Below are 235,763 nucleotides of genomic sequence, written 5' to 3'. Positions count from 1 at the left end.
AAGCTGCAGGCTGGCATGATTCCCTGCGTGGTTAACTGAGACTGAAATGGTGTGAGATGCCGCTCTTGGTCTTCAGTGGAATGCTGCAGCATACGGTCATATCATGAGAGCATAGAATGGCTTTCCTGGGTTGCAAAGGACTGCAGTACTCATCCAGTTCCAGCGCCCTGCTGTGTGCAGGGTCACCAACCAGCAGCCCAGGCTGCCCAGAGCCACATCCAGCCTGGCCTTGAATGCCTGCAGGGATGGGGCATCCACAGCCTCCTTGGGCAGCCTGTTCCAGTGCCTCACCACCCTGTGTGTGGAAAAACTTCCTCCTAATATCCAACCTCAACTTCCCCTGTCTCAGTTTAAAACTATTTCCCTTGTCCTATCACTGTCCACCCTCACAAACAGCCGTTCCCCTTCCTGTTTCTACACTCCCTTCAAGAATTGGAAGGCCACAGTGAGGTCTCCTCAAAGCCTTCTTCCGTATAGCTTGTTATAAGAACACAACTCCACTAAAAAACGTGGAGCTTATGCAGATGAAGAAATATGCATTGTGCTAACTGCCTTTTTACTTGTGTATCTCCAGGTGTCAGCACGCCAGCACTGTTTCCTAGTACCTGGCACTTATCCATGCAGGTGAGCTTGGTGTAACTATGGCTGCAGTTTCTTACAGCCAGTTGTGAGTGTGGCCCTTTAGATGTGCTATCCAAAATGAGCGGTGTTAGAAGTGTGATGGCTTCTAAATGTGAAAGCATTTCTGCTGGTGCCCTGCTCTTGTTGTTTTACAGATCTGTTCAACTGTAGGCCAAAGTTCCCTTTTGCAACCAAAATCCAGGAATGAACCTTGGCAGCATGAATGGCAGATCAGGTACTGGAACAGCTGCCCAGAGAGGCTGTGATGCCCCGTCCATCCCTGGAGGTGTTCAAGGCCACATTGGATGGCGCCCTGGGCTGCCTGGGCTGCTATGAAATGGGGAGGTTGGTGGCCCTGCATATGGCGGGGGGTTGGAACTTCATGATCCTTGAGGTCCCTTCCAACCCTGTGATTCTGTGATCAGAAAGCAGATGTTAGTTTACTGCAGTGCTTGTTGCCTGAGGGATTGCTCCTCACCATCTGAGCGCACACAGATTTTGTATGTTTTAGTACACTAATATTCATAGGGTTTTTTCAGAGTGCCCACCTGCTCCTAGAACTGGTATACAAATTAAAATCTAGTATTACATGTACACTGTGTTAATATGGGTTTTTTTGCAAGGGGGTCTGTGGTGGTTGTGAGGTTCCACTGTGAGGTGCTGTCCAGGTGAAGGGCTGTGTGTCATGTAGCCCAGCTCCCATATTTGGTGAAGAACTTGTTTACAAAACCATGACCAGTAAGTTTGTAACGAGCACATCAATCTTGTTATGGTGTTTATATCATCAACACTACAGTGTACCTCCTCAAAGCTGGTGAAGTGCTGAGGCTCTGCTATTAGGCCCCAGATGTCCTCCTTATCTAGGGGATGCAGTCTTCCCTAGACAAAATACCAGTTTGCTGAAGAGTTTGAATTCATTGCTGAAGGCTCTGAACTTATTGCTAGGTATGAGTATGAGGATTTATAGGGCTTTTGCAAGTTGGGATCCCACAAACATCACAAGCTGTCATTTATGTGACTGGAACAAGACTGCTGCTGCAGTGGCATTCTTTTAAGGGATCCTGAAATCTGTTGATAGAAACTGTTTCTAGCTCTGCCACTAGTTTTCATTAAAGCCAAATGTATCTGTGAAGTCAATTAGTTATCTCTTAATAAAGAACAGCTCACATATGTAAGCTTAATTTGTTCTGTGGGATGCACAGATAATTTTGCTTACAGGGTTTTAAAATACGCTGTCTCCAGGCTGAAGAAATGCCTAGTTTCACTGGGCCCATGTGAGAATATCTGATTAGGAGGTCTCATCTGAATAAGGTATAAAATTCCCAGCCAGCTCTCCAGTGAGAGCTGAATACATGTGCAGAGAGCAGCAAACTGTGCATCTCCATCAAATTTCTGGAGGTAAGCGTTATCTTGGCACTTTCAGCTGGTTTTCACAGGTGTATTAAAGATAATAAAGACTTAAAGATACAAAGCACATTTTCACAGTCTTGTTTGAAAGATGGACACAGAAGTATTATGCGGATGGTACCCAAACCATATACCTTGGCTTCTAACCTTTCCTGTCTTTTTGATTGAGTCTCAGTTATCATTTTGCTATGCCGTATATTGAATATGCTCAAATTGATGTTAACTTCTATTGTCACCAAAGGAGGAAATGTAAAAGCGTGAATAGTAACACAGGAAGATTGAGCTGTTGGTTTGTAATGGTGATTTTGCCTTAGTATGCACTTTTGTCATGTTGAAGTTCTGTGAGCTTAATCACTGTGTGATAAGAAGAGGCAGTTTGTAGACAGGATATTAAACCTTGATTTCTATCATACCAAGCAATTGCAGTATCTTCATCACTTCCTAAAACTAACATCCTTTCAGGTTGAAGTGTCCTACTGTATTATTTAAGACTTGATTATTACAGTTGAAATTGTTTGGGTTTTTTTAGTGCAAAACTGTGTACTTTAATGACTATATTTCATCCATCTTCATTGTGACTGAATCTAACTTTCTGTCTCACATACTCCTCAGTTGATGCTTTCCTGGCCAGGTTTCCATGTAAACAGGGTGAGCACACAGCTATGCAATGTGGCACCAATCCAATTGCAGGCAGCACAGTGCTTGGGAAAAGCTATTACCTGGTGTTCATCGTGAGGAGGAGTCGTCCTCACCTGTGAAGCCTGGGGTCTTGATGGACAAGTTGCTGATCCTCCTCACCTGTGTCATCTGACTGGTTTAGAGGTGAATAAAATATGATGGTCTATATCAGAAAAACATTGGAAGTTTGGCTTAAAAATTATTTATAACTGATATCTCTTGAAGATGTGGTCGGAGCAGCTATCAAGATGCAAATATTGCTGGTAAGGAGTGTCCATGTGCATGGGCAGGTGTGCAGGCTCTGCTGGGGGCTGAGGAAGCGTTGACTGTCCTTGAATAGTTTTCTAACACTTACAGAAACACTATAAAGAATTACTACCACCTTGCTCTCAAAATTCAGAAGGCAGATGCAGGTGATGTTTGTAGACAATGTCCTGGAGGCAGCAGAGGTAGGAGTGCTCCTAGACACAAAGAATTTATTTAATCCCTTGTTTAAAAATCTGCTGTAAAGTTGAGTGGCTAGTTTGACTGACCCACTAATGCTGCAGCTGATAGGGTGCTCTTAATCTCTGTAGAGTGTGGGCACATCTTTTGCTGATTATGCTGATACACTGCATTAACCTGGCAGCTTGGTTAGCAGTCAGCTGGCCCCAAGAAAGCCAGCTGTGTTGATGAGAGGTGTGGTAGAGTTGGCCATAGGGGCTGGAAGCCTTCAGGGTGGTTTCTGGGGGTTCCTAGTATCTGTGATACGTTTACTAATCATGTGTTCTTCTTCAGTGCTGGGGAAGACAGCCATCTTTGCACATTGCTTCTTGCGTGCCCCAGATGTGTTACAAATGATGTGAGATTCAGCACATGTTGTAACAGCACAGGAACTGAGCAGGCGGTGCTTTTGTTCTTTCCATCCCCCGCCAAGCTGGTTTGTCACTGCAGGATGGAGGTGCTGAGCTGCTTGTGGAATAGCTCCCCAGTCACCATCTGACAAAGTTCACACCTTGAAGTTAAAGTCCTAAACTTACATTCTAGGCACTCCAGCAGAGCCCACATTAAGTGTCCTAACACATAAAAAGTAAAAGACCTTGCCTTAATCATTTTTTTTCCCCTCCTGTGATGAAGTTAAATTTATAAATCTTACATTTGCTTTCTGGTGTTAATGGTGTTGCTAAAGCATCCTGCTCAGCCTGAAGCTGCTTTTTGTCCAAACAAGGCCTGATTACCTCTTGCAAAGGGAAGAGCTGCCCTTCCGGGCTGGGAGCAGAGGTGCTGGCTTCCTCTAGTGCTGCCCAGCAGCACTTTACCTTCTGCAGCCATAAAACTTACTGTGGTAAAATGCTGGTTTAATTCCTGATTTCTCTGGCATATCTTCCCGAAGAAGGACATAGGAAAGATGTCCCCTCTTGTGCAGGTATCTCATCCCCAATTTTGGGTGCTTTCACCTCTGCAAGCCGTGATCCTTCTTGCATCTGCTGCCTGCTTACACCCCCAGCAGCTCCCCTCCCCAGTGCCGGTGGCAGTGTTTAGCACAGGAATCCCAGGTCTGGAGTCTTTAAATCTTTTTTTCCTCCCTTTTTGGGACCTTTTGCATTAGTTTTATGTTTGTGCATACTTGTCTTTCACCACACCTTCCTCTCCGGCCTGTGTGTGTGAAGCAGGCAATGGCTTGCTCCTGTCTCTTGATCAGCCATGGCCAGCAGGGTGAGGCCTTGACCATGGAATGGGCTCCTGTCTGCCCAGCTGAGGGCAGCGTCAGTGCTGCTTCCAGCTGTCTTGGGATTCGGTTCATAAACCAGGAGCAGTTGTTAAAGGGAAGAAGAAAAAAAAGAACACTTCAAAGATGTATATTTTTTTTCAATTTCAGAGGGAAAAATCCCATCCTGCTTTATGTGCACTGGTAAAAATGATTTTGGTTGCTGTCATGTCAAGCAACGAGCAAATGGGTCTGAAAAACAAGGTTGCCTTAGCAACTACAGCCTTGGTTTCTGGACGGATTAGAGCTATTGGTTTCTAATAGATTGAGTTCAAGAAATCTTGCTGGGCATTAGGAAAAAAATGGGCAAAATGGCATTCTGTGTGAATTTGGGTTTTTGTTCTGCTGCAGTCTGGTTGCTGCTGGCACGTGCAGCACAGCTTGTTTTTCTGTTGGAGCTTCGGCACTTATTCAAGGGTCAAATTGATTTGGTTTATTAAAAAGGCAGTTTGAACTTGGTGTTGTGGCAAGGTTCATCTTTTTTTCTTTTTTTTGAGGGGGGGGGGAGGTACAAGAAATAATGCGGTTTGCTTTGGGCAGCTTGCTGCAAAGTGAACAACTGGTGTGCCTGCAGAGCTTGTGTTCCCACCCGTTGTGCTTTTAGTCCTTGTTAAAGTTCATTTTGGTGCCTGGTTACCAATTTTGATACAGCTAATAAGGGATTTTACACTGAATATTGCTGTGTCCTACGCTATTGTTTTCATGTGCTTGTTTTGTTTTGTAGGAATCATGCCATCAAACACAGATCAGTAATGCTTGTTGCTTGATCCAACTGCTGTATAGCTGATGAATTCATGGATTTAAGACAAATAATCCGTATTTCATTACTAGCAAGTGCTAGAAATAAAAATGTACTCCGTGCTATTGCTTGAGAAAACAAATCCTGAAGTCATAAGAGAGGATTAAAGTTGGGAAAAAAAATCCCTCAAGAGAAAAATGAAGGGAGTAATGACATCTGTTTAGTAGCATCCAGTCCCTCGGCCAGCTGTAGGGACCTCTGGAGCCTTTACACACAGGATAAAAGGGGATGCAGTGAGTAAGGAGCAGCAGGATAGCAGGCAGACCAGTGCTACTGGTGTAAGATGGCATTTTTGGTCTAACAGGTCATGGAAAGTAGGTTCTACCTACTACTCATCATCATCTACTCATCATGCTGTTGCCTAAAAAGAAGCTGTCTTATTTTTGTTTCATTTCCCTCCCAGGATGGTGTTGTTACTGTGGCAGTAAAGAAAACCGTTGGTTGCAGACTTCTACACCAGTTCAGGTGGCTCTATTGAAGATGTAAGGTTGGAGAACCAGTTTCTCTGTAATGAAATATTACCTAGCAGTGAGTTGGCCTTGCTCTGGTGGGTGTCCTGGTGTTCCAGGTGAAGTGAGCTCTGTTCTGGTTCTGTTGGAAGGCTGCCTGGTTCTCCTGCCACATTTATATTCCACTTAAATGTCTGGCTATTCAGGGGTGTTTCATTTGACTTCAACATAAACTTTTACTGCTCCTACCCCTTCCTACAGAGGCTTTTTTATAGATGGCCTGTAGTGCCGTGAAGTTTTTGCTTAATTGAGTTGAGCATTTTCTTAAGCTTATGGGGTTAACCACAATTACGGGAGAGTCCTTGAAGAATTTTTTGAATATAATGCTTTATTTAATGCTTATAAGCAAGCTCAGAGGTGTCAGATACAAAAGTTCCAGTATGGCACGAGGACAAGACATGGCGTTGGGGATTGAGTTGTTTTGTTGCTAGTGCACAGAAATGTGGCAATGAACTTTTTCCCTGGTGCTTTAGAGCATTAAAACAGCTGTTTTGGATCAGAGCAAAGTGGGCAGCAGCTGTGGCAGTGATCTGCCCATGATTAGTGGGCTCAGGCACTCATGGAGTCACAGATGGGCTTTTTGCTCTTAAGGGCACTGTGCTTTTAGGGCTCCTACTTTTGCAACAGCGTGCTTCTTAAAGTGCTAAAAGTTTTCCCAGCTGAAAGTCCTCACAGCATCACACAGCAAAGAGCTCTTGGTTGCAGCATCCATGCGAAGACATTGCACAGTCTGCCTGTGTCCCAATGGGCACAAAAAGCACTGATTGCAGATTAAAGCCATTGTCACCATCACAACCTGGGAGGAGAGCAGAGTGGCAGGACGCTGCAGGACCCTGAAGATAATGTCTTATAAATAAACATCTCATATTTGACTGAAGCTACAGCATGCGATGTATGGAGCATTGGATTCTGACCGTGTTACACAAAGATTGCTGCTAATGGCTTTTGGCAACACAGTCACCAAGTCAGAAAGCTGAGATGATTGCAGATTGTCTGCTTCCATACAGATCATACAGCTGCCTGGAAGACGGTGGAGGGAGTGCTTAATTGATGCTTGTTCTTGTCAATGTGTGATCAGGTTTTGATGCAAGGTTCTCCTCTTTTGTGCTTTTTTGGTCAAATTTGAGTTTAAATTTGTATTCTATTATGCTGAACAGTAGCACCAGTGGAACCACTGGCATCTGCCACCGAGGAGTTTAAATTTAGGATTGTTGCAGAAACCTGAAAATGTTTTATTGTTTGGGTAAAAGTGTTTTCTGTGTTTTTCCTCTTTGGCTGCTGCTCTGGATGCCATAAAACAGCTATCTGAAGGGCTTGCTCCAAAAGCATCTCTTTTTGCCCTGGGCCAGTGACCCCAGTGCTGTGCCAGTAAATCATGGCAAGCTGGAGGAATCCCCCTGATTTCTGAGCTCCTAATCCTGCAAAGCCTGTAAATGATGGCTGGCTTAGCTTTGGTTCTGATAAAACGAGGCTTATGAGATGATGACTTTTGCTGCCTGTTTCTCCTCCATTCTGTTCCATGTCACCACCCAAGAAATCTCTGGAGCCCATCAGTGCAAGGCTGTGCTCTTAGTGGTACAACAGTACTGTCTGCTGGAGACCAAGGAAGGAGCCTGGGTGAACGTATGTGAATGAATTTGGCTGTGTTAGAGCCCTGATTCCCTTCTGCAGGACATGCTTCCTGTGTTCTGCAGTGTCTGATGCAGGTGCTGGGTCAGCCCAGCTCCAGCTCTTTCTGGAGAGCGCGCATGGAACCTGCTGATGGAGTTTGTTAACAACCCTGCTGTTCCTTAAGCCAAGCTGGGCTTTTGCTTTGATAAAAGCTCTGGGCATGGAGTGTGGCTGTAAGAGTGTGAGAACTCAGGGAAAGTTACCAGGGGAGTGGTGAGGTGCTGGAACAGCTGCCCAGAGAGGCTGTGATGCCCCTTCCCTCCCCGGAGGTGTTCAAGGCCATGTTGGATGGGGCCCTGGGCAGCCTGGGCTGCTGTGAAATGGGGAGGTTGGTGGCCCTGCGTGTGGCAGGGGGTTGGAGATTCATCATCCTTGAGGCCCCTTCCAACCCAACCATTCTGTGAAAAGAACCCTCCAGAATGCTACCACTCAGTGCATCATTTGCTGGCTAGCCTCGTCTGAGCTTCAACATGTATTTTAATAGAAACGCCTTTTGAAATAAATGAAGCAGGCTGTAAAATGTATTTTTACATCAAATATTTCAAATTAATGAGAGTTAAGAGCCCTGAATCAGGAGCAGCAGTTTGTTGTCCCACCTGTGACCTCTGCAGCTGGGAAAGAACAGGACAGAACACGTCTGACTGCTCTGGATAGAAGCACAAAATGTGATGCGAGCTTTCACAGACTTTGTATGTATTCATAAAAATGTACTTTTATACCTTCTAATTTGAGCCGCCGGTCACAAAATCCCTGCTGTGATGGTGGATGCTTTTGTTCACATCTTCTAAGAAGAAATCCTTTGATGGATGCGTTGCACAGCACAGCCAGCTGCTGGCAGGTGGGACAGTGACTGCAGCACTGTGTGGTGGGACCACCGCAGGAGGAAGGCAGTGCTCTCCCCCCACAATGCACACAAACTTCCCCAGTGTTTTCACAGAATGGTTGGGTTGGAAGGGGCCTCAAGGATCATGAAGCTCCAACCCATCCTCCACAGGCAGGGCCACCAACCTCCCCATTTCATAGCAGCCCAGGCTGCCCAGGGCCCCATCCAACATGGCCTTGAACACCTCCAGGGATGGACGGGGCATCACAGCCTCTCTGGGCAGCTGTTCCAGCACCTCACCACTCTCACAGCGAAGAACTTCCCCCTGATACTCAACCCAAATCTTCCCTCCCTCAAGTTAAAACCATTTCCCTTTTCCTGCTTTTATCTACCCTTTCAATTAGTTTTTGTTGTTGTTGTTGTTTTTTTCCTGCCTTCATGTCTTGAAATGCACTGCAGAGCACTTGGGTCTCTTACAGCACAGCCCTGGGGATGTTAAACAGTCTGTAGCTGCCTTTGGTACTGTAGAACCATACCTTACAGAGTGTTACACCCTTCTGAGCACAGTAAGCTTCCTGCTGTAGCTTGGATGTGTCTGCCCAGCTCATGGGGGTGCAGGGCTGAGGGAGCTCTGAGACCACAGAGCTGAAAGAGTGGAGGAGTAGCAGCATCGTGCTCACACAGTGCTGTACCTTTTTTCTTTCTCTTTATTTTGTAGCTCAGCTATGGATGGAAGTGTGCTCTTTCAGCCATGACCGTTCCACGCCATCTCCTCCTCCTGGACAAGTTTGAAATGGTTTCAGTGTTTGCAGATGATTCACTGTTTCTGCATTACACAGCGTGTGGAATTGTTGTCTGTGCTTGGCCAAGTGTGCCTAACATTCACTGGGGATTTTCATAGTTTATTTTTAGCTTTTCTCAATAATTCACAGATTTGGATTAAATTTCACTCTATGGAGCAATTTAAAGCAGTTGCTGTATGCGAAACGTCTGTCACTGCAAACCATGACCTACAAAAACTCTGCTATAATATCCTAAGCAGTGACTTACTCACATGCACACACATGCTGGAACTACATTTGGACCAAGCTTTGGTTTGCATCATTGAGGCTGTGCTGCTGCTTTCCTTGGTGGGAAAGGAGACAGAAGGCCAAAGAAATTTGAACCAAAGGAAAAGCAGAGAGTCGTAGAACTGTTAAGGCTGGAAAAGACCTCTGAGGTCATCAAGTCCTACTCCAACCCTTCCCCACTGTGCCACTAGCTGTGTCCCATGGCTTTATGCAAAGAAAACACATTGGGTTGACACTTCATAGCACTGCTGTCTCTGAAGAGTTTACTTACATGCTGACCAGCCCTGCTTCTCTGTTGAAGCCAGAAAATAGACAGCAGTGCCATAGTGCTGCTTGCAAGCAGGGCGTCCCGGTTAAAAAAGTCCCCCCTGTAGAAAGATGACTTCCTTCTACATTTGCAAAGTGATTTTGCCTCCTCTGTCATCCAAGTGCTTGTTTTTAATCTGAGTTCTGCTTGCGCTTCCATCCATATTGCACAAAGATCATCCAAACGGACTGAGAAATGCAGGCAGTGATCAGTACACCTTGGTGGCATCCATGGCAACAATTTTTCTGTTGCAATTAGTTTGATTTGGGAGACAATCAGACCATTTACCACACTCAGGGGGGATTAACAGGGAATAGCCGCCACCTTTTTGGTAATGCTTCCCATTCTGTGTCTTTCATTTTTGCTGGATTAACATTCATGCTGTATCTTTTGGAATGCATTATCTCCCTGATGTGTGTGTTTTTTACTGGGATGCTCATCTTTTGTGTTTGGTGGCATTTGCTCAGGGTCATTTCCCCTGCAGTTTCATAAGGTGTGCACCCCAATGCACTTTGTGTGCCTAAGAGATAAGGCACTGGTCTATTTCAAAAAGCATAAGCTGCATAGGAAACATATTAAGCCAGTGGCTTAATGCAAGGAAGATATTCCTTTAAATACAGCGTATTATATTTGTGTGTGATGCGTATGTTTTTAAATAGAGCATATTCTACAGTTTACAGTGCCATGACCTGCCTGAAAGCCACCCTGTTGCTCCAATATCTCAAACCACATGATGATTTCTGAGGCTGGTGCAAGCAGATCCTCGGGGCTCCTGGTGCATGGGACAGCCCTTACCCAGCGGCCAAGGGCCCAGCACGTCCACATCCAGGCTGCTCCACCCTGCACTGAGTCAAAAGTATTTGTATCAACTGGGATCTGTCCTTCCAATGAGGGCTGCTGGGAGCTGCAGTGCCTTGGGCTGATTTACAGATCTTTGTTCTTCTTGTGCTGCAGTAAATCAGCTTTTTTTTTTTGCTCCAGCATTTGAGATTGCAAGCTATAAAACCGCTATTGGCATTTGCAAAGAACTCGGGAACCTGAGCAACTTTCTCTGGATCTTAATGGAATTGATTCCAGACTTGGAGCAGTCATAAAGGAAGGGACAGGAGCAGCCTCTGTTACTGCAGTGCTGTTAACTTCATTAGGTCTTAAAATAAATATCTCAGAAGCTCCCCGTTTTGTCTTACAATGAGCTATTTGTATCAGCCAGCTAACACTGCAGCCCTTGCAAACTGCGAGGCTTGATTAAAAGACTCTGGGCCATCAAAATGGTGCGATGGATGTTTGCAGGGCTGCTGAGTCCTACTGAGAGCAATCAGAGGGGCGAGTTGTGCTGCCCAATTAGGAGACTCAGGAGCAGAGTTTCTCACTCACTGCCTGTTGCTGCGAATACCAGGAGGAAAGAATGGAGATTTATTGTTCAGAAAGTTTGTAATCAGGCTTGGCTGCAGTCCTTGGCATAAGGAAAGCTACGTCTGTGTCTTTTAATTTTATCTCCATTGTAAAGGCCCTAAAATTTAATTATTTTTATAAAATTTGCTGTTAATCCTAATGGGATTCCATCAGCAGAATCTAAACAAGAAGGAGCTGAAAAGCCACAAGTAGAGCAGCACCTGTATATTCATCTGTAAAGAACAGAATGTGTTTGTGGGTGACAGAAGCAAACCAGAAGCAGCAATGAGAGGAGCGAATGCTGACACAATCACAAAATCACAGAATGGTTGGTTTGGAAGGGACCTCAAAGATCATGAAGCTCCAACCCCCTGCCACAGGCAGGGCCACCAACTTCCACATTTCATAGCAGCCCAGGCTGCCCAGGGCCCCATCCAACCTGGCCTTGAACACCTCCAGGGATGGACGGGGCATCACAGCCTCTCTGGGCAGCTGTTCCAGCACCTCACCACTCTTAGGAAAGAACTGGGCAATGTGGGCTGTATTGGATCCTGGCAGGAGAGCTCAGCCTGTCCCCTTCCTTACAAAACTTTTTGGTGCAGGGATTTATTTTCCTGTCCTTCATTGTGTTTCCCCCCTTCTCCTCGTGGTCCCTCTGTGTGATGCACAAGAGCAGAGCAGAGTGCTCTCTGCTGCCACAGGGGTCCTTTGCTGTGCTCCCAGAGCTGTTGGCAATTTGGTCAGAGCTGCAAATGGATATGTGGACAGATACAGTGATAAATGAGAGACGACCATCCCTCAGAAGGGATTCACCTACAAATTAAATCCTATATGACAAAGGGAGGTCTTGCTCACAGTCAAATCCAGACTTTATTTGAAGATTAACTGCATAATAAAACTGATTCTCCATCCCAGTTGGCTGAGGAGCAGTGGCATGGTGGTATGCTTTCGGGGTGGCTATTAGGAACAACTTCTTCTCCAAAGAGCAGTCGGGCAGTGGCACAGCTGCCCAGGGAGTGGGGGTCACCATCCCTGGGGGTGTCCCAGAGCTGTGGGGATGTGGCACTGAGGGACGTGGGCAGTGGGCATGGGGGGTGGGTGGGGTTGGGGATCCTAAAGGGCTTTTCCAGCCTTGATGCTCCTATGGTTCTATGAATATTGGGTGCACGGTTCATCAGCAATAACCTGAATTGGATCCCAGCGTCAGCAATTCCCACCACAAGTCTGATGCGCTGTCAGGGAGGGCCAGGCACACTCATCACTGCTGCTGCTGGAGGAACCTCTGGGGACTGAAAATGTCTGGAGAGTCTCTGAGTGGGAGAGCCCTAATGCTGCTTCATCACCACTGCAATAAATAGCATCTATGCAACCTATTTGTTTGTCTCTGGCTCTTCTGCCCTGAGCTTAAATCCTTCACTTGTGCACGCACTGCTGGAAGGAGACCCAGAAAGCAGTCTGGCTGGGGTTGCTGGGTTGGCTTGCTGGCTAACTCAGCAGCAGTTCATTTTAGGCACACTCTTGGTGATTTAAAAAACTCCCAGCTTTGTAGCAAATGATTGAATATGGACTTACATGGGAGTGTAATACAATGCATGGTATAAATAAATGTAGTATATCTGATATACATTAGGGCTGCATTAATATGATGTTTCTGGTTAGATTGTTCTCCCAGATGGGAGAATTCAAACATCTCTGCCTGCAGTCCCAGGCTAGCAGAGTTGGCTTCTGGCGTGCTTTGCCCTCATGCAGCTCCTGGGAGCCCTGAGAAGCAGAGGAGAGCAGTGCCAGGGGCACAGCAGCATTCAGCTGGAGCTCAAGGGCACGTCTGAACAAAGGGAGTGAAAGGCTTTGCTGGGCACGTGCTGCCAAAATCCCATAACAATATCCACGATCCTGAAAAGCAGGCTTAGTGCGTGGATCAGATTGGGAGCGCTTGCTTTCCATCCACAGCCTTTTCTGTTGCTGGGTTTTAATGAGCTATTTGATTGTGCTTTCATTTTGACTTCTTTCACACCCGGCTGGAAAGCTCTGAGCGTATCAGCATCACCACAAAGAAGCTATTATTTTCAATTAGCTGCTAAAGGCATCGGGTTGGATGCAGCCTCGCAGTTCAGCCTGCCAGTGTTTCTTGTGGGCTTTGGGCTATCAAATACTGATTACTGGCTTTGATCAAAGCCGGGTCCAGTTCCTAATGAATTATTGAGTGCTCAAGGAAGCTACACGCTGTCTCCAGTGCTCTGTGTGCCCCTCCAGCTCCCAGTATTTCTCCAGGGGAATGGGTGCAACATCTCAGTGCAGTGAATCATAGAATCATAGAATGGCCTGGGTTGCAAAGAAGCACAGTGCTCATCAGTTCCAACCCCCTGCTGTGTGCAGGTCGCCAACCAGCAGCCCAGGCTGCCCAGAGCCACGTCCAGCCTGGCCTTGAATGCCTGCAGGGATGGGGCATCCACAGCCTCCTTGGGCAACCTGTGCCAGTGCCTCACCACCCTCTGTGTGAAAAACTTCCTCCTAATATCCAACCTAAATCTGCCCTGTCTCAGTTTAAAGCCATTCCCCCTTGTCCTATCACTGTCCACCCTCACAAACAGCCGTGCCCCTTCCTGTTTATAGCTCCCTCCAAGTACTGGAAGGCCACAATGAGGTCTCCCTGCAGCTTTCTCTTTTCCAGGCTAAACAATCCCAGTTCCCCCAACCTTTCCTCGTAGGAGAGGTGCTCCAGCCCTCTGGCCATCTTAGTGGCCCTCCTCTGGACCCACTCCAAGAGTTCCACGTCTTTCTTATGCTGGACAAGCCCCATGTTGGCTTCAAATCTGACCTCCTGAGATGGGATGTGACCTGGTTAGGTTGGCTGAAACCTTCAGTGCCTTCCAGTGATGTGTCTTAGAGTTAAGCAAGAGAGTGGCCTTTACAAAGGCTGGTCAAGGAGAGTGTGAAATCTAAGACAAAGCTTAGCAAGAGGGCATGGCATAGCGTACATCTTTGGTACACCGAATTCTCATTTTCATAGTGGAAGCATAGGTTTGGATTACTGATGTGATTTTTTTTTTCCTTCTTGTGTCTCTAAATTGAAAGAATAAAAATCTGGACAGCTGCCTTGGCATCTAGTAGAGACATGAATGCTCAAGAAACCGTTTGAATAATGTATTGCTGCTTTCCTGGCTGGTGTCCTTAATATCAACTTCCCCACTCTCAAGCAGATTGGCACAACTCCTCTGAAGTGTTATGTAGGCAGACCAGGTCCCTTGGGGCAGCATCCTGGCTGGGACTCAGCTGGTCCTTCCTGCTGCTCCTGCTGAGCATCTGCAGCATCTTGCTACACAATCTTCTGCTTTTCCATCTGTGCAGTAGAGCACAAGCAAGGGCTAAGCTTGCAGCCGCACCACGGGTGCTCTGATGCAGGCTGGCTGTTTGCTAGTTCTGCTGCAACATTTCACATTTGACTGCATTTTACCAACAAGACCTCTTTCTAGAGGTCATTTTTTACCGTGGCCAGGTGAATTATCTTTGCTTTGTTTCCATATGCGTTCATACTGAGTGCTCTTCAACCCTGTGTAAGCACTGGTATCTTAATAGTCCCTTGGTTCCCTTGAGACTAGTAGAGCAAGTACAGCCATGCACTTAGTGTCAATAATTTATCTATTTGTTAGTGTACACAGATTTGGTCCAGGGTCCCATTTAAAATGATGCTTAACGAAATGACAGCCTTTCTTATTGTGAGCAGGTGTTACAAACACTTCTGTCAGTGCGTTGTGGTTTCAGCTCTCAGTGCCTGCAGTATCCCTGCTGGTTTGGTACAGGGCCATGAAGGACCTGAAATCCCCTCTTGCTGACTGCAGGTACAGAGCCTGGGCTCTGGGAGACATCATTGGGTGGTGGTCCTGGTGGTGTGAGGCTGATGGTTGGTCTGGGTGATCTGAAGGGTCTTTTCCAGCAGAGATGGCCCTATGATTCCGTGATCTGTGGTTCTATGATTTTGTGGTGTGATCTCAAATGTGAGGGTGGGCATTCATTGCTCCCTTCGCAGCCATGCTTTCTTCATTGGTGCCCAATGTGCTCCATGTACCTGGCTCTGATGGCTGTGTTGGTCTTTGGACAAGCAAGAACACTGCAGTTGATCTGAACAAAGATTTACACCATGCTGACTGCATGACTACCTTGTCATTTACCACGTCTGACAGCTTGCGTGCCAAAGATAGATCTGCATGGGCACACACTGGGAGGAATATGTCCCAAAAGAAAAGATGCCATAGAATCACAGAACTATAAGGGTTGGAAAAGACCTCTCGGATCTCCAAGCCCACCCACCCTCAGTGACACATCCTGCAGACCCCAGGAGCAGCCAGCAGCTCCCAGAGCACTGCCAGCTGTCCAGAGAGGTCAGCGTGAGGGATGCAGGCCAGCAGGAATGGAGACGAGTAGTCAGAAAGGAATAAAGAGAGAAAGACTGCTCTTCCTAATGAGTGCAATAAAACAATAAAAGTGCAATTATGCAGTAAAACTATTGTCATTTTGGGTTTGCAAGATAGTGCACTAGGCAATAACACTCATTTTAGCCTGTGTTTTCAGGCTGTTTTACCCTCTGACATTGTAATTATGCACTACTATCTCATCCCTGCATCTCTTCATTTTTATGGGTCCTGAAGCATTGCATCAGGATGCTGTCAGATCCAGAAAGTCTGTAACACAGCCAGTCCTCAGCACAGCTCTGTTCTGCCAGCACTGGCACGCTCACTGAGGTGCACTCAGGTAATGGAGTGGCATGGAAAGAAATACAGCCAACATACAAGGTGCGTTCCCAGGACTGAGCCCCATGTATCTGTTCCTCTTGCACCTGAAATCTAGAAATAGTAACCTCCTGCCTTTGGTAAAGCACCATCCTTCAGTCTGTAATTGACTGAGCTCTAATCCTTAACAGTGCTTCATTCTGAACGCAGGGATTTAGTCACTGCTTTTCTAAAGGTTAATATAAATCTGTAATGAATGGTACAGATTAAACACTGGTGACATTCTGTTTCCCCATCTCGTATAGCTAAAATATTTACACTTTAACAGAGATCAATTTAGAAAGCAGGTGCAGCTTTGATGTTTACATCTTTTAATCAGCAACCTTAATTAACAAGTTGTTTGCTAATGATTAATCACCTGCACAAATACTGTGTGGGTCTGTAAATTTGGAAGTTCCAGGCATCTCAGATGCTGGGTTGTTTTTTTTTTTTCACCTTAAGATAAAAAATGATATAGGATGATGATGACCACGTTGTTTTGGGTGCCTGAAGGGAAGGCAAAGAGCAGGACTTGGTGCTTCCTGAGTGTTGGGCAGCAAATCAGCCCCACTCTGTGCCAACAGCTGTCTCTGGCAGTCATGAGGGAGGAGGTGGGCTGAGCACTGCTTGCACCTGTGGGTAGCAGCTCTGCACAAGGAGTCAGGCTGGGAGGAAGGAGGGTCTCCTGGGTGCAGGGTCTGCAGCTGTGTTGGGCTTTCCCTGTCAACAGTGCTAAGGGTATGGGTTTGTTTTGCTGGTGTGTTTGTGGGGGCAGCTGCAGAAGCTGAAAGGATACTCTTGGCTGGGGAGGGGTTGAGAGAGCAGCTCAGGTGGAAACCTGGCTGTGTGGTGGTGTGCTTCATGGACATGATATGTTAGAGGCTGTGGAGCTTTATAGTGGCAGTGTGATGGGATGGTGGAAGGTGTCTCTGAATGGAAGGATGCACAGGGGGAGAAGAGCTTTCTGTCTGTGCACAGCTGTGATCCCAGGCTGCCCCCTCCAAAGCAGAACTCTGGCTTCTTGCTCCACCCTTTGTTTTAGGCAGAGAAAAGGGCTGTGACACCCCACGTCAGCAGCTTGGGGTGCTTGCCTGTTTGCTGTAAGCCGCCATTGGGAAGGGCAGGTTGACTTCTGGAAGCCAGTCTCCATTGGCCACAAGGAGATGCACCCCAATAGCTTGGGCTGCAGAGCAAGGATTGCTTTGGGGTATTTCCTTAGCTGGGTCTGAACAGTCCCCAGCAGCTTTGTGGCTGAGACATCAGGTGCACAAAGGGAATAAGAGCCTCCACACAACCTGCAGCTCTGAGCACTAACAGCAGCTTTCAGCCAGAGTGAGCAGTGTTGTTCCATATGGTGCGTAAGGATTTGGTCTGTTTTAAGGGGGTCATGTGTGAGTATTGATTTACCAGAGAGACAGCAAAGCTGCACACAGTGTTAGCAATGTGCTCCTTCGTTTCCATGTACTGTGATATATTTTCTTTTTCCTCCTCATTTGCAGTAATTTAAAGATGGATGCATAGTAATTAAATGCAGCTTATAATGGGACTATTTTCTTTTAAATGCGTATCTAAATCTTCAATGAAAGTTTATTTAGAGGTGGTATTCCTAATAGGGAGTAGCTTTTCATTATTTCTGCTGTTTAACTGGCAATTAGACAGCAGTTAGTCTCTCTGTTGGCTTTCTCCACCAACCCGCACCTCTGGGATGGATACTCTATAAAGCAATGCTTGGTGTTCCAAAAGATTGTAGAAGAGAGAATAATCAAGCACCCACCTTTCCAAATGCAGTGGTCTTATGGTAATGGCTCCAAAAGTAATGCCTTCTATTTCATTACATTGGCTCACACAGTCAGAAGTGGGTGCTGTTGGTACAGCAGCAGAGCAGAACCTTCCCACCAACATCCATCCCATCAGGTGCTGTGGCTGTGTGACAGATGGCAGCAGAGAGGCACCACAACCAAATGGAGTCTGACATGGGAGTGGATGGGATTGAATTCCTCTGTGTGCAAGCACGACACCTACTGACATTCATTGGTGCCTATGGGGCCATCTGGTGGGTGTGAGCCCAGTGAGGGGTGCTTAGTGTCAGCACCAGTGGGTCACCTCCTCCAACACTGACTTCTACAAGCACTCCTTGCAGGCTCTTGTTCATTGCTGGCAAAAATGCACAGCTAATGGTGATGCAGTGGAAATGCTGAGTCAGGGCATGAAGCAGTGATGGAGCACCTGGTAGAAGGCAGGGCCAACCCAGGGAAGCTCAGGTGCATGCAGTAAGCCTGAGTGACTGGAAGGGGTGGAGCCAGGATCCAATCCTTCCTAGATAGACCTCATTTAAGGGTTGGTCATAGAGGTGAGTGTATCTTCTCTGACATCTCCACCTTCCTAAGGACTGTATGGGTCTTCCTGAGGTAGGCAATTTTTTTTTTTTTTTTTTTTCCCCTTTTACTCCCTGCTGCTGTTACATCTGAGCAGACCATTCCTCACCTTAGTCTAATTCCTTTCTTGTAACAGGCAATGACTGTTGAAAAATAGCAATTTGTAGTTGATAATTTGATCTATCCAACTGTGTTGTTGTGTTCTTTGTATCTGTTGTCATTTCTGTGAAAGCAGATAAGAGGCACTACTTTTGGAGCAAGCAATGTGGCCCAGGGCAATTCCTCTTCACTCAGTGTGGCCCTAGCAAGCCCACAGGTTGGACACCCATGTGTTGGAGGTTCTGTAAGAGGAGTTTTGGGGTAGTGGCCTTTCAGCATTCACAGCAGCCCTGAGGAAGTGAGAGAAAGGAAAGATATTTGTTGTTCATCTCACATCCCAAGTGAATTTGTAGTTGTTTCTGAGAACTACATCACTTGCCCAGGTCTCTTTGTACTCATGCTGGCTGAGCTGGACACAAAGAAAGGCTTTAGGGATGCATTGCTGAGCTGTAGAGCAGTGGGCTTTGCTTTCAGCCTTCTGGGTGCTGGGATTGATCTGAATGCTTCTCCATCTACTGAGGGAGGTCTCAAGGAGCCCTGCCTGCCCCATGCTGCTCCTGGTGCAAGGAAGGCTGAGCAGTGGTAGGGCTCTGCCATCCTGCACCATTCCTATCTGGAGAAACGTGACAGCAGCAGTGCTGACTGCTGCACAGAGGTGGCTGTTTAGGCAGCACTAATGAAGATGTTAAAAGACTCTGATGTTCCTAATGAGGCTCTCAGTGATACGAGCAGAGGGGGGTGGTGAGCAGGTGGAGCACCAGGTACATGCCAATAAAAGGACGTTAGAAACTGCTTTTCTTGTTCACCCAGCTCTTGCCTTGCTTTACTGTCACCCTCCACTTCCTGGAGCTTGAGACTCAAGTGACCATCACAGCACCAGCAGTCTGTCAGTAACCTGCTCTTATTTCTCAGCATAAGTATGCTTCCCAAGGAGATGATGGGAGATCTTGCCTCTTTTAGGGATTGCTAAACGATGGTGAAGGGATTCATGGTTTCTTTGTTGAGATCTCTCTGAATGCCATCCTGGAAACAGAGGGCTGCTGTCATGTCCGTGCAATATGGAGTGTGATGAGCAGGGCTATCTTGTTGGCAGTATCATTGTTACAGAAAATAGGCTTCTGAAGCTGTGTAAGGCTAATGCGTGCTTGGGGGCAGGGAAAAATCATTAGATTTCTCCTGTAAGATGGATGCGCAGTTTTGAGGAACTATTCTGGGATGCGGATACTGTTAGCAGCTGCTGTAATAATTCTTCTTGGGTTATAAAGGAAGTGACAGGCTCTGTGGGGTTTGTTTTGGTTGAAGTCCAAAAGGGAAGAAAACAGGGCTTCAGGCATCAGATTCATCACTAGGGCTGGAAATGAAGCTCTTCTCCACCCAGGTACAGCAGGAGAAATTCTTGCAATCCCAAAACAGGGAATGCAGCTCCCTGGCTGCAGTGAATCATAGAATCACAGAGTGCCCTGGTTGCAAAGGAGCACAGTGCTCATCCAGTTCCAACCCCCTGCTATGTGCAGGTCACCAACCAGCAGCCCAGGCTGCCCAGAGCCACATCCAGCCTGGCCTTGAATGCCTGCAGGGATGGGGCATCCACAGCCTCCTTGGGCAACCTGTTCCAGTGCCTCACCACCCTCTGTGTGGATCACTGGTCAGAGATGCACCCTGGGCTGGTCACAGCTCTTGGACACTGCTTTCGTGTAGCTATAGGTACAGGCACATTCTCCTGCACTGGTTAACAAGTCTCTACTTTATGACTACATAAGTATGGAGGCAGTAAGTCACTTGTTTTAGAATGAAATAGAGGGAGAGTGGTTACAGTCACCTTGTTCTCCATATGGTCATGTGGCTGCTAGCTCCTGTGCTAAATTAACACAATTTCATAGCTGGCCATCACTGTAGCAATGCATGTACATCACAAACCTGAACAAAAATCCTCCTCCTACCCCTCCCTGAAACAGCCCAACTGGAGGAAATGGAGGTTAATATATTGCACAGCAGGTGGCAATGGTAAAACGGTAAAAAGGCAGAAAATAGCTGAATGGTTTCTTCCCTGTTCCCCAGGGAAGGGATGATTCAGAAAGTGATTAGAGATGGATGCTCTGAGCCTTAGCAATGTCAATAACGGAGGGGACAGTGCTTAATCTACCTGCTTGGTCTACGTGGGCAGCAAGCATGCTTTATTTTTAAATTTTAATGAGCACACGTAAGTCACATCAGGATTCCAGGAAAGCATAAATCATAAGAATGTTCCCAGAAGCTTTGTTTCCCACTTGAAACCCTCTGCTCAAAGCTAGAGGGGGGAAAGTGATAAAGCTGGCAAGCTCTCAACAGCCGTCTGCTCAGGGAGTGCAGATCCATGCCTGGCGCTTGGCATTGCCTGCGCTGTGGTGGGAGAGAAGATGAAGGTGAATTATTCCTTTGTAATTAAGGGCACCTTGTAACGAGCCTCTCTAGGGACTGCTTTGCTCTGCCTGGCTCGTCTGCCCTCAGCTCAGCAGTTCAGCTCTTGGATGTGTCCCCTCTGTCTGGGTGAGGCAGTGTCCCTCTGTAGAGCATGGGGTAACTGTCTGGGTGTAAGTGAGGGTGATGCTGCTGCTCTTCTGACAAACTGCTTTTGGGATGGAGCACAAGTGATGGGAAGCACTCACCCTTGTGTAAACTCATCCTAATGCATAGGATCTACTGACTTCACAATGTAATTTGACTTTGAGTTCTATGGAGCAACAGGTTTAGCCAAAAAGTGGTGTAACTCTGCATGGGATTTCTTCTGGACTCTCCCAAAGCTTTGGCTGTAAGGAAACTGTCACCAGATGAAAGGAAGGGCTGTTTTGTGCACATACAACAACCAACGTCTGTGTTGTGTGGTCCCCAGCTGTGGATGAGTTGGTTTGAGCTGAACTGCTCTTCACTGTGGTGCTCCTGGTTCTGGAGAAGCACAGGCACAAATTGACCATGGAAGGAGTTTTCTGTGCAGCACATGTAGCCTTCTCCATGTAGAGCCTGGGAAGAAACAGTGTTTTTTCAATTCCCACTGCACATCTCTGTTCCAGGAGCAGGCAGCATGCTTGCGTCTTCTCAGGAATTCATTTGGCACTTCTTGTGAGCAATAAAAATCAGATGTGAAACAAAGGACAAGGTAAGCGAGGACAAAGAACAGCCTGTTGTTCTGGAGTGAGAGCCAGAAGCAAATATCCTGCCCAAAGTGGGCTTCTATTGGAACTTGGCCAGCTGACACGAGCAGAGTTGCTTTCAGCAGAGGCTTTAGAAAAGAGGACCAAGTGTTGGGTTGAAGCATGCCTGGCTGTAGAGCTCCCAGGTCCTGGGGGTCTGAGCCATGTAGGCTGGCACAGAAAGCCTCTCTGCCATTGAAAATAAACAGAGAAGAGGCTCCTGACATCAGCCTGCTTTGGCATTGTGTGCATTATGGAAATAATGGGATGGCGTGTTGCATCCTCTGTGCAGCTCGAGAAAGCTTTTCTTAGTCCTGGGACTGTATGCATTTGTTTGAATCTTTTCAGTGTCACATTTGATCACCTCTAATAAGAGTAAGTTTCACAAGTTAATCAAATTCTTGAGCAGCTTTTTTTGCTTCCCTCTGGCACAAAGTTGGTGCTCTCATACATCCCCTGTAGATGTAGAGCCTTACAATGCATGCGAGTCCAAAGTGGAATTTATTTTATGACCAAACAGGAGATACTTGCTGCTGAAAAATAAATACCAAGAATAAGTCATGCATTTTTCATCTCGAGTGGAGCGCGGAGATGTGAGCGGTCTAAATAAAGTGAGCCCTCTGGTAGCCAGCACTTCTACTAAAACAGACCTTCTCTCTGCTCAGGTTCACTTGCTGCCATTGGGATTAATGGTTGTCCACATCCTCTGTCTGGTTGAGCAGCTCTGAGTTGTGTATAGGTTCCCAGATTGTTGTTATCACAGTTTCCTCCTTCTCTTCTACACACTTTTCCTCATCAGAGGTAATGTGCCTATCTGCAATGGAAGCACTTCTGCCTTTAGCTGTTCCCAGAAAGCGGCCAAAACACCTGCTGGTGCTAATGGCTTTTGAAAAAAGAAAATCAAATGTTGCCTCAGCCAGAAGGCGGCTCAATTAGCTCTTCCTGCTGGGGATTATTAGACCTGAGGCTGTGCTGTTGGGAGGAATTGGTTCTTAGCATCGATGCTAAATGAATTAGGACTTTGTTGGCAACAGAGGGGAACTTATCAGGGCTTGACAGGCAACAGCAGAGCACTCCAACTTTAAAATGAATACACAAAAATCAGATGGAGTTCACCTTTGGAACACCATAATGTTTCACTGAGAAATGTAGTTATATGAGAATGTCCGGATATCTATTTGATTTTAAAAAGCATTACAATCCAGGCTGGATGTGGCTCTGGGCAACCTGGTCTGCTGGTTGGTGGCCCTGCATGCAGCAGGGGTTGGAACTAGATGAGCATTGTGGTCCTTTTCAACCCAGGCCATTCTATAGTTACTTCTCCAAAGCAAGGCTCAGCAGCAGAAGGGATGACCAGCTGCTCATTCCTGGCTTGCACTCACAAAGTGGGATGGGGAGGGCTCAGCAGCTGCACGTGGAGCTTGTGGGAGAGCTTTGGGCACGTTGCTTTGAGGACTGCACCCAGGCAATAAAAACATGTCATGGATCATCTCTATAGGCTGATGTGGGTTAGCTGGGGAGTGACGTAGGGAGGGGCACAGCCCTCAGTGAGGCCGGAAAGGAGGGAGAGAATCACAGCCTCTGAGCAGTGGTAATGGAAAGTGCAATTAAGGCATGGATGTCAGCTTCTTCTCTAATGGAGTCTGTGCTGCACGTATAGATGTGTGCTTGTGAGTAATGGTTGTGGCTCTGCAAGCTGCACGTATCTGATGAGCAGAAGGTGCCAGAGGAGACCTACAGACTGAGCTGTCATTCCTCACAGTGCTTTGGGCACATCTGCCCTGATTGCTGTGACTTGTTTAGATGGGGATGTTATGGGGATATTCCTAATGCATTGTGGTGATGGCATGGCCTCAGTGTGAGCTTGTGATGTGGCAGTGTCTGTGGGTGTCACCGGTGAACACTCAGCCAGGGCTGCTGGTGTGGAGGTTTGACTGCAAGCACTCCTAACGAGGAACTCGTTTCCCACATCTGGGAATGTCACAGGCCTTGTAAGTCAGCTGCAGGCTGACTGTGTGCCTTCTGTGCTTTAATGACTGGAAAATACCTGGAATTGGAGGACAGCACCGTATGGTTTATAGCTCTGCTTCAGCTGGGATCCAGATGCCTTACTCGGTCATCTTGAGTTTGCTCAGAAATCCCGAAGGCTGTGTGTGAGGTTTATCAGAGTGTGCTGGGGTGGTTGCACTCACTTGCCTGTCCCAGCCTTGATAAGGCGAGCAGAGCCAGACAGCATGGTCTGAGCCAAGCAACCTGATAAATCCCTGCTTCCTGCATTAGCTGAGCAGGAAAGCACAGTGTTTTCCACGAAATGTCCATTAGACACAGCTGAATAAGGGGTTTGTTCTCTCCAGAGGGAGCAGTAACTCCAAATAGCGTGTGGTGCAGCCTGGATTTACTCTCTCCGACATCTCGTAATGATAGCGGTGTTGATTGAAGGGAGAGGATGCTCCCCATGGCTTGCATCACATTTGTTTGGTGAGTGGGAAAAGTGGATTTATTAAGCATGCTTTGTTACTGTGATCAACACTTCCCTTTACTTTTCAGGAATGAACTTATGCTAGCAGATTGCTTGTTTATTAGAAGATAATGAACATGAGTGCAAGATGTGAAAGCTGCATGGCACGGCCTGGGCTGCCCCTGGGTGCCTCTTCTGTAATGGTCGTACCATGAGCTGAGGAACTTGAGTCTGTGCTGGAAATCAGTTGGGAAATACAGGATCATCTCTCTTGAGAGGAAATGAAAGCACTTAGTTGGGTGGTTGTCTTGGTGGAGGAGAGAAAGATCAGCACAATTCTGTACGTCAGGGGAATCCCTTTCTTACTTGTGTGAAAAGTGTGAGCTCAGGAGTCTTCTGCACTCTGTAATCAGCTGGAGGAGCTCTGCTTGGATCCAGAGAGCAAAATTCCTTCCTTCTGTGTTTCAGGGACACCTCAGTGTGCAGAGCAGATGACATGATGGCAGTTGGTCATGTCAAGGCAATGTTCTGCTGTTGTAGGTTGGTTTTTGCAATAAGAAGTAACAGGAAAGTGGTTGTTTTAAAGGTTAGAAGATAAAACCCGCAGAACTACAGAATTCTCCTTTTCCTCAGAATTTGATAAATGCTTGTCAGGGAGCATCTGGAGTTCTTTGGGCTGATAAGGTGATCTCAACATTAAGCTGGTTTTCAGCTTGCTTTAGTTCCCACATCCTTTTTGACTCCAGGGTAAACAGTTCTGCTGGTCTGATAGAATCAGAGTAATTGGGTATGGAAGGCAGGGATGATGGTGGGATTTGGGAGGCTGAGCTCATTTTTGGCAGGACCAGAGCTCCTTACTTCTGCAGCTACCTTTCCTTCCCTGCTGCCCAATGGCTGATTGAGATGATCACTAATTGCCCTTATTTCTCTATGGAAATGAGCCTGTTGTCTCTTACGTGTGACCCTTTCACACGTGTTTCCTTTAAAGGCTTCATCTTTTGCACAGCTTTCTTGTCCCAGTTTTATTGCATTTATAGATGGAATCTGAGATATTTAGAACTTTGCTTTAGTGTGACAGGACTCTAACAAAATCTTTGGGACATTTGTGCTCCAGATCTGGATTCCAAGTTCTGGGATCACATCTCTGTATTCCCAGAGCACCTTTCCCATGGACTACATTCCTTTGTATTTGTTTGTAGCAGATTATAATTAATGATTTGGGCATAGAGTTACTTTCAGATGTGGAATAATGAAATAGAGTTTTCATTGCAATGGACTTCTGCAGGGTCAGATTTTTGCACTTATTGGTTGCTTTTAATCTGATAAGGTTATCTTGAAGGATGTGACATTTCATGTGGTATCCAAAATGGAACATTTCCTCTGCAAATGAGTCTTGTGGAACTGATTAGAAATGAGTGCTGTGAATAATCTGCTGCTGCTGAGAGCTGCAATATGGCAAACCTGGCTCCAACGTCCTATCGCTCAGGTTGGAAAAGACCTTAAAGGTCATCAAGTCCTATTGGAGGTGATGGAAGGCAATTCCATGAGTTTCTACTAATGTCTTCAATTTAACTGACAACCTCTGACACATGCAGACCTGTCTGTTGCTTACCAAAGGAACGTTCCTGTCTGTAAAGCTGATCCTACCATCCCGTCTTTCTCGCTGCTCTTTTTGGGAGGGACAGTAATAAAGAGCAATCTATGTGCAGAAATGGGAACCCTTTGGGATGGCGACCTTCACACAGACCTGTGCTCACGCTGTCTGCAGTCAGTGCAGGGACAATCATTGGCTTCAAGGGAGTTTTGTGCGTTATAAGTCCCCAACCTCTAGGGACTACACTCACACAAAGCAATTTCAGATTGATGACGAGGAGCTGCCTTTCGCTTAAGCCTTCAAAGTGTAGTGTTTGATATTTGTGGCTTTCTCAATGTTTCAGGTGTCTCTTTTTTTTTTCCTGTTGTCATGAACACCATGCAAGATGTAGGACAAGAACCAGCTCTCAGAATTTCAGGCTTTAAAACCAGATTGCATATGTTGGTATGTGCACCACTAGTCCTCCTATACTTGCATTTGGCCAGGTGGAAGACACCCAATGCTAGCCACGTATGGCCCTTTGTCTTGGGCTTTATTTCTGTATTTTCAAGCTCAGATAACTCATCTGATTATATATGCCATTCATCTTTCAGTTTGCATTTGATGGGTATTCTTTAGAGGATGTTGGATGATGTTCTGGTGTACAAGCCTTTAATGGGTTGCCTTCATCATGTGGTCTCCCCTGGGTTAAGAGAGCTGATGGTCGTCAGTGTAATTAACTGTGATGTAGAAGGTTTTTCTTCCCTTGGCAGAACAAATTACACCAGGGATGTGTCACTGAGTGTTCAGTTCAGTCATATTGCTGCTGTCTAGTAACTTTTAGTGAATAAAATCATAAAAACGAGCAGTGATGGAAGGGAAGAAGAAGCCATTTCTATGCTGGTCTTGATTTAATAGAACTTTCAATCAGGAAAAATATTTGCTTTCCTGAGGAAAAAAAACTTTCATAGTCCATCAAATGAGCTGGGTGCAAGTTGACAAGACCGAGAAACAAGCTCATATGTGTCAGGATCTTTGGTTGCTGTGTGACTCACCTTGCTGCAGATGAGAACGCTTTGATGGACAGCTTGTCAACTATGAATTTTATTATAGGAGACCTATGAATAAATTGCTGTGTGGTCTCTGAGATGAAAATGTGAGGAAAATAATAATTTCCAGATGCTCTGAGTAAAATAGGGCGTAGTGGTTTATGGACTTTCATTTCCCCAAGTAAAACATCCGTTTGGCTGAAATAAGAGCTGTAATTCATAAAGTGGATGTTCTGGGATATGCAACCATCAAACAGTACAGTACTTTTCCTGGTGTTACATGGAGCATTACATCCTTGACACTGAAAATTAAGGTAAATGGGGCAAAATGTGTAAAGAGTGGGAAGGAATCATACAGGTACAGATGGCCCAAGCACTGCATGGCTCCCACCATCTGCTCCTTTATCTAATGGCATCCCTGCAGCCTTTTTGTGGTATCCTACTGGTGGTGACCATCAACTGCTCCCTTCTGCACTGCAGGGCTGCAGTGATTTGGTGCTGTCCCGGTGCATTCCTTGCCACTCCTCCTGACCCGTGGTGGTGGGGAGGGCAGGGAGCTGTGCCCAGGGCTGACACCGTGAGCCTGGTGGTGTTTCAACACTCTGTGTTGGATCTGCAGCTGGCTGGGACTCTGTTTCCCCATCACTGTTCTGCTGGTGGGGAGCTTTCTTCGCAAGGCAACGAAGCGCGCTGCTGCTGACTCTGTGCTGCACCTTATAGCTGCCCTGTTGGGGGTTGTAGTGTACTGACCATTAATGAAATTCCCCCTTGAAAAAAAGGGCCCAAAGTCATTAACCAGCCCCATCGATCGTGTCAGGATCGATGGCTTCTGCCAGCTGCACTTCAGATCGGTGCTGCTCGACAGCTCTGCTCAGCACAAGCCTCTCACATGCAGCATGGGTCTGAGTTGGGTCCCAGCAGGTGTTCTCCTGGTGCTCCTTCACAGCTCTGGTTTTATTCTGCCTTGTATTTAGCATTTGTTTTGTGTGAGTGAATTACAGCAGACTGCAGCTTGGTTGGTGCTCAGAGTGCTGCCTGTTGACATCCCTGCGGGTGGCCCAAAGCACTCAGCAGAGGGGTCTGCAGAATGCAGGGGGGAAAAGGAAGAAGAAAGAGCAGGTGAACAGTGCTGTGGCCACGAGGACCTGGCCTTTCCCAATCTGGATAATGAGTAACTGCTGTTTGGTGGAGGTGCAGAGCTTGGCTCAGGTTTTATGTGGCTCTTTTGTTATAGACAGGCTTGCTTATGTAGTAATTGTGGAAATCATAGGCTTTCTGCATTTTGTTTTGGCTTGGTACGCTGTGTGGTGCCTCAGCCAGCTCTGAGCATCACAGCTGGAAGCAGCAGCATGGCCCCAGCTGAGCCACCAGGAGCTCGCTGCAATCCCATCGACTCATTTTGTCACAGCTGTAAATCAGCTGCAGTCTCTGCTTGGGCTGAATGCTGCCCAAATCCTGCTTCAATCTCGAGCCTTCTGCCTCCTTCCAGCACAGTCTGGGTGTAGCACTGCTCCCCTGGTATGGGATGAGTTCCACTGTCCTGGTGTTGGGACATGAGCTGAGCATTGCCAAGGCTGGCTTCATCAGATCAGCCAGTGTTCAGCTGGCTAATTGGGCGTTAATGACCAAAACCTCTCAAGCAGCATCATCTTATTCCCCTTTTCTGTTTCTAATCCTGGGGTTTCATTTGCAGCTACCTGGGGACATTAAGAGCGAGGGGGAGGGAGTGAGATAGGAGAGCAGGCTCTCTGAAGCTCAGTGCAAAGAAATTTCAAGGCATCAGGAATTTATCTGGCATTCTTTAATAGCTCAAATTACCTGACAATCTGAAGGAGCACTCAACAGGGGATGAAGGAATAACAGTGATTTATGTATGACTGACGAGGAGGGAGCAGGACCTGACCCGGTATGCCTTTCAGCAGCATCTTCTATTCTGCAAATAGCAGGATAAAATATTCCTTTCAGAGCCCTTGCCAAACAGCAAGTTTTCCTACATCCAAGCGTCCTTGTAGGAAAGGACTCCAAGGAAACTTCCTGTGCTTTAGAAATAATTTACTTTTCTCCTTATGTAAATGCTAATGGAACGGGCTGGAAAAAGATGGGATAAGCAGTGGCAGTGTGTTGCCAGATGGCAGCATGCATGGGGACCCCTAAAGCAAACCCAGTCCCTAAAGCAAAGCCAACCCTAGGCTGTTCTGGAAGAAGAGCCATGCAGTGAAGCAGCAGGCAAACAGGGCAGATGTGGTGAGAATGCCATGGGTATGAGGATGGGGAATGAACATGGGGATGTTTTTAGTCCAAAAGCACAGTGCCTTTTTTCTGTCTTAGTTTGTGTATAGCTCTCAGTTTGAATTTGTTTTGTTTGTTTCCCCTCTTTGTGACAAAAATCAAACATAGGTGCAAAACGGAGCTGTTTGGATGCGTGCAGGAATGCAGCCCTGCTGATCTCCAACCACCACCATGGGTTATGTTGGCTAACATTAAGAGGGAAGGGGAGCGACTTCCAGGTGTGTCTGCTGATTGAAACAGCACAGAGCTGCTTGTGCCATGGGAAGGTACGTTGTAATATAGAAAACAACACGTGGCTCTGCTTTTATTCACCTCCAGAGGTAATAAAGTAGTCCGAACAAAATGTTCTTTTACTATAATATCTCCTATTGGTTTTTTTTTACTCCCATGATGTGATGTATACAGTGAGAGAGCTAAACATCAATCTTCAAATTGCTCTCAGTGGTGCCATGCCAACACGCCCTGATAATGTGCATGGGTTTTTTCTTACTTAGTTGGTACTGCACTGTAAAACAAAGCTGTATTTACATGTGTCTCAGAGCAATCTACACACCAAACTGCAATATGAAACAAATCCTACACAAGGCAGGCCCACTGCTCTACCTCTGGTTTTTCCATTCCTATTTCAGTTGTTTATGCCATAGTTTGTGAGGGGAAATAGAATTCTTTCCAATGCATTCTGGTTTCTGCTAATTCTGCTTCAACCTTCCTGCACAGGGCTTGAAAGGCAGGGTGTATTTGTCCCAAGCATGTGCCTCCTCGCAGGCCAATGTATTGCAGTGCAGTTAGTAGGACTTATGCTGCTCTGCATGATGTGGAATCCCTCAAGGACATCTCTATATGCCCACTACAGCAGTGTACAGTGTTAATCTGACAGCAGCCCTGCTGCAGGCGCTGCTCACGGCTGCTGCCCTTGGTGTGTCAACTTCCCTTTATTAGCAGTAATTCGGTCACTCCGTTTTTTCTACTTACCACCTCCACCACCTTCCCCCTGCCCCACTCCATCCTCTGAGGTGCTGCTGACAGTGGCTGGAGGGTTTATTTTTACACGTGGGGACGTTGCCAGGTTGGAGCTGTTCTGTGGCAGATGCTTCACGCTGCCCGTGTGTTTATTAAATCTCGTGCTGGCTCTTGCAGGTGTGCAATTTTTCTTCTGGATTATGTACTTAAAGGAAAAAAAAAGGGAGAAAAAGACACAAAGTCTTGAGGCATGATGCAACCCTTGCTCTGTGTGGTCTGTGGGTAATGTATGACCTGTGTCAGGGTGCCTGGTTTAGTCCTGGCTTACTGCACCATCTTCTCATAAAACTGAGAAGGGCCTTATCTCTTAAATTTTATTTGTACAGTGCCTTGGGATGTAAGGCAGAAAAAGCACTTGATAGAGTTTATTGTGTTCTACTACAGTATGGTAAGCCACGTGAGGCTGTGGAATTGCATAACCCTCTATCCCATAAGGCAGGAATAGCGGGCAGTGTAGCTGTGCACACAGCTGCTGGGTTATGGTGGAGGATGTGGCTTCCCTTGGGTGCTCCTGCACCACAGCTCCATGGGCTCCAGCTGCTCTGGGCCACCTGGAAAGTGGTATCTCCCCAGCTGGGTGCCCTCTGGGGAGTCTGATGCAATATCGCATCATTGCAGCTTGCTGTCAATTGTGAAAATGGCATTAAATTGCCATTGGGCTGTAGGGAGCTGAGATTGGAGGAAGAAGATGAGATTTGGGCAAATTTCTCTGCAGTGAGAACATGATACGTGGAGGGTTGATGGTGTTTTGCTGATGAAGTGATGGATTGAAGCTCTGTGGTGCTCCGTGGGCTCTTTCCTTCCTCATTTCTGGAGGTGCTGAAGGCCAGTGAGACACGCTCCTGCCCAGGGCTGGGGTTGGGTTTGGGTGGCCTTTAAGGTCCCTTCAAGTCCCAACCACTCTGACTCTGTGGTCCCTGAGTCATACAATGGCTTGGGTTGGAAGGGACCTCAAGGATCATGGAGCTCCAACCCCCTGCTGCGTGCTGGGCCATCACCTTCCACATTTAATACCAGACCAGTAGGCCATGTGCCACAAACCCTTTCTGTGGTACAGCCCTTTTCTTAAGACGTGCTTCTGCAAAAATGGTTTTATCAACTGTTGCGTTTTGATATTGGGCATTAACTTTCTTGGGCAGAGAAGTATTGAACTTAGTAAAGAAGAGTAGAATGCCTTTGACTGGAGAACTTCAGTTTGGCTGTGTTTTCTTATGTGTAAATTACCTGAACTTAACAGAACTGGAGCTCTCACATTTCTTTCAACAAATATTGGATTGATTTAAAAAAAAAAAAAAAAAAAAAAAAAAAAAAAAAATTCAAAGCATTTACATTAAAACATTTTGGGTAGATCAGCGGTAGCAATTAATTCTTAAGGATAGACAGTGCAAACAGGCTAAATTTAACATCACCTATTTATTCTCCAAACAAAATATATCCAGATCAAATCAAAATAGATTCAGAAAAAATTAATCCATGCCGGTTGAAAACAGGTTTTATCCTGAGCTGCTTCCCTTTGCTGTTAAACCAAAATGCAGATTGTTTGCCCTAACACTAATAATTCCATACTAGATAATTTAAATATTCACCTTCTCTCCAGACTCTCTGTATCCATCTGGTGGTGGAGGGAGGTGTTCATTGGTGTTGGATGGGTGGAAGCTGAGTTGGGGACATGGGTTATCACAGAATCACAGAATGGCCAGGGTTGGAAGGGACCCTAAGGATCATGAATCTCCAACCCCCTGCCACATGGAGGGCCACCAGCCTCCACATTTAATGTAGACCAGGCTGCCGTGAACACCTCCAGGGATGGATGGGGCATTCACAGCCTTTCTGGGCAGCTGTTCCAGTACCTCACCACTCTCTCTGTGATGTTACGAGGTATGGCGCAGGAGCAGCATCATGGCCTGAGAGTGGTTATCCTGCTGGAGCTCCCTCCAGCTAATTGCTGGAGCCAATTCATCTCCCTCCAGCTAATTGCTATGGCTATTTAAATGGAGTCCTTCATTAAAATAAATGCAGTAGGTATTCAATTAGACCAGAATGAAAACGGGGAAGGATATTTGTTTCTCAAAGCCTTCATAAAGTGTGTTAAGATTTGGGTTTTGCTGTAGGACTGAATCGTTCCTCCTCTGCTGCACCTGGAGCTGCTCTTAAAGGAATGAGATTTGTTTTCTGCTGCTAAAATGCTGCCTAGCGGCCCCAATCAGTTCCATTAAAGAACTATTCCTTGAACTTTATCTTAATTTGAATGTGAATATTTTCCTTAAAGCAAAGCTCAGGTAAATCAAGAAGACACTGGTATAATGAGAAGGGCTTTGGAGGTCGGCAATAAAAAAAAAAAAAAAAAGCAACAAAACAGAACAGTACTTTCTGGAAATGATGAATTTTCATGGAAAATGAAAATGCAGTGGTAAAGGTGATGCCTCTGATGTTACTGCTGTGATTCCTACAGCCGTTCATTTGCGTCAAGCCGTTCCGAGAGGGAACGCGCCTGTCTGACCGTAACGATAAAAAATTAATTTGTCATCTTCATCTGCACAAACAAGAGCTGCCACGAAGCAGGAGGCACTAAAGGACATCGCCTTCAGCCAATGGCAACAACCAATGGAAGCAACATCAGGCGTCAGTTCTGCCTCTGAGTCTGAGGGTGGGTTTGGCAGTTGTTACTCGTGTTTGCTTCTTCAAACAGCTGCTTCTCCAAGGATCTCCTTCTCCAAAGCAACCACTTACCTTTTGTTTTAGTTTATTCCTTTTTTCAATAAGGGAAGCTTTATTCTACCATGTAAATGTGAATACTCTGTAAAGATAAAATCTATTTTTAAGGTGCTGGGTTTTTCCTTCTGTTTCAGCACTCTCCAAGCAGTAGTTAGTGCTTGCAGCATCTGGCACACCTGTAGCATCTGTGCACTGAATGGCTGGGACATATAAACGGGAGGGGGAACGGCTGTTTGTGAGGGGGGACAGTGATAGGACAAGGGGGATGGTTTTAAACTGAGACAGGAGGTTTGGGTTGGATATTAGGAGGAAGTTTTTCACCTAGAGGGTGGTGATGCAGTGGAACAGGTTGCCCAAGGAGGCTGTGGATGCCCCATCCCTGCAGGCATTCAAGGCCAGGCTGGATGTGGCTCTGGGCAGCCTGGGCTGCTGGTTGGTGACCACTGGCACCAGCAGTGCTTGTACAGCCATTTGTGGGATTGATTCCATTCCAGGGGTCCAGTCCCTTTGCTTGGAAGTGAAACTTTGGCTATGAGGTAGGGAAGGCAGCTATTTCCCACTTAGCAGAGGGGCTGGCAGCTGCCTGCTGCATCCATCTCGGCCATTGCTCCGGGCGTGGATCCAGGGATGAGCTTGGCACCTTTCCCATGCTTTCACCTGGGGGGAAAAAGCACTCCTTTCTTCCAGCAGCTGTGTCTATTTTTAGTTTGCTGGAGCATAAGTGTGATAAATAATTCTGTTTTTACACACGAGTTTCTTTGCATAACTGTTGGATTTTTTTCCCCGTGGTAAACACTCTGACTGCAACTTTCAGAAAAACATACTCTTATAGGATACAATATTCTTACTGGATATCTGATGGTACTTTATCACAGCCTGACCTCTCTTGTCTAACCTCTGCATTCAAAGGCTCTAGAGGCAGCTGTGCTTTGCTTCATTTGTGTTGTTGAACTGAGTGGTCTTCTCCAACCTTAGTGGTTCCACATCCTTTGGGATGAAGCTGGGGGAGGGGCAAACTGCCAGGATGTCACGGAAAGCAAAAAGTACTGTTATCCAATGGAGGTCAGAAGAGTTTCAACACAACTTTCAACAGGACAAGGGGAAATGGTTTTACGTTGAAGGAAGATTGAGGTTGGATGTCAGGGGGAAGTTCTTTACAGAGAGAGTGGTGAGGTGCTGGAACAGCTGCCCAGAGAGGCTGTGATGCCCCGTCCATCCCTGGAGGTGTTCAAGGCCACGTTGGATGGGGCCCTGGGCAGCCTGGGCTGCTATGAAATGTGGAGGTTGGTGGCCCTGCATTGGTGGGGGGTTGGAGCTTCATGATCCCTGAGGTCCCTTCCAACCCAACCATTCTGTGATTCTGTGACCTTCACAGCTTTGTGGTTGGGAAGGACGTGTTGTGAAGAGGAGCAGACCCTAAGCAGGGGCTGATGTAGGCAGGTGACCTCAGGACCTCAATGTTAATTTCTTTTTCAAAACAATACTATGTTGTGTTGGTTTTTATTTCTGTGGTTGATGGCTTACACGTTTGTAGAGTTTCTCAAATAAAGCCAAATGGAGGAGGTTGTGCTCCAGGTGTTGCTCTGTTCATTTCAACTCCATGGCACATCCCAGCTTTGTTCATGGCCTCAGATGAGAAGGAGAAACTAACTCTGTTGCATTTAGATTTTGTTTGCACCGTTCCCGTGGGGAATAGCTATTTCTTTAGATGAACAATGGAAGCTTTGCCTCATGGCTTCTCCAAACTTCTCTTAAAAGGCACTTTGGGATTCTGGACATGCAGCTGTGACTGCAGAGGTCTGTGTTCGCATTTAATTCTATTCCTGCTCAGATTTGAATTGTTCTTATGAATTTTCTCAGAAAATATAACCCTGGTTCACACTGCTATATGGATTAGGTCAAGCTCTGTAGTGCTGCTCTTGATTGCTTTCTTTATAAGATGTCATTGAATAAGTTACATTCTTAGAAAGTCAGTAGAACTTCTATTTTTCATGTTATTGGGCTTCTCTTGCATTTTGCTGTGCTATTTCCTTCTCCTTTCAGGCAAAGCAGAGGCCCTGCAGTGCAGCCTCTGCTTTGCTACAGGGCAGCTCATGGTGTGAGCGCTGCTCTGGAAAAGCACACGTGGCATTGAGCTCTGCTGCTGTAAACCAGATGAGTGAAATGTAAGAAATTATTCCTGTTTGGATGTAGGCTGACTTTGTTTTTAAACTTGATGGTTGCTGTGATCCCCCCCAATAGCTGTTGGCCCCTCTGATATGCCCCACCATTGGGGATGCTGGGTGCAGCAGTGCCTTGGTTGTGCTCTGCTTGCTGCTCTGCTCCAAGCCCCGCCGGTGAGCCATAAACCTGTCACAGCAACAGGACTTCCAGTTAATTTTGCAGCTCTAATGAGGCTAAAACAATGCTCCTGTGCTCAGCGGAAGAGCGTTATCTGGATGTTCTCTGTGTCACCTTCTGATAGAAAATTAATCTCCATATTCAGCAGCTGCCAGAGGTCTCACAGGTTCTCCCCAGAAAAATGCCTGCATCCTCTGGCAGAACGAGCCCACAGCAATCAGGAATGGCTTTGGTTGAGAGCCATCCCAGAAGTAAACGCTGCATCCAATAGGCAAACAAATGATCAGCAGCTGAAGGCTTTTGAGTTTTCTTAGTGAATGGAGAAGGCTACTTTCAAGCGCAGGTTGGACACACCTTGAAGTTCCCTTTATGGTCTTATGTAGCTCACCTCCGTTTGTATCTTGTCCAATGAAGGAGAAAGCTGTGATGCTTTCTTCACACTGTCCTTGAATAGTCACACTGACTTCTTCAGCTCATCGCTGAGATCTCTTAATCACAGAACCACAGAATGGTGCTGGAAGGGACCTCAAGGATCATGAATCTCCAACACCCTGCCACAGCAGGGCCACCAACCTCCCCATTTCATACCAGCCCAGGCTGCCCAGGGCCTCCAACCTGGCCTTGAACACCTCCAGGGATGGACGGGGCATCACAGCCTCTCTGGGCAGCTGTTCCAGCACCTCACCACTCTGGATATATTTTAAGACCCTCTTTGTGGTAAGTGTTCATGCTTCTCCTCTTGTTACTGTCAAGAAAGGGCAGAGATTTTCCAGAACTCACATAGAATCAGCCTTTCCTCCAGGCTAGCACTATGCTGATGGTGTTACTGGTTCTGAACCTCAGCCCTGATGTCTGGGCAGAAAAGCTGGCCACAGTGTGCATGTATTCAACAAACACTGCATTCAGGAATGTTAGGTATTGTACTGAGGGATGTGATTTAGTGGGAAATACTGGTGGCAGGTGGACGTTGGACTGGATGGCCTTGGATGTCTTTTCCAACCTTGGTGATTCTATGATTCTATTCCAACCTAGGACAAAACATAGGACCGTTTATTTTAGTACACTGTTAATTTGCAAGGCAAGAAAAGCTTCTGCATCATGTGTGCCTGTTTCTTTAGTGGTCTTCCTATGTACATGAAAACAAATAGATAGGAATGTACCCCGTGCCAAGGCTCCTGCTGCAGATTGCTGCTGCTCTTGCACAATGCGGGGCCCTGACATTTAACTGAAAGCAGAGAAAGCTGTCAAAGGCACATAGTGCAACATAAGGGGAAAATACACTTAATGTTAGCAGAGCAGATTGGTAAGGGTTTTTACTTGTGGTCCCTCTGGATCAGGAGAGGTTCTTGGGCAATGGGAGGCTACTGGTGGAGTGTATCCTGTGTAAAACAAACATCTGACAGCAACAGTGAATTTTTTCTCAAGGTTTGCTTTTTGTCTGCAATGTGAACATAATAGAATTTGGAGTCTCTTTTTATTCAGTAGTGGTCTTTGCAGTAGGAGTGGGGCTTTAATTGCTCCTGACTCTCTCTTTGTTGAAGATATCCAGATTCATTTGGAGAAGAGAAGGCTGCAGGGAGACCTCATGGTGGCCTTCCAGTACTTGAAGGGAGCCTATAAAGAGGAGAGGGAATGGCTGTTTGTGAGGGTGGACAGTGATAGGACAAGGGGGAATGGCTTTAAACTGAGACAGGGGAGGTTTAGGTTGGAAATTAGGAGGAAGTTTTTCAGCCAGAGGGTGGTGATGCACTGGAACAGGTTGCCCAAGGAGGCTGTGGATGCCCCATCCCTGCAGGCATTCAAGGCCAGGCTGGATGTGGCTCTGGGCAGCCTGGGCTGCTGGTTGGTGACCTGCACACAGCAGGGGTTGGAACTGGATGAGCACTGTGCTCCTTTGCAACCCAGGCCATTCTGTGATTCTATGAAATTCCGAGCCTGTCAAAGCACACATTCCATCATGACAAAGCAGCCTGGGGGTGTGCAGTGATTGAAGCCCCCTGGTAGCACGGGTGGTGAATAATTGGAAGATCAGAAAAATGCCAGCTTGTGGGTGCCTGTCTGCTCTCCAGCCACGGGCAGAGCAATTTGCTTGCCACATCGAAGCTCTGGAGAGTGGCTCAGGAAAGAGTTGGTGGTTAATTCCTGCCAGGCATTGGAAGCTGTGGGCCCACGGAGGGGTTGTTGCCCTGGGGCTCTGGGTTGTATGCAGGAGCCGGGCTTTTCAAACAGACATCAGTGTGAAAAACATCCAAGGGAAGCAGGGATGTTCTGTGCTGACAGGGCCCTGGAAAAAATAATTGCCCTACAGCAGTATTGAAAACAAATGGATTTTTTTGTGCAAATCCAAGGCAGGCAAGGGGGGAAAACCAGCTTATTGCAGCAAGCACTGTGCCATTCCCTATGAGGCCGTGCTACAGCTGTTGAGTGCTTCTATGCAATGCCTCTGCAATAAAGCAGGTTCCGTGTTTCTGTTATCCTCATATGGGTATGCAAAAGAGCAGAGAAACTCTGGGAGATCCGAGTAGCACAGAGAATGCCATCATAGGCCACTGTTACATAAATTCAGGTTCTCTCCCTCTCTAAAATCAATTGTCCTGGGAAGCTGCGCTGTGTGCTGACACATGGAAGCACTTTGTCACAAGCAATTATGCCATGCTACAGTAAATTGCCACACAATCTATTACGTTATGGGGCACTGAATGCGTGCTGCATTTTTTCTCTAATCAGCATGCCTAATTACCCGTTAGCAGAAATGGGATTTGTAAGACTGTCCTAAGACTTTTCCAAAGGAAGGGTATTTTAGAAAGGAAATATAACTCAAAACACTAAATAGGGAAATTTACCCGTTGAAAAGACTGTTGTTTCCTGAAATAAGAGAAGCTGTGTGGCTCACAGCTGTGTGCCAGCTGAAAATGACTCGATAGAGACTGTCCCCATTTGTCACAACCAGCAAGTGTGAGAGTGTTCATGGTAGTGCAGAAATATCTGTGGTTATTCCTGAGAGCTGGGGCCATGTTTTGTGAATTCATAGTACTGTTAATTTGGTGTTGGTGTCCTCTATAGTGTTACTCAGGGGTGTTGGCCTCAGATTGCACCAAGGTAGGGTCAAGTTGGGTATTAGGGAGCATTCCTGCTCCAAAGAGCAGTCAGGCAGTGGCACAGCTGCCCATGGAGTGGGGGGTCACCATCCCTGGGGGTGTTCCAGAGCTGTGGGGATGTGGCTCTGAGGGATGTGGGCATGGGGGGGGGGTTGGGTGTGGAGATCCTAGAGGTCTCCTCCAACCTTAATGATGCTATCCAAGACAGCTAAATCTGTACTAAGGCCCTTTGCATACTGGAGAGTTCTGCTGTTCTCAATGCAGAGCATTCTATGGCCACCTTTATGGCGCTTTGACTTCCTAAAAACTTGAGATGCGTCTCCCATTTGTTTCCAGCTGTGTGTCCTTTTGGTGTACCAGCATCCCCAGACCAGCTGCGTTTGGGCACCTCTGCACTGGGAGGCTGTGAGCAGCTGCTGGCCAGCTGTGGGTGTGGAGCTGTGCTCCAGCTGTGCCCAGCCAACCATAGGGATGCATTTCACACAGAGGCAGCAGCCCAGCTGCTCTGCTGGCAGCACTGCCTGCTCGAGCGGCCAGGCAGTGAGACAGCATCTGCTCTCTGCTCATGGGCAGAGACAAGTGCAGAGCAATCGGGGCTATCGCTGTCTTCCCCTCTACTGCTTGCAGATCACTTGTGAACTCCTTTAGCTGTTGAGTGCTGCACTCCTAGCTGCTTTGTCATTGCTTCTGGTAAAGCGTCCTTTCCTTCTTGCCCTTCACTTTCTCATTACATCTTTGTATGCCAACAGCTCTTTTGGCACAATCAGGTCAAGGCTTTAAACTCTGCAACTCTGCTTCTTTGGATCATTATTACTTTTATTCGTTATTGCCCATTCTGACCATCTTGGCAAGGACGTTACAGAGCTTTGCTTGTTTTGAAGCCTTGTTTGGGTTCTTATTTCATTTTCACTCCCTTTCACCTTAGGAGCAGGCATAATTTTACAAAACTTCATTTCTTTGTTCCCCCCAGGCAGTGGGGAAATGCAATCACAGCAAGGTTCTTCTGGTAGCTCCCATCTGTGCTCAGACCTGCTGCATCCGCGCTCATTTCTGGGAAACATGGCAGCTTCACCTCCTCTCCCAGCAAGGTCCTCGAGGCAGTGGCCATGTTTAATTAAGCGGCTAAACGAGATGGATTCCAGCAGCTGCATTTGGGGTCTGTGGGAGATGCTCTCCCCGCAGTGCTGTGGTTCTGCAGCTCCTCCAGCACTGCCCTTCTTGGCCTCCCTGGGAGGGAAGGCAGACCAGCATTAACCTTTCCTTCCAACCTGTGCTCGCTCGCCTGCCGCTAATTGCAAGGCTGCACAGATACATAACTGCAATCAATGCTGCTGAGGAGTAAAGGAGGACAGAGAAATAATTTGGGAAACAAACAGTGAGTGCTGCCATACAAGGCAGCAGAGTGCTCTGCTCGGTAACGCCTGGCCATGTATTTGGAGTCATCTGATTACTTCTAGAAACTGCCAGGTGTGATCCTCGTCCAAGGCAGGACCAGAACATTTGTGTGAAGAAGTGCCAGTTGGTTGGTTTGTTGGACATTTTCCAATGATGCACAACTCGGGTGATTCCCCTCTTGCCAGGCCTGAACCCTCCGCGTGCTCAGCCAGCAAGGTGAGCTCTCTGCTGATCCCCCTCCCCACAACTGTGTATACAAACACACACGTGGCTGTGTCCACAGGTACACGCTGCCTGAGCTCTTTGTGCTTGTGCAACAGAGATGGGATATTTTTAAACTAAGGGGAAAAAAAGCTTCAAGAAATAATTATGTTAATAAAAGCTGATTGGTTCCTGACTTAATTAGAGATGGGAACAGGGGAGCCTGAGTGACATCTGTTACTTCTGCCTTATTTTTCCCATGGACGTCACTCAAGGAGAAGTGTGCTCCTTGCCCATTTGTTTTGAGAAGCAGTTTCACTCGCTTAGCAAATAATAACAGAAATAGCTATAGTGAAATGAAGCAAACATTGAGCCTTTTTGCACTGTGCTGTTTTTGTTCATTCCGCCTACTGAGGATTTTTATTTCCAATTAAGTGCTAGTTAAGACGTGTGAAGCTCAGACCAGTCTGGTCCCATGTTAATGGCTGCATGCTGGTGGTTCTGCATGCCCACCGTGCAGATGGGGCTGGGGGCAGAGGGACTTGGTGGCACTGCTTCGTAGTAATGCACAGGAGATGCTGTGAGATCAGTAAATACTGCTCTGCAGTCAACTGAACTGCTTGAAGGATGTTCGTGTTGAGCAAATCACGTTGCGTGTTCCAGATGCTACCTTGGTGCTTTGTGCTCCCCTTCACACAGAAACCTTCTCTCTCCCCCTCCCTCCAATACGAGGCATCAGCTCCCATCGGTGGCACTCATTTACCATAAATCAGCTGCAATCAGAAGCTGGGCTCGGGATGGACTCCAGAACCCCAAGTTCCATCGATCTGCACTGTTACCGCAGGCACCGAGCCCGTCTGGCGGCGGTCTGCAGGCTCCCTCTGCCCATCCTCCCGTGGCTCCTGCAGCCATAAACATCCCACTTAGTGCACGGGCTGCAGGAGGGGCTGTTTAACACGGCACTGAGCACCAAGGGGCCATGAGGGGCATGGGTTCAGTGCAGAGCCTCACAGCACAGTGCCAGGCTGTGGAGTTTTGAGGAATAGGGTGAGTACCAACAGGCACAGAACTTCTCTTTATGGAGGGGGAAGCACTGCAGCAACAGTTTTCTTCTTTGTAGCATGGTACTGCAAGACTGAAGGGGAAATGAAGATTTGTGAGAGACGGGTTCTTTCATGGAATTGTTAAGGCTGGAGAAGCTCTGTAGGATGCCCACATTCAACCCCACCAACCCCCATGCGCACTGCCCACATCCCTCAGTGCCACATCTGGGACACCCCCAGGAATGGTGACCCCCACTCCTTGGGCAGCTGTGCCACTGCCTGACTGCTCTTTGGAGAAGGAATGCTTCCTCATTCCCACCCTGATCCTCCCCTGGCACATGAGGCTCTCACCTCTTGCTGTTACCTGGGAGCAGAGGCTGCCTTCCCCACTTTGCTCCAGCCTCCTCTCAGAAGCTGTTGGGAGCAGTGAGCTCCTCTGCTCCAGGTGTCCCTGCAATGTACAGACCTACAGCTGCCCCAATCAGCACTGGGCATCACTGTCATTCAGTTAATGATTCAGGAGTGATTTGCACATCACCAGTGATGTTAAACTGGGAGGAGGCCAACTGGAGTGGTGCTGGTCTGGGGCGTCGCCTGCGTGGATTAAATGACATTTCTTGCAGAATCAAGGCAGCACCATGCTCCTTAGAAAGCATAAAAGCAGGTTACCATCAGTCACTTAACCTGCTTTCCACATAGGTTGGTTAGTGGTTTGTAGGGATGGCTGTCCGTAGCAGCGTGGGTTTAGGACCCTTCAGAAGGAAGCATGAGAGAACTGGTGGGGAATTCCAGTCCCCAGGCTCAACAGTGGGTATATTAGAAAAGCTGCTTCGAAGCACAGCAGCTGGCAGCTGGTGGAGGTAATTGGTTTGATAAAGCATTTTTCCCTTTCTCACTCTGCGCCATTTGTTTTGATGGTGGTGTAAACGGATAGCTTAATAAAGCACTGGAACCAATGCCCAGCTGGCAAAGCATGTGATCTCCGAGCAAAATTCGTCACATTTGGAGAGCGTGTATTAAAATTAAGTCTCACTGGTATGTTTTTATGATGATTAATATTTACAGTGCTCTGTTTACAACTCGCTGTGGAATGAATACCCGCTTACTATTTTTAAATGCTTAATTTTATGAATCATTTCCAGCTGCAAACCCAGAATTGTAACTTCTGTGCAGCTGGAACTCTTCTGCCCTTTATCAATTCAAGCAGCCTTGCCCCAAATCTCTGCTTCCTTTGGCTTTCAGCAAACCCCAGCCTTCACCCTAGGGGGTAGGCGTGCTGGACATCATAGAAAGGAATCATGGATTCATTAAAGTTGGAAGAGACCTCTGAGATCCCCACCCCGCTGCCCACATCCCTCAGTGCCACATCCCCACAGCTCTGGGATACCCCCAGGGATGGTGACCCCCACTCCCTGTGCAGCTGTGCCACTGCCTGACTGCTCTTTGGAGAAGGAATTGTTCCTCATACCCACCTGACCCTCCCTGGTGCAATGTGAGGCCTTCAGCCATGGGTGTGAGCAGCATGGGTTTGCCACTGGTGTGCTCACTGCAAGGCAAAGCTGCTCACAGAGGAGAGGGCAGGATCCGGCTGCTCAGGTGGTGATCTCCAGTAATTAATGCCCTGGGCAGGGCTCAGCCCCCTAGCAGTGCTGCAGCCAGACGTGCTGCCAGTGAGCTGCTTCATCTCAGGGTGATGTATTTCATTTCTGCCGGTCGTTTTCCTGACAGAAAGCAGAAATATTGCCTCGGAACAGAGCAGGGCTCCTCGCACATGCTATTCTTCTTGTTTGCACTTAGAAGAGCTGAAAAATGCTCAGATAAAATGCTCTGCCTCGTTTATGAGCTAATTGATCATCTTAGTGCTCTTCAGTTTGGTATTTATGCAAGGTTTATGGATCAAATCCTGCAACTTTTATTAGTTTTAACCAGGGGTCTGCTCAAGCTGAGTGGCCACTGAGGTGGATGGGAGTTTTTATTGCATGAAAGCATGGTAGGGATGCAAGTGGCATGAATCAGATGTGAGCATCTTCCAGCAGAGGGTTTGTTCAGCACTGATCAAACTACTGTGGCTTCGTCTGAATGAGCTGCAATCAGCTAATTACCAATCATTACCAGATGACATGTTTTCTAGAGCTGTTCTGCTTCAGTCCAGCCTGAATGAATTAAATGGACTCAGGGAAGGCCATAGTGGTGTCCCTTATATTAAGAGCCTTAACAGCTCTCTCAGAATATCACACAGCTGGAGAGATGCTGCAGGAGCCTCATCCCCAAAAACAAAATAACAGCTAATAGAAGTGAGTGGCATGGGAACATGCAGGATTATGTGTTCCACTGGTGCACGGAGGCATCACCTCCCCTCCAGCCCAGCTGCACGAGGTGCAAAGACCAAAACCTGTGCTTCCATAGTTCCCCCATTCCCTTTGTTGGGTGAAGGCACGATGTGCTTTGTTTGGAGTTGAAGAGAAGGATGACACTGCTGTAGTGTGCATCTGACATCACTTCATTAGAGATTAGAAAAGGAAGGAAGAGGGAGAAGGGGATTTTCAGTCATTTTCTCATTAAAAGACAGGAATCTTAGTGAAATTCTCTCTTGTTGTTGGACATTAATCTCTTTAATTATGCTTTTTAGCCCAGTTTCTCTATTTGACCTGATGATTATTGCATCTGAAGAAAACCTACCAATGCGTGCACTTTTTTCAAGTCTGCTGTCTGTGAATGAGCCGGGTAGAATCTGTATCACTTTGGTTGGAAAAGACCCAGAAATGAAGACCCCCCATTGCAGCCCAGCATCACACCATGTCCCCAAGCATCGTGCCCACACATCTCTTCAGTACTCTCAGGATAGAGATGAGACTGGATGTGGCTCTGGGCAGCCTGGTCTGGTGGTTGGCGACCCTGCACATAGCAGGGGGTTTGAAACCGGATGATCTTCGTGGTGCTTTTCAACCCAGGCCATTCTATGATAAGACTCCTCATCCCTGGGCAGCCCATCCCAATTCCTTACCACCCTTATGAAGAAATGTTTCCTGGCTCCCACCCTAAGCTGCCCTGCATAGGGAGCCTGGGTTGCTTCTTCACCTCTGGTTGGGTCATCTCTCCCTGCGTCTGTCAGTTCATCTAAATGAAAAAACATTTTGCATATGTAACAAAGATTTTCTCTTATTTCAGACAGACTCGGGGATGCTCAGGAGAATAGCAATAAATGCAGACAGCAGCCTGGCTGCATGTACACCCTTAGTGACAATCAGTTTGTTCCTTTTGATTTCCCACAAGGACATTAAGGAGTGATTTCCATGCACATCATCACCAGTGCTCACAGCCACAGCCGTGCTCCGCTGAGCCACCCAGATGGGAACTGAGCACAAATCATGGCTGGTGACTTGGAAATGCCAACTGTTGGGGAGCTGGGATGGCTCCATCCGGAGCAGAGGAGATCAGGGGGAAACCTCATCGCTCCCTGCAGCTCCTGAGAGGAGTTTGGGGTGATGGGGGGGGGTCTGTCCCTGTTCCCAGGTGACAGCAATAGGAGCACAGCCAGCAGGCAGCCTTCCTGCTGCACACCGCCCCGCGTCAGCATCGATCAATCCGAGGCACAAACAAAGCAATTAAAAATCGATAGCTGTGCAGCTATTAGAGAGCGGAATTTCATTAGGGTTAATAATCGCGGAAATTAAGGAGCTCATCAGCCCTGGTGATCTCCATGAAGAAGCCATCACAGGCTCTGCCTGCAGCCAGCCTGCCCACAGACCTCAGTTACTGTGCCAAACACTTAGGATAAATGGCTAGGTATTATTTCCTGACTAATGGTCACCGTAATGACTGAAAATCAGACTAGTAGCTGATGTGTTACTTGTGTGCCTGGCAGCAGTCCTGTTTGGGTCGGCTAAATGGGAGCAGCGTGCAGTGTAGTGCTGTGCTGGGGAGGCACAGCTGCTTGGGCTCGGCTTCTCTGCACCTGAAGAGACCATTTTTTCTCCCAAAACCAGTTTGCAGGTGCTTCCATCATTATCAGTTCACATTGATAGCTTTATTTCTGGGTGACTCTGCCCTCTCCCCATTTGATCCAGCCTATGGCATTTCCATCATCTCTTCTCTGCAAGTTGAATGGGGCCTTGAGGCTGCTGGAAGTCTCAGCAAAGCACCCCAAGCACTCAGGCATTAGCTGTGTTAGTACAGAGCCTCTCCTGCACTGCTTGCTTTGCTCATCATTTCCCAAGCACACCGTTGGGTTGTTAATTATAGCCCATGTCTGAGCTGTCAATCAAATCAAGACTGCTTTTTCTTCCTTTTAATTAAAGTTAGCTGGAGTGCTCATTTCAAAACATCTCGTAGGAAGTCTGAAATGCAATTCATGCTCCAGGAAAATGGCAGCGATGGCCACCAGTGTGGGGTTCACATACAGCCTTAAAGCCTGTGGCAGCATTTGTCTCTGGGTGCACAGCTGCTGTCAGCTGCTGCTTGTAGGGGATGACCAGGGCTGGTGTCAGGAACCTACACTTCTGAGTCACTTAATAGAGGTAATGATTTTAGTTATAACAACTAACGTGAGCCAACATCCTGCTCATCCCCATACCGCTATAGCTGAGGACCTCTCCAACCTGCACTGCGTGGCACTGCTTTGGGGCAGGAACTGCCTTGGTGGGACCCAGCAGGGGCTGCACAGCCCTTCCAGGGCCACCTCCAGCTATGTTGGGCTGTTCTGTATGGTGAATAACTCTGAGCGAGGAAATGCACGTGTTGAACTGGGAATAGTCCAGGCAAAGTGCATGGGATTGCTGAAATGCTCACAGGTGTGTACATGTTTGCACCATTTTTCTGGATGCAGCACTGTGATTGCAAATTAATGAGGTGACCTGATTTTAATTGGACTAACCTTTATGGATCAAATGATAGGCTTGAATATTTGCTTACATTAGCAGACAGAAGGAAATGGGAGTCTTTTTCATAGTTACAATTGCCAAGGAAACCACTGCTGGTATCCATGCTGGGCATCTCCTCTGCTCCTGCATGTGGTGCTGGACAGCACTCTGATTTTGGAAACAAAATGCTTCCAGTCTGACCAGATTGCTTCAGTATCTTCATCAGTGAGAGCAGTCAGGCAGTGGCACAGCTGCCCAAGGCATGGGGGTCACCATCCCTGGGGGTGTCCCAGATGTGGCACTGAGGGATGTGGGCAGAAGGCATGGGGGGGTGGGTGGGGTTGGACATGGGGATCCTGGAGCTCTTTTCCCACCTTAATGGTTCTGTGATTCCGTGATCATTTCCTATCAGCTCATCCAAGAGCTGCTGCCATCCCACTACACTCTCTGGTCACAGGGTTTCATTTCTCTAAGTGTGTGTAAACCAGCCAAGTTTGAAAATGTGAACCTTGATGGAAAGCCAGGAATTGTCTGCCCTCAGAATGCTTTCCAGTCCTCTTGTATCTCTTCTGAGCCTTATAACGATGTGATTTATTTCACTCTTCAGTTTAAAGTAGGCCACTCTTAAGATTTTCTACTGCTTGAAACGTTTTACCAAATTGACAATTCTAACAAATGCTAATTGGACTTTCTGCTTAAAAGTATTATACCTGGAAAAGGAGTTTTCTGCAGCTGAACAATGTGTTTAAATGAGCAGTGACACCAACCTATGACCAGCTTCAGCTCAGGAGTCCCCTGGGGATCTCAGGTGCATTTAAGAGATTGAAGAATACAGCCCTCATCCAAGAGGCAATCTCATCTATTTAGGGGCCAGCCTGGCCCTCCTCAGTGCAGACAGAGGACAGAGCCTGGGCCATGGACAGACTGCAGTGAGGCCATGGCACTGCCCAGAACTGAGGTTCCCCATCCCTGGAGGTGCCCCAAGCCATGGATGGGCTCTGAGCTGGGGGAAAGCCAGCCCATAGCAGGGCTGGAGGCTCTGAGGTCCCTTCCAACCCAACAGATCCATGGTTCCATGATCATTTAGGTCCTTCCAACCCAACCATTCTGTGGTTCTATGATCTTTAAGGTCCTTCCAACCCAACCATTCTGTGGTTCTATGATCTTTAAGGTCCTTCCAACCCAATCATATCATGGTTATCTGAGCTCATTTTTCACCCTTTTGTCTCTACGTGTGCTAATGAGTTGTGATTCAAATCAGCTTCTGATCTGTGATTTTTAATTCAGCTTAGAGCAGGCTCTCTGTGGGGCTTTGCATTTGGGAATATTATTCAGTAAAATTATTACAGGGAGATTTTCAGAAAGCTGTGCTCACAGCAAAGATAGCATCTCCACTCCTCCCGAGGTGCTCATCAGCTGATGTGAGCCCGCCATAGGCACAGCTTTCTGACCATGCCAAACTCTTATGAAACAAACACTTCAGCTGCAGTTATCAGCCAGCAACATGCCTGAGAAATTACATTACAGTCAGCAAAAAGCCTCCAAAAGCACACATTTGCCACCTCTTTCCCACAGAGAGCCGGACCACAGCGGATTTGTGTTATTGTTCATTTTTCTTCTGTCGTAAAATCCATCTTTTATTCATCTCCTCTATATCCTGGACAATTTCTAATCCTTTGCTGAAGTCCATGCAGTAATAGCTTATTTTTCAGTTTAAAATGAAATATGAGAGCCAGCAGGCTGCCCCAAACTGCTGGTGTTCTTTTTTTTTTCTCTTTTGCTCGAGCTGTAGATGTCCCTGTCCATTGCAGATGGCCTTTAGAGATCCCTTCAAACCCAAATGGTGCCATAATTCCACCATCCTGTGATGGCTTTTGCTGTCCAGGCTTTGCTGCTGCATTAGTGAATTCCAGATGAATGAAGAGTGACAAACTGCCCGCAATGGTGCGATGGCATTGTCAAAAAGCATCAAGAGGGCTGATGGCAAACTTCCCCAGCACTGTGATATGCAAACGCCCGAAGCTCCTTCTGTAATGTTTGCAAATGGTCTTTAAATATGTGCTGAGAAGTCAGTGGCAGCAAGGAGCTGAAAACTGTGTATGCTGCACAGATGCACCGTATCCATTACAGGGCAAGCTGACAGTGTCTGGCTGACAAACAAACAGTTTCCATCTGCTCCTCAGATTAACGATTTCCAACTAGGAAAAATACATTATTTCTCTCATGTGAGTTCAGCAATGGTTTTACAAATGCGGCAGGAGCTGTAGGAAACATGTGGTGAGTGGGCATGGTGGGGTAGGTTGGGGTTGAGATTGGAGATCAAGGCCAGGCTGGATGTGGCTCTGGGCAGCCTGGTCTGGTGGTTGGTGACCTGCACATAGCAGGGGGTTGGAACTGCTTGATCACTGTGGTCCTTTTCAACCCAGGCCATTCTAGGATTCTATGATGCTAGAGACCTTTTCCAGCTTTAATCAGTCTATAAACCAATGCAAGGCTGCCAGTCTGGGAAGTGCTCCTTTAAACATCCTTGTGTATAATTATGCCAGCTCCAGCCCATGCCATGCCCTGGGATTTCTCCAAGAGGACGTGGTGGTGCAGGGATGCTGGGTGATGCTGCAGGCAACAGGGCATGGGTAAGGCTGGGAGCTGGGGGCAAGTTGGCGCTGTGCTGTGGGTGCATCAGGGACATGCTGAGGACATGTTAGGGACACACTGAGGACATGCTGGAGGACAAATGACATTGTTTGTGGTGCAGGACTCAAAGAAGAGGGGGCAAGAGCACTTGCCACAAGCTGAACAACATGGGAGTGGGATGGGGTGTTGTAGCTGCACTCAGTGCAGCACCTTATACATTTCTTCTTCCTTTCTACCTTTTTTTCCCTTTTATTTTAATCCACATTCAGCTTTCTGGCTGCTTTGCTCAGTTTTCCCATCTCCTGGCATTGCTCAATGACACACCTCACCCCATATGAAGTTCCACCAGCTGCCAGTGGGATGGGGTGCTCTCTGCATTTCTTTCTGTTGTTTTAAGCCCTTGAAGACATGCACTCCCACGATGGCTACTGCAGGTCAGGCACTGACACCCTTCCGAATTGCTCAGGTGACAGAGAGCTTCTCAGAGCAGGAGCTTTTCCTACAGCCGGTAGCACAGCCAGCCCAGCCTCCTGCTGGCTGCAAGCAGCTCCCCTGCAGTTACTGCTTAGGACTGATGTGCGATGCAAAGACTGCTCAGCATCACAGCCATCTCAGTCCCAGCAGGCGCCGTTTTCCTTTCTCAACATGCATGTAGGCATTTTATGTATCTAGGAGAAATATTCATGCCAGTCCCCTCTTAAATCTACTTTCTTACACAGTCCCTTTCCTTTTTGGAGGGTATGCATCTCTAACGTCAAAGATTTGGGCACGCTGTATGCTTCTATTTTGATGTTTGGTGCTCTCATCTTATTTCCTGCACAGCGCTCGCGGGGCGGAACTGGAGGAGAGGATCTGCAGGTGGGAAGCTGGTTGGTATCAACGTGCTGGGCCTTTCATCTCAGCCTATTTGAAACACAGATTCAGTACAGCTGATATTGGTGTGGCTGCAGGGAGATAGAGAATTTAATTTTCAGTGTCAGTTCTGGTGACAGGTTCATCTGTAATGGTACGAATTAGTTACAGCAGCTTTACCTGCAGCCGTTGTGCATACACTGATTGTCTGCCTCATTCAAACACATAAAGCAGCTCTTAGAATCAGTGAGTCAGTAAGGCTGGAGAAGTCCTCTCAGATCCCCACACCCAACCCAGCCCACCCTGCCCACATCCCTCAGTGCCACATCCCCACAGCTCTGGGACACCCCCAGGGATGGTGACCCTCCACTCCCTGGGCAGCCTTCACCACTCTTTTGGAGAAGAGGTATGGATGTCAATCCAACTCAAACCTCTGCTGGGGGCAGCTTGAGGCTATCCCCTCTCATCCTCTTGTTCCTTAAAAGCATGAATTTTTTCACTCTTATCTCCCAGAACGGTTTCATTTAATTGTGGATTTATCTTCTTGGATTGCATTTAGCCTTTCTATTCCCATCAGAACCTGTTTACTGGTGGGGATGGAGCTCTGCTGATCCCTGCTTCTGTGGCCATGTGTTGTGGGCTGCTGCTTTAAGGTGGAAAAGAAGTGCTGAGATTCCTCATTTTATGTAGAAGCAGCGGGACGAGAGTGACATTAATTCTCCCCATTAATCTGCATTGGGGACTGGAGGATGGCAAAGCTCTTGCTGGGAATATAAACAAAGCTTGAATGACTTTCCCAGCGCAGCGCCCATCCGCAATACACGGTCAGAGTGCTATGCTCTCAGTTGGCACATTCCTTTGGTCATTTCTGTGAAAAAATCATCAGCTGATTTAAGATGTTTTGCTTTCCTTCCTGCCTGGAACTGGGGGAGTGGGCTGGTGCAGTTTGCCCTGGTGTTTCTCATTCCCCCACCCCGTGGAACCCCCATCCCACTGTACACTATTTCTCCATCAGGCCTCAGTGCTCTCAGAGCTGGGAGCTGAAATGGTCTCCCCTCACCTCCCTCACCGGCCAGCCTTGCTATGGCACGGTCCATCTCCTTGCCATCAAACAGCCCCCGGCCCACTCCCAGCTGGGCCCCCTCAGCTGGTGAGTCGTGGAGGAGGAGGCAAAGGGACCCAAGGCTCACGGGGAGACGAAGGCCACCCAGCCTGCATGCACATCCCCACTTCTGTCTCCATTTAAGGACTGCCACGTTCTGCCCGCCAAGCCCTGATGGGTCTCGTTCAGCCCCTCTCCCATCTCCTGGTGCCCCGCTCTGCACACGGAGCCATAGATAGCCCTCTCTCTGGGAGGAATTTTTCCAGGGTTGCTGTTCCTTGGAAGGGTGCCTGGTACGTGAGTGTGACCATCCATCACCTCCGCAGCCGTTCCAGCATTCCTCTCTTAGCTGCGCATATCCTGCTTCCCAGAGCTGCTTTCATAGAATCACAGGATGGCCTGGGTTGCAAAGGAGCACAGTGCTCATCCAGTTCCAACCCCCTGCTGTGTGCAGGTCACCAACCAGCAGCCCAGGCTGCCCAGAGCCACATCCAGCCTGGCCTCGAATGCCTGCAGGGATGGGGCATCCACAGCCTCCTTGGGCAGCCTGTTTTACAATTGCCTGCCTCATTTCTCATGGAATAATCGAATCGTTAAGGTTGGAAATGACCACTAAGGTCATCTAGTCCAACCATCCACCACTTTTTCCATCTTCCCACTTTGGATTTCCATCCCCAACTAAACAGTCGCACCGCAGAACTGAGGCTTTCATCATCAAGTCAAGGAGAGCAGCAGCACTCAGGTGGCTGAATGCATGATGGATCTTAAATGAACTCTGGCTCCAGCATATTGTTGTGGGTACTTTGTGCTGTGCTCCTATCAGGTGGTTATAGCAACGCAGTATGTTCGTTTTACAGTCTCATTAAGTCAGTGCAGGGCTGGATTAAAGTCTCCATCTTATCAATCATTTCTGTAAAATGTATTAGAAATGAACAAAATCTGGACTGGAAGGCAAGTATAGCACAACACTGCAATTAGTTGCCAAGTTCCGTGATGCATTGTGGCTTTCTCATAGGCAACACATGAGGTGCTTTCTTGCTACTTGGTGAGTAGTTTTATCCTTAGAATGGGGAGAAACAAAATATGTTTTTTTATCTGAAACAAAATAATCACAGCATAGAGATTTGTGATTATTCCACATTTCTATGGTGGGAAATAGAGCAGTACCTGTTTTGCAGCTGCAATACCACCTTGCATGTCTGGAGCAGGGATGTACCAGGTTCTCAGTGCTCCAATATTACCTTTGGAAAGCAGTTTGTTTACCCAGATCTAAGTGCCATGGTGCTTGGGAACAGCCCCAGCAGTGCTGTTACCTCCTGCTGCACACCTGGGCTGTGTGCCTGAATTCCTCTGTGGTCGTTTCATCTGTGCAGTCCTTCCAGCACAGACTGCAGGACTGCTGCTGGGTCTGCTTGTGTGTACCACACTGAACAATTTGAGCCTGACATAGAGACTGGTGACAGCAGCTGCATAAAAGCCTGTCTTAAGCAGAAAAACAGTATTTACTGTAAGGATGGGAAGAATTGGAGTCACTGCAGTACAATAAAGGATAAAAGGCATTTAGAAACAAGTGCAGCAAAGCTTTTACAAGGAAGGTGTTTTCTTAAAAGAAAGAACACTGCCTATGGAATTGTTACTTGATTACTAGATAGGAACAGCACTGCTGTTAATCATTGGGAGCAAAGGCAGAAATGTTAAATTTGTGATGAAAAGAAGCACTGAGCTTGCTAAGGGCTCTGCATATTTCCAGAACAAGCACTTAGAGAATCCCAGAAGTACAAAATGAAATTTTACATCCAACAATGGGCCAGTGCTTGGAGAGCATCAGAGGAGGACTCCTGAGAACAAAGGCAGTGTAAGGCAGCCAAGCATTCAACCGTCCGTCCGTCCATCCATCCATCCATCCATCCATCCATCCATCCATTCGTCCATCCATCCATCCATCCCATCCGTCCGTCCGTCCATCCATCCATCCATCCATCCACCCATCCACCCATCCATTCCATCCATCCTTGCATCCATCCATCCATCCATCCATCCATCCATCCATCCATCCATCCATCCATCCATCCACCCATCCATTCGTCCATCCATCCATCCATCCATCCATGCATCCATCCATCCATCCTTGCATCCATAGCATGGTAAAGGAATGTCAAAACAAATAAATAATGAGTTGTAGAAGACCAGACAACTGCTGCTGATCTACATGGCTTTACATAAGACAGAAATTATCTGACAAAATTTACCCTTGATGCAATGTGCATTTTGATGCTGTTTAGTATGGGAGATTTATTTAAGGATTAAGAAAGCAGGCTAGACGTGTAACATCTCAGTCTGTGTCCTAAGAACCATGGTTTTGAAAGGTTTTCTGTGTCTCAGCAATTCAATCAGCAGAAGGTCACAGTGAAGTGTGACACTGAAACCAAACAACAGCTGGCATCCATACACTTTTTGGAACAGAGGGATACAGATTTATGTGGCAGGTTGTGTTGTCTCTGTATCTGATTTGGTGAGGCTGCTCCTGGAATGTTGTGTCCAGCTTCCAAGGCTTTGAGGTTGCAAGTCTCATTCATGAAATGCAAATTGATGGCAGAGAGCCTTTCAATGTGGCTCTTACTAAGAGTTAAGAAAGAAGTCTGTGACTGACTCTAGGTAGTGTGTAATTTCCAAACACCAACCACAGCTGGCCTTTGGAGTTGTGCTGAGTCTCCACATTCTGGAGACAAATTAAGCTCAATATTTAGTATTTTTCTAGACATGATCAAACTTCAAAATGGAGGAATTGAGGAAAGAAGGAATGGTGATACCTCTGTGGTGTGTGAACATTTACATTTCAATATGCACCTACAGAGATGCTGTCACCTCAAACAAGGAGTTTTGTGCTCCTTGGCAAGACCTTTCCAGGACTCAAATGCTTGTTAAAACATGAATCAAATCTACTTATATCCACATCCATGGGTTATGGATTAGTATTTCAGACCTCCTGGCCCTTTGTTTCTGTGGTTCCACATGGCAAATCCTTTTGCTTGCAGGCAGATTGCTTGCATGTTGCTATTAGATGCTGCATTTCCTCCAGGTTTTCCAGCTGGGGCTACACTGGAAAAGGTCTCCAAGATCATCGAGTCCAACCATTGACCCATCCCCCCATGCCCATCAAACCATGCCACTTGTGCTGTACCATCCAGCACACGCCTGCAGGTGGAAACACTTCTCTAATATCTACTTGGAGGCCCATGGGCACGATGTCCCTGCCTCCCAGAAGTACTGCTATAACCTCTCCTTGCTCTGTTTTGCTGTGTAAAAAAGAAGAGTGTTTCTAATCTTCCGACAACTACAAAGCTCTCACTTTGCTATCACAATGATCACTGCCACCCTGCTTGGGTACCAGGCACAGTGCTGCTGGTTGCCTCGTGCACCCCACCTCCCCTGGTGGAGCAGGGGCCATTGGCCCCACTTGGGCTGGTTGACATCACAACAGTCTTTCAGGACTTTCTAAGCACTAGGTTGAATCAATGGCAGTCACAGTTTCAATTTCACAGTTTCTGAGGGGTTGGTGCCTTGCTAAAACCCTTCCTTATAATCAATCCAAAGGCAAGATGCAGGGGGGAGCTCAGCATGGCCGAGGTGCAGGACGCTGCTTGTTCATCAGCTCCAGAGCTATTGCATTTATGGCATTTGTGTTGTAGCACAAGCTTATCCTATTTTCCCCAAAGCCTGCATTTAATTAATGTATGTGGTTTCATTTTCTGCCCAGGATACAACAAACGTTAGGTATCATTAGCTAATACCTGCTGTGCTCCATTTCTCAATAATGCTGTATATTTTTCCTAAAGCCATACATTTCTCACTCCACAAATATCCCATGGACATGCTTTGTTCAAATTAAAGGTGGTATTTATGTATAAAAGCAGTTACAGTGTACCATTGGGACAGGAGGCAATGCGACAGCAAGCAAATGGAGCATGCAGAGACAAAACTGCTGAAGACAGCACACAATTTCCTCTTTTCTTTGCCTTCATTTGAACTTCATTTGAACTTCAGTGCACTGGAGTTAGGTGATGCTTACAGGGTGTGGGGCACATAGGGAACAGCAGCATCGTGTTGCTCAGCTGGTGGGAAGAGAGCCAGGTCATCTCAAACATATACTCTCCATCACCTCTGAGTTTATATTTGGCAAAGGGAAAGGGAGATGAAGGCCTTGTTAATGACGCAGGGGTTGTAATGAACGCTGGACTGGGTTTGTGAAACTCTGAACACATATTTTGTACGCTGTGAGTGGCAGTTCCATTACACACCCAAATGCCCTCATTGGCAGTCGGGTTTGAGAGTGTCTTGCTTGCTGTCAAACAGCCACCGGTGTTCTGGGGAGCCAAGTGAATTAAAGGGAACGATTCCTTCCTCCGTGGCCTGAACTTGCTGGTTCTGATTCAGCTCATTCTCTTTGCTTGAAAACCTTTGAGTAGTTCTTACATGTAGTTAACATTTACAGCGCAGTTGGCATTTTTTGTTCCTGTAGCTTCTGAAACACAGCAGTCAGCTGAGTGGTGGGATGTCCTAAGAGTGATGGAGAGGTTGGGTCAGAGGAGCAGCTTCTGGTGAATGCAGTCTTGTAGGGAACATATTCTCAGGGTAAAAGGATTTTTTGTGTCTTTCCAATAGAGGTTACTCTAGAACCTGACATGTCCCATTGTCAAGAATGTCATGGAATCGTAGAAATACAGAATCCTGAAAGCTGGAGAAGCCCTCTGGGATCCCCACACCCAACACCACCCTCCCCCCTCCCTCCCCCATGCCCACTGCCCACATCCCTCGGTGCCACATCCCCACAGCTCTGGGACAGCCCCAGAGATGGTGACCCCCACTCCATGGGCAGCTGTGCCACTGCCTGACTGCTCTTTGGAGAAGAAATATTTCCTGATGTCCCACCTGATCCTCCCCACCCTATTAACCCTTAGCACAAGGACACTGCTCCTTTAAGACCATATGAGGTCTCAGCTCAAATGGGCATTTTTCCTTCTGTCTGCAATGTCAGTGATAAACAGGAAATGAAGGCAGCTAAAATGAAAGCAAGAAACGGATGCGCTCTGAGCAGATGCTGACACAGGACATGAGCACAGAGCAGTGCCTGGTGCAGGGCAGCCTTGCTTCCATTGGGCATGAGAAGCCCAGAGAGCAGCAGGGCCCAGCAAGACCCAACCTGCCTATGCTAGAAGAAAGGACATAAACGTGATAGATGACTTTGTGTATTTTTCATATCATGTGCTCATGACACTTTTTTTCCATGTTCTAAAAATATCTTCCATAGCTACAGAATGGGTCCCCAGCGGCTCATGGCCGGGCTGATGGATACGCTTCGCCCCGAGCCAGCCCAGCTCCCTCCAGTTCCTTCCCTTGGGATCTACCCAGCTACAAGCACTCTATTATTTGGCATTAAGAATAATACAGGTGGGCCACAAGAGGAACTGACCCCCTAGATCCATAGCAGAGGATGAGCTGCATGGCCTCCAAGGTCGCTCGCTCTGGGTTTAAGTGCAGGAGGAAAGAGAGAAGATGGAGCTGCTGAAAGTGCATGTGGGTGTGCATCATCCTCACCCAAGCAAGCACTGGTGCCTCAGCTTCCCATGGATACCATTGCTTGCTTGGAAACCCACTGTTTTCCCAGACATGGGCACTACTTGAAGTCCCAATTCACCAGGAACTTGTTCAACATCACAGAGCTGCTCACAGTGCTTTCCCCATGCTGTCCATTCCTTGCTGCTTGCTGGCTTCTCTTGTCTTTTGTCCAAGAGTCCCACATTGCCATTTCGGTGCTGGGAAGCGTTGGTGCAGAGGAGGTGGGAGCAGAGCAGTGCTGGGCTGGCTGTGGAGAGCTGGCTGCAGCCCTGGGCACACTGGTGTGCTTGTGGAAAGTGAGCAAGTTTAAATCCTCATTATGGAGGGGATGCTGCTGCATTATGATATCAAAGAGCTGGGAGATGCGAGGTCCCTCGGGGCCGCGCATCACTGTCTGCTGAAATCAGTGCAGCAGAAGGAAACGTGCACGCACAAATATGGGAGTGAGGTGAGCTGCTATGGTTCATTCCTTAATGGTATGTGATAAGGGCTCAGAGCCTGTGTGTTTGGAGGGGCTGCCCACCTGGATGTGAGCTCGAGTGTCCGCAGGAATGCTTCCATAGAGTCATGGCCTGAATGTGAACCCTGCATCATGCAGATCTCAGCTGCACCTTTCCAGCACTCTTTATTATTAAGAAGGTGTGGGAATCATACAATTAAAATTGTGTGGCCATCGAGAGGGACTGAGCCTGAGTACCTCCAAAGAGTTATCTAAAGGCAATTGCAGCTGCCAATGAGTTTGTAATATGCGTCTCCCTTTTAAAGCATTGAACACCACTGGCTGAGGGGAAGTGGCTAAGGTACATCCTGGTCTTTGTCCCGGGATATTAGTGCACATTTTGAGCTGAAAGAGTGAAATCCATTATCTCATATTTCCCAGCCTGCTTTCCCAGCCAGCTGGAAGCAAAGGAGACTGCTTGTGAGTCAGGGATGTGCAGACCCAGGAGGATGCTCTGTAGATGGGCAACAATGCTGAGCTCTGCCCGAGGCTCTGCTGCATGAGCACCTCTTGGACACTGCTTTCACCCAGGCAAAATTGCTGTGCAACCTTTGAGAGAGTAAAGCACACCAGATGTGCACCAGCCTAAGGTGAGGCTGCTCCAGCCCTGCTTTGGGGGAGTTGGGATCATGCTTTTTAATTTGCTGCATCAGTAGCTGATGTTGTGCAGCTGAGGATGCTCTGCCCATGGAGGTGCTCAGGGCTGTGCTGGATGGGGCTTTGGGAACCCAGTCTGCAGGTGTCCCTGCCCTCAATACAGATTGGGGCCAGAGGGGTTTGAAGGTCCCTTCCAACCCAAACCACTCTACCATCCTACAGTTCTCAATGAGTGACCATGAAAAGAATTACCCCAGCTGTCCCTCTCTGGTTGGGGCTGTATGGATTTTGGGGCTCGTTGACTCCAAACCAGCCATTGAGAGGCTGCAGGGATGTCCTGCTGTGAGTCCTGTGAGAGGGCCCTTCTGCAAAGCCCCTTCCCGAGCCGATGGCCATCACAGGGCCCCACACACAATGGAGAGCTCACACCTGTCTGTACCAAGCAAGGGCCACTCAGCCCAACCACTGCCCCTCTGGGAATGCCACGAACGCAAACATTACAGAGGAACCAGAATGCTCATCACTGAATCACCCCTTGGATGGTGATAAAATCAAGTGCATTCTACCAAGGACAAGCACAAAGAAGTGACTTGGTTGTCAGTATTGCCTTGAAGCTAACCGTGATAGGACAGGATCCTCCTCTGGGGACTCCTCTGCTCTGTCATAGGAGCTGGTGTGGCTTTGGCCATCCAACACCCAATGCTTACCAATGGGTTGGAAGTGATGGGCTGACAGCACTGCTACAGAGCCAGGACTTTACCATCCCTCAGATTTACAGTATTGGAAAAAACTGTGGCTTCTGGCAAATGTTAATTAAAACATCTTACACTTTGCTGTAATTAATAAAGAACACTTAATGAATCTAGCCCTCAAGCAGTGCTCAGGTACGCAGTGCCCTGCTAGCAAGGCAGGCTACAGAGCAACTGTGCTGCATTACCACCAAGTGATGCGAGTTAACAACTTGGAGGTGTTTTGTAATCAGCAAAACATCCCTATTACTGTATTATTAAGTGCTGCATTATCCAGCATTAAGGAGTAAAGAAGGGAGGAGAGCTTTGGTTACGTTTCTTCCCACTGTTTCAGTCGATGGATAGCTCAGTAACGTTTCCTTTGATTTAATGACAAATTCCACAGCATATTTGTTCCCAGGAGAACAGGCAGATCTGTTCTTTTTCTTTCCCTTAAATGAGTACACAGCTGAGATTTCTGCTCATCTCAGGGAATTACACCACATTGCGAAATCCTGCTTGGTTTCATTTGCTACCAAAAGTTTACTTTCCGTCTGGAGGCTGCCTCAGGCTCCAGCTGGATTCCACTTCCCAGACCAAAAAGGACCTAAGCCCCGGCGCTCTTTGTAAATGCTACATTTCATAGAATCACAGAATGGCCTGGGTTGCAAAGGAGCACAGTGCTCATCCAGTTCCAACCCCTGCTGTGAGCAGGTCGCCAACCAGCAGCCCAGGCTGCCCAGAGCCACATCCAGCCTGGCCTTGAATGCCTGCAGGGATGGGGCATCCTTGGGCAGCCTGTTCCAGTGCCTCACCACCCTCTGGGTGAGACTGTTCCCTTTAGCCACGAACCATCAAAGAGGAAACTTCTCTCAGCATCTCCTGCCGATGTCTGTAATGATTTGTGCTCTGATCAGCCCGGGATAAGCCGAGGGACAACGGGGCAGCCCCAAAACCCCGCGGCTCCGGCAGGAAGCTGCCCGGCCCGGAGCGGTGCTGCGGCACAGTAGGGGTGCCGGGGATCGGATCCCTCCCGCACCCATCCCCAGCGCTTCTGCCGCGTCCGCTGCTCCTACAGCAAATGTGGCCGCATTGATTTCTGGCTGGCAACCCTGGGGGATGTGACAAATAGCTCTGTCAGCCTCTCACAGAAAGATGCTATCCCTATAAAGGAAATGGACGACGGAATAAAAAATTTATCAGGGCGTGAACATCTCCCCCTTAAACGCGGCTGTAAGAAGTCACCTGTTGGCGAGGCTTTCGGCTGCGTTAATAAAAAGCGTCGGTGCCGCTGGCCTGGATGGGCAGCACGGGTCTGGCTAGGATGGGCAGCACGGCCATTTGCGGGGCCGGACGGGTCCCGCCGCATCCCGACCGCTTCGCGGAGCCGCCGCCGCCTCCCGCTCCCTCCCGCTTCCCCGGCCGCGATCAGCCTGGCTCTTAACGCGAAGGAAAAGAGCAGCCCAGACCTGTTGCCATCAGAGCGCGTTTTACTTCGGCACCGCGGCTCTCCCCGCACCTCGGGGCCGCCGCGCCGCTCGGAGCGGGGCGCGGACGGGCGCGGGCTGCGCAGCGGCGGAGCGCTCCGTGCGGGGCCGCCTCGTCGGGGCGCGGGGAGCGGCTCTCAGTACGGTCCCACTACCACCGCCTCCACCTCCTTGGACGGCCGCCGGTCCTTCACCAGAAAGTTGATCATGCCCTCGGACTTGATGAGCAGGTTGCAGCCGAGGAAGAAGATGCCGAAAACGACGGTGAGAGCCAGGACGCACATGACGGCGATCTGCACCACCCGCATGATGTAGAGGCTCCGCTCGTCCGCCGCCGCCGCTGCCGCCGCCGCCGCTCCTCCGCCGCCGCCGCCGTCGGTCACCGCGGAGGCGGCCGTGCAGCAGCGCAGCGCCCGCTCCAGCTCCAGCGCCGCGCTCCCGGCGCCCGCCACCAGCCCCGCCGCCGCCGTGCCGCCGCCCGCAGAGCCGTTCATCCCGCCCGGCCGCCCCGCCGCCGCCGCCGCCGCATGCAGCGGGCCGGGCCCCGCCGAGCCGAGCCGAGCCCCGCCGAGCCCCGCCAAGCCGCGCCGATGCCCGCTCTGCCCGCCCCGCCCGGCCCCGCCCGGGGGGGTGGCACCGGGACTCGGGGTGGGGGAGAACGGGTTTCTGTGTCGGGGTTTGAGGGCTGCGTGTGCGGGAGAGGGATGCGGAGGAGGGCTTGTGGAGACAGGGCGGAGGGTTTCGGGGATGGGGCTTAAAGGAGAGAGTTCTGAGGGTGGGCTTCTAAGGGGTGGGGTTTGGGAGGGACGGGCTGGCACAGGTCGGACTTGGAGGAGCGGCGTTTTGCGGGTTGTTTTGCTTTAGGAAGGAAGTTTTGGGATTGCGCGGGCAGACGGTGATGGGACGGGCGGGAATGGCTTTAAACTAAAAGAGAGGAGATTGAGGTCAGATGTTAGGGGGGAATTGTTTATTCAGAGTACAGTGAGGCCGTGGCGCTGCCCAGAGCTGTGGTGCCCCATTCCTGGAGGTGCCCCAGGCTGTGGATGGGCCCTGGGCAGCCTGAGCTGGGGGCAGCCAGTCCACGGCAGGGTTGGGGCTGAGGGCTGCGAGGTCCCTTCCAACCCAACCGTTCTGTGGTTCTGTGATGTTTAAGTTCTCTTCCAAGCCAAGCCATTCTATGATTCTGTGATATTGTTGTGTGCTGGGACAGCTGGGACCAGCATGGTAGGACCAGGAGCAATGTTTGGGATATGGGGTGATAGGGGACAGCTGCTCCTCTCCTCAAGCTGAGTCAGGGCTGGGGCTATTTCTAATCAGGGATGTGGATGTGGGCAGTGCCCACGGCTGGCTGAACATGGAATATTACACTACGGGAGTGAACTAACAGGGAGCTGAGGGCCAGGCCAGGGAAATGGTGTTTCCTGAGCCCCTTGAGGTAAATTCATCTTAAGCTTGGGGGGCTATCGCTGCTCACACAGTCACCCAGGGCTGGGGGTGCCGGTGCTGTGGGTCCCCCCCTGAGGCACCTGAGGGCCCTGCTGGCTGAGGCTTGCAGCCTTATCAGATGGGACATGAGGAGAACATTCTGTTTTTATTGCTGGAGGAAGAAGATAGTATTAATTCTAATTAGCAGCGGGAGTGCTGGCAGTTGTTTTAGCCGGAGGAAAATGCTGGAAGAGAAGTTCAGCTCCGCACAACTCCTTTGTGCACAACTCCTTTGTGCAGAGTGCAGCTCCCTCCTTCATCTGGAAATGTTTTCTAATAACAGCCTTTGCTCCCCAAGGCAGCAGCAGTATCAGAACTGTGGTAGAGACGGGGCTGCCGCAGCCAAACAGGGCAGATGTGAAAAAACGTGCAAATTGTGCCAGGAAACTGCAGAGGACATTTCTGGTTGTGTGTGTCTCTTAACACTGTGTGGTGTCTCAACACTGAGCTGCCATCTACTTTGGTGTTCTGTGGTGAGGAACAGATATAAAGAAAAGTTCTTGCTCTGGACAGGCACGACTGTGTGCTTGCCAAACCCCCCCACTGCGATCTAAGGCAAGGTGTGCAATTTAGCCTCTCACCATTCCCATCACTGCCTTTGTTCTCATCCTGATTTGCAAGCCAGACTTGGAGGTGACCCCAAATAGGGGCACCCAGAGCTCACCTGCAGGGCAGCCCCCAGCCTGGGAGTTTGGGATGGGATGGGAGTGGGGAGAGGAATTATAGGATGGAGATGGGAATGGAGGTGGGAATGGGGGTGGGAGTGTGCATGGGGTGGGCATGGGATGGTTTAGAGAGAGAAATGGAGATGGAATGGGTGTGGGGTGGGTGTGAAGATGGGGATGAGGATGGAGATGGGGATGGGGATGGGGAGGGGAATGTGATGAGGACAGGATAGGATGGGGATGGGAATGGGGATGAAATGAGGTTGGAAATTGGATAGAAATGGGGATGAGCTGAGGATGGGATGGGGATGGAAATAAGAGGAATGAGAATAGGATGAGGAAAGAATTGGGAGTGAGATAGGGACTGATAGGGACTGATAGGGACAATATGTGAGTGGGATGGGATGGGATGGGATGGGATGGGATGGGATGGGATGGGATGGGATGGGATGGGATGGGATGGGATGGGATGGGGACCAGGGTCCTGAATCTATACCTTAGGCAGCAGCTGGCTTCCAGAGCAGTCACGAAGACACTGATGGGAATGGGAGAAACCGGCCGGGCACTGCCTGCACCTTGCAGCCACCGGGACCGCGGCAGTGAACTCGGCGGCTCCTCTGCCCGGGACACGGCGGCTCCCGGGGTGGCGATGCCCGAAAGCCCATCCACGATGTGTTCAGACCGGAGCGGGGCGAGAGCCGAGCGCGGATTTCATGTCGCGCAGTGACACCTAGCGGGGCCGGGGGGCGGGAGGGACCGGCTGCCTCCGCTTCTATCGGGGAAAAGCTGCGCTGCTTTTCCGATGCGAGAGCCCGTCCTCGAACTGCTCCGCTTCTGCAGCACGTCGCGCCCCGCCGCTGTGCGAGATCCGCTGTGCGAGAACCGCTGTCCGTTCTCGGAGCGGTTCCAGGGAGTGTCGGTGGCTGCCCGGGCTTCTCTCGGCTCCGTGAATCCTAGAATGGCCTGGGTTGCAAAGGAGCACAGTGCTCATCCAGTTCCAACCCCCTGCAGTGTGCAGGTCGCCAACCAGCAGCCCAGGCTGCCCAGAGCCACATCCAGCCTGGCCTTGAATGCCTGCAGGGATGGGGCATCCACAGCCTCCTTGGGCAGCCTGTAACAGTGCATCACCACCCTGTGTGTGAAAAACTTCCTCCTAATATTTAAGGGAGGGAAGATTTAGGTTGGATGTCAGGGGTAAGCTCTTTGCTATGAGAGTGGTGAGGTGCTGGAACAGCTGCCCAGAGAGGCTGTGACGCCCCGTCCATCCCTGGAGGTGTTCAAGGCCAGGTTGGATGGGGCCCTGGGCAGCCTGGGCTGCTATGAAATGGGAAGGTTGGTGGCCCTGCTGTGGTGGGGTGTTGGAGATTCATGATACTTCATGATCCCTTCCAACCCAACCATTCTGTGATAATATCTGATCTAAACCTCCCCTATCTCAGCACACAGCTGCCCCTCAGCAGCCTTCTGAAAAATTCACTTTAAAAGTGCTTGCAGCCATGGCTCTTCCATCCCAGTCCCCAGCCAAGCTCCACAACAGCAGCCAACACCCCCAGAACCTATCAGGTCCTAGGTGCAAACAGTCACACCTTCATCCCCCTCCATTTCTTTTATACAAAGGGCAAAAACTGCTAATAATTGCAGGGCTTGATTCCATTCACAGCAAAATGATGATGCAAAAAGGAGTGTCAAGAAATTGAGCAGAACCAGAGCCAGATTGATGCAACAGGGTGTGTGGTTTATCCATAGGTCTGAAATCACCAGTGTGCAGAAATGCAAATGCAGCTGTGCTTGGCTCCTAATGCATTCATCTCTGCTATGAGCACCCCTGCTGTGTGCACTCTGGATTTTGCATCCATGCTTTGTGCATCCCTGCTTGTGCATCCCAATTGTGCATCTCTGTGCACCCCTGCTTTTTGCATCCCTGTTTGTGCACCCCTGCTTCATGCATCTGTGCTTTGTGCATCCTTTCTTTGTGCACCCCTGCTTTGTGCGTCCCTGCTGCATGCATCCCTGTTTGTGCACCCCCACTGCATTCATCCCTCCTTTGTGCATCCTGTTTGTGCATCCCTGCTTCGTGCACCCCTACTGTCAGCATCCCTGCTGCAAGCATTTGCTGCATTCAGCCCTGCTGTGTGCATCCCAGCATGCAAAGCAGTGATGCTTCTTAGGGTCAAGACCTGCTCAGATGAGTTTACAAGTGGTATTTGAATGGACTATTATTAGCAATTAAATGCGAAGCCATCGAGCAGATTTTTAATAAAATTACTTCTAACAGAGGATTTTAAAAGGGCATTTTAAATGAAACCAATTTCCTCCAACCCAAACAGGAAGCCCTTTGGATAATAACAGAGTTGAACAAGCTGAAGTGCAGGAATGTTAACATACAGATGAGAGAGGAGAAAATGGCATTTCTCAACGTGAAAGAAGGCAGCTCTCTGCAGGATGGGGGTACAGCCTTTCTCCTCATAACAGCCCCTCTCTCAGCCCTGCTTTCTGCCATGTACTTATTGGAATACAGAACCATAGAGTGGTTGAAGCAATTTTCAGTGCTGAGTTTTTGATGCTGGCTCTGCCTCACCAGAATGCAGCCTCAATTTTGGCCCTGGTTTGCTCTCCTAAGTGGGCGTTCCATGCAGCTCTGACAGCCCCAGTGCAATGCTTGGTGGGCTCCCAAAAGCACGAGGAGTGAATGCAAGGCAGGCTTGTGGCTGTAAATGTGATTCTGTCTTATTTTGGCTGTTGGTCTGCCAGGAATGAAAGAAATTGGGGGAAGGCAATGATTTTGTTTAAAGGAAACATCTGCCGTTGTTACTGAAGATTGGGAAGAGCTGTCACCCTCAGTCTGCAGAAACAAATCCCTGCACATTCAGCCAGGCTGCGAAGTTGGACATAATCTGATGATATTCCATTGGGCTTTTTATTCAGTTTTTCAGTCCCACAGCGTGACTTCATTCACAGGGCAGTGGAGTGGATGCTGCTGTGCTGCCCAGAGGAGGCGGTGAGGTGAGAGAAGAACCTCAGCTTCCAACCTTCAGGACCTTCTGCTTCTGCACAGCTCTGTGGTGGGCTGACCAACAACCATGGCAGGAGTCTCTGTGCTAAACCTCAGCCTTCTGGAACAGCCAGTCGAGACTCTCCTATCTTGTGTAAGAAGTCATTTAGAAGTTGATTAATAGCTTATGAGGTCTTGAAATGGGAAAAGGATGGGAAGATGGGGAAAGGATGGGTAAGAATGGGAAACGGATGGGTAAGAATGGGAAATGAATGGGAAAATGGGAAAAGGATGGGGAAACATGGGAAAAGGATGGGGAAATGGGGAAAGGATGGGAAAAATGGGAAATGAATGGGAAAATGGGGGAAGGATGGGGGAAATGGGAAAAGGATGGGTAAAATGGGAAAAGAATGGCAAAATGTGAAGAGCGTGGGTAAAGTCAGAGAAGAATGGGAAAAGGGTGGGGAAAATGGGAAAAGGATGGGAAAAAAACAGGGGAAAGGTGGCAAAAAATGGGAAAGGAATGGGGAAAATGGGAAAAGGATAGGAAAAATGGGAAAAGAGTGGGAAAAAGATGGGTAAGAATGGGGAAAGGATAGGAAAATGGGAAAAGGATGGGAAAAGGATGGGAAAAAATCAGAAAAGGATGGGAAAGTGAGAAAAGAATGGGAAAAATGAAAAGAATGGGCAAAACTGGAAAATAATGGTAAAAGGATGGGAATAGAATGAGAAGGATGGGGAAATGGGAAAAGGATGGGAAAAAATCAGAAAGGAATGGGGAAAATGGGAAAGGATGGGAAAGTGGGAAAAGGATGGGAAAAGTATGGGAAAAGAATGGGAAAAGGATAGGAAAATGGGAAAAGAATGGGGAAAATGAAAAAGAATGGGAAGACGATGGGAAAGGAATGGGAAAATGGGAAAAGGATGGGAAAAATGGGAAAGGAATGGGAAAGGGATGGGAAAAAATGGGAAAAGAATGGGAAAAAATGGGAAAAATGGGAAAGGGATGGGAAAAATGGGAAAAGAGATGGGAAGAAGTCTGTTCTTTATCCTAGCATAGAGTTTAGGAGGAAAACAATGAGTGACAATTTAGTTGGCTCCGTTGGGCATGGAGCATCCTGTGGAATCCTGTGGCAGGTGGGAAGAGCACTTTACTTTCAGACTGGCATCTCTATGGGCAGTGCTGGATCCCTGGTGGGAGCCATGCAGAGCAGGCAGCGCCACGTTGAGGAGAGCATGCATCTCTCAAGCTGCCTTCACACCAAGTGAATGGGATGCCAAAAACAAGGGCTGGTGTGCAAGCTGCCCTGCTGGAACATTATGGCTGCGTGCAGAGTGGGACATGAGTGATGTGCAAGGAACCTGGAACCTTAGGTAGCATTTATGATGCTGGTTGGAGGCAGCCCAAAGGCGTGAGCAGAAGCCCTCACTGTTGTTACACATTTTACCCCTTGCAGTAGCTGGGATGGCAGCAGAGGGATGGCCTGGCAGCTCCTGGGCTGCTCCTCTCATGGCAGTTTACAAATAAGCCATAAAAATGCAGCATCATCAACTAAGTAAGACAAAAACGCAATCAATATGGTTGATATTTACTTAATTAAATAGTACCTGATGCCTGACCTCCAAGTCTTTCAGACTGAATTAGGTTTGATATCTAATTATCAGTCATGCATTGATTTAAAGCAAGGATGTTTAAGTGGTCTGGTTGCCAGATATATTTAAAAAGAAATCACAAAGCTTTTGTTATTGTATATAGTGGGTCCTGGAGAAAGCTTGAAGAAAACCAAAACAGCTTTAAGGTAGAATACCAGAAAGTTAGAGGAGGAAAAGCTGTGCTGAGACTGATTTGTTTTGCTGCCTCTGTTGTGGTTTTCTGACACTTTTTTGCTTTTCTATTTATTTGTTTGTTTTCCTTAATTAAAACACAAGGATGTGTGACAAATGCACATTCAGTCATGGAATCACTAAGGCTGGAGAAGCCCTGTAGGATCTCCAAGCCCAACCCCACTCTTCTATGCCCACATCCCTCAATCTCCACAGCTCTGGGACACCCCAGGGATGGTGATCCCCACTCCATGGGCAGCTGTGCCACTGCCTGACTGCTCTTTGCAGAAGGAATTGTTCCTCATGCCCAACCTGCAAGGAAGGACATGGGAAGTGTGCTTTTGCTTTGGCTCCTCCTGCCTAACAGCTTATTCATTTTTCATTTTGTGTTTTCTTGTATAATGGCTCTATTGGAAAGCACTGGAATGGCAGCACCACAATGCAGCAAATGGAATTAAAGGATAGCTGTAGTTAAAGCATTAGAGGACAAAGAGCCTTTGGCTGTGGGCTGGGCACATCTGGAACATCCCAAATCAGGAATGCGGTGGTGTTGAGCAGCCCTTGGCCACTGGCTGGCTGTGCAGCTCTGGCTTTGGTGGGTCTGCACAAAGCTCTTCTGGTGGCTGTGTGCTGTGGCAAAGCAAGGCTGCTTCCACCCCCAGCAGTGCTGGGTGGCATCGGGCTGCAGTCAGAGAGGGATCTCCTGTCATTGCACAGCCCAAACTGGCGGGGAGATGTTGGTGACACAGGAGCAGAAACCACAGCATTGGTGCTGGGAAGGCTTTGTGACTTTTGTGCAAAGCAGTGAAAGAAACGGGTACTAAAAGGCAGGGCTGTACTGGTGTGGTGCAGGGTTGATGCTAATTCCCAGCCCTTAATCCAGCTGAGATAATCATTCTGGGTCCTGTGCTGCAGGATGTGCTGCTGCCAGTTCCTGACTCATTGCTCCCTTTGGGTACCGAGGCCCGGCAGCTTGGGCAGGGGCAGGAAGCAAACAGGAGACAATGCATTGTTTTATTCTTTTCTTCCCCCTGAAATCCCACCCTGGCTCACTGGGTTGCAGACGAGCAGTGGTTCCACTAAAGCAGCATCTGGATTTTGCAAAGTGAATGAGTCTCACACAAAATAAGCAGCTCCTTTACTGTGCTGGATGACAGCCGGACTCAGGGCCTCGTGGAGCAGAAAGCAGGAAGGTGGCCCAATGAAGCATCAGACATGCAGCTATGGACATTAACTATTAACTTAAGAACTCTAGGAGTTCAGCACGGGGTTTGCAAGCACTTAATGTGCTCGAGGAACTTTAAAAATTAAATCAAAGACGCTGAAATATTGAAGCAATGCATTTAGAATGTAACCCATGCATTGCTTTCAGGCTGTGCCATGGGGCAGCCAGCTCAGCACCCAGCACAGGGCACTGCTCTGCATGCAGCAATGCTGGGAACATCCCCAGCACCCACAAGCAGGAGGTGCCACAGTAAAATAAATGCACTTTTCACACCTTCTTATAACTTCCCAAAGTAGGTGGGAAGAGCACAGGAGGATCAAACTAGGAAAAAAAGCCTTTAAGATTGCATTTAAGTAAGTTTCACTCTGGGGAGTGGGGCTGTGGGGGGATCACCAACTCTGGGGGTGTCCCAGAGCTGTGAGATGTGGCACTGAGGGATGTGGGCAGTGGTGGGATGGGGTTGGGGTTGGGTGTGGGGATCCAAAAGGGCTTCTCCAGCTTCTACTCTATGATAACAGCATGATAGTAACAACACAAACCTATTTAGTGACTCTATGGGGAAGCCTACAGGTGCATTTTAAAAAGGGCAAAATAGGTTTTCCATGTGCTCTGCTTAGAAGAGGGCATGAATGCTTTGCTCTCCCAGACCCAAGCTCAGCTGTTCTCTGCTCACTCTGCTTAGCTGAGCAGAAAGTGTGGACAAGTGATTTATGTGGCTATTGACATTCAGACAACGAGCACATGCTTTTAATTGTACATTTGTATACAAAGAAGGACACGCATGAGAGACCATCACCTACATTTTAATTATGTGAGTAATTGCAGCCCTCTGAACAAGCATTTGGAGCCAGAAAATGAGTAGCCTGAGTTATTTCATCTTCTTAGTTATCATTAAAAGTGTATTTTTATTAAGAGTCAGTTAAAAGGTTAAATTTAAAGCAGTCCTGCCACTCGCTATCATTTTTCAAACAAACATGGCATGGCAGCAGCAGCCACAGCCCTCCCAGTTTACTTATGGAAAGCTTCACTGCTGTGCTTTAATTCATCATTTTTAATTAGTGCTTTGAAGCAATGAGCCGTCCTTTGCGTGGCAGCTCTTGATGCTGGATTGCATCTCACTACACAGTGCTACCAGGGAAGGTCACCTGGCACATTCTGGGTTTTGCTGCTTCCTGGCAGTTCCTAACCCCAGCTTAACATTGATCTTTATATTCTTCAGCATCCTCTCAGGGTTGTTTGTGCCCAGAGCTGAGCATGATCCCAGGTTCTCTTTGTGCAGAAGCCATGTGAAGAGCAGAGCAATTGAGTGCTGGCCAGGGCACCCCAAAGTTGTGCTGAGAATGGGACGCAGCAGCAACCTTCTTGGAAGGGCTGTGGGATGCACTGCTGGACGTGGATGTGGGGTTTTCTCCTTACAGCAATGCATGGTGTGTGCATGCAGGTAAGGCAATTTCTAGTCTCAGTTGCATGGTTGTGGACACAGTGAGGAGTTTCCCATCATTCAAAGCCTTCCTCTGACTCCTGGAGGAGTGCTGTGCCATCCAACCCCAACCCAGCACCAGGGTGAGCACATTGTGAAGGGAAATGGTGGTGTGTGACTCTCACACTGCCTCACCAATTAGTGAAGAGCAGCACCAATTAGTGAAAAGAAGCACTGCATCTCAGAAGTTTGGTTTTTAGACCCTCGGAGATTAATCACACGAAAGTAGGTCTCATAAATTATTCTGCAATTAAGTTGCTGACTTAACACCTGTTTTGTGCAAAGGCCAACTATCAAAACAAACATTCAGGCTTATGGTGATCAGTAAATGAGAAGTCATTCCCAAGACATGTAATATATGTTTCCATTCCTACATCCCACCAGCACTCATAACTTCAAGTGTCTCCCCCTACACTTTTTTAAAAGGTTCCATTAAAGAATAATAATAACAAAAAGGAAGAAAAGGATGTGGTAAAAATTCACCTGCCAAGAAAGACAAAACTTTAAAGGTCATGACAGCTGGCTTTGCCTCCAGATTAATGGAACTTGATACTAACCAAGCTTATTTTACTGGCTTGTGTGAAGCCAATTTTTTGCTCCAAAATGGCTCGTTGGGGATGTGTGTCTGAGATGTGCCCGCTACTGACCCAAGGAGACACTGCTGGCCTGCCCCAGCCTATCTCATGGAATCACAGAGCCATGGAATAGTTGGGTTGGAAGGAACATTCAGGATCATAGAACCACAGGATGGTTGGGTTGGAAGGGACCTCCCAGCCCCAGCCCTGCCGTGGACCCCAGCTCAGGCTACCCAGGGCCCATCCATGGCCTGGGGCAGCTCCATGAATGGGGCAACACAGCTCTGGGCAGCAGTGCCATGGCCTCACTGGCTCTGGTTAAAGGATTTCTTTCTAAAACCTGATCTAAATCTCCTCTCTTTAGGTAAAAACTTTCCCCTGTACATGCAAGGGAACTGAGGACAGGAGCTGAGGAGGACTTGTTTGACCCAGTGGGGCTGGGCAGGACTGGTGGGTTTTTGCCCAGGGATCTGGGCTCCAGCTGCCAACTGTTCAACTGCTTCCAAAGATCTCCAACAGGAGACTATAGTAGAAATGCTAAGTCAGGGCTTGAAGCAGTGATGGAGCACCTGGTGGGAAGTCAGGGCCAACAAGGGAGCTCAGGTGCATGCAATGTACCTGAATGGAAGGGCTGGAGGCAGGATCCACCCCTTCCCAGACCTTATTTAAGGGTGGGCGGTGGAGATGAGAGCATTTCAGTGGCAAGCCCTGTATGCTTGAGGTCTTCTAAAGGTGAGCAGTTTCTTTCCTTTATTTCTGTACCTATGTCTGTTGCATTTGAGTGAGCTCTTGCTTGCTTCAGCCTGAGTTCTTGCAGCTCTGCTGTCATTCCTGTGCTTTCCATCACGTTACAGGCACGTTCAATATAAGGCAGTGAGAATCACATCAGACTGGGTTATCTCACTGCTGGCTGATGTGAAAATGAACCTGGAGTGTGTTACACTGAGATGGCAGCAGGAGACCTGAACCATTTACAGGTTTAACCTGGCTGTGGGTTTGTGGGAAGGGACAGCTGTAAAACTGTATGCCTTTGGTGCTTAGTATTCAGAGAATTCCTTTCTCTTGAGCGAGAAGTGATGGGATCTGGGGGAGCTTCTGCTTTCCTAGATGAGGTGTTCAAGTGATTTAAGTGACTCTGATCTTGCAGAAGAGGCTTTCAAACATCCTTCACTCTTGTGAGAAATATGTGGTTGTGGAAAGCTGTTAGACTTTCACCATTATTGTTTGGGTTGTCTTGTGGAAGGATGGATGGCCCCGTTTTGCTGATCGCAAATCAGTGCCATAAACACTGTGTTCTGTAATTGCATCTTGTGTAATAACTTATAGGTCCTTTAGTAAGAACATGCCTTATGGCTCATAAGACAGAAGCAGTAGAAATATTTAGCTAATGGATTCTCTAAGCTGCTACAAAAAGAATTTATTTGCATTATAAAAAGAGGGTTTGGAGAAGTTATGCATGTATCCATTGCCATAGCAGAGCAAAATGATTTTCATCAGATCACTGTGGCTTGGAAAGTGGAGGGGATGGGCAGGGAGGGCAGGTTGCCTTACAGCTTGGGTGCCTGGCTGTGGTAGGAGGGCACTTTGCAAGCTGCCTATTGCATTGGGGCCAGGTGCTCTGGTGTTTCCTTGCAGCCTTTCCGAATGACCTTCTGACCTTAATTTTCTGTAATTCCATTGCTTGTTTTACCAGGAAGATGTTTATTCATCAAGCGTCATCTTTGGAATCTCTCCCTACAGATCAATCTGTCTTGCTCTGGTTATCTTTCCCATGTTCGGGCTCCTAAGGCAGGTTGGTAAAATTTGAGCTACAGCAGAGATGGTTCTGCCTGAGCTGCTGACAGATGCTGCAGAATATTTAATCTTATTAACGATTACCAGGAGCAACGGTGCTGTGCCTGAACTTAACCTGCAGGGCTGACTTTGGTCTGTGCTAAGATACACCTCCAGGATGCACTGCTGCCCATCCTGCTCACCCAGGCACCTGCTGGAGGTTCTGTGGCCATTGGGAAATACCCCAGAAACCAAGCACCAGAATCATTAGCTGAGAATGGTAAAAGAAATAACCAGCTGGATCCTTACTTGTCTTTACTTCTGTTGTCGTCTTTGCTCGTTGCTGCTCACTCTCAGCTGTCCTATCTAGGTCAGGTATTTGGGGATTACTCTCTCCTGCTGTGATATCTTTGTGTCTCAGTTTCTCTTCCATAGACAGCTGTTCTGTCTGTGGCTGGCAGGGCTTCTGTACAGGGGGACAGGCTTTCCTGCTCCTGCCTTTGCCTCCTTTCTCCTCAGTCCCTCTTCTCTCCCTGGCCAGTCCTTTCTTCCCCCACGGAGGACTCGTCTTACTTTTCTCTTTTCTTTTCCTTGCTACCCATGTTACCCATGGTTCATTTTGTTCTCCTGTGATGAAGATAGGGGGTAGCTATGGGTGCTTTGGGGGAAAATGGAGCTCTACATGGAGCAACACAACCAGAAGCAGCAGGAAGTCTGTGCAGCCATCACTGTAAGTCCCCGTGACCCCCCTGCAAAGCGCTCTAAAGGGAAATTCAGAGAGTAATTCCCAGCAATCTGATTTGTACCAAGTGTTGTGTGTGCAACTTGCAGTACTAGGGGTGTAATAAGAACCACCAAGGCGTTTCAAAGAAAGCTGGAAAATACATCTCCCACTTTAAAGCTTTGTGATGTCCAAAAAGTTGGTGCTTGTCTTGCCAACCTTGGTCTATTTTGCTCTCTGTGTTGCAGTCTTCAAGACTTAGTTTGTATGTTATGGCAATAATAAGTACAACGTACGGAGTATTTCAGAGATCTGTGCTCAGTGGCATTTAGATCTTTCTTTCTGAGAACAATATCTAGGGTTTCATCAAAGTGCAGTCTCTACTTTTTAGAACATTCTTTATTTATCAACACTGTGATCTGACAGTCCATCAAAGTGATGCTTTGGCCAGAGGCTCTCAACTATAAACCTCTGGAGTTTGACAATGTTTTTGGTTTATTGTTCAGGTTATTCTAACAGCTTTTCATCCATAATTTCCTGGATTCTTGTAGGTCTGAGTATTATTTGGTGCTGGAGCTGTGTAGCACTTCAGTTTGTTGGTTTGATCTAACCTCTGTTCTTTCACTTCCAACTGTCTCATCTTGTCTATCTCCTTTAATAACAAGGTATTTCTTCAGCGTCTACAAAACCTTCATGGATGAATACTTCAGCTTCTCAAGGGAGTCTTTAACCTACAAAATTACTTGCTTTATGCCCTTGTGGCAATGCCATCCTCTTGCTTTCTTGCAACTTGCCTGCTCCTGAGGTAGTTGAAGTCCCCCTATTGTTGACTGTCTGATCTTTGCATTCTCTCTCGGCTCATCTATTACATCCTATGCTTAATTACCAGAGTTTGTTACTTATGCATCTTTGAAAGTAAAAGATGTGACACATAGCTTGTGCTGTTGGCACGATGACCTCCAACCTCTACCACTCCATTCTCAGCTGTTAAGCATAACGAAAAAGATGCCTTATAATACTCCTACTCCTTTAAGAGTTGGCTGATTTTTGTCTTTATTTCTTTAACAATGTGTGGGCTTTTTCAGACTGTATGTCTCTCATTGGTGCCCATTGTGTCGATGTTGAGCAGTAGGGGAAATTTCAGAAACAAAATGGGCATCTTAACTGCTGTGCTGCAAGACACGGCGTTCATCTCAACAGAGGCAACACAGCTTCTTTCCACTAAGAAATCATTGCTGCTTCTTCCTCTCCCAGTGGACATTCCTACCATGTGAAAATCCTTTACAATGTTACTACGGCGTTGGAAAAATGCTTACATGTTTAATAGCTAAAATAGGCATGGTAAGCCTTTAATTAGTATTTCACTAAAGCAAAGTCCCCTGTTGGCGCATCTCTGGAGCCCTTTCAATCTTTTCTTTAGAAAAATATTTTATTTCTTAATAGGAATTTAAAACTGAAAGTAAACATTACTAAAAACAGACAAATATTACTTTAGCGTGGCTTTTCACAAATGGGTAAGCAAAGTTTTACTATCAAGATGATGGTCTGAGGTGAAGATTGCCCCGGATATTTGGCTGAACAAATATTTTGTTCCTAAACATTTTCCCCCATACGTTTGACCTATAGCCTAACAACTATTTCATGTGGATGTTTGTACCCAAAGCATTCCCTGCCATGTGAGCCTCTTCTCAGCACAGGAAAGTACAGAGGTAAGCAGTCTGGGGAAACAAAGAGGCTTAAATCTGAGTTCAAAAAAAACAAAAACCAAAACAAGCAACCCAAAAAACTAAAAGGAATTGTACTTGACAATAGGCATGCACATGAGAAGATGATGGAAACAAAACTGCAATCCAATCTCAGAGCACATTATGAGAAAGGAAGTTATGGAGAGGAAGGATTTGTTGTGGAGAATTCGGGGACCTGCTGCATGTTTAACTGCTAGTTCAAAAGGAAGCAGTAGAGCTGTTTCACCAAGAGGGCCTTAAATTAATTCACTTATCCTTGATTTCCATCCACAATAGCATGGCAGTCGATCTCTCCTGCCCACACTGTTTCGTTCCCATGACGTTTCTCTCCTTTGCAGAGCTCCCCCTCACCCCTCAGAACACCCCAAGCCATGTGCATCGACCTGTGTACAGCACAAACCTGATTTCCTTTGATATGGTAGCAACTACCCCTGCAAAATTTATCTCTGAGAAATATGACCTCAGAAAACAGCAGTAACATTGGGCTCCTGGCGTTTTTCGAGTTAACCCACGTAAGGCTGCAGGGTGTAACACCACCTCCATTTCTCACATCATCACTTGATGGTCGTGCCTATGTAATAGATTCCCCATTAAAACTCTTAAGAAAAAAAAATAATCAGGAAATCTGACATGCAATCGCCCCAACAGATGTATGGTGGTATTTTTTTAATGTTTCTGAGATGCACTAAACATGAACAGACTATTTTTCCTTCACACCCTTCAAGAAGAGGCTCTTTCTCCCTTACTGCTTTCCCAGAGCAGTGATGAGCAGGCCCATAGACTCGGGTCCCTTAGGAACAAAAGCACTGAGCCACTTCGAGCACTGGTTACCCAGGCAGTACAGATGGAGGGGTATATTGTATAGTGGAATACATATGTATAACAGGGGCTTTGCAAAGCTGTTGCTCACAAAGGATGAGCTGTAACATTATAAACCCCTCACAGTAATGGCTGCTTTTGTCAGCTTGGTCCAGAATGCTGCACTACTGTACTGCAGCAGTTAAAGCAGTAAATGAGGGAGGAATTGAGTTGCTCTCAAGTTATGCAACGTAGTTAATGTTTGCTTAGTTTTATGTAACCATATTGCATTTTTAATGAAAAAACATCTATAAAATGTAAAAAATGGATGCAGCAGTTGCTCTTGGTGCATTAAGGTTTTGACCCCCTTACTCCATGCTGACAGCAGAGGCACCAGATGTAAATGGTTTCCTCAAGTAACACAGTGTGCTCGAGAACCTATTTGTTTTCTTTTTCCTCTTCAAAGTTATTCTCAGATGATAAGCACCCAGTGGATGTGTTTACTCATGTCTTTGAGTGGAGCAGACATATTTCTCCTGGGCACCTATGGGTTTGTCTATGGGTTTATTAGGCTTTTATTCCATCAATAACTCACTGTCATTTCAGACCCCCACTGGATTGGGGTACCAATGGAAGAGATTTCCAGGAGGTCTCCAGGTGAACCTTAATTCCTACAGCTTTTCTGTTGACTCTCAGAAAGCCTCCATGGCCTGAAAAATAGGGATGTCATCAGCATCTCCTGTTCTCACACAGCAGTGAGCAGGTTTGCAGTTCTCCTAAGTAAATGATTACAAATAATGAAAAGCATGCTGCAGGTTCTGTACTTTCTCACTGTTATGTTAACTCAAAGTGGTTTTGAAGCCACCAGATGCAGTGAAATCCCAGTGGCAGTTTCATTGACAGAACAATAGCCCACACATGCTATTCTAGAACAACGTGAAGTTTCAGGCAGCTTTTACAGAATATATGAATTTAACACTACAGGTAATTTGCAGCAGTGGCACTACACGAGGGCTTGTGCCTGTGTAAGAATAGCACTGTCATTCTAGAAGCTCACTCTGTGCTTTTAACAGAGACAGAATCCCTAACATTAACTGTGTGCCTGCTGACAGCTAAGATGCCAACAAAGTCATCTTTGAAGCCTTCAGAGAAGGAGCAGGTTAATGCTGCATTCTCCTGAACTCAATCTCAATTAATTTTTCTCTGACCTCACTCCTCAAGCCTGCAGAAGAAGATCAGTATCACAAAGCTCCTAAGGTGTGAGGATAAGTATTCAGTGTTCAAAGCTCCACGGGCAACTTGCTGCCTGAAGAACTTCTGCCCATGGGAAGGGGAGCTGAAGCAGAGGCTGTGAGGATTTCTTGCACTGAGATTGGGCAGACATAAGAGTAAGGAAAGGAGGGCAGAAATGAAATGTAGATGCTATTGGTAAATCACGCTGACGCAAAGGAACACACGACTGGAAGAGAAAACAAACAGCTGTATGTTGGTATTGCTGAGGTGCTGAGTTGTAAAGAATGACTTGCTTCAGTGTGAAGGCTAAAACAAAACTTAATGGTGAAAGGACACATAAAAAAAAAAAAGGGATTGGAAGTGTTTTCTTCAGTATCTTTTCCATGTGATGATTATTAATCGGAGAAATGAAATGGGGAAGCCAAAGGTAGAAATGATAGCAAGTTTCCCTTTCCAAAGCAAAACGAAACAGAATATTGAGAAAAATAGATAAAATGCCAATGGTCCTTCAAGATTGGAAAGGGAAAAAGACATGTTTGCAAGGACATGGTGTGAAATGCTCGTCACAAACTCAAATCAGTACTGAATTTGTTTGGGGAAGAACTCTTCATAGATTTCTATCACCATGTGCTGTGCTGTTGTAATTGACAATTTCTGCGGGTAGAATAAGGGTGACGGTAGGTTCCATATGAGGAAAAGGTTCCCAAAAGCTATGGGAAGTAAAGTTTATCTTTCAACTATTCGGAGACATTTGAAGGTGTTTCCTTTACTAGCAGTTTTATTTTGGAAAGCTCAGAGTAATGAGATCAGATTGGAGTATTTTGTTTCTGTGTGTCTGTGCTGTCTCCCCACACTGACAAAAAGCATTACAAAGGAAGAAGCGATATTACAGCTTTGTGGTAAGAAATCACATTTTGGATTCAGATGCAACAGCATTCTTTCAAATCGGAGCTGATCAACAGAAAGAACACGGCCAGGATTAATTGGCTGTCATGGGAGGCTAATGACTGCAGGAAGGAAAGCACTGTCAGAGCTGCTAATGGAAAAGTAAAAACCCTTGAGATTCTGTAATATTACTGAAAAATAATAATTAATAAAAGAAGTTTCATCTTAAAGGGAACAACTGGAATAGAAACAACCAGCAGGGGCAACTGTTTCTTAGCGTAAGAGACTGCAACTCTTTACAAGGGTAGATAATGGCAAGACAAGGGGAAATGGTTTGAAGTTGAAGGAGGGAAGATTGAGGTTGGATGTCAGGGGGAAGCTCTGTGCTATGAGGGTGGTGAGGTGCTGAACAGCTGCCCAGAGAGGCTGTGATGTCCCGTCCATCCCTGGAGGTGTTCAAGGCCAGGTTGGATGGGGCCCTGGGCAGCCTGGGCTGCTGTGAAATGGGGAGGTTGGTGGCCCTGCCTGTGGCAGGGGGTTGGACCCTTGAGGTCCCTTCCAACCCATGCCATTGTATGAACAGGAAATCTGGAGGATGTGAGTGAGCAGAATGGAGGCGTGGTGCCACAAAGTGCTCTTTTGCCACATAACCCAACAAACCAGTGGAGTCTGTCTCCATACTGGTGTGTCTCTGCTAGCAGAGCTGCAGCAGTGTGTGCTGGTGTTTGGAGGTGCCAGCTAACTGCAGCCCAGCAACCTGCCTGTGTACAGCCCCTTTCATTCCAAAGATGGAAATGGGGAAATGGAGCTGTTAGCAGTACCCAAGGCATGCACTTATAAACATCACAAATGCAAAGTCTGCATTAAGCCTTCTAAGTCCTGCTTTTAAGGAGAAATTTGTAAGCGGTTTGTGTGCTGTTTTATGCTTACATCAGATAGAATAACTTTGAATGATGTCGATATGTTGAAACAGTTCTCTGCTTTTAATTAATTGGTGGAGAGGAAGAAAAAGTCTCAAAGTAACCAATTCTTAGTTGTAAATAACACACCCTGCTTTGTAAGAACTTAATTAGAAAGCTTTTCCTGTTCAGCAGTGGAACACTCATAATTCTAAGAGTCTGAAATAAATAAGCTCAGAGTTGGGCAGCTGTGCACAAATTAGCACTGTCACAGAGCTCAGCTTTTTTAACCCTTTTGTTACACAGACTCAGAATGTACTTTAACTCACAGTACACTGCTGTACTGATGTTTAACTCCTTCCTTGCTGTGTGCTTCTTCAATACAACTGAGTGCACACAGCCATCCTGCTCTGTTCAGGACACACAGGGATGCAGGAGGAAGCACTGCTCTTCCCTTCAGTGAATCTGCAAACCTCCCCAAGCGAGGGACATGTTAATGGCTGACAGCAGCCAAGCCCAATCCATCAAGTGCACAGTGCTGGTAGCAGTGCTGAAGGAGGCAATTAAGTCCCTTCCAGCTTGGAGTGCTACCTGAGGGCTGACTGCAGCGCTGCTGATGCTCTCCTAAGGTGTGGGTAGCATTTTCCCACTGCAAGAAAGATTTCAATGAGCGGCAAGGTTTCAGATGGATTCCTGTAGTGCCTTGCAAAATTAAACCAAATGAATGCGTATTTTAACATGGGGAATTCTGCAAGCAATACAGATGGCATTTGGGTACCACCTTGGGAAAACACTTGGAAAGTGCACTCACAAAGGGAAACCTAGTTCCTGCTTTCATTTCATTTCACTTCATTTTCTACAAATAATATTTCTGCTATTACTGTTGGCCAAACCTCTCTTCATTCAAATGGAGTAAATGCAAATGTGCTGTGAGACACTAAGTTTGCACCGCAATGGGTAATGACTGTTCATTTGTTCGTCAAAAAGAACATTTGTGGTTTACTTCTGAGCCAGAAAGATTGCTGGCCGTTGTTACACATACAAAAATGCAATGTCTCATTTAAGATGTGGCAGCAGTTACCGACAGAAGCAAAACGAACCCCCGGAAAGCACCGCACACAGATCTGTTTTCCAAATACGAACAAAGTGATCTGCGTGCTATTAAAATCAAAGATTTCCCTGGGCAGAAAGCCGCTAAGCCTGAATTAATGTCATAAATATCTAGCAGCTCCTTCAGAACAACCGATCAGAATACTGCTGCAGCTATCTCGCATCACACTCCATTCGTGTCAGTGTGGATGTGAGCAGCACAGCGCTGTGCAGGTGCTAACGTGCCTGCAGTGTCATGGTGGACAACGTGCACTGTGTGTCCTTGGGCCTGTGGCTCCGGCACATCCTCAGCCCAGTGGCTGCGCAGGATGCGAAGATCTGGATTCCATTTCCTTCCCTGCCTCAGAGAGCTTCGACCCGCAGCTCCCATCTCCCCGGAGAGCTGCCTAATGAGGCAGGAAGGAAATCTCTCTCCGTCCATCCTATTAAAGCCGTATCGCTTTGTACGGAATCATTAAGTATTAATTGGGCCAGAAAGAAGGCAGAGGGATGCTGCGGATAGTTGAGTCCCAAGCCTGCCTCCAGCCAGTGTTTAATTTGCTTCCATTAAGCAGAGCAGGGACCCAGACATGGCCTGCCCTCCTGCACAGGGATGAAGTGACTGTGCCGTGCTGCTGTGTCCAGGGACGCGGGGCCTAACGCCAACCTCAAAGGAAGATCCAGCTCCCCATTCACTGCCTGGGTTGCAGTGTGGCTGTGCCGAGTCCTGCCAGCCTTCCCCTCCCACGTCAATTATTTCTTTTGTGGCTCACAGGTTGTTCCAAAGCTAGATCACACTCCTGTTACCATTCCACGCTTCCAAACTTAAGATTGCCATTGCTACACTGTTTTACTTTAATTTCAGGAGCTCTAATTGAGTTTGTAAAGCATTATTTTTCCTCTGTACTGAGAGCAAGATGACAGTAATCTCCCTGATCGATGCCTGTGAAGTTTCCAAGAGAACATGCTGAAATCCCAAAGGCAGTTTTATGGTGTGAATTCAAGATGCTTCCTATTTCTAACTAGAAAGCCTTATGATTTCAAGTATTCATAGAGCATTATTTCTATGTAAGATTCTGAAGAACACTTTGTCCTTCGCGCAGATATAGATTTGAAACACAGATTAAGGGGAAAAAAAACAATCGATGGGATGATGCTGGCAGCAAAGGTTTTAATTTGAAAAAAGAAGACCATTTGAAGGGGGAAAATAAATGTATTATGGGAAGACAAGAAAAGGGTCAAAGAAAATTGAGTTGTACTAAAACGATGTCTTAATTCATCGTGTAAGTTTTACTAAGAGCCAGTCAGATAAATGGCTATAGGAGATGTGAACAAAATTGTTACTGAGGTTTCTCAAGGCGGCAGGTCCTTACAAAGCCTCTGACAGCGTAAAAAGTTTGCACTATCAAAAGCAAGTATTCCAGGCACAAAGATGTGATGCATTTCAGGGCAGAGGACCAGATTCTCTCATGCGTAGTTGAAGGCCTATTAAACTTGCTTGTGACATAAGGGGCTACAATTGCTCCTATGCTGCCCAACAAAAATGACTTTTATACAGGTTTTTGAGAACCTCCACCCAAAATTTAGGATTTGGAGGTAGGTTTCTTGAGGCTTCACCTTTACCAGTACACTAAACTTGCCTGGGACCGTTCTCTGGCAATGCAACCACCTGGCATGGGATTTAGTATGTCTCTGGGAGCAAGGATGTTTCTCAAGGAAGCACTTTGTAAAGGACTTGTGTGTGTTGATATCATCACTGTCACGGCGATACAGATGCAAAGCCATCCTGTTACAACACAACCACTTTACTCAGTCTTAGCAGTGATTGTTGTTCTGCAGCACATCAGAAGAACGACTGACACAGCTTCCTCCTGGGAAAAAAATCACGAAAACCTTCCCCTCCCACCCCAAATGAGCTTTCTTAGCTTAATTGACTTCAAGTACTTTTATGCCGTTCCTGTTTTTAACAGCTAGTCAAAACGAAATCACTTCTGGCCTAAAATGAATGATAAGTCGCAGGTAATGAAAAATCTGTACTTCAGACACTCCCACAATGAGTGAAAAAGCTTTGCTGAGGAGGGTATGGAAGTAATAAAGTTGTAATAAATGTCAGAAAGATGCGAGCTCTTTATTGGAGAAAACTCATGTACTGCTTTTAACAACTGAACCTGTCAGTTATATAAATGATAATGTGCACCGAGGGAAAGTCAGCTATAAATCCTTTATTCCTGAAATGAAATTCCATCAAACGTGAAGAAATAGGTTGGCGACAAAATTAATTCTCTGTTATGTCGAATATAGATGCATCTGGACAACTGTGTTTTGAATTCAGAGCAAAAAGAATCATAGAATCACAGAATGGTTGGGTTGGAGGGGACCTCAAGGATCATGAAGCTCCAACCCTCCTTGCTGTAGGCAGGGCCACCAACTCCACACTTCATAGCAGCCCAGGCTGGCCTTGAACACCTCCAGGGATGGACGGGGCATCCACAGCCTCTCTGGCAGCTGTTCCAGCACCTCACCACTCCCATAGCAAAGAATTTCCTCCTGACATCCAACTTAAATCTTCCTCTTTCAACTTAAAACTATTTCCCCTTGTCCTGCCATTATGTACCCCTGTAAACAGTTTGCTCCCCTCAGGGATTCAACCAAATTTGAATTTTCTTGCCTCACAAATGCTCTGCATCCAGAAGTGCCCGTGTCCTTCAGATCATTCTCGTTTTCAAACTGTGAACAATTTGGGAGCGCTATTTTTATCACCACTAACTGGTTCAGAGACCTGAGTGCCAGTTCCAGCACACATATAGCCAGACAGCAGCAGGCTGCTGCACTCGAGGAACCCTGAGAAGGAATGCTCTTTGCCATCCCCAAGGCAGGCTGTTTCGGTGAGTGAATACCTCAGGGTGCTCAGTAGCAACTTCTCATGCACTTCCCTTCCATTCTAGAAGGGCATGACCACTCAGAAGTAGCCTTTATAATAGAGAAGGCAAGACAAGGGCAGTTACTATGATGGAAAAAAATATAAATTAAAAAATGAAATGAAATCACAAAGATGACGTGTCTAGGAGGCTTGAGGGAACTGAAGTCTAAAGCAACAGAATCACTGCCAAATGTACATAATTTATCATTACACACACCTGCTATATCAGATGAGAGGACTCAGTGCCATATCCTGCTTTAAAAAAGCTCTAAGATTTGTGTTTGAGGCATGAAGCATTTAAATGCAAGGGTATTTAAACCTTCTCATATAAGGCAGGGAAATTTATCTCAGAGGTTATCCAATTTGTTTTCAAGTGGTAAAACCAGGCAGTGCAGTTGTAAAGGAAGCCGCTGTCGGAGGCAGTGTGGGATTAATGAGTGCAATAAGTGTGATGGCTTTAATATTACAAATGATAGTTCCATGAGTTTGATGAATAGTTACTTTTGGTTTACCTGTGGTCCTGCGTTTGAGAAGATAATATAGAAAAAGCAATAAAATTGAGTAAGTAGAAGAGCATAGGCTGCTGTTTGCTAAAAATAATAAATGGATTACACTGAAAGGCAGCACACATGCAATAACTGTCAGTCGGTTATCTATCAGCCCATTTTATTTCTATTAGGTGCTAGGAAAGAATACTGTATTTTGTGTAATTATCGATGTGAAATTCAGATGGAAATGAATTGGCTCTTCCTTCAGCTTTGTTTTCCTTTCTGCATATGACCATACACAAGTCAAAGGATCTGCTCCACGAGATAAATATACATAAAATTTGTCTCCAACCTCATCTGCCAAGAAGAAAAGGTTACCTTCTGGCATGACAGATTGGTTGGAAGGTCACGGTAGATTTTCCAGTAGAGCTAGGAATACATTTTTTGGCACACTGATATGTATATACATTTTAAATAGCACAACAGAACATTTAAAAGTACTTGTCAAGAAAAAACACCGGTTGTATTTCAGTGCTATTTGGTTCCTGTTCAAGCTTAGTGGATGTGAACTTAGGCAGGGCAGAAAGCCAGCCTGCTGCTGAGCGGTCTGACTGTGCTGCTCATGCTTCTGGGCAGCAAGGGGTGGTCTGCAGTTCTGTTTTCTCTGGGTGGGAAAAAAGTCCTGGTGGGAAAATATATATATATATAGGAAAAGAGGGGAAGATGAATAGTAGTGAAGATGCAGAATGGCTTCTGCATAATGGGAAACTGATGAGACCTGGGCTTCCCTTCTGCCTGGTAAGGGTGAGGAAAGATTGGAGTGTATGAGATTGCAGAGACATTTGTCCACTGTTTTCCAAAAGACAGAATGGCAAGCCCCCCCAGTAAGAATACTAAGCGGCAAGGATAAAGCAAATGTGAAGCTGAAGTGCTTTCATATAAGAGGTACAATTATTCTTGGAACTCTGTGGCTCAAGCTGGTATTGAAACTAAAAGTTAAAAGATATTGAAACAGCTGCTAAAAGAAAGAAATTCATAGACTTTCAAAAAATAGATGCTACATGTAACAGTTTGAATCACAGAATCATAGAATGGCCTGGGTTGCAAAGGCCCACAGTGCTCATCCAATTCCAACCCCCTGCTGTGTGCAGGTCCCCAACCAGCAGCCCAGGCTGCCCAGAGCCACATCCAGCCTGGCCTTGAATGCCTGCAGGGATGGGGCATCCACTTGGGAAATACCTTTCTAAACTTTGAAGAGCTCCAATACCTAATGTCGTTATTAAAGGTGAACAGAGACCACTTGGCTCTTCTGTAGGCAACATGCACTTCTGCACCTCCACACACTGTACAGAAAGCAATTAATGCTTACAACACCCATGTGAGGCTGGAGATAAGAGCGCTGCAATGCAGAGGAATTGACTTGTTCAGCCCGAGAGAAACACAACACGAAGGATTTCACGTCCTGGGCTCTACGCACCAGGCTAAGTTCTCTCCTTTGTCCATACTAAATCTGCATTGGGAATAATTTAATACTTTAAAGGCTGTACATCACACGCACTGAACTGCCTTTGCACCCCTGCGGAGGTGTTTTCTCCAAAGAGCAGCCAGGCAGTGGCACAGCTGCCTCTGGAACGGGGATCAGCGTCCCTGGGGTGTCCCAGAGCCGTGGATGTGGCACTGAGGGACGCGGGCAGCGGGCATGGCGCAGCGGGGATCCTAGCGGTCTTCTCCGACCGTGACACCTCTACCCTTCCCTCAGCGCAGTGCTCACAACCGACCCTCACAGCACGCGCAGCGGCACTGCGGGGCGGGTCGGGCCGAAGCCGCTCCCCGCCATCCCGCCCGCTGCTGTCGGAGAAGCGCCGCCTCGCACCCGCCGTCCCGCCCATCCCTCGCTCCGCGGACTCGCCGCTCGCCGGGTCCGCCGTGCCGGGACCGCAAGTATCGCGGGAGCCGAGCGCCGCCGCAGCCATTGGGCGGCGCGGCGGAGGACAGGCGGCCGCCGAGCGGCTGAGCCGAGCGCCGGGCAGCTGCGGCCGCATCCCCCGTCCCGTTCCCGGCGGCCATGAGGAGGAGGCGGGTGGCGGCGCCGCGCTGCGCCCCGGGCGGGGGCGGTGCTGGGGGGCGGCGCTGAGAGGCGCTCCTCCGTGAGGCGCTCCTCCGTGAGGCGCTCCGCCGCGGGTGCGCGCTGCCCGGAGCCGGGTCGGGCGTTTGAGAACTTTCAGCGCGTGGCGGCTGCCGCCGGCTCAACGCTTCCCCAGGTACGTCTACACCGCGGCTCAACCCGTCGCGGGTTTCCCCCTTGTGAGCTCACGGTGTCTCAGCTATCGGAAATAGGACGTGCGGGCGTCCCCGGGGAGCGTGCGGCGGGCGTGGGGTGACGGCTTGGGCGGCGCGCTGCCGCCTCCTGGATGGCCGCCCCGGGCGCGGCGTCGGCCGGAGAGCCGCCTGCTGTGAGCCGCGTCCCGCTGCAGGGCTTGGGCTGAAGGGGCTCCGGAGGTCCCTTCCTGCCAGCACGGCGCTGTGGTTCTGTGCTTTGCGGAGCACCGCGGAGTTGGGTATCCCCGCTTAGTTCTCCGCTGTGGAGCGAGAGCGGGCTGAGGAATTTGGGCGCTTCTGGAAGCAGCGAGAGGAAAGGCGAATGGGTAAGACGCGCTCGGGATGATGCAGAAGAAAGCAGGAGGGCTTCTGCCGCTGGGTGCTGGGCACCATCCCTCGTGGGGAGGGAATGGGCCTTCGGTCTCGGGCTGCTGTGGAAGCAGGCTGTGTTGGCCGTGCGGTGCGTGCTGCTGGAGCTGTGAGGGCTGCCGCAGGAGCTGCGCTCGGCTCCCAAACTGCTGCTCCCTTTCCGGGCGGTGCTCTCGCTTGGCCTGTTGCTGCAAACCAAGGAGTGTAATGTGGCACGCGTTTGGGTTCCCCTGGGATCAGCCGTGCGAGGTTTAGGAGTGATTTCTTCACCGGAGCGGTTCTCGAAGAACCCGGATCTGTGCCGTGTCTTCCTGTGGCTGCGTTGGTGTGTGAGAGCTCGGTGTGCGCAGGTTGCGGAGGATGAGTGTGCGTTACGGCGAGAGCTGGTGCCGGTACGGCAGGGAGAAGCAGGCTGGCAGCCTCCTCTGCCTGTAGGTGAGTGTTAAGGAAGGACTGTGCCCAGCTTTGCCTCTCAGGCACGAATGAAGGTCTGTGTGAATGCAACCCTGCGTGGCTCCAGGCTGTGCTGTTAGCTCCTGCCTCCCCCTGCAAGAGAAGTCTGATTCTCCCGAAGCGTTTAGGAAGGGGAGAGGTGGTGTATCTGTTCCCACTCTCTGTGCCCCGAGAACCCTCTTGTAGGATTAGTGAGTTATAAAATCATTCCTTACTGTCTACAGCAAGAGCTTACTACCATTTTATGTTTTGAGCATTGCTCGCAGAATCAGAGCGCGCTGCTCTGTTCATAATGCAAAGTGCTGCTGCTTTGGGTTGAGGCGGCATACAGCACAGTGCTACCTATATCCAACGATGGGAAAATTAAGGCCAAAGAAGGAAAGCAGAAACACTTGGAAATAGGAAACTTAGAAAGCTGGAAGCTGCCTACAGTTCATAGAATCATATCACAGAATGGTTGGGTTGGAAGGGACCCCAAGGATCATGCAGCTCCAACCCCCCAGCCACAGGCTCGGCAGCTAACCTCCCCGTTTAATACCAGACCATGCTGCCCTGCTTTACTATTAGTATAGAATGGCTTGGGTTGGAAGGGACCCCAAGTATCGTCACCCAACCCCCCTGCTGCAGGCAGGGCTGCCAACTGCTAGGTCAAGTACTAGATCTGATTGCCCATGGCTGGTGGTTTGGGGTTTTTTTGCTTGTTTTGCTTTCTGTTAATACTGTTTTCTTATTTTATTGTACGTGTGACATTGGTGGATGAATTTGAGGGAGTACTTGCACTGAAAATATGGGGGAGTCATTTTTATCAACACAGGAAAGTATGGTATACGATTTTTTTTATTCAGTGTAGTGAGGCATGTGCTCTTCTGTTTTCTTCAAAAACACTGAGATTATATACTGATTTTTTTCTTTCTGTTTATTCTACTCCCTCTTGGTGATTCGCTTTTAAGTTAGCAACTAAGATGTGAAATTAAAATTTGGACTGTCAGCAATGGCCTTTTCAGTATTCACAAACATTGCTTTTCGAGGGCTTGTTTTGTGCAATTGGAAGTGAGAGAAATTCTGCAGATTCTCAGCACTGGAAATGGGTTTCTTTAGTATGTAAGAAAATGAATGAAGAGGCCATTCAGTTCACTAGGTGGGCAGACTGCATGCTTCCAGGTGATGCAGCTGCTGCTGTTCCATGCAGTGAGCTTCCCAGCTTCACATGGGCACAGCACCTAGTAGAAAACTGATTTCGTTCGGGCATTCAGCAGCTCTTGTTTTGGTGTCAGAGGAACGCTGCTGTTGAGCACATTGGTGAAGGCTGTCCCAGCTGGACAGCTGGTTCCACGTCTCTGTGGGATGCCTGGCGCTGCGCTGGCATTGCCAGAGGAAATCCTTTGGTACATGGCTGTGCTGCTTGTGTTGTACCAGGTGCTCGTCCCATAGCTTTTCCCCTGGCTGTTGCCTGGCTTGTTGTACCATTTCATCAGCGTTTGAAGGGCTGGAAAACTGGTTCTGGGTGTTATCTGTCAATTTGTCAGTACCACTCAAGTACTTGTTACTTCTGAATTTCTGTGTGGGAGAGCACCCACCATCTGAAAGCAGAGCACATGCAGTCAGGTTTCTCTGTTAATTAGTTGCAGGGAGGCTCCAGCAGCTTGCAGGGGGATCCCTGCCTGTTTCCTGCTGGGGAGGATGCAGGTTTGGGGAGGCACCACCTGGCTGAGTTGGTGCCTGTCTTCTTTGAGGTCAGCATTTTCACTGGGTTTACACTTTTAGTGCTTTGTGCTAACAGATCTGTGGAAACAGCACGTCTTGGTGTGAGAATGTGAAGGTGTGGACTAAAGGCAAAGGAATCCTTTACCATTTTGCCATCACTTGCAGGTTCAGTGGTGTACAGCGAGTTTGCTCTGAGCACAAAAAGCTTTTTTTGTCTGGATGTTGAGGACCTGGGAGGTTCATTGCATCGAGGTATTGATTCTGGGAGAAGCTGGTGCTAGGCGTATTGCTTGCTTCCAGTCTGAACAAAGCAACAGAAAATAGGATAGACTAACAAATAAGTTTGATTAGGTGAATTAATAAGCCTTTTCTACTATAATTTCAGAGTCATGGAGCCACTTTTTAAAATGAAGAACAGGTTGACTTTTAAATGTCAAGTTGTCTATTTCAGGAAAGGAAAGAGGGGGAGAAACTCAGTCTTAAGACACAAAGCATGGGTAGCTCTAACCTGATACACCTGATTTTCTTACTGAAAGTGAAAGCTTCCCTTATTAATCTCTGAGATTGGCAGTCTGAGCATTCTGAGTTCTTCAGGTAACTGTACATTTATTAATAAACTGCTCATGGTATTGGGTGATGATTCATGCTTCTTTTTTTTTGGAGATAATAGTATATATTTAGGTTTGGTTAAATGAGTGTTAACTCTTGGAAGGCAAAATGTGTTTTAAACGTATTTAGCATGTCACAGAAAATAGAATTGCAATCCTTAGTAGTTTTTTAAGCAAGTTTGCTTCCTCAGCTTTTTAATGATGATTTGTCTGGAAGCAACTGTAATGGACTTTTATTTATAACGCAGGGTAGCACATATTGCACCAAAACATAGGCAGTGGGCTTTGGTTTGTCAGGTCTCATTTTGTGATGTGCTGGCAGTTGTGGTGCAGTTGTGTTTATGTACTCTGTCACTTCCTGCTGGCCAGCTGCCATTCGGTGCAGTGCTGCCCTTGTTGCATTCTGGTTCTGCAGCAGAGATTGGCAAAAATAATAACACCAAACCTTTCTCTTAGCGGTGCTTAAATGTTGTAAATGAGCTGGTTTTCTCACATACCCTACTCCTGTGGTCAGTATCATCATGGTATCTGTGGCCATCCTGAGGTTTCTAGTTCTTAGCCTCTAGCCTGAATTTGCTGGGATGCAAGAGGAGAGCTGAAGGCTGTGCATGGAGATGGCTTGTGAAAATACAGAGATGTCAAGCAGGGTGAGTTGCAGCCCTGACTGAGGTGGTGAAGTTGCATGCCTCAAAAGCATAGCCCGTGTGATAGATTCACTAGAGAAGGCAGCATATCTCGGTTGAATAATGAAAAGGCAGGAAATTACCTCTGGAGTCATAACAGTAATGCAATTCCATCCACTTACTCATCTTCCTAAAGCACCTGTTATCTGCAGTCTGCATGTGATAATTGAAACGTAGCTCTGAAGGTCAGTGGAAGCAGTTTTCTGCCCCCCAGCTCCTGACAGCATGCTTCTCCCTCATTGTTCATAGTTCAGAGGAGTGTAGGAGGAGAATAGGAGGGGTTCTTGTTGTATGATGCTGTTGGAGAATAGTCTCTGTGGAAACGTGTAGCTTTATACAAGGATTTGGGCACTCCATTAAGCAGTCACTGCCACTGCTAAGAACAGCATCCACTTGGACAAAATGGTGTTCACCTCTATTTTATACTCAATTCTATGAGAAATTAGCGCTTCAAAACTTTCCATACAGTGCTGATCTTCAGTTTGCATCCCTTCTCATCTAAGCACCTAGATGTCAGTGCAGATGTGTTGGTGAGCGTTGGCACCCCATTGGCCATAGGCTGGTTGTGGCTGCATGCAGCTGGGGCCCAGGCAGAGGTCAGGGTGTCCTCACATTGCTTTGGAAGATGTGGCCCCAGTTCTAGGAGTACACCTAGCATGTAGGTGTGCCCTAGGACTCTCATGGTGCTTTTCCTATTAAATCAGTGAAGGTGCTTAGTAGGCACTGGGTGATGCTTCCGATTTTCTTTGGAGGATCTTCTGTACTGAGTTTGAGTCTTGCCCAAGGCTTAGGAAACTTAATACATACTCAGTTCTAAGAGTGGCAGTAGATTAAGGGGCCATTCAAGGGCGTGCTCACACAGATTGCAGACACTGGCCATTTGGAAATATGCAGAGATAAAGCTCCATACATTTTTCTGCATGCAGTTTTTGCTTGCAGTCCCTCAGGTGCTGCTGCTGTACCTTCCCCTTGCCCTCACTCCCATGTTGCTGAAATTGCTATCTTGCATCCACAGCTGAGCCACGCTGACAAAGGGTGAGAGCAAAAAGCAGTGAGGGGAAAGCTCTGGGCTGTGAAATGGATGGTTGCTTCAGAGAGGAGCCCAGCTTGGGATGATCAACAGGTGTGTTGCTAACAGCACTGGCAGGAAGATGCTGGCTTGAGGTCTGTGGCTTGTGGTGGGATCAGTGCACTGGTGGGGCTGTGTGTCAGCTTTGGGCTGTGTGGATATAACCAGGGAGCACAGCCGGTGCTGGATGCTCCTCAGAGCCCTGGCCCCAATTGATGCTCCCATTATTTTTAACAAAGGGGTGAGTCTTTTGGTTTGTAATCTCATAGAGGTGGCATGAAATTAAATTAAAAGCTTTTTAGGCAACTGGACAGAATAATGGTGAATGCCACGGTGTTGAGTCCCTGAGGAAATGAAGAGGGTTGCAGGGTGCAATGCTGAGCATGTGCTTCATGTCCCCAGTGCTGGGTGGAAGCAAGCTCTGCAGGGGACTGTTTCAGTACCTGATAAAGGTGATGTGAGCTATTAATCCTGCCAATTGTACAGAGCTTGAATTTATAACCACCGTAAGATCCTCTTAGCGCTGCGTTTTGCTGTGGCAGTTTTAGGAAAGCCTGGCAATGCAGCTGAATTCTAAATTTGCATCCTGTTTTCTATTATAAAACCCTGCCTTTATTGCTTCCAGCGCTGCCAAACTGCAGTGTTTTGGGGCAGGGATTTCCCTGCTTTGTTGCTGTTTCAGATTAGCTTTGTTCTTTGCGGTGGTAGCTGGGAGACCTGGCATATTTCTCTTCCCTTTCCTCCCTTGAAGCCTTGGTACCCCAGATTTTAGTAAAATCCCAAATCAAAGCAATTTAGGGCCAGAGTAATGGGGAGAGCTTGGGGCCAGGGCTCTTGGCACCTGGTGTGTATTGCTGCATAGGAATTCGGTGGCCCAGCATTAGCTGGGCTTCAAGTGCTAAAGCAGGTCTGATTATTTTTTTTTTTAAAGTAGTGGGATGAGTATTTAATTGAAATGTTAATTATTAAAAAAGCAAAGCCAAACTATAATTGCCATTGACTTTATAATTGCTTGTCTGGCTGTCTCTATTTTAACCCCTGCCAACTGCATAGCTCCTGGCCACAGTGTTACAGAGGCGATGGTTCCTGCACAGTTGATTTAGAAACTGCACAGGTTTGGGAATAGGAGATTTTTCCACTCATCCCTCCGACTGCTACAGTGCTGACTTTCACTGGGTTGTATTAAAGCGAGAATTGATGAAGAAAAGAATTCCTCTGTATGTTGAAGTGCTCGGGGAGGACGTGCTTTTGTGTCAGCTGGTGCTGAACAAATAACTGTGCTACTCAAGGCTACAGAAGCCAATTACAGCTGCTGCGGTGACGGGCTGTGTGGGGGTGAAGGCCTCTGCATGTTTTTCTGTTTTTTTCCCTAATAAAGATCTATGTCATTTTTCTGTTGTTTATTTTTTTCTTTGTAATTTTCTTCCTATCACTAACCGTTCCTGTTGACTAGCATGAAAACAAATTGTGCTAACTGGAAGCAAGTGTTCCAAAGCCCATACAGTTTTAAATTAACCGGCCCTGCGTTGCTGTGATGAGAAAAGGAGCTGCTGGCTGTGTTTACGTGGCAGATGAACAGCTTTATTGATTATTACGTAGTAAAATAGCACTTCAAGCAGATTTCTAAAAAGCTTATTTAAATTGTTCTGTCTCCTCCATCTCATTTGTTCAAGTGAAGTGAAACTTAAACATAAGTTTCTTTATAAAATGTGCTGGAACTAAGATGAGTGGGTTAAAATGCGGACCCAATTTATGAGAATGTTCTTTCTGAGAATCTCACAATGTCTTGGGTTGGAAGGAACCTTCAAGATCATCCATTTTCAATCCTGAAAGTCCTTTGGCTGTGTCCCCTTTCCCTTCCTACTGTGCCCCAGCACATTTGGGGCACCCCTAGGAGCTGGAGGCCGCACAGAGACAGCAGCAGGCAGCACTGATTCCTTTCCATCCACCCCACAGCCAGCTCAGCCAGGAAGCAAATACTCTGTGGGTTTCATGTTCCCATGCTAGGAAACGCAGTGGAGCAGTAAGGCTTGTCCTGTGTTTTGTTTTGCAGGTGCTGGGACTGCTATCCCGTGGTTCAGCTCCAAGGCTGTGCGTGGGGACGTGGCTGAAGCACAGCTCCCAGCGCTGGCGTGGAACGCAGCGTAGGACGGTACGAGTGAGGTGTCCACGTGTGGTCATCTGACTGAGCAGACAGTCCTAGAGCTGTGGGGGCTGGAAGGGATGCATGCATTAGGAGCCAAGCACAGCTGCATTTGTGTTTCTGCACACTGGTGATTTCAGACCTATGGATAAACCACACACCCCGTTGCATCAGTCTGGCTCTGGTTCTGCTCAATTTCTTGACACTCCTTTTTGCATCATCATTTTGCTGTGAATGGAATCAAGCCCTGCAATTATTACCAGTTTGTGCCCTTTGTATAAAAGAAATGGAGGGGGATGAAGGTGTGACTGTTTGCACCTAGGACCTGATAGGTTCTGGGGGTGTTGGCTGCTGGTGTGGAGCTCGGCTGGGGACTGGGATGGAACAGCCATGGCTGCAAGCACTTTTAAAGTGAATTTTTCAGAAGGCTGCTGAGGGGCAGCTGTGTGCTGAGATAGGGGAGGTTTAGATCAGATATTATCACAGAATGGTTGGGTTGGAAGGGATCATGAAGTATCATGAATCTCCAACACCCCACCACAGCAGGGCCACCAACCTCCCCATTTCATAGCAGCCCAGGCTGCCCAGGGCCCCATCCAACCTGGCCTTGAACACCTCCAGGGATGGACGGGGCATCACAGCCTCTCTGGGCAGCTGTTCCAGCACCTCACCACTCTCATAGCAAAGAACTTAAATAAGTGTTAGTGAGAACTATTGATGATCAGTGGATCGTTGGGCTGGGTGATCCTGTGGGTCTTTTCCAATCTTGGTGATTCTATGATTCAAACGTAGTGTTGCAGGGAAGAGCCTAAAGAGGTGTGTGGGTAACTGCAGTGTCTTTTGCAGGTGTTTTTGGTGCTGCCATGGCAGTACTCAATTTTTTTCCTTCAGGATTAATTAAAAAAAAACAAAAACAAAAAGCAAATTGCTTCTAGTCCTTGCAGGACACATTTAAGGCAGCACTATAAACACAGTATTTGGGGTGAAAGAAAACTTCTTTGTGTTAATGTCTAATGTTCAGAGAAGTGCCCATATGTTTTTTCTTCAGTACTCCAGCAAGAACTGGTTGCAGTATGGGTTAGAACTGTCTGTTAGCACTACTTCGACCTTTTGCATGCTCTTTATTAAAATATATTACATTGTATTAGGATATCATTAAGATGATTGAGGTATACATGGTGTGCTTCTATATAAAAGCACTATGGAGACTACCTATGAAATCTGTAAATTTAAATAGCTGGTATTCATGGACGAGGGTGGAAAGGGCTTGGGCTGAAAAATGAAAAGTGCCTGCGTACTTCATGTGGAAATACAGTGTTGAGGTGTTTACTTTTTTCAGTTCAGACTGTATTTGTTAGCTAATTGAGCCCTTTTCTTCTTTTAATCACAGTGGGATGCATGCCTTTGCTTCCATGTTGGATTTTAGCTCTGGGAGTTTGGTGCATCTCAGCAGCGGCGTTCTTTCTTTAGCGCTTTAGCTGGAAAGGAAGCAAAGCGATGAGGAGATTTGTTTACTGCAAGGTGGTGCTGGCCACTTCTCTCATGTGGGTGCTTGTGGACGTCTTCTTACTTCTGTACTTCAGTGAATGTAATAAATGCGATGACAAGAAGGAGAGGTCCCTGCTGCCTGCTCTGAGGGGTGAGTGCCAAGTCTGAGCCATCTCTCGTGGCTGCAGATTTAGTATTATTTTGTTAATTATCTTTCTCATATCTTTCTCTGTGCTTCCTAAATTATTTTTCCAATTCAAACAGACAGAATATCAAGATCCGAAGTACTCTGTTTTATTTCGCTGGTTTCGCAATTGCAGATATCTTAGTTCTGACCTTTTACCATATTGAAGCCTGAGCCTTGTACATTATTTTTTTTTTTCAGTGAAAGCAATATTAAATGTCTGGTACATAGAAGTGAAAAAAATAATTATTATTTGGTAATCTAGTATTTGAAATCATTCTTATTATTAGAGAGGAAAGATTCTGCTTGTGTAGAATGTACATAGAAGTAAGAGGTAAGCTTCCCCTGCCTTTTTCGTCGTAATTATTGCTCTGTAAATGATTCATGAAGACAACTTTGCAGTAGGTGCACAGTGTAAGTGGTGACAGTTCACAGACTGAACACAGCTGTCAGAAGTCTCCCTCTGATGTGTTTTGCATCTTGAAGCATACAAGTGACAAGTACAAAAGCTGGGTGCTGTAACAGTGAACTGTGCTGTGCTGGTTAGTGACATTGCTTAACAACTTGCAAGTGTTATCCCAATTAACACAGAGCTGGCTTCCAGTCAAGCTGTCTTTACTTTTATCTATTTTTGTACCACGATTGAAGGAAAATATGCTTATTTCTTATACCTCCTTCCTGCCCTAGAAGAAAATTAATACTGGTCAGTATTTAGCAGTCCCTGCTTATCAATGGCATATGCAGAAATTTTGTGAAAATGTCAGCATTCTGCATCCTTTTAGTGTGGGCTCTGCATCTGTAGGCTTGTGTTCTCCTCTTGCTGCTTTCCCCATACCGACACCGCAGGTGGCTGATGCCTGACAAATCTCAAGGTGGCAGAGGAGTAACTTCCCAGGGCATGGACCAGACAGGGTGTGGGATGCTCTTCCAAAAGCAGTCAGTAGAGTCAGAAAAGGTTTGTAGTCCTTCCTTTCCTCAGAGGCACCTCGTGTCTTGTAGCAAACTGCATAAAAGCAGAGATTTCTCTGGAAGCTCAAGTTTTGTCTGGAATTTCAGCAGATTTAGAGCACTTCAGAAAACTGTAAGAGAGGTAAGTTTTATGGAGAGCATCGCATGAAGTGGAAGCTGGGTCTGGCCTCTCTCTGGGCTGAAGCACACTGAGGCAGCCAGGGAGAGGGGTCTCAGAGGGCATCTCTTGGCTTGCATGCAGGGCTGCTCCCCTCTACTCTTTCCTGCAGGAGAGGGGGCCACAGCTGTGTGATGTGGGAACATCCAGAGCCAAGGTGTGCTGCTTGAGCCAAGGCTCTGAGGGACAGGGAAAAGTTGGCAAGTTTGCAAAAAAGCCTGTAAAATACATTGTTAGTATTGATAGCAGTTCTGTTTCAAATGCTTTTTAAAAGATACGAGGACAGCTCGGTTCTGAACTTTTGTGGGATTTTTTTGGTAATTTGTTTTTAAATGGTGAAATGACAGAGATGAATGCAGCAGTTGCTGGCCCAAGGGAAGAGATTGGAAATGAAATCTGATGTTGTGAACTAATTGCATTTGATCTAATATTTCTAGCAGATGGTTCTTCTGAAACATGCAAGGCTTGCAAAAGGCAAGGCAGGGTGCCTTCAGGTCTGGCTGAAGAAATAATCCTTCTTGTATTTAAAGCAGGAATGCTTATGCATGGGCTGGAGGTCAGTTTGCTCAGCACGCTGAGCTTCTAACAAAGGAAGTGCTGTTTAACTCATGGTAGTCCAATGGCCTGGAGCTTTATCAGTTCAGCTTTAATTTTGTTTTCCATGAATTGGAGGAGTTCTGAGGGACTCGAGAGGCTCATGCTTTGGCTCCTGCAGCCCCATCCTTCCCACAGCAATGTCTGGGAGATCAAGTGAAGGCCAGCATCCCTTTGGGTTGTGTGCTGCAGGGGGCTGAAAGCTTAGGATGCGTCTGGAGGACAGAGAAAGGTGCTGTGGATTTGGAATGGAAAAATACTTTCCTGCAGAAAAATACTTGGATCTTTTAATTTCAAAATCAAAATTGTTAATTAAACACAACATTTTCTGTTACAAAAGCTGTCTTTGGAGATTACTTGTTTAGAAGCTTTTGGAAAACACCTGTTGAACCTGGGGAAGTCAAAGCTCTCCAAGCAATAAAGCAGGGATCGCGTGCATTGACTGAAATAGTAATTGTTAGGGAGTGTGATTATTTTAATTAAAATGAGCAAGGGTGATGAGATGGAATTGTATTTTTGACTGCTTGTCTTTGCAGCGTGACTCATGTTTTTGTAGCCTGCTGTATGCTTTAGACTTTCATAAAGTAGTGTCAAATCCGTAATGTTTTTGTCTAATGTTTTAATGCAGATTTCTGTTCCTGTATTATGAACTGTATTCTGAAGTAGTACAAAAGGGCTTTCATAAAATCGGTACAAGTTATTAAATTGCTATTTTGAGGACAACTCGGTGTAAGGGAAAGGTTCATTTATTCAAACCCTGTAATGTATTTCTGTTTTGAGAGAGAAAAGGTCTGTTGTGATCATGTAAAGCAAGTGAATGAAACATTGGGCTGCGGTATGAAAAGTTTGGGGTTATGGCCAAGTTTAGAAAAGAAGGCATTCATTTTGGTGGTTTCCATAGTAACGTGTTTATCTGTCAAATTACTGTATGCACTGGGCTGTCTGCATTCACAATGGGAGCAGATATTTTTTAATAGCATGCCATAAAGATTTAATGGATGGAGGGATGAATGTGTACATTGCGCTCAAGTCTTGCCACAAATTTGTTGACAAATAAAACTTGAAGTGCTGATTTGGGTATTGTGACGGGACAGTGGGCTAATTTCTAGATCAGTTCAGTTTCTAGAGATCGAGGGGAAAGCTAGAGCATAGTAGATGCCTTTATCTGCTTGCAAACATCTAAAAAGAGAAGAAAGCTTTCCTCAGAGATCTGGTGCCCCCTGATCGGAGCAAGCAGGCTGCAGAGGAGCCACATTTTCCAGCAGGCTGTGGAGGACCAGTGGCAGGATGCTTCTCACTGCAGCGATGGAGGATGAACAGGTGTTGTAGGTCACCTTTGCTTTGGTGATGGCAGGATGTGATTTCCAGCTGATGGGTAGGTTTTTAGATTTCCTTTTTATGTTCAGCAGATGATTCATAAAATTACTGGAAATTCTTTCCAGCCAGCAGCTCTCCTTTTTGTGGAGTACCTATCACCTTTTAGACCCGCTTGCTTGCACATCCTTTCGTTTTGTGGGAACTAATAAGTGATTCTTGGAAGCTGTGTGCTTCCAGCATCTGTTTTAATAATGGATACTGTCGATGAATTATGGCTCCTTTTTGTTACTGATGCCATACTTTAGGCCTTGAATGAAGCTTCATTGATTTCAGGAAAGCTCTGCAAACACTGTCTACGTGCTCAAGCCCGGTTGCAAGAGCTGAGGCTTAAAAATGAAGCTTGATCTGCCATCAGCCTCTTTTAATCCGCTGTTAAACAGTCCTTAGCTTGTTCTGAAAATAACAGTGTAGCTGAGCACGGCAGAGTAGGTTTCCATCCTTTGTGAGTTCTGTGTAGGTGTTAAGAAGTACAAGAAGACATTGGAGCAATGAGAACTGCAGAGAAGTCATAGAGCATTGGAAGGGGGCACAGCACGTTGGGTGGCTCTGTGCTGCAATTCATCTGTTTTGCAAAGGGAGAGAGAGGTTTTTATAATACTGGCTTTAAGCTATGGTTCTTGTGATTACTGTTGTGGTTGTTTTTCCCCTTGTGAAGTATCAGTGATATGGAATTGGGGGGCAACTTTTGCAAGAAATACTAATTGGTGTTATCACTGAGAAACACTTCTCGATTATGTTTCTCTGTAGTAGTGCAGTATGAGACTTGAATAACAATTACAGATCATGATATCTGTGTGAAGCCCTGGTTGTTTGTGTATCTGAGTGCTGCTCCTGGTGACTGTTTTCTGTAGCTGTCGTGCAGAGTACTTCTCTATCTGGAATGAAAGTTTTCAGCTGCAGACGTTCTCAGGAGCCCTGATTGCCAAACCTGACAAGCTGAAGTGTGCATTCATCTGCATAATAAAGAGTGAAGAATCAGAGTGGAATTTATTCCAGTGTCGTCCTTCTTGTCCTTGGGAGCCTAGTCTGTATTAACAACCAATTAATAAGAAAACGAAGCCAAAACAAGAACCCCAGGCTCTTACCGTGCAGAAAAATGAGCGAGATGAGTAAATACCATTGGGTACTTTGTGCCCCCTGTGATATCCCAACTATAGAGAGGTGTTGTTCACCTTCTTGTTGGGGTAGGAAGGCCTGTGGTTAATGAGAGCTCTGGGTGCCTCCCAGTTCCCATGTTACATGGCAGTGTTATAACAGTGCAGTGGAGAGGCTGTGGATGCCCCATTCCTGGAAGCGTTCAAGGCCAGGTTGGATGGGGCGCTGGGCTGGGCAGCCTGGGCTGGTGTTAATAGGGGAGGTTGAAGCTTGATGATCTTTGAGGTCCTTTCCAACCCAAGCCACTCTATGATTCTACAATACGAATTTCTGCATCAAACCAGTGTAACTTCTGACACTTTTGTCTTGAGTTTCATCCTGAATAGTTACAAGCTTTTCTGAGGCTGAGCAGCAAAAGAAAACAAATACAAACTATTTTTGTTCAAATGGTCCATTGGGTCGTATAACTAATGCTTGTGTGTGCACTATGTGGAGTTTCTTCCTTTTGGGGGTTGGACTCGATGATTTCTGGAGGTCTGTTCCAAGCCCTACGATTCTGTGATTCTGTGTGATTCCTTTCCTGTCTGTTAAGGTTGGAAGCAGCCTGGAAACATTTAGCCCCTAAATCTCTTAATAGTTTGTCACCATGCCTGGGCTTAGCTGTGGCAGAAATAGCCCTTTCCTCCCGAGGGTCATCATTAATTACATACTCCGTGGCTGTTCTGTGTGCAGAAAACCTGTAGCAGGCCTTTAAAAATTGGAGCTTTGGGGTGGGATGAGGGAGAGAGGAAAGCTGCATGTGTGCTGTGTGCCTCCTGAGCCGTTCTGCAAAGCCATGTAGGTGGAGTGTGAATGTACACCTCAATGCCTTCTCCTCCCTCCATTCCCCATTGCTCTTTCACTGATTATCACCACACAAGATGTAATTTTGCTTTCCTTTCATTGAGAGAAAACAGCAGTTGCTATTGAGATTACAAAAACTTGGCTGGCAAAGAGGCCTTTTAAGAGGAATTCCGATAAACATTTGGTGTTTATCGAGGAGAGGGCTGCTTAAATGTACGAATTAAGCACTGGAATTCAATTATCACTTGGTCAGTAAGGCCTTATTTCTAGGCTTGCAGGAATAAGTATAGCACTGATCACTTAATTGGCTTTTGGCCCTTCTTAAACTAGAGTGTTGCATCCATTTCTGTGCCAAGGAAGGTGTACACTGCGGTGCTTTGCTCCTCTCCTCCGTGGGAGCAGGGATGGGTATGATGCTGTCCCTGTGCTGCCTGATTCCTGGGTTCACACACTCTTGGACAATCTGGTGTGGTTTATTGTCATAGCCATTATTGTGCTTTGCACAGCTTGCTCTTAAATGTTAAGATGCTTTCCAGCTGATTAGACTTGAAATTGTTTTTATATGCAGAACGCCTGTTTGTATGCTTTGTGTCTTACAGTGCTGCAGTTCAAGAAAAAAATATGTGGAAAATAGTATTTTGTGGTAAAATTTAAGCAGTGCTTTGTCAGATTATGTTCTGAAAGTACAGCGGTCAGCAGCACACCGACACTGTGCTGAAGGGCTGTGTTTGCTGTGTTATGCTATGGAATGTTTTCAAGTACAAATAAGCTATTTTTTTAACTAAAGAGTGTTTATTTTAGTTTGTAAAGAAGCTGTCTGTAAAAGTGCACGGATACACTAATGCTTGCTATAGGTTCTATTAAGAGCAATTTCTAACACTTTGGCATTGCTCAGTGATGATACGGTTAAAAACAGAATCACAGAATGGTTGGGTTGGAAGAGACCTCAAGGATCATGAAGCTCCAACCCCCTGCCACAGGCAGGGCCACCAACCTCCACATTTCACAGCAGCCCAGGCTGCCCAGGGCCCCATCCAACGTGGCCTTGAACACCTCCAGAGATGGACGGGGCATCACAGCCTCTCTGGGCAGCTGTTCCAGCACCTCACCACTCTCATAGCAAAGAACTTCCCCCTGATACTCAACCCAAATCTTCCATCCCTCAACTTAAAACCATTTCTTCTTGTCCTGCTGTTATCAAAGTGTTGAAAACCTATCTTAAGTTCCCATTTCTCTTTAGCTCTTAAAGGTGGTTGTATGTAAATGTATGCTAAGCACTGTGTCCTGTGCCCAGTGCCTTGGCCAGTCTTGGCTTTGTTTAATAGAGGGTTTTTGGAGGACATTCTCCAGTCACAAAGCCTTGAACCCAGAGCTGCCGTGTTCTTGGTAACTTCACATTCCCAAGGCAAGCATGATAAAGCTGTATTTGTCCAGGTTTTGTTGCAGAGGCAGATGGAATGCCAAGCTCCTGCCTTGGGACCTTGGCATCGCTGGACTCTGTAAGTGCAGAGGGACTGTGACAAAAGCATCTAAAACCAAACCAAAATGATCCTCACAATGGTATCAACCTCCACAGTATGGCATACTGTGTCATTACTGCAGTGAGTTCAGCTGTGTGTTCCTTGCTGCTGCATGGAGATAATTCTGCACTCCGGAGTGCCTTGAATTGCAGGAGCAATATTGCTTGAGTGATGTTGGTATCTGAAAACCAAATAAAACTTTAATCATAAAAGACTTTCTCCATTAAGCGATAAGAGCGCTTTGTAATAAAAGAACTTGTCAGTCTTCCATGGTTTAGGAATAATTTAACCACGTTAAACTCCCTCGATTTAGTCTTTATATAATGGCAATTTCTCCTACTTGCTGCTCGGAAGTTTAAATACAGCATATAGGGACCTTACTGCTGATGTGTTCAGCAGTTGGTTCCACTTTTGATAGTCTTAAAACTTAACTGCGTGAAATTATCCTGTTTTAAACTTCATAAAACGTCAATTTGCCTCATTCTTCTACTGGGTGGAAATGATGATTTTTGGATTGAATGTACCGTAGCATTAACGCAGGCAGCGTGCTGGTGTGTGGGATGGCTCGGTGCTGTCTGCTTGACAGCGTGTGTGGCTGTGTTTGTGGAGCTGGCCCTGGGATTGTGAGCTCGTCTGTCACCAGGACCGACCCATTGCAGTGGGGTGACACGTCACTGATGCTGGGCTGTGTTTGAGGCCTTTGGGTGCCCCAGAATAAGATACGGGTGTTGCTTCCTTAGAGGAGAAGTGCAGAAGTGAGCCCAGGTGGGTAGGAAGAGGTGTTGGTTGGGCCCCGTTTGTTTTCTTTTTGGTTTGTCTCCTCTAAGGTCTGTTGTTGTTTTGAAGATTAAAGGTTTGTATCGCTGATAAATATTTCCTTTAAGCATTTCATTTGATTTCCTCAAGGATTCTCTATTTACTGTCATAATTATTTATGCCTCTGCTTAGCCCTCTGTGCTAGGTACTTTAATCCTTATGTGACACGACAAGACAAGGAAAATGGGAACATACGCTGTGTGAAAGAGCATTTATATTTAAATACAATGAATACTTCATTCATTTTGCTTTTAGAATGAGTTGTTAGATGGTTCTGGTGTGGGTGCTGAGCAGAGAGCTCAGTTCCTTCATACCTACTGCTGAACAGAGAAAAAGAGCAGTGGAGGCCAGCATCTACTGATGGGTACGGGAGGATCACAGAATGGTTGGGTTGGAAGGGACCTCGAGAACATGAAGCTCCAGCCCTCCTTGCTGTAGGCAGGGCCACCAACCTCCACATTTCATAGCAGCCCAGGCTGCCCAGGGCCACATCCAACCTGGCCTTGAACACCTCCAGGGATGGACGGGGCATCACAGCCTCTCTGGGCAGCTGTTCCAGCACCTCACCACTCTCATAGGAAAGAGTAGTGTGCACAAAGTTGTTGTGTATCCCTTGCTGCTTTGTTCTAAAGGTGCTGATATTCAAGAAAAGTGTTTTGCTGTTTGTATAGTGCAGATTTCTTACACTGTCTTCTTACTGCTGGCTTTAAAACCAGCTTTAATTAAGCTACTGTGCTTGAAGTGATTTTCGTAAGGGACTGTGACTTTCTGTAGGTGTAGAAGTTGCTCTGACATTACTTTGAAAAAGAGCCATGTGTCACAAATGAGACGGGGCAGATGCTCCATAGAAATGCTGTTCATCTGGCGTGTGTTTTATGGCAGTGTGAAGAATAAAGTGAGAGGAAAGAACTGCTTCCCCGTGGACAGGTCATGCACCTCCAATTCAGCCACTAAACCAGCCTTGGTTTGTGTATTGACCATCAGTGGCCCAAGGTACAAGGAGTGAATAAATAAATCATTTAAATGTATTAAAATTACTCAGTGTGATGAATATGTATTCTTTCAGTCATTATCCTTTCTGGTACTGTAGAAAATGAATCTCATAGGTAAGTAGTATGGAATGAACTTTGGCTGTAGATGCATAACTTTGTCATTCATTTATCTGAGGCCACGTGCCTCCTGTGTTTCTGGGCAGACATCTGGAACCATGAGGGAAGGTAACCTGCTTGGTCTTTGGGTTCTCAGAGGAATTAAATAGTTGGCTTTGCTGCTCTCATCTGCTCTGGGTGAGCCCTTCTGGGGCTGCAGGTGAGGGAGGAGTGGTTATAGGTTAACTGTGTATGAAAATAGGATGATGAGAAAATAATGAAGCATTCAGGACTTTGTGATTCTGTTTCAGGTGTTGTTATTAAACAATTAAGAGATAGCTGGTTCTCTTTATATTAAAAAAAAAAAAAAAAAAGCCCCAACAAAACAGCAGCTAATAGTCTGTTTCTCTTGCAATATGATAAAGTATAATTAAAACGTGCTGCCAGAATGGAAGTGTAATTGCTAATGTCGATTACTGTACCGAGGAGACCTGCGACAAGGGAAAGCGTTGGGCATTCAGTGGCAGTTTGGAGCTCCCATCTCTGTATTTTCAGATTCCTGCTGCTTTTATGGTCAGAATTGTTATCCTGTAAGCATGGAAAAAGAAGGCAAGAACTTCCCTAAATTATCACAGTGGGTACAGTTAAAGCAACCTCTTGAAACAGTCTGTAGATAATGGTGCCATTGTAAGCCTTAATTTTAGCTTGCAAAGGCCTGTACAGGCATTTTTAATTAAAAACACCTTTTGCTTTGAGCTTTCTGTAATTTAGGGTGGAATTGATATCCAGGCTGGATTCTGTGAAATCCCTGCAGTTAGAGCAGAAATTATTAGTACCAGAAATACATGCTTTTTGTTCTACCCTGTCCAGTCTCCTGTGGGCACACTCCAAGCTTTGGAATGCTTGTGATGATGACATTTAACATTTCCTGTGATTGCTTGCTAGGAGTTGAAACTCTTGTAACCAAAGCTGAACTTTTAGGTAGAGTGAAGGGAGGAAATGAAAAGGAAATCCTTAAATAGGTGATAGTTCTGTGGTTCAGCATGATGGTCAACATTTGTAGAGGTAAGAAGTGTTAATATTCCAAATGGCCTAAAGCTGCTAGCAGCAGATTAGGGAGGCTGCTGGTGTGGAAATGAGGCAAGCTGACCCACATAATGACTCTGACTTTATTCTCAGGCCTCCTGCGTTGACATCTACCTCTGAGGGTACGTTCATGGGATTTGCTTGGCTGTAATTCAGTTGGCTGGTATTGATTCAGGCATCAGAAGTCATTCTTCATGCAGGTGCATGATGCTCCAAAGCCCTCTGCTAAGAAGGGGAGAAAATCTCAGAGGAGGCCCTCCATGCAGCGAGCGTTTGGAAGTAGGGAACTTGCGGATGAGAGTCCCCAGCAATGGCAGAACCTGCTCAGTGGATTGTTCAAGTGGCTTATCAGCAGGTTACAAGTGTCACCTGAGGATATATCAAGTTATGCACAAAACTACTGGGTTGGAGCCGTGGTCTAAAGTACGGTGGAGAACACAGTGTTTGCTTTCTTGAAAACGCTGTGTTGTAAACAAAACTTGTGTGTTGTCCAGCAGACTGAGAGGCTGGTAATGGGATTTACCTAAGAACCTCTGGGAATTGCCCACTGGTAAGCTCATAATTAATTCCACATTAGTGCAGACTGCTGTCGGCCACTCATGGTGTCTGGTCGCTGCTGGGCCATCTGTGCTCACAGCAGGTGGGGAGAGCAGGAGTGTGGCTGGATGTGGCAGGGAGGGGGACAGATAGGTGCCATGCATCTGTTCTGGGAGATGCTTCCTTTCTTAGGTCAAGTTCTTCATAGAATAGCTTATGTTGGAAGGGACCTCCAGGATCAGTGAGTTCCAGTGCCTTTCTGTGGGCTGGCTGCCCCCCAGCTCAGGCTGCCCAGCATCCACTCACAGCCTTGGGCACCTCTAGAATGGAGCGCCCAGAGCTCTGGGCAGCCCTCATTGCCCTAAGTGTACATTCTGAAGTTACTTCCCACATTGGCATCAAAATCATTTCAAGAAGGTGTATTTTTCTGGGCTCAGTGCTGTCCTTCTCCACATACATAATCTTCAGAGTTAACTTCTGGGATTGAGCTGTTCACAGCAATGAGAACAGCTGTGCATGTTTGCCGGTATTGGTTTTAGTAGTTCGAGAGCTGTGAAACTAATGGGAAATAAAGAAAAGGAAAGAAGTAAAGATTTACCTGCCTCATCAGCTTGGGAATAATGAACTAACATGAGAGACAATTGGGTGTGTTTCAGTAGGATTATTCCTATTTTTTTCTCCAGTTTCCTGCCATGGAAGCATCACATTCAGGATAGCTTTAGCCCTGCTCAAGCATGGCTGCTGCCTGTGGTGCAGACAGGGCTGGATTTATGGCTGCCTCATCTGTGCCAGCTGGTGAATGGCAGTGATGGGATGTCACTGGGATGAAGGGGTGGTGTGAGCCTTATTAGTGCTTGGAAATGTTGCTGGCTCTTAAGAGGTGAGACATATTAACCCATTTATTAAATGGTATCAAGATTAATTTTAGTTTCCTTTTAAAGCTTTCTGTTATTCTCTTCCTTGTGCTGAAATATTCTGCAGTCAGTCTGCACAGCTCCTTCACACTGCAGGAAGAGCTCGAGGCTTTGTGTGCTTGACTTTGCTGTCTCTGTGTATGAGAAATTCCCCTGGATGTCACAGCTTCAGTCAGTGCTTCTTGTGCTGAAAATATGTGTTCCTAAATGGGCTCCGTTCAGGGAGCACAAGTAATTACTCTCCTGCTTTTGTGTCTGCTACCTGTTACTGCAGTCTGTGGAGCCGTTGCTTTGGAATTTGTTTGAAGTCTTTTAATCTTTAGACCCTACACTGCGTGCTACCATAATGATGATACTAACACATCCATTAATTTAGCTAATGCTTCACCAAATTTACAGTTGTCTCATCTGTTGCAGCCGCACATAACTGCTGAAACACGCACAAGATGTCACACCCCCACAAAGCCTCTCCAGAAGAACAAACATATTTATGTCCCCTCTAAATGCGTGCTGTCTGTTTTCCTGCAGGCTTCGTGCTGTGCTGGAAATAGGTTTCACTCAGTTTTAGAGGTACGTGTTTAAAACATAATTAAAGAGAGTTTGCATAGAAATTACTTGTTTTTTTTCCTGCTCACCCCCACATGTGCTCAAACACACGCTGTTTGCTTGACTGTGAGTCTGCTTTTGCTTTTGGCTTCATTTTGTCTGAGATGTGATCATCTTTGACTGCTAGGTTTCTATTTCTGCATTTTACAAGATTTTGTTGACAGCACACTTCCTGTCCTTTTGCTGTCTTTCCAAATTAATTTTTGTCACTGCAATTTTCAGACTTTTTAGCCTATTCTTTATGTATGTCTCCTTTTTTTTTTTTTCCTAAATTAGGTTAGTGCTCTGTCACATTGTTAGTGTTTGAACTTTGTCATCTCACTGCCTCTCATGAGAGGCTCATTTTTATTTTTAAATCTGATCTGTGTGATCTGATGTATGTTCATGCAGTTCCATGGCAGATGTTGGTGCAGTGGGCAGTGGCTCTTAGCGGTGCATTGAGCACATGGTTGGACTTGGTGGCCTTGGAGGTCTTTTCCAACCGGAATGATTCTATGAACCAACAAGTGAAAAGTCTGACAAAATAAGCAACACATCAATGACTGTTCTGTAGCGCTGGCAGTCTTGTACCAACTGAAGGCTGAAGCCCTGCTGTGGTTCTTTCTGCATTCTACAACCCCGACTGGTGATAAGGGAATAGAAAATGCTATTTTTGCAGCTCGAGCCCCAGCAGCTCTCTGTTTCTGACATGGGCAGCAGTGAGGACAGGAGCTAAGTGCCTGCTGCTAATCCCTGGGATTGCAGCCTGACGGGCAGAAAGCTTCTAAGTGGGAGATAAGCACATAAGGAGGGATAATGTGTCTGTTACTGCTCAGCTGAGGAAGGAGGCACAACTACCTGACCCCACAGAGGTCCCCACCCCTCATGACAACTCTTCCCTCTTGCTCCAATTGTCGTTGTGATAAGTTTATTGGAAGCAGAACAAATTGATGAGGGTGTCTTCTTGGTACTTCTCAGCAGCTGCTCCATTCTCGCTAAGTGAGATCGTGTTCAGGATGAAGAATTGCTCTCAGTTTGTACCTGGCTGGCAGACTGCTGGGTTGCTGAGCTGATCGCACCCAGAAGACTGCTGCCGTGGGTGTGGGCCCTTGCTGTGGAGCAGGCAGCGATGCTCCTAGGGGCAGCATCCTTGGAAGGTGGCACAAACTAACCTGCAGCTCAGCGCTGCCTCATGTAAGGGCTGTAATAAATCAGAACGGATCTACTGCCTAATGCAGAGCTGCTGGTCGCAGCTGGAGAGAATTGGGTGCCCTCTGGAAGTGCCTTTTCCTCTCTGGCAGCTGGAGGAAGGCTTTATCAACCACTGATAGATAAACTTAAATTAGCTTAATCCAACATTGTTTGCCTGTCTAATGTTAATGAGATCCAGGTAGCACCATCTGGTCCCCTCAGAATCAGAGAATGGCCCAGGTCGGGAGGGACCTCAAGGATCATGAATCTCCAACCCCCTGCCACAGGCAGGGCCACCAACCTCCCGCTGAGTCCCCTAGTGAATGATTTTTTCTTCCCAAGGTGTAGACAAACACCTGTCTGTGAGCATTGAGCTGTTCAACGAAACCACAGGCACCGAGTGGTGTATGGATGCTGTTTCCCTACTAGGATATAAAACAAGGAAGAGAAAGTAGACCTCCAGATGCGTGATGTAGGAGGCAGCTGGGTGCTTTCCTTTAGCCTCAGGAGCAGGTGATCCACATTACTGTCTTCCAAAATAGTAACCCTGATTGCATTTCAACATAGAAAACAGGTCAAATAAAGGGCATAATTTCAAGCTTAGCTTGTTTCAGTAGAGTATTAGAAGGTGTTTTATCATCAATGCAGAAAAACTGAAAAAAAAGAACGCTGATCTGGTATCAAAGTGAGAAAGGTTTCGTGGCTCACATCATCTTCACATTTTTCTCTTTGCTCTTCTTGAAAGGAATTAAGGTTAAGACATGAAGGTTTTCCTCTCCAGGAGCATTATGGCTGTGGAGGTGGAGCTCTGTGCAGTGGTGTTCTCAGTTCCCTCCATCCGGTGCCACCTCTCCATGGTTTCTTTCACCATCCTGCCTGCACCAGCTGCCTCAGTGCACTCCTCCTGCATCACCTGCCTCATCACCTGCCTCAGCTTCCTTAATTGCTGCATTGATTGGAATTAATGACATTAGTGGGACAGCTGGCATGTTGCAATAGAAAGGAAAATTAATGAAGGAGGGCACAATTACATCAGCCTGTACCCTTGCTGGAAGTTTTCAGCAGTAAACTGCTCTCAAACTATTATAAATGCAAAATAAGGCAATTCCTGCCTTGGTTTTGCTCTTCCTACAGAGGAAGAGAGGGCAAAGTTTAAGTGAGTATTAGAAATGCTTTGTTCCTGCTGTGAGTGCATTCATCCTCACCCTTGCTGAGTGTAATGAATTTCCCAGTTCTGTGGTGCGAGTTAAGTGCAGGTTACATAAGAACAATTAATATGTGGCAGGATAATATGTGAGGAAGTGAATCTTGTCAGGGAAATAAGAGATTTTTCTCAGAAATTCATGTGGTTCAGCTGGGAAACTGACAAAAGAAAAGCTGCATAATTTAATTATATCACAGAATCATAGAATCACAGAATGGCTTGTGTTGCAAAGCAGCACAATGCTCATCCAGTTCCAACCCCCTGCTGTGTGCAGGTCGCCAACCAGCAGCCCAGGCTGCCCAGAGCCACATCCAGCCTGGCCTTGAATGCCTGCAGGGATGGGGCATCCACAGCCTCCTTGGGCAACCTGTTTCATTTTACAGTTCTGGTTTTCCATTGAAACAAGGAGCAGTCTGGAAGACATTAGCTAAGGTAATGCCTTAATTTAGTTGGAGCCAATTCTTCGATTGTTTTTCTTTCTCAGTTACTTGTGTTTAAATGAAAAACCATCCTGTGTTTGTAGCTCTGTGTTTGGAACTGCTGTGTGTTCTCTTCTCAGGAACATCCTTCAGGAAATGAAGCTTTCATTGTCAACCGTTTTAAGATGCACAAAAGTCTGTTGTTAGCATGCATTGTTAATGGCAAATTAGTTTTTATATAATTTTAGGCGTTTTTTCTTTTATCAGCTCTCTAAGAGAAAAGAATGTGCAAGTTGCATCTTACTGTGTAGTTAGCTTCTATCAAGGGTGCAGTGCTGTGTTGATCAGCACCAGTGCCTTAGATACATGCAGTCAACCTGTCTATCTAGACAGCACCTTTGATTCCTCTTCATCTATTTCAGCAATTAAAAATGCACTTCAGTAAATACACGTGCAGATAGGGTGCAGTTTCTTGGAAGAGTGATCAGTTGTGTGCATGTGTGTGCAAAGAGCCATTGGCTGTGCCTGCAGGCAGATACCACACTGCTGCTCAGCACCAGGGAATGGAGCAGACGTGGGTGTGCACTGTTTTCTCATTAAGAAGAGTGAAAATTCTGAGTTGTAAGGGAGGCAGAGTGAAGGCTGCTCTGGGTTTGGAAAGCCAGCTTGTGCTGGTGGTTAAGGGCAAGTTTAAATTTTCTGCCTGTTTAACTGTTGGAAGATTCCAGCTTAAACTCAGATTAATTATGTTGTGTTTCTTTTTCTTTTCTGTGCATCTTAAGATGTGCACTCTTTTGGCATCAGTTGACTTGTTACTGCATAGGCTGCTCGAATGGCTACCTATGGAGATGGGAAGTTACTGGTTAAGTAAGCAGTGATGAGATATATTACCATTATCAAAGCAGTCATGAGGTCCTTTCTTCACCCTTAGACAGTTTCTTCTGACGAGAAGGATGTTACACATCTTATGCAAATGAAACAGAAATATCTGCAGTATTGAATGTCTGCAGATTGTTTTTGTTTTTTTAAAGCTAGTTTTAATTAAAAAACTGTAACAGAGCTCCAAACCTGTTTCCTTTCTCCTGTCTGTAATTAGAGATGAGGCTTTTGACTCATGGTTGTTTTCAGTCTCCAGGTGTTGCTTATCGAATCCTGGTACACCACTGTATTGCCTCTTGCTGAGGAGCAGTCAGCAAGCCTGATGTATAACCCTGCCCACAGCATTAGCTCTTGCTGGTGCCAACAGATGTGTTACAGAAATAGGAACTCTTCCCCTTTTGCATGTGTGATTTGTCATTAGTCACCTGCAGCAGTGCACTTACACTGCTCTCTGCTTCAATCAGTGCACGCACAGCTCTTCTCCCCAAGGAGATGGATGGCTTTCTGTCTCTTTGCTCGCTTACTCCTTTGTTAAGCATGGTTTGCTTTGGAAAATATCCTTTACTGCAAGGCAGTCAGGATATCTTCTTAATATGAAGAATCACAGGTAAGGGTTTGTTTTATTCATGACTTAATCATTTTCTCAATTATGGGGGTTAAGTCTAGAGCTGATTGATATACTTAAAACATTCAGAAGGCCTGACTTGATAGACCTGTGTCATATTGTGTCTGTGAGAAGTGGAAATCAATGTTTGTTAAGAAAGCACATACATTTTTAAAACAGTGCCAAATCTAGCAGATCTTATTGCAGTAATTAAATAGGTCGTTAGGAATGTTTTTTGCTGTAGAACAGCATTCCACAATTAAAGGGAACAGTGATGGGTGCTGCCCTGTGATGTGGGGTGACCATCAGCAGGAGCACGGCCATAAATCCCTGTCTGCAGATGCACGTGTTGCTTCAAGTGATAGTTGTCCTGAAAGCTGTTAAGTCCAGCAGAGGTAGGTAAGTAAATGATTTTGAGTGAGGAATCACCTGGGCTGTGGTGGGGCTGCTGGGGATGGCGAGGTGTTGGGAGAAGGCTCTGAGGGCAGGGCTGGTGGCTGGCAGGGCCTGCTCTGCTGGTAGAGCTTTGGGCACTGCAATAGAAGGACATACAGCTATTGGAGAGCATCCAGAGGAGAGCTGCAGAGATGGGGAAGGGCCCAGAGGACAGGACGTGAGGAGTGGCTGAGGTCCCTTGGTTTGTTCAGCGCAGAGCAACTGAGGCTGAAAGGGGACCTCGTGGTAACCCACAGCTCCTCGAGAGCAGAACAGAGGGGAGGTGCTGAACAAACATGGAACTGTCTGTGGGACAACCACAAAGAAGGCCTTGCTCTGAAGATACGTGTAGGTAAATCCAGGTCGCTATCAGACACTTCCTTTTTCATGGATGTGGAAACACAAAGCCTGTTGATGAAAGCTGACAAGACCCTGAGACAGGGAAGCTGTATATTCGTAATGATTGGACGTTATAAGACCCTCTAAGACGCTGGACTGCCAGCCAAGGAGGTCAGGAATGCTTTAAAAAATAAATGAAAGTCCTCTTGCCTTTATTCCATTCAATTACTGCCAGCTTAGTGTTACCTTGTGGAAGATGGCTTTTCCTGCTGCCATAAATCATGCATTCGCTGCTCCTACCTTCAGTGTTTTTTGCTTCATTTGTAAGGTGAATTTCTCAGAATAACTGCTGCTATAGGCCAACGTGGCATGATGCTCTGTGTGCACACTTGTTTGAGGGCTGCATTGTGGCAGGCTCGTCAGCGTGCCATTGTGCCACGATGGAGCTCCTCCATGCTGATGGGACCAGCTCCAGCAGCAGCAGGTGCAGTCTGCTGGCTTTTGCTTCCCTAGCAGCTAGCATTGGGGTTTCCATTACATCTTGATTAATATTGATAAGTTAACATATCTTTCCTGGGCTATTGCTCATTAATTATTATTTGGAGGGAGGTAACTCATACATCGTTGTATGCACAAGCCCAGAATTCATTAATAACAGCCATAAAGGTGATAGATGAGCATCTGACTTATTGGGAAGCCATTCTTTCCTTCAAGGGAAGGGAGTTGTGTCCACTCACTGCAGCGTCTCCTATGGGCAGCAGTGCTGTGTGAGTGGTGGGATGCTGCAATGCACTTTGGAACGGGTGCAGGCCTTGACAATCCTTCTCTTGGATTTTGCTCCAGGACTTATTTTTACTTATTTACTTGCTACAGTGAAGTAGGCAGATGAGTAGACCAAACTTTTGCTGCTTCTTGTGAGCTTGATCTTACAGCCCTGTTTGAAGTGTCTGAATAGCTTGTTTAAATTAGGAATTGTCACTTCTTGTCTTGCTTTATGCAGCTTTGCTTCTCTCTCTCTCTCTCCAGAGTGTGAAACTGCAAAGAAGAAAGAAATAACTAGATGTTCTAGATGATATCTCATTAGGCTTTGAATTTCTATCAGTATCACAGCTGTTACCATGGTGTAAGCAAGGCCAGTAATGGGGGAGACCTTTAGCTTTACGAGATTGCATCATGTGTGCAGGTTCCTTAGGAACTCATGAGGAGCATCAGTGCCTTCCTTCAGCTCTCTTAAGGCAGCAACCAGCAGCTATAAGCAGAGCTCGTGTCCCTCCTGAGTGCTGCTTAAATCTGATGTGCACTTTGTTTGCACTGCTCGTGTAAGGCTGGCAGTAGCAGTGTGGTCTGATGTGTCTCTGGACAACACGTGTGGAAATGCTATAAGAAATATTTATGGCAGAAATCCCAATGAATTCTGATGCTTCTATTATTATTTGAAAGCAACTTTTTTTTTCGTTCAAATTTGTGGAGCTCTTGTCTTAGAAGACATTGTAAAGCAAATGACCTATATAATGATGTTTATGGCAACTTTGTGGGATTTGTTACTACTGTATAATTAAAACTAGAATTCCATATGTTTCGGATTAAGATGAGTCTGAGCAGCAAAAGATATATCATCCAAATGGGAAAGAACTGCAAATTGATCCTTTAGTTTATTGGATTCTGTGTGGAGTTTATAACAAATTACTTGGGCATAAACCAGCAGAATAATATTGAGTGTTAGAGCCACTGTAGAGGTGCAATGAAGAAAGAATTACTTGTTCAGGATTCTGGACGATTGATTTCATGCCTTGTAGTAAGATATAATGAGGAACTACATAATGCAGGACTGCTTGGGAAGGGCCTTTGCTGGTAGAGGCAGCAGGGCAGGCAGCTCTGCCTGTCTCTCAGATCACACTTCAGTTACCACTGGTTTTACTGTTGTTTTATTTATTTATTAATTCTTCTAATTGCAGTTCCAATCAAAACTGTCTCCCTCGGGCATCTCCAGCAGCTACCTGGATGTGGTCCTGGGCACCTGGATCTGAGTGGCCCTACTCAGTGGAGCAGGGCAGGACCAGATGGTCCCTGCCAACCTCAGCCTTTCTGCTCTGAAAAATGAACTTAAGTCATGTTCTCTCAACATTTTCAGCATGAGTAGAGACACACTGTCATTTACTGGGGTGTTCTTACCAGTGAGCCGTTCACATCTTATCTTCTACCCATTATGTTTCTGAGATATCTGTGAACACAGCAAATTGGGCAGATGGCAGCTAGTGTGTGGCTTACACCCCTTAAGCTACTTTCTTCCCTATCGCTATCCTAAGATTGATTTTATCCTCACCTAGTTATTTTTGACTTTCCAAACTATAACGCCAGCATTCCATTGATTTCTCACAAAGCTGGGAGGTTTTCTATTCAAACTGCACATTTCTGGCAGCTGCAGAATGGAGATTTGGGCTGAAGTCCCTCCCTGCAGCGCTCTGCTTGTTTTGAAGCCATCTGACTGCTGCTGTATCATAGCTGTGCTGGGCATCAGTGTTATTTCCAGCTTTCTCCTTAGTGATTTCAACTGATCAATAATATACAAAGAATCATGGGATGATGGAATAGTTTGGGTCGTAAGAGACTTTACAGCCCCCACAGCCCCCTGCTGTGGGCTCGATGTGCCCCACCAGATAGGGCTGCCCAGGGCTGTGCTGGGAAAGGCAGATTGGACAGGGGTGGGTGTACAGGGACCCTGCTGCCTGTCCATCTGCAAACCAGCATCTTTCCACAGCACTGCTGTGGAGGTACAGGGGCTTAAGCCAAGGTATGTGCAAGGAAAAGAAGCCTTTGGAGAGAACGCATGGATGATGAGTCCTTATATCCCCCATGTGTCAACATATCTGAGCAGCAGTCCATGTGCAGAGCCCTTACTGAATCCTTAAGTAAATTGAATGCTTTCAGATCTATTGAGGTCAGCTTTACTTTTCCTTTCCTTATCTTGAATTTTGCACTTGGTATTCTGTGCTCCACCAAAGACCTCAGTGCTTCTGGTAAGCCCTTGTGAGGAGGCTGTATGCATTTCCAAAGCAGGCCTCTTTCCACTGACAGATGATGTCAAATGTCTGCAGGCAGAATGCTGGATAAATAGCATTTTTATTCTTTGTGGGCATGCTTCGTGTCAGTTCCATTATGCCTGCATGCACCAAGATGGTCACTGAGGAGATGAGCGTTAATTCTTGTGCTCAGAGATGAAGCTGTTTTTGATGGACACTTTGTTTTTTGTTTTTTTTTTTTTAAAGCACTTTTTATTGAAAAGCACAACCTCTGAAATCTGCTTCAGTGAGTTAACAAACAGAAGTGCTGAATCACTGCTCCTCGCTTGCAGCCTTTAAACAGAATGAGCTAAAGCATGGCGAGACACAAGTGGATGCCTTCCTGAGTGCTGGTCTGTATATACAGCTCCTTGTTGAAACCACACGGGTGTGACAGTATTCCTAAAGAGCCCCCGTCCTCCAGTTTTTATGTCTTTTGCTCCTGAAAATTCTGTTTCCTCAGCTGGGTCGAGGCAAGAGTATAATCCACTTATTGCATTGCTTGGATTTCTTGAAAGGCTGTAAAATATCCATGAAGGTAGATACTGAATTTGTGCTGTGAGTGTCTTAAGTCCGGTTAACCCTGTGTGGTCTGGGGGAAGCTTTGGTGACCTTCTGAGATCTGCATCCATCTGTTTTTGTCATTTTTTTCCGTCCTGCTTGTAAACAATAGCAAGAAGACTCCATTTTCATTAACCATCATGACTTCCAGAGAGGAGGAGGACAGATCTCTGCTTTTGTAAGGCTTTGATAGAATTGAATTGTTGGTGTGGAAGGACAGAGCTCGTTGCAGTCTTTGCAGAAAGGAAGGAATGAGGAGTGCTCACACCTGGCAGCTGTCAGTGGGTTAACATGGCAGCACATAGATTCAGCCATCCTCCTCTGTATTTATCATTGAAGATCATAGAATGACCTGGGTTGCAAAGGCCCACAGTGCTCATCCAGTTCCAACCCCCTGCTGTGTGCAGGTCGCCAACCAGCAGCCCAGGCTGCCCAGAGCCACATCCAGCCTGGCCTTGAATGCCTGCAGGGATGGGGCATCCACAGCCTCCTTGTAAAACATGGTTTAGCATGATGCTGCACAAACACACCAGCAGCAGGAAGGAGGCTGATGAGGAGTGACTCGCCTTTCATAAGGCAAAGAAGAAGCTTCTAATGAAGGCATCACAGTTTCCCTCTTCGATGTTAGCATTCCCATTCCATGGCACTGTGGCCTTCCTTGCAGCACTGTTGCGACTTCGTGCCTTTTGAAAGCTTGGGTGACATAGCCTGCAAGCTGTGTGTGTCTTCTCTGCAGGCTTGGCAAGCTGATGTTGCTGCAATTAGCAAAATTAAACATATTTCTTGGTCACAGCATTGCATGTACTCTGATTGAAGTGTAGTCAGGTATCACTTGGCTTTGAGTAAAGCCGTGAGAGTGGGAAGGCTGATCAGAAATTCCCAATTAGTTTTGTTGTGAAGCTTCACAGAGCTTCTGCTGTCCTGAGCTTTGTCTCGATGAACCTTAGCAAGCAGCAGAAGCACATGGAATCCTTTACTGAAAACTCAGTTTTACTGCAGAGTGTATAAATAACTGCTGCCTTCAGGGAGAGTTACTGGAAGTTTTCAGGCTGAGATGAGTGTGAGGCACTGTTATGGGGCACTGCCATATTGGTGAGCTGGCAGTGATTCCTGCAGCAGCACAGCACAGCATCCTACTGCAGCACAGCATCCTTGTGGTGTTTGGATGGTACCCTACACAATTTCAGGAGATGCACTTCTGTTAGATGGTTTGCTCTGAGAGGCAGCAAACTTCCTGTCATAATGATGACTGTTCTAATAATACACTGACAGATTTTTTTCTCACGCCTATTTGCTTTAATGGAAAGCTTCTGATTTCTACAGCAGAAAACTGTCACTAAGATATTTTCAGCCAAACCCAGAGTACTTCAGCATCCAAAACGAGCCCATTTCTTGCTGTCTTACTACCTCAGCAGTGTCTCAGCATGGCTGCTTGCTCCCTGCTGGGCTCTCATTGGGCACAGGCCCTTGAGAAGCAGAGAGCTGCTCCTGCAGAACTGCCAGGGGAAGGATGCAGCCATCAGTCTTTCCAGCAGAGGAAAGAAGAGGCAGAATTGGCTTCCATAGCCAGAATTAGCAGCTTGAAGGACCATCTCTTTCAAATTCCAGTGTGCAAAGTGTCGTCCTTCCTCCAAAAAGTGATGGCAGAGCAGAGTTTAATTACCAACCGTTACTTCCAAGTGCTTTATGTCTGCATTATGCATTGCATAAATATCCCTTATGAAACGCTCCAGGGGGAATTTTGTTGTGTGAACAGCATGCAACTGGAAATCACACGCAGTCATAGTGAAAGCAGTGCACTGTGAGTGCAGCATCCAGCAGTGCTTCTGAGCAGAGCAAGTCATAGAAATATATCACTGGGAAAGTGTTTGCTGCACAGTGGAGCATACAGTACAACTGCAGGCAGAAACCTCCTGGGTAAATTTCTGATACTCTTCTAGCAAGTGTGTCTAGACTGTGCTTCTGAGGATGACTGCCTTTTGCAGGGTTGAAGGGGTGTTTGTTTTTCAAAGGACAGGTTTATAATGCCATGTGCCGTTCAGTTGGGAATAAATTAACAACAAAAGAAATAGGTCAGAGCGATTTAATTCACGTGCTGTTCAAATTCTTTCAACAGCTATACAAATGTTGCCCAGACCTTGGCTTGCAGGATCTCCCTGAGAACCTGGTGCTGGGTTTTAATCCTTATGTGAGTCTCTCAGGAGCATTCATGCACTGTCACTGTGATTCCAGCTGAAAGCTGCAAATGCTCAAAGACACCCCAGTGTTCAAAGTTGCCCTCTTGCTGTCTTGTGTTGCAGCTGTCATTTCCAGAAACCAGGAAGGACCCGGTGAGATGGGGAAGGCGGTGCTCATTCCAAAAGACGACCAGGAGAAGATGAAAGAGCTGTTTAAAATCAACCAGTTTAACCTTATGGCCAGTGACCTGATTGCTCTGAACAGAAGCTTGCCAGACGTGAGGCTGGATGGGTGAGTGCTGCTCGGGGCTCTGCTGCAGGGGCTGTGGGCTGGCTGCAGGCAAATCCTCCTTGGGCTCTGGGTGCATTGCTGGGCTCTGGGTGCAGCCTGCTTATCTGGGGCTTACCAGCTCTAGGTTTGGCTTCTTGTAACACACGCTGAGGCAAAGAGTTACTGTTTCACAGATGTGCAGTTTATTTTGTGAACTATGAAAATTGTCAACTTTCACTGTGGCACCTAACAAAATGCTGTCTGGTTTGTCATGTCACCTGCAATACTTTGTTATTACTTTTTTTTCTCCTGGAAAACTTTAAGCTGTTGAAGTGATTAAAAAAAAAATCCCACCGTTGTTGATTTTGTAGCTTTTTGTAATTAAGCCATTGGCACTGAAAAGTTGACATGTTAATTCTGACAAGAAGACAACGCTACCGGTGCCTGAAGTTGTCCTGCACAGTGTGACTTCCTATTAGTTCTGCCTGTAGGCTTTTCTGGGATAATCACATTTTAAAGAATCTTTTTCAGAACACTTTGCACTTGTTTAAATGGGAAGACTTTAAAGTCTGCTTATTCATTTAAATCTGATAACTTCTGATAGCCTGTTTGTGACTGCTGCTGGCTCCCCACCTTCTGGGCATCTGCCCTTCATGGAAGGATGCTCAGAGGTGACCTCTCCACATAACTCCCATTTTTGGCACTTCTGCCCTGCCTGGTTGCACAGCTACTTAAACCAGAGTGGTTTGGTGCAGTTACAGGCTGTGGCACTGAATACTGATGCCTGTTGCTGAATTGCTGACATCCATACCATGCCTTCTTTTGACTAGACGTGCTAACAGCAAGATGCAGAAACCCAGCTGCTAAAGGCACTGATGTGTTTTCAGTGTGATGGGAACAGAAAGATTAGAGGTTCTACACAGCAGCTGCTCTCTGAGCAGGTGAACAAGGCAGTGAATAACTGATCTGTCCTCAGGCACCTGTGCTGGCAGCTGGGTGGCACTGACTGTGCTGCCCTGCTGTCCATCTCCCAGCTCTGCAGTGCCACTGAGGTTCTGCCTGCTCTCGGAGTTCCTTAGGGTGGGCTCAGCAATGGGTTGATGCACCTGAGCGTCGGCAGATTTAGGAGAACTGGAAGGCAGAGCTACAGATCAGAAAAACCCCATATGTTTCCTGTTTTTGCACAGCTCTTTAAGGGTCATAGAATCACAGAATGGCTTGGATTGGAAGGGACCTCAAGGATCATGAAGCTCCAACGCCCCTGCCACAGGCAGGGCCACCAGCCTCCACATTTAATACCAAACCAGGCTGCCCAGGGCCCCAAGGATGATTTTGTATCCTAGCATTATTTTTGTATATATTTGTATCCTTGCTGCAGCTTGCAAGAAATGCAAATGTAGAAAAATATGAGCTGATCTAAATGTAGGCAAGTTGCCAGATACTCTAAAATTTTCCATTTCTTCTACTTTTTAAGCAGAATTGTCACTTAGCTGAAATCTTGCTTATTGTGATTTCTTTCCAATTAAATTCTACAGGTCCCTATGGAATTTTAAATCAAACAAATACTACCTTCCTCCCACCCATTTTATTTGTAAGTGTCTGCAAATAGCATAATTGTTCCTTAAAAACCATGCCTAGTTCACAAGCAACATGAGCAGTGCTTCTCCAGTGCATGACCATTTGTAATCTGGTGATGCTCATTTTGAATAGAACAGCACCTAACATTATTGCCAGCAGAGATGCAACTTTGTGCAGCAAAAGCACCAGGAAAACTTTACTACTTATTGCTGCTTTGCTTCTTGTTGCCTGCACTTCCCTGTGCAGGAAGGAACCAAGAAGGGACTGCTTGGTGGGCTTCAAAAGCTGGGTCCTCCCCCTGTGAGTGATAGTTGAAAAGAGAAGGAATAATGAGCAAATAGGTAAAGTGTTCATCTCAGTGAATGGATGTGCTTGGTCTAAGGGAGATGAGCTGTGTAATGCTGAGACAAATGTGCCTGTGTGCATTCCTTTTATGAGAAAAGCTTTCACACTCAATCTGCATTGAAAAGACAAAGTATTTTGGGATTTCAAAAAAAAAGCATCTTTTTGTTGTTCTCTTCTGAGATTCTTTCATTACAATTACACATCCTGTCTTTAAGGAGGATTAAACTGTTCCAAATGCTTATTTATAATGCTTTGCTCTTAGGGAAGAATACAGTTTTTCAAGGCCAGGGTGGATGTGGCTCTGGGCAGCCTGGTTGGTGACCCTGCACATAGCAGGGGGTTGGAACTGGATGAGTATTGTGCTCCTTTGCAACCCTATGATTCTATGAGTTTTATGGCTAATGCATTCAGTATGCAACAGCAGCACCTGCTGTATTGCCAGGGGTTGGAGGTGTGCTGCAGTATGTGGGTGGCTGAGCCTTGTGTGTTCTTGTATGTTTCTTTCAGGGCCAGGGAGTTTTCTGGCAGGACTTGCCCTGCTGCCTGGTGCTGATGAGCTCAGCAGCACTCAGGCTGTGTCTCTTGCTTCCCACTATGCCAAGGAATCTCAGCCTACAGCCTGAGTTGTGCTGGTAATGGCCAGCCTGAAGGTGTTAATCAATGTCTAATTATGAGCAGTCGAATTAAATGTAGAAATGTGTAATTTTGTTTCTAAACATATTCCCCAGTGTAGGGAAATCTATCTTCAGTCTTTTCTGAAAGAATAAGTTGCCAGTGCTATTCTGCAAATTGTTAAGCCTTTATAATCAGATTTCCTTATCATGGAAATTTAGGTTGAAGTCAGCTGTTGTGCTGTGTCTCTGCTTACAAGCATGCATATTCTAATCAGAAACAGCTCACATAAGAAAAAGGCTTTTATTTTTCTGCTCTGGAGAACCTTTTGTAAAAGCAGCAGTCCTGCAGAATTTGTGCCCGTTATCAGTAACAACAGTGTCAGAGGTGCTGCATAGAATCCAGCAGACTGGGCAGGACTGTGAGCTGTCAGATACCTGCATGAGTAATCTTTATGCTGTCAGAAGCCCTTCTGGGGGTCATCCTTGACAGCCGTGCTCGGATCTGGCTGGCCTTGTTGCCTGCAACTTACGGATACCTGGGAATATGAAGGGATTTAGCCCAACACTTCAAATGAAGGTAAGAGAATCCGTTATTAAATCTGAGGCAGTAGTCATAATAAGCAGTAAGCACACTTCTTAAGGACTGAAGGTGCTCAGCTGCTGCTCTGGCACCTATTACAATGCAGATCTGGTGGTCACTTGGTGGTGGGTTTGTCCCAACATGGTCTAGACGTGGTCATTGCATGTCTAGGAGGCCTCTTAGAAAGAGCTTGGTACAAACATGAGAAGCAGAAGCAATGCTTTCACTGTCATCTTGCTTAGCTTCAGCTTTTTCTTAATTGTAAGTCTGGCTTGAGTGCAGAGCTATGGTTTTGTGCTGCCTTCTTCAAGTCCAAAGCCTTGGCTGCTGTATGGCTCTGTGTGCTCAGAGCAGGGAAGGGACTCTGGACAAAGAAGGAGCAGCCAACGCTGCCTGAAGTCCTTCAGTGCTTCCAGCCCTGTGCCTGGGCAGGGAGCATCCAGTTCAGCCCTGAGAAGGGAGAGCCAATTATTTTGATTTCTGATGGTCTCATCTAGTTCATTTGTCTCATGCCATGAAGCGTTGCCTTATTTCTTCTTCCAGCTCAAAGTGGTCACTGAAGTGCGTTCAGGTTTTACCTGCTTGCAGCTTCCTATCAGTAACAGCTAACTTGTTTTTAAATATTTTACTGTGCTTATAAAGTTATGCATAGAGAAATTCTAAACCATCCTTAAACAAGGAAGGTCAGAGAGAAATTAATCAGTGCTTTCAGCTAGAAAATGTGAATGACACATTAGGAATTCTTTTGCCTTGTGTATGTGGAGGGAGAATTACCTGGGGTGACTGCCTGCAGGGAGGAAAGGTGCCCATGGGTAATCTGCACAACATGAAAGGCAATTCCTGGTGTCAGATTAGCAGCAGTGCCTCAGGAGGTGCCTACAGCCCCTGCAGTCCCATCAGCTTCTTCCAAATTGCTGAGCTCACGGCCCCCCACGCTTCCAAAGCAGCTCTGGCCTCTGTGAGGTCCTTATGTATGGGATTGCTGCTGAATTTAAAGATGCTACGGTGCCGTAGCGCTCATAGGGGATGAAGGATGCAGGGGGACCTCTGAGCTCTGCCAGGTGTGCTCAGGCTGTGAGCACTTCTCACAGGTGGACTTTGGGTTGCTCCTAGAGCCATGTAAGACCAGAGCTTTGCTTTGTTTGGCTTTGCATTGTTATTGCTTAGTGGAAAATGCTGCTCCTCCAATTACTTTATCACAATGACAGTCAGTTGTTTGTGGTCTTGGCACGGAGTGGGCAGTGCAGAGACGAGGATGTTACATGTGTGCCAAACAGAGCCTGCTCTGTGTGACAGAACACAGGCACAAGGGGAGGCAATTCGGGTCAGGCACCAGCAGCAAAACAACCACATGCAGGAGGAGAAGGAGAAAGTGTGAGTGCTCAGCAAGGCTGTGTTTGTACTGCAGGGTTAAATCCAAGTGGCTTGCTGTTGTTCCTCTGGAAATGGAGGAAACTTCTCTGTACCAAAAGGGCAGAAGTGCTGCTGGAGAGAAGGGAAGATACCCTGGGCTTGGCTAAGTGCTGGCCAGGTTTTGGTGCTTGCTGGTGGCCAAGAGCAGGGCTCTGCCACCTCTTGGCTGTGTGGGGGTGGTTGTCCTGGCTTCTTTATATATGCTTCCTTAATAACTGCTTCATGATGGAACAACACTGCTTACGGTGCTGTCAGTTATGTCCAGAAAAGGGGTTGCTGTAGGACTAGAGCAGCATAAATCCCATACTAACTGCAACCAGAACTCAAGGTTCTGCCCTGGGCAGGTGGCAGAAGCTGCAGCTGCATCCCAATGAGCATCTGGTTGCAGTGGGGCTGTGCCTATCTGGTAAGGGCAGGTGTGATGCTCAGCCATGTTTCTGTGGGCTGCTGTCCCACTCCACTGACTCCTGTGCTTTGATGGCATGCAGAGAGAGTTCCCTTTGTTAGTGAGAGCTCCAGGAGAGCCTTATAAAGAGCGTTAGCATCAGGGTATGTCTGCTCCACCAGGCATTTTGGGATGGACACAGTGGTGTCTTGTTTCCTGTACTGCAGGTGTGAGCAAGAGATTTGGGGATACAGAGTTAATACTTGCTAAAATACTTTGAAGGATACATCGAAAAGTAATGGAAGGTTGAGGTTAGCCTGGTATTGTAAAATGGAGAAGATGCAGCAATGCTATCATAAAAAGCAGTGCTGGAAATGGAGCAAAACTAATGATGAAAAGCTGTCCAGGAAAGCCTTATCTGAAGAGTTGTGAGCTCCGTTACAGGTTTGTCCTGAATTAAGCTGCATGCCAGACAACAACTGCTGCTGTGTTCAGGTTTGTGGGGGTATTGATGCTTCCACTTGGAGTTAAGGTGAAAATCCCCTGAGCTGTCTGCTGGAAGGCTCAGGATGGCGGATCTGCAGTATTGACTGCGGGTTCTTTGCTTTTAATAATGCTGTGTTGTGTAATTGTGGCCTTCCTCAACATGAAAATAACTATGAGCATTCAGTAAACAACTTGGGAAGTGATTTTTAAGATCTCAAAGCAGAGTTTGGGTGGAAAATCCCAGAGGAATATTTGATATTCAGGGCTATACCTGGAGCTTTATGAGCACTGATAGCTGGAGGGATGAGTGAAGGGTTGCTCCTACCAAGTGCAAACCTGCTTGTACTCTGTAATGAAACACCGGAAAACAATTTTCATGCATCTTCACATCCTTCATCTGCTGGCTGTAAAAATTGATTGGTGCTGGGACTTATTGATACAGTAAAAGTCAGTGAGACAGCGCGGCTGCAGTGCTGGCACTCTAAGTGAAATAAATTCCTCTTCAATTATTTTCTATTTACCGTTCATTTGCATTAATTTCAGTTTTAAAACAGGAGCTGGGGCAGTTCAAGTGAGTGTATTGAAGCAGAGCTCCAACAGGTGTGTGCTGAAGTGATGGGGCAGGTGGCAGAGGTAGGGTTTGCAGTGGGGAGAGGTGACAAATTAGGCCTAAATCAAGTCTCTTGTTTTATGCAGCTGCTCCAATGAGCTTTTCTCCTGCTCATAATGTTGTACCATGCATTTCCTTATAGCAGTTTAAATTTCCTCACAGGTCTTGTATTCAGTATACAAGAGAGAACTGTGTTTCAGACAGCAGGATTCTCTGAGCACAAACATTATCACTTACATAGAAACAAAGCACTGCTGACTGCAGGTAGCCAGTGGTGCTCCAAAGTGCAGCTTCTAGAAAACACATCCAGGATTGCACCAACATCCAGCCTTTTCTATGTGTTTCCATCTTTATATTCTCAGTAATGCAAGGTAATAGTGGGTAATGACTAAATAATCATCAAAATCCCCCAGCTTGTATAAACTACATCTATTTAACACAGTTCTTTATGTTCCCTAATGCACCGTATCACAAATACTGCATAATAAATTCTACTTACTGGTTACGTTCTCATTTTCCCTCCAAGTGTTTTGCCTTCCTGTATGATTTTCTGCCTTGATTTTCTTTCCTGAGAGCCTCAATATAATTCTGGAAGAGAAAAATCACAGCACAGCCCGTCATGTTCGTGCAATTTGCACACAGCCAACGGGAGGGATGGTAAATAGTCTCACTGTTTCCATATTACTGATCTTGGAAAATGTGTTTTTCCTGCATTTAAACAGCTGTATTTACTTCATATGTATTTATAAAGTAACATCTGATGAGTGCAGAAGGAAAGCCAGTGTTTCTGGGGAAGTCTTGCCAGCATGCCAGCATCAGTTAACGTCGATCATTGTTAACAACTGGTGTGCATTGTAAGGAGTTTTGAGGTGGTGGAGTGGCAGTCCTCAGATCTGATGGCTGTGTGAGCAGTGCATGGCTTACCTTTACCTCTCCTTCAGCAAGCTGTGTGTTCCTGAAGCAGAAAAAGTGCAGTGTGTGTCAGTGCAGTGGTTGCAGTGAAGGGAAGATGTTATCTTCCATATGGTTACAAACAGGTGAGCGGTGCTGTGATGGAGATTACACACATGATGCATGGCTGAAGCAGTACTGACGTCTTGTTTAGCTTCCAGAGCTGAGTGCTGGCATAGGATCCAGGGAGCAGCACATAGCCTCTATGGGAGATACATGAGCAGCTTGCAAGTGTTAGGTAGCCAACAGGTCAGCGAGCTCATGGAGTTATTGAATGATGAATGTTCTCACCATGGGACCGGTGCTTGTGGACTGAGGTCATCTCAGCAGCCAGTACAGGAATCACCTCTGTTACACTCATCAATTAGCACGCGCTGATGACTTTGTGCCTGTGCAGTTTGTCTGCTCCAGAGCAGCTGCTCATTTAAAATTTGATCCTTAGGTCACTTCTTTTCAAGGAGAGAGGCTGTGGGCAGCCTGAGCTTGTAGGGGCAGCCAGCCTACAGCAAGGGTGGGCTCCTTCCAGCCCAGCCATTCCATGGCTCTGTGATGGTTAAGGCCCCTTCCAGCCCAACCATTCCATGGTTCTGTGCTCTTTAAGTCCTCTTCCAACTCAATCATTCTATAGTTGCATGAACTTCAAGCTCCCTTCCAACCCAACCATTCTGTGGTTCTGTGGTCTTTAAGGTCACTGCCATCCCAAACCATTCCGTGTTTCTGTGAATATTCTGTGAGAAACAAAACAAAATGCAACATGAACTATCCCTTGAGCTCAAGAAGCATACCAAAACATTAGTGATAGCTAAAGCACAAACGTAGACAATCCCCAATTTTATCTTTGTGCACAGTGTTGCTGCTTAGGATGGTGCCTTGCTCTTAGCCTCCCCTTTGCACAACCAGCCCTTTACTTTTGCAGATGTGTTTCCAAAACCTCCCAGAAAGCTGAGGAAAGTTGAGCTTCTTGTAGAACTGCTCCTTTGAGAGCACCTTTCTTATTTGATGACTGCATGCTGTGGGGTGGAAGTCAGCATGGGCCCCAGTTTGCCACCCGGAGCAGACTAAATGCTCCTCTGGGTGGGCTGAGCACTGCAGTAATCTACTGAAATATGGATTTAATACCATAATATAGACAAAGTACATGCATTTACATTTTCTACTGAAATCAAATGACCCAAATTAAGCAGAGTGAATAGATTTAATTTGGTCTCTGATGAGCGGACCAGATATCAACAAATCCCAGTTCATTGCTTGAGGTACCCGAGTAACTATACATAGCCAAGCAGCAGAATGAAGTCATTTGGAAATTGAATAATCCTCCCCCAGAGGGGATAATCCCAGCCTGGAAGTGTCTGGGATGCTAAGGAGGGGATGAGCAGCAGGGTCTGTTGCTGTGAATGGAGCCAGGGCTGCCAGAGAAGGACTTGACACTTCATGGGTCCCTTCCAACTCAGGAGATTGCATGATTCTGTGATCAAAGTTAGTGCCTGCCTCTTTGTGTCCTGGCCTTCAGCTGCTGATGCACGTGTCTGGACATTTGTAAACAATCCCATGGAGCAGCTCTCTCCCAGTTTTCAAAATTGAGTCTGTTCTAAATATAATTCAAGTGATTGTTGTGAATTGTGGGACAAGCAGAATTTATGCTGGCTTTGTATATACCCATTCAGTGTGCCTTGGAATTAAATCAGTTCAGAATGTCTGATTTCGGACACGCTGTTCTGCTGAGCTTTTGCTCTTTTAGGCACCTCTGTTGTCATGGATGATCACAGGATCATAGAATCCTTAGAATTGGAAGAGACCTGTAAAGGTCACCTAGTCCAGCTCCCCTGCAATGCACAGCTAGGTCAGGTTGCCCAGGTCCTGGTCCAGCCTTACCTTGAAAGTCTCCAGGGATGGGGCATCCACCACATCTCTGAGCAACCTATTCCAGTGCCTCACCACCCTCACTGTGAAAGACTTTTTCCTTTTATCTAACCTAAATCTACCCTCTTTCAGCTTGAAGCCATTTCCCCTTGTTCTATCACAACAGACTCTGGTAACAAGTGATGAACTTTTTCTGTGTCAACTCTGAATCCAAATCATGATGTCTAGATGCAGAAAGATTGCTGAAGTTAGAAAGGTGGGATGGTGACCAGCAGACCTGAATGGTAGTCTCCATCCAAATGATGAGAAGGCTATTACATAGCTCTGTGCGTGCGAGTAAATACTGTATTCATACACAAGCCTGTGTATCTATGGTTTCTATTAACACCATACTTTCTGCAGTCAGATCTGGTGTTCAGTGACTATCTCGTGAACCTTTTGCCTGTTCTGCAGAATGCAGTGATGTTCAGTGTTCTGTATTATCACCTCACCTCGCATTTTGAAAGCTGTGATCACGATTTCATGTACTTTTTTAATGGCAGTGATTCAGAAGAAGAGATTAAAGTGAGTTTTGTTATAGTAGATGATGCTTATGAAAGAAACCATATGGACAAGCTGACTTTGCTGCAGAGACCTGGATCGTTTGTTTTCCTGGCTCTTAACAGAGAGGTTTGATGTACTACTGGAGGAGCTCCTCCTAAAGAATTCACGCGTATGAGGATTCCTCCCGACCTTCCTGTCCGTAGAACTCATTAGGGATCTTCTGGATTCACTTTTTTTTCTTTCTCCTGTACTTTTTTTGGCAGGTGCAAGACCAAAGTGTACCCTGACGAGCTCCCAAACACCAGTGTGGTCATCGTGTTCCACAACGAGGCCTGGAGCACCCTGCTGCGCACTGTGCACAGCGTGGTCGCCCGCTCCCCACGCCGCCTGCTTGCCGAGATCATCCTGGTGGACGATGCCAGTGAGAGGGGTGGGTGCTGCAGGAAATGGTTAGCAGCCCTTTGTGCTGTGCTTGGTCACTGCAGAAGGCAGAATCCCTTCCCCGGTCTCTCTTTTGCTGCATTCCCAAATGGGTTCATATCCCATAGCTGGGATGGATGGGACGATGAGAGGTTTTCCCCGGTGCAGCCAAATGTAACATCCAGTTGCAACCATTCAGTGGAAGGAGGGTGCAAGCCAAGCCATCCTTTACTTCTGCTCCATGTAGCACTAACTTCACTGTAGTCACTGTGCTGGTTTTCCCTGCTTCAGTAAACATACAGGCTTGTTACTTCTCTGTGCCCAAAGGCTGGTCCTAGAGGGCCCAAATGGTGCAATTTATCAGGAATAGCTGTAGTCATATTAAGCCATATATGAATGAGCAGAAGTGTAATCATCTTACACCCAACACTGATTGCTGATTTATTACTGGAAAACAGACTGTGACTTACTTGAAGATCCTTTTATCTCTGTGATGTTTTCCTGATGTGCACTCATGGATGTGTGCTTTGTGGCTGCACAGAGCTAAGTTGCAGCATGAGCCTCTGTAGCTCTGCTCTTGCTCTTCAAAACAACTCCACACGTGTCAGGAGGAGTTTCCTGCACTGTGCCAGTGTTGGTTCCTGGCAGGGCAGAGCATGACACACATGTTCTGCAGCTGCATTTGGAGCCCTCAGGAGTTGCTGAACCTAGCTGTAAAAGAACAATAGAGCAGTTGGGTTGGAAGGGACCTTAAAGATAATCAAACCATAGAATGGTTGTGTTGCAAGGGACCTTAAAGGCCACAGAGCCATAGAAGGCTTAGAAGAGACCTTAAAGGCCATAGAACCATGGAATGGTTGGGTTGGGTTGGAAGGGATGTCACAGCCCCAGGTGTGGGCTGGCTGCTTCCCAGCTCAGGTTGTCCAGAGCCCGTCCATGGCCTAGGGCACCTCAGCTCAGGGCAGCAGCACCAGGACGTCGGCACCTTCAAGTAATGTTTCTCTATTATTATTATTTTATTTTTTTTCTCTACTGCCTTTGGCAGAATTTCTGAAGGCCTCCTTGGAGAACTATGTGAAGAAGCTGGAGGTCCCGGTGAAGATCCTCCGGATGGAGCAGCGGTCAGGGCTGATCCGTGCAAGGCTGCGGGGGGCAGCAGCTGCCCGGGGGCAGGTGGTCACCTTCCTGGATGCACACTGTGAGTGCACCCGTGGCTGGCTGGAGCCATTGCTGGCCAGGATCCGGGAGGACAGGTGAGAGGAGGGTGGGGGACAGCAGGTCCTTGCAACATCAGCTGGGGCTCTGGGCCGTCCCTCGAGCACCGTGCTGCTAAAGCAATAAAAAAGCAGAAAAACATTCACTGATCTGAAAAAGAAGAATTTTGTTAAAGATTTATTTTGCAGGAAGGTAAAGGATTCTATACAATTTCTGTCTGACATACTGAACCACAGAACCATAGAGGCTGGTAGGGACCTCTGGAGCCCCCTAGCCCAACCCCTCCAGGAGTTCCCTACAGCAGCTGCACTGCACGCAGTGTGCAGGTGGGTACAAATATCTCCTGAGAAGGAGATCCACCAATCTGAGCAGCTGTGCCACCATCCAGGTGAAGAAGTTTTTCTTCCTGTTCAAATGGAACTTCCTGGGTTCTGGTTTATGCAATGTCTTGTCACAGGGCACTGCTGAACAGAGCTTTCCTGCAGAGGAGCCACAGAATAAAACAGTGGGGGGATTCAAACAGCAGTTTCGTTTTCAAATGCCTTTTATTTTTTTGCTCACAGGAGGACTGTTGTGTGCCCCATCATCGACGTGATCAGTGATGACACGTTTGAGTACATGGCTGGGTCAGATATGACTTATGGAGGCTTCAACTGGAAGCTGAACTTCCGCTGGTATCCCGTGCCCCAGAGGGAGATGGACAGGAGGAAGGGGGACAGGACCTTGCCTGTAAGGTAAGGAGGGGAAATGGAGTTCTGGGGTGTTTGGCTTTGCTGTACGTAGATGATAATACTGAAGGTTTTGCTGCAGTATTGGAGAATACACACCAGATAGCTGTGGCAGAAAGCACCAGCATCTGCCTTGTCCTTAATGCTGTAATGTAACTATCAGATAACTATCAGAGCTGAGAAAACTCTGTCAATATTTCCTTTAGAATGTTCAATAATTCAAAATAATACTTGCTTTCTAAGTATTGAGCTTCCTTCTGTGTTTGTTATCTGCAAGTAGCCTTGTTGAACTTGTTTGCAGACATTACTGTTCTCATGATTTAAAACAAATATTAGAGCACATTTCTGAAATGCAAAATTTTGGACATTTAATCCAAGCATTTGGTTATGGTCTGCACTTCTTAAAATACATACTGCCAAAAAATAACAGTGATGACAGTGCATACCCAGTCAAAACTGATCTAAGAATATATCCTGAGTTCCTCTGAGCCTTCCTGACCTCCTCCTTCTAATTGCTGAAATGAAAGTCTGTAACAAAACCTTGAGAACGGTTCTAAATGAAGTTGAAACCAAGCAGATTGAATACATTACTTGCCATGGGTTATTTGCTCAGCTCCAGTAGCTTCTGTCATCTCCATGAGAACTGAAAGAAAAATTTTAAAAAAAGAAAAAAAAAAAGAAAATGGAAAAAAAACACTTTAAGTTGTAATAAGTGGATGTAATGGTTTCAAACCTGTCCAAAGAGACATGATGAAGTGGAAAGAATTCTAGTGCTGTAAACCCCCTGACTGTGGGTGACAGGCAGGTTAGGAGAGAGGCAGCTCAGGGGATGGCAGTTCCCAGCAAAGGTTTGCAGAGTTTCCAGGTAAGGCAGAGGGTGGGCACAGAAAAGCTTTTCAGATCTGCTGTGACTGACAGTGGCCAAAATCTGTCACTGTAATTCTTTCAAAGCCTGGGGTCAGAGAAGTGCTGGGTGTTTTCCATCTCTTTCTCATCAGACCATCTCTGGAACCACTTTGCTTTCCAGTTCCTTACCCAGTTAAGCCTGAAGTGTGTGTTAGGTTCACAGTGTTAATTGTCATAACGAGCTGCACGGCCCCACGCTGTGCTGGCTGACACTGCTGGCTGCTCCTCCAACACCCTTGGCTTTGCTCCAGCCCTTCTGTGCTGACACAGGAAGCTTTGAAAGATGGGCAGAAGGGAAGCAGTACATAAAGTTAATCCAGAATCATACACGTAACTGACTCCTATTAAAGCAAAGCAGCTTTTCATCCTTTCCTCAATGGCTGTAGCTGGTGTTTGCCTGGTGTTTTGGGAGCCCTCCAGGTGAAGATGGGTGTTAGTGAAGGGTCAAGAGTTAATGAACAACACAGCACGTCCTCTAATTAGTCCTGTAACAAGTATTTGAGAGGGAGGTGGTGGCTCTAGAGGTGGTGTAATTGGGCTGCCTGGGATGCAAGCTGTTAGCTTTTAGGCACAGGTGCCCTTTCTGAACACACAGTGGAGATTTTTTGGTGCAAAACAGCAGTGAGATTTCTCCTGGAAACACTGACAGCTGGTGAGCACTGAGAAGAGGTGTAACAGTCTTCGTATGGGAAATGGCATTTAATAAGTCATTGGCTGCTTTCAGTGCTGGCCACTATCTGGAAATACTTATCAAAAGCAGTCCGAGAGATTGTGGCAGTAAATCAGTCTTGAGGTGTCAGAATCACAAAAATGAACTCTGCATCCAACGAGAAAAAAGTCGAATATTTCATTTGAGTTCAGAAGGCTTTTGGCAAATGCTGCTCCTTGTCTGTTCTAAAGATGAGAGGCCAAAAATAAGCCAAAGCCAAACCCACACCAACCATTTGGGAACAAGCTGCTGACTTCATTTTTTTTGCATTGCCTTCCCCGTTCTATAACATTATTTCAATCTCATGAAGATTGAATATGTGTGCATTCATCTTTCTTTCTTTGCAATCAATGGAATAAGCCCAGAATACATAAAGATCAGTGACTTATGTGCTTGTATGTGTAATGTAATCATTGCACTCAAGTCCTGCGTTTTATTACACTAAAAAGCCATGTAATCAGAAAAAGTGTTTTACTCAAATTCTTACCTGTCGTAATAACAATGATAAATTCCTACTGTGACTTTTTACGTTTAATACCATAATGCAGATTAGACATCATCAACCTGTGAGTGCAGTGAGGCCGTGGCACTGCTCAGAGCCGTGGTGCCCCAGGCCATGGATGGGCCCTGGGCAGCCTGAGCTGGGGGGCAGCCAGCCCATGGCAGGGCTGGGGCTGAGGGCTCCCTTCCAACCCAACCATGCTGTGATTCTTTTAATTATTTTATATAAAATGTATTTTTCGTGCATATATTGTTACTGTATATACAATTTTTAATGGAAAAATCAGAGTAGCTCACTAAGAAATCACTTGTTGGCATGAATGGGTTTCGGCCATCACTGGGACCAAGGGGGAGTTAAGCACAGACCGTGTGTTATCCTCAGGGGAAAGCACACGATCCTTTCTAATTAGTGGATGTGCAGCACAGCTTGTTTGTTTGCTTAAGGAATTAAAGAAGCTCTTAAATTCACAAATCAGGTATTTCAGCCCACTGAAATATCCGTCCTTGCAGGAATCTCTGGAATTGATGGGAAAAGGTTAATTAATGCAGTGACTCTGACTTCCTACATCTCCCTATTGTGCAGTATGGCTGTAAAAGCACTTTCTTAATGGAATCTATTAGAAAAGTTGGATTGTTTGTCGTATTTCTAGCAAAAAGAGCAGTGAGAATTCATAGGTGCCTCTCATACCAATGAGCAACGCCTGCCTCAGACAGAATGGGTTCTGATATGGCTGCTCCCACGTACACTACTCCTTTGCTGCCCATCACACCTCAGCCCCTAGCACTTTTCCCCTTACTTTTTTCTTGTAATGCTTCAGCACCAGCTGGAAAGGACCATTGCTGTTGCTCATTGCTGTTTTAAAGTTCCTCAAAGATTTTGTCTTGTTCCTGTTCTCTAAATGCTGTCACTTATGCTGTCACTGGAGTAACACCTGGTTGCTTTGCAAAACACGTCACTTGAAGTGCAAAGCCTCCTGTTGCATTGGGCTGCCTGGGGGCAGAATCCATGTGGCTGCACAGGTAGAGCTGAGGATGCTGGCACAGGGCTCTGGGCAGTGCAGCTCGGTCGCAGGTCTCTCAGGTTTAGTGGTAAATGCTCATGGAGTGCTAAACCCAGTGGTCTCAGTCAATCTCTCATTGGTGTGCTCTGCTTTCCCCACTGCAAAACAGTACTCGCGCATCCCGTGTCTCCAGGTGAGCTCAGTGCTCCTTCTTTGATTTGCCAGTGGTGGTGTAACTCTGTGCTGAGATCACTGTGCAACCAACTCATCCTACAGCTGCAGGATCCCAACCAGAAAGCACTTCTCACTGCACTTTTCTATGAATATTGCCATATCTGCCTTTAATTGCTTTGGAACAGAAAACTGATGAGACTTGTACTTAAAAATACTCAGATATACGTATATAGTTCCAAAAAATCTAAATTAAATGGGTTAGGAAGAGGAAAGAACACGAGATCGAGGACTTCATTTTATTTGTCCTCTTAGGCTCTGGCTGGTGCTGTAGGTGCTGAGGTGAGTGCTTTGGGCAGCAGTGGGCTGAGGTCTTTGCAGGGGGTTGCCTTGGGCAAGTAATGTGGGCAGGTGCTGGGCTGAGCAGCATTGGGAGCTGGTGCTGGGAGCATTGGGATGCAGCAGAGTGGGGCTTAAACACCTGTCTGTTGTGCTCTTCCCTATGGGAATGGGAATCCTGCTTGTTGCTCACAGTCACAGAAAGGAAAGGCAGACCTGTCTCCAGAAGAAAATGAGAAGTGGGTTGGAATGATGGCTAGCATTAATCATAGCACCGTATTGCTAGTGAGACTCCAAGTAGGCAAAACAGAGCTAATAAGCACAAAACTGAGAAAATCTGCAGAGATGCTCCTTCTTGCTCAAATTACTGTTTCAGCTGTTTTTCAGTGAGAGCTCTGCAGTTCTGTTTATGCAACATTAAATTTACTCAGAAAAGATGAGCTCTGCCTGCTGCACCTCAGTTATTTAACATTGTGGCATACAGTGGTTCCTTTGCTTTTACAGTGACTTCTAATCCACGATAGGCATTTGAATCTATGAGTAAACCAAGTGCTGACTCTGCTTTTCATTTTATTTTAAATAAGTTTTGCATAGACATACACTAAGTAACCAATCACAGAAATTTCTTTCAGCTCTCTCATTTTACAGTGGTAGCATCTCAGCTCTGAGGCAGGGTTGTGCTGGGGCCAGGTGGAACAGGCAGGAATGATCCATAGAATCATAGAATGGCCTGGGTTGCAAAGCAGCACAATGCTCATCCAGTTCCAACCCCCTGCTGTGTGCAGGTCACCAACCAGCAGCCCAGGCTGCCCAGAGCCACATCCAGCCTGGCCTTGAATGCCTGCAGGGATGGGGCATCCACAGCCTCCTTGGGCAGCCTGAGCTGAACTGGGGACATGGGGAAAATAGGAAATGTTGGTAAGCTTGGGGCTGCAGGCTGCCCCTGCTCACATAGCAGCTGACTGTAGGCAGCTCTATTAAATCAGTTTTCCTGAATTGCACGTCAACCATTCTTATTGACTTGTTGTTTTGCAAAAAAAATCCTGGAAGCATGATTGATAGCAGTGTTTGCATAAGGGTATCACCAAACATTAAGTGTGGAAGCTGCACTTCAGAGGGGCAGAGGTGCTGGTGCTGTCTTGTCCTAGAATCACAGAACCATTAAGATTGGAAAAGACCTCTGGGATCCCTTGCCCCCCCCCATGCCTACTGCCCATGTGCTTCAGTACCACATCCCCACAGCTCTGCGTCTCCCTCAGGGATGGTGACCCCCCCACACTCCATGGGCAGCTCTACCAGTGCCCAGCTGCTCTTTGGAGAAGAAATTCTTCCTCATACCCACTCTACCCTCCCCTGGTGCAATGTGGAATCCTCTTGTCCCGTCACTGCTATCTGTGGGGAGGCTGAGCCCTCCCCTCCCTCGCAGTCCAACCTCCCTTCAGGGTTTGTAGGGAGCAGTGAGCTCTGCCCTGAGCCTCCTCTTCTCCACACTTACCCAATGCCAGCTCTTTCATCCGTTGGACTGTGCTCAGAACTTACACAGCTCTGCTGCGCTTCTCTGGACATGCTCCAGCACCTCCATGTCTTTCTGGGGCCCAAAGTCTGAACACAGCACTGAGGTGCAGCCTCACCAGAGGGACAGTCACCTCCTGCTGCCCACACTACTGCTGACACAACCAGGATGCTGTTGGCCTTCTTGGCCACCTGGCACCCTGCATGCTCACGGTCAGTTGGTTTGGCATCCTCAGATGCTTTTCTGCCACACAGCCTTCAGCCGCTGCCCCACAGCTGCAGTACTGCGTGGTGGTGGTGTGTGTGGGTTCAGGGCGCAGAGGCTTCTCCCAGCACTACACAGAGTGCTCAAAGCAATGCTCTGAGCCGTGCTGCCCTGTGAGCACCCAGTGCTGTGAGCACAGCCGCGTCCCAGCAGCTCCCAGCCTGCGTGTGCAGGGCTGGGTGGGAGCACAGGGCTTTGCTGCTGGCCCTGGTGCAGGCATTGGGTGCTGCAAAGCCTGGAGCAGGCATCTGTGTGGGGAAGCTGGGCAGGAGGAGCTTTAAACGAGGAGCTGCACGCTGATGGGATTTGCCCGTTGTAAGGATCCCTAATCCTGTTGGGAGAGATTATGCCCAGTAATGTTCCGCACATTCAGTCTCCCTCTAAGGCAAAGCTAAGGCATTGAACTCCCTTCTCTAAGCATCTCAGATGGGATTTAAGTGCTGTTCCGGATGCAGTGCCAAAACTCCATCCACTTTACTGTTGCAGTGCTCCTAAACTCATGGCAGAGAGCCGGGGGAACCGCGTGGTGTTTTGTATTGAAGTTGCTGTGCGTAGAATGTATTGATAGTCAAAATGTCTGAGGAGATGTGTGCTGTAGTATCACGCGATGCATTCCACAGTGTCTTTCAAAAGGTATTTCTTTTCTTTTCTTTTTCTTTTTTTTTTCTTTTTTTTTTTTTCTGTTTGTTTTCAACTAGGACCCCTACTATGGCTGGTGGCCTATTTTCTATTGACAGAAACTACTTTGAAGAGATAGGATCTTACGATGCAGGAATGGATATCTGGGGTGGAGAGAATCTTGAAATGTCTTTTAGGGTAATTGCCGTTTTCCTTCATTTTCTGTCAACAAACACTTTTGCTGTAACAGTTCCTACATTGGGGTTAGGGCCGCTGTGTTTTAGCTGCCATGCAAGTCGTGGGTTAATTGTAATGCTGCAGCTATTTGGGGATGTCTCAATACAGTATTTGGTCCTTTTTACTGCATGAAACGTTTTGTAACTGTTTGGAAACTTTGACCTTGCACTTCTGAGATGATATATATGTATTAGAATATGTCTTTGTATGGAAAAGTGAGGCTTTCTGCGAGATGGTGCAAATGCTAACTGACATAAACAAGGTATGAATGTGTCTAGGTTAAAAAACAACTGATGTCTGTGTTTCTGAAAGCATATATTTTGGCTTGAACTTGTGAATTGTGGCCGTGATGCTTACACTGCATGGGATGGCACTACCTGCAGGAGAGGGTTGGTACATTGCCTGGGACAGGAGGGAATCTGATGGAGTGAAATGCATTTAGTGATTGACCTTTAGGCGTAAAGGAAAATTGAAACACTGAGTCTTCAATGAATAGTCTGTAGGAACAATACTTGGAATGGTTTTTAATGCCTGTGGTGGATCACAGTTTTTGCACTTGAAGTAAGTATGCAAAATAAAACCTGCCACACCTGTCCTATCCCCGCAGAACTGCACAGGTAGATTCTTCTTCCATGTTTTCTCTCTCTTGTTTTCAGCGAGGGTTGGTTGGTGGAATGTTTTCTATTGACAGAGCAGGCTTTGAAGGGTTCTGTCAAGCAGATATTTCTAGAAGAGATCAGCTGAGAACCTGAAAGCATCTTCAGGCCATTTTCTATTAAGTACACATCATTCACTTTCCAGTAAAATGGAGAGGTAGACAGACTTACTCTGAGTGTTGACGTTTTAAATCCGATTTCAGCTTTCTTGGTGCACAGCCTTCCAAAGTGTTCCTTGGATGCACACGGGATGCAGGTGTGTGTAGAAGCGTATGCTCAGCAGAAGCCTTTAAGGCAGCACGTTTGTTTCTTGTCTTTTTAGAAGAGATCCCTGCAGCAGGGAATAGCACAGCCTTAGGGTATCAGCCACGTGCCTCTCCTGGGTTGATGCTGTGGGTTGGTGCTGCTGCCCTTTTTGCTGAGCATCCCTGTGAAGCTCACCTTGTTCACCGAAATAGATGTGCATTCAACCCCGACTGGAGGAATCCTGCAGCAATTTGCTGTCACTTCATTTCCTTGGTGCATAGAAAAAATCCTTCCCAGAACCAGCTTGAGGCTGTTGCATTCTCTCAGCAGACAGTCTGAAATATGTCACTGCGTTCTGAGGAAGAGCACCACAATTTCAGTGTAAAACATTGAGCCCTGGTGGCACGGCTGCCCCACGCAGCTCCGTGTGCACTGTGCTGCAGAGCACCATCCTGCATCTGCAGGAGGGTTCCCACTGAGCTCAGGGAGCATTACGGGCTGGGAAAGCACTCAGAGAGGAGAACAAACATGTTTGCAGAGCTGGGAGGTTGTGTAGGATTGGAGTGGAGGCCAAGCTGTGCTTGGAGCATGTGTGGGTGTCCAGCCTGCTGAGCTGCATGGGAAATATTTAATAGAGTTAATGTATACACATAACAAAACTTCTTTATATACATATGTATTTTTATTAAATAAAAAAAAAGTCAACAAAAACCTTAAACTAGTGGTATGGAGATATATGGCTAGAGCCTTTCTCTTTAAAGAAACCCAGTGCATCAGTTGGGCTTGATCGATGAGGGAGATTGGTTAGGTGGTTAGCAGGGAGGTTGAAATTAGATGATCATTGTGGTCACCACCCTGCGTGTGGAAAAACTTCCTCCTCATATCCAACCTAAACCTCCCCGTCTCAGTTTAAAACCATTCCCCTTGTCTTATCACTGTACACCCTCACAAACAGCCATTCCCCCTCCTGTTTCTATGCTCCCTTCAAAGCCACAATGAGGTCTCCCCAGAGCCTTCTGTATAGCTGCTTGTACCCAGTGCAGTGCCCTGCTTGCAGAATGAACAAGGGACCAGCAGCAGCCAGTGTTCAGCCTGCTGGTATGGGAGAGCTCTTCTTCTGGCTGCAGAATTACAGGGATGGGAGCATGTTTGGCTGTGGTTTGGTAAGCAAGCTTAGCATGTTTGTTGGTTTGGATGGCAGGGAGACTGGTGCTGTGCTGTTATGAGCACAATGGGATGCGACTCTGTAGGGCTGGAGGGGTCACATGCATGTAGGATTGTCTTACCTTTGAGAGCGCAGTGACATTGGAAGTGAGTTTTTGTGGTCTGAGTGCTGTTGGGATGTATAAAGCCCTGGGTAACCAGTGATGGGATGAGAGGCAATGGCCTCGAGTTGCACCGGGAGAGGTCCCTATTGGATAGTAGCAGCAGAAATCTCTTCTCCAAAGAGCAGGCAGGCACAGCTGCTCTAGGAGTGGGGCTCACCATCCCTGGGGGTGTCCCAGAGCTGTGGGGATGTGGCACTGAGGGCAGTGGGCATGGGGGGGTGGCTGAGTGGGGTTGGGGATCTGAGAGCTCTCCTCCAGCCTTAATGGTCCTGTGGCTCCAATCTCCTCACAGACAGACTGAAAATGCACCTCTGTACAGGTATGGGGGAAAATATCCAAGGTATGCCGACTCAGTTTCAGTGTGGAGGTTTGTGGGTTGACATTAGAGGTATTTCTTAACTCTCCCTTATGCACCACTGCGCAGCAGCCAGCAACTTCAACTCATTTAACATACTCAGGCTGAAGTGTTAAGTTTCTGGTTGCAGTCACTGGGGATATTCCAGCACAGCTTCAACCTGTGGGAATGCAAGAGAGCTTTGATCTAATGCCACCATCCATAAACACACATTAGGTAGTGTATACTAAAAAGAGCAATCTTTTATGGAAGTAAATATTTCTAAAATGCTGTAAACAAAGTCATTAACATATAAACAGCAAAATCAAATGCCTTAAATCTCTCCAGCCTGAAACTTTAGTATTATTTTAATCCAAGCTCTAAGAAGCTGTCTATCTCATTTGGACTTAGTTTTACATATCCTGTCACAAAAGGAGATTGCCTGGCTCCTGGGAGAGCCATTTCCTTGCAATAACCACAAGTGCAGAGCTACCCAAAACGACCCATCAGCTAACCTGCATGAGTATTTTTTCTGCTCATTTTAATGCGTTATTTTTATCTGCATACAAATTGATCATTATTAGCCTTCTGTATTTATGATGGGCGGGTGGGATGTGGCTTTACCTGAGCATACAAAAATGACAGAAGGGGCAAAGGATCTCAAAGGTGGGCTGTGCAGAAACGGGATGGAGTTTAATGCACTCCTTTTGTGCAGTAATGGGAATGACTGCCAAAAGTCTGAGATCAAAAGGTAGTTTTAAATAATTAATGCCAATACTTAAAATGGGATAAATTATCTTGGCAAATAGGAGCTTGCAGTGAAGAGTGATGAATTGTATGCTGTTGTATGCTTGTCTGTGCCAAATCAATGTGATCCTGCAAGCTCTAGCCACTCTGAGCCTGGGGAAAGGAGTCATTTTAGCAGTGAGTATTCAGGAAACTTGGTTTTGTTGTAGGCTTTTCTGGTTGGTTTTTTTTCTTGTAACACTGAAAAAATTAAAGCCCTTCTGAGCAGTGTGCAGGTTTATCTGCATTCCTATGACAACTGCAGTAGCTAGCAGCTTGTAACAAGGGCAGCCAAAAATACACTTAAAAATGTGCAGAACACACATATAAAAGTGTTAGTATGGGAGGAACCTCTTGCCAGGAAAGAGGGTTGGGGTGAAGCTGTGAGAGCACTGATCACAGCACTGACAGAGGTTAAAATACCCCTCAAACTGTTTGTGTTCACTGCTGTCCTGTGTGGGGGATTGCTGCTGTGTTGCTGTGTAAATACATCAGCAGTGCATATTTTGGGTTTAATAAGTGTTCTCTTCTTGCTGCACCCACCGACCTGAAGTTTCACCTGAGCTGACTGGTTGTCACTGAGCTGCAAAACACAAGATGTTAAACACCAGAATATTTTGATGTTGTCGTTGCTCATCCCAACAGAGTACATCACTTAGCATACTAATGAAATCATATAAAAGGATCTAGTCCTAATTAAACAAAATCTGCATTAAGTTTCTATGGTAACTGTTATGTCTGTGTCGAGGAGCTCTAATTACAAGGCTGTACCAGTGATCTTAAGACACCAAACGATTCTTAAGCCCTGCTTCTTATTAGGAAGAGGTATTGTGAGTTTTAGCCCTGCTCCCTGCTTAGCAGGAGACCACTGCAAAGAGGGGATGAGCCTGGGTAACAAGCTGGGCAAGCTGGTGGTACCTTTGTTGGTGCCAAAACTTGTCAGTGAGCCCCGGTGTAGGGAGAGCTTCAAGGAATCACCATTGTCAGAACAGCCAACCAGAAACAGAAAGTTGGGTAGCCCCATAAGCATCCCTTGGGCATCCTCATTTATTTCTGTACACATCTGCAGTCAGCTGCCTCTAGTTCTGTCCAGTTGGACCTGGAACCTCTGCTGGTTCCTTTTCTAGTTCTTCCCAGCACCTAGAGAGGCAGCAGATTGCAGGGAGTGCAGCAGCTGATGTACATCACACCAAGACTACTGAGCTGCCAGAAGAATGGTACCTCGTTTACCAGCAGGATGCCTAGCTCAGGATTAAAGGATTGTTCATACTGGTGCAGACATATTGAAGGCACTAAGCTTGCTCAGGGTGTAGATTTGGGGATATCTGTGATGTTCGAGGTGCCAGTGCTTCTGGTTCAATATTAATCACAGTCTGCTGTGCCTTCACTAACGTGGTCGTGGACTCGATTCTGCTTTAAAAGCTACAGATATGTGGGTAGATAGATTGTAAAAGTTCTTCTTTGTTTCTTTAAATATTATGTATTCCTTCACAACTCAAATACATGGTTAGCATTCAAACCCTATGCTTGGAAACATAGTACAGGGTTACTCCTTTCTGAGGCAGAGGTTTGTACGTATTTATGTAATAAGATCACACAACCAGTTGTGCCATTGACACAAGTTTTCACTTTGTGGTTAAGGTCTGTGTGCTTTCATTGCTCTCAGGAATTATGTCCCTACTGTTCCCCTTATACTTGAGTTTGAAATTCCCGGTTGAATTGTGACCTGGGGAAATAAATGAGCAGGTAGCTGCTAACCTATCAGAGTTCTTCCTGCTGTAAGCTTTTCATCTTTTGTGCTGGCTTTAGTCAACCTTTTCTGCACGTTTTCGTTTCAGGTTTGGCAGTGTGGTGGCTCCCTTGAGATTGTCACATGCTCACACGTTGGCCATGTCTTCCGTAAAGCAACCCCTTACACCTTCCCTGGTGGCACAGGACATGTCATCAACAAGAACAACAGGAGGCTGGCAGAGGTCTGGATGGATGAGTTTAAAGACTTCTTCTACATAATATCCCCAGGTAAGAAATTAGCTTATGAATCCTTGGGGTGATGTTTAACATGACTTGAGTGGAGAGTTGAGTACTACAGTCACAGATGTCTAATGTGTTCTTCTTTGAGCTCATTTTCAAATCCAGAGGTATTAACTTGAATACTTGAATTTCAGCCTTCTCCATGGTAGCTGTTACTCGTTCTGCTGATTTATTTGTTGGTTTGGGTGTACGTTTTGTTGAATCACCCTTTCCTGGCCAATATACTTAGAACCACAGAACCATGAAGGTTGGAAAAACCCTCTAGGATTGCCAACCCAACCCATCCCACCATGCCCACTGACCATGTCCCTCAGTGCCACATCCCCACAGCTGTGGGACATCCCCAGGGATGGGGATTCCCTCATTTCTTTTGTGGAAGCCCTTTTTAAAGCCACTGGTATTTTGTCTTCAATCATAGAGCTGGATAAACAGGCATTTGTGTGCCACACTTTCTTGCTCCAGTTTATAGGAGGGACAGAAGATTCTTTGATATATGTGTACCTGATGTGAGATTAAGAAACAACAGTTCAAATGTTGCTCCAACCAGTATATTACAAATCTTAATCAGGGAGATGGGGAAGGGGAAAAGGGTGATAGAAAAGATAGGAAATAGAAGCAAGGAGTCTTTGTAGAAGAAGAAGATAGTCACCACCGTGGATCCAACGTAGTTTGTAGTTCAGTCATTGATCGTCAGTAGTGGTGGGTTGTCAGGCATTGTTCCATTGATGAAAACAACTTTTCAGTGGTAGTACCAAATTATTTACAAGTCCAGAGTGGTCGAGTCAGCTCTCTTTGGAGTGACAGCTCAAATCCAAAGTGGTTGAGTCAGCTCTCCTTGGAGTGGCAGCTTCTGGCTCTGAGATCTCAGCAGAAACTCCTTTGTTCCCATCTTCGAGGCCTTGCCAGCAAATAAGAGGGAGCAGGGATGCCCACCTGCATTCTGTTTTTCACAGGACACAATGGTATCATTCCCCAGTTTTCCCATACCAGGCTGGAGCTATTTAGTCACAGGCCAGATCTTCCACCAGTAAACACTCCTGAGCGCTCTATTCCAGAGGCAAGCAGCTCTGAAGAAAGGTGCTTTCAAATGTCCACAAAGTGATGTTGATTGTCACACTGTAGCACCCATCACTTGCCTTCTCAATAAATCAGTTAGAATCTTATCACAAGAAATACCTCAGGAAGCAAGCTTTGAGCCAAAAAACAGGGGGTCTCACACAAACTGTAGGGGAGTGCTCTGTGGATGTTCCTCCTTCTGGATTTAGCAGCATGCAGAGAGTTCACATAATGTGAGTGAAAAGCAGCACTACCAGCAGAATCCTCTTGAATATGGGAAGTGAGCTGTGTGAAATAGGCAGGACTGTGTCCCTTTATAATTGATAATTACATCTACCCAATTGAAAGTAAAGGAATACAGTGTGCGATGGAAAATTTGGCTGTTATGAATGTAATAGGTTTCTGTGCTCCTGTAAGAGGAGGGAGAAATGCCAACACAAAAAATCCCACTGAGAAATGGATGTCTGTAATGGCACAAAAGTGAACTCAAAGCCGATATAAGATGCAGTAGAGTTCAAGTCCTGAGGTTCTCCCATCAGATAAGCCGTACTTTTGTGCAGGCCTCCTTTGTTAAGTTCAGCTTTTGTGCAGTCCCATAATACCAAATTCCTGTTGCATTTTTCTTGAACTGTAAATGCTTTTTTAATAGTTGACCCTCAAAGTGTGCATTTGCTAGTGAGTACAAGACATGCAGATGCTGCCCATTCATTCCACTTTGGGGCTGGCACTGTGCACTCTGTCTTCTGCCAGGGCAGCAGCCTTTGCTGGGCTGATGAGGAGTTTGCTGCTTTAATGCCTTTAGCTAAGCTGCAGCTCCAAAAATACCTAGCTAAGGGCTATTTAAAATACAGTACATTTAAAATGAGATTTTAGTAAAATACATGTAAATGTGACTAGAATAATGATGCATATGGGAGAATAATTTAAGAATTTGAGTTTCAAGAGGAGTTCATGCTGTGTAGTTTATTTTTTTAAAAGAAGAAGTGTTTTCTTTTTCCTTCCCTTCATTTCTTTGGTTTTAGGGTCTTCTAATCAGCAGTCCATTTAATTACAGCAGGACTGCCCTGGTCCTCCTTGACTTTTTAATGCATTCTCACCACAGTATTCTGAGTTGAATGGGGAATTCAGCGCTGGACAGAAGGTTAGGTTTGGGCATTAACTGTTACAATAAAAAGGACATGAAATAATAAGTCTGATATGAGCCTACCTGTGGCAGGCTGAACTATTTCTAGGCAACATCTGTAAAACTGGAGCAATCCCCTCTGCTCCTGACTTCTCCCGGTCTGCTTCTTTGGTTTGATGTATCAGTGCTCCAGTGCAGTAGCTTAACGTGTTCTTTGGGTTGGGATTTTGTTGTGTAAGTGGTTATGAGAGCACACTGAGGGGTGTGAGTGAAGGCAGCAGTCCTCCCAGCTGTTGGTTCCTCTGGAGCACTGCAGGCATTGCTTGGCCAAGCAGTCTTTTGCCGTAGTGCCCAAGGGGTGCTCCCTGGGTTGGGGAGCAGGGAACAGTGCTGGCTCATCGTCTGAAGTTGCCTTTATTTCACTGCTCAGCTGAGGAGAAAGTGCCTGGTTAGAAGGTCTGGACACATAGCTGGCATTTCTGGGGACAGCAGCCATCGTGAAGCTCTGTCCTGAACCACATCTGCTGTGCACAGATGAAGATGTGTCCTGAAGTTTCTCCATTACAACATGCATCTTGGACAGGAATAACAGGTTATTTTCTGTTACATTAGCGAGGAGTTTCTGCAGTCACTTTGGAAAACACCTTTACAGTTCCCAGGGTTTCAGCAGGCAACGTTTGTCAGCAATATTTTTTAGCTTGGATGTTCAATCTTAGGCTTTCTAGCCAGCATTTCATCAGCTGCATTGGAAGGGAAGAGACATCCCTTCTACCATTGAAAAGCCCAGTTCTTGCCGCGGGCCATTTTAATTCAGGCTCCCAAGCACAGCTATAAATGCAAGGCTATCTTTAACAAACCGTTTTTCAGCAGCCTGTCATCCAGCAGGACATGTGCATTGCTAGTGCTGCTTTCTGCAGTCATTGCCTGGGGAAGAAGGCAGTTGGAGAAGGCACCGCTGTCCTCCTCACACCGGGAACGACATTTCACCATCAGTTTCCCCAGCAGCATTTCCCCAGGGCTGGCACAGTGCTTTGCCCTTTCTTTTATGCCTGTAGGGTGCCGAGGTGGCTCGAAAAGTGCTCTCTCCATTGGAAATAATGGAAAGTAGCAAGCCAGAAAATGAAAAAAATCCCTCAGCGTTTCAGCTTCCATTCCACCTGCTGAGCTGGACTTTGTCATCACCTCAGTGTCTGCGTGTTCCTCACTGCTAAGTGTGCCTGGGGGACACACACCCCACTTGGGCACTGCAGCTGCTGGCAGCGCTTGCTGCATTGCTGGCAATTCACTCTTGTAGGTGTGAAAGTAGAGCCAATGCATGATAAAATCCTTTGGTTTTCCTCACAGGTTTTGTAGAGGCATAGAATATCCTGATTTGGAAGGCACACATAGGGATCATCCAGTCCAACTCCCAGTTCTCAGTGAGGCTGTTTCTTCTAACAAGAAAAGTTAGGTTAAAATACTAATGCATTTACTCTGTGTATTGTTAGATTGAGACTCCGCTTTCTATGAAGAAAGCTGCCTTTTGCTTCCAAAATGAGCACAAACTGGCAGAATTGAATGCTGCTGAGCATCATCTCTCTTCTGCACACAGCTATGTGTTTGCCTATTTGCAGCAGGTTTGAATGGAGAACCTACAACACTGTATTAATGTGGAAGAGTGAAAGCAGGTCAGTGATAACAGTGGTGTTGGCAGGACCAGGTTTGTTTAATTCCAGCCCCAATGCCCGGTGCTATTCCTGTTGTGGGCAGTTATTTAAGGATATGCTATGTAAACTGCCAAGTAAAATGCCATTACAGTGCTCTGTGGGATTCAGAAGCAAAGGAAGGAGAAAGGTGCTTACGTGTTCTAGAAAGATTGATAGAAGTTAATATTTTAACAGCAACAAAAAAATCTTAACAGAAATCCATAGGAAATAATTGATTTGTTTATAGGACATTGCAAAATGTCAGAAATCTTTCCTAGTATCACTGAACTCCTTTTTTTTATCCTTCTGTCTGGCACGTATCTCCTTCAGGTTGTTAATGTGAAACGTACAGATCTCCAGATAATTCTGTTGGAGAACAAAGCAAGATGCATTTCAGTAATTAGGTCTCTGAAGCTGTTATCTATCAGCAACACTCATCTTCCCCGCTCTCCTCTGGGCCCTGCTTCACTCTGTGTCTCAGATGATGTCCTGAGAGGAACCCAGGCTGCTCACAGCAGCATTGCCTTCAGTCTCTCTCAGCATAATTAGGGCGCACACCTCGCAATTATAGTTGGAGGTGAAAGTCTTCATTAATCAAGTTAGGGATTGCTTGCTGGAGGCTGTCTGTGCTCCCTGCTGGTTCTGAGGCACTGGTTTTGCTTTCTGTCCTGAGCGGACCCTGTTTCTGAGTGGGCCCTGAAGGAGCTGTTTGGTGAGGCTGGCGTGGGTCTGTAGCTGTCAGACTGGGGTCACAGAATGTAACTGCAGTAAGGAGTGCTTACCGTTTGGATTTGGTGGCAATCACAGAATGGTTGGGTTGGAAGGGACCTCAAAGATCACGAAGCTCCAACCCCTGCCACATGCAGGGCCACCAACCTCCCCATTTCATAGCAGCCCAGGCTGCCCAGGGCCCCATCCAACCTGGCCTTGAACACCTCCAGGGATGGACGGGGCATCACAGCCTCTCTGGGCAGCTGTTCCAGCACCTCACCACTCTCATAGCAAAGAACTTCCCCCTGACATCCAACCTCAATCTTCCCTCAACTTCAAACCAATGCATTGCAGTGTTTGACAAGGAGCTTTGAATTTTACCCTGCCCAGTAACTCAGGAAAGTCTAGAGAATGTCAGAAACACTGGGCACGCTTCAAATGGGATTAAAGGAAATCCCTTTCTTAGAGAAGAAAAAAAATACATTAAGTCATTCTGAAAACAGCAGAGCTGCTCTGTGTGTATGGCCCACATTGATGTTAGTGGTGCTCTTAGGCATGTTTCATTTGTGGTAAGTCAGTAGGTCCTTGCAGTGTTCCAAATGCAAAGAAAACCTCTTTCCAAGCTCCTTTGCAATGCAGAGTACCCAAAATTGGGATGGTCGACCTCATCCCCTTGGGGCAAAGTATGCCCCACTCTGTCCCACTGTTGTGCTTTCCTTTGCAACAGTTCACTCATGCTCTGTGTCTTATCTTTCCTTGGCTCCACTAATGAAAAAACTAATTGCTTAATAGTAGCTCCTCACTGTTAGTCTATTTAGCAGTCATTTTTCTGTTATTTTCACTGCTGGGCATTGTTTTCAGTGTAATTGATGTACACCAGTAGCACAGCATTATGCTCCAGGTGGTGCTTTGCTAATGCCAACATCTTTATCATTTGCAAAATATGCATCTTAGTTTATTATTCTGAGACACCTAAATATTTATGTGTCTGTCTGGGTGGATTTGCACACCCTTCCCTTCTCAGCTTGCTCCACTTCCCTGGTGTGGCATTTCCAGCAGCATAATTCACTTATTTCTCTGGCTCTTCCAGCATATCTCATTCCACTCGGTCTGTGCGTTTCCAAATACAGGCAGCTTTGTCAATCTGTGCATATTAAAATACTGTAGCTAATCACTGCACGGAAATAATTACAGCTCAGAACAGCCTGCTTTTGCAGAGTCAGCTGAAAAGCTCATGCCCATCCTCATTTGGTTCTCTGTATGCCCACTGCATCACTGAGCCACGTGTCTGTGGCCTCACTCATCAGCTCGGGGTCAGTTCTCCTGCACCAGCCAGGCTGCTCAAGCAAGGCTAAAATGCAGAGTTCCACTGTTTTTCAGGCACCTTGTTTAAAACATTTTTGAGGATTTAAATATAGCACTTAAAGTTTTAATTTCGGGTTGCAAGATAAGTGCTTGTGTTTACTCAGCAGATGATGTGCAATCCTCCTGTCGAGTGTAATTATATAATTAGGTTGATAATGACTGTATCAATCTTGCAAGTAAGAGCTCTCGGTAAACATTTTCACTCTTCAGCAAGCTTTTCAGCTGGTGGGGAAGAGCAGAAGGAGCCTTTGCTTTATTACCTTTCATGTGATAAAAGCAGAATGAGAAAACAATGCGCTCGTCAGTGGTGTGGATTGTGCCCAATATTGAAGTGCCAAGGCATATAAAACATGGTGGGAATGTGTGGAGGAGGGAGGCTGGCTTGTTTGTTCATCCCTAATGTTATCGCTCTCCATTGGGAAAGCATCTTACTTCATGGGCTCGTGTGGATGTTCAGAATGAAACTCATAGAAGATGACTGTTGTGGTAGAACTGATCCTCTGCTTGTTTTACTGTCAGGACCAGGTGATGTAGGATTCAGCCTCAGTAGGCCTCTGCTTTTCTCTCTACAATATCCACATATAAATATCATTGCAAGTGTGTTTATGGGGCAGAATGTAATTTAAAGTCTTTTTCAACAGAAGAGGCTGTGCTTGTGGAGGTCTTGGCAATATTGACTCGTTCTCTTGATGAATAATATCTTTTGTGGTGGACACCTGAAATGTGTTTTCCCCAAATGGTGACGTTTTCCCATGCAAAGCTCAGAATCTTCATTCCAAAATGTATTTTCTGTTATGCTGCATACATTTCTCTTGCATCACTTCTGCAGTGATGTGAGACCCCTTCAGATGTGCTTTATTGTTACACATCCTTTTGTGGCGGCATAAATAGGATTCCAAGGAGTCCCACTGCCAACTTTGTTGATGTTTTAGCTAATTAGGAAACGCGCTCATTAAGCAGTTAATGCATCTACTTTTGATGGAGATGTAAAGTGGAGCTCCCTGGGCTTTGGAATTGTGCATGATCATGTGTTACCTTTGGAATGGGGCTCTCAGAAGCCTGGGAAGCAGAGGCTGTTGGGTGTCCCTCAACACTGTCCCTTGTCCCTCCTGCTGGCCTCATCCATGGTCCTCTTTTGGCTTCATATTGGGATGCTCCCATTATTTCCTGGCCTTATAAATGGTTTCTTGACCTATTGAGTGACCTTCAACGTTGGATGACCATTGGTGGCGTCCCTCCTGGTGGCCCTCAAACCTCCTTAGGGACTTTTTTGATCATCTGGGGACACTGGGGACATTCAGATCAGGTTGGGAGCAGTCAGCCATGCTGCCCACGTGCTGCTCTGCTCCCACTTCTCTCCCTCTGAATCATAGAATCATACAATTGCTCAGGTTGGGAATGCACCAGTGTACCATGGGATGCCTTCCTCTTTGACTTCTCAAGGAGCAAATGATGGCAGAAGCCAAATTTGGAGTACGTTTTCTCAGGGTTATCTTTGCATAAAGGCAGTCATTCCCAGCTCTGCAACTTCATCTTACACTCCAGTGAATAGTTTTCATCTTTATCATCGTGAATAAATATCTTCTTACACAGAAATGGTACATTTAGCCAATTCTGAAGCCGTGTCCTTGTATACCAATTTCCAGGACGTGCCCATTAGAAAAAATGCAGGTGTAATGCAATTCTGCAGCTATTCAATTTGTTCCACTGGCAGCGCATCTGCTGCTCTGTTATTATCATCTGCCTTTTTCCCTGGGACATTTGCCTTTGCACACAGCCCTTTCTTTGCCTTCCTGCGATGTTTCATCTTGTTTTTTTGCATTCAAGGACATTTCACTTCCATTTTCTTAGTGGAATGCAAGAAGGCTTATTAGTCACTAACTGTTATTTTGTTTCTTCTGAGTCCCATTGATTATTTACTGATAGGATGAGAGTGAATGGCCTTAGGTTGTGCTGGGGGAGGGTCAGGTAGGTATGAAGAACCATTCCTTCTCCAAAGAGCAGTCAGGCAGTGAGTGGCAGCTGCACAGGGAGTGGGGGGTCACCATCCCTGGGGTGTCCCAGAGCTGTGGGGATGTGGCACTGAGGGATGTGGGCATGGGGGGGGGTGGGTGAGGTTGGGGATCTGAAAGGTCTCCTCCAGCCTTAATATTTCTGTGGCTCCAGTCACCTCAAAAACAGTCAGACTGAAAATGCACCTCTGTGTCTGTATGGGGGAAAATATCCAAGGTGTGCTGACCCAGTCTCAATATGTGGGAACACACAAAGGAAGGAAAGAGACTTGATTTGCAAGGTGTTCTGCTGATCCTGCTGGTGTTCCTGCTGCAGGGCTTGGGGCTTTGCTCCTTCTGTGGGATCCCTGGGTCTGAGGTTAAGGCTGTGGTGGGCACCGCAAGAGCAGCCAGGCCTCCAAGCCTTGCTGCTGCGCATCATTAAACACAGGGCCCAGTGCCTGTGTGCCTAACACCTGCCTGAATGCCTCTGAGCTTCTTGGCACCAGGCAAGCACGTTCTATTTCTTCAGAGGTTTTGGTGGTACAGTGCTGATTTAACCAGTGGCACTAATTGGTTGGGTATCCCATATTTCAGTTAATTATTTAGAGTTATGTTGCATCCTACAATTGCATGATGGTACATAGAACTAATTTGTCAAAGACAGCTGGTAGATATTTGGGAGCATGGATAAGGGTTCAATTTTTGGCAGTAGGAATGAGTAGTTTCCCAGTGCTGGATTTCATTAGGAATGGATATCACCTTGTGTGTTAGGATGGGGCGTCCTTGGGGGTTCAGCTATGTAATAAGTTCAAAATAAGATCCCATGGATGATGGAAAGCAGGTGATGGAACACAGCATGGATTTCAGATGTAGATCTGGTGGTGTCTTTCAAGCTGCGACTTGGAGCTGTGGAGGTACAGCACTGCTACTGAGAAGCAGCAAGCAGTCACCTGTCACCATAACAAGGGGGCTGTGAATCTGCATGTGCTGCAGCTTAGAATAGACATAGAATTAAATTCCGTAGTCTCCTGCTTACTGTCTTCAGAAGAAGGCCCAGTAGGTTGCACAGCTCTGTCTAAGTTGTGTTGGTCTCGAGCAGGGCACTGCAGGCTGCTGCTGCAGGTCTCCTTTAGCTCAGAGCCATGTGCAGGCCAACCTGCTTGGTGGGACAGCAGGTATGGGGTTTGCCTGTTAGCCTTCCTTCATCTAGCTCACCAGAAGTCCCTGAGTTGTGCGCTTACCACAAGACTGCCTCCTGCATCCTCTTGTTGTGATCCTCTCTCCTGGACACGGACCTAAAATGATAGAACCACGGAATCATGGAATTCTTAGAGTTGGAAGGGAGCTGTGAAGGTCATGTAGTCAGCTGCCCTGCACTGAGCAGGGGCTCCACAGCTAGATAGGTCAGCACACAAATTTGTGACATGCCAAGCTCTTGGCTTCAGAGCATCATCTCTTCTTCTGTCCCGGAGGGATTTCTGGCTGATTTCCTCTCTCATTGAATTTTCATCTGCATTTTTTCCCGTTGTGATCTGTATTTTCTATTTATGGCCCATTTCCCATTCAGTGCTGTGCAATGGAGGTGGTTTCCTTTCTGCCAGTATCACGGTAACTTACTGCTACATCACCTTTTTCAAAGAGGGAACTGGGATTCATCGTTATTCAGTCAGAAATCCTTGGATTCTGTGCAATTGGACTTCGGTACTCAATTTTTAAATGAATGTTTGAAGGTATGAAGTAATGGAGGAATTCAGTGGCCCCACCTATCTGAACTGGTAAATCATCAGAAAAGAAGAAAAGGCACTTATATCAAGGGTTCCATTTTGCTGAAGGAGTCACTTAGTGCTGGTAGATAGCTGTGGTGTAGCAGTGTCAGCAGGTGGGCCCGGGTGGGAGGGAATTGGCCAGTTGGTGATGTCTTCCTTTGTGACAGCTGCTCTTTGACCCTCTGTTTCTCTTAATGAAACGATTTCAGGTGTTGTGAAGGTGGATTACGGCGATGTGTCGGCCAGGAAAGCGCTGAGGGAAGCCCTGAAGTGCAAACCCTTCTCGTGGTACCTGGAGAACATCTACCCCGACTCGCAGATCCCGCGGCGCTACTACTCACTGGGAGAGGTACGCTGCACTTCCTTGCCTCACTCCATCCTCAGGTCTTTCCCTCTTGCTTTGAGCAGGTGATATTTGCACTAAGCCTTTTTAACGTGGCTGTTGCTGTTGGGAAAGCATTCACCATTAGGGATTTGTCTTTGAAACGGAGCCCCGCGTCGAAAAAAAGGGGGGGTTTGTGACTGATGTGTGAAAATGATTCAATAATACACGGCATTTGAAAAAAAAAAACTCTGCAGCATTGTTTGTCATGTGGAGCACAATAGGGTTGTTTTCATTTCTCCCTCTGTCCCTGTTTCTAATGAAGTGTGCTCCACAGTGTAGTCAGCCTGGCTGCCCAGCGCTGTGTCACCACCATCCCTCATAACCCTGTGGTTCAAGTACCACTGAGTGTGGAAGGCTCTTTAAAACTCACATAATTTGCTGTTAAAAGGCTTCTATTGAGTTGTATCTCAGCTGACTTTTGAAAGCTCTTGAATGCTTTGATTTAAAGGTACTGTTGGAATAGCAATCAAAGGCGCAAATGGCTTTATTGCAGCTGGGAAAGCAATTTGCTATTGAAACTTGCCATTGGAGTGGAAAATAAAAGCCACTGTAGGGCTTCAGGTTTAACTACGACTGAATAAAGTGTAACATGGTTTTACAGCAAGCAAAGAACTCATCTAACAAGTGTCAAATGAGGGTGTTCTGTGCGATATTGTCAGACCAGAAAATAAAAGTACGAGGAAGTCATACAATAGTTATTAAAACACCTCATTTTTAACAACAGTGCCTCAATTTCTAGGGAAACAGGAATTTGGTACCTATGAATTAGAACCTGTGCCTGAGTGTCACAGCTGCTGACTGTGCCTGAAGCCTGAGTTCCACCAGCAGCAGCAGCGGGCAGGTGGGAGAGCACCAGAGCTGGGCCTTCACAGGCAGGTCCTGGCAGGGATTTTATTTGCAGCTGATTTTTTCCTTCAGTTAGAATAGAACTGATAGGTGGATGCTGCTTTGGATTATTTCCTGGGTAAACAGAAACAGGCGTCAGAAAGTGCATAAGCTGTTGGCAGTGTGGTGAATGCTGAATATTCCTTTTTGCATTTTGATCATTTGAATACAAAGCAAAGGCAAGGCAAGGATTGTTTTGTAAAGCTGAGACATAAACATCGCAGATGAGCTTTGGAGTCACTTTTCATTTTAGTCCTCTGATTGAAGGAACCCAGGGACTGCCTTTCTCTTAGAAACACTTGCAACTCTATTCTGCAAAAAGGTGATGTGAGACAAAAAGGCTTGAATGGAGCCTTTCATGATAATGAGTTGGGGAAAATCACAGAAGGACGTGAAACAAGCATTTTTCTCTGAATAAAAATGGTGCTTAGGCCACGTTCCCATTTCCTTGTGGTCAGGGCTGGAAATATTCCCAGTTCCCAGAGCTCACCCCAGCTTGCTGCTCATCCCTGTGCTGTGCTCTGCTGTTCTGTGGGTTCAATGCAGCCCAGAAGCGTTTGGAGGAGCAACACCTTGCTGTCACTCAGGTGCTCCACATTGCTTCTGGGTCTGGTGGTCTTTTCTGACAGATGCATGAGCTGAGCACCACTGGAAGTGGTCTTGTAGTGCATTGTACTGCTGACAGCGTGTCTGTAATGCTGGGTCCTGCACAGCTGTGTTGTGCAAAGATGGCAGAGGGATGGTTTGAGTCAGCAGAAGTGGTCACTGCATTTGTCTGCTCCGCGTAGAGTGGGTTCTGAGGGAACATCTGCTGAAAAGTATTGGTGTTTCTGTGGTGATGGGAATGCTCTAGGGAGTGTGACATTTACAAATTGCGAGTTAAAACACATTGCTGTAGCTGAACGCATAGATAGCTGTAGGCTGCAGGAGAAAATACATGGTGTAATTTTTCTCTGCACAAACATGACATTACAGGCATGCTGTTCTAAAGCACGTTTCATCTTTTTCTTTCTTCAGATCAGGAACGTTGACACCAACCAGTGTTTGGACAACATGGGCCGCAAGGAAAACGAGAAAGTGGGCATCTTCAACTGCCATGGCATGGGAGGGAACCAGGTAGGAATGACAGTAAGGAGGCAGATGTCTCACAGGCCAAATGGTGATCTGGAAAACCTGGTGAGAATTGGCTCACTGCAGCAGACATGTTGGATCACTGCAAAAAAACCTGCAGCAATCAGTAAATGTAGTAATAAAGGTTCTAAACTGAGACTTTGAGCTTTAAGGTATGCATACTCTGCCCTGTCCCTGGAGGTGTTCAAGGCCAGCTTGGATGGGGCCCTGGGCAGCCTGGTCTGGTGTTAAATGTGGAGGTTGGTGGCACTGCGTGTAGCAGGGGGTTGGAGCTTCATGATCCTTGAGGTCCCTTCCAACCCAACCATTCTGTGATTCTGTGATTCTGTGATAAAGCTATTTTTTCACGAGTGGCTTTCTCCAGTGTCACGTCTGATACAAACAAATGAGGGAAGATGAAGGACCTCAGAGCAAAATCTTCCACTTTCCTTTCAGAGGTTGTCACAGTAATCCCAGACTTCTCTCTCATTGTTAATTTGACTTAGGAGATGGAAGGGTTATCGTTTTGGTAAGACTTTAAAATACAGCCAAGGTTCTGCTTGCACCTTGGCTGCTTGATGTATCTAAAGATACCCAACAACATTGTGCTTCCTCAGCCTTCCCAAGCCAATATATCTCAAAAAACAAAAAGGAAATTTTACTCCAATGTCTGTCGCTTATCCTGGACACAAATTTTGTTAGTAACTGGGGAGGTAACAGAGGCACAGTTGTAGCTGTGGTCTATTGTGCATCACGACCAAAAGTTCTCCTGACTGTGGGGATGAGTCCAAGGAGCTGCTGGGGGCACATAGGGCAGGAGGGCCATGCTGGGGTGTAGGCATGTCCCTGCCATGGGCAGGAGGAGGGCAGGAGGAGTGCTGCTGTCGTGCACTGCATCACATCGCATGGCATATGCTATTTAATTAGCTCTGAGATGCAACCTGTTGTTCCTCACCCTCTGTTTTTATACAGTAACGTTAATAGGATTATGTATGTAATTAATATGGACGTTAGTAAAATGGTAGCTTGATAATTTTACATTGTCTTAATTAACATTCATTTTTCTTCCTGAAGACTGCGTGTTTTTCAAATCCATCTTCTGTAATTGTTAACTCTGACATCACTTATTCTTTCAGAAGATATAATGTAGTATTGCAGTTATCAAAGAAGAGAGGAAAAGGAAAGATGCAAATGAAAATGCATTACAAAATCTGAGTATTTGCTTTCTGTAAAGCACAGCAGAAAACAGCTGCTGTGTCCCTGAGCCTAGAAGATGTCTGATGCAAACTTGTTTACTCTAAGAAAACCAACACAAATAAGTTAAAATTTTAAGTAGAAGTTGCTTCAGGATAAATAGTAATGGATAAATCTCTCAGTAATGAGCATGGCAGGAGATAAACTATCTGTACAGTGTGTACATGGGAGTGTATGAGTGATTCCTGCAGCCAAATGCTGCTACTTGCAGTGAGCAATACTCGGTGCTACAAATGTCGCTGAGCTTTGCATTAACAGAAAATTGGGCCTTTTTTCTTCTTCTGGTTACGTCCAGAGCATCTTCTGCACTTGTAGCTCCTCTGGGGAAACCTCTCGAGGTGACACCCATCTGTCTTCCTTGGTTAGCCCTCAGCTATAAATTTTCCTTTCTAAATCCTTCTGAAAAGTAAGAGAATGAGATGGGCCCTACATATACTTGGCTTTCTGCACGTCAGCAAGCACTGGCAAGGCTAATGGTTGCAAAATAGAGGTTACACAGTGTTTTTAAAGGCCATAGAATGTGCTTTTGTGCACAGAAAAGTGGGGATATGTATGCTTACAGCATATGAACATTAACAGATTTTTGATGTGGGCTCATCTCACCCCTTTCCAACAAGACGGTGTGCTTCAGAGTGTGACCTCAGCAGAGCACCCCTGGCTCGGTATTTAAAAGCGCCTTTCCTCTTGAGAAAAGCCCATCTGAGTGTTAACTGTGTCTGATGTGTTCTTAAGTGAAAGCAGCACTTGGAAAGCCTCAGTTTGATTGCAGAGATTTATCACAAGATGAATAAATGCAACAGGTGGTGGCTGGTACTTCACCATGCCTGTGGAGCCTGGATTTTCATCCAAACGAGTGGCTGCTGAGCAGTGAATAAGGAGTGAGAGCAATGCAGAGCCCACTGATCCTTGCAGCCTGCACTTTCCCATATCTGTCATACTGCTCAGATTGGGACCTGGCAGCTCCTCTGCTGTCTTTGCACGCTATTTCATTTTGCATGGTTGCTCTAAATGACTTATCTGAACCTCAACTTCCCAATACTTGCCTCTGTTCCCATGACAGCTGTATGCAATTTATAGATTTTGCAAGTTTTTACAGAGTATTGCCTTTACTTAACCTAATGTTGCCTTGTGCTGGAGCCAGCAGCACCATCAAGGCTTTAAACAGTGGGTTGGGAATGCTTTGAGATGCTTTGAGTGAGTCAGGGCCTTACAGTTTAACACAACTAGTGGCAGTCCTGCCGTCATCCTCCATTTCGTCCTCTTACGGTCTCCACATTTTCCTCCGCCTCCTTTCTGTCTCCAAGGGGTGAATGCATTGCTGAAGGCATTCTGTTAAAGAATCCCTCTGAAGCTTATACCTAGTTTGATAGAATTTTGTTGGCAGATGGCTGCCGTGTCTTCATTTATTTCCTAATTTTATTAAGAGATCTGCAAGTTGTGTAATTCTAGCACACATCAGCCTTTAACATGGATAATCCTTGGTGCCAGCAGTTAAGGTAGACACTCAGGGGAGCAATTCATTTAAGGAATTATGGAATTATTGAGGTTGAAAAAGATCTCTAGGATCCCCAAGTCCAACCCCAACCCATCCCACCATGTCCCTCAGAGCCACATTTCTTGAACACCACGTAGCAGTGCATGGGGTTGCTGGAGCTGAAGCGCATCACACAGCACTTGGTCTTGTTGCACTTCATCCGGCTGGCCTCAGCGCAGTGATCACCCTGTCCAGATCCCGCTGTAGGGCCTTCTGACCCCTAGACAGATCAACACTTCTTCCCAACATGGTGTAAAAGAGGCTCAGGTTCTCCAGATGGGGGGGTCAGAGTGTCACTCATGCAATCCAAAGGTCTGTGGGACTACCTCTGAGCTCAGTGCTCACACTTGCGTTATGCTGCAGTCTTTGTTCTGTGTCTCCGCTGTGTTGTTCCCAAGAGGTAAGGCTGAGTGGCTGATGGCTTTCGGCGCATAAAATGTGTTTTCCTAAACGTGTTGTTCCTTTTCTTATGTACTATGGACTTCCACAATTGGAGAACCTTGCATGAAATGCTTATGAAGTCCATGATACCACGTGGTTGTTGGGAGAAGAAAGTTGTGTTCCTTCCAACCCCTGCTGTGTGCAGGTCGCCAACCAGCAGCCCAGGCTGCCCAGAGCCACATCCAGCCTGGCCTTGAATGCCTGCAGGGATGGGGCATCCACAGCCTCCTTGGGCAGCCTGTAACAGTGCCTCACCACCCTGTGTGTGAAAAACTTCCTCTTATAATCCAACCTAAACCTCCCCTGTCTCACTTCAAGATGAGAAATGTTGTCTATTGCTGCGTTTTGCCAACGCGTTGTCACTGCAGGCACTTTTCTCTTGGCAGGTGTTTTCCTACACGGCAGACAAGGAGATCCGCACGGATGATCTGTGCCTGGACGTGTCGCGGCTCAACGGCCCTGTGACCATGCTCAAGTGCCACCACATGCGGGGGAACCAGCTCTGGGAGTACGATGCTGAGGTACTGGGTTCCCCTGTGTGCTCCTGGGGCAGTGTGTTGCTGACCATCCCTGTATACAGCAAGTCAGCCAGCTCACTGAGCCCAGCACGTGGCTGTCTTGGATATCTTTAGAAAATTGAAGAAGCATTCTGCTTGATTTATATAAAAGAAATGGAAAACAATACGTATTTGTCTAAGTTAGAGTTTTACTACTTTGTTTCTGCTGGTTCTCGAAGCTTTTAGACTGGGTTTGAACTGTTTAGTTATTTTCCATGTGCCAGTCACCTGCTTATTTAGCTGCTGGGATGGGACGTGGCTTTCCCTGGGTTTTAAAAGTAGAGCAGTTTGTACAGATGCAGTGACTTAGAGATAAGTTGCAGCATTAATACAGAATGCACGTGAGAATCTCAGTATTTTAGGGCTGAATTAGTACCTCTCTTTAAATGCAGCAGGGAACAGCAGGTTGAAAGCGTTAGCTCTGAGCTTTTGCTTTGAAACATGGATGTCAGTTTTGCACAGTGAAGTCCACACAAAGGTATTGGCATTTTTTTCTACCAGCCTCTGATAAAAACCATGCAACCCTGCCATTCCACAGCACTGAGCTGCCAAGAAGGCAAACAGCAGTTAGCCCCAGTGTGTTTGCCAGGTTTTGATTCATTTTTGAGTCTCCCATCTGAATTGAAACCAGTGTGCTCTGTAGCGAAGATGATTTTCTTCTTACACAGCATGTGTTTGGGTGGTGTTAAGTGCTCATGCCAGCAGTTAATGTTGGGGATTTAAGACCTTTCATCTCCCCACATTTTATTCCATAAGCAGATTGTAGCACTGGTCAGTAGGTGCACAGAGCTCAAGACAAGGCTTCTCACCAAACACTTTTTCCCTGCTGCCAGCACAGAGAGCGATCTTTCCTGATAAAAAATCAGAACGCTGATTGCTTTTCTTTGGATATTTCAAGCACAAGCTGCAGCAAATGAATCCCACGTGGAGTTCTGACACTGAGTGCCTGATGGTTGCAGTTGCACGGTTACGCTGTTCTAGGCTTAAAAGTGCCACCTTAGCTTTGGCCTATTTCCATGGCAGCAAAGCTGGGAAAGTGCTGCAGAGCTTGGAAGGTACTGCCTTATAACAGCACAGTCATTTGTAACCCTCTCCAGCATCACAGAGCAGCTGCTGCTTTCAGCATTCTGTCTGAATAGGTTCCATTTCTTCCAACCCATTACGTTTCCCTTTACTTTGAGCATTAGAGACAAGCTATCTTCTTACGTTCAGCATAATAGATCCCCAGCAGAAGATTGTGGCTGTGTAAAAACGCCGTCAGCCATTAGATGGAGCTCATAAAAAAGAAATACTCTGCCTTTTGTGCTCAGACCTTACATAAGGGATCTCGGAGGCTGCTGCTTTGCTGACTGCTCTGTGCACAGAACAGTCCATTGCATCACACACCTTTTTATTCGCAGGAGTTATTTGTTTGAGAAAACACTTTTACTCTGCAAACACTCAGACTCAGCTTGTGAACTTTTCTTATGAAACGGCGTTGGTGTTCATTCATTATTTAGGTTCATCTGTGGGTAAATCTCAGGTGTTCCTGGCGTTAAAATTCCCATAGATGTGCCTGGCATTCATATTCTTTTCAAAAATGAACAAGGAAGTGGGATAGGAGAAGTAAATCTCAGCCATTCCATACGTATTTGTAAAGGTATCAGATGGAATCAGCTTGAAGCAGGGTATTTAAAATGCCCCTCCTCTCATTTTCCCAAGCCAGAAAGTGTCCACATTTGTGCAAAATGCTTTTGAAACATAAATCACTAATACATGTTAATGTGAACTAGAGATGTAGTTACTTTCTGAAGCAAAGATGCTGCTGTTAGAGGAGTGGGGCACTTGCCTTGCTCTTGGTGCCACGCTGTCTCTATGGCTCACAGCATGGCTGTGCACCTCCTCCTGCAGGTTCCTCCTGCAAATAAAACACGTCTTGTTTAATGTCTGCAAAGAAATGAAAGTCCTTGTTGAAACAAACTTGCTTTCAATCAAGATGTGGATGGGCTTTTTTTTAATTTTCAGGTTGATTTTCCATGGTTCTGCTGTTTCCAGTGGCTGGAGCACAGCATGTGCTGCCTGCAGCTCTGGGCTGCCGTGTTGGGCAGCACTGCTGGACCTGCATTCTGCCACTGCTTCCTGCCTGCTGGTTTTCCATGAGCTTAATCCATCAGAAAGTAGTGTGCACCAGGAATTGGTGGATGGAATGGGGCTTTATGGGATCTCATGGTGAAGAAACCTGGTGTGGGAGGCCTGTGAGACAGCTCAAGCAGCCCAGGCAGCTCTTTCTGTTTCCAGTGCAGACTGCCTCTGGGCAGTTCAAGCCACAGCAGTTTGCAGCATTTGTAAACCGAGGGGGTTTTTTTGTGTGTGAATGCATTTACATCTTGGCAGGAAATTCATTTTGTTCGATTTTTTTTTTCCTTCTAATCCATTGCCTTCTGTTATTGATTGGTAATGCTTTCATTTCCTACTCCTTAACAGCCCATTAGGATTCCTGGCCCATTTTCAAGCTGCCTATTTCACTGCAAGGGAGCTGTATAAATCAGCTCTGTCAATGGCATGTGCCAAGGTGGACTTTCTCAGCTTTTGATGGCTTCCCATCAGCACGCATTGTGTAATGGTTTTACAATGCTTGCCTTGGGAAGGGATGAGCTGGTGGATCCCATTGTCTCCCCACAACACCCAAGCAAGTTTTAGGCTGTGTAGGATGGTGAAATCTTAGGATGTACGGTAAATGCAAATGGTCTCAAGGAAGAAAAAATACTAGTCATGTTTGAGAGGAAAAGGCTTCATTTCTTCATGCATGAATAACGATGTCAGGATTTGATCGTGCATAATTACTCTCAAATTTGTCACTAAATATGACATCTGCACAATGCTGTGGAATTTACACTCCCTGGAAGATGAAGGTCTTCACAAAAAATGTGCCTTGAGTCACTGACTCTCGTTTCCTTCTTTTCTTTTTCCTCCTGTCAGTATGTTGGTAAATGGGAGTATAGCTTTGAGGTAAGTTTGGAAACAGCTGCAGCCCCTGTGCCAAACCCTAGAATAGTGCATCTCCTCCTCCCCCAGCAGCACAGTCCTCTCCTTGCAGGTCTCCCCAGAGCTTCATCTGTTCAGGTAGCAACTCACTGGTGTCAGGCTGCCAGTGCTGTACCTGCAATACAGGCGTTCATCAAGACACACTGGGAACTCAGAAATATTTACAGCTTGGCATCTTTGGAGCTGATTTCACAGTATCATAGAATCCTAGAATGGCTTAGGTTGCAAAGGAGCACAGTGCTCACCCAGTTCCAACCCCCTGCTATGTGCAGAGTCACCAACCAGCAGCCCAGGCTGCCCAGAGCCACATCCAGCCTGGCCTTGAATGCCTGCAGGGATGGGGCATCCACAGCCTCCTTGGGCAGCCTGTGCCAGTGCCTCATCACCCTGTGTGTGAAAAATGTCCTCCTAATATCCAACCTAAACCTTCCCTGTCTCAGTATATAAACCACTCCCCCTTGTCCTATCACTGTCCACCCTTGTAAACAGTCGCACCCCCTCCTGTTTATAGGCTCCCTTCAAGTATTGGAAGGCCACACTGACAGGGCTGGACCTCAGTCCATGGGCATGCCTGTTTGTATGTGTGCTCTGTGCATGTGAGCTGGCCCTGTGAGTGGTCACAGTGCCATCTGACTCCAGGGTATCACAGTCAGTCCTCCCCCTCCCCTCTATCAGCACTGCTGTTATATTGACCTGCCTTGCTGCTGTGGGTGTCTAGTCAAAGGCTGTGGCTTTCTCCTTTGCTTCTCCTCCTGTTTGCTGGTTTTGTTTATTTTCACCATTTTTTTTGTCATGCAGACCCACACATTTCTACACATAATCACCCAGTCATGCCTGACACTCAGCAGGATAGAGGATGGCACCCATGGTCCCACCGTGGAGGCTTGCAATGGTAGCCCCTTGCAAACTTGGATGCTAAGGAACTACACCAGGCTGGAAGTGTTTAGAAACATTTTTTACAGCCCCACTGATTATTTCCTTTAACAAGCTGTTGGAGGTTAGTATCTGAATATGAAGCATCTCATGCAAGTTCATCCAGACACAGCATTGAAAGTGAATGTAACAGCTATGGATTTAAGCTCCTTGCAGGAAAATGCTTTTCTTTTCTCTGCTTGTTTACCTCAAGAGAATTCCTTTCCTATCTCTTGGTATATATAATAGTATGCCTGTTTATTGTTAGTTGTTAATTACAGCAGACAATTATGAAGCATTAACCACTGAAGGAATCAAAAATATTGTGCTGACCACTGCCTTTTTTGCCCAGATAGTTTCACTGATGTGTATGTGTAGTGGAAGACAGTGGGACCACATAAGTTCAGTGGCACAAGCAGGGGTTGCTCTCATGTCTTATATTTTCATGCAGCAAACTGTTCCCTCCATGTCCAGGTGCACCACCCTGAAGTCGAGGTGAGCACTGCTCTCATTAGTGCAGACCCCCAGAGCTCTGATGAGCTGAGGGATTTCCCCTCAGAGCTATCATTTGCATACATTGCTAAGTGTGAAACAACATAGTTCTTGTGCATCTGAATGTGTGTGCAGCTCGCTCTGCACCCATCCATGTGTTCTCAGCTTTGAGTGAAATAGAAATTTTAGGCTGCCTTGTGTGAGTATTGTATTGCCTAGTAATTAATTGTTTCCCAAGCAAATGAGGCCTTTTTTTGTAATAGCATAAATAATGACAGAACACAGAAAAAAAATCTATGAGACGGTTGAAAATCCCAATAATATGTCAGTCTAGCACTAAATTATACATTGAAAAGAAGGGAACAGCTGATGAAGGCGACGGCAGCTTTTTTAGACTTCTTTGCATTTCTGGTTATAGCAGAAAATGATAGCTGGTTAATTGCTCAAGAAACAATGTGAGTGAAGAATCAGTGGTGCTTGGAGCTGGGCTGTTTAGTAAACAAGCTGCTTCTGTTCGCACTGCTAACTCTTTCCTCCAGTAATTAGGGAAGAATTCCTTATATTCATCACTGAATGCATGTCAGATGGCCCCCAGTGATTTCTTTCAATATCTGTAGGATTTTCATTGAGAAGTGCATAATAGTTTGTTTTAAACCAAGGAGCCAACCTCTAAGAATGAGCCAGTGAAATAATATTTGTAATAGAAATGAAGAGTGTTAGTATGTGACGTGTCAATCCAGGATGGACTGCAGTGTGAAATTACATGGTGCAGCAGCCCAGGTATCTGTCTGCATATAAAACCAAGCAGAATGTGTTGCAGTTGTTAATAAAATCTGTTCCCTTGGGTGTTCTGGCTAGGGCAGGGTTATAACCTGCATGGAGCTGCTGTACAGAGCTCAGTCCGCAGTGATACGTTCACCTTCCCTCAGTCTCTTTATGTATGTGTGCTGCCAGTGCTTTTGAGCAGATGATTTCAGGTAAAGGTGTTCAGCTTCCTTCTGTCCCCTTCTGACTCTCCCATTCCCCAGTAACAGTGCAGTATAGTCAAATAATGAAAGGGACACAGAGAAGAAAAAATATATTGAAAAGAGAAAGATTATCACCTGTACGATGATGTTGTTCATGTATTACATAACAAATTGAAGTTTGCTTCTGAAACGTAGGTTATCCACTAGCAGTTATTTCTAAACTAACACCAAGTGACCTGAAATGCATATCTGGTTGTTGGAGTCTGAATTCCTTAATCATAGAGTTATAGAACCACAGAATGGCCTGGTTTGCAAAGGCCCACAATGCTCACCCAGTTCCAACCCCCTGCTGTGTGCAGGTCACCAACCAGCAGCCCAGGCTGCCCAGAGCCACATCCAGCCTGGCCTTGAATGCCTGCAGGGATGGGGCATCCACAGCCTCCTTGGGCAACCTGTGCCAGTGCCTCACCACCCTCTGGGGGAAAAACTTCCTCATATTCAACCTAAACCTCCCCTGTCTCAGTTTAACACCATTCCCCTTGTCCTATCACTGTCCACCCTCACAAACAGCCGTTCCCCCTCCTGTTTATATGCTCCCTTCAAGTACTGGAAGGCCACCATGAGGTCTTTCCACAGCCTTCTCTTCTCTAAGCTAAACAAGCCCAGTTCCCTCAACCTTTCTTTGTAGGAGAGGTGCTCCAGCCCTCTGATCATCTTGGTGGTCCTCCTTAAAGCAGGGCACTGCTGCTTTGTGGTGGTATTCACATGTGCTCACTGCTGTGTTTGTGTTCCATCTGCTGTGCCCAGCTCAGCAGCAGGACCCCTTGGTCTGCAGGCAGTGCGGTTGGGGTGGCACAGAGCCGGGTTTCTGGTAGGGCTAAAACCAACCACAGAGCATTTCCAGCCGTGATTGTCTTGTTGCTTCAGCTCTTCCACTTCTCTTTTGCAGAAGCTCACCCTGAGGCACGTCAACAGCAACCAGTGCCTGGACGGGCCGTCGGAGGAAGACAAGCTGGTCCCCAGCATGAAGGAGTGTGCAGGCGGCCGGTCCCAGCAGTGGCTGCTGCGCAACATGACGCTGGGGGCCTGACGGCCCGGCCCCGCGGCTCCTGCCGACACGCAGCCCTCAGGGCTGCTGGAAACCTCTCACCCACAGGAGGCCCCGGCCCCGCTGGAAGCCACAGCCCTGTCTGAGGCCTCGCGCCCGCAGGAGGCCCGCCGACCGACGGAGCCGTGCTGTGTTGTTCTCCAGCAGGGCTCCACGTGCCCCCTTCAAACCCATGACTGCTCAAAAGAAGTGCATCGGAGCTTATAAATATCAAAACCCGCGCCGTTAGCAACGCGAATGTCCTCGGTGACTGTTTCAAGAGAAACCTTTGTGAAGTTTGGTGGGAGAGGTTGGGTGCAGTGTGTTGGCGTGTGTGTGGTACATCGTGCTGCAGAGCAGTGGCACGGCACGAAATGCCTTACGGAGCTGACGGCGCTGGGAACGACAGCCAGTGGTTCTGCAGCCTCCACGTGTTGGTACCTGGCTTTCCTGGCAGGGCGATGGGATGTTGGCAGTGGGGAAGACCTGCACTCGACGGGCCACTGAGGTGGTGTGCAGAGTTTGTGATGTCAAGAGACAGCGGCATAGCCACGTGTGTGTGTTTGAAACAGCAGCAGGATGGAGCGCATTCATAAACTGAAATTGAATGGAACAACAAAAGAAATGTTGGAACAGTGCTAAGAAGGAGTGACACGCGTTGAAATCTGCAGTAGGAAGACTGGGTCAGGGCTAGGGCCTGCAACCTCACACCTGGCAGACAAAGGGTTTTTGCTGCTTCCACTGAATTGATCCTCTGTGAGAAACAGAGGCCAGGTGTCAGGCTGGACCCAACCTGCAGCTGCTTTTGAGCATCACTGTGTCCCTGAGCGTTCCTCCAGGGATCCCCTGTCACAGTGGGTAAAACCGTGGGTCGGGTCTGGCTCCAATAGAGATGGCAGATGCTTATTTATATTTTTAATAATTTTGTGGCTTAATCATTTTGCTTTGTTAGCATGGTTATTAAAGAAGCACTGATGACACGTGGTCGTGTCGGAGGCATCCCAGGAGCTAATGTGTCAGCCTGTGGCTGGGTATGGGAAGGCGACCTGTCCATTCACTATCATTTCCATTGGCCATCACAGCAGAGATTCACATAATTATGGGTCAGTATTCTCATATGTAGATAGTAAAAATTCATAGCCATTTATATTTTCTAGATACATATCATTACATGCAACGTAGAAGCCTGTTCAATTTGAGAAGTGTCCATCCTGACAGCCCTGCTCAGAACGGTGTCAGGCACTTCCAGTCTCATTTTAAAATCCCCCCAGAATTATTCAGTATGGCTTAAAAGCCAGCAAAACAGAAGCTGGCTGTGATCTTTCTTCACAGGAACAGCATACAAACCTCACAAACAAACTTAAACCAATCTCCATGCAGATTTTCTTTTTTTAAATTATTTCTTTATCTCCTTTCCAAGGGCTGTTCGGGATGCAGAGCCACTCAGGCCGGTGGATGATACATCCAGATGCTTGGCTTTTGCTTGCTGTTGCAGAAGTAAAAGTTATGGGAGGTCCTACAGCATCTGTGAGCGTTAGGAGTGAGCACTCCTGGTGCCAACTGATGGCTGCCTCCAGTGTGACGATGTCACTGTGTGACAGCGCATCCCCAGTGCATGAGGTGGCAGCTGCTGCACCCCTTAGAGGCTGTTTGCATTGGGAGGTTCTTCTGGCATTGTTGCTTGAAGGTGCAAGCAGTCTGCAGTTGGCTAGGCTTGAGGTGCAGTCTCAGAGTGACTGAGGCTGAGAAATTACGTTCTGACTTAGGAAAAAAGCACTGAATTTAGCCTCAGACACAGTGGGTGTTTCTGTTGGCTCGAATCCCAGACCTACCTCCTTGATGAGGGGTCAGATCCTGGATCTGCCTCCTTTGTGAGAATGTGCAAAACCCCTGAGTCCTTCCAGAAGAATTTCACATAAACCTCTCGTGTAGAATGAGGTGGTAGTGGTGAAGGGCAATTTAAATGCTGATACAACATCAAGGGTAACAAATTGTGACGTAGGAAATGAATGTAAGTTTCTGAGTGCATGGACCCCAGTCTTTCCTCCATCTCCTAAATTTCTGTGTTTCCTGGGCAAATAATTCGAAATCTCTCCTTTGGTTGTGTGCCCACAAAGGGCAGCACTCAGAGTCACAGACCACATCTGATAAGCATGGTTCTGTTTGGCTCTCCATTGACAAAATACCTCCAAAGGGTGTCGGGAGGACTGGCTTCTGTTTGCACAGTGTGTTTAAAATAAAGAGAACTCTACAAATACTAAATATAATAATTATTTCATCGGAGAATTGCTTGTAGTCCTTGTGTTAAGAACTGCACTGATGAAGTGAGGGCCAGCCATCGTGCAAGGGGTCATCAGCACGCTGTGAGCCCAAGGAGGCAGGAGAAACCAGGCACAAGTGGGGCCTGAAGCAGTGAGGCGTTGTGATCTGTCCAGCTAGATGAGTTTCTCTGCACACATATTTCCCAGTCACTAGAAGGATTTATTTCTTTGAAGGGCATTTTGAAGAAAAGCTGTGTGCTTTGCTGCAAAGCTGTGCGTTCTGACTTTGTGTCTGCGCCTTCTGGTTGTTTCTGCTGTGGGTGCTGGGCAGAGCCTCCAGGCTCCCTGGGTTCTGTGCTATCTAAAAGTCCTTGCATTCCCCATGTGGAACAACCTGGGGATACAAAAGGAGTTGGTGAGCCCCAGTCTGTCCCAGCAGCAGGAGCTGTGCTGGTGGTGCTGAGAGGGCACCAGCAACATCCATGGCTTTGTGTCAGCGCTGCTTCTGCAACTCTTGGTCACTTTCATCAAGAACCGCTGCTCCAACAGTTACCAGCCCTGTTTATTTCTCTTCTCCACATTCAGGCCAGCTTGGTAAGTGGGCACTGAGGAACATTTGGGGCACACAGTTCCTGGGGGGAGCATTGGGATTGTGGTGGGCTTTGGTGAAGTGGGGGGATGGCACAAGGCATGGCAGCCTGCAGCCTTGCTTAGCAGCGCTCCTGGATGAAGGCAAGGATTGACTTCAATTTACAAAGGTAGACTGTGGATAAAGAATTGCACATTTTAAATGTTGTAACAGTTATTAAATGGCATCCTGGTACTCTTTGCTGTACATTTAAATTTAAATATTTATACATTTTTGTAGAATTAAAATATACTGGTTTAGTTTTCTTCTGGTGCTTCTGTCTGTTTCTGCTTAAGTGGTGCTGTGTGCTGAAAGGTTGGCTTTGCAGCACAACCCATCTGTTTGCCCGGCCCTTGTTTATGTGCACGGTTTGCAATTGGCAGAGAGGTGGGAGGTGGGGTGGTTGCTGTCGTTGCCTTTGGCTTCTCCTTGGGTTGCCAAAACCCAAAACGACACCTCCTGGGGTAAGCATTCTTCAAATGCTCCGTCAAGCAGCTGTGCTTTGGGGAAAAATACCAATGGGAAAGGTACAGCTTTCCTATAAATCTGATTTCTCTCTGGAGTGGGGCACAGGAGGGCCAAAGGATGAGAACTGTGGCTGCTGATGATGCTGCAGCAGTGCCAATGGTTGCAGAGCTGTGTGCAGCTAACACAGCAGTGATGCTGAACGCACGGTGCCAATAACGGTGTTTTAGGCTTATTTTGGCAGTTGGAGGATTTTCTTTCTTCCAGTCACATCTTGAATCATGAGGTGGTCGGTTGTGGTGAGGGTGGAGGAGAGTCTGCTTTAAAAATAGAGGATTGTAAGCATCAGTGCCAAAGAATCCTTGGCAGGTGGGGAGGCAGGGGCAGGGTTATGGCATTGGCTCCATGGAAGGGGCTCCAGAGAAACCCAGTCCCCAGTGCTAGCACGGTTATGTCAGCTTTTACTCTAATTCCAATTCCTGTCTAAATCAAATCTTTTTGGTATTAACCTTGTGAAAATGAAGTCATGGTGTTAAGAGTCAGGAGAGGTGATGTGGCCTTCATCTACAGTGCGTCATAGAGACTGACAAGGACACTTGTGCAAATAGAAAAAGCAGACAAATCTTTTCTCTCAAAGCATACCTGCTTCTGTGTTTTCTAAGCCTAAAACGACCCGGACAGTCTGCAGAGAAAAATGTATTTGTGTGTTTGCTTCTAAGAAGCTGCAGTTTATATAAAACATCCATCGCACAGACGCCGTTAAAAAAACGCCCGTCAAGTCGCTGCTCTGATTATTAAACTATTTCACAGAGATGCAATTAACTGTAGAGCTCGTGTTAATTATAGTATGTGAATCATTTAGATGAATCATAAAATAATCTATTTGTGAGTAATGAGTGCAGGCAGAGGTATGTTTCTTTTTGCATTTTGCAGAAGCGTTAATAGTTAGGATTGGTAATGGGGCAATAATTACAGCGAGGGAAACAACCAGCATCTCATTTTTCATTAGGAAAAGGAAAAGCAAAAAAACAAACAAACTATGTGTGTTTTTCTCTCTTCTTTTGAGGTACATTTAGGAGTTATATGGAGATAAAAAATTCCTGGGGGTTGAGCCCTTAAGCAAATCACCATGAGTTAAATGCTGTGCGTGTGGGGACATGCCAAGCCTGCACGAGCCGTCCCAGACCTGCCTGGTGTCACCCACCATCACTACTGATAAGGCTGTGCTCAATGGGATACGTGAGCAATGGGTTCAGTCTGCACAGCCAGCACAGCTCCTCTGCTCACAGCCCCAGCCATGTGAGCGAGGCGACTCCATTTGCTGTATGATACACCCTCGTTGTCTGCCAGGTGACATCTGCCACAGGGAAGGAGTCACGCCTGCAAGTGATTAAATTGGTGCTCCATAATTCAACCCTCGGCAACGCAGCCGGGTTCTCCTTTCCTGCACGGCTCTGTCTGGGTGCTGCACTCACTGCAGGACGGGTTGGTGGCAGGGCCACGTGCCAGGGGCTGCTCACTGCTCACCCCAATGGCTCGGCCCACCCGTCCTCTGTCTGCACCTCCTTTGGTCAGGGAAATGGAGAGAAAATCAGTATCTGGCTCTGCATTATATAGGAGCTCAACCCTGTGATCTTCACGTGCCAGAGCAGGATGCTCAGAAATCACCAAGCTGCAACCCCGTATTTCATCCGTCTCTGCACAAGTGATCTCTAGCCAAAGCTCTGAAGATAACCTCTTGTATGGTCTGCACGTGAGAACACTTTTTTGCTTTATTTACCACTTTTCTAATTCTGAAATACCTTTTTACCACACAGGAATTAAAAAAAGAAGAAGAAACAGCCCTGCTGCTGGTCTGTGCTGACATTCCCTGGGGGCAGCTCTCTGGGACCTCACCAGGCAATTCTGGGGATGCAGGTGTTACTTTCCATTGCAATGAGAAGCTGAAGGAAAATTCCTTAAAGGAGAGTTTACTGAGTAAAATGAGCCGAATGGAAGCAATAGGCTGAAAAGGACGTGGTGGGTCAGAAGGTCTCCAAGGAACCCAAAAAAACCATTTGTAGAGAAGTGCTTCAGCCAGTGCTTTGTGCTGGCTGCACGTACCTGAACAGCCAGACATGTTAGGAAAGAATGGGGAGAGAAGGGAGGAAACCTAAGGTTGGTCAATGCTTTGTAGTATTTAACATTTTAAAATTTGTCAAATGGAATTATCTTCCAGCAGAATGTATGGGAAGGCTGTGAGAACTGGGTTGGAAGAATATACTGTAAGGAGCTCCTGCATTTGCAAAGCAGATGAAGCCAGACCTTCATAGAGCTCAAATATGCTTCATAGTCTCTAATATACTAAATCCGTAGATACAGCTACATTCTGTGTAGCTGAATGTATATACATACATTTATGTATATATGTATGTTGCTGTTTTTCAGCATATCTTCATGGTTTTATTGCAGTTTGCTCCAGGCTTGCCTTAAGGGTTAGGCTGGGAATGAGGAAGAACTCTGAAGAGCAGTTGGGCACTGGCACAGTTTCCCAGGGGCCTTGGTGGGGTTGGGTTGGGTTGGGGATCCTAAAGGTCTTCTCCAACCTGAATGGTTCTGTGATTCCATGGGCACATTTCAATGAGGGTGGTTTTGGTGGGCATAAATTGGGCTGCTGGTAAGAATCCCCTTCCTTGGGGTGCAAGGAGGTGCTCTTGGAGGGCTCATTATTCCCTCTTCTGGAACATTTTATTTTCTTCAGATCAACTGGCTTGCGTGCAAGCGCTAGAAATAGCAGGGCTTGCTTTTAATCAAAACTGAGTAGTGAGGGATGGAAATGTATTGAGGTTCTGACATCCCAGGAACTGCAGTGGGAGCTGCGCGTTTCTGAAATACATCTGAGATGTGAGGAAAATGTATTTTAAATCACACGGTTTTGAAGCACAGCAAAGCTTTCTTTGGCATTTCCTAGGTGCAAAGGCAGAAAGAAAGGAAGGATTTATGTTCCATACATCCAAAACTACGAACGTTTTGAAAGCCCTGAGGTTAGGAGTAAGGAATGAGTGAACAAAGCACATATTGTCTGTCCCAATTTTGCACTACAAGGGAAAGAGAAGCCTTGCCACGTGAGCCCTTCCTTCAGTGCTGATGGTCATTAATGACAAAGTCAGGAAGGAAATGCATGGAGGCAGCTGAAGTATATGCAACCTTACCAACAGACGGTGCAGGGTAAGGCCTCACCCGTCTCCTCCTTGCCCATTTCCAGTTGCCCCCTTCTATTTTTGCCAGCACATCAGGCAGAAATTCTGCCCTGTGCCAATATTTCACATCAGACTCATCCCCTCACCTGGTCTGCTCGGGCATCCCTCATTCCTGCCCCTCCACAACAGCTTGGGGCCATTTCTTGGATCAGCCCAGCAAAGACAGCTTGGATATCGATGTAACTGCTGCAGGTGTTTCGCTTTGCTGTGAGCGAATGAGAGAGCAGTGGTTTATGAATTCTGCATGCAGACATCCCTGGGGATGGCTTCCATTGCCACTGATTCCATTTTGCATCCTGGTGCTCCATGCTAACACCTGCCTCAGTAACACATCTCCCTTGGTCTTGCAGGTGAGCTCATTTCAATAGCATCCTTCTGAGCATCTCTCTGGAAAAGCTCTGCCTCAGCATACCCAGCTTTATTCTTACGTTTTGCCTGGAGATGGGGTAAATGAACTTTTGTTTTATTCCCCACAGTGTTTGCAGTGCTGCCCACATCCCAGCAGAGTGTTGCACAGTGAGCTCCTCAGGGTCGAGAGGGTCGCAAAGCTCCTGGCACCCAAAGCCAGCAGGAAGCCCTCCACAAAGACACACTTTTCTCTATTTATTCCTTTTTTCTTCCTTCCTTTCAGCTCTTCCAAGAAGCCCGGCCACATCCAGCATCACTCGCTGCTCTCCCAGGTGCCAGGAGCAGATCCAACTTTCGTCTCTGCTCCGTTATTTAAGATGTGATGGGAAAGGACTCGTTTGCAGACCTGTCTGTGCTGACATTTCAAGCAGAGATAATTGGGTGTATTTTTAGCTGCCCACGTTCCGGAGCACTAAGTGCACATTTTTGTGAGGTGTGAGTTTATTTAGGGAAGAATTCATGGCTTGAGACTTCAAATAAGAAGCTCATAAAAGCCTACAAATGACCCCAGGTCGGCTCTCTGGCACTGTAGCTTTGAAAATACATTTCTAAGGGAAGCAGGAGTGCTGGAAGAGCAGACACTTCTTTCTGGTTTTGTAGCTCCTGTGAATCTTTTTCTTCCATGAAATGTCAGCACTGCACTGTGCAGACTTCAGGCTTGGTGCTGCCCCTGGGAGGACATGGCAGGAGCTGAGTGCCTGCGGTTGGCAAACAGAAAATGAGCTGCTGGTGCAGCACTGGTGCATACTGAGCAGGTAGAGGACACAGATCCATACAGATCAAACCAAAAGTTCACCTTTTCATGACCCCATGTGCTGTGTCAGCTGTGCTGCAGGCTGGAGGGCTTTTCCAGCCTTAATGACTGTGATTCTATGGCACAGGTGAGGACGCTGCTCTGGCCGGTGGTGAACTGGGAGCAGATCCCAGAGCTGCACCACCTACTCTGGGTGCTGGGCCCAGTCCTGGCTGTGGGATGGGATGGGTGCTGTGCCCACAGCTGGGTGCTGTGCTGGCTCCAGGTAGGGCTGTGGCCCCCCCTACTCCCTGTGCAATGCTCCCCAGCCCTGCTGCGGTGATTTATGGCTGTGATTTACACTCGTTTTATTGGAAAATGTGAGTTTGCTAATAGCACCGATGGGAAATGTAAAGATCATTTGAATGCCTGTCTTCAGCTAACAACCATTTATTGTCTGTAGAAAAGGATGTTTGCTGCATTTCTGCTGTAACTGTTTATCTGAAATGAAGATTGATTTCGTTTTCTGAGCACACCGCTGGACTTCTGTAATTGGCTGCCTCTACCATGCTTAGCTTGTGTGCACTATGGGTCAGTGCTGTGCCCTTTGCATTACTGAACTGCATTTCACAGAATCACAGAATGGCCTGGGTTACAAAGGCCCACAGTGCTCACCCAGTTCCAACCCCCTGCTGTGTGCAGGTCGCCAACCAGCAGCCCAGGCTGCCCAGAGCCACATCCAGCCTGGCCTTGAATGCCTGGAGGGATGGGGCATCCACAGCCTCCTTGGGTAACCTGTTCCAGTGCCTCACCACCCTGTGTGTGAAAAACTTCCTCCTAATATCCAACCTAAACCTCTCCTGTCTCAGTTTAAAACCATTCCCCCTTGTTCTATCACTATTCAAATCCATCTGGTCCTGAAAGCAAACAAGCAACAAATGTAGACAGAATCAGAAATGGAGCCGTGCTGCCTGCTGGTTCCACGCAGCTCAGGGCTGATGTGCCACATCTGTGACGTGCTGGCACAGCTCCTCACTTCCATTCACAACACGTTAAGCCACGGGAGAGCAAAGGGACAAAAGGTTGGGGCAGAAATGTAAATGCTAGGGCACATAGTCGGGAGAGATTTTCAAGAAGGGAAGCCGTAGAGCTGGTTTGAACTTTGGGATGTCTCTCTCAGCTTTGTGCTTCCTTAGCTGCCTTTATCCCCTGATTTGAGCTTGTATTTGCTTATGAACCAATCTGATGATTCACGGTGGAATTTTCTGTTCTGCAACCTAAGAACATTTAGGAACTCGATTTGAATTTGAATTGGAAACCCCCACATGGGTTTCCTGAGTGGCTTTGCATCCCAATGAGTGTTTGCTTCTGCTGCCAGCATCACTGTTTGTATCAGCAGCACACCTAATTGCTGAGAAATAATCCGTTTGTGGTTTGGATGGGAAAAGGGTTCTGGGCTTTTCCTAACGGCATCACTGCTGGGATCTGGGCTCGGTTGGGAAGCTGGGTATGGCACCGTGTGGTGCAGAGGGAATGAGAGCTCGAGGCAGTTCCATGGTGCCTTGACCTTCTCCTACAGTTGCAGCGGCACTGTGGAGCTCCTGGCGGCACCGAGCAGGGCCGTGGATCCTAGGGCAGCCTGCTCGTCTCCGGCAGCACTCCCATGCTGAAGGACATTGCTGAGCGTCTGTCATTCTCTTCCCCACTCACATTGTTTCCTTACCTCATCGCATGCGACAGGAGACAGATGTTCTCAGTCTGCGAGTCTCTCCAGGAGCAAGAAGAATTGGGGGAATTGAAATGCAGCAATTAGGAGAAAATAAGTCCCTTTGCACTGACGTGGCTCCTGCAGCCGCAGCGTTGGGGTTAATGATGTAACCAGCGATAGGACGGGAGGTGACCGCCTCACCTTGTGCCGGGGAGGGTAGGGCTGGGTTTAGGAGGCAGTTATCCAACGAGCAGTCAGACGCTGGGAAGGGGAAGGGAAGGGGAAGCGAAGGGGAAATGAAGTTTGCGTAAGCTGTCGTAAAGCTCTAATGAAATCCCCGAAATGTCCCCCGCACCCAGACGTGATTGGAAATGTGACTGGAAGTTCTATTTTTGCTCCCTGTTTGAAAACGTGCGATGTGTGGTGGTGCGATGTTCCTTCCGACGCGTCCCCCCCGCAGTGCGCTCCGGGTACCGCCTCTGCCCCCGGGCTCGGGCACGGAGAGAAGGTCAGCGCGGCCACCGCACATCGGGTCTCTCCCGGCCGCATCGCTCAGCGTGCCTTATTGCCGGCAGCTCGAGCGCACAGCGGCTGCGAGCTCCCCATCCCTCCCGCTAGCTTTGCACCTTTCGGCGTCCCGGAGCGCAACCCGGGGCTCCGCGGGGCACTGCGGAGGAGGAGGCGGGGAGGATGCTCTGATGGGCGGTGCTGGGAGAGGCGGTACCCGCACTGCCCGGGGCCGCCCCGCACCGCCTCTGCCGGCGGCTCCGCGTGGGTGGCGGCCGCGCAAAGCGGTGCCTCCGCGCCCGCAGAGCGGCGGCGCCGGGGCGCGGTGCGGTGCGGTGCCGCGCGGAGCGGAGCGGAGCATGTCGGCGCTGAGGAGGAAGCTGGGCGATGAGTACCAGGTGGTGAGCACCTCGGCCAGCGGAGGGGGGCTGCCTCCGCCCCGGGCGGCCCCGCGGGGGAAGCGGCAGCGCTTCGTGGATAAGAACGGACGGTGCAACGTGCAGCACGGGAACCTGGGCGGTGAGACCAGCCGGTACCTGTCCGACCTTTTCACCACGCTGGTGGACCTCAAGTGGCGCTGGAACCTCTTCATCTTCGTTCTCACGTACACCGTGGCCTGGCTCTTCATGGCCTCCATGTGGTGGGTGATCGCCTACATGCGGGGCGATCTGAACAAGGCTCACGACGACAGCTACACTCCCTGCGTGGCCAACGTCTACAACTTCCCCTCCGCCTTCCTCTTCTTCATCGAGACCGAGGCCACCATCGGCTACGGCTACCGCTACATCACGGACAAATGCCCCGAGGGCATCATCCTCTTCCTCTTCCAGTCCATCCTGGGCTCCATCGTGGACGCCTTCCTCATCGGCTGCATGTTCATCAAGATGTCCCAGCCCAAGAAGAGGGCTGAGACCCTGATGTTCAGCGAGCACGCGGCCATCTCCATGCGGGACGGCAAGCTCACCCTCATGTTCCGCGTGGGGAACCTCCGCAACAGCCATATGGTCTCGGCGCAGATCCGCTGCAAGCTGCTCAAGGTAAGGCACTGCCATAGAGTAGAGCTACAGGACAGGGTGGGCTGGAAGGGACCTCAGACATCATAGGATCACAGAATGGTTGGCTTGTAAGGGACCTCGCAGCCCCGACCCCAGCACTGCCGTGGGCTGGCTGCCCCCAGCTCAGGCTGCCCAGCGCCCATCCACGGCCTTGGGTACCTCCAGGGATGGGGCACCACAGCTCTGGGCACTGCCACGGCCTCACCACCTCTGGGTGAAGGATTTCTTCCTGAGGCATCATCCCCGTATGTTTACATTCCACACTGTTTAGCATGTAAATGTCTATGGGTACTAGATTCTTTCTCTGAGTGGTAACGGCTTCTTAGCTGGAATTGCTTGGTGTGTATTTTCAAAGGGACCTGTTTGCCTTTCTGACACATTTCTGTGCTCTTGGAGGCTCCAGCTAGAGAGAACTTCATTTCTGTGGTGCATGAACTTCACAGACAGCTGAATGTCAGGGTTAGATGTGCAAAAGCCATGCTAATAGCCCTGCACATCTAAGGAAAAATAAGCATGAGGCATTACCAAAGGAAAATTGAATATCTATTTGAGACTCATTATTATGGTTTTATATATAGATGAGCTGAAATAAATGTGCAGTGGGTGGAAGGGGATGGATGGCTCAGGTGATGTTTGGCACACACAGAGCATCCTGCACATTTCCCAGCTGTGGGGGACGTGGTGCTGGGTGTTCTGGGGGCCCCGCTCTGAGGCAGCCCCCTTTGCCTGTGAGGGATGCTCTCATTCCATCTGCTGCACCCAGCCCCAGCGATATGCAGCTGCCTTTTGCTTGGAGGCATCAGAAGGTGCAGTGCTTTCACCCCAGTGGGTATTGCTGGTGGGGTTCCGTGGGCAGCATTGCCGCTGCTTGCACCAAGCAGGGCCCCCACTGCATCCCAAATAACGGGGCTGGGGTGGTGCTGGGGATGCTCTGAGCGGATACATCCAGTCTTGGTCCTTTCTTTCTGAGCAGTCGGCTGGGGCTGGGGCTCTCTTGTGCTGATGTGAGTGAGCCCCAATCGTTGGCTCATGTTGGAAGTTGGATGGTGGCACAATGTGCACTGAGCCCCGGGAGCAGCCCCGGTTCTTAGAGCACACTGCAGTGACCACCATGCCCTGCACATGGAATAAGCTGTGTTCATATGGCTTTGGAGAGGCTGAGAGGGTCCTTTCTGTCACAGATGTAAAAAAAAAAACCAACAAAACAGCTCTGTTTATGTCCAAATGGAACAATTCCAATGGAATTTTGTAAGTTGGTGCTTACCGCTTGGTGTGGCTCCATGCAATCTGCACAACTTTGAAGCTGCCTCCACAGAAGTCCTGCTCTGTGATAATGCTGGAAGGACCCGAGAGCAGAAGGCTTTGCTGCTGTTTTTTGTTTCTTTGTTTGTTCGTTTTTCTTCTGAAAGTGAAAGGTGCCACAGTGGCTTTTCAGACAAAGTGATGCTCGTTGCCTGGGGACAGGAGCTGTGCTGTGAAAGTGCTCCTCTGGGAGTCCTGTCCATGGGCACCGCAGTGTGCGCCCAGTGGAGAGCAGTGCAGAGCGGTGCCTGCTTGCTGCTGCCCTGCTGCTTCCCACGTTGTCCTGCTGGGAGATGCTATGGACAGTTGGAAAGCCTGAGAATTGCTTGGCTGTTATTTTTTTCTCCCTGCTAAGAAGACGGTGTGGGGAAACAAGCAAGCTGTAATGGAAATGCTAGCAGAGAATCACTGCAAAGCGTCGCTCGTGGCGGAGCTCCTTTTGCAGAATGGATCTCCGTGGTTGTGAAGAGCTGAGGGGAATGCTGGCAGTGCTGTGCTTTGGTGCCCATGTGACGCTGGGTCAGAACAGTCCCCCAAGGTCTTTTTTCTCCACAAGTGTATTGAGCAGAACAGCAAAATGGTGCGTGATGGGGGTGGTTATGCCCTGAGCTCAATCCTGCCTGGCGCTCCCCGAGCAGCTGTGACAGTGCCTGGGATGGGTTTCCTGAGGCCTTAGAGGAGCTGCATTAGAGGCACAGCAATTTGCCTGTTTTTAACCTTTTCCCCATCATTTTCTTCCTCTGTCAGCACATCAAATTGGATACATTTCCTTTTCCAGTGTCCTTAAAGCACCGCATTCTCTTTAACACCCATTTTTACTGATTCTCTCTGGGTTAGGATGCCTGTAGTATGGCATCGTCTCTTTGCAGTCAGCACCTCAACCTTCACCACCTCCTGTCCTCGGGTTCCTGCCCTGCACCCACATTTTGGGCAGCTCCCTGGCATCCTGCTGGGACCGTGCCATTCCTCTCCCTGTCTGTGCGCCGTGCTGGCTGCCTTGCCCAGCTTCTGCCTTGTGGCTGAAAAGCAGCAGGCTTCTCAGGAGGGAAGGAGCCTTTGGCCGTGGGGCAGATGTTTGTGCAGCTGTGCTGTGTGTGTTCCTTGGCTCTGTGCTGAAGCTGTGGTGCTGGGCAGGGCGATGTGGGTGCAATGGGTCGCAGCGCTCACATGCACGGATGAAAGCCCAATTCTCAGCTGGAACTGCGGGGCACTGGGAGACATCATTGTTTCGCTGGGGTTACATCTTGTGATCCAGCCACGTTCTGTGAATATTGTAAAAATAGAAACCAAATCCCAGCGAGGCGCTTAATCCCTTTCTGTTCCGCTCTCTCCCTTTTCCTGCAGCCTCTCTGCAGCTCCCACCCGGCCATGGGGCTCCATGGGGCACGCTGTGGGCAATGGTGGAAATGCATTTCAGGCAGCACTGGAACGCTATTTTGGGGCTCTACGTATGGCAAACACATATTCATAAAGCTTTCCTTAAACCCAAATAGAGACTAATGGGAAACTGTAATAAAAATAATGACTGGGAAGGGGTGTAACGTTCTGTTCCTTCCTATTCACAGCGCCGCGAGGAGGAATAAAGAGTGAGAAGTAAAGCGGGAGGGAGCCCTCGCTATGGTCTGGGGGTGCTGTGTGAGCCCACGATTTGGGGCTTGGGGCCTTCCTCCCACCCTGACCCCTGTCCCTCTGCTCTCCCCCAGTCCCGCCAGACACCCGAGGGTGAGTTCCTGCCGCTGGACCAGCTGGAGCTGGACGTGGGCTTCAGCACAGGTGCCGACCAGCTCTTCCTCGTCTCGCCGCTCACCATCTGCCACGTCATCGATGCCAAGAGCCCCTTCTACGACCTGTCCCAGCGCAGCATGCAGACGGAGCAGTTTGAGATCGTCGTCATCCTGGAGGGCATCGTGGAAACCACGGGTGAGTGGTGGAGCAGATGCTCCGCTGTGCAGATGGCACCCTGCAGGGCTTGCTGCTGCTCAGGCTGCCTGCTGAAGGCCATGCATGATTCAAATGTGAATATTTCCAGACGGCCAAAGTCTTATTTTCATTGAAAGTAAAAATAATTCAGTGATTTTTCTTTTTTTTTTTTTGGAAATGTACTTATTACATTCAAAGTGAAAATACTCGACTGATTTTTTTTTTGGAAATGTATTTGTTACCAAAGCAATGCTCTGTGTGAGGTGGCAAAATCCCTGTTTCCTTTCTCAGTGTCGCTGGCTTGTGCTCGGGTAGGATTTCCTGGAGGACAAAACACGACACCATTAGATCCTGCAGCATTGCCCGTGGTGTGGTTGAGTATCCTCTGACATCACCCCATGGTACAGTTGGGTGTCCTGCAGCATTGCTCAGTGGTACGGTTGGGTGTCCTGTGGCATCACCCCATGGTACAGTTGGGTGTTTTCTGGCATCACCCATTGGTATGGCTGAGTGTCCTGCAGCATTGCTTGGTGGTATGGCTGGGTGTCCTACAGCACCACCTGGGCACTGGAGCTGTGGTCAGGCTGGGCCTTGGAGCTGCTGCCATTCCCTGCTTTACTTTCTGCTCTCTGGCTTCATCACAAAGATGCTTAGTGGGGATATTCTGAATGTCTTTACCATTTTTCCAGCATTTCTGTGCTGCACAGCTTTGCTCACAAGGGTGGCAATCCCACAGAAAGTCGGGCTGCAGCATTTCAGCAACATCAGCCTTCAGCACCAACGAGGCCGTAGCAGCAGCTAAGAATCCTTGCTGCTTTTCAAGAAAACTGCTGTGCATTGCTCAGCTGCCTGGTGTTGGGGCTGCCAGGCTGATGCTGCCCAGGGGGCTCCAGGGCTGTTCAGCAGGATGGTTTCAAAATCCTACTGCCCAGAGAAAAGGGATTTTGTAAATAGCCCATCAGAATTTGGAACAGGAAGTCGTGTGTTGCTATACTCCACAGACGTTTTATTTTTCAATGTAGACATACACAGAACAAGAAAAACAGGAGGTATTTTCTGGATTTATAAAGCCGAACTCATGTAAGCTTGCAAATGTTGTGACCTAGTTTTGTGAGATGAGATGAATATTGGGTAACATTGAGCACAGTGAGTTCTATCTCGATGAAACGTGGAGGGATGAAAGGGTTTTAAAGAATCTTTAATATTGTGAGTAGAGGAGGAAGGCCCTGTGGGGCGGTCTGGTGATATCAGGCACACAGCAGAGGGTTGAAATGCCTTCTGCTGGTGTGGAAAGAGCGGTGGAACGGAGGGGCCAGAAATAACTCACAGTTGTTCAGAAGCTGGGCTCCTATTTTTGGTTCTGTGTACAAATGTTGACTGCTTTTCAGTTTGCCTGGGAGAATGAGAAATGTGAAAAGTTGCTTCTTTTTGCCATTAATTCAGATTGCATCTGTGCAATCCACTGCAGTGCCCACTGCGTGGTGTTTGGTTGGATCACATTCCTTGCTTTGCTGGAATTATGGTTGGCTTTAATGGTGAGGAGACCTTATAGGTGGTCTGCTGTGTCCCCTTCCAGTGGTGGTTTCCTTCCCCATCCCAGGATCAGGAGGTGCTGAGCTGAATGCAGAGCTGCCCTCTTGGCAGCCCTGAGTGCTCCCTTGGAGGCAGTCACTCCCTGCCCTTCTATCACCTCCTGCAGGGAAACCATCACCCTTATTCCACATCATTCATTTTTAAACAATATGAAATTGGATTTTAAAACCCAAAAGACTGCATTTGCGCTGTGAGAATGGGGGAATTTGAGTCACTTTGCAGTGTTGGTGGCTGGTTGGGTGTCCGGTGGCCGATGGCAGCACCCATTGCTGTGCATTGTAGGGCTGCATATTTATAGAAGAAGCTTTGGTAATCATCATCTCTTCAGCTTCTGGAGTTTAAGGGGAGATCCAGTGCCTTCTGCCCATGCTCCTGCTTTGTTTTCCAAGTAAATTATTTTCTGTGTGCCCATAAAGTGCTGCAGAGCTGTGCTCAGACCCACAGCATCCCTTGCGGTTCACAGGGCGCTGCGTTTTCAGAGATCTGCTGGTGCCAAAGCCAAGAGAGGGGCAGCCAGCAAATCAGAGAGAAGAACAAAAGTATGTTTCCTGCGATGCTCTTAGTGCTGCTCCTGTTTGCATTGCCATTGCAGGAGCTGCCTTGGGTCTGAAGCAGAGTGAGGCAAAGTGAGCGTGATGAAAGAGAATCATAGACTTGTAAAATCATAAAATGGTTAGGCTGGAAGGGACCTCAAGGATGATGAAGTTCCAACCCCCCGCCACATGCAGGGCCACCAACCTCCCCATTTCACAGCAGCCCAGGCTGCCCAGGGCCCCATCCAACCTGGCCTTGAACACCTCCAGGAATGGACAGGGCATCACAGCCTCTCTGGGCAGCTGTTCCAGCACCTCACCACTCTCATAGCAAAGAACTTCCCCCTGACATCCAACCTCAATCTGCCCTCCTTCAACTTGAAACCATTTCCCCTTGCCCTGCTGTTATCTCCCCTTTCAAAGAGCAGAGCCAACTCAGGGTTTGGGGCTTGGCTCCATGGCACCATCAGGGCTCCCCGCCTGCTTTGAGACCCTCCAGCATTTGACTCTCCTACAAATCACAGGTTTGAATTACAAGGTTTTGTTGATGTTTGTCTTTGGCTTTGTTTTCTGCTTCAAGCTTCTGATGAGCAGCGTTACCCAGGGGTTGGGGAAGTGGTAAATATGTACAATAAATGTTGTGCTGAGTGTCAGCAGGGACAGAACAGTCTCTGGGAGAAGTGAGCTACGTTCCCTAAGCGGGCGGTTCTTGCTCACGAGCCCCACTTGGCTGATTAAAATCACCATTTCCGATGCCTTCTCTCATTAAATCATGTAAAAGTGATTTCTCATAGATGCCTCCCAACTTGATTAAATTATTTCGCTGCCTCGTCGCTGACATTTTAATTTCTGGGAATATAAACATTGCTTTACGCTTTCCATACCCTCCTTAATTACAGCTTCGGGTTGTTTAGATACCAACACGTGGTGCATTTTTGGGGCTTTCTGAGTGTTGCTGTGGTGGAGGAGGAGGGGGGATGTGGGGCCGGGCTCCTTCTGTGCCCACCCCATGGCTGAGCCCCGGGGGCTGCACAGGGACACCCAGGGATGCTCGGGATGTTCTCCAGGCTCTGTTTATTTCGGGTTTTTGGAGCGTTGGCTACGATGGAGGAGCCTCACAGCTGAAGTGCTCAAATGGCTTTTCAGCATTCAAAGACGGTTATGATTCACGAGGGTAATTGCTAATCATTTTGGATTATTTTTGATATATCACCAACCCCTCCATTATTATGATAGCATGTAATTTGGGAGAGCGCTCGGAGCGTTTATTTTCACAGCCCATTGTCCCGGTTTCACGCTGTTGTGATGGAGCATCCCAGCCCCACTGCCAGCACTGGGACTGCCCAACTTGCAGGTGGAGCTGGAGAGGCTGGGAACCCCCCCAGCCCTCTGTCTGCCTTTGGAGCACAGAGGCCTCCAAACTGCTGCCATTGCTGGATGAGGAGCTGGTAGTATGAGCCTGAAATAGGCATGAAACCAGCAGGGATGTGCATCGCTGTGTCCTCAGAACACATGAAATGTTATTTTGAAAACCTCTTAACACCGTTTTTCCGATGAAAGAAATCAAACAGCCTGCCAGGTTCTTTAATTGAACGAGCAGAAAGTGGGAATCAAAGGCACTTTCCACTGACTTTAACTTTTAGAAGCACGAATAGCGTGAATGGCGGAGATGCGGTCTCCGTGGAAAGGTTTATCTCAGGAGCAGCCACTTGTGAATGATTGCAGAACTGAAGCGACTCGAGGGAACCAAGAGCTGCAATATGAAGCTTTGTGTTTGGGTAATAGGTTTGGGTGATTTCTAGAGCTACTTAAAACACTGTTCCCATGTGTGGTTCTCAAGGTCGCAGAGGTGTAAGGAAACCACCGCCTGCATTGAGCAAAGTTGGAGGTGGAGTGAAAAATGTATTTGTTCTCTGTTTTCCTTTTATCGTGCCATTTATATCTTGTGTTGGCTTGGGAGGGGATGGGATGCAAGGGGGAAACATACTGTGGGCAGAAGGCAGGAGGGATAAAACTGCTCAGGTGCTCTGGACAATCCCAACCCAGTGCTGGGGTACAGCAGGCACTCGAATGTCGTGATATGATTCTGTGGTTGGGGCAGTTCAGCACATCTTTTTCCAGTGCTGGCATCACGTAGAGGCTGCTTGGGGAAAGCACAGCAGGTGCTGTGTGCCTCCTGCTCACAGCACAACCCCCAAAGCTCCCAGCTTCACTGCCTGAAGCCTCCACGGCTCTTCCCTTTTCTTCCTTAGATGTCTTCTGAGATGCAGAAGAGACAAATGGTAGTCGTTCTAATCTGGAGTTCTGCAGATGCTTTGCTTTCATCGTATATAATCTAAACAAGCGGTGATTCATCAAAAGTCACGTCTTTGTAAGGATACTTGTTTGCACTGCATCAAACTGAAATGAACAAAGTGTGAGTGTTTTACAGCCCCTGCAAGGCTGTTGCTGACGTATGGCTGCTAGGATGATCTCCAGCCATCAGTGGTGTTGCATGAAACACTTGGAGATGTGCTCAGTGCATGCATCACATTGTCTGTTGTAGGTGGAGATACTGGTGGGAAAATACGTGGCTGAAATCTGGAATTTGTTTTGTTATAGGGGCAAAAATCAGTCGAGTAGGACAAGTAATGTGAGGTGCATTTCTCCCTTCCTAAGTGCAGTCTGAGCTCGCCCCAGCTGGGCTCCTGGGTGCCATTTTGGGGTGCGCTCACAGCGAGGAAGGGAAGGAGGAATGGTCCTTGGGGACAAGGGAGGATGGCAAGCAGGTGAAATGAAATTAAAAATATTAATTGTCATTAGGGCAAAGAATTGTCTGCTGAGTGTGTTTCTTGCTGCTCCGCATTGTATGAATTGCTGACTTCCATGCCATCACCGCTCTCGGGATGCTCAGTCTGTGGCATCTGTCCTTCCTCACCACTCAGGGTGCTGGGGGCCATCCTGCCCCATCACAGAAACGATATAAAACATAAACCTAACTGAAGATCTTCAGCTAAATGTCGTTCCTTGGATAGCAGAGCAGCTCTGTGTTTTAGTGTGCACCCTGTGACGGCTGGGCTGGGCCCATATGTGGCATGCCAAGCTGGCATATGGAAGCCACGTGGATGCTTTACGTGGTTTCCCAGCACGTATCCCATCTCCTGGGCTGCAGCCTGTCACAGTAGCACGGTGTTGAGTGTGCTGAGGCCCTGCAGTGGCTCTGTGCCCTATTGGAGCACATATGGATCTCAGTGCGGTTTCATATTTGCAAGGGCAACTTGATTAAAGAGACGGGGACAATTTAATTCATAGGGCTCAGGGAACATCATGAGCAAAGTCGGTGCTTCAGACTGGGGCTGAGGTCACTTTCTGCACGCTGCTGAATATTTTAATGTTGTTGTGAGCTATTTACTTACATTTTTAGATACTCCCTAGGGGACACATTCGAGTGCCGGGTGATTCTTCGCTGTAGTTTAAGTATCATTAAGTGTGTTTTCACCTTTAGACCTGGAGGAAGAAACAGATTAAAGCAGGCAAGGCGAGCTTCCTGCTCTGCACAGATGTATTTGCAGCCCTCCCGAAATGGGCCTTCACGCTTGACTGAGAGCAGAGCCCTTTGGTGATAGTTAAAACTTAGCAAGCATTATGTTCTTTGCATTTATAAACACCCATGTGGCCTCTTGATTTGCAGTGCAATTTAGCTGGGAGGGAGGAGAGATGGAGCATGGTGTATCTGGTGCTGGAGCTGCATCCTTTGCTGCAGGTCTTCTCCAACCTTACTGATTCTGTGATTCCCTGCAGGTGTCTGAGGCCATGGATGGGGCCCTGTGCAACCTGAGCTAATGGGGGTCAGCCAGCTCATGGCAGGAGTGGGGCTGGGGGGACTTTGGGGTCCCTTCTAACCCAACCATTCCATGGTTCTGTGGTCTTTAAGACTCCTCCCAACCCAACCATTCCGTGGCTCTATGGCTGTGGGACTGCCTATGACAGCATCCTCAGGAGGTTCCTCACTCACTGGCATGATGGGTGCAGCTGGGGCCCCTCTGCAGCTCACCCAGCAGTAACAGCACACTGCAGGACCACCCTGGGTCCTGCACCCCTGCACTCAGGGGGGGACCTGCCTGAGTTCCAGCACTGCATTTCCAGAATGCCTCAGATGGCCTTTGCTGTGCAATTATTGTAATAACTGAGTAGCAGTGCCTGATGTACTTTTTCTGAAAGAGGCTGTGTTGGCACATAACCCAGACTTCGCCATTAGCTGTTTTGTCTCTTTTTTTCTCTTGGAGGTTATGAACCGATGGTGCTGATGGGCATCAGCAGGGAGCAGGTGGCAATGGCAGAACTGAGTGCATTCTGAGCTTGCCAGTGATGGGCAAACTGCTGTGAGTGGGTTGGATTTCTAACTAAAAATGGGTTGTGTTATCTGGGTGTGTCATCAGAGAGCAGAGGCTGAGGATGCTGTGGGTCCTGGAACAGCTTCCTGCTCCAACAGCATTATTTACCACAGGTTCATGGACCTTGGTTTTTTTTCTTACCTATTAACTGCCTGGAGATCTGCACCACAGTACTCCCATTAGTTAAAGAAAACACAAAATGTATTGCATAGCAAACTCAACCTGTCTGTTTTGAACCCATTTGGTGTGGTGTGTGCCTTCTGGCTGCTTCAGATGGAGCTTTCCAGTTCGCTGGCTTCTAAGACTGGGTTTTTTCACACCTGCTCGTTGTTCATTTGAAAACAAACAGCATTCGATGTGGTGGAGATGGGTTGGGGCTGGATGTGATGATCTTAGAGCTCTTTTCCAACCAAGAACATCCATGATTCTGTGAAATAGTCACACTTTGTGGATGAGGCATTCATGGCACACGGCTGCATGTTCTCTGACTTGTCTCGACAGCTTTGTTGGTAGCACAGAGGGTAAATGCAGCAGAAGAGGTAGAATTCACATTGCTAAAATAATGCTTTCTTGTTTGACCCGATTCCCATCTCCTGTCACATACAACTTGTCAAAGAGCTTCTCAGTTGCCCAAGAGTTGATCCCTAAATACTCCTCCAAGAGGCTCCCTATCACAAAGGTAGATTCACTGTATTTCAGTGGGAAGGCCTTTAGGAACTCCCAGGTTTTAGGGCTCAGCCTCAGAATTTCCAGAAGGTTTCCAGTTTTTGGAAAAACTTGCCTGATGTGCAGTGGTTACTTTTGTAGTGACTGCCTTGATTGCAGTTTGATTATCAGCATCCGCAGCGTTTTGATAGGATTTATTGTTTATGATCACTTTTAAACAAATTACAAATGTCAGCTTTTGTTTTACTGCACAGCTTATGCAGCAAATCACACAGCAGCTCCTCGTGGCCCTTTCCAGCTGCCAAGAGGTGGCTTATATTGAAAAACCATTGATTTTTCAGAGATATGCTGTGTGCCAAGGCAAGGCATGACCGTAGGGGCAGAATAAGTGATCACAGCACTGTGACTGCTGCTGTGCTTACAGCACTGATTGGAATCACAGAATTGCAGGGGTTGGGAGGGACCTCAAGAAGTCAAGTCCAACCCCCAATGGACACAGTAGCCAAGTGACCAGTGTGTGCTTGGGAGCCTGCTCTGATTTCTGCAGCTAGGTAAGGGTGCTGGGAGACTTGCTATTTCCCATCTGCCTACGATGTGGAAGTAAAATATCCAGGAGTTCATCTGGGTGTTAAGAGTTTCTGCATGTTGAAACACACTTCTTCACCATCCCAGCCGTACGGATGGAGCCAGGAGCACTGGTGGCCATTGGATATTGGGAGAAGGTTCTTCACTGAGAGGGTGGTCAGGCATTGGAACAGTGGCAGTGGTGATGGCACCAAGTGTGCCACAATTCAAGATGCATTTGGACAATGATCCCAGACATATGGTCTGTTTTTGGGTGGGTCTGCGTGGAGCTTGGACTTGAGCTCAGTGATCCCTTTAGGTCTCTTTCATCTTGGGACATTCCATGAATCAGCACCAGAATACTGCAAAAAACAGAAAATTCAACACGTTGGGATTTTTTTTCTCTTGCACATTGTTAGGGGATGTGCTTATTTCCGTGCATTTCGTATCAACCCTGACCAATGTTGTTGTCTCAAACTCCTCTACCAGTTCAGCACTTTGAAGCCTTGGGATTAGTGCTGCCTACAATGAGTGCCTGGACTTAATGCTTGACTTAAAAGCTTGGGCACCTGTAGTAGCAATGCTAATTCATGACTTGAAACAATGATTGAGCACCTGGTGGGAAGGCAGGGCCAACCCAAGGGAGCTCAGGTGCATGCATTGTACTTGTTTGTCAGTACCCACCCCTTCCCAGATCTCATTTAAGGGTTGGCAGTGGAGATGAGGGTATCTTGTTGGAGATTCCTGCATTCCTGAGGCCTTCTGAAGGTAAGCAGCTTCTTTCAGTTGTTTCTGCCCCCACAGCTGCTTCATTTGGACTTGTTCTCATTTGCTGAAGTGAAAAGCTTTGCCACCCTACTATTATCACTGTACTTTCCATTGCATTATAGCATTACAGCACTGAGCAACCGGACATGTTAATAGTGTTCTGCTTATCTGGGAGTGCCACAGCAGTGTAAATACACAATGCATTGCAGAGGTCTTGGCATTGTTGGCATGCAGGGGTTTATTGAATGCTTTTGACCAAAATACAGCATAGAGTTGTCCTGGGAAAGGCGAAATCAGTCTGTGCCTACAGAAAGAATCCTAATGCCACCTGGAAGTGCTGTTTCTGGGATATCTGTGGGATCTCACTGCTGCTCAGGTGCCCGTCACATCAGGAGTGGTCCTTTTTTTATCTGGGTTAGTTTCACTAGGGAGTGGTAGCACAGAGAAGCAGAGGTAAATGAAGCAAAACAAAGTGGCCTCCTCAAGCAGCAATTTTTCTAACAAGATTTTCTCAGCTCCTTGTTATGATATTGATCTGTGTCTGTGGCCTGATAACTCAGGATGAAGCTGAGAGCTCCTATCCCCTGAGTAAATAATGAAGGACATGGCGTGACTAATTGTCCATGATTAAGGACATGTGTCCCCACCATGTCAGTTTGCTCCACAGTGTGCTCTGCTCTGTGACTCTTCTGTCGATTGCTGTTTGCCATTTCATGGCTCTGCATTGCGAAGCAGCTTCTCTATCAGAGAAATGACGCTTTGCTCCCTTCTGTGTTGTTTTCGGTGTTGAGTAGCTGTGGGTTTCTGGCTGATTTTGGCTTCCAGAGGGTTTCTGAGACCAGAATAACTAGAAGTTGGAACAACTTTAAAGTTAAAATTACAACCACGGAGTACAGAGAAGCGCAGGGGTAATAAAGATGATGCCTGGACAGAGCTGTGAATCAATGCTATCCTTGTTCCAGTGCTGGATTGGGTTGCCTTTAAGCACAGAGAGCTGCAGACTCATTTTCCTTTTCCATCGACCAGTCGGGCTCTGTCTGCTGCTAATCCCTGTGCCACTTGCACTTCTCAACTGTAATTTTACTTTCCGCATTAAAAAACCACATTTCTGCCCAGCTTGTAACCACATCCAAAGTGCAACATCTCTAATTTAGGAATCATTACCCTAGATAATAGGCAGTAAAGAGGCCAAAATTGGTCCAGGAAGTAATCTGGCTGTACTCTGCAATGTGCTCTGTCTGCTCCTGGCGGTCAGATCTGTGTTTAAGTGCAGGAGGCTGGGGGTGCTCAGAAAGCTGAGGCTGTGCAGCAGCTGGTGATGGTTAGTTAGTTGGGTTGGTTAGCTGAGCAGTGGCCAGTTAGTTAGTTAGCTGGCATCATCAGCTGCAAGGTGTGCTGATGGGTTTTGGTGAAGTAAGGAAATAATAAGCAGTAAAAGAACTGGCAGAATATTGAACCCAAAAGCAATAGGGAAAATAATAGATAACTGAAGTAAATTGTGAGAATTATTTTCTTTGATGTCTATCAGCATCAATTGTGATGCTGGAAAAGAAGCAGACGTAGATTGCTGTGGTTCTAAAGTGGCTTGCTCTAGCCTTAAGATTTATTGTTCAGATCATGTTACTGCAGTTACTCCTAATGGGAAATGACATCTCCAAGTGGTGCTATTGATGTTCCCTTTTGGAAGTGCATCTGAGACAGCGATGTTGTCTAACAGTGAAGATCTGTGCCCTGCAATGTAACGTAAAGGTACTGCAGGAGGGATTTGCAGGGCAGCTTGGTGCAGACGCAGTTGTAGCTCTTTGTACTTTGGAAGATGGACATGCAACATTGCTGTCCATTTTCAACAAATTAGTTGGACTCAGTGGTCCTCGAGGTTGTCTACAACCTTGATGGATGTAATGTGTTGCTTTTGAACTGGTCCGGGACAATTCACGTGCACCAACTAGTTGCTCTTTGAAATATTTTGTACTTTTCTACCCTTCAGTTTATGTCCATGTTTACCTAAGTTCCAGGGCTGCCTCACTTATTTAATGGGGTTGATGAAAGAGCCATGTTGAGCTTGAGACAGGGATGTTTCTTCTCAATGTTTAAGAGTTTCCAGAGGGAGCTTAAGCACACGAGGCTGTGAGAGCAGGAGAATAAAAAAGCAAATTGGGTGTGCTCTGAGGTTTTGGTTCTTCTCAAAGCTCACATCTGATGGGTAGCAGGATGGGTGTCACATGGCAGCTTTTGCAGAGCCTGTGTCCCCATCCATGGGCCATCAGGCTTCCTTAGCAGCTCCCTCTGTGCCAGAGCAGCTGAATGTTTTGTCTTGTTTAAATTATTAAATGGTTCCCAATGTTTTGCATGTACTTTGCTTTGTGACATGACAAAGCCAAGGGTATCTCATGGGTTTTGTCTCTTCACCAGCTTCTGAAGTACAGTAATTAGGTACATTTTCTTCTTGGTTTCTTGTCTCTGGGTTCTCATCTTCCCTGTAAGAGTTTGCTTCTTGGCAGGGGTTGGAACTGGATGATCCCTTCCAACCCAACCATTGCAGTGTTCTGTGATCTGTAAGATCCCTTCCAACCCAACCATTCTGTGGTTCTATGATTCTTTCTCAGCTCAGAATGGGACGTGGAGCTTGTGGAACTGTCAGTGTCTACATTACAAGAACTTGGCTGGAAAAAGGCTGGAGCTGACAGTGTCCTCTGGGGCTAGCTGAACATTTTCTCCTTGCCTTGGGGTGCTTGGGAGCTTGCCAAGGAGCAGGGCTCTGGCAGAAAGAGAAGGAGATTGCACATTGCTTGTCATCAGCACTGTGCATTGCTGGCAACCCTGGGAGATGTGGCACTGTACTGCAGGCAGGGAAGGCACCTACGTGGGCTCACCCCTGCTTGCACCCATTCCAGCTGCGGGCACCCAGAGCACAAAGAGCAGAGAGAAAGCAGGCCCTGGAGGCTTCCTCCCTAAATATAGATATCTTCAAACTTCCCCTCAGAGCTCTATCAATAATTCATTCTTTTTTGCCCTTTTATTTTTTAGCGTGACGCCTCACATCTATTAGATGCAATCATCTAACGGGCACAAATTGTAGTGCTAAGCATATTCCCAGTGTTTCTCTGTAGCTTGTTTCATCTTCTCATTATACTGCAGATGCTTTAAATTCACGCAGCACGCAGTAATGGGGATGAAATTTCCCACAGTGGAACATTGCTGACTTAATGTTGCGTGATGAAATAGCACAGATTTATATTTAATATTTCTTTTTGAGCAGGCATTGCATTGCAGGAATTCTCTGCTCGCGGCTGCTTCTTGCAGCACTGCTCAGCAGCCAAGGCTGGGTAGATTTTAAAGCTGGAGGAAATGCATGTGATGCCTTACACTGTGTACCTTGTACAGAACAAAAAGGTGGACCTATTTCTCCTCAAAACGCTGTTGTTCAGTATGGGAGCTCGTTGCACAGAGCAGAGGCACCAGCAGAAGGCTGAGCGCTCGCGTTGTAATTAATTCATCTGCAAAACTCACTGGAATTACAGCTCACTTCTGCAAGAGCCTTCTAATTGAGAATAAATGCCTCATTAGCACTGAGCAGATCAACCTGAGAACATCAGTAAACACAAACAAAATAATTAATGGTGTTCAGGTAGTATAGCACAGCATCCTGGTGCTGCTTGGCTGCTGGTGAGCACAGAGCAGGGACTGGCCCAGGTATGGCTCAGGGTGGCTGCCTGGGGGCTGCAGGAGTGCTCCTGGAAACGGGAGGTAAGAAAGATGCTGAAATGATGCAGTGCGTGTGATGAGCAGGGACTTGTGTACGTTCCTTGTTCCATGGTGGTGTGGTATGGGCAGGGATTGTGTTTGTGGAGGAAAACCATGTTTCATGCCCTCCCTGCCAGGCAGTGTTGCTTAATCCTGCTCAGAGACGTGGGGTCGGGTTGGTGCCCCTCAGCAGTGTAGTGGCATGGCTCTTGCTATGGGATTTAGAATCACAGGATATTCTGAGCCAGATGGGACCCATGAGGACCATCATGTCCAACTCCTGGCTCCACATGCGACCACCCAAAAGTCAGACCATGTATCTGAGAGTGGTGTCCAGATGCTTCTTGAACTCTTGCGGCACACGCTGAGCGTGACATCCCATAACCTGAGACCTTGCAGTAGAGATGGGTCTTCTGATGGATGGGAGCAGTTTCCAAATACGTTCAGGGTGTATTTTTGTTACAGTGAGGGATCTCCCAAGCAAGAAGTTACTGGAGAGACTTTCCCAGCACCTTTTTCTTGATGCGTCAGCATAAAATCAGATATTTAGGAAAATAATTAACAAGTCCTTGACTTGGAGAATATAGCTTGGATAAACTTGTAATATTTTAGGTATCCATTTAAGCTCTTCTTAGTATTTCTTGGATTTATCTTATATAAAATATTTACCCTAAAGCTTAAGAAGTGATGGAAACTGATGCCAGCTTTTTTTGGCTATGAGCAGAGGTACTGGTGGGAGCCACTGCCTGGTGGCAACATCTCTGAGCACTTCAGGTTTGCTCCTTCTGCACGTGCTGCATGGAGGCACCTCTGCAGCCCAGCTGCAATATAGGATTGGAAGCTATAAGGAATGCCACACATCATTCACAAGGAATTGTCAAAAATATGGTCTGCGTCCTGAAATTCATGGTTTTTTTCCCCCAAATGTCAGAAAGGTCCCCCAGATTTTTAAACCTGCCTCTGGGTTTGCAGGCTTGGGGTGAGAGCATTGGTTCAATCTGCATGTAGGGGAATGGGTTTATATATAAAATTAGAAGCTCCTCGTGGGCATATAGCAGTTTGTACAGCACAGCTTTGAGTTGTCTTATTTATTCTCTGAGGGTGTGCATGGGAATAACAAGTACTGTGTGACGTCACAGTGCAATCTATATCGTTGCTAATTAACCTTTGCTGACTGCTGTAATAGTCTCTCTCCTGTGCACGCTGCGGGAAATTATTTTCTGCTTTATTATCTTCTAGATGCTTTGTATGTAAGGCACAGTGGCAGATGGGCCATGTGAAGAAAGCAGGATTCAATAACTTGGGGTCTTGCCTGCCTGACCTTCCCACCAGGAATTGTTGGGCCTGTTTCTAGTGTGGGATTTTTGTTTGTTTGAATATGGGAGAGGTTTGGGGATGCTGTGAATGAAGCGGCAGCTCTGCAATGCATCTGGTAGTAAGAAGTAAAAGTAAGGAGGGGCCAGCCAGATGTATTACCAAGAGGATAACATAAAGCAAAGCTATTGAATGTGTGGTGAGGCTTCTTAAGAGTTTGGGTTTAGCAGAGGGGGCAGGGGAGGTGGTGAGGGATGCTGTGCTATAGCCATTCCTATTGGGACGTCTGATGCTTTTCCTACTGACTGCTTCTGGAAATGAGTGTCTGATGCTGCTCTCGTGGCTTTGCTGTCGTTTAGGTGTAATTCTTCACATTGCAGAGCAGCACAGGCAGTTCCTGCTGGCACTCATGTATCCCCATAGCGACCTGTAAGGCTGTATTGACTTGGAGTTTCGTGTCTGTGGGCAGGGCATTGCTCACCAATGTATGGGCTCAGGAATGTGAGCAACACTTCACCTTCTCACCCTGTTATTTCAGCAGTAAGACAGAGTCTTTTTCACTGTGTCTAGTAATAAAAATGTGGGCGAACTCAGCCTTGTGCTTGATGCAATGAAATGAAGCATGGGTGTTTAGACCTCGTGTTGAGGGACGTGGCACAGTGAGAAATATCGGTGATAGGTTGGACTTAGGTGATCTTGGAGGTCTTTTTCAGCCTTGGGGATTCTATGATTCTGAGTGTGGTGGAAAGGCTGTGGTCTGGCAGGAGCCACACAGACCCTATGTGAGCTTTCTACCCCCCATCCCATAACTTGTTTGCTACACACGTGTGCTATATATATACATGTGGCGTACTGGGGAGAACCTGGTTTCCTGAAGATACTTTTATAGCCTCAGGATTATCAAAGAGATGATCAAAATACTCATTTCACCCAGAACTGACAACGTTAAAGCATCTATTTCTTGGGAAGCTCTGTGTGCCTGACGTGTTTGCAAGAAATGTTTGTCAGCTAAAACTGAAGACGCTGCGGCAAATGCTATGTTTAGTTCAAGGGATCTTGTGTTAAGCACTGCGAATTAATTTTAAATACATGACATGAGCTGTACACACGAGGAGATGCTGGTGATGGAGCTGTGTTTCAAGTGCAAAGCAGGCACTCTCACAGTGGGCAGCCGTGGTGAAGTTGCTGCAGACAGAAGAGCTGCTCTAAGCATAATGCTAGCAGCTATCTGTGCAGCAGAGAGATAGAGTGTGTTCCCCAAGCTGCTGGGCCTAACAGACCAGAGCTGCCCCTGAGCACTGTGCTGGTGGTGCTGAGGGCACGGCAGGAGCTGGGTATCTCTGCTTCCCACCCCTGATGCCTGTGTTGGGTGCCCTGGTCACCTCCAAAGGGGAATTATGGCTGTGGATCAAGGAGGGGATGGCCTTTAGCAATCCCATGCCCCAGGAATTTGCCATCCATTTGCAGCAGGCAGCCCCTTGCCTGATGCCAGAGGCTATTTGTTCCTTTGTCTGCCTGAATTTGGCTTCCAGCAGCTGAGACTCCATCCTTCAGCCTAAGCCCTAAGATGCATGAGTAGTGGGGCTGCCAGTTGTAGTCCTGACTGTAAATACTAGTACACCAAGAGGGGATAGTCAACCAGACTTCCCCTCTTTTGTGGGAGGCTGACAGTCATCCTGGGTGCCTTATGCTGGGTGTCCTGTTGGAGGCAGCCAGAGGGATGCAGATCAGACAAGTTACAACAGCACTGCAGCTTCATTTGAAGCACCTCTGGGGATGGATGGGTTGCCCTTCAGCGTCGAGTGTTGTGAAGATATTCATCTAATTATTACATACAACAACAACACTAAGTAGGGAACGCTGACTTTCAAACACAGTGTTGTATTTTATCTTCCTTGTGTTGCTGCCATTCAGTATAGCATGCTGATTTCAGCAGCATTGCTTACAGACTGCTTGCTACGTTTGAGGTATGTGTAGGTGAGCCCCAGCATCCCCAGGAGCTGCTGTCCTGCTGGGTCCTGCATCTCCTTCCTGCACACAGCAGCTGATAGGCTCCTGTTGGACCTGAGCCCCAGAAAAACACCAGCTGTGCTGCTTAGTGCCAGTGCTTTTCCATGTGGAGATGCAGTTCTCCATCCCAGGAAGGCAGTCTGTGACGTATGATACTCCTTCAGACTTGCTAAAGCCCTGAAGATGGATGAGCCCTATTTTGGTGCTGAGCAGCATATGGTCTGGTGGGTGTTGGAGGAGCATGGGACCACTGATGGGTTTGTGGATTCCAAGGGAACTGGGACTCATGTTTGCATTGCTGATCTCATAACTAAAATGTTCTCATTCAAAGGGAATAATAATTTTTCAACTTATTTTCCGTTTCTTTTTCTTTCCTTTTGTGGTGAATTGGCAGACTGCTCCTACATTTCCTTTAAGCTGTATATTCCTGCTGCATCCTCTGCCCACCAACAGTTTTGTTCAGATACTGCAAAGCAATCCTTTCTCTGTGGCTTGTCCAGTTGCACTGTCACTGTGCTGCAAACAAAACCACTGTGGTTTGGGTGGGCCTGGAGGAGAGCAATGCAGCATCACCTTTCCTCTTGGCCTGGGGTCTGCTGTTGGCTCTGTGCCTCTTTTGGAAAGATTAGCAGCTATGAGCACGGGGAGAGCTGCGCAGGGGCTGGGAGCACTGAGCATTCAGGCTGGAGGGGGCTCTGCAGAGCACTTTGCTGTGTGTGGTGCAGGGCAGTGAGCGCTGCCATCTCAGTGCTGGTAGGTGGGGAGCAGCACGCAGCAGATGGCTCTGCAGGGAGAGCTGCTCCAAGAGAGGGGCTGGAGGGCTGAAATCAGCCCTGACTCACTGTTGCACGAAGAAGGGAGAGAACAGGTTGCTCTTCCAAAATAGCATGGGTTTTGTTTTTTCTTTTTTTCTTACTTTTTTTAACATGCAAAAAAATATATATATATGAAAAATACCTATAGTATATAGGTATAGATAGTATATATTGCTGCCACTGCATTAACCGTGCATTCAGCTGTTAGGCAGGGGCAGTGTGGCTGTGTGCAGCAGGGCTGGGCTTTGTCACACAGGTTTTGTGACACTGAATGCCCCGTACAGCACACGCTGGCTGCAGTCCTGCTAGACATCAAGGCGAGCTGTCTGCAAGGTGCCAGAGAGCTGTGTGCCTCGCTGATTAAAAACTGCCCTAGGAGGAGCAGCTGATAGAAAAATACCCTGACTGTCACCAGCGCTTTTTAAGTGTGCAGATAGATAGATAGCTGCTGGGAGAAGAGCACAGCCTGAACGAGCTGGGAGGTATTTATAGCACTGGAGCACAAACAACGCATCTAAATCGGGCAGCAAGGCAGCACCCTGCCTTTGCTATTCAGTGCGATGAGAAATTGCAATGTTTAGCACAAGAGTGATGTCTGACTGTTGCATAAATGTGTGCGTTTTGTTACTCAATCCCCCTGGCTTCCCTCTTTGCATGCATCCTTCCTTCGTTTGATCTCTGACCTCCTTTCACTCCCGTGGTTTATAGATTTCAGTGATAGATGGTGATTAAGCGTTAAGTGTTCTGTGAAAAGCTGTCTGCGGGTTGGAATTCCAAGGCAGAGCATGCTGTGCCATGGGGGACATGCCAGCACCCCGTCCTGTCACCGAATCCCACTTGTGCTGTCGTCAGAGAAAGTGGAGTGGATCTAAAAGGACAAAACGGGCAGCCTCTCTGCTTCCCTGCTATGGGAAGCAAAAATCATGTGGAGCAGAGCTGTCGAAGTCAAAATGTTTTCTTTTCTTCATAGCTGCAGCCTCACCCCTCTGCTCCTTGGCACATGGATGCTGGGGGTTTGGGTGCAGATAAGGAACAGCTGATGGCTGCCATTCTGCAGCAGTGCCTGTGAGGAAATACGTTGGATCGAAGAACCATTCCTTCTCCACAGAGCAGTCAGGCAGTGGCACAGCTGCCCATGGAATGGGAGGTCACCATCCCTGGGGCTGTCCCAGAGCTGTGGGGATGTGGCACTGAGGGATGTGGGCATGGGGGGGGGGTGGGTTTGGGAATCCAACAGGGCTTCTCCAACCTTAACAATTCCACAATTCTATAAAATGCCATTTTTTCATCTTCAGGGAAGGTTATTTAATTGGAACGTTATTTACAAATAATCAAAGCCATTAAGCATGTGAAGGTGGCCCAGTGTCTGCCCGCCTCTCCTCTGTTCAGGAAAATGGGATTGCAGAAGTGCTGTATCATAAATCAGGCATTAGGCTGGGCAGCAGCCGGGGCTGGCAGCTGCAAATTGACAAAGTTTTATGGCACTTCTAACGATTGTCCACCTAATAAAAAATGTATCCTGGAATTACGGTGGAAGAACACTGGTGCTAAGAATAGCTGCTCCTTCAAAATAGATGGGAACTATTAAGGTTTAGACACCGTGCCTGCTGTCAGGGTAGAAACTGGGCTGTGTTTCTCAGCTGTGCATGGCACAGCTTGTCAATTTAAGTTGTATTAAAAAATAATGCTGCAGCAAACATCGGGAGGAAAAGCCTGAGAGCATCCATCACTCCGGCTTTGGCTGAATTGTTTCTGCCCTCGCATTTCAGGCACCCATTTTCTGTCTTATTGCAGAATTCAGCCATTTGTTTTCATTTCAGGTGGAGAGAGGCTTGGCAGCCAGGTGCTCCCATTGGGATATTGTGCTGAACGTGCTGCCAACCAGCTTGTCGTTCCCTTGGTTTCCAAAAGCCACTGTTTCCCTTCTATACCATCCTGGAAGCCCAAGAGAAATGGATTTCTGTGGCAATCATGCCACCTCCGTGTTGCTGGAGCTGCTGATCTTCCCTTGGTGCCATGGTAGTGCAGCACGGAGCATGGTGTACCAATATGCCAAGTTGCACACCAAAGTTCTCCCCTTGCATTGATTTCATGGCCTCAGATGGCAGTGCAAAATTAGTTTTAATGCACAGGGCCCAAGAAACAAGAAGAGAAGTGGCAGAGTGTCTGCCAGGTCTGTAAGGCTGCATGTTGTGAGTTCCAGGAGTTGCCTGGATACAGCCATCACCCACACAGGTCCTTTAGAAATTTAGACATAACTTGAGGGTTATTGCTGATAGAATTAGCTTTCTGCAGGGCTTTTGTCAACAACTGCCATCCTTTGAGATGGCCTTGCTCTTTTGTGGAATGAGCCTGATCCTGTAGCAAAGCTTAAAGCAATTGGGATAATGATCTTAATGACTGGGATTTGGGATGCTGAGGGATCCTGTTCTCTTGCTGGGTGGCTGGGAGCTGTGCTGGGATCTCCCCTCCTGCCAGCTGTGCTTGCTGGGATGGGGAGCTGAGCTGCTGGAGCCACGGACAGGAAAACAAAAGCTGGCAGAGCTGCTGCCTGGCTGAGCTGAGTTAATTGCGTTCACTTCTTCAGCCCAGTCGGGGCTCTAACAGCAAATGTTCTACCTCATTAGAAATAATAACTTGTAGTTAATAACTTATAATATGGCAGATAGATGCCTTTTGCTGCGAGTGATAGCGCTCGCTTCAGACAGTGCAGATGATGAAAGGAAAAGGCATGGTTATTAAAAAGATGCCTTCAGATAAATCTCAAGGTTCACCAATTTAACCCATGCTTGGCTTGGACAGCAGCTCTGCTCTACTTTATTCAAGGGCAGTGATGGAAAATGTTCAGAGATGTGCATGGCCAGGCTGTCCCACTGTGACCAGATGAGCATGGAGCACGTACATGGGGGCTGGCATCCCATAGAGTTCAGCTCTGCAGCCCCTGGCATCTGCAGTGGTGGAGGAGCAGGGGGCTGGGTGCTGCACATCACTGCATGGCTGCTGGGGTGGAACAGGAGGAAGTTGTTATAGGAGGAAGTTTTTCACATACAGGGTGGTGACACACTGGAACAGGCTGCCCAAGGAGGCTGTGGATGCCCCATCCCTGCAGGCATTCAAGGCCAGGCTGGATGTGGCTCTGGGCAGCCTGGGCTGCTGTTGGTGACCTGCACACAGCAGGGGGTTGGAACTGGATGAGCACTGTGCTCCTTTGCAACCCAGGCCATTCTGTGATTCTATGATGATTCTATGAACATGTGTGGCACTGTCAGCACTGGCAGGAGGAGGAATGGCGGCTCCTGCTTCTGGTGGAAGCACTGCAGGGCAGTCTTAGGTGAGGTGGTCCAAAATGCTCAGGATTTTGGCATGCAGTGTATCCGCCAAAATAACATGTTTTGCTAGCAGAAGAGCAGCTTCTGTTTGGAAATCTCTTCCCTCTGGCGCTGTGAACAATGTTATTGCATCTTGTGTTGGTTTTGTTTTTTTTTTAATAATAGAGGGTTTTCTTATTGGACACTTGTTCCTACTTTTCAGGTACATTATTATGATTTTTATTCAGCTAGAGCTTTGTTAATGTGCATTGCAATCAGCGGCTGCTAACAGCCCTGAAGAGCACTTTGTGGTGGAAGCCCACGTTTGGAGTGATAAACAATGCTCATCTCAGCCTTTTCCTTTGACAAACGGATGGCTGCGCAGCATTCGGAGAGTTTATTCCAAAAGAGAGCTTAAATTTTATACTGCAAATGAATATTGATAATAGACAAGTTGGTAGAAATATAAGCAGCCCATTAACATGATGAAGGCATGGAAAGAACTGTCAGTATCATACCTGCTGATGGATAACTCCTTGGGGAAAAAGAAGAATCTGTAATGATGGAGCAGTTGATTTTTAGAGGTCTTTTTCAACAGTGGTGGCTCTATGAACAGAGGGAGAGCAGAACATGAGCATGGTGCTGGGACCTGGTAGATTTGGTGGGAGCACAAGGAGCTGCACCTGCTGTAAGATGGCAGGGCTGCTCACAGCAGAGCATAGATTAAGTATGGAGACATAGAAAACAGTACAGTGGTGGCTGTTCAGATAGGCTGTCACCTGCAGTAGTGCTCCTATGGGAAAGCCTGGAAATAAAACTGCTTTGAGTTTTGGTGTTCTCCCCTTTGGATGTGCTGTTTGAGCTGAAGTTCATCATGAAGCAAGGAGGAAGGTGAGGTTCCCTGCTGTGCTCTATTTGGTGCCATGCCCTCCCATCTCTTGCTGTTTGAGTTTGACTCTTGCTATTGGTGGCACAGAAATAGCTTTTCCATACCTGGCATGTATTGAGTACAGACTGACTGCTTGCAAAGAGGCACTGCCACACTCATAGGATTCTGCCATAAAGAGCAAGGGAGGGAGAGCAGAGCAATGCAGTGGAACTGAAGGAAAATCTGAGAACCGATTTCTTGCTCAGTGCCTTAACAGAGCACGTTCAGCACCTCCTAGCATCTTCTGCTGAGCTTGACAATTATTCCTGGTGCTGACAAGCGTATCAGTAGCTGCAGCTCCTCTGGGGGACTGCTGAGTAATTTGCAACCTTGGGTTTGTTAGTGAATAGGATGCATTGAACTTAAAGAAAAATGATACGCCTGCAAATATTCCTCTCTCAGATGAGCTTCCATAGGGTTACATTGATGCAATAAAACATGGGTTTTTCTTGCAGAAGAGCCCTGCTGCATGAGGCAGCCTGGAGCATGGAGAGTCAGGTTGGGTATTAGGAAACATTTCTTCTCCAAAGAGCAATCAGGCAGTGGCACAGCTGCGCAGGGAGTGGGGGGTCACCATCCCTGAGGGTGTCCCCGAGCTGTGGGGATGTGGCACTGAGGGACGTGGGCATGGGGGGGGTGGGCGAGGGATGGACTTGGGGGGGTTCTCAGGTCTTTTCCAATCAGTGATTCCATGGTTCTGTGATTCTATGACCCTGTGATGCAGCTCTGCAGCACAGGTCCAACTTTGTATACCATCAGCATAGTTACATTGTCCTTCTCCAACCATCCTAGAAGAGCTCTGGATTTGAAGTCATTTGCCATCTAAAGCACAGGTCATGGAGTCAAGCAGCCCTTGCTCTGTGGGCAGCTCTGAGTGCTGCTCTGCCATGTGCACGCGTTGCTGGAAGCACTGTCCTAATGAAGGCTCCCTTGGGGTCAGGTCTAGGGGAGCAGAAGGGAAAGGGCCATGCTTTCCCTGTGAAAATTCAGCTAATGAACTGCTGCAGGATAAAGGCTGCAGATGGCAGAATTACTCACTGTAATTACCTTCTTTTTGGTGAAAATGGTGGATTTTTTTTCTAAACCCATTACGCATGCATTTGCTTCCACTTCGTAAAGAAAATAGAAACAAAATAGAAAAAGCATCATGAGGTGTAAAGTATTGTCCTGTTGGTGACAGCAGGGATGGGCTGGGTTTGAAAGTTGCACTAGCAGCGGTATTTAGAAGCACTGTGGGCAGTGAGGTTTGCATCCAGGGCAAAACCTTTCCAGGTTCACACTTTTTCCTTAAGGGATAAAGCTGTGAGGTTTGTGTCCTGTGGGGTATTAGCAAAGCTGAAACTTTCATCCCGATAGCGGTAACATGAAGCATAGTAATGCTTTCCTTCTCTGGCTGTGTGTCATCAGATGCTTATTCGTGCCCCACTCCCCTTGCCGACAGCCCTGGTAGTGTTTTTCACGTGCTTTCCAAAGTTTCCTTTCACTTGCTCCTGACTTAAAGGCACTGCTGCCAACCAGGCAGAGCGTGTGATTGTCCAGGCAGATTTAACGTTCTGAGAGTAAAATGTCCTTTTGTCAGCTTGTTACATCAGGAGTTGGACTTGATGATCCTTACAGGTCCTTTCCAATTTGGGATATTTTATGATTCTATGATTGTAGGGTAAAATGGCTGTGTAGCCATATTTCTAGATTGCTGTAGATGCCATTTGGAAAATAAAGACAAGAAAACCCAACACAGCTGGAAACCTCCAGCTGCCCCAGTCACTGCTTCCCTCTGGTTCTTCAGGTCAGGAAGGCAGCCAGGGGCCAATGGCCCAGAGGAGGAGGAGGAGAAGGCAAGAGGGCAGGGGCAGAAGGGAAGGCAAGGGCAGCGCTGGGCCCTTTGGTCGTATTTCTTTGTCTGTGTTAACTATTGGAACCTTTGATCTCGGCCTGATCACTATATATCTGTGATCTGTGGGCAGGTTGCCAGCAAAGCACTTAAAGAGAAATAAATGCGTTTCCTAACCCATGCTCACTGCGTTCCAATGGAGCACAGTGCACCAGGATGGGCTTGGTTCATTCAAGGGATACATCAAGTGTGAGGGCTGGTTTTGTGCATTTTGGTGAATATGATGAGTATGTGGAGCAGCCAGGCCATCCTTTAAGATCGCAACAAGTCCAAGTTCACACTCAAGTTAGCAGCTCCTGCTAGTCTGTCCTGAGGCTATCAAGATGGCTTGTGTTTTGCCTTCATCAGCAGAGCCTTCAGAAGTGGCCATAAGAACAGACATGAATTATTCATACAGGCAGATCCCTTTCTCTATTTTTCTGGCTCCTCTCCCATCAAGAATGACAATTTAATAGTAACTATGTGAGAGTGGTAGACATGCCAGTGTCTTTTCTTTCATATGTTTAAAAACATCAACTCTTTTTTTTCCTTTAAAACATTCAAAAACCTCCAAGGTTTGTGCACTTCCTAAATTGTGTATAACGGATGCACTTTTGTCCCTTGCTGCTTGCAGGGATGACGTGCCAGGCCAGGACGTCCTACACTGAGGATGAGGTGCTGTGGGGCCATCGCTTCTTCCCGGTTATTTCCTTGGAAGAAGGGTTCTTCAAAGTCGACTACTCGCAGTTCCACGCGACGTTTGAGGTCCCCACACCGCCGTACAGCGTGAAGGAGCAGGAGGAGATGCTGCTCATGTCCTCACCCCTGATAGCGCCCGCTGTCAGCAACAGCAAGGAGAGGAATAATTCAGTGGAGTGCCTGGATGGTCTGGATGAGGTTGGCATAAAACTACCTTCTAAACTGCAGAAAATAACTGGTAGGGACGACTTCCCTAAAAAACTCCTCAGGATGAGCTCCACCACCTCGGAGAAGGCCTACAGCATGGGCGATTTGCCCATGAAACTGCAGCGGATCAGCTCAGTCCCTGGGAATTCAGAAGAGAAACTGGTGTCCAAAGCCACCAAGATGATGTCGGATCCCATGAGCCAGTCTGTGGCTGACTTGCCGCCCAAGCTCCAGAAACTGTCGGGTGGCAGTCGGATGGAAGGGAACCTTCCTCCAAAACTGAGAAAAATGAATTCGGATCGCTTCACATAACCCAGCTACCAAGGCCGGACTGCCCCAGCAGGAGGATGGCCTACCAGAGCTCCATGTGGCTCCGTGCCCTGTGCTGGCAGGGCTGTGGGTGCACCAGCAGGCTGCCCGGGGCCAGCAGAGCCGTCTGCCCCTGGCATGTAGAACCACGATGCGCATGCAATAATAGTGTGCAATTCCTGCATCTAATTTTCTGGCATGGCTCCTACTATATTTATACTGTATAGTCTGAAAAAATGCGTCCAGGGGTGTTGCATTCCCTGTGTATTTCTTAAGAGTCAGTAGCAGGTTGGGACATGTGAGTGGGTAACTGTCAGCATAGGTTATAATTTGAGTTCATTTTCTTCTTTTTTCTGACGTGGGTTGTGATGTTGTACACTGGAACAGGCTGCCCAAGGAGGCTGTGGATGCCCCATCCCTGCAGGCATTCAAGGCCAGGCTGGATGTGGCTCTGGGCAGCCTGGGCTGCTGGTTGGTGACCTGCACACAGCAGGGGGTTGGAACTGGATGAGCACTGTGCTCCTTTTCAAGCCAAGCTATTCTATGATTCTATGTTTTGTTCAACAAAGTAGTTACAGTGCATGTGATTTTTATTTTATTTTTTTCTTCTCCTAAAAGGAATTGTATTCATCAATTCCTCACACCAAACCTGCTGGCCTTAAACTAACTGTTGGCTTACATTTTGCGTTAAGTTCTTCTTGGGTTTTCTTTTCCTGCCTCTAGACTGCTGGGAAAAAAAAGTCAGTGTATTTAACAAGATGCTGTTGAGAAAAGAAGCTTCTATTGGTAAGGCTAGGAAAAACTATAAAGAAATTAGTGAAATTGGCCCTTTGGATAAAATTAAAAAAAAATTAGAATCCTTCCATCATTTATCTCTGTACAGACAACATGCTTGGTTTCTCAGGACAGCTGGACATGACAACAGTTGTTATTCAGTTGTTTCTGAAGTCAGCCAGGCTTCTGCTGTGGGTGCTCTGCCTCGGGAGCAGAGCTGGGCTCCCCCTGAGCCCCTGTTGCGCTGGGGCTTTGCTCTCCCTTACTCTGAGGCCCCATCCTGCAAACCCAGGTCCCAGTGGTGGTTCTGTGAGCCCACATCTTGCAGCCAGAGCTGTGAGAGCTGCTGAGTCCCATGGTGCTGCTTTCTCTTTGGTGAGAATGTGTGCAAAGACGTTAACCAAGGTTGACCCTGTGGGTTTTGAAATGAGTAATACGGTGTGTAAATGTGTGGTTTGGTATCCTCCTGTGGCTCTGTGTGGTTTTGGGGTTTTTATCCTGTTGTACTTGTTCTCTGCTGCTGTGCCCCAACACCTGTGCTTAACCTTGCCTAACACCAGGCTGTTGCAGTGCCTGGGCTGTGCTGAAGGACCCAAAGCAGGGTGGCTGTTTTGGAGCTGGGCAGTGACAAGGCTCTCTGTCTTGCTTTAGTGGGAGGTCTGGGTGAGACAGACCAATAGGCAGCACTGGCAGCATGGTGTCATGGTGTTGGAGGCAAAGCACAGCTGTGTGGTGTTGGAGATGTACAAGTGCAATGGCAGTTGTGTAGGGCAGTTCTGGCTTGAGAGCTCTGGGCCACTGGATGTGAATGCTCATGCTTGCTCAATAAGGATGGATCTGCTCTTCATTGGGAGACAATAGTTTGGTTCGGGTAGAAACGATGGCATGGGATGAGAAGTGACAAATGCAATATTGCTGGAAGGGTTGGCTGAGAGTCTACAAGGGCTCAGTGCTTGGCCTGGAAGTTGCCCAGTGCTCCATTAGCTGTGCACTCATGGACTTCATACTAACTAAAGGTTTTTTCCACTGTTTGTGATGATTTTTGAGTGGCACTGCATGCTTTTTACACCTTTGGCTGTACTGAAATACTTTGCCTGTTGTTGTTAAAGGGAACTGTGTGTGTAGCTCCCTGCACGCTGATGCTGTGCACTCAACAACTGATGAGCAGAATTCCAACGTTGCAAGGTAAGAGCTGAATGCTTTACCCCTATTTGCTAACACTTATTCAGGCCATGTTGTAGACAGAGTTTTGTGCCATTTGTAACTCCTCCACAAGACCTTGGCCGAGTGAAAATGGCCACATACAAAGGTCAGGCATCAACATTAAATATGCCACCTCCAGTCCAAAGCAGAAAGCCAAGGACCCTGAACCAGTGTGATGGAGGCTGATGAGTCATAGAACCATAGAATGGCTTAGGTTGGAGGGGACCTTAAAGATCACCCAGTCCCACCCTGTGCCGTGGGCTGGCTGTCCCCCATCTGCTCAGACTGCCCAGAGCCCCAGGCCTTGGCATTTCCAGGGATCAGGCACCCATGGTTCTCAGGGCAGCCTACCTCCCTGCAGCCCCTCCTGACACAGCAGGCTTTGGGTCAGCCCCCTGCACCCAGGCCTCCATATGGACAGCCAGCATACCTCCGTACCAAGAGCAATGGGGTGTCCCCAGCCATGGCCATGTGCTGCACAAAATGAATGTAAGAGGCTGAGTGGGAGTGGTGGCAAGGTGCTGGGTGCCTGTGCACCAACACTGGGACAGCGCTCTTGTGTCTGTTGAACTAATGCCATATAAAATACTGAAAGTGACAGTTGATTCAATGCTTTAAATAATTCTCCTGTCCTTGTTGCACACAAGTTTTCTGAGGCTTGTGGCTTGTATTGCAATGTATGATGTATGTTAAGGCATCTTCTGTTACTGAGAGTGAATGTAAAAACATGGATGGTTGGTAACTGTCTTTGGTTATTGGGTTCAGGAAGTTATTCCTGGTGAACATTTCATTGTTACTGATGTGGCCCCTTTTCTGTTTTTCCTGACTGTTTTCACCCAGCCCTAATGCTTGTGCTAAGAGAAGTGTAGCTGTTTGTTCGACTGCACAGCCGGTCTGTGTTCTCTACTGCTGAATTTATGCTTGAATTATATTGTAAATTGTACATATTCAAATTAGAATAAACTAAAAGCATTTTCTGGCATGCACTCTATAACTGTATAAATGTACAAGTTTATTTGAATAATGCAAAACAACAGACTCTTGTATTCATTAATACTGCAAGCTCAGTTTTATCTACAGCTGTATTAAACTTTCAGAATTGTTCAGTTTGGTGATGCTCTGGGTGCTTGTCTGTCAGCCAGTCCCCTTTTTATTACCTTCACGAAGGGCTGCGTGTCCTAGAGTGGCTGCTGTTATATTGGTATAGGGTATTTCTCTCCCCAGAACTCCATAGTGGCTATCAGGTCCCTCCTTGCCCATAGCAGCCCTTCCTCTCTGCTTTCTTCTTTCTTAGCAGGAATTGCACAGTTACTGGGAGTCAGCCCTGCTGCTGGGGCTAGAAGTGCCACAATGGGGGAATTGAAGCTCTGTTTAGCATAATTGAATTACTGAGTGTGGCAGAACAAAAAGACATGGCAACACGGAGCTGTATCAATCACGCCGTGCTGCCAGACGCAGAATACATTTGAATTTATTTCCTCAGCTGTGTTGTAGAACAGCGAATTTGCATTGCTTACTGGGAGAAATGGAACTGGAATTGTTTAAATAGTTGGAATAAAGATGGCTGGGGAAGAAGGGCAAGAAAAAAAGAGAAGTGCCCCAGTGTCATAATAGCTTGAAACAAATTCATGCTCATCCTGTGTTGGGGCAGAGAAGAATTTGATTGCTTTTCGATGAGATCTAAGGGCTTTCTTCTGCCTGCAGCAGCAAGGGAACCACACCAGGGCAGGACTGTGGGGTGGCTGACAGCTGGAGCTCAACTGCATCCACAGTGTCCTTAAAGATGTTGGATGGCAGTGTTGCATTGCTCCTGAACGTGTGCGACATGGAGACAGCCAGACTGGGAAAGAGATGGAGGATGGGGAAAGAGACAGGGATGGGTACAGAGCCTATCATTTCTATCAGCCTAATTTCCATATGCTTATAAGCACTGTGTTTAGCATGAATGCAGCACCGGTTTTGTTCACCTGTTTACAGCCCTCCCAGCACTCTCAGTACAGCAGAAATGCACTTGAGTTATTATTTCCAAAACAAACATTTGTGCCTCTTCCCCTGCAGGGTGTGGGCTGGGGATGCACACATTCCCCTCTTTCCTTCCAAGGGATACAGGATGCTAACAAGAGGAGGGCATCCCATGGCACTGAGATAAGCAGGTGTGGGGTTTGTCTTTGCTCCAGTCCAAGCAGTCCTAGCCCACCAGGACCTGCCCTGCTCAGCCCAGTGTTGGGCATTAAATCTGAGGAAGGGCTGAGGAGCAGCAGGAGAGGAAAGAGGGAGAGGAGATGGGCTGAGCTGGTGGCTGCAAACTGTGTGCTCAGTGGAGCTTCCTTGGGTGTGTGCCCAGGTATGGCACCGTTTGTGTAAGGAAATACATGTGTTCACATAATATATGTGCATAAATCCCCATGAGATGGCTGTGTATTTATAATACATAGCAAACAGCAAGATAGCTGTTTGCTACTTCAGATGTACTCCCCTTTTGCAACTGCTTATGTTTATTTCTGTCCAAAATGTTTGTGGTTTTTTCGTAAGCAGCTTTTTGGGCACTGTCTGGACTCATTCCACACCAATGGCATGAGACAGTGCTCATGGCAGATGGATGAGCGTGCAGGGCTGAGGCAGCACCGAGCAGAGCAGCATTTCTGCTGAGTGAATAACCAGGGAGAGCTGTCTCTTGGCATCCTGCAGCAGCTCCCTGGGAAGGTTCCAGCCGTCCCTTCCTTTGGCATTCTTGGAGCCCTCTGTCAGTAGCAGAGGAAATAAAAAACAAATGACACATCTCTCAAGGTGGGGGAAAAAAATACACCCTAAGCTGGGATGTAATTGGTGCTCTTAGTTTTATAGGGAGCACTTTTCTCTCAGCCCTTAACATCGCCAGTTAGGTGAGCAGTTACTGCTGTGCAGGCTGGTTTCCTTGCCTTATTGGCTCCCCACATCACACCTACAAAGCCAACGCTGTCAGCCACTGTGTGATTGCTCACAGCCCCAGTTCACATTGTCTCACATTCACAACAGCCTCAGTTGCCATTGTCACCAATTCAGAACATCCCCAATTCGGAATATGTTCAATTCACATCATCCCCAATTCACGTTGTCCTCAATTCACATCATACCCAAGTTGCAGCATCCCCAGTCCACTTCCCATCATCCCAAATTCACCTTGCCCCCAATTCACAACATCCTCACTTCACATCATCTCCAATTCATGCTGTCCTCAATTTGTATCAACCCCAGTTCACACCGTCACCAATTGACAACATCCCCAATTCACGTCACCCCATGTTCTCATCGTTCCCCAATTCACAGTGTGAGAACGAATGATACAAAAATAGAAGATACCAATTGGAAATAATATTGATAATTCATAACAAAGGTATTTAAGAAATTTGTAATGTTCACATTAAAGACTACAAAGCAAAGTATTTTGTTCTTTTTCATTAGCACATTACACTTTTACCTGTATTTCATTATATGTAAATTGCAGAAACCTCTTATTGTATCTTCCCAAATCTATTGCCTGTTAATACTTGGCTCCCTTAGCAGAGGCAGCTCAGAGGGCAGAGTGGCAGCAGGGTGACAGGAGCACAGCAGCATGCGGTGCCAAGGGCAGAGCAGGAGAAACAGAGCTCAGAAACCAATCCCATAAACACATCTGCACTTTCTGCCTCCCTAATTGATCATTTGAATCTTACTGAGATGATGGAGTCATCAAATAGAAATATGCACCCAAAGAGCTCATCAATACGCATTGCTGTTACTGTTGATGGGAATAGAGTCATTTAGGAATACAGTCATTTAGGAATATATAGGAATATAGTCACTTCTGCTTCAGCTATCCCCTGTGGCATCAGTGAACAGAAAGATCTGAGTGAAGACAATTAATTTCCCTTCTACTGACTTTATGGCATGCAGTAGGGCAGGACCAGGCAAACCCAGTGGTTTCCCCTACTGTGTAACCTATACTTTAATGTTTAAAAAAAGGAAAAAAGAAGAAAGAAATGACGGTTTCAACAACATATATGTGTTTAATGGCATTCCAAAACAATCTGCCACATGAGTAATATGCCTCAGTCACATTGCAGCCCCTGCTTGCTGCAGACACTACCAGCAGTCCCATACAGCTGTGCACGCACCCCCCATTTACCTGCCCACCAGCCCTCTATGCTGATACCTTAATGTCATCGCATGATTTATGTATTTTTGGTACATATTTCTTGCTGTACATACACACGTGGTTTGCTCAGCCCTCAGGAAATCTGTGTAAAGGAAATGACACACTCTGTAAGAGATGTCAGCTACCTTTCTGATGCTTCAGCACCAAACGTAATGAAGCAGAAAGGCAGCAGCGGAGGAACATTTTAAAGTGCTGGTAGGGCTGGGTGTTAGGGAGACAAGTTATTGTCTTGTTAAATTCAGGCATCAGCATCTTATCCTGTAAGCAAGTGGATGTGCAAAAAAATAAAATGCTGATGTAGCTGTCAGCCCCAGACCTCTTTACTTGTGCTGCCTTTGTGCATGGTGTGGAGGTGTCCAGCTCCTCCTGCTCCCTGCACTGCCCTGGACTCACAGCAATGCAAGGAGCAGGATGGCAATGCTCAGTTTGCACCCAGCTGTGCACCGAGTGCTTGCTGCTCACAAGGGCCTGGACCCAGCCTTCTGTGAATGGGGTGAAGCCCCATTATGCCCCGTCTTGCAAACTGGCTTTGTTGACACGGACCTTTGGTGAATTATCTGTTTCTATGGTGACAGAGCAGAATAAATGCACCATGGGCCTGTCTTCATCTCCCTGTTTTCTGCAAGGTCTTGGCTATTCACAATAAAAATACAGCACCTAATTTCCTGCAGATCATCAGCTGAGACCTATGGGCATGGCCACAGGCTTCAGTCTGTGACAAATTACTCTGGCAGAGCTGCACATGGAAGGTATGGGCTGCACCAGCACAGTTAATAACAACCACTGTCTATAAGGCAGAGACACAGGAATTACTAAGAGAGGAAAGAAAGAAACACTTCTCAATTTTGGTCTTGCAAAGACAGAAATATCTGACTGAAAAATTCATAGCTGCCCAACACGGTAATACAAAAGGAGATGGATGTAGACAGGAATTTTAGGTGGTGTATAATTGCTGGGTGGAGTGTAATAGAAACAGACATTATCCTCCTAAATTATTCCCCTCCTATGCTCAGAACTGGAGCAATATGAAGAGTCCCACCACCTAGGGGCACCTGCATGGGGTGGGCCCTGGAGGAGAACACTCTGCACTGAGAGTTCCAGGGCTTTAAAATGCAAACACCGCCCAACCCTTGCACATTTGTAAACACCACTGGGAACTGAAGTTGTTCTGGATGTTATTTTAAATCTCGCTTTCTTGCCAAGAATGTGAGTTTTGCAGGAGCGAAAACATGATGAATACCTTCCTGTCTCCTTATGATTCACATCACGACTCGCAGCCAAAGCAATATCATCGAGCCTCTCCTAAATCTTTAATATTTCAAATGAATATTTAGAAAATGCCTTTCCCGATATGAGAAGCCTCAGCACAGCTCTCAGGAGGATTGCCCTTTGGATTGAGGTAGAATTGAAATATTTAAATGTGCTACAGTTTCAAAAGGCAGCTTACTGCTCTCCTCACTTGTAAAAATAAGAAATAAAATATTGAAAAGTGAAGCATATGATTATCATTCCCCCAAGGACTGAAGATGTGGATTGACTGAAAAATGGTGGTTTTATAGGCAGGAGAGTGCACCCTGTGAGTGTGGTCATAAGCGGCAGGGGAGAGCCTAGCGTCAACCCAGCAGAGATCATAGAGCTACAGAATGGCTGGGCTGGAAGGGACCTGAAAGGTCATGGAACTCTGGAATGGCTGGGTTGGAAGGGACCTTGAAGGTCACAGAACCCTGGAATGGTTGGGTAGGAAGGGACCTTGAAGGTCACAGAACCCTGGAATGGTTGGGTTGGAAGGGACCTTGAAGGTCACAGAACCCTGGAATGGCTGGGCTGGAAGGGACCTTGAAGGTCACAGAACCCTGGAAAGGCTGGGCTGGAAGGGACCTGAAAGGTCATGGAACCCTGGAATGGCTGGGTTGGAAGGGACCTTGAAGGTCACAGAACCCTGGAATGGCTGGGTTGGAAGGGACCTTGAAGGTCACAGAACCCTGGAATGTTTGGGTTGGAAGGGACCTTGAAGGTCACAGAACCCTGGAATGGCTGGGCTGGAAGGGACCTGAAAGGTCATGGAACCCTGGAATGGCTGGGTTGGAAGGGACCTTGAAGGTCACGGAACCCTGGAAAGGCTGGGTTGGAAGGGACCTTGAAGGTCACGGAACCCTGGAATGGCTGGGTTGGAAGGGACCTTGAAGGTCACAGAACCCTGGAATGGTTGGGTTGGAAGGGACCTTGAAGGTCACAGAACCCTGGAATGGCTGGGTTGGAAGGGACCTTGAAGGTCATGGAACCCTGGAATGGCTGGGTTGGAAGGGACCTTGAAGGTCACAGAACTCTGGAGTGTCTGGGTTGAAGGGAGCTTCAAAGGTCACAGAACCCTGGAATGGGAGGGTTGGAAGGGACCCTATAGTCCCCCCAGCCCCATCCCTGCTGTGGGCTGGCTGCCCCCCATAGCTCAGGCTGCCCAGGGCCCATCCATGGCCTTGGGCACCTTCAGGACTGCACAGGGCACTGAGCAGCTCTTGCCAGGGCACTGAGACCCTCTGCAGATTCTTCTCCAGAGAAGCATCATCAGATATATGGTATGTTTGGATTCCCTGCCATCTTCAGACAGTTTCCTCTGTGAAAGCAGTTATCAAATCTCACAGACAGCCCTGAACGTAATTTAATTAAAAGTACATAGGGATTATTATTTTATTATTCCATTATTATTAATGGAATTAATCATGTTGTTTATTATTCAAAAAATGAATAATGTATCTTAATAAGCACACAGATTTAGAGCTGAAGAAACACAGTTCCCTCTGAAAGCATTCATGTTGCCAGAAAGGCCAGCCTCAAATAATTGCCCACTAACCTGCCAAGTGTTTGCAAGGATGAAGTCCAACTGACCCTGCCTCCATCCAGCTCCCATTCTTTGGAGACAGGAGCCAGACTTGTCCCGTACCACAAAATTGCATGTTACTTCCATGATCTTACATTGCATTTAAACCAGCTCCTAAGCTCACCCTGCTGGAAGTACACAGCATGTGTTGGAAATGGTATTTGGGTGAGTAAAGTGATTCAGCCATGTTTCTCCCCCTGCCTCACCACTCTTCCTTTGGAAATGACTCTCCCACAGGTCTTTGGCTTTGAGCGTTTCAGAAGGCAGCCTATTGCAAAGACGAGATCCAAAGGCTGGTGAAATTCCTCTACTCTTGAAGTCTTAGGATAAAACAAAAAGGTATTTACTCTCAAAGAAGCACTGATCCCAGCAGGAGCTTCCCTAAAGAACCCATGGGACAAGAGGTGCTCAGCATCCGGGAGGAGCCATGCCATGTACCAGGGCTTTTCATCATATCTGATGCAGTTCTATATACATTTATATGAACTGCATCCAAACAAGCTATTTCAATGGCTTTTGGAAGGATTTGGTGTCACTAGCAAACATAAGCAACATCATGAAAAATCTGCTATATCTACTCAAAGAGACGGAGTAACTTATGGGAGTAGAATATACATGCATGTATGCACATACGACTAGCTGTTCTAGGTTAGGACACAGATTTTGTGCTTAAGCTGGCCAACAAGCCACTTTATCTGTTTTATGGCCTATTTGTGACTTGTCACATCGGCATCCTGGTGGAGCAGTGAAGGGGCAACTAGAACTCTGAGGGCTGGAGAAGACCTCCAGCCCACCCCCCCATGCCCACTGCCCACGTCCCTCAGTGCCACATCCCCACAGCTCTGGGACACCCCCAGGGATGCTGACCCCCCACTCTCTATGCAGCTGTGCCACTGCCTGACTGCTCTTTGGAGAAGGAATGTTCCTCATACCCACCCTGACCCTCCCCTGGTGCGACCTGAGGCCTTCATCTCTTCTCCCATCATTATTAGCCTTTCTAAAGCCCCCTCTAAGTTTCTCGCTTTCATCGCAGACTACGTGAGGAGTGAAGCACCACCAAACAGCTCACATTTAATGCAGCACTTTTCTCACTTCCCAGTTTTTCTGTTCGATAACAACAACTTCTGGCAGCTGCACTATCATGCACATCCAGTCCAATCTGAAATGTTGCTTGTCATAAGAGAGTTTTTTTCCAGTATTTGGTGTAGAACTGTTTTTATGTAGGTGGTTGTGATTAGAGCTGACATTAATTAGAAGAAATGCTAATATACCAGATGGGTTTTTTTTTAAAGGCGCATTGAAGGAGCAATAAGCACAGTACATGTGCGTGTGAGGAAGTAGGAGTTGGAGTTGTTAGCAATATATGCCCAGCCCACACACCCCAGCATTTAGGAGACTGCTATAATCCACTGTATTAATAGCACAGGATTCTGGCACCCACCCATATTTTGGGATGGGGATTTATCCTCACACAGCTCCTGTGCTCTGCCCCTGATGTCCCACGCTGCCCCACAGTGCAGAATGAAATCCCAGCCTGGGAACCAACCCTGGCTGGAGGTGTAGGAAGAGCTGCAAAGGGAGACTCTCACAGCAGAGCCCATGGGGCCGTGCACCTGCTCCTGCCCACTGCTATGCCAGCACCCAGCCCTGGAGCTCCAGCAGCGCAGCACCAAAGGACACTGGAGCAGGAATGTGTTCCAGTGCCATGGCAACTGCTGTCCTTTTCTTAGCACCAGCATTTCCAAGGTTGGACTTGGAAATCTTTCAGCATAGCGCAGGGTACAGGAAGGAGATCTTCCCTGGTCCCATTGGTAGCTATGAAGAAAGAGCTTCCCATAGGACTGAAGGCACCAGCACAGAGCGAAGTGCTTTGCCAAATGGTTCTCAAAGCTCTGATTGGGGGTGCTCAGCCTGCCTGTCATTTACCATGCCCTGAACTGAGCTGGGAGAGATTTTCACAGGTTGAGAGAGATCTTCATAATGACACACTTTAAGGATTTGCTACAGCTCTAAAAGTCACCGAGCTGTAGGTCCCTACTGACCCAAACACAGTTTGGTACAGCATCACACCATCCTGCCTGCTGCATCCCAGCTGCATGTGCTGTGTGTTGGTGGAGGCACGGGGACAGGAGCTGGGCTGTCTTTTCTTAATCCTTTCACCTTCCTGTTACTTAACCCATCCCTGCAACCAACGTGTCAGCCTTTCCAAAAACATCTTAGAAGACAGAGCCAGAAAAAAGCACTTCACTTTCATTTACCAATGCAATCTGTGCCCTCCAAGGCACCATAAGATACCCCAGGTTGGATGGGACCCATAAGGGTCACTGAGCCCTCTCCCGCCCTGCACAGCCTTTGGTGGATAGAAAGCAAAAGGAAACGGAACCTGCTTTGTGGAAACGAGCCTGAATATTCCCATTGTGCAAACTCACCCTGTGGGTGGGTGGGATAAGTGTGAATAACATAGTGGGTATTTCGGGAACCGTGCTATTACAAACCCTGGCCAAGCACCCCATGGAATGCAAACTACACAATTAGGGAATGCTTGCATAATTGCTCTAGGTACACGAGAAGAGCAGCATTAATTGCTTTGAAAGATTCATTTCTTAAAGACTTAAAAGCAGCACAATTACAACACCTATGTTCACCTAAGACTATTTTACCTTGGCATCATTAATTACCTTGCTTTTTAATCTATTAATTAAAATAAGTCTGGATTTGCTTGGGGTGGGAAGTTGGAGACGGATGAATCACAGCAGCTCCTCTGTGCCTGTGTTGGCACTGACCTCTAAGGGGCAGAGACACTGATGGTCAAAGGGAAGTGTAACTATTTCCATCTCTGGGAGTGCCACAAACAGCAGGAGATCCCCTGGAGGTAAGGGGGACACCTGCACTGATAAGATTCCCACTAAAACAGGTAAAGAATCATAGAATCCCAGAGGTCTTCTCCAACCTAAATGGTTCCATGATCCCACAAGTTCTATTTCTATGTCATTCTATAGCTACAAAGTGGGATCACACAGATATGTTATCAATGCTATCAGAGCAGGGCTCATAGGCCATCACTTCTTATGGTGCAGCACCCCATGAGGTCACTCAGGGCCATCTCCCTTTACCCTGCTGCTGCTGTAATTCACTTCCTCCACTCCACTGCCAGGCTGCCAACAAACAAGTGCAAATAATTATATGCACATTCTTTCAACTATGAGAAGCCACTTTTAAGCACAACTGCAACTTTTCACCACAATTAATTCCATCATCTTTGCTTCCTCTAGACTTGCTTGATCTATCATCTACAGATGCCAAGTTCAAACTGGCCAGTGAATTCCTAAAGCACACATTCCCCACCAGCAGTTCAAAAGTATGGAGGCAGAACCAAGAATCCCCTTTAGCATTAAGTAATGACTTGGAGCCCAACACCGTGGGGCTGCTGTTGTGGCTGCTGCAAAACAAACAAGCTGCAGGAGAGCAGCAGCTGCCAGCATGGATGCACGGAGCTGTGCATGGCCAGGGATGCTGAGTGCTGCCATGGCAACGGGCGCGCAGCACCAAAAATCCAGAGATGGAGGAGAGATGCGGTGGAGATGATGGGCTGTAAAACTGCTCAGCTGTTGCTGCTGACTTTAAAGACAAAGAATTGTTTGGTGCTATGGATTTTCTACTTTATTTTTAGATAGGGCTTTGATCCTTAGCAGAGCCATCGTGTCCCTCCTGAGCACTGCCCTCCACAACCAGCTTTCCTTCATCTGTGCACAGCAGACACAAAAGAGAAAAGAATTGGAGACAGAGAGACAACTCCTATACCTGCCTGCATCGTTAATTCCAGCTCTGACTGTGCAACTCCCTAGCAAACTCCCGAATATCAGCAGCCACTCGGGAAAGGAGCAAAGCTATCAAACTGCAATTTCAACATAGAGACAAAATAGATGCATGAAATGTGATGCTCTATCACACACATAATATTTGTGAGCACACTTGGCACACGTTCCTGTCCAGGTGTCCAGGTATGCACAGGCAAGAAAAGGAGCAGCTGAGCACCTAGTGCTGCCCATTGGCACCGCCTGGGGCTGCAGACCCCCCCCAGCAGAGCTCACTCAGCACTGTGCTCCCGCAGTGTACTTTCCTGGGTTTATTAGAGCAGAAATAATGAAAACCTAAAACCCAAATAAGTTTAATAAGTTTTTTTCTTTCACGGACGCATTAACTGCCAAATTACAGATTCATTCTGTTCAGCCAGCCGCAAATGTTTTGGCAGAAATAAAATCCATCCTTCACAGAAAAGCAAAAATTCCTTTCCCAATAGCAACCTTGGTCACAGCAGCACAGAGGAACTCAGTGTCCAGCTCTGCAGCCACACCTGTGGGGCTGGTGCTGCTGGGGAGGGTGGGCTCTGGAAGAGAAGGCTTTGTGATCGCCCTCCCAGAATCCAGCCAGGCTCCCCACAGGTCCAATGCAGAGAGCAACCAATGCTGCCCAGCAGCTGGGCTGTTTTCCAGCACAGGATGGCCAAGGAGCCTACAGAGCATCCCTCACATGGAGAGGAAGTAGGAAAATTTCTGTCTGGGGATTCACACGGGAATTGCATGCTCACGGATCCAATTGCAGCCCCATCTCACCACACGGGTCCTGACTGGAGCCAGCCTTTGCACCCTGAGGCACCATTTGGAGGATGCTGTTTGCCCACCTGAGGCTCAGGTGCTCTAAGGGCATTGGGCTCCTGCATTGCCAAAGCTGCTCTGGCCCTGGGACAGAGGTGAGGCGTGGGCATTCCTCCCCACAGAGCTCTCTGTTGCTTCAGCTGGTGATTACCTTGCTTTACTAAACTATCCCTGAATTATTTGTGTATTTATAGCAAGGAAACTATAAATACCCACAAACACCATCATTTATAAAGTCCTCTTTTATATCTGTTAACTTACTTAGCATTTGATTGCATGCACGTTCCCTATCACCCACACATATATTTGGGCTGCTCCCAGAAATCCTGTGCACATTTACACTAATAATTTCTGGACACACCATCATTTAATCACAGAATCCCACAGCGTGGTTGCTGAAATGGGCCTCTGGATCTGTCCCAGGTGTGTTTGGCCCCATCTCCCACCCTTCAGTTGTGGGGTCAGCACCACTCACACCCCTCAGCCTTCTGTCCTATGGGCACACAGCCCATCCCCATCAAGAGGTGCTCCAGCCCCCATCAGCTCTGCAGCCCTCCTGGGAAGTTTGGTGCTTATTTACTCAATAGGGTTCAGAATGATATAAAATCCATTCCTGGGCAGTCAGGCTGAGTTCAGCCTGAGGAAAGGACAAGAAAATATCCAACATCAAACACAACCCCACAACAAGAACTATCTGTATGGCTGTATGTAAGAACACACTGAGACAAAGTACTTCCCCATAAAGATTCAGCAGTGGAAGGGAGCACCAGGTCCAGCTGCAATAGCAGCGATGTCACTTGAAATACCACAGCATATCAAGGATTGACCAGCACAGCAGCTAATTGCTCCCAATGATTAGCACAAGAAGGGAGAAGCTGTATTTCATCTTGCAGCGTCTTTCATCCCAAATTGCAGCGTATGAGTTTGGCAATAAAGGAGGGCTGATAAATCCCCCCAACAAACCCCAAGAAGCCCTTCCTGGCTGGCTACTTATCCCTGAATGAGACACCATGCCTGGGAAGTCCCGTCCTGGAGCCCCCCAGCTCCCTTCCCTCCCACCATGACTGACTGGTACTGGTGAGGCAGTGCCAGCTGCCCACAGCTGTGGTTGGTTCTTGCCAGCCCTCCAGCACCAGTCCAAATCACATCAGCAGGCCAAAACACAACAACTGCTCCCAAAATAAGCCTGGGCTGCTATTTCCCATTTTATTCCCAGTTCTACAGAAGGGCAATAGATTGAACGGACAAAAGCCAGCACCCCACTGACGAGCTCATTGCCTTCCAACAATGCTGTGAGCATAGCACCAGCACTTCTCCAGGAAAGCAAAATATTTTCCAAATCATGTCACCCATCAGAGCACTCTGAGATGCCAATGCTTGTGTTGATGATGGGACCAGGCTTGTCCAATGACCATCATGCAGCTGCCACCAGAGGCACCACCACAGCAACCCACACAGCAACTCATGCACAGCTCCTGCAGCAGCAGAGGCTCCCAATGGGAACTGGGACATCCCTCTCCCCACAATTCTCCACCATCCCATCTGAGTGCTGGGGTGGAAAAGCTGATGTGAGTCTGGCTGTGGCAATGCTGGAAGCTTCCCATGGGGTTCTGCTGAAAACAGGACACAGAGGAAGCTGCAGGATGTTGTGGGAACGGGAACAGCAATGGCCATTGGGACAGTGGGGGAGGCAGCAAAGAGGACAGCCATTAGAGGATACAACTGCTGCCTGCAGCTCTCAGCACTTCCCTCCGTCACCTTTTTGCTCTGACAGTTGGCATATCATCTCTGAGCAATCAGGATTACATGGTTGCAATTAAGGGCCAAGCTCAGAATTGCAGCAGCTAATTAAGAACACACTCCAAGGCAAAGCTCATGCAACTTGGTGTATGCTAACCTGTGCTGAGGTGCATTATAACCTTAGGGAAGGAACCTGCCATTGGTGTTGTCCTTATGGGGGTGGATACATATATTTTAGGAAAAAAAACCTGTTCATAAGAGGGAGGAGACAACCAAAAACCAGCAACTTCCCCAGGACAGACAGGGATATCAGAGGAGAGCCTCATTCCCTGAAGTGTTTAAGAACAAAAAGCCAAGCCATACTCCCATGGTTATCCAAGCCAGAGGCACCTGAGCTGCTTCATGGTGGAGTCACCAGAACTTGAATGAGATGCCACGTCATGGAAATCCAGAGCAGGACGCCTGCTGGTGTCTTGGAAATCATAATGAAAAACCCAATCTGCAATTGAAGACAATTTAACAAACTACATTAATTCAAGGACGATGCCTCATCATCATCCCCATTAAAGCTTCACAGGGGCTGTAGGACACAACCCCAGCACCTGTAATGAAGTACACGCAGCCTGTTGGAAAACAGAAAGAACAGGTTGTAGTTCCAGATGTCAAACAGCAATATTAGGTAGGGTAAATGTGTCCCTACAGAGCTGCCAGATGCAGAAGTCTCCTCCAAAGAGGCCTTAACTGCATTGGCTGAACTTGTGACTCCACCAGGAGCAGCTTGATCCCTGATAGCCAACACTGCATGGATGGCACTGCTGTCTTTGGTAGCCTCCTCCTGCTGAGCAACGTGACCAACTATTTCTGTTGTGTTCAAATAGAAAGATTGACTACATAAATAAAATGGAGAAGTTCAAAGCCAACCAGGAGCAATTAGAGGCCGTGCTTCAGTGGGCTTATGTCACAACATCTAAGCAAGTCTCAAAGAGGTTACCAAGAAAACAGTAGGATTAAGGATTAACAGTAGGATGAAGACAGAAGGATATCGGTACAGTGAAATAGTGAACCATGTCTCAGCTTACAGCAGCAGGCAGCTGAGCAGGAGCCAGGAGGAAGCCAGCAGAGCAGCTGCCATGTTTAGAATAGCCTGCTCTGTTGTGAGACTCCCAGTGCTCACCTAGGGATGTTGCAAAGCACTCATGGAGGGGATGGGCTCTGTGGTCCTTCTGACAAAAACAAGGTGCAGTGGCTCAAGCTGGGTGATTCTGGGACTGAACACAGATCAGGTCTGATGGCAAAGCCCGTTTTCTCTTGGTAAGTTGCTTTGATGGTTAGGAGCATGCCTTTTCTAAGAGCAGTTTTCCATTAGAACTCGAAACATTCCCTTCTCTCACGTAATCAGAGAGAAATTACAGCCTACAGGGGGAATGAGTGGAGTGCCCAAAGCCAGGCAGAAGTGCAGTGGCCCCAAATGGGCAGCACTGCCTTTGGCAGAAACCCCACATCACCCACAGAGCATCCCACAACACCGCCTTCCCCGGGTAATCACAGTGATCAGAGCCAGAAACAGCACTTTGTGCACACAGCACAGGGCTCTATAAAGGCAGGAGGGCTTTGAAGCACTCCCTGGGATGCTATTTTCTGAATTGCCTTTAGATTTTTCCAGAAATCTCTAAAAGCACTCAAGCAAGAAGCTTGTGGTGGGTTTTTTTTTTTAAGTGTTCCCCCCCCCATTCTCATTGGAATATTTATTTTCCCACTTTGCTTACTTATCAGTGAATACACAGGTTCTTCTCTTCATTTAATATGCCCAAAAGCATCGTGAGCAAGAGCTGCATGAGGACAAGACAGCAGGCATATGGCCTGCATGGCCACAGTGACAAAAAGCAGGTTTCAGCATTTACTACCTGGTTTCTCTTAGATACCATTGTTACCAAAGTCGTCCTAGGAAAGCCCAGGTTTTCTGCAGATGACAGCACAAAGACTCTGAAATGACTCATTTGCAGCAGTAGAAATGTTGCATTTATTTCACTTTTCATCATCCTATTAAAGACAGTGCTCCTGTTGCTGTAAAACAACTGCCCACACAGCCTCTGCTAATGTCATAGCTGGAGTTGTGCGTTCACACTTCTTTTTTGGGGGATATTTTGGAAGTATAGACTCTTTGGCATTTATTAGAATGATAGAATGGCCTGGGTTGCAAAGGAGCACAGTGCTCATCCAGTTCCAACCCCCTGCTGTGTGCAGGTCACCAACCAGCAGCCCAGGCTGCCCAGAGCCACATCCAGCCTGGCCTTGAATGCCTGCAGGGATGGGGCATCACAGCCTCCTTGGGCAACCTGTGCCAGTGTAAGCAGAAACCCTTCTACGTATGCAATTTCTACACAGAGTCACCATTGTGCCAGGACACAGAGATGAGCAGGAGGCATCTGACTCTCAATATAGGGAGTGCACCTGGGCACTCTCCAGGCTTTTGGTCCGTAGTGAGAAGGAAGTAGAGCCCAGAAGCAGCATGGGATGAGCTGCAATGCTCAGACCAACAGAAGCAGAGCAACACTGCAGCCAAAGGCTCCGTTGCTCACAGGGGACAGCCCAGTGACCGACCAGCTGTCTTGTTTCCACCATCTGGATTTTAACCTCTTCCTCTCTCTTTTAATGCATGCCCATTAGGACGAGCACTGAGCTGTCTCTGATCTGCTCCTTCTGCCCAGCCTGGGATGCTGGCCAGCCCAACCCCATAGCCAACATTCAAGGCCAGGCTGGATGTGGCTCTGGGCAGCCTGGTCTGCTGGTTGTCGACCCTGCACATAGCAGGGGAGTTGAAATTGGATGATTGTTGTGGCCCTTTTCAACCCAGGCCATTCTGTGATTCTATGATCAGGGTGATGGATCTGTGGCTGGGGCTGTTTAGGACAATTTCTCTCTTAAATTTTACTTTTTTTTTTCCCCCCCCCACTACTAAGCTGTAGATATTTGATATCTTGTTGGTTGAAAAGCTATTTAAATACTTCTACTCTTTCGCATATATTAAACTGTTGATGAAAAAAAAAAAATATATAACCCACCCTAATTTTTTCTTCCCCCCTTTCCGCTCCATTAAGATAAAACATTTCCTTCACTTAAAGATTTGATCCCTCATTGTATCTTCCCCTGCCTTTAAATATCAGAGCATTTATTACACGGAACACTTCAGAAAACCACAGAATCTGTTTCTATAGAGACAGATCTATCCTGATTCAATAAAAGGTTTACAAAAGGGAGAAAAGACTGGACATCAGGCAGCCCCAGATGCACTGGATAACACTGTCCCACTGTGATCCTCAGCTCAGAGATGAGCCCAATTAGTGAGTAGTGCTTTATGAGGGGTGTGTTTGAGCCAGCAGCCTGGGAGGGATGCAATCACAGCACTGCCCAAAGGCCAGCCCCACCTCAGGCACCCAGCTCTGCACTTGTGTCACAGTGAGCACCGCAGGGGCACATAAATCCAGCTCCAGGACAGATTCATTTCCTTGGTGCCTCAGGTCATGAGATTTTCTAGTAGTTTGCAGGCTGTTTCATGGCTATAAAGCATCTGCTACGAGGGAAACCAGCTAGAGTTGTACACCACATGTATTCCACTGCCCGTTAGGAGAGGGGGGCACTGATTTAGCAAAGCACCACTCCACAGACATCATTTCTCCTTATGGTTGTGCTGCATCCCACACACAGCACTTCTGTAATCTGATTTAAAGGGTTTGTGCCCCACCCCAGGAAGCAATGCACTGGCATCTCTGGGATGTCCCACGCATGAGAAGAGATTTTATGCTGCCAGCTCACCCCCACCCCTGTGCCTACTGCTATAGGAAAACAAACAGCACAATTCCTATAACTGGTGCACGGAGCCGAGACACTGCTGATCCCAGCCATCGTTTTCAGTTGCCATAGAAACAACCTTGCATAGAAGGGGCAGTGTTTAATGTTCTGTTAATACAAAGTACCGCAGTGTATTATGCTCATTTACAAAGGGGTGTATTTCTCACACAATGTAATTCCTGCATTTGTGCCCTTCACTGGAAGCTAGCTTACAGTGTGGGCAGGCTCTCCTCATAGCACACAGCCAACGCTAACGGCCACATCACCTGCAGCATCAGCAGAGCTCCCCAGGAGAAAGGTCCCAGGCAGGAAAGGAATACCAGAGCACATGCAAACCAGAGGGAGCTTCCAGCTCCTGTGCTGCTTGCCCTGGCTCCCTGCCCCCCTGGATGTCCATGAGCAACCTGCACGCTGCTAACACCCCACACCTCCAAGTTTACCCGTGCTTTATTTGCACAGCAGTTATTTGCTCTGCTGAAAGTTCCGCAGTGCTTGAAGAGCTTATTTCCAACCAAAGTTTGGCCTTTAAAAGAATCAAAGAAAAAGCAGAATCAAGTCAAATGCCACAGCTTTGCCCCCACCTGTCCATAAAACCACCTCAAGTCTTGCTTCCCGCAGCCCAAATGTGTCTCATTTCTCTTATCATTGCCTTCTCCATGCCGCTACCCATTTATATATCCTGCTCAGACATCTCATGTGCCTTTCCTATCATTTTCTCCACTGAAGAATTGTACTCTACTTACTTTTCCTTTTTCCAGGTCATTTTTACTTTGTACACTTTGGATGGCATCCCCACACAGTGCTGGGAGTTATGGCCAGGTTCCTAAGTACCTCAGACTTGGAAACAAGTTCTTTATTCATTTTATCATTTAACTATTGTAATTATATTTTCAAAACAAAATACATATTTGTGTTTTCATGTAGAAGTGCTGCTCCACACCTGCATTAAGAAGCCCAAGGACTGCTGCTTCACACTCCTGGGGACGTGGCCTTCCACAGGAACACTTATGTAAGTCATATAATGGCCTGGGTTGCAAAGGAGCACAGTGCTCATCCAGTTCCAACCCCCTGCTGTGTGCAGGTCGCCAACCAGCAGCCCAGGCTGCCCAGAGCCACATCCAGCCTGGCCTTGAATGCCTGCAGGGATGGGGCATCCACAGCCTCCTTAGGCAACCTGTTCCAGTGCCTCACCACCCTCTGGGGGAAAGTAAGCGTCAGGATCCACAGCAGGTTGTCACTGCTGTGAGCACAACAGCATCTAGCAATCCTATAGAAGGACACTCAGAAGCAAACAACTCACTCCAAGCTACGGAGGAACTCAGACACTTGAGCACAATCCCACAGGGAGGACAGAAACAGAGCCCCAGCTAAGGCTCCAGCCCTGGCTGCCCCAGCCCATCCCATTGGCAGCTCTGGCTGCAGCACAAGGAAGGCATGGGTGCATTTTTGGGGACCAAGATGCTTCCAGCAGCCAATACACAAAAACCACTTTGGGAACACAGAACTAAATAAGCGCAAGAACCTCAAAACCTCAATTGTCCTGTGGCATGCTTACAGATACAGAGGCAGAAGCTTCCCACACCCAAGGATTGGCAACACAGTGCACACCACAGAGACAATGCTTACTGCCAGCTACACCACAGCTTTGGCATACATCATGTGATACTGTACTGCACTCCACCCACACGCACAGTCATTATTTGCAGTATTTTTGCATATAGAAAATAACAGCATGATGCAAATAATTCAGCTAGCTTCCAAGAGGCAGAAAATAAATCTCAGATTAGAGCAAACGCAAACATCAGCATGCTCTCTGGCAAACTTAGAGCAAGAAACAATTCTTCAGTAGAATTCTCCTACGTGATGCAATAACATAGTGCAATACAGAGCATGACAAGATAGCAGAGAACCAAGATATTCGGCTGCAGCAAATTAGGATCTGTTTATACATAATAGCAGTAGGCACAGAAAGAAAATAACTGCTTACCTTTAGAAGGCCTCTCAGATCCTCTGATATGCAGGGACCTCCAGATGAGATGCCCTCACCTTCACTACCAACCCTTATATGAGGTCTATCCAGGAAGGGTTGGATCCTGGCTCCACCCCTCTGGTTACTCAGGTATATTGCATACACCTGAGCTCCCCTAGGTTGGCCCTGCCTTGCCACCAGGTGCTCCATCACTGCTTCAATCAGTGACTCAGATTTGCATTATAAACAATATTCAGGTGTTTGTATTTTCTGAGAAAATCCTAACCTTTGGTTATTCTTAATAATAAGCTTCTAAGGATATTACATCAATGCTGGCAACTGAAAACCGTTGCCCATGATGGTGGCTGCACTCAGACGAGAAAATCTAACTCACATTGAGAGAAAAAACTCAGAAACAGTATCAGTGCCAGGGATGTGCTGGGGGAGAGGCACTCACTTGCTGCCCATGAGCCTGAAGCCATCCGAATGGATTTCAGCCATCCCAGAGGTGGAATTTCAGCTGATGCAATGTTTTTTCAATAGAAAAGCAAGATGCTAGATGTGTTTATTTTCCCCTCAAACCACCAGAGGTCATTAACTCTTATAGGAAACAATGGAATTGTCTTTCTCTGGGGAAAAATATGCACTGAACCTACAGCGTTAGGTCTAACCCCACATGAGGCACTGTTACTTCTTTCTTCCTATGGACAGATAAAGTCAATCTCTGCAGGCCCTCAATGGAGTGTTAGGTAGCAAAACTTAAACGATCCAAAACACCATTTTTATTAGAACACACAAAACAGGGCTACAAAAACACAGCGAGTGGGTTGGGTACATATGCTCTATAGTCCTTCAGGTGCTAAAAAACAAACCAGGAGGCGGAGGAGCACTCAGCAACCATCAAGGGGATATAATTAAGCAAAGAAAGTAACTATTATTAGAAACCCCTTCCTTATTGATAAGCAGTGGGATATTTTAACCAGGGTGAAAGCAGCAACGGCCTGACAAAACCCAAAGAAATGAGGACAGGAGATGCACTGAGGGCTTCTCAGTCAGCCTGCACACAGGAGAGGATGGCACTGGAGAACCCCCTCCTTGTTCAAGGCTGACGTCCAGGAGGAAGGGCTGCAGGACAGTGGGGAACAGCAGGCAGAACAGAGAAGCGATGGGGCTTTGGTGGGTCACCCAGATTAGCAGACTGGCAGTAGCTGTGAAGCAAGCCCAACTCATCCACCCACAGAGTACGGGGCTGGGCTAAGGGAGGGCAGCTGTGCCACAAACAAGCTGTGAGCCAGAAGAAGCCAGCTAGCATACATACTGATTTACCCCAAAGATGATTTTTGCTGTTTTATGCAAGAAAGCTAATCATGTGCTTGACCACAAAATTATAAGCTATTAGAAATAATGTTACTCATTTAGTAATTAGAAGATTAACCAAAGCTCTCTCTATAGCAGTTGTAAGAGTTCATCTTGCACATCATCCAGGATACAGTTCATTAGTTGCAACTAACTGCTCTTAATCTAAAGGATAATAGCCCTTTACATTCAGCAAAAAATTCCCATCCCTCTTACAAGGTCCATTAACTTCAGCTGGTAACTACCAGCCCATTATCTTCATTCTGTAGATGGCAAACTGCCCATGCATGGGGTAAATAGACTGCATCACACTTCTTGGTGCTTTCAGCAAGCTCTTCTGAAGACACATGCCAAGCTGCTTCCACCTGCCCGTGCTGACTGTGGTTGTGCACAAGCAGGTCCCTTCTGGGGCCTGGCTTTCATTCAATACAACACAGCACTGCAGAGTGGACCTACAGATGGGTGAAGGGAAGCAGGAAGAGGGGACAGCAGCTATGGTTGGGTGTTAGGAAAAGCCTCTTAACAAGAGGGATTGCCAAGTACCAGGGCAGAGGCTGCAGCATCCCCAGCTGGGGAGAGGCACTGAGCAGCCTGGTCCTGCTGCAGGAGGGGTCACACAGCATCCCAGGGTCCTGCCGGGGCTGTGTGGCTCTAAGAGGCTTTGCTTGTTTGTTTCTTTTAATTTTATTATCTTTCCATCAGTCAACCAGCTGATTTTTACTAGCAGTATCAGTCACCTGCTCAGGACTATATTAAGATCCCAAGAGCTCCTGGCTCTGATAGGAACATGTCAAAACATCGCACAACAGCACCTCATGTGATTGCATACATACTGAACATAAAATCCACTCATCACCTGGCTATTAAAAATGAGTCTCATTAGCAATGCTAATTCCAACTCAGGTTACAGGCACAGTTCCCTTAAAGCCAGCCCCAGACCCCACAGGGAATCCTTGGTCCTGGAGTCCTCTCACTGATGCAGAGTTCACCACAGAAGGATTACACTGCAATTAACCCCAGCACTTGCTTTAATCCCTTCTGGCATTAACGAGCTATCCTGTTTGCTCCAGCACTGCTCCCATTTCTACACGAGACATTGACCAGGAGCCCTCATCCTCTGAATCAAAGGGTGAATCTAACAAACAAGCTCTTTAATTACTCAGCTAGAGGATGCCATGAAATGGCTGGAGTGCCTTCCTGCATTTTCCAGGCAAAGCTGCTTACTGATGTTTTGTGCTCAGTACCTGGGAGCAAAGCACAAGCACCTACAGCAACATACAGTGCCCAGGGGCTGTCAACAGGGAGGACAAGGGAAATAAACCAAGAAGTCATCCCCCTCACACTTACCATAGGGGTAGTTAGAATAGTTTTTTGACCACTACGTACTTGATTTCCACTATATTCTCAAAAGTCATCTCAACCAAAGCCACGGATTTGGAAGAAGCAGCCTCTCTGGTTCTTGTGAGTGCATCTTAAGATCAAGGAACCAAAGACCACATACTATTACAGGTAGAAAGTCAATCCATAATCCAATTTTAGAATTCATAAGGCTCCACACACACTTTTATTGGTATTTAAGTAGTATCCTTCAGCAGTAAAGGCTTCCTGTCCTTCTGGGAAGAAGTAATTGCAGCCCGAGTGGATTCCAGTTTGTTTTGTCAAAAAGGGAAATAACAAACAGTGAAGCACAGATTGAAAAGCTCATGATTTTCTGTAGGGATGAAATAAGATTCCTGTTTGATTTTAAGGCCCTGCAGAGTGTCTGAAGCAATTTTATTCAGAGTCCCAGCTGTATTTGCATTGCCCAGAAGGTAAGCCCACAGTCTGCCCCTCCTTCCCTCTTTCTCCCTGTTAAGTTATATATTAATATATAAGATATTAAGTTATTTATATGCTCCTTTCCTTCCAATACTTGAAGGGAGCGTATAAACAGGAGGGGGTGCAACTGTTTGTGAGGGTGGACAGTGATAGGACAAGGGGGAATGGTTTTAAACTGAGACGGGGAGGTTTAGGCTGGATATTAGGAGGAAGTTTTTCACACACAGGGTGGTGAGGCACTGGCACAGGTTGCCCAAGGAGGCTGTGGATGCCCCATCCCTGCAGGCATTCAAGGCCAGGCTGGATGTGGCTCTGGGCAGCCTGGGCTGCTGGTTGGTGACCTGCACACAGCAGGGGGTTGGAACTGGGTGAGCACTGTGCTCCTTTGCAACCCAGGGCATTTTGTGAGTCTGTATCAGCTGCATACATTTTACAGAAGCACAGAACTGTAGGGAAGAGACCTCTGGAGATCACTGAGTCCAGCCCCCCTGCAAAGCAGGCCTCCTACAGCAGGCTTAGACAAAATCAAGGTGACCAAGCAGGCAGACTCCATCAGAGCAGGAAAAACACTTGTGCAAAGTAATCAGAAGCCCTTGAGAGATCTCGAGTTCTGCCTCCACAGAGACACCTATGCACTGCCATGTCCTTGGTGCGTAATGAGTCTGTGCAAGGGATGCCAAATCAAAAGGGAGAATTCAAAAGGGAGAAAGGGAGATGACAACATCCAGGTCTGCATGCAAATACAGCCCTATCTGCAATGCAGATGGCTATTTAGCATCAGGTGGAGATCAAAACATACTCAACAGATTGAACTTCCTCTAGCCTAAACACTGTTTTCATTTCTCACATGAAGCTGGTGATTATATTTGCCATTTTTGCCTGGAAATTTCAGCAAATATTCCAGGTGAGCTATTCTGACAGGAAGGTTTCATTTCAACAGAAATACGCTACAAACTAAAGAGCATTTCCTTTTGTTTTGTTTTTTTTTTTTAAAGCAGGACTCCTGTTTGCAAAATTAAGCAGGTTTTCAATGCTTTTTAGGTGAAGTCAAGACTCATAGAACCGTTAAGGTTGGAGAAGCTCTCTTGGATCCCCAAACCCAAGCCCACCCACCCTCATCCCTCAGTGCCACATTCCCAGAGCCCTGGGACACCCCCAGGGATGGCGACCCCCCCATTCCCTGGGCACACAGCCCCTCACATTACACAACTCTGCTCTCTGGGCTTCCCTCTCCATCCCACCCCTCTGCAGCAGCAGAGCTCCATTAGCTGGGTTAACTCCGTTTGCAGCAGAGCTCCAATTATGCTCAAGACAATACAAAACGCTACAGAAAATACATCTAATGAGGTTATGAAGTAGGTCTGCAAAGTCAAAGTGAAAGCTCCCACTCAGCTGCTGCAAGTCTCTTTGCCACAACCCAGCTTCCCACACAGGGTTCATATACACAAATCCCCTCCAAGGGAGGCACGCAGCATTCTTCCCAACAGAACAGAGAGCTCAGCTGGATTTCAGACCTCAAACATAATATGATCAACAAAAGCAGAGCATTGGGCAGCCCCCAGGACCAGGCTTGCTGCAAAGCAAGCAGCCCCATCCATACCAGACAGAAGCAACCCCACCTCCAACCACCCCACTCCATCCCCACAATCCCAATACCCCCTCCTACAGACACCACATACAGCAGCAAAACCTCCACTCCTCCCCCCAACCCTGAGCTGGTCTTCAAAGCTAGGCAGGGCCAGCTGAGCTAATTAGCTAATGAGCTGTAACCTCTTCATGGCCTCTGTGCTGTCCTGCCTGTGCTACTCTCAGAACACCACAAGAAAGGAAAAGGAAGCCCAGATCTAAGGCCAGGCTGGATGTGGCTCTGGGCAGCCTGGTCTGGTGGTTGGTAACCCTGCACATAGCAGGGGGTTGGAATAAAATGATCATTGTGGTCCTTTGCAACCCAGGTCATTCTATGATTCTACAGGGGAAGTGGGCCATGGGGATACGTTCCTTATGGGAAGCTGATTTATGAATTACAGGCAGCCATGAATTTAGACAGCTGAGCATTTTGTCTTCTTTCCTGACATCTTTCTCATGACAGGCCATAGCTTGATTCTGCTCTAGAAAATGACTTGGAGTGAATTAGCTGTTAAATCATCACTGCCCTCTTTTCAATCCTTTAGTTCTGATACACAAATTAAATGACCGTCTCTACCCATCTCAAGCAACGTAGCTGACATCTTATTAATTAAGGAAATTTGTACTTTCCATGTACCGTGCTATACTCTGGGGCATGCAGACAGAGATGGCTGTGGGAGGAGAGCACACAAGACCTCCATTTGAGGAGAACAGTCCTTCAAAAATAATTTTAAAAATCACTTGTTTGCATTTTGTAGCCCATTTTAAGATACTTTTTGTGAAAATTCACCCAGGAAAATGACTGACTACCTTCTACAGAGCTTGTACCTCTCCTGCACCAAGTGCCTGCAGGGAGCAGAGCTCAGTGCTGTGCCCAGCTGTGGACATAGGCTGTGTGGATTGCTGGGGTCAATGGCTCATGCTGGAATTTGCAGGTCTGTAGGATGGAGAGAAAGACTGTGTGAGCAATTCTGCTAATTTCCATCATTAATTACTCAGTGATGCACTGTGTAACGTGGTGGGTGCCATCACTTGGGACATGCTGCCTTCTCAATTTAATGTGAATATTCACAGATTTGCACCTTCCAGGTTTTCTTGTAAATTAGTGCCCCATCCCTGCAGACACCCACAGTCAGGGCTCTGAGCACTGAGGGAGCTGTGGCTGTCCCTGTGCATTGCTGGGAGTGGGACCAGATGGCCTTTAAGGGTCCCTTCTAGCTCAAACCATTCAGTGGTTCTGTGGTTCAATGAAAGTCCTGCTCTCAGGCCTGGCCAAAATCCTTTAAAGACAACCCAGGAATTCACGCAATTGGATTTGCCTCTGAGGCTAATTTAAAAGTAAAAACTGGTAATTAAAATCCACTTGTAATTAAGATCTACTAGTAATTAAAATTTACTTGGTTGCTTTGCTCAAATTCTCGCCACTTTCTTGAGCCTACATTTATCTTAACATGCTTCTTAAATTTTTAGTTTCCTGCACTTAGTATCTAGCCTTCCAAAGTGAGGAATTTTGGTGATTTACCCAACAAATCCTTCTGGGAATCAGCAAACGCTGTTCCTGCTATGCTTGAGTTTGTGTCTGCGAGGATCCCAAGGTGTGGGAACAATCTGCTGGGTTTGTATTGCAAGGGACACCACCCCTGGGGACAATACCACCAGTGATACCATCCCTGGTGACACCACCAAGGGGACACCACCAATGGGGACATCATCCCAGGCACGTGCACCAGCTCTCACTCAGTGGATTCCAGTTGCTGCCTCTTTCACGCTTGCTGCTAACATAAACTGTGTCCAACCCAGCTGTATTCATCTGGGAGTAACTCTCATAAAGCCCACACAAAATTAATATCTATATTAAAGCCTGGTGTGTCTAATTTTAGCTCCGTCAGAAGAAGATCTCATCAAAGAGCAAGCCTTGATTAATTTAGATTAGTAGCAGCAGCATCTAAAGCACGTAAATGCATTTATCTTCATGTGTTTCCAGCAACACATTCTGCAAATCAGTGCAATGTGTTTAGGAAGCAGGGTCCTTTCCTACCAACACATTAGCACTTCCATGAGATGCTGAGATCCAGAGATCCAGCTCCATAGCAAGAACATCAACTGGCCACACTGATAAACCCAGCACCGTAATTAGTGTGAGAGCAATTAGATGACGGCTTTTCTAGGACAGGGTGAGATGTGCTGCCTGTCCCTCACTAGAACACCCTGCCCAAAATGCTGCCAGGCAGACAGCAAAGCCCAAAGATTGGGGCTGTTCTTCCAAAGCATGGAAACATCACCAATTGCCACTCCAAATTATTTTAACAGGGCAATTAATAGAATTTCTGCAATCAGAGAGAGATGGAGCTCTGCTGCGTAGCAGGAATTCCATTCTGATTTAGTTCCTTTTTGGTACTGAGGAGCCCCAGAAGCAGAGGGTGCATTTTGTCATCGGTTTACAAAGAAAAAATAAAGCAACCTCCATTCAAAATCCTTTTTAACCACTGCCTTATCCTATCAATACCATCTTTTCCATTCGGTGTCTATTATCAGTTATGCTACACAAAGTTTTCTTCTCTGTACAGAGTCCTCACTAAGAATTGATCTGCTTTGGTGTTCAAGGAGCGTTTGGATTTTGTGTTGAAGGACATGGTTTAGTGAGAGCTATTGGCGATAGGTGGATGGTTGGACTGGATAACCTTGTAGGTCTTTTCCAACCTTGGTGATTCTGTGATTCTGATTTGCACATAGGAGCTGCTGTTATTTGGGGTGTGTGTGCTTGGGGTTGCATATTGTGTTCTCAGCTTCCGGCCTTCACAAGGCATCCATTGAGCAGCCACCTCAACCAGCACGCAGGGGCACCAGAGCCAGCCTTTTGCCACACCACATCTATCCATGTTCCGTGGGCCATCACACGTTTGTCCATACATTTATTGGTATTTATTACAGCTTGGCTTCAGATCCAGATGTTGCTGCTCCAAACACCACCTGGAACGTTTCCACTCTTTGCATTGCAGCTTGGAGGCCCACGCAGTGCAATCAGCAGGAGATCACTGCCTGGTTTCCAGATTCCTCCAAGCAGGACAGGAGTCTGGATGAGCATCAGCCCTGTGCCCCAACCAACCAGCAGTCCCACCACAGCACTGCCTGTTCACCACAGCTCCCTTCTTCTGGGGAGTCCATCACTGATTTTCTTTCCTGACTTCACAGTGCTGCCCTGGGGAGGCTGATGAGGTTCATTTTTATATGTCCCAACCTTCTGTGCAGGAATCTCCACATTGTCAAGCTGCAAATCAAATAGCAGGGCTCACTCTCCCCTCTTGCAGGCATTGTCAGCTATTTCTGCTTCTAATATTATTCGTGAGCTGTGGTTCTCCTCTGAGCCCCTCCTCAAACATGACCTTGCTGGTGGGTAACGCTGCCCCGCTGTAAACTGAATGGGAGAAAACTGCTCTGGGAGGCAGATGGGAAACCCCCCTCTGCCCTGCTGCTGTGTCATCAGGGGCTGAGCACCACACTGAGCACAGCACCGACACTGCCTGGGATTGATTTTAGCACCCCACGGGCTCGTAGTTTGCATCTCGCTGCCAACAGGTGTGACTGTGCTTAATTACATCACTGCTAGCCTTCCCCCTTGTTAAATAGCTGAGACCTGAGGAGTCCTTGCAGGCAGGTTTGTGTCATTACCATGAGAATGTGAAGGTCACAAAGTCAGCTAACCACTAGGTGATGGCTGACGATGCAGCTGCATAAAATATAAGACATTCTGAGGTATTTCTGGAGAAAGAAAAAAAAAGGGAAATCTTAAATGCTGTAATTGCTCGGAGTTGTGAAGATGCTCAGTTTAATGGATACTTAATCTGGCTGCTGCAGGATGGAGAGTAGATGTGGGACACAAGGGCATCCCTCCTTGGTGCAGGGCTCCCAAGGCAGAGCCAGTGCCCCACAGCTTGTCCTTGCAGCCTGGTGCCGCTGATGAAGATTGATCCTAACGATCCTGCAGTCGTTATCTACACGTTAAGTATTGGCTAGGAGTGACCAACTAATTAAACCGCTATCTTGTGCTTTGCTAAGCAATTAACACACCAATTAGCTCACACTTTAGCCTACAAATGGCCCATCCGTTTGCAAGACCAGCCCATTAGAAGTGTGCCTGGGGACGTTGTCAGGCCTCATCTCTCTAACACAGTGCCCGAAGCCCCTCGTGGCACACTACAGGTACATCATCCTCTTTGTGCCTTGTCAGTGGCACAGCAATATGCTGCCTGTGCTTCTGGCATTCATGCCCCTCCTCGTATCCCACGTCCATTTGGAAACAGAGAATCGTGGTAATAAAAGCTGGAAAAGACTTACCCCTCCCTTCCTCCCCATGTCCACTGCCCACGTCCCCCAGTGCCACATCCCCACAGCTCTGGGACACCCCCAGGGATGGTGACCCCCACTCCATGGGCAGCTGTGCCACTGCCTGACTGCTCTTTGGAGAAGGAATTGTTCCTCATGCCCACCCTGACCCTGGTGCAACTTAAGCCCATTCAGGAACATCTCATGGCTACATGCAGAGCAACATAGAAAACAAAATACAGCTTGCCTGGAAACTGTAATTCAGTTATTTTTATTTCAGGTTTCGATACTTTAATAGATATGTGCAGACTCATCCACACAATCTCAAAAATTACGTGATGCCTTTCATGGATGAGAGCACTCTTTCATTAGCAGCACATCTCCTCCCTGCAGCTCTATCCCTGCTCTTACCACCCGATCCATGCCAGGCTGTGGGGAGCAGGGCACGGTGATGCCAGCACCGCTCCCCTGGTGCCAGCAGGTTGATCTTCGTGCAGCAGAGCATTGCATGCAGGAGGAGTGAAAGCAGAGCACAAACTGTTCTGGGCACTCTTGCTCTCTGTGTGCCCTTCAGACTCCTCTCTGTCCCGAGGTCTTCCTCCCAGATAAGCTGTATTTTCCACATGGCAGCAGTCACGAGTTTCTGATTCTTTGTACAGAGATCTGTACAAAGAGGAAAGGCAGCTGGCTCCTGCAAAGCCAATGCACACAGGAAACCTGGCAGAGACCCCAGCCTCTGGAACTCCTCTGCCTCCATGGTAGGGGGCTGCCTGAAGGGAGGGGGAAAGGCAGCAGCTCTCTCGATGTGCCTTTTGTTACTTATTTTCCCTCTGTGATGAAAGAAGCATCTGACCGTAAGTCATAAAAATAGCTATTTATAGAGCTGTAATTAAACACCACTGGAAGTGCGAAGACACAAAAGCATTGCCATCTGCCTCGCGTTTGTGGCAGCATAAATATAGATGAAGTGCTGCTACCCCTTTTGTCCTTTGCAGAAAACTTTTTGTTTACATGTGCAGGGGCTGCAGCACAGCTCCCATACAGACCCCCACAACCACAGCACTGTAATGGTGGGAAGGGACCTCTGGAAATCCCCTATTCCAACCCAACCCCATCCTTAACAAAAAGCAGGATACCTACAGCAAGTTGCACAGCAAGAGTAGGTCACACAGGAAAAATCGGCACTCATACTATCACAAAGGCTGCCTCCTGCTGGGTTCCACAAGTATGAGCCGAAGCAAGTGCAGAGCATTTCCTAACACATGGCCAGCTCCTGGTGTGCAGTTGGTGGGGACATGGACACGGGCACCAACATGCAGGCATTAGCTGAGGCCCAGCGTGCTTCCAGCAGGTCCTGTGCAATCACTGCCCTCATTGGTAACCGCACATGAGGGTAAATATATATATATAGACTTTGGGCTGAATGGGGATGACTCCCCATTCACTGCCTCTCCTGTGTCAGTGATGCTGAGGCTCCCTCCCCACATCCCATATCACAGAACCTTTAAGATCAGAGAAGGCCTCTAGGATCCCCAACCCCATGCACCCCCCCATGCCCACTGCCCACATCCCTCAGTGCCACATCCCCATAGCTCCGGGACACCCACAGGGATGGTGACAACTTCTCCCTTACAGCTGTGCCACTGCCTGAGAAGGGATTTCTACTAATATCCAATGTGCACATCCCCAGGCACTGCAGGTGCTCCTATGATGCCACGCTCTGAATTTCCCATTGGGAACAGCAGCAATATGGGAACACAGCCTGGGGTGAATTTGGCTGAATTGACAGAACTGGATGGCAGCTGTTCTCTGTCACCCCAGGCTTCATCTGAGCCCACCACAGGCTGTCCCCATGTCACTGCTGCCACTGTCACCGTGTCACCACTGCCTGCTGGGCACCCACTCCCTCCCCAGCTGCAGAGCTGGAAACCACTTGCACGCAGATAACAATGACAAATATAGCCTGTGAGGAGCATGTGATAGCCCTCAAATCATTCCGAGAACTGCTTGAGAGTTTTAGATAAGACTTAATTACAAGTGCGTTACCATATAATGAAGAAGATGCAAAAGGGCAATGCGGGCTTCTGGAGAGCCTGGTGCAATTCCCATTAAAGGTAACAAATAGAAAGCTGTCCTCAGCACGGGATGATTCAACCGCTTTAGGCCAAATCCCATCCTTCAATACAGGGGACTTCTGCTGGGAATTTTTGGGGCTCATGGATGAGGACGGTGGGTTTCACCTGCACTAATTTCACCTGGCAGTGTGGAACTCAGGGATGGGAAACAGCCCCAGAAGTTTGGCTGACTGATGAGAATAGCCACCTGGAAATGTAAAATCTTATGTAGAACTTTAGAATTAAAAGAGAGCCCTAGAGGAAAGGCATTCCCTGGGGTGAGGGAAGAGTGCAGCTCCTGCCACCGAGCTGCTCCTGGTGGGAGCAGAGCTCCTTGGCTTGGCCAACCCAACTGCAGCCAGGGAAATATGAACCAGACTACACAGCATTCCTCAGCCAGAACAAACTTAACTCCCCAGCTCTGACCATAGTGATATTTATGGGACAAAGGGGGTCTTGGGGACCCCCAGCTCTGTCCCCCAGCAGCTGCCAGCCACAGGCTGAGAGATCCCCAACATCAGCTGTGTGCTGCTGGGGATGGCACTGTGAGAAGTGTCTAGCCTGTGACCTCCACCCACACTATGTCACCAGCAAAGAGCTGTAATGTATATGTATAAATATATATATATACACATATGTGAATATAAGATACAGCTGTATATATGTATATAAGAGGTCAGAAAAGAGGTTTGTTGGACACTAAGGCTATAAGGCATGAAAAAAAGACCCAGTCTCAGAGGGGCTGGGAACCTGACTGCTTGCTGGTGGTGACTTCAGTTCTACCTGCACTTTAATTGCCTTAAACCATTCTCATTTCTCAGCAATACGCTCTGGATGTTCACTCAGTTATCTTTTCCTAGAATTTTCTAAAATCTCTCCTAAGCACATTAAATTGTGTAATTTCACAGCCAGCTCAAATTGCTGACATCCAGAGCAGATCTGTAGAGCATCAGTGTGAGCCCAGCCATGCTATTACAGGTAATCCTGTGCTCACTTCCCAACAGAAGTGCTGGCAGCAGCCCAGGGGCTGAGCTGGCATCGGTATGGTGCCTTTCACCTCTCTCAACCCCAACACACATTTCAATCACAGAATGGCCTGGGTTGCAAAGGAGCACAGTGCTCATCCAGTTCCAACCCCTGCTGTGTGCAGGTCGCCAACCAGCAGCCCAGGCTGCCCAGAGCCACATCCAGCCTGGCCTTGAATGCCTGCAGGGATGGGGCATCCACAGCCTCCTTGGGCAACCTGTGCCAGCAAAAGGTGGATGGTTGGACTGGATGGCCTTGGAGGTTTTCTCCAACCTTGGTGATTCTATGATCACTTGAACACTGTCATAAATGGGTATAACAACCCAGGTTTTATCTGTTCTGTTTCTGCCTTTTGTTCCCATACAGATGTGTGCTTTGACAGTATCAGTCTGCCGTGGCACATGCAGTACATATAGAAGTCATCATTTAGGAAGAATATGCATTTCTGTGATGCTGGAAAGCTCAGAATCCCCAAACATCGCCTTTGGATCCTTAACAAAAAGAAAGAAAGGGGAAAAAAAACCAAACCAATAAAACAATGTTTTTTCTTGAAGAATTAGCTCTGCAAATATACAGGAGGCTGGGACAGTCCTCTAGAGGCTGAAATACGAATTTCTAGGTTTCTGCCGAGAAATTTCCCTTCTCGGCAGGGTTATCGCTGGGGTTGGAGCTCCCCTCAGTGGGCGGCGGTGGGGGCACAGCCTGGGCCGGATGGACGGATGGAGGGACGGACAGAAGGACGGACAGAGCCCGCAGCCACCTACAAGGCCACGAGCAGGTATCGATCCGTGCTAACACGGCATCAAAAAAGTGCAGAAAGAAGCTCATGGCCACACAGCAGAACATTAAAGGACACTGCAGAAGGGAAGCCCACGTTGGGATCGCATTGCTGGTACTTTAAGTGTGATTCCCCACTCTGGGTGAACAACGTAATGCTTCCTGTGAACCCTCAAATAGGGGAAGGAGTTCACCTGGACCCTGGTCTGCACTGCAGACATTAGAAAGGAATATTGAAGAAAACAGCAACTTATTGACGGCTCTTTAGAATCACAACATAATCTTGGGGTTGCCAACAGGAAAAGGCAATACAAGAGGTTTGGTTGCACCCGGTGAGGTGATAAATGCCCTGTATGCCTGTGAGCATTCCAGAGGGATGTGGACAACGCTCTCAGTAATGCGCATCCATTTTGGTTGGTCCTGAGGAGGTCAGGCAGTGGGACTCCATCACCTTTGAAGGTCCCTTTAAGCTGAACTTATTCCATTCTATTTCTGTTCTGTTCTACCTTTAGCCAGGAGAAAGCCACCCATGGGCACCTCGGGGCAATGGCTGCTCACCGTGATCTCCAGTGCTCCTGGTGCCTGGGATTTCCTGCTTGGTGGGATGCATCCTAAGACCCTACTGATTTAAGATCCTTGGGAATTTCTAAAACAGAGCTTTACATGGGCTGTTGGCTGCTTTGTCTCATAGCTCCTAGGAATGGGTTGCTCCTGGGAATAGGACCCCGTGCTTTAAAGGCTGCTTGTGCCCCCTGGGGTCTCATCCCCAAGGCTTTTCTCACTTGCACACCCATTGCAGTTGGAATCCTAATGCAAGTCCTGCTGCTGGGTGCAGCTGCAGAGGTGCAATCAGATGCTCAGCATCCCTCCCTACACCGGTGGCAGCAGTTGGGGGCAATTTCCAGGCACCTTTTTCTATTGTCTGCCAGAGATTCTTTGTTTTAAATTAGCAGAAGATGCCGTAAGAAAGAGAATGACAGAATTAAAAGGATAAAGAAAAGAAATTAATTGAGGTCTGCAGGCAGTAACGAGAAATATCTCTGTTAATAATACATGTAAAGCCCAATAAATGTAATGATGTAACTACACCCATTGTGCTGAAGTGGGTTTATTTTAATCTCCCTAATAGGTCATTTCATGCCTGCTTTACCACAGCCAGCCTCCCCTCTCGTTCAGAGCACACTGTCCTCTTACAAATGGCTCTTCCTGTGCCTCAGCCCTACATATTTATGAGCATTATTAAAAATAACAGCATTGTGCTTGCCTTCCTGGCACAGGCACACAGCCAGCAGTGCCCATGGCATTGCCCACCATGAGCAATCCCTGCAGGCAATGCCCTTGTCCTGTGTGAGTCCAGTGCTGGGGAAAGGGGAAGGAAGAGGAAGCTGCCAAGAGGAACACACAATCAAAAGCAACACTGAAAGAATGAGAAAGTGCAGTGATGAGGGAAACCACTGGGGCAGCACTAATGGCTGCCCCAGCTCCACAAATGTTGAAACATTTCTGCCCATTCTACTTCACGCAGGGAGCTCCATAAAACAGCATGAACCATTCCAGAGACTCAGGAGGACTCATTACAGCATTCATGGAATTGTCTAGGTTGGTAAAGACCACTAAGACCATCTAGTGGAACCATCACCCCATCACCACAATGCACTCTAAACCCCATCACTCCATAGAAATCATTAAGGTTGGAAAAGACCACTAAGACCATCTCAGTTCCTGATCAAAATTCGATTCACACTTTTCCAAAGGTGCCCCCTTTGGTGGGGCACTGCTCCCTCTGCACCTCAGCTCAGAGCAGGACCAGGAGGACCCTCCCTCGGTGCTCTCCTTCCTGCGTCCCCATCCCAGCCAGTGTGGGATGGGAAAACAGGAGGATGGATGGCCCTCAATGGGGCTTCAGCTGTATGAGTGCGACACAGATTTCAGGGAACCCAACAAACAGCTCTTCTCAGCCGAGATAAAAGAAAATGGCCATTCAGAAGGAAAGCCATCATCTGTGTGAGGGTCAGACTAGTTGGGAAATAAACTATCCATAACTTTCTGGTATGCCCCAGCTTTTCTTGTCAAATTCTTTTTTCACATTAAGAAATATTCTTTTCTGCAAGGAAAAGAGCATCAGAAGCTGATTATGACTGGAGACAGTCACTTCTTTTTCCTAATTCTTCATCAAATCGTATTACATTTAAAACCATTTATTCACAGAATTGTGGCATGATTTGGGCTGGAAAGGACCTTATCTTACCCCCAAGGCTCCTGCAAACCCTCCATCGAGTTGTTAAATGATACAAAAAATCTTCAGAGACAATGAATG

At 47.1% G+C, this 235,763-nt stretch overlaps 3 protein-coding genes and 1 long non-coding RNA gene across 9 annotated transcripts; 3 read left to right on the top strand and 1 right to left on the bottom strand.

Annotated features, from left to right (window-relative positions):
• Positions 1-59,054: 59,054 nt before the first annotated feature.
• RPRM (reprimo, TP53 dependent G2 arrest mediator homolog) lies at positions 59,055-59,480 on the bottom strand. Its single transcript, XM_048953367.1, has one exon. It carries the CDS (start codon positions 59,478-59,480, stop codon positions 59,124-59,126), a length of 357 nt encoding a protein of 118 aa, XP_048809324.1. The 3' UTR covers positions 59,055-59,123.
• A 10,449-nt stretch (positions 59,481-69,929) lies between these two features.
• LOC125696959 (uncharacterized) lies at positions 69,930-71,583 on the top strand. Of its 2 annotated transcripts, XR_007378622.1 has the most exons (4): positions 69,937-69,964; positions 70,087-70,209; positions 70,926-71,024; positions 71,114-71,583. It is a non-coding gene; the product is annotated as an uncharacterized LOC125696959 (long non-coding RNA). The 2 variants fall into 2 exon arrangements; XR_007378623.1 differs by lacking the exon at positions 70,087-70,209 and having other exon boundaries at positions 69,930-69,964.
• A 12,130-nt stretch (positions 71,584-83,713) lies between these two features.
• GALNT13 (polypeptide N-acetylgalactosaminyltransferase 13) lies at positions 83,714-164,394 on the top strand. 5 transcript variants are annotated; one of them, XM_048953355.1, is made up of 15 exons: positions 83,717-84,044; positions 91,042-91,140; positions 92,522-92,770; positions 115,376-115,544; positions 125,152-125,318; positions 126,354-126,561; positions 127,087-127,257; positions 133,354-133,471; positions 138,699-138,879; positions 148,801-148,940; positions 150,879-150,977; positions 154,587-154,721; positions 157,716-157,745; positions 158,580-158,778; positions 161,103-161,202. In XM_048953355.1, exons 3-14 carry the CDS (start codon positions 92,629-92,631, stop codon positions 158,763-158,765), a joined length of 1,746 nt encoding a protein of 581 aa, XP_048809312.1. In that variant the 5' UTR covers positions 83,717-84,044; positions 91,042-91,140; positions 92,522-92,628; the 3' UTR covers positions 158,766-158,778; positions 161,103-161,202. The 5 variants fall into 5 exon arrangements, with proteins under 5 accessions (XP_048809310.1, XP_048809312.1, XP_048809311.1 ...); XM_048953354.1 differs by lacking the exon at positions 161,103-161,202 and having other exon boundaries at positions 158,580-161,093; XM_048953353.1 differs by lacking the exons at positions 158,580-158,778; positions 161,103-161,202 and having other exon boundaries at positions 83,714-84,044; positions 157,716-158,564.
• A 7,059-nt stretch (positions 164,395-171,453) lies between these two features.
• On the top strand, positions 171,454-202,250 carry KCNJ3 (potassium inwardly rectifying channel subfamily J member 3). The gene is made up of 3 exons (XM_048953336.1): positions 171,454-172,226; positions 175,250-175,466; positions 198,587-202,250. Exons 1-3 carry the CDS (start codon positions 171,549-171,551, stop codon positions 199,168-199,170), a joined length of 1,479 nt encoding a protein of 492 aa, XP_048809293.1. The 5' UTR covers positions 171,454-171,548; the 3' UTR covers positions 199,171-202,250.
• Positions 202,251-235,763: the final 33,513 nt, after the last annotated feature.

This window comes from Lagopus muta, chromosome 8, assembly GCF_023343835.1.
Source record: "Lagopus muta isolate bLagMut1 chromosome 8, bLagMut1 primary, whole genome shotgun sequence".
In the NCBI taxonomy this organism is placed as follows: domain Eukaryota; kingdom Metazoa; phylum Chordata; class Aves; order Galliformes; family Phasianidae; genus Lagopus; species Lagopus muta.
Note: the sequence above shows the minus strand (reverse complement) of the source record. Positions and strands in the feature narration are given on the sequence as shown.

Coding starts and splice junctions, on each gene's coding strand:
- RPRM (XM_048953367.1), bottom strand. CDS start 59,480: ATGAACGGCTCTGCGGGCGGCGGCACGGCGGCGGCGGGGCTGGTGGCG.
- GALNT13 (XM_048953353.1), top strand. CDS start 92,629: ATGAGGAGATTTGTTTACTGCAAGGTGGTGCTGGCCACTTCTCTCATG. Junction 148,941..150,878: donor GCTACTACTCACTGGGAGAG/GTACGCTGCACT, acceptor TTCTTTCTTCAG/ATCAGGAACGTTGACACCAA. Junction 150,978..154,586: donor ATGGCATGGGAGGGAACCAG/GTAGGAATGACA, acceptor TTCTCTTGGCAG/GTGTTTTCCTACACGGCAGA.
- KCNJ3 (XM_048953336.1), top strand. CDS start 171,549: ATGTCGGCGCTGAGGAGGAAGCTGGGCGATGAGTACCAGGTGGTGAGC. Junction 172,227..175,249: donor TCCGCTGCAAGCTGCTCAAG/GTAAGGCACTGC, acceptor GCTCTCCCCCAG/TCCCGCCAGACACCCGAGGG. Junction 175,467..198,586: donor GGGCATCGTGGAAACCACGG/GTGAGTGGTGGA, acceptor TGCTGCTTGCAG/GGATGACGTGCCAGGCCAGG.